General features: G+C 41.4%; 12 protein-coding genes and 1 long non-coding RNA gene across 19 annotated transcripts in view; 7 read left to right on the top strand and 6 right to left on the bottom strand.

Moving 5' to 3' along the window:
• Nucleotides 1–2,298, bottom strand: part of esyt1b (extended synaptotagmin-like protein 1b) — an 18,733-nt gene extending 16,435 nt beyond the window's left edge. Inside the window, exons 1-3 of the mRNA XM_023423493.2 lie at nt 2,141–2,298; nt 1,641–2,020; nt 359–400 (exon numbers count right to left, since the gene is read on the bottom strand). Of these exons, the coding sequence (XP_023279261.1) occupies nt 359–400; nt 1,641–2,003 (405 nt within the window). The 5' untranslated portion in view covers nt 2,004–2,020; nt 2,141–2,298. The remainder of the gene's footprint in view (nt 1–358; nt 401–1,640; nt 2,021–2,140) is intronic.
• A 693-nt stretch (nt 2,299–2,991) lies between these two features.
• On the bottom strand, nt 2,992–8,959 carry zc3h10 (zinc finger CCCH-type containing 10). The gene is made up of 4 exons (XM_023423530.2): nt 8,756–8,959; nt 8,351–8,508; nt 5,253–6,548; nt 2,992–3,987 (listed from the first exon to the last, which is right to left on the bottom strand). The coding sequence occupies exons 3-4, from the start codon at nt 6,399–6,401 to the stop codon at nt 3,475–3,477; spliced, it is 1,662 nt and encodes a 553-aa protein (XP_023279298.1). The 5' UTR covers nt 6,402–6,548; nt 8,351–8,508; nt 8,756–8,959; the 3' UTR covers nt 2,992–3,474.
• A 46-nt stretch (nt 8,960–9,005) lies between these two features.
• Nucleotides 9,006–10,548, top strand: LOC111667755 (uncharacterized). Its single transcript, XM_023423532.2, has 3 exons — nt 9,006–9,120; nt 9,421–9,670; nt 10,136–10,548. The coding sequence occupies exons 2-3, from the start codon at nt 9,430–9,432 to the stop codon at nt 10,447–10,449; spliced, it is 555 nt and encodes a 184-aa protein (XP_023279300.1). The 5' UTR covers nt 9,006–9,120; nt 9,421–9,429; the 3' UTR covers nt 10,450–10,548.
• Nucleotides 10,549–10,550: 2 nt separating this feature from the next.
• Nucleotides 10,551–16,594, top strand: LOC111667754 (sorting nexin-6). Its single transcript, XM_023423531.2, has 15 exons — nt 10,551–10,681; nt 10,773–10,967; nt 11,163–11,273; nt 11,423–11,530; nt 12,297–12,357; nt 12,517–12,641; nt 14,298–14,381; nt 14,469–14,543; nt 14,651–14,681; nt 14,891–14,978; nt 15,112–15,151; nt 15,243–15,329; nt 15,466–15,555; nt 15,754–15,819; nt 15,970–16,594. The coding sequence occupies exons 2-15, from the start codon at nt 10,962–10,964 to the stop codon at nt 16,105–16,107; spliced, it is 1,110 nt and encodes a 369-aa protein (XP_023279299.1). The 5' UTR covers nt 10,551–10,681; nt 10,773–10,961; the 3' UTR covers nt 16,108–16,594.
• A 25,958-nt stretch (nt 16,595–42,552) lies between these two features.
• LOC111667664 (leucine-rich repeat neuronal protein 1-like) lies at nt 42,553–53,250 on the top strand. The gene is made up of 2 exons (XM_023423410.2): nt 42,553–42,872; nt 50,120–53,250. Exon 2 carries the CDS (start codon nt 50,348–50,350, stop codon nt 52,493–52,495), a length of 2,148 nt encoding a protein of 715 aa, XP_023279178.1. The 5' UTR covers nt 42,553–42,872; nt 50,120–50,347; the 3' UTR covers nt 52,496–53,250.
• A 517-nt stretch (nt 53,251–53,767) lies between these two features.
• On the bottom strand, nt 53,768–60,270 carry sumf1 (sulfatase modifying factor 1). The gene is made up of 9 exons (XM_023423520.2): nt 59,692–60,270; nt 58,473–58,646; nt 58,300–58,374; nt 56,883–56,965; nt 56,547–56,669; nt 56,323–56,437; nt 55,392–55,505; nt 55,246–55,305; nt 53,768–54,580 (listed from the first exon to the last, which is right to left on the bottom strand). The coding sequence occupies exons 1-9, from the start codon at nt 59,950–59,952 to the stop codon at nt 54,479–54,481; spliced, it is 1,107 nt and encodes a 368-aa protein (XP_023279288.1). The 5' UTR covers nt 59,953–60,270; the 3' UTR covers nt 53,768–54,478.
• A 200-nt stretch (nt 60,271–60,470) lies between these two features.
• On the top strand, nt 60,471–128,238 carry LOC111667746 (inositol 1,4,5-trisphosphate-gated calcium channel ITPR1). Of its 6 annotated transcripts, XM_087178632.1 has the most exons (60): nt 60,471–60,663; nt 61,616–61,731; nt 64,671–64,741; nt 75,707–75,816; nt 76,459–76,545; nt 77,129–77,287; nt 78,145–78,243; nt 78,976–79,059; nt 79,676–79,822; nt 79,958–80,053; nt 80,405–80,449; nt 81,644–81,798; nt 82,883–82,982; nt 83,325–83,485; nt 83,583–83,724; nt 83,887–84,045; nt 84,264–84,436; nt 84,899–85,018; nt 85,282–85,476; nt 85,631–85,882; nt 85,980–86,121; nt 86,228–86,381; nt 86,528–86,718; nt 86,840–86,972; nt 87,059–87,113; nt 87,204–87,369; nt 88,068–88,241; nt 88,341–88,415; nt 88,540–88,677; nt 88,754–88,879; nt 88,966–89,166; nt 89,265–89,516; nt 89,807–89,932; nt 90,040–90,168; nt 91,535–91,655; nt 91,770–91,954; nt 92,460–92,608; nt 92,696–92,807; nt 93,535–93,570; nt 98,572–98,619; nt 100,027–100,159; nt 101,835–102,022; nt 107,101–107,284; nt 107,487–107,740; nt 108,643–108,843; nt 108,922–109,032; nt 109,400–109,495; nt 109,602–109,745; nt 109,919–110,026; nt 110,268–110,460; nt 112,302–112,424; nt 115,450–115,625; nt 117,561–117,725; nt 118,306–118,495; nt 118,619–118,711; nt 120,701–120,840; nt 121,869–122,034; nt 125,087–125,247; nt 125,988–126,149; nt 126,823–128,238. In XM_087178632.1, exons 2-60 carry the CDS (start codon nt 61,640–61,642, stop codon nt 126,907–126,909), a joined length of 8,235 nt encoding a protein of 2,744 aa, XP_087034758.1. In that variant the 5' UTR covers nt 60,471–60,663; nt 61,616–61,639; the 3' UTR covers nt 126,910–128,238. The 6 variants fall into 6 exon arrangements, 5 of the variants coding, with proteins under 5 accessions (XP_087034758.1, XP_087034760.1, XP_087034759.1 ...); XM_087178634.1 differs by lacking the exon at nt 93,535–93,570 and having other exon boundaries at nt 98,575–98,619; XM_087178633.1 differs by lacking the exon at nt 93,535–93,570.
• LOC147818116 (uncharacterized) lies at nt 104,419–104,817 on the bottom strand. Its single transcript, XR_015438314.1, has 2 exons — nt 104,656–104,817; nt 104,419–104,529 (listed from the first exon to the last, which is right to left on the bottom strand). It is a non-coding gene; the product is annotated as an uncharacterized LOC147818116 (long non-coding RNA).
• Nucleotides 128,239–130,752: 2,514 nt separating the features above from the next.
• LOC111667747 (class E basic helix-loop-helix protein 40-like) lies at nt 130,753–134,660 on the top strand. The gene is made up of 5 exons (XM_023423519.2): nt 130,753–131,198; nt 131,343–131,406; nt 131,666–131,773; nt 132,198–132,321; nt 132,560–134,660. The coding sequence occupies exons 1-5, from the start codon at nt 131,128–131,130 to the stop codon at nt 133,474–133,476; spliced, it is 1,284 nt and encodes a 427-aa protein (XP_023279287.1). The 5' UTR covers nt 130,753–131,127; the 3' UTR covers nt 133,477–134,660.
• Nucleotides 134,661–136,128: 1,468 nt separating this feature from the next.
• ttll3 (tubulin tyrosine ligase-like family, member 3) lies at nt 136,129–141,910 on the bottom strand. The gene is made up of 12 exons (XM_023423501.2): nt 141,895–141,910; nt 141,689–141,789; nt 141,406–141,574; nt 140,972–141,027; nt 140,694–140,822; nt 140,466–140,580; nt 140,160–140,282; nt 139,894–140,074; nt 138,574–138,722; nt 137,908–138,151; nt 137,373–137,808; nt 136,129–137,275 (listed from the first exon to the last, which is right to left on the bottom strand). Exons 1-12 carry the CDS (start codon nt 141,908–141,910, stop codon nt 136,487–136,489), a joined length of 2,508 nt encoding a protein of 835 aa, XP_023279269.1. The 3' UTR covers nt 136,129–136,486.
• A 2,759-nt stretch (nt 141,911–144,669) lies between these two features.
• Nucleotides 144,670–178,368, top strand: slc4a8 (solute carrier family 4 member 8). Its single transcript, XM_023423646.2, has 25 exons — nt 144,670–144,938; nt 157,203–157,284; nt 160,848–161,000; nt 161,494–161,629; nt 162,671–162,831; nt 165,472–165,648; nt 167,278–167,360; nt 167,794–167,951; nt 168,068–168,155; nt 168,278–168,424; nt 168,570–168,670; nt 169,703–169,877; nt 170,003–170,136; nt 170,291–170,536; nt 170,743–170,848; nt 171,140–171,301; nt 171,413–171,526; nt 171,620–171,781; nt 171,881–172,132; nt 172,243–172,311; nt 173,053–173,226; nt 173,326–173,457; nt 173,542–173,645; nt 173,904–174,009; nt 174,200–178,368. Exons 1-25 carry the CDS (start codon nt 144,900–144,902, stop codon nt 174,203–174,205), a joined length of 3,267 nt encoding a protein of 1,088 aa, XP_023279414.1. The 5' UTR covers nt 144,670–144,899; the 3' UTR covers nt 174,206–178,368.
• A 5,481-nt stretch (nt 178,369–183,849) lies between these two features.
• LOC111667671 (fidgetin-like protein 2) lies at nt 183,850–199,187 on the top strand. The gene is made up of 3 exons (XM_023423418.2): nt 183,850–184,059; nt 184,907–185,137; nt 194,215–199,187. The coding sequence occupies exons 2-3, from the start codon at nt 185,113–185,115 to the stop codon at nt 195,378–195,380; spliced, it is 1,191 nt and encodes a 396-aa protein (XP_023279186.1). The 5' UTR covers nt 183,850–184,059; nt 184,907–185,112; the 3' UTR covers nt 195,381–199,187.
• Nucleotides 199,188–203,394: 4,207 nt separating this feature from the next.
• Nucleotides 203,395–244,959, bottom strand: part of scn8ab (sodium channel, voltage gated, type VIII, alpha subunit b) — a 50,498-nt gene continuing 8,933 nt past the window's right edge. Inside the window, exons 3-28 of one of the 2 annotated variants that reach the window (XM_023423481.2) lie at nt 240,229–240,347; nt 239,857–239,946; nt 239,622–239,750; nt 237,706–237,797; nt 233,693–233,914; nt 233,416–233,479; nt 231,527–231,668; nt 230,211–230,417; nt 229,847–230,128; nt 226,957–227,280; nt 225,490–225,622; nt 224,997–225,235; nt 223,242–223,415; nt 222,446–222,802; nt 222,155–222,328; nt 221,690–221,983; nt 219,988–220,105; nt 219,659–219,813; nt 218,736–218,909; nt 213,421–213,543; nt 210,877–211,161; nt 210,726–210,779; nt 210,501–210,638; nt 209,932–210,036; nt 209,548–209,818; nt 203,395–209,043 (exon numbers count right to left, since the gene is read on the bottom strand). In XM_023423481.2, coding sequence (XP_023279249.1) covers nt 207,878–209,043; nt 209,548–209,818; nt 209,932–210,036; nt 210,501–210,638; nt 210,726–210,779; nt 210,877–211,161; nt 213,421–213,543; nt 218,736–218,909; nt 219,659–219,813; nt 219,988–220,105; nt 221,690–221,983; nt 222,155–222,328; nt 222,446–222,802; nt 223,242–223,415; nt 224,997–225,235; nt 225,490–225,622; nt 226,957–227,280; nt 229,847–230,128; nt 230,211–230,417; nt 231,527–231,668; nt 233,416–233,479; nt 233,693–233,914; nt 237,706–237,797; nt 239,622–239,750; nt 239,857–239,946; nt 240,229–240,347 — 5,631 coding nt within the window. In that variant the 3' untranslated portion in view covers nt 203,395–207,877. Of the gene's footprint in view, nt 209,044–209,547; nt 209,819–209,931; nt 210,037–210,500; nt 210,639–210,725; nt 210,780–210,876; nt 211,162–213,420; nt 213,544–218,735; nt 218,910–219,658; nt 219,814–219,987; nt 220,106–221,689; nt 221,984–222,154; nt 222,329–222,445; nt 222,803–223,241; nt 223,416–224,996; nt 225,236–225,489; nt 225,623–226,956; nt 227,281–229,846; nt 230,129–230,210; nt 230,418–231,526; nt 231,669–233,415; nt 233,480–233,692; nt 233,915–237,705; nt 237,798–239,621; nt 239,751–239,856; nt 239,949–240,228; nt 240,348–244,959 lie in introns of those variants that run through there. The other variant, XM_087178631.1, reaches the window with a different exon arrangement.

The raw sequence follows: 244,959 nt of genomic DNA, 5'->3' as shown, positions 1-244,959 counted from the left end.
GGGGGGGGGCACTGGGCAGCTCCGCCCCCTTCCTGTGAGCTTGTCTGCAATGAAATGGAAATGTTGAGAGGGTTGCCTGGCACTGGGCCTGCTCTCTGCAGTACAGACAGTGTGGCTACACTAATGGGGGTGGGGTCTTTTCTGGAACATGGCAGCAACAGCAGCAGTGCTACCATCTATCAGCTAGCACCAGCTATTAACCTAGCATACATTACCAAGTGTCAATCAGCACAACAGCTGGGCCACTGAACAGACAGGCGTGTGTGTCTGCTGTTGGCTTAACAAAGGAGGAATAAACAGCATCTTTGTGTAAACTCATATGGTGAACAGATGAAGCGAAATAGGAAAGCACTTTTACCTTATTCAGCCACTCAACCTTCTCAACATCTGGAAAGTTGACCTAATGGAAAAAAATACAATGAGTGTGCATACTGTAATTAGATTTTGCACAGAGCATCATAAACTCAAAACAGAACAGGGAAATGATTCAGCCATAGCTGATGCATGTCTGAAAATGTCATCAATAGCACTGTTGATATTATACCAGTGCTTTTTGCACCAGGCTTTAGACTGAGCAAATATTTCCAAAAGAAAAAAGGAAAGCAGATAAGTGCAGCAACTGTCTATTCAAAGATTACTTTGAATGATATAGCTGGCTAATACATGATTTATCTTTGCATTGAGGATTCTTTTGCAATGTAAGTGACTGAAATGTCTTCTCCATTTATATTTAAAAGGATTCTGTCAGAGAAAATCCTGACACGGTGTGCATGCTGGAGAGCAGCACTGGAAAGCAATATGGAGACGCACGCAAGCAATCACTGAAATCGCTCACTGAAACAAGTATGCACAGGAAAATAATTTGGGTGTGGCCAGATTTTCTGAGTTAAAATAGACCCGTGTGAGTTTCAGCATTTCTATGTTTGGTACATATAATATCAGGCTGAATGACTTGCAAATCAAGACCTACAAATTTTAGTCACCTTTAGTTAAGAATGCACAAATGATTAGAGGGTTTAAGTGTTGCTGCAGTGGTTACAGAGCAGTCAGAATTGCCCCACTATGCTTTTACTGTAGTCTCGAAACACACATACACACACACACACACACACACACACACACACACACAGCAAACCTGGCCACTGTATCAGAGGAAATGATTGGGAACATAACACAACAACTTCTGCACAACTGTTCGCACGCATGTTTCACTGAGGACCTGAACTCCATCAGGAGCATTAAAGGAAGCAGTTTAAGAAAAAATGAAAAAAGAAACACTGACCTAAAGAATAGTGTCTACAGGGAAAGCATTTGAGGAAAACATTTCCCTTAACCCTTTCTGATACAGACCCCAAATTATAGGTTTTTCGAAGTGGAAAGTTTAAGACTATTATGTGATTCCAGAGCAACTAAAAATAGCAAATATTGGGCTGGTCTCCTGGAAACCAACTCTTTTGTCTTGCAAGTCCCTGTAGGAACATAATGATTTTAGGGTGCACTGCTAGGTTTTGCCTTGCTTTACGTAATGTGAGGTTACTCTAGTTCAAGGTGGGTTCAGAGGGATGGTATTGTCCAGGGGTATGGTTAAAGACTTTTGATACCAAAAGAGACTCCCTGACAGGTGTGTGGCTATGTCTTACCCACGCAGGGAGGTCTCGCTTGATTTTGGACACCTTCATGGATGTGTACTCCTGCTCGTTGTCGAGCAGCTGTATGGCTGACTTCAGGCGCGCCTCCTTGGCTTCTCGGGCATGCTTCCATCCCGTGTAGACCATCATCCCAAACACCAACAGGCTGGTGCTGACCCGGTAGTAACCGGCCAGGTAGACGGGCAGCAAGGCACCCAGACATTTCCCAAATGTCCAGAGCACCGCGACCGCACTTATCCCCTTAGGCTCAGGAGTCTGCGTGGCGACTGTACTCTCCGGTTTCTTCTCGGTGTCGCTTGTGCTCAGACACTCGGTGCCCTTGGGTTCACTCGGTTCCGACTTGTCGTTTTCCATAATGGTATATCCCGAAACTAAGATACAATCACCAATAGGTTATTGTTTGATTAAAAAAAACAGTGCGTTTAAAAAAAAAAGCGTGTTAAATGGACTCAATTGTCACTAACGTTACATTTCTAACATCAGCTTCCTACCGTTTGAACAAACGCACTGCAGCACTTAGCTTTCACTCTCGCTAGCTTAGTTCACTATTCTCCCGTGTCGCATCTTGTTTAATGATAATTATATGTATTATCGCTGAGGTGGAGCAGCTTCCACTGACTAAGCAAAGGCCCTGAAGAGTGGTCGACAGCAAGTTCTGCCCCTCACTCCGTCCCGTTATCTGGATGAAAACACGCCCACTGGAACAAAAAAATGCATCTTTGACTCTTTCGCTGCTGCGGTAAGACAGTCATCCAGTTTATTGAAATTACCGCCATTACTGCGGCATTACGTTATTCAAAAGCGAAACTTTCCGCGGCATAACGCGTGTTTCTTCAAATTTCACTGTCTGATTAAAAATAAAAAAAGAGCAAGTTTACCTGTCTGATGAAGCACAGGTAGGCTTAATTTCGAGGAGAAAATATTGTGATACAGCCATGTGGTACACGGCCTTGTGTCAAATAGTTTACCCAGCAGCACTTCTAGACAATACTTTCTGAAGCTCCAGTTTATTTTAAAACAGCAGACTGGGCACTCTCCTCAATCCCTAAATCCGGTATGAGTGCACACGCCCTGGGACGAAATGATTGCTTATGACAGACCAACACCGAATACTTCCACTTGTTTGAAGAGCCACACGGATATGAGACTACTGAAGAAACGGGGCATTATATTCAAGTTTAAACAGTGTGACTCCACCCAAACAACTCAAGCAATGGGATGGTAACATGAGCATCTGCCACTGTCATAAGGCATGACTTATCTTGCCTGTATGAACTATGAATATATGATTCTGAATAGAAGACAGTAGCTGTAAACAAAGTGATAAATAACACAAGATTCATTTTTGAGTGGTTGTTATTATTATTATTTTTTTTAATGTGTAGTACCAAAGTTAATTTGCACAGAGCAAACCACAAAAATATAAACACAAACTGTTTCCAAAGTCTTCATATCCCAACAAGGATGGCAAGTGGTTCAAACACTATGGATGAACTCACATATTTTGAGTTTGTTGCCATTTTTGGTGTCCATGTTTGAGGAGATACCTTTGGTACACAGACCTTGGCCAGAGTTTACAGGTCACTCAGCCTGTACGGAAAAATGTCTTTGTAATGTTGCCACAGAACACAGAGTGAGAGAGGCTATACAGAGAAGTCTTTATTTTGCCCTCTGGTGGAGAAGCACAAGTGTCTATGCCTCAACTCTTGTGTTATGTCATCAGTCGAGTCTCATACAAATAAAAAGGAGACCATCTAGGCTCAAAATCCCCACTGAGGATGCTACAGTCTGACTTGTGGGTACTACAGTTCTGACTATGAATCAGTTAGTGAGGCAGAGTTGTGATCCTCATGCTTTGACTGGCAATGGGGTACGACACCATCGGGGTGGTGGCATGACTCATGGTAATACCAGGCAGAGGCTGCGTCATAGACACTGCCACTGGTGCCACAGATACAGCCACCGGTGCCATAGAAACTGGAGGTGCCATTCCTTGGGCAATGGTCTGTGCAAGGGCAGCAGAGAGGGGGGTGATCTCAGGGTTTAGGTGGGGTGGAGGAGCAGTAGGTGGGGCCGCATTAGTTGGGGGCGCTGCAGGGGCACCGGTGGGAGCTACCAGGTCTTGCTGTGTAACAGGCCGAGGCTGCAGTCCAGCGCTGCTCAGGGTGGTGTGAGTCTGGGCGATGCTATGATTGTAGGAACTTACTGCACCCACAGGGGGCGCCAGACTCTGCTCAGTGGGTGCAGGAGTGGAAGACAGCGTCATCACCTTGGCCTGGCTTCGGAACTGGGCGTTCTGCTCCAGAAGAACCTCATTTGTGGCAATGAGATTTGAAACCTGAGAAACAAAAGACATTGATTAGAAAAGAAAAAAATGTCTGTGTGCCAGACTCCAAAATGGTAAACAGCCTTAAACCTTTGAAAGCACATTAAATAAACTATAGCTACTTCAAGTAAAAAAAATTAATTACTATTTACTGATAGCCAACAATTCTTAAATTTTTCATCATCATGTCATGCAGCTTTTGCTGTCATTGATTCTACACATTTTTGCAGAATTTTGCAACAGTCTTTGAGAGCAGGGAGAGCCTGAGTCTTATAATGCTAAAGAATGTCTCTTTTTCTTTTTTAAAAATGGAAATGTATTCCCTGGTGTTTTAGTCAGGTGACTGAAGGGAAGACCCATTCAAGTCAGCTGTTTCTTGAATTCAAACAGATCTGATATCTGTTCTCCCTGCGTGTTTAGGCACATTACTGCTCCAAAATAAATCCATCAGAAGGGATAAGATGTCTGTATAAAATAAAAATGTTCTTCTGTTGTCAATATGTATTTGATCATCCTCCAGTCAGAAACTTCACGGTGGGTAAATATCATCCAACCTCGACATTTCCTCCAATAAGTTTGAATAAGTTTCATGCATTCATTACAGCAATAATCTCTCAGCTGCCTCTTCACATTAACTCTACAAACTTTGTTTTATGTGCAAATAAAACTTTCTCATAGTCCTGAGAATCACTGTTTGGTCCATATTAAACTCTTATTTTGTTTAGAAGCTGCTATCACTCTGAAATGGTGAATTGATATGCATTTTAAATACAGGGACTAACACTAGTCAATAACTAAATCTAAGCAATCAATGTTTTCTTATGCTCATACTCATGAGAGTGAAAAACTCAAGTGACAACCTAGTGCTTAATCGACCTTTCACATGATACTCATGTGAAAAGACCATATTAGTGTACCAAGTAACAGTTCCATTTGGCAGTATACTGCAATCTGATTCAACAGCTGCCATTGCTGAGCTGATAAAATTCAATTATTTGTTACAACTTTGTTAACAGATTGTATTGCATAACATTATACTGTTAAGTGTACCTGTCATTTTGCACACAGTCATATCTGGTATTAGTTGTTAAAAAGACAAAACATACTAGAAAATAAATACAAACGTGTTTACATTTGTCTGTATTATAAGTGCTATGTGTTCATGAGGGAAAGGCTAACTAGTCATGTATGATTTTAAGGATTTCTCAGAGATCTAAAATTATTTATTTTGTTTAAGTTCCAAATAACGCTTGGTTTTTCCCATCTCTCATCCTAACCTGCTTCTTCAACTCTTCCACTCTCTTCCTCAGCAGGGAGTTTTCTTCCTCCAGGAACCTGTACTCTAGAGGACGTGACGGCAAGGTGGCTTGAATTCCTAGCTCATAGTGTCCACCTCCGCTCCCATCTGCCAGGCGCAGTCCCTCCAGCCGCCGCCTCTTCAACTGTAGAGAAGTGTGGTCCATCGAGGCTTCCAGGGCACCAGCATCAAACAGCCCATTCTCAAGTAGAGGGTCATACACTGAGCACGCGCTCCTGTCATAACGTCGCTGTCCTGAAGAACTTATCGACAGACAACCACTCATTCCACCTCCACCTACTCCCCCTATTCCTGAGATACCTGGATCTCTGCAACCACCCAAGCTGGGACAGCCTATCCCCATTATATTACTCCCACCTCCACTTCCCACGAGTCCCTGTATTCCTCCACAGGTACCTCCTCCGCCAACACCCATCCCTCCCCCAGGATTCACCATTCCACTGGCGCCTGGCCCTATAACACCACCCACTCCAACCCTGGAAGGCTCATATTCGTAGTCTTTTTTGACATGGCGAAATTTACATTTGTTGCCCCTCTGGCACTCTCCCGTCAGGAAGTCTCTGCAGATAGGGACCTCCCCACGGCTATGGGGGAGATCCATGGGGGACAGGCCAAGTCGAGCTGCAACCTTCCCTCTCAATCTGAGGGGTAACTCTCCTGTTTTCTTGTAGTGGTCCTCATCCTCTTTAGATCCATGGACAAAGCGGCAGTTGGAGCGCATACACTCCTTATTCTGATGATCATGACAAAAGATGAACTCATTCTTTTGCACTCCTAAATCCGGCACCTCATTAAAGTCTGGGTGTCTAAAGCGGCAGCGTTTCCCTCTCTTGCAGACATTGCGTATGAAGTCCCTGCAGACACCGTCCAACGCCAGTCCTGAACCCTGTCCCCCACCTCCACCGTTCCCACAACTGCTGCCGTTTCCAAGTGCCCCTCCTCCCCCCATGCTCCCAGAGCCAGAGATGTTTCCTCCAACACTTCCTCCTGAACCCCCTCTGCCCTCTGCCGAGCCCCCCACCAAACCAGACCCAGGTCCTCCTTCCTCACCCAGACTACCACTGCTGCCACCACCACCTGACAGGTAGGAACTGTCCCGGTCAGGCATGGCGCTCGGCCCAGCTCAAGGAGAAAATTGCACTCATCTCATGAATATGAGGGGGGGCTGCCGTGACCTGGCAAATAGTCACTTACACAGGTAAAGAAATCATGAATTGTTTTTGCCTTTGAGTAGTGAAGTCTGCTATTCAAAGGTCTGCAAGAGAAAAAAAACAAAGCCAAGTTGAAATATGTGTTACTGAAATACATAAAGATATGAAAAATGACAGCGAAGGGTGTAACGTTACGGTTAAACCAGAACAGTACATTGTGTGGGAAGAAAATGCATTTGCTGTAGATATAAATGGCTTCTGCTAGGAAATTATACATGTATTCTGATGTTCACTGTATTCTGTATTGTTTTTAGCTGTATAACCTCATACTCGGCCCCCAGCTGCTGGAGGGTAAGGAAAAGGTGTATGAGCATATGAAAATAGGAAAACCTTTGGGGAAAAACAGGAAACTAAGTAGAAACTCAACAATGCCAGAGGAACAACAAATCTGAGCTCCTAGAACATTTCTGAACATTGCCAGGCAATGTGCATTCAGTCACACTCTGATACCCTTAGTTGGCAGATGAGAGATAGGAATGTTATCACTAATAACACATGTTGCTTTGAAACACACAATACATGGTGTTTAGAAAATGATGGAAAATCACACATGCATATGTAAGTTTGTGACTCAGCATAAGTATAAGGTTCAGCAAATGGGGGTTTCATCCTGTGGCGACGGCTAATCTGTTGATTGGAGGAATGGGGTGTTGGTGACACCTGAGGTCCAATGCTCCAGACACCAGAGGGTGGGCAGACCTTCTTCCGGATGATGGCCAAACAATGTGGCCATCAACAGTACAGTTTATCAAAGTTTGTTTGATATCATTAAAACTAAGCTATGTAGCAAGCAAGTGGCTCTCATGAGATACCTGAAGTGCACTAGGATGAGCAATGTCTTGGAAAAACAATATACCATGACACCACACCTTTAAGTTTTGTAACAACACCCTGGCTGGGTCACCAAGACCCGGTGTGGCTCACGAAGGGGGCAAAGGAGATAGAGATCATATATAGAAGTAAAAATATAAACCTTCTTTTCATTGAAACCACATGGCCCTAGCAACGGTCCAACGGACACACCCTCCAAATATCTGTATATGGATGAATGTTTTCTTTGTCTGGTAGAATGAATGTAGGATGTTTGTTATAATGTTTTAGTGAACGAATGCACAAGCGAGGGTAGCAGTACTGTGCTAGACTGAGGTGTAGCTGTGTTTAGCATAGGGTGCAGGGCTAGGGTCCAGACTAGATGCCTACCGATGTCCACATTATTATTATTATATATGTATTTATTAGAATCATTGCAGTGTAGAAAAGCAATACGTCTGTTAGACTGCTAGGCCAAGCAGCCGGTAGAATAATATAGAAACTACCACTGAGGATAAGAATACTGCAGAGAAAAGTAGAAAAGGCCTATTATAGGAGTTTATATATGTGTGTTGTTGTGTAAGCTTACACGATGTTGAATTGCTTTGTGTATCAGTTTATTGCAATTGTGATGATTGTGTAAGGATGTGAGAGTTGGTAAATAAGTAGCACTGGTGTGTTAACTGGAGAATGAGCATCAGTCAATTTCAATTCACGTTTTTTTCCAATGTCCGGTGAACAATATTGCCAAAGCATCAGGTACAATTTGTGTCTGTTCCATGTGTATAATAAGCCAAGTAAAGATGTTTATCACATTCAGTGATGCTGTTTTAATTATGTGTTCTTCAGGTTGCAGTCACATATTGTGCAGTAAAGTATGCTGCATGTCTCTCTCCTGATATAAACTGGAGCTTTTCACTCATATCTGGCCCTGTGAAGTTTGGAATGAACAAATCAACTTCTTAAAGTATTCCACTCTGATAACATTATTATTTGTCACATTTTAAGAGGACGTGCATCTCTGCCTCTACCTCACCTGTCTTGCAGTGACAACAGACTCTTCGCTCTTTTGGTAGTCAGGACTCCTGTGGTCACACTGTGGTCACAGTGTCTGTATTTGGTCAGGATCTAGCTCGGCTTTGTATCTTGGGTTCTTGGGTTTGTAGTGCCTGAAATCCCAGCGTCTTGGGGTCTCTATGATTTACCAAGAATAAACAACCAGAAAATGTTTTGGTAAAACAACACGAATTAAGCATTGCATTCACACCACACGATACTGAAATAAACACAAATGGTGACAGATGGTAAATAAAGAAACACCCGGACATATCATATTTCTGAATAAGTCTACAACGTTGCAACGAGACCGTCGGGCTCTCTGGCTAGCTAATATTAGCTAACGATCGTTACACAGCTCGGCTAAATTCTAATGTTGTCTTACCAAACATAAGCCAGGAGTAGGTTCCAGCTGAGTGGCTCCCATATAGAAACGCCTCACTCTGATTCACTGAAACCTATACAGGTATTTCTGCCAACAACAGAAACCAGGCCTGTATTATTTTGGTAATTCCTCTAGGCCTCGGTGCTGTTTACCAAATTTCTCGATCTGTCTTTCACTACCAACGAAGAAGACAACCCTCTTCTTCTCCTTTTTCCTCGAGCTGCTGTTTGCTACCCTCTAGTGGTGAAAGTGGTGGATGACACCCAAGTATGTTTTAAGTTTGTTGTCATTTTCTTTTTATACAAGGAAATAATAAATACACGTTGTAAATGTGGATGTATTAGCGACATCATCGCCAAAACAAGGTAAGTTAACACCGAGAATAGCCACGAACGAGGTCACATTTACTTTGATGCGCCTTTGCCACGTTTTTGTACGTAGTTTGGCTGAAATAGGCGTAACATCTTTAGTTAACTAAATTCTGTGTACCTGTGGTAGAAACAGAAGCCTAGCTCTAGCCCTGCTGAGTGTTGTTACTGCTGATGTGTAGAGCAGTCACTGGATAGTTTTATGTACATATGGAGATAAGCTGTTAAACCGCAAGGTAGCTGCCGCACAAGATAAACTGTTTTGTGTAAGAGTTTGAGTTCCTCATCTGTGCTCAGGCGCTCAACATGGCAGTGGTGCAAGGTCTTCTCCACTGGATGCAAGCCTGCGTGGTCCTGCTGCTCTGCTTATCTGAAGCCGTGCCCGCTGCCTCAGAGACCAACAGAAATTACTACGATACCCTCAGTATTGAGTCAACAGCAACTGACAGCCAGATAAAAAAGGCTTTCCGCAAACTGGCCATAAAGCACCACCCCGATAAGAACAAGAGCGCCGACGCAGAGAAGACTTTCAGAGAGATTGCTGAAGGTAAAACACGCCTGCAACACACTGTACTTTCCTGTGTAATCTACATTGTATATGTAATCTACACAATGAAATCATTTGCAATTTTCACTTTCAAAATAGATCATTTCTTTATTCTATTAATATGGTTCCATTAATACTCCCAGTTGCCATTTTCTTTAGTACCTTAGCTAATACTGATGTAGTCTAATACAACAGCCCTGCAATAAATCCTACCTTCATGAGGGCTTTATAATGTTCAGTGTTTTTTAGACTGCTTTAGCAGTGTAGTGTAATTTGTGGTGGTGGTGTTATATTGGTTTTTCCAATATTTAGTTTACTCCTGATATAAATGTGGTGGCAAGTATTAGAAACACGTTATACAGCCAAACAATACAAAACTGAAAATTGTAACCATGGTTGTTTTAGCTAGGTGTACCTAATGAACTCACACCTGAGTGTACATTCACTGTCTAACTCCTCCTCCAGCCTACACCGTGCTTTCCAACAAGGAGAAGAGGAGGCTCTATGACAGTGTGGGCCATGAGGCTTTTGTAAAAAACGAGGTCTCTGTTGATGCTGAGGATGAGGATGAGGATGAGACAAACTTCCACTTCAGTTTCTCAGACTTCTTCCATGACTTTGATGATAGTCCCTTTGTGGAGGAGCCACACTTCCACTGGAGCTTTCATCAGGATTGGGAGGATGAGGATGATCCATATGACTATTACAGTTTCGATGACCCCGGCTTCAACTTTTATTTTGGGGATGGGGATGAAAATGAGGAGGAGCACCACTACTAGATATGTAATTTCTTTGTCCTGTATAATGCACGACTATTATGTATTAATATATTGTCTTCTATTGATAACAAAGTCTCCATATTAAATTGTTTACTCATGCCTTGTACTGTGCGTCTTTTATGGCATCACTTGTAAGTTCAGCGGTTGTTTACAGGCTTGTGAGGTTGTAAGGCTGACAGCTGGGCAACTGATTGGACCGTTATGCCACTTTTCCTATGTGGGTGTGTCGAAGGTACAGAGTTACTGGCTAACACACCATTTACTCATCTTTTTCCCTGAGCCAGCACTTTAGATTTGGCACTGTTTTACTCCATTTCTCTCAGGACCAGTGTGCACTTTGACCCAGAGGATATCCTGTGCCTTCTCAGCAGTTGGAGTGTGAACGCACTAAAGCCTACATAAGACAAAAGAGCTTTGCAGCTTTATGCACTTTTATCGAGATAAAAGGAGATTTAAGATTTCTACAAAGCAGATAAAAGACAGACTGGAAACATTAACTTACAATCTTGACAATGATGGTAAGTATGTCTGAAAATGTTGTTGTTTTTGACAACCTCTGAGTATCATGTGACTTTTACTCCAGGCAGGCATTCGTATATACAGTATGAACTGTTACAGTTTTTTCTTCCCTTTAAATTTAGTTAACATAATAATGTGAATTTACTCCCAGCTATTGTATTCATAATATTAACAGCGACATTTTTTTATTACAGCAAGAGGTCCAAGAAGTGACACCTCCTCTGAGTGTCCATGGTCATAACATCAAGGTAACGGAGGCGCTGAAAGACGGGGACACACTTACCTTTCTGATTGTTTCTCAAAAGGTGAGAAAAAGATTCATTTACTTGTTATTTGTTGCAAGAATTGAAAACATTAGATCTAGATTAATACCGCAAACCACAAGGATAGGTCAGTTGGCATGCTTGAACTGATATTACAAACTGCTCAAACTGCTCTCCCCTGTGTGTGCCAGCTGTCTGGGACAGGGGAGTACCATGTGGTCCGGACCTATGAGGATTTTGAATGGCTGCAGCAGCACCTGTTTTCTGAGGAGGACGTGCCTGGGTTACAGGGAGTCATAGTCAGTACTTTAATACATCTGCACTCAGTTTTTTATTCCACTTGACTGGACACACAGTTAATGGGTCAACTAAATTAGTTGTGGGTTGTCTTGGTGGCTCAGTCAGTGATCTATTGTTCTTTGTTTTATAGATTGAACTGCCTTCTTTACAAATTGAAAGTGATAACTGAAAATTATAACTTAAAATTATGCAGTCTTGAAACACAGTGCTTTTGTGACTGAGAAAATCACAAACTACAATGTTTACCACATACGTACGTAACAGCGGTTTGAAAATGTGCTACAGTCGTCCAAATTCTGGGGAGCAGTTTGTTGCTTTTCAGACGCTTCCTCTTTTTTCCTACTTTACTCATGCTTTTCAGATCTTAGTGCTGTCATCCTGCCAGCTTCCCCAGAACTTTAGAAAATGAAGCAGAAGCTTTTACTTCAGATCATTTTTTTTTTTTTTTTCAAAGAAAATGCAGCAGATTCATATCAGGAAGTATTTTACTTCCTTTACACAGTGACGCGAGAGTTTATATGTAGCAGAGCAGAGTTTGTGATGTATTACACAAGCACACACTGTGTGATATCAAAGATCCTTCAGGTTCATATTGTGTCCATGCTGTACCTCCAAGCACAGCATATTTCAAAAAACCATTAACCTATTTAAGTCTCCAGTGCCAAGCACCTAATGAAAGAAAGTTTTGACTAAACAATAGAATAAATCATACTTTGAAAAACAACATGGGCTTTAATAGAGTTGTACTCCCTTTTTCCCTTCAAGTTTCCTCCTGTTCCGGCAAAGGCTCAGGTGAATGCATCTGCCAAGGTCATGAAACAGCTTGGTGAATACATCTGCACAAAAAAAATAAGTATATATATATATATATATATATATATATATATATATAATACAACAAATGAAATTTCAGTGTCAGTTCTGTTGTACAGTGTTGAGTGAGTTATTCAGTGTTGTGGTGAAAATGTTGAATGCTTCCCTGCAGGTTTCCTTGGCTTGGGAGAGTGGCAGCCGTACTGTAAAGCATTGGAGACTTTCCTCCGGCAGGTTGCTTCCCACAGCATCCTCAACAAAATTAAAGCTGTGGAGATCTTCCTCACTAGCACAGATGTAAGTGGACACAGATAAACAGCTTTTTACTTCTATTCTCCTTTCTTTTCTTTTCTTTTCTTTTTTTTTTTTTTTTTACAATTAGCACCAGTAAAAAGAAAGAATTTAATGTTATGTACAACGTGATTTTATGAGAGGGAAGGGTAGTAAATGGTTAAACGTTCACCAACATTGTTTCAGAAGAGAGAATAAAGAGATTCATGTGACCATTATGGCACCCTCCAGATATATGGAGGAGTGAAGGCCAATGATCTGCACCTGCACTTCACCCCAAATGAGATGGTCTGCAGTGTAGAATTATAGTGAGTTTCTGCCTGTAGCCCACACACCAAACCTTCAGAAGGTTCTTTTGAAGTTGCCCTAAGAAATGTGCCATGTGACTGTGTGTAACCTCAAAGTTAACCTCACAGTACAGTAGATGTCTCCGGGACCATATTTTGCCTTGATGACACACACAGACACACACCCACCTTAAAGCAGACCCTCACACAGACTCAAAAAGATGGAAACAATGCTGGCCTACTGTCACAGCTGGTTGCATGTGACTGGCGGGCTGCAGGTTTTGGGATTCTGAGCAAAACATACACAGACTCTGTCTGCAAAAAATCTGGCAAAATGAAAAACCATGGAAAATGATGGCCACAGCTGGAAGAACCGTTTAAATGGGCTCGCTTTCACTGTTGGACTGTGGACTTTGAAGAAAGCACACAGTTGTAAAAGTACTTTTGTCTGTAGATAAAAAAAAAAATGGAAGAACGAAACAAGCTGGTGAAGTGTCACAAAATCAGTGCTTTGAAATTTTCAAAAGGGACCAGGTGGTGAAGTGAACTCCACAAAAGAAATAAGAGTACAAGCTCTCAGCCTGCCGGGTTTGAATAACACCAAAGAGTAAACAAGACCTCACAGTGTCGGTGCTTGAGTCGAAAAAAAGGCACTTTCCAAACAACTTTGTTTTAGAAGAATATTATTAATGTTCCTGTTGTCACACTATAGCCCTTAACAAGGGAAGGGTCATTTACATATAAATGATATCAGTTTAGCATTATTTTGATAGTAAAAACTTTGTCTTTACTAAGCCATTCGTCATTTCAACTCTGCATTACAAATATATTATGAATACTATTACTACTAGTATGCATTTATCTGTATGTATTCAAGTAGACACACACACACACACACACACACACACACACACACACGTACACTGAGTAATCCTCTTTGCTGTGTTTAAGTCAGAGTTTATGTCACTGTTGGACATGTTTCAAGTCCTGATGATGATACAGGTCTTTCCTTTCTGACTGCATCAGCCTCATCAAGTCTGGAATGCTGTATATCAAGCATTAGCAGTCTCTTAGTGGCACAGGCCAAAAATGTCTTTGGATGTTCCAAGAGTGTGTGTGTGTGTGTGTGTGTGTGTGTGTGTGTGTGTGCGTGCGTGTAATCACACACTTTGTAACACTAGTAAACACTTTATATCTGATGTGATGAAGCTGAGGCAAGATTTTCTCTGACTTTCACATTGTATTGTGTCTCAAAGACAGTGTATCTGTCTGTAAGTCCTCCACTCATGTTTGGATGATTTCATATACTGTACATACTGCGCTTAAACAGTATTAACTTGAAAAAGTTGGAGCTTATTGGTGTATTTGTGTGCAGCCTCCAGGCAGACAAAGAGTAAGGAAAAACATTTTCAACCGGCTGAGTCAAGCTGTGGAAGGGATGAGGAAAGAAGGCCATAAGGTACACAACTGGGACTCATGCAGACAGAATTTACAGCCTCTACACCTGTATGTGAAGTTTTAATGCAGTAATGGCTTGCATTCGCAGGATGTGGATGAGTTCTTCCAAACTGAACGTGACCAGAACCTCATCCTAACTGGCTACACAAAGAGCGCAGCCGAGGTTGTTGTTTGTCTTTATGAGTGTTCGTCTTCTGTCCTTTTACCTTCGCCCATACGACCAGATACACATTGTCCTGTTTGACTTTTGAAATTTCATTTTCCTTGCAGAGATTCCTGGATGTGGTGCTGACCCAGCAGAGTAAGAAACATGCTTCATTTGTAAAAGTCCCCTGTGAAAACAGACAGAGAGATCATTGGTTGTAATTCACTGGTGTCATTTGTGTGTTCAAACTCAACACTTAATATGGGATATGGATTCATGTATTAATGTTCTACCACATCACTATACCACATCCATCTGTGCCAAGTCTGATGTTACTGTGTGTGTCATGTTGTGGTTGTTTGCAGAAATAGCAGTGGCCTGTGGGCACTTCTCAGCTGCTCTGCATCTCTGTGTGGAAGCAGGGGAGGATCCTGACAAACAGGATTTTTCTAGGTTAGACCATATTTGTATTGGTCACACACCCATATCACATGTTCTTAAAGTTAATGCCTCTTAACGTTGCATACAAGTTGTAATAAGTTGGTTTGATTATACAAATTATAAAAACACCTTTTTTTCCTCGCAGGATCTGTGTGAAATTATCTGAAGTCTTTGAATCTATGAAGGTAAGTTGTTTGTCCTTTTTAACAGAAATAGATTCACATCGTGATGGACCATCACTAATCATCTGCAGATAATTTGCTTGTTTGTGAGCAGAAAAATATGATGAGTGTTGCTGAGAACAATGTGAACACCCTTGGGCTGGGCCTAGACCTGGAGTCACGCTACCAGGAGGCAGAGAAGGTGTGTTTTGTAGTTCTAAAGGTAGTTTATGTTAATCATATGTACAGTGGCTCTCCATGTACCTTGAATCCCGGCCGTCGATTGAAATAAAGACTGAAAGACTAATAATGTAACATGATTATTATGTCCAATGCAGGAAATGCTGTTCAGGAGAACCTGTAAGCTGGTGGAGTTAGAGACTGCCAGGAGGAACGCAGAGAAGGCCAAACCTGTGAAGAAGACTGCTGTGAGTGTCTGCGCCCGAGTACAGCGTGCACATCCTGTTATGTGACCAGCAGGTGTCAGTAACGCTCTGCCGATAAGATTCAGTAGTAGGGGCTAGACAGCTAAGACGAAAGATGACGAGAAGACATTCGATGCAAGTATAATCTGTATATTAAGTCTGATTAAGTAATAATGATGGCATGCGCTCCACATTCATCAGATGGAGGAGGTGAAGAAAGCGGCAGAGACGGAGTTCGATCACATTTGTGGTGTCGCTAAAAAGGAGGTAAAACATCCAATTTAAAAACTGGAATCCCTGTTTCCACCTGGCTTACCTGCCTCCCCACTCCCCACCTCAAGCTTATTGTGCAGCATCCTGTTTGTTGTTATGACCTTTACTGTGTGTGTTTACATGCATGTGATGTGTTTCTTCCAGATTGTGCGGTTTGAGGGCGTCCGTGTGGAGATGTTGCAGCAGGCTCTGGTTCAGTGGTGTGAAAAGCAGCTCCTTACAGCCAAAGAAAGTGCTGACCAGTTCAACCAGCATCTGCAAGCCTTCAGAGGGATGGCCTAGTGACCTCACTAGCAACTTCCTAATGAAGCATCCTCAGTATGTCTAAACATAGCATGGGGTAACCCAAACATGTCCTTCACCCTGTTGTGCTGTAGCCTGATGCATTATTGCACTCAGTTATATCCAGAATGAATGAAGAAATGTAAGTGAAACAGTAAGAAAACCTTCCTCATAATTAAAACGCATCCTTATAGATTGTATTCACACTTGTGCACACACACATAAACAAACACCTAGTTTTCCTCAATCTCTCCTCACTCATACTCTTCCTAATAAAGCCCCGGTAGAAATGATCGTTTGGAGATCGTAGCAGGGGTATGTCATCTGCTAAGGCTATTGTGTGTGTGTGAGTGTGTGTGAGTGTGTGAGTGTACATGTTCTATACTACACTCATACATTTGTGCTGAGAACGTATTGTGCTGCTCTGTAGCCACTACATCAGCCGGGGTCACACAAAATAAAGTGTGATGAATTGATTCCCAAAGTACCTGCTTGCCTTTGTGTGTGTTTCTTACTCCTGGATCATTAATCAGTGGGTTTGGCTGCTCCTGCAAGGACATGGCAACAAGGGCACTGTGCTGGCTTATTGTTTGGCTTTTGAAACTATCTTGGCTTTGTGAATACCATAATAATGTTAATAATCTGTCTAACAATCATTCTATTTTCCTTTAAGCGAGATCTGGCATTAAAACTATGACACACTTAACAGAGATTTTCTGCACATAAGCACAATGTCATCCTCCCCTTCCCTGTCTTCTGAAGACTGTAGGTCCATATCTCAGCACCGCTGCGTGCTTCATCTCATCTGTTCCGGCCTGTAATCTCTCCATTGGGTGAATAAGGAGGAATGGTTCCCATTTGAGCGAATGAGTCAGAGAGAGATAGATGACTGGTCTCGTAAGAAGAGAGGATAGAGAGGAGGTTGGGCTCATTTGACAATGAAGGAGTAGGTAAATGGCAGTACATACATTGCCAAGAGCATGTTTATAATCCGCCCAAACAGAATGAACTGGTGAGAGGAATTGTGTTATAGTCGTTGGTTAGAATGTAAATCTGCTTGCTCTTTGGATGACTCCCCTATTTCTCTGATGGTTGTGTAACCTGATATAATTCCTGTACCTCATTTCTTGTGTGTACTGCTCCTCCCGAGCCTCAGATAAGATCCCACAATGCTTTTTTATTTAACGTATTTAATCTCTCTTTAATCTTTTTGTAGAGGTGGTCTCGGTCACAGAGCAATACACATACACAGAGCAGAGGCTATAAAGAGACTAAGGGTCTCAAGCAACGTTAGCGGCTCTGAGGCTGTATTTAGGCACAGTGGTACTCAAAGTTAAATGCAAATGTCAGGCTCTTTTGAGATAAAGTGTGTGTTTTACAAGACACCTGGCCAAAAATGCTAACATGCCTCTTATAAGCAGGTATGATGCATACCATATTAACCACCCTATTTTAGTGTGTTAACATGCCAATGTTTGTGCACCTGAGGTAAATGGAAACATCATTAATTTTGAAAGTGTTTAGTCATAAACCAAAGTAGAGCCTTTTTCTCCACACTCTATGAACTTCTATCCCAAACGTATCACCTAATTCCTTGGAAAAGCAAAATTTGTGTTCATATCGAATCACCTGCTAGTCGTCACTGAAATTCCAGTCTGTCTGTTTACACTCCATTTTATGTTTTGGAGGTAGTAACAAAAAGACATTCACTCTCCTTACAGTACACACATTTATTGATCATTAAATCTAGCAATTACACCATGCAAGTTTTGTACTTCATCTTTGTGGTTTATTGGTTTTAATGAGGCGCAGTAAAAGTTAAATGTAAGAGGTTTATGGACCATTTTTATGATTCTGTGGTTTTACCTCTTCTTTTTTTTATATTCTACCTCTATTCAAAAGCTTCTATGTACCTGAGAAAAACACTGTGGACACTGAGAGGTGGGGGATGATGAACAAAATGCATTATGCTGCACTTACACTAAGAAATACAAGTGTAAAACTCTAGGATTCTATATATTGTATCATTATCCTTTCTGCTATTATTCAAAGCTGCGATGTTCCTATCCCTGCTGCTTGTCACTGCATTATACCAGATCAACTTAACAACAGAGAAGCCGCATTTCTAGTGCTTTCATTGTGGTGCTGCAGAAGCTAACTAGCACGCATGGTGAGTGCATATGGGCAAACACACACACACACACACACACATACACACACACACACACACTAATGAGAGCCCATCTCAACTGCTGAGAGTATGACCCAGATCAAGGACAGGAAGATCATGGCAACGCTCTGTTTGCGTGTAAGTGTCTATATGTGTGTGTGTGTGTGTGTGTGTGTGTGTATGTGCGCGCGCCCATGCCACTGAAAACATGCACTTATAGCTGATCCGCTAAAGTAGCTCATTACTGGTGGAAAGGCAGCACTCAGCACACCGCCCTATGGCCTGACAAGGACCGGTTTGTCAAGTGCAACGTTAAGGCAATAGCTTGTCTGAGCAGACAGTGTGACAAGGCCTTTTGACTCAGCCATCCCAATGAAGCTGCACCGCACCAGTTTGATGACTTTGACAGTATGTCTCTTAGTCGGTCAGATGACAAAAGAAATGCGGAGCCAGATTACATCTGATTAGCGGCTTTAATCAGTGTTTACACAGGAGGTGTTTTATTGTTGCTTGTTGATTCTCTGGTGTCTTGAGTCATAAATCTCCACTGGGTGATTTACATTTCTCTGTGAGAAATGCATGAATGAATCTTGGGTAACAGAAGTCACAATAATTGAAGAGGGCATGTTTTATCTTGACAAAAAAAAAAAAAGAATAAAACAATGCATTACAGGATATTTTATTGGAGACAGATAATTCATCTTCTCCAAGAAAAGCATCTGACTAACTATCAAAGAGTTTAATGCTAAATAAATTCAACATAGGCTACATGAGATATTACAATTTTTGTAATTTGATTAATACAGCAACTGTATGTGATGGCAGTAATAAATCAGAAATTCTCTTTTGTCTCTCTGTGACTAGTCCCTGGATTCCCCCCTTCAGAGATCCACATTTCTTTTCTCCATCTTCACAGCCATCTCTGATATCTTTGAGAATCTGTGACTCCTGGGAAGCTGCAAGAACAAAATTTGACTACAGAATGCTAATATGAAAGTTTCTCCTTTTCGCACTTTGCAATCGAGACTTGGCATCCCTGTCAATTACACCAGCCTTAAAATAAAATAAAAAAAAGCAAAAATAAAAAACACACTCTGAGAGCCTTAATCCTGGATTCACTTGGTGAATACATGGTGCTCGTGTCATGAGGTGCAAGGCTTGGTTGTGCTCTATCACAAATTAGTGAGCATGCTGCAGCTGAGTCGAGTCAACCCAAGGTTGTTGGCACCTCATTAAATCTAATCACTGCCGTACACAGATTATGACTCATTAAAAGTTTGTAGGATGGAGAATGAGACAGGAGGAGAGGCAGAGAAAGAGACGAATGCCATAATGCAGATGCCCTAACCATCTGTATCATATACAGCTTCATCAGGCACATTGCATTCTGACTGTGCAGCACAGCACAAGGAAGGCATAACAAAACAGAACCTCTCAGCTCTAAAATCAAACCTGATGGCAGCACTCCACCGATGATTTGGATAGTGGATAGCATCAATTTTCCCCCCTTGCAATGGATTACAGCATTGCAAAGCATTAGACTTGCTAATTTAGTCAATTTCTCTGTTCACTACTGAATGGATCCATAAATATTAATACTTCCACACTCCCCTCCTGGCTGCTTGTCATGCGTTCAAGGGATTGCAGGTGATATTGTTAATTAGGTTTGCAGGAAAAATGTCAGTGGTGAACCTATGGACAGGCTGAGGTGATGACTTTCCTGTCATTCTTAATGCACAGCAGAGGTGTCTGAATACACTGTAACATGGAAAACACAAACAGGAGACGTGCAGAGGGCAGGAAAAATTGCACCTCGTCACAATGATTCATTTTTGTTTTTATTTAAAAGACTCAAATTAAATATTAAAGAAGGAAACACATAACAAATTATCATGGAGATATAGTTTTGTCATGTAAGGTACAGTACAGTGATTATCAACAAGAACACAGTGAATCACTCTCTCTCTCTGTCTGTCTTTCTCTCTCTCTCTTCTCTCTCTCTCTCTCACACACACACACACACACACACACAAATACCAATTCACCCATTAGAGTAAAATCAATTATTCATCAATTGTTTCCACCACAGCTTTGACCAGAGGAGCAGGCTCTTCACTCCAGAGGTCATTTTGTCACATGTGTTCAACATGTGGCCTTTTCCAGTCTCTGTCAACAACAATGTGTCCCACAGCACACTCTGTGCTGCATGGGATGACATGTGCTTACTATAAAAGAACTACTACTGTAGTAACAGTTGTATTGTGTATAGAACATGGCAGCAATGAAAGAATGTGAAACCTGGTACATTTCCTGTTTTCCACAACTGCAAAGAAAGTTCAGCATTTTGAAAAATCAGTTAGATCTGAGACAATCTGATCTCTAAATCTTTTTTTTTTTTTGTTATTATACTTGACCTGAAAAAGGACGGTGTAATGATAGCGGGAGAGGTCTGTGTCAGCTTTTCTACTGAAGAATAATTTTTTTCAGTTTGGTTCATTTATTTTTGTAGATTATATAATATGTTAGAACTATAATGAAAGAGTTTTCTAGGAAAATCTATTGATCACCAGAGGAAAGAGGTTCTTTTATCCCCATCAGCTACTTTACTGTGTCCCTGGAGCTGCACAGGATTCACAGTTTTGTTCAAGGACACCGCAGCGGGGTGATATTTGCTGCCAAAGGGGCTCATACCGGGGCCTTCTACAGTGGTTGAAGGACAGGCTCTTTGCTCACTGCGCCGCGTTCATTTTCCAAATAAACATACAAGGGCAAAGGAAACAGATGGAAAGTCATCCCAGGCCCAACAGCAAACATAGGCTAAACATCTGTTGCAGGGATGTATCCAAGCCCACTCTGGAGCTCAAGACAAGTTTGGCCTCACCTTTCCTGCTGTTGTTTCCTCTGACTCAGACTTGGTGAAGAGATACAGATGGGATCACAAATGCCCCCTGGATACTGCTATTAAATTTCACTTTGCGATAATGCATGCTAAAGTCTCATTAAATCCCAGTCAGAGATAATGCATGGTAAACTCCCATTACAGTTTGATTAGAAGGTGCGGGGCCTGCCGTCGTGCTGATTGTGTTTTTAATCAGATGCTTCCTCCTGCTGCAGAGCAAACAAGAGCTAAGAGGAGAAAAAGGAGGGAACAAAGCAAAACAAGCTGAGAAAGCACTAACAATTTCCTTTCTCTCTAAGGACAGAGTAAAATTGTTGTGTATTGTTTTTGGCATAATGAAAGTATATGAGAGTGGATTTTAAATGGAATTGTTTTTCAGTGTTATTACTATGTGACTGCAGAAATTAGTACTTTGGTGGAAAGAAACCAATGTACAAGCACAAAGGGGCTTTCATCAGTTTAATGCATTTCTGTTTAAGTACATTTAAACTTTAAAAGGAAAATTGAATCATTTGTATTTCTTACACTCATTCGGGCTCTCAGGTTCATTCTTGTTCCACGACACCACATTGATCATTTAAATAACATCGTTTTATATTAAACTAATTACTCATTTTGTCCAGTAGGCCCAACAGTCTGTATTTGCATGTCATCTAATATGATACAAGATGATATTATTTAAACAGATTATGGGAATGTGTTTTAGAGGATGAGTGGCATGTTTTACAATTGCCTGTAATGAATACAGCTATGCCTTGGATACACTAACCGCCGTCAAACTTAACATTCACTGATAATGTCGACATATACACCTTAAGCCATGCAGTGTGTTGGTAACAATGTCATGAAGAAAGGTCACACAACTTTGCATGCATGCCTATGTCGATGGAGGGATGGAGTTACATTTATCTGCACCAATAAAAACTGAGTCTGCCCCTTTATCATAAAGAGAAAAGCAAGAGAGTTGCTGCAGTGTATGGATTCTCAACAATTGTACTTCCTTGGTCAGTGTACCATAGGAGAGTGTGGACAAACTTTTTTAGTTTGTCTTTTGCAGAGTTGACTTGCATGTTGCCAGCACCCACGGAGTGTGTTGGCAGTTTGTGTGCAGTTGTGCCTGATATTCATATTTAAAATAACTAGTGTTTTTCCACACAGATGGTACAAGGCTTTTTAAAGTATCATGGAGAGGACCAGAGGAGTCAGCAGCTGTCTCTGTGCTTCCTGCTTGTTCAGACTCTGTGATTTATCATTGCCTCTGCCCCTATTATTGGAGTACACCCTGCTCAGCAAAGTCAAATCAAGTGTATTCACATTGCCCAATATCCCATTCAGTGTCTAATTGGGCACATTACCAATGGCTTCTATCTTAACTCAAGCTCTCTAAGAAGACAAAGAAAAACAACAAACACAAAGACCTTTAGCACCTAATTGGAAAAGGAGAAAAGAAAACATGGTAGAAAAGCTCAGGAGCAGCAATTCAAGGACAGCTAGGTCTTATGTCATTCAGAGTTCATGTTGAGGTAAATGGGTGGGAGGGTTAGAGGGCGTGGACAAAGAAGGTAGCTGTTTGGAACAGTTCAGGAGAGAAGGGCAACAAAATCAGAATCTATGTTACAGGGAGGTATAGGGTCCAACTTTTCTCAACTGGAGAGGAAAATGTCATTGGCTGGAGCAGGGCTATAGTAAAATAGCTATATGCCTGGCTTGAGCTGCACTATAGAGTGTGATTAATCCCCTTGAATTTAGAAAGTTATGCAGACTCCTAAGACAGCGAGAAAAAATAGTTTTTTTGCTGGATTTGAAAATCACTAAGTGGGCAGCTTCCTTGACAGCAGGTGGGAGTTTATACAAAAGAAAAAGAACAGGGAAGAAAAGGGCTCTTTCTTCAGAGGATTTCTTTCCAACTCTTGGAAATAAAGCAGTCTGTCTGCTGTGATCTTAAAGCATGTGAACGAACATAGGCGGTTATAAGGTTTGTTAAGTATGGCAGAGCAAGACAATCTACTATTTTATGTATATGATTTAGTGTTGTGTGAATGGAAAGCCGATACTGGGAGACTAAAACTTGAGAGATATGGTCAAATGTATTGTATGTGTCATTAGAATTCACTCTGTGGTATTTTGAACAAACTCGACTTTTGTCATACAGGTTAGGGCATACTAAACCAGAGAAAAGGACATTACAGTACAGCCTGGAAGTTAGGCATACTGAAGTCTGTGAGGAGGAGTCTGTACCCAGCACTGTGTCCTGAACTGTCCATGTCCTGTGTCTGGAGAAAGGTTTCTCTGCCTGAGCAGTGATTCTTCTTTCTGTATCATTCAGCTGAGCCTAGGAGAGACAGAGGGCTTTGTAAGTGGAGCTGATAAAAAAGAATTTTTGCTGATTACAGCAGTTACAGGAGAAGTGTAGCTGACACAAAGAGCTATTCATTCATCTCATTAGGTCTGTTTTTGACCATAAATTTTACCCCTGTCCATGGCATAAACACAAACACACGGTAAGGACACGCAGAAGCAAGGCATGCGCTGTCCCAGGGAATGTATGTTCATGAGCAAAGATACTTAAAAGAACGTCTCAATGGATCAAGATGTGACATTTAGTATGGCACATGGTAAACTATTATTGAGAGCATTACGATACAAAGCATGCGGAGAGAGGGAACAAAGTCATTAAAAGTGATGAGCACAATAGTACATTTTTAACAAGCTTTACCAGCCACACTTCTGTTTTCTCTCCACCATTACACGTGTCTGGTGATGAGTGTGTGTATGACAGACCGTTCTATCTCTGCCTTTTTCATAGTGTGAACCAATTAGAGGCTGATTGGAGGAAAATGAACAGTACAGGTGGAAGAAAGGAGGGGGGAATTAGGGGAGAGGTTGTTAGCAGGCACAAAGGGAGGAGAAGGGAAGTGACAAGGATGGAATATAACTTAAACAAAAGAACAGCCAAGAAAAACACATACACACCTTTTTTGAAAAGGGGAAATTAATTGGACAACCTTTAACGAATCAAGATCTTTCTTTCTACGTGGCTGCAGTGTTATTAATCAAAGTCGGACAGCTGAGTGAATTATTCTCAGGGAGTGATGAATGATGAGGGAGAGTGTGTCCAGTCTTGACTGAATGGTCTTTCTCTGTGCTGATAGTAAGCCCTCCTCCACTCAGAGAGTTACAGAACACTGGGGAATACAACAACAGCACTTCTACATGAGTCAGAGTTGAATTACTTATGGGAGCCATCATTGCTACACCCACGAGCACAAGATAAATGATGATAGATGTTTACTATGATAATGTACTGCACTGACGTATTCTCAGGTGGTGAATGACTGGCATTGTATGCTCTTTTTTAATGTTTTTTTTTTAAAGGAGGCATCTTAACTGAAAAATAATTATTTTTTATACATGTTAGCATTAACATTGGGGTTTCAGTGTGCTATCTGTAGGTCAGTGGGACCACCACTTTGGTCTAGACTGAAATATCTCAACAACTACTGGATGGGCTGGCTGGCACATACAATGACATTCATGTTCCCCAGACAATGCTTATCCCTGGCTTTTGCATTAAAGGGGCTATTTGTAGATTTTGCTGTTGCTACATAGCCAACATTAGCATTACTAGCTGTCTCGAAGAAACGTTGCAAGTTCAGTGTGAAACTTAATTCTTTTAGCTCTGTCCAGATGTGGAAAGCAACCCTCTTGTTTTACTTCTATTTTTATCACATACTTTTCCTCTACTGAAGATAGCATGCTAAGCAGCTAGCCCAGGCCCAGTCAGCCCATCTGGTCACTTTCTGATACTTAGTCATTGTAGCATCCAGTCTGCCCCAAAGAAGTAGCGCTGCCCTCTGAGAAGCACTACTTGTAATGTAAATGCAACACTGGCTGAAGCTCTTGGTAAGACTGGTTTGTAAATAGCTGTTAATGCTAATGTTGGCTATGTAGCAAAAGCAAAACGTATTAATAGCTCCTTTAATTCTACCATGAAGTTGATAGTTTTGTTTTTTGGTGGACTATCTCAACAATTTTAAATGGTTTGCCATCAAATTTGGTAGAGACATTGATGTCCCTGAATTGTAATAATTATGGTGATCCCTTCAATTTCCATCCAGTGTCAAATCATTAGGTCAATTTTCAATTTGTCCAATATATTTGGACCAAATATCTGCATAACTAAAGACATTTCCATCAGCCTCACACCATGCCTTCACAGACAGTGTAGCATTAGCAGAGCAGCAGCAACAGCTGTGGCCTTTGTCTATCTACACAGGGAGGAGTCAAGGCACAGTATTGAGTATTGAGTATTGAGCACAATAGACAATCAATCAATCAATACTCGCAATATAGCAAATAGCATTGATTTTTTTAAAAACATGTTTGACATCTTAACTATGAGCAAACAATGTAAAAACAACAAAAAAATATGTTGTTTTGTTTGTTAATTGTGTACATAAATTAGCAAGAATAACTCAAGAAACCCATAGACCCAAAGTGTCACTGTCACTTTCAGTGACACCATAACAGTCCTCCACCTCATCATCTCAAACCATGATATGCAGAAATGCACACAAAGCTCCCTAATCTGCTATGTGTAACCAGTGATGAATATGAATGAGGATATGAATATAGATGAGAAAAAAAATGAATATTGATGAAGGTAGTTTCTCCGCCCTCTGAGTGATGGTGTGGGGGCACTGAGTGGAACCAATCAGTCACCATAAAGTAACCACATGATTGGCAGGCAGGTCGATCACTTGTTTCAGTATATACAGTACCACCTCTGTGTGTGTGTGTGTGTGTGTGTAAATGTGTGTATATTGAGTCATTGACATAAAAGCACAGTGGTTTCAGCTCTTGTTCAACTGATCTTTGCACTGCACTTTACTGTAACCTTGCACTGATTTGTCTGCTGCCTCAGTAATTAATAAGCATACTGCTACTTGTACTGCTCCATTTGAAGCTGTGGTAAACAAAATGTAATGAATGCATCCAACTTGACAAACTAATGGCATCACTACAGCATGCTTTTTTGGGATGATGAATCACATGCAAAACAAGCACATGTATTTTCCTTAATGGTTTCATTGTCATTAAACTGATTAAGCCAACTCCAGAGTTTAATGAGGCGTGCCAGTCAGGTGGCAGATGAATTGATGGAAGTTATGTGATGAGGTCAGAGGTCAAAATTTCTTATTGACCTAACGATTGAATAACCCTAAAGCACCATGTCAGTTATAGTGAATACCTGATACTGCTTTGATCTTTTCAGTATCACGCTGCACGCCGTCCCCGCAGCTTTAACTTCCCTTTGAAATGAAAAGCTTCCTACAGGCTGTAACCTCTCAGTGCATCATTACAGGGCTAATGCAGCGTCTCCTGTTCCTACAGCTGTGGGATCATTTGCCACCTCTTTACCTTGTACTTCTCCCCATTTACCCCAGGCCTCCCATTCCCAGTAATGAGTCAAGAAGCTCCAATGGCTGCATGGATCACATTGTTCCCTCTCCATCTGTGGGATATCGACTGTGCAGTCCTTGATCCCTGCAAGAGAGAAGTGAGTCTTAGTCAGAGCTGAAGTGTCTGCATGGACACCTAGACATTATTCCATTACTCTAGAGTCACAGGGAGGTCAAGGGCTTTTTCTTTAGGGGACAGGTACATATCTGTTCCTAGTTGAAGCCGATTTCACTGATGCTGACCTGATGCTTGAGGAGGATGAGGAGGGTTTTACAACATTTAAATTTGTTAAATCTTGCTTGTTTAATCTGTACAAAAGCCAGAGTGTAAAAACAACAATTTGCGGTTCAACTATGGAGTCACTGTGCCTGACCGAAAAAATACCCCTGCACATAACGTCTTGTCAAGAAAGTAATGTTTAAGATACAGGGTAATATAAACTTTAAGAAAATATAGGTTTATGATGAGATGGAGAGCAAGAGTTGCGAAATTATGTTTAAAACTGCAATCTAAAAATCATCTTCCCCACTGTAATACAATAAACTCTCATTGTCATGCTCTGTGCTCAGACTATAACAATGTTATGTGTTACAGCTTTCTAGTGCAGGGGTAAGGAACAGTTTATGTGAAGCAGCTTCTGAAAACAGCCTGTAGCTGAATGTGAGCTTCATGTATCAGCTCCATAGAAGATATGAGTAAATGGATATGAAAGCTTACAATCATGTTTTCTGCAAGTGGAGAGAAATAAGTATAGTTTCCCTTATTAATATCGTTTAAACACATTTACTCACTTTTCTGTTGTTTCCCTCTCTCTCTCTAATCTGACATGGACACCTTATGATGCACGCAGTGATTACACCCACCAACATCTGAAATAAGGCCCAGTGCACATACTGTCAAATATACATCACTGCCATCAAACTTCCCACAAACTACCCCGCTGTCACTTCCTGGAGCCGCTGCGAAAAAGGACTGTATTGACAGTGGCAGGAATCCATGTGACGTGTGATGGTGGAAATTGTGACAGGTATCCATGGTGGCAATGCAGAGGGGTGTGACAGGCCTAGACAGGACTGTCTACCCTGTGTCATGAGATAGTATGTCAGCCCTGTGTATGACATTCCCCCAGGGGCACAGTTGTGTGAAAGAGACACCAAAACCACCAATGTCCCTGGTAAAGCCTATCGAGTGTGAAGACAATAGAGAGAAGCCGCAAATTATGAATGAATAGTTAATTAGATGCCATTGTGTATATAATTGGTGGATAATTCGCGGCCACCCCAAAATAAAATGTTACATGATCATCTCTGGAGGGAACATAATCGGCTTATATGCATGAATCTCTTTTGTACAAACCCTCTCTGAAGGCTTTTAGCCTGCAAGAGGTGGCATCGCTCCGGGGTTTCACATTTGTATCTCTTTTCTGCTTTACAATACACACTCAGCATGCAACAAATGCCCACAATGAGTCTGTGTCATGGGCTTAACCCGACATTGCAGACAGAATGTCCTAAATGAGATCATGGACCAAATTTTTTAATTGGTAAATGAGCTCTAAATTCAGACTTGAGTGTAAGCTGATAGAGAAGTATAGATATTTTTAAAGCCCTATGAATCAGAGGTTTTTTTTTTTCCCCCTCGTCCTGCACTGTAGAGCCAATTAGTCAGATGGATGTGCAGTGTTATCTCCACTCTGGCTCATCTCCACTACGCAGGCACACAGCCCCTGTAAACTACTGTGGTCGAATAGGCCCAGATAGAATCACTTATAAAGAACAACCATGCTGATATTTCTGCCATCACAGCAGCTAAAGAGGAAAAAGCTAAGGTTACCGCCATGTGGTGCTATATATACTTTCATCTAATCGTATCACTTAATATCATTCAGAATTGGAACATTATTGATTAGGCAATCAACTGCTTCTATAGACTCTACACTCTTTTATGCTGTTGTAAAAATGACATAATTTTTACCTGCTAACTCAACTGCAGAGTTTAGATGATACAGTATTTCACATAACACACGAGTTGTCTTATTTTTTCAGTCTGTTCATCACACACTTCATAAGGAGAATGTCTTAGAAACCATATCTTAAAGGCGTACTCCAGTGATTTAGTATTACAGGTTTATGTAGCCGGGGGGAACCGCAAGAGAAAGATTATAAAACAAATGGTTGAAAGTGATGCTGCAAAAACCTGACTTTTAGTCCCTCGCTGTGAGTTCAGACAGAACCAGAGGCGAATTTTGGAGTCAGCATGATTGCATACAGAGTCAAATGAAAGGTGTGTGAGTAAGTGCGAATTTGCTCAGGGTGGCACAAACTGAGGGGAAGAGCTGACAATATTTCAACCTGAGCAAACCTCCACTTATCCCAGGGCTTTATATACTAAATATTCAGCAATGGGGTGAATGAATGAATTGGTCTTGATTTAAAAAAAAAAAAAAAAAAGTAGCTGTAATTAATAGATTTGGCCAGTTCAAAACTAGTCAAAATGCTGTTATTGGCCAGTCGCTCTGCAAGCTTCACTTTCTTGTTACATTTCTTTTGATTGGTTCAGTTGAGGTGGCTACAGTCTTTGGGAATCACAAATCGAAAACGCCAATGATGTGGAATGAATGAGTGACAGGAGAATGGCTGCGAGTAAACAGACATGGTCATTAAAAGTGGCTGCAGGCTGTGCTTTTGGAATAAAAAACAGAAGCTGCATCTATTTCTTATACATTATTGTCAGCGGTTCACTGCCTGCACAGCAGGAGCACCATTGCACAATATGTCTATGTGGGTTGGTTTTGGCTGACTTTATGGTGGAGCGTGGTGTTTTCTTCTTTATACTATTTAAGGAGTACTGAACTTGTTTATTATGTTAATTTGTTTTATTGCTCGGAGCTTTATTTCATATGAGATTTTCCTTAAAGACCAGCACTGCTTAGAACTATTTGATTTAAGGTTTCAGGGTTTCATTTTGTCATTTCTCAGCAATTACAGTTGATATACACAGACCTAATTTACACAAGAGATGTTAGGAAAATTTTGTTTGTTAATAATGTGGCATTAAGAGCCTTATTAGTCCATTTGACAATATAATGCAACACGTTAAATACAGCTTATTTAGCAAAGCAGAGCGTGTTGCGTCACTTGGTGATTCAGATATCCTGAAGAGTTTAGATTAATTTAACCCTCTCGCTCTATTCTTTTCTTCATAAGCATCACACTTTGTGCAAAACCACACTGAAATGATCTTTTTCAAAATAGCGAAAGAGGTGAAAGAGTCGAAACAGACAGCTGGTCTCATCTGAGATTTTTTCACACCAGATATTATATCAATCATGCAATCCATTGATTTACAGTTACTATGTTTACTTTATTTGACTGATAATCCCACCGAACAGTCCCAGAGGTTGGGTTCGCTCACAAAAAACATCCTGCAGGGAGGTCAGAGTTCACTGCTATGTTCTTGAGCATTGTTGACATGGTTTGACATAATAATCTGATTCCCTTGCTTTGTCTTTGCTCTCCAAACCCCATCCACCACTCAGTGTGAAGGACTGTGTCTGCGTGTGGCTGGGACAGATGTCCACTTCCAGGGACGACGTCCCGTCAAAGCCTGGGAACTCGTGTGAAGGCTCGCCTAGCTTGGGCTCACTCTGGTGTTCACACATATCCAATGCCTTCAGTCGGAGGGGTTGGGAGCTCACCCGTGGGACTGTGAGTGGGGGTTGGTGTGCCTGGTGCGATGCTTCTCCCTCTGCCCTCTACCAGATCCCATTGATGTCCTAAAGAGTCCAGGTTAGAGGTCAACCCTTACAGAGGTGGCAGGGTCAAACTTCATCTCATGAATATGGAAGAACACTGGGCTCAGGGGACCATCTGGTCGGCTCTATTGGAACCTAAACAAATGAGCCTGCTGAGAGGGTGCCGTATTAGTGTAATTGCTGTGGATTTCCCAGGCCTAAAAAACTGTGTCAGTAGTCGCTGGGTCCCCCCTTTGCAACCGGCATCTGCAGGTGGTTTAGACTAAACTGAAACTAGGAAAACATCAGACCCATAATTCAAACATCTAGGGAAATACCCTGTTAGTTTAGTATTACATTTTAGTAGGCTAATACAAGGCTATTACTAAATTCACTTATGCTTAAGTCCCTGCTGTGTTGATAGTGGCATTAAAACTGATCCTGCGTCTTTTATCATGAAACATAATTTTCATTGAAGGAATACAATCATGATATTGTCAGGATCTCATATTGTTGTATTTTTTGTTGTTGTAAACATTCAATTGGTAGAGTTTCACTGTTGGTTTTGATTGCTGCTGTTGGGTATTACCACAAGAAACCCGGTTGCATTTCATCCTTAGTTACTTCAGTCACCCGCTTCAGCTGTTGGATATCTAAATAGAGGCAATAAAAAACAAAAAACAAAAAAAACGTGGTTCATCTGAGTGGCCATTTATAACACGGAAGGTAGTAAAAACAGAGGCACTTAAATTAACATATTGTAAGCACACTAAATTTAAGAGGTCAAAACAAGCCTTTAAGACATAGCATATTTAACAGAGGTGGATAGAGATGATGGTATAGTATAATTATTGTGTGACGATGTCCATACAACAGAATTCTGTATTCAAGTGCAGGCTGACACCTTTTGTGCAAGATGGCAGTTTTAGACACAATTATGATAGAAAGAGCAAAGACCTTTCTTTAGGCTATGGATGTGTAAGAAAAGGAATCAAGCCGAGCTGTATGGTGACCCTGATAAGAATCTCATCCTGTTTTTAACACTGTGAGGGGTCTTTGTGACGACTTTCCATCATTTACACCTCCCAGGAGTGAACAGTCACAGTGCAACGCCTGTGTGTCAGTGGCTCTGTACATATATGTTTGTCTCAAGTGTATTTCTTTTTTCTTTTTTTCTTTTTTTTTTGAGTGCAGTGAACAATGCAGCTGTTCTTTTATACAGCCCTCTGATAAAGGTGACCTGCAGTCAATGAAAGCAGAAGCACCAGCCTGCAGATTTCAAAGGGAGATTGAGAGGGTTTGGATATCTCATCTGACAGCACTGTCTGAAAGCATGTTGGTGGAAGACATACAAACATAAGTCCACTAGAGCTAAGGAGGCATAAGAGGACGTGTAGTTATATAGGCTTTTTTTTTATTGTGTCCTTGAATCTGATTTTTTTGTGAGCCAGATTCATGTTATAGGATATTTTCACTGTCTCAGATCATGTCACTTTCCCTTCTCTTTCATTGACCAAAAGAAATGTGTGAAAGTATATCAATTCCGAGCCATTTAACAGTCATGGTCATTATCAATGAATCTGCAGATTTTTTTATTTTTATTAATTGATCAATTGTTTGGCCTATAAAATGATGAAATGGTGTGTTAAAAATAAATTCCCATCACAGTTTGCTGAAGCCCAAGGCTTTTTTTGTCTGCCCAACAGTTCAAAACCCAAAGTTATTGAACTTACTAAAATAAAAAATCTACAAGAAAGAGCAAATATTTACATTTCAGTAAAGTCTGAATGACTGAACTGATTAATTGATTATCAAAATTATTTTTGCTTGATCGACTACTTGAATCTTGACCCATTCTTTCAGCTGTATATTAGAAATGACCCCTATTTATGAGTTTATCCATAATTAGTCAAAAAAACAATTTCTTTTGTAATTTTGAAATAGATTTGTATTTAGATACATAAACACCTAAAAGAAAAAGAAATACACCTGTAAAGACTGTATATGTTACATAGATGTGTATGAGCGTGGGGCGTGAGATGAGAGTTTATGTTCAGAGGGGGTGAGCCTGGAGCTTGCCTGTCAGGCTGAGTGGCACTAAAGACTCCGAGCATGAATAAATCACCACAGTTTGACCCATTTAAATACCAAATGGAACCATACTCTCCAGTGGGGACTACAGGCGTGCTTGAACACACTGGCTCATTTCCATGATGGAAGCGAGATGCCACTGGTAGACAGTGGGACTGTAGGAGAATAGTATTATGCAGCATTCTTAAAAGTACTTCTGGCATGACTACATTGCCTTTGGCTCTGGGTCAAATGAACAGAGATGTCTCTGACTGTTGCCTGAGATGGATGATAGCACAGTAATCTAATGATACTGTAACCCTGATGTGAACTCAACACTTCACAGCTGCAGTGGCTGAAGGGAAATTCTCAGTCATGCCTTTCTTCTTATTCAGCTTCCCCGCAGTAAAACCCAGACTGCTTCTGTCTCCAACTGGTCAGCAGCTACTCGGAAGCAAAGTCATCATAAAATAGCGGGCTGATGGCTAATGGCAGCCTCCGTTCACTTAACTCCACAGTAAGTAAACCACTTCCTGTATGTAAGCCGACTAGAGCACTTTGAAATTGGAAAGAGCATTAATTTTTCAGTTAAACATGTTGGCTGACATTCTTTGATTTTTACACTAAGATTACTCTCCACACCCTCGAGAGGAACCAACATATTCAAAACTAGCAATCATCTGTATGTGCCTGACCTCTGACCCCGACGGTCTCATTCACGCTATGTGACTCCAATCACACTACAGTGTAAATCTCTAATGAGTTGGCCGTAAGTTAACCATGGTAGGTGTACAGCTGTAGTTTCACTGAGCTGGTCTCCACCTGCTGGCACCACTGCCATCTGTATGGCTGTCCCAGAGTGCGTGTCATTTCTTGTCTGAGGAGCTGGTTAATATTTAAATTTCATGTTTGTCTAGATGTGATTAGTGAGAAGAACCACAGTGCTGGGAGGGAGGAAAGTGGGTAACAGAGCTGTGGCAGGCAGGGTGCGGATAAGTCACGAGGTTGTCACTGATATGAACCTGGGACTAATTAATTTGAATCTCTACCTGTGCTGTACTTCCTTCTGTTTGGTGGAGACAGCAGTGGATTGACTCTGTGTTTGCTATGGCAGCACCACACCTGAAAAGGCCATTTAGTTGATTGATGGACATACCCCTGAAATGAACTGTGACACCTGGTGACAGCCTGCTCTTGGGCTCCTATTTCAGGTGGCATTCTCCTCCCTTTCCGCTTCCCCTGCCTGTTACTGTTTTCAAAATCCCCTTCACTGCGGGAAACAACAACAACCTGCAAGCTAGCAACCTACACGCTGAAAATGGCAAGATTTGATGTGCAATCACACAGTCGACAATTTTTGCTGTATTTTGTTGCATTTTATTTGCTCCACGTACAAATGTGCCATAAAAAACAAGTTCCCCTCTCTGTCACTACTTTTGATTGGTTTCAAGAAATGCAAAGATCCCCCCCCCCACCTAAATAGCAGAATGATAGTGGATGCAGCGAAGACCATTCTCCCGCGCTGACACAGCACTGTGGAGATTTGGCTATGCAAGACTAGTGTTATCACACAAGGAATGTTACATCCTAAGAGTGATGATTAACTAGAATCACCCAGCAGCTGGTGCGAGACGATATCTGACAACAAGTAAACTCCTTGTGACAACATTGACAGAGGAAATCAGTTTCGCTGGAGCTGATGGCATAAAAAAGACTGCAGTAGAGAACGCCCTCAGAGTCTGCATAATGGTAGTCTCGTCAGTGATGGACAGCGTGGTTACACAGCAGGGAACAGAAAGAAAAACACACATGCACAAGTGCACGTTTCAGTGGTTTTAATTGTGTGCTGTGGTTACACAAGCATTATGCATTGTCTCAAATGACACCAAAGGAGAAAGCCATGGCTGAATCAAGAGGGATGGCAGCCTCACATTGACCAGTGAGCAGTACTCTTTTCAGCTGATTGAAGCAAAGTAATGGCACAGAGCAAACAGTACCGTCACCACTGAGGGAGCTAACACAATCAGGGAAGTCTTCGACCTTTAACTGAGCAAAGTTTGTTGGGTTCAGACCTCAGGTGAAGTGGCCAAGACGCAATACATAGGAACATTGACAGTCGAGAGGAAGCTGATAAATATGGTACACGTATGAGGCAGAATCATTGAAGAGCGACCACTATAGAGACAGGACTAAAAGGTCTAGCATCATTATTAGAGCTGAGAACTTAAAGTTGAATTCTTTATACATTTTCCAACCTTCTTCCCCTCTGCAGTGCTGAGTGGTTTACAGTAAAGGTGGCAGAGTTGCATGAAAGCCTGCCACACGTTTGAATAAGTCATTGCAAAGCTGAATGTCGAGGTTAGAGAGGCAGGGCCACGTTGTTTGTTTACTTGAAATGATATTTACTAATTATTCAAATGTAATGAGGCTCAGAAGAGTTGCGGACCTGCTTCACTGTGTCTCTTTGAAGAGCAGTTTTTATTGATTTAACCTAATGAAGCTCTTTTTTTTTAAAATCCCGAATGCTTTCCAATTACTGCAATAAGTCCTGCAGCTGCAATTAGACCCGAAGCTGATAGAGTGCTGTGGGGGTGTGCAGGGATCTCCTGCAGAGGTGGAGTTCAACACATTCCAGCACATTATAACAGAACATTTGGGTTTAAGTTTATACGGTTATAAGTGGAGGCATCTTTGTGTCACAATGATGATCACACACAATGATGGCAGCTAAGGGAAGCCTAATATTGATCTAAGAATGAACAGCTTGTCTTGTTTGTCAGGCAGTGTTTCTATAATAGTCTACTCTGCATGTGAGAAAGTTTTTTTTAAAAACTCCATTTAGAGTTAAAAGACTTTTTCAGTTATAATCTCGGTCCTGTCCTTGACACCCTCCACACGCCCCCTCTCTATCTCCAGTTCTCTCTCTCTCTCTAGAATCAGCGTGATTTATAAGGGTTAATAGCTGCCCACTTTCTTCACGCTCTTTAACTCTCCATCTATTGACATTAGCCAGCCAGGAAATTGAGCTAAATTATCCCATTCACCAGGTGACTTTAACAGTCCACAGGATTTACCCTCTAAGGGAGACTCTTGTACATTGTAACATTTGTGCAGTGCACATGCAGAGAAACTGACAGATCTTATCCCACCGACAACTGCTTATGCACATCGCAATTTAATTATGCAAACATTATCATCGTGTTGGAGAAATAATTCATTACGAGAGACCTCTTTCTCTTCCTACACAATACTGTGGTACAGTGGGTACAGTGTAAATAACCCACAATCTAAACCAGCCTCTCAAGATAAGGTGAAAAATAGGGAAAAGGCAGACAAAGAAGCATTTCACAGACAACAGACTAGCAAATGAGGCAACCCAACCCCCATCTCCCCCTCACCCAAATACTACCCTCACAGAACAGACTGGTAAACCACTTCATCAGCTCCCAGCACATCAGTCCTGCCATATATGGACAAAACTGGGCGAGGCAGAAGGGATAGAAAATTCCATCACTCCCTTCACTTCTCCTCCCAACGCAAATCCTCTTCCCCTGGTCCTAATCACTCCACTATGTTTTTATTCACCTTACTTCTTACCAAGTGGGGCAACCGAGCCTGTCATTTAACCCAAAGCCTTGTGCTCACTGGGGTTTTTTTTTTTTTCTCGGAGAAAGGCAGTGGCAGGCCGTAGGGATAAACTGCTTTGGTGTGGTGAGGGAGAAAAAAAAAGTGCTGTGTGTGGTTGCTGCATCTTTTGACAGCATCTGATTCTCATGACAGGAAATGTACAGTGCTTCTTTGAAAATCTTGGGTATTTTCAAGATGAAGCACCCAGCGCAGCACAACAAAAAGGTGGAATGTTTTGAACAAGAAAAGGTGCTGGGTAAAGCGCTTTTATAGAGACAGCTGCTTCAGCTCCCCACACACTCTACTGAAAATGTCTGAAGAAGGAGCTGATGCTCTAAACAGACCTAGTGAGCATAAGGCCTAACATTATCTTCAGGATTATTTCCTCCCCCAATCTCAGCTGCCCATGCACACATTAGCAGCACCGCCACTATCTCTACAACCAGCATCAGTTAAAAGACACATTCTGACTCCAAGTCTCAGACAGAGCATGTAGCTAACAAAGAGCAGTTGTCTTTGTTCAGCTGGCACAGGAGAGGGAGGGGTGAACAAGGAGGGACGAGGATGGAGGATGGGGAGAGAGACACCCACTTTCCTTTTCTCAGTATACACACAAAAAAGAGCCGAGACACAAAATTGCCTCTACACACACAGTGTACACAGTGCTACCTGTCAAGACCCAGAGCCCTGAGCTGCAGGTTCTTAAATGCTACTTTGCTTACTCAGTTGGGTCTAATGACTATTACACTTATTATAATGATAACAGTAAAGTATATAATATAACTCAATGTATATATTATTGAATTTAAGAATACAGCATCTTAAAGGATGAGTTCAGCTTAAAGCAATGCTTGCAAATGGTCTTGCTTTTAAACAGTGTGCCAAGTGCTTTAGCCTAATGCTACTACCAGCGTGGCAACATGCCAACATGCTGATGTTAAGCAGGCATAACGTGTTCGTCATCTCGGTTGCTATTTCAGCCTGGACCAAATTGGTGGACCAAACGACTGACCGCCAGACGACGTTGCCATCCCGTGCCATACAAACGGCAACGTCTGAAAATGTCAGAGGTCACTTCATTTGCTTCTTCCCAATATTAAGAATAAAGACACACTGTGTTGTTGGGACCTTACAGAAAACTCAACAAGCAGAGTAAATTTATTAGATTATTGACTCAGAACCTTTCTATCTTCATCTCTAGAGACACAACACAGTCTGTATGGTTCCATGATCTCAACATACTGTTGATTATTAATTAAAGATGAGAGACAGATGGTAAAGACATCTTTAAGTCTGTGTTGTATTACTTTGCAATGGATTGCATAGAAAAGAGTTTTAAAAAGTCAAGAACATTTTTCCCCAACTGTTTCTAAAATGTGATGTTTTAAAAAACAAACTGGACTTATTTGTCAACTTCTGGCAGTTAAAGCAGTTTTCTTCTCTTCCTCTGCAAAACATCAGTGATGGAGACGATGCTGATGAAACATGGAAATAAAATATTCATGTTTTTATTTTGTTGGGATGAACTAAATGGAAGAAAAAAACCTTGGCTGGTTAATGTTCTTGTTTTTCTGAGGGGGAACATAAGAAGGATGATAAATAAAATTGATTAACAAGAGGCTATTGTTCTACTATTCTATTCTATCACAAGACAGCACACCCAAGAACAATTACCTTTATTAATTTATTTTTGCATAAAGCAAATTGGTACAAACAGCTACCTCACAAAGTCACACACACACACACACACACACACACACACACACACACACACACACACACACACACACACATTCTTCAGAAACTATTTTAATTTTCCATTGGGCCAAAACAAATCAAGCACGGCCTGTGTTTGACAAACCCAAATGAAAGTCAATCCCCCAGAGCCTCTGCTAAATTGCTTTGCTCAGGAGCAATTATAAAGGGATCTGTTGATTTTGTTGTTAAGTGTCTCTGATTGGCTGCGGAGTGGCAGGCTCTAATGTGGACACTAATGCAAAGTGACACGTGTAATAGGAATCAGGACCTCATCACCTCTGTGGCTATTAAGACTGATTCTGATGAGACATTGCACACTCACGCTCACCTTGAGCCTTGGCAGTGCAACTGGATGTAAACATTCAATGCCAACACCACTCGAAGAGGAGTGCCCTACATTTCTATCTAGGATGGGTAATGATTGACACAGTTTGTACACAGCATGGAAAAAAAAAAAATGTTTCACACTATTCATAGAGAAGTCACTCAGGTGACCCAGGTACCCCACCCAAAGCCTTGAGTCACCTACTTTGCCTTCTACTGTTGTTGGCCTCCTGAATGTGGTCCTACCAGGGAATGGTGAATTTGAAAACTTAAACTTGCCAGGTAGGACTGACTTTTCCCACGGCAGCTAGCCAGGCTTCCAGCTCATTATGTCAGCTTAGCATAAAGACTGGAAATGGATGTTTTGTTACTCTTGTTACTCTAGTTACAATAACTGCCTACCTGTGCCTCTAAAGCTCCTTATTTAACACATTATATCTTGTCTGTTTAATCCATACAAAAAAATAGTGTGAAAAAACAACAAGTTGTGATTTTACCCGGGGATATTTTCCAGACTATTCTTAGCTGAGTGCAATTATTTCCTGGAGACTCCTCTGGTTGCCTGGCAACCTGATAACCCCCTGTAAAACCACAACTTCATGTTAAACAAATTAAATACAACATGTTAATTAGTGAGCTTCATAGGTTGTTTTTTTGTACCTGTGTACAGAGCCAGGCAATCTTTGCTAAGCTAAGAAAACTGTCTGGCTACATGTATTTCCTAAAACCTCAAACCATTCCTTTAAATTCCTTTAAATTATTAGGGTGTGGTAATATGATATGGTATGATATAGATCTACCAAACAAAGCCAGGTGAAAGCTACAGGGCAAACGATAATACTATCACCTGTACACTCTGTTGGAAACCAATATAACATAAATTCTACCTCAGTGAAGCTAATGTTCGGTTTGTGTTGAGACTGAGAAGAGGTGATCGTCTGAGGTTGTAGTTTGTGCTATTGTTGTATTGGACTCTATTATGGTGTAATGTGTTTCTGTGTCCACCGTCTGTGTGATGCCTTTTGTCCCTGCTTTCTTTTTCCCTCCTTCATTGGAGACACAGACAGAGATTTGGACCATCACCAAAAATAGTATTAGATTAGTGTAGGTTAGGGTTAGTTAGTGTGTGTGTGTGTGTGTGTTTGTGTGTGTTTGTGTGTGTGTGTGTGTGTGTGTGTGTGTGTGTGTGTGTGTGTGTGTGAGAAACAACATCTGCATTACATCAGCAGTGTTTGGTCTAGCCTGGCAGAAGGTGGCAATGGTACCAGGAATGGTGTGATAGTGACATAATGTTACAACAAGGTGGTAAATGTGCTAAATGTTCATAGGCAGGCATCTGTTCCAGTTACAACTGAAGACAGCATCAAGCTGTTCACATTCATACCAATTAAGATCATCTTTAATCAAGAAAATCTAATCGAAAAGTACTCAATTATCTTACAAATAAATCTGCCTGTCTCTCTTGTGTTCAAACAGATGCTTTTCAACATATTCCAAATAAACTGCGGGTGAACTTTGTCAAAGGCTTCTGGTAAAGATGAGGCATTAGCATTTCACCTGCAGCGTAGTCATGATATGTGTCCATGTATGTCTTTGCCAATTTCAGCATTCACTTTATTTTCCTCCAGCATTTATCTCATCTCTCCTCAACACTTCTTATTTAATATCCTTCCCATCTATGCCCGAAAACAAGCGCTGACAAGAAAAATGACACCTTGTCTCCCCTTCAGTTCAGTGTAATGCGGCAAAATGATGAGAAGATTTGTGAAAGGTAAAATGGGGGGCATATGTTTCTGTGTGACTGGTTTTCCCAGATGGCCATGTGGAGGGAGCTGTGTGATCAGAGATCTAATAAACCAGTGGATATGCTGCATCGCCTTTCCTGGGAGGGAGTCGTTGCCATAGCAACCACACCACAAGCACTGCAGGTTAATGGTGGGAAATTATGATTTGCCAGATGTAACTAATGCACAGAGTGACTGCTGAATCAACTTTCAGCTCTCTGGTTGAACAATGCGAGTGGTGTCCACAGTGCAGTTTTTAAACACCCCAAAGGCCTTTGAACAAGTTCCAGTTGGCCAGCAGCAAAATATATTTAATTTCACCAATAAATGTGTGTTTAGAAAAGTTTTACTTTATATTTACATGTACTAACTCTGCAACAAATCCTAAATCTATAACATTCAAAAACACTTTTCAGATTACGGTGAAATGGACAAAAACGATCTCAAATAGAAATCAGATATCTCAGACTAAAGCATTAGAAACTCTGTCTGTACTACTAGGTTACAATAACACGTGCCATTTGTAGATTGATGAGTTTTATAACAGCAGAATTACTGATTGACCCTAGTAGACAAAGGTTGGAGGTTCCAAAGCCTAAGTTAAAGGAAAACGTTAACGGAAATTGATTTGATTAATATCACACTCATGTCTGTACAATATTAAGCTGGAGCCAGCAGTCGGTTAGCTTAGCTTAGCATAAAGACTAGAGGCAGGAGGGAGACTCCCAGTAGACACCTAAGGAAGTCACTGCTCCCGGCCAATATAGTCAGGCATATAACCCACAATAAATCCAGAACTGGACTTTTTTGCAATTTTGTTTTCATACCAATTAAACAAATAATATCTAACCTATTAATTAGTGAGCTTTAGAGGAGCAGATTTTATCACCTCATACACAGTCTGGCTAGCTGTTTCGCCTTGCTTCCTCTCTTTGTGCTAAGAAGGAATCTTTGGGCTTTCCTAAGGACATTTAGGCCTCTGCTTCACATTGACAGCATACAACATGGACTCTCTGACTCTGCTGGAAGGCAAGGCATCCATCCCCAGGGGCCCATCATCTCATATTCTGTCAGTGTCTAGTGCAGGTCCCCAAAGACATTATACCAAGGTGATGCAATAAATACTGTATTTTTCTAGTTTCGATATTGTCAGTTTCTTTTCTTTTTTACATTAACAACCCAGACATGAGATAAAATTTGAAATTCTACATTGTTGAAATTTAAACATTAACAACACAGTTTATACCACATTTTAGATCAGGACTGTCTGTCACAATATTAAGTATGTTGTGACAGGCAGCTTATGGAACAAGTTTGTTGGCTTTGGTATATAACCAGTTACTTAGTGGGGATATAGTTGATTATGGAGCAAATAGTGCATTGATTGCTTTGTTGTAAAATAATCAATAAAGGTAATTAATCAGTACAATAATACACCCTCCATTACTCCAAGCTGAATCAGGTTAAATACCTTTTTTTGTCCCTTTTTTTAAATTTATTTATTTTTTTAAAGTGTGCCTACAACAATGTCAGTTTTGCTGAACCCTAATGTTTGGGTGTTTGTGTTCAGAAGTTACCTTTGGGCCAAATACATAAAGCTGCATTTACGCTTTATTTATTTCATTAATAATTTATATAAAATGACTGAGCTTCCAGGAGAGGGTCATTGTGCTGCTCAAAGATTTCCCAGCAGAGACAGACGGGATCAAACCTGTGTTGATCCTCAGTTAAAAATGTAAATTCATCCGTAACTTTCTGCTTTAATTCCAATATAAATAGACACAACCTGCACATGACATCTTCCTGGCACTCTTTGTTGTCTCAAGACTAAGATGATCACATTTCTTCTCTGTAGCTACAGTATGGATAAAGAACCAGCCAGACAGCTCCCAAAGCACTAGCTAAAACAACAAGTGATGAAACGTTGTCATTTTCACTGCTCCCCTTAGAGAGGAGGAGGAGGAGGAGGAGGAGGAGGAGGAAGAGATGGTAGAAAGAATCAATCATGTGACAGGTCTGAGAGACAAGGTGTGAGCCCACTATACTTGTGGGGCCCTAAGGCTTTGTGGGGACCAAAATGGCTGAGGGTTAAGACTTAGTTTTAGGGTTAGGCGTTTTGATGGTAAAGGTTATGGTAAGGGGGCTAGGGATAAGTCAATGAGTGTCCTCACGACTATGGTAAGATCAACATGTTTGTGTGTGTGTGTGTGTGTGTGTGTGTGTGTGTGTGTGTGTGTGTGAGAGAGAGAAAGAGAGAGAGAGAGAGAAAGAGAGAGAGAGCCATAAGATCCACTTTAAAGTCCATGCCCTTTCATAATTATTATGAATTATTAATTGGCAAGTTATTAAATTCATATCAAAGGTCTTTCTATATCGTCGCCTCAAACAAGCGTTCAAGCCCTTTTTTTTTTTTTTTTTTTTTTTTTTAAATCAAACTGATGACGAATAGACTTCAGATTTGTTGACCTGAGGAGTCATAACAGAGGCACATTTTAAACAGATCAACAAAGGACGGCAAAGGTTCCTCCAGCGGCTCCATCACTTTCACCTCGTGGCCACTAAGGGTGGGACTTTAGTTCCCATGGTGGTGATGACAGAACAGATGGTTGGGGTTGCCTGTTTGGGCACCGCTGTCGGAGTCAGACGCGTTTCAGTCCATCTGACCTGCACCAGGCAGCTGCTCCTCACTGGAAGCTGCGCGCTGCAGCGTTTCCACTTCTGAAGTATCAGCGTGTCTCCAACACCGGAGCAGAGCAGATATCACAACCGAGGGGTGTTTTCTACTGATAGGATTTACTCTCGTTTATGAGGCTGATTATTTGCATTCTAAAACACAATCTGCACCCCTCGCGCATCACCTCGGAGCTGCGGACACTGCATGGGTCAGATACAGTAGCCTGCAGCAGTTTTGCTTACGGAGGATACAACGCTTCATAGGTGAGAGCATTGTGTTTAATTTATGCATGTGCTGAAATTTTGATGCAGACGTCTATAAAAAAATATCTCTGTGTTTTCGCCTGGTAGAAAGAGGAGATGTTCCCAGTCTGGTCTAGAGTGATAAACTCGTAAAGATGAAGTCATCATTTGTGTGTTGTAAGAAATGCACTGATCAACAGAGATCAAATGAAACAATAACGTGTTCTCTCTCCGTGCTGGGGGTCCTCGTGCAGCGCGTGTTACAAAGAGGAAAATGCTGTTTTTATGGCTTCAGTAAAAAAAAAAAAAAGAAAGAAAGAAAAAAAAAGATTAAATTTAGACAGAAAATCCTGAAAATTGTCCACGTTCATCGATGTCTGCTCAGCATTTATCTGCAATGAATGCATTGGGTTAATCTAATCAAAATGTATTATAGCAGTGTTAGTTTTGCAAGGACACTGCTCTGCAGTCAAGCTGTACACAGTATATGAATATTATATTGTGTCTCAAGTTTACACTTTTGATAAATATGAACTGATCAGAGATCAGAGGGGGGGAAACAAAGAAAACATGAAACAAATCTGTGCACTACAAGCCAGGTTGCAAAATTCAGTTTTGCCATAAAAAGCTAAATATTCATGTGAGTTGTGAGTCTCATAATTAAAGCTGCAGTCTTGCCAATAGCTCTGACATTTCACTGCACTGTGACAGTGGGTTCAACTAACAATGTGGTGTAACATTTACACAAACTGCAGCATCACTGGCCAGCGCACAGTGCAGCGGAAAGAACTGAGCAGCAGCTCTGGGCTCATGTGTTCCACCAAACATATTTGCATGTTGGAGGGTCAGAGAATTGTCAGATGTCTGAGATGAGGACACAGAGGAGGAAGACAGACAATGACAGCGTTTCGCCTCAAGAAGTTTGAGAAAGCAGGGAGAAGTCTGCATTGTTAGGGTCACCTTTTCAAGTGGGCTCTGTTGTTTCAGCTGCTGCAGTACACACCTGTTACAGAGATCACAACACAAAGAGAAGTTATCACTTTTATCAGGACATATGTTATGTTAATTTTGACTAGGACAGGAGGAAAATTATGGTTTGCATTATTTGCAACATGACCATGTTTTCGAGTAAACTCAACCACTTGGCGTAGTTATCTTGTGACTAAATGGAGACAATTGATCCAGATGTCACCTAATGAACCATTGATATGAGAGTATTGGAGGCTGTGACACCTTCCCCCAATCTTCACAATGCACAGTGACGTGTCTCCTCAGCTAGTAGTAATGTGGAGTGTGAGAACATGCCAAGACAAAGACTTGTCTTGGTGTGTGTCTGTGTGTGTTTGGGGAGGAGCCATTGTGAGCCATAGGGCCTAATTCTGCAGCATGTGCTGGTGCTGGGGTTCCCACAGCAGTGGTGGGGAGACACGGGTGCAACAGCTTGACCTTCTCCCTTTGTGAGCAGGGGCTGAAGGGGAACATGGAAACATGATGGACCACGAGAAAAGGTTTTGTCAAGATGTCATGGCTTGGTCAGCTGTTTTGCCGTCTTTTGTTTTTATCAACAATAACCGTGTTATCACTTTGCACAACTTTAATTCGAGACAGATATGGTCTATGAGACTTTATTGCTTTTGAAGATGATTATACATTATAAGCGTTTTTAAATTAGATTGTACAGAACTAATATCAATTTAAAACTAAATGCACAGATGAAGTTGAACAAAAACATGAGGAAAACTGTGTATGTATGTAAATATGTTAAACCACATTTATAAAAATCCATTTTACAAGCATTGTTACTGTTAAAAATATTTTTGTTTAGAGGTCAATTTGAAGTGTGCAACTTAATCTACCTTGACCTTTGAATTGTTTCAAGTAGGGATTCCCGAGAGATTAGTGACTTTGGCAACATCAGTATGATTGATCGATGCTCCAGTGATAACGTATTGGCTTTTCACCGATACTGCAACTGTAAGGAGAGCTGAAGTGGAGGGGGAGAGGATGAGGACAAAAAGGGGAGAGAAAAAAATGAAAGCTAGAAAAGAAAAATTGTGTCAAGATCCATCTCAATTCCGCAGGGAAATAAAGCTACCGTATGGATTTGCTGTAGAAATACAGAGACAATTTTTCCGTGCTGTGGTTTTTCAGACCTTAATTGAGTCTGAAAAAAACATTTTAAAGTATGCAGCATACTTTTCTTTAATTCTATATTGGATTGTCTTGTCGTACCTTTGGCCCCGTTGCGTTTTCAGTTCAGCAATTTCCTCCTGTGGCTTTCCAAATGAAGAAGAGCCCGCCATCATCTCCACCTTTTCCTTTCTCTCTTCTCTCTGACTGAGTGGACATGCATCCTTCTCCTCCTCTGCTCTACACCTCTGCCATCAGCAGCTGCATCAAAGCCCTGTGTGATGTGAAGTGAGACACTTGCATACTAATGGAGTAGGAACAGGATGTCTCTCAGGCAGGCCAGCGCAGTGAGGACATGGAGAAAACATCAGGCAGCGCTACTTAACTTTCCAGCACCACATGAGCTCTGGACTGAAACTGATTGTCATGGAAAAGTGTTAGCTTTAGTGTAAAAATCATCTGAAAATGTTTTATTACCGAGTGGTGTATGCCAATGTAGAGAAAGAGTCAAGCATATGTGCATGATATGGTTATGCTTGCTGGTCTTGATGTAAAAGCAATGGCTGTTATTTTATTATTTGGTTTTATATTGCAGTCATTTTCATGTACCAGTGGCAGTTCTCACTGCCATATTCCTTTAGCTGCCTGATGCCACTAATAGCTGTCTTCTAATGTCTTCATTTGATTATGAAACAGACATGCCGGTGGCATAGCCGTTGCTATGGCGATGGCATGTCTGTGAGCCTGTTGTGCGGCTGCTGATTCAGAAACACTGCTTACATTTTGCACCCAGTGAAAAGGGGCCCAGAAATAGAGGGGGCAAAGCATTGCCTCCTATGAAAAATTATGCAGTGTGCTATCAAGTGAGGTTCCTCCTGGCTGCACCAGTGGCACATGACGGAGTGTAGTATTAGGAGAATGGCATCTGAACTAGTAGAAGGTGGAAAATCAAATTAACTGAAATCACTTCACAACAATTTAAGAGAGAATTTTGACATGCTCGTCTTTTTTTATGTGTGTCTACAGTGACTGCCGCCTGCACACAAAAAACACCTGCACAGCATATCCGAAGAAAAATGAACCTGCATCTGCCTGTGTTCTCTGTGTTCCTTTAGTGGCTCTGATTATCTTCATTGCTCCCTGTATTGTCCAGCAATCCTGTCTTATAATTGTATTTATGAGGCCTTAGCATGAAGCAGACAAAGCTCATTATGTCCATTATGTGCTGTCTTGCTTTGAACCTCAGTGCCAGGAAGTCTATAAAGGTTTATGGGAACCCAGTGGAAATATCAGTTACTGTAGATGCATATTTGTAGATGTGTGTGTCTGGTGTGTGTAGTGTGTGTGCTTAAATTAAAACCTCATAAGGATTGGGTGAGTAAAGAGAGTAAATCCCTCCTGCTGGAGGCTTCAATTCAGACAGTCAGCTGGATAATGCCAAGCTGTTGAGGGATTTTTCTGTCTCCTTCTAGTGGTCTGTGTATGCATGCATGTCACAGTGTGTGAGTCAAAGAAGAGTGGGAAAACTGAATGTGTATTTTGTGACAGTGTGGAGATGTGTGCAGTGTGGATACATATGCATGCATTTTTAATTACGTTCCCCACAGTGTGTTTGCTGTCTGCTGCCTCAGCCAAGAGATTAGCAAGAGATTTTTAGGATACAGGTGCTGGTACACAACTGGTCCGAGCCCTGCTTTCACATTGAGAGAATTAATCTCAGACCTAATCTCTGTCACATCCCAGAGAACAAGAGTTCGCAAAGATGTTGTCCCACCAAAGGGATTCTTTACAGCATGATGCTATAACAAACCTCATTCCCTTTGAGATATGATCCTGTGGGATCCTGCTCTCCTGTGTTGGAATTCTTTTCCTGTTTTGAGGCAATAATCGTAGCCAGGAAATTGAGATAGAATAAAAAAGTAAAAGGGAAAAAGGTTGTTATTTCAACTCACTATTCACATCCGTTCTGTCCTGCGAAAGAATGTAGGTACCAAAAAAACAGCATGTGTCTAGCAGTTATGAGGAAGTCATTTTGTAGAGCAGTTTTATCAGTTAGGTTAAAATATAAAATGTTGACCTTTTGTTTAATTTGATCAACATAATGTAGTCCTTCCAACACACATACACGAACACACTTAACTGACTGCATGTATGCATTTACAGTCTGTATACAGTATTTCTTAATATCACACAATCTTTATATGAGTATCTGTTTTAATCCACCATGTCGAAGTCAGAGGAGTTTACTGCACCGTAGTGAAGGGCAAATTTATATGTGTGATTTAGATATAGCTACAATAGGTGCTATGGAGAAAATGGCAAGATGGATGATTGTGTGCTTTAAAGACCACATGGATACATTGTATGTAAAACCAATGTTTACACAAAAACTATTTGCTGCAGAATACTCTATAGAGACGTACACACTGTAGCTGCCCACAAGTGGGCAAGAGGTAAAGAGCAGCAGGCAGTTCACCAGTTTGAATCCCTGGACTAGTGTTGGGCAAGAAAAAAGCCTGCTGATCATATGTTTGGCTAGTAAGGCTTGGCAGTAAAATTTGAAGGTGTCCTTAAGGACAGGGTTAGGGTTAGGATTCACTCAGACCACTTCATTGGACTTTGTCTGTGACCAGCAGCAGGTATCTGTGGGTATACTGGGAACCTTGTAAGTCTGAATTTGTGTACTGCAGTGATTATGAAGCAGGCCATCAGTGAAAAAGAGCATATGTGCTCGCCAGAGCTTCCTTGGGTCAATAAGGTCAACACGTACACACAGTGAGACATAGGTGGGAACGGATGCAGACCCCCATAGTGCTGCCAGGCTGCCAGAAACCTGGTGCCAGGTGTCTGAGTTTTATGGCCTCAGCATGAAAGCAGCGATTACTCCGCCTGTCTCCTCCAATTTAATACTCGAGCAGCGCAACACATAGAGGAGGAGAGAGGGCAGACAAATGTATTACTAAACTAAATATTTCTCTCTATTTCTACAAGCGAGTAGTTCACTTGAAAGACATGTGAATTGATTATTTGAGAGACTGAATGGTGGATGGTTAAAGGCAGAAGGAGGTACATGTTCTGCAGTTATTCACAAGATCTATGAATAGATCCAGGAAAAGGTGCCGGTCCCTGCTGCCACACTTCAGTCACGCTGAAGGAATCGGTTTGAGTGTGACCGGGTTTATTGCAGAGACCAGCCACCTGATACCAGGCACCATATGTGTTCTTACTCAAAGAGAGACAAAGGCTTAAAATACTTTCTACAAATTTTCTGCTGCACATTTGTTGTATTTGATTTATCTCCTTTTTGTTGAATGTTGGAAAGGCTGCTTTTGCCATCAGTGCCACTCTTCTGGCATGTTTACATTTCTATGAACAATCTCATAATCTTGTTTGTGTGCGTACTATCGCAATCCATGTTGTATTTGTTGAGCTGCTTTTATACTAGTCTACATGCAAATGTGGAAGAAAAGCTGAGAGAAGGTGTCAACACATCACAGGGCGTGAACAGACAGCACATGAAAGGAAAGAGAAAACAATCTGTATCTGTTTTATGTTAATATTGGAAGAACTTGTCAGTTTTGATGCGAAACAAAATAGACCCAACTATCTTTCTGTGTTGCACACACACTGGATACTCAACCTCAGTTTATTTATGAGAATAAATGTGAATTTCTATGAGTGTGAGTCAGACTAGAAGCTGACATGTTGGTGAGAAAGCCAAGAGTTTCTCTGTCTCTCTCTTGCCAGTGTAAACTATTATAGACGCTGATTATTTCATTTTGTTGTTTAGATAATGGCCACTTTTGACAACTCCCCCATCACATAAATACAACCTCAAATGCTAACATTATAAATCCACACAGCATACAACTTGGCCAAACAAAGAATATTTAAGAGTTTAATATACACTGATACAAATGAGGATTTGTTGAAAGAAACTGGTGACTGATTCCTCATCCCTCATGTTGCTGCTCATGATGTCAAATCTGCTTGTGGAAATTGAGTCTGTACCTGTCATCCACACAGCCCTTTCTAGAAGTTGGAGTCAGGAAATGGAGAGATTATAACAAAAGCGTAAAATATCACTATTCCTTTGGGGGCTCTGTCTGTCAGTCTACTTCAGCCTCTCTCTGCATGTCTTGGTTTGACCAAACTTGGACGAGTATGACATCCACACAGCCACAGCGCTGGCACTTAAAATAATACTAAATTCACTTTACATGAGTAGGACTGCTTCCCATGGGTCTGTATCATAAGTAGTGAGTGATTAACAGTGAAGAGCACACACTGCCTGTATATTAAGCCTGTTGTGTAATGGGCTCACAGCCAGAGTTGCCGGCTGTGCCCACCCCACACACTCGCTCAAGAGGATCGCTGATACCAAGCTGGGATGCAGATAATCTACCCAGCCCAGAGAGAAAAACATGTTGGTAATCTCTGAGGAGACAGATATGCAGCACATCAGGGAAGCAGGGCTAATATCAACCCTATCTTCTTAGCTACTGACAAATAGAGTTCATACTGTACCAAATTTTGCTCCACTGTATCTGTTAGTTCATGTGTAAAAAGTAATAAAATTCTCTTTAATATGAATTATATTTCTGTCACTTCCACAAGAACATACTGTATGTATTTATCTGTATCAGGAAACTGTTCTATTCTGACAGAATATCTTTAATTAGTTTAAACCTATAAAAAGAAGTAGATATGTTTGCACTTAAAGCAACAATATCTTTGGCCTGAGAATGGCCTGGTAAATAGTGTAGTGGTTAAGTATTTTTTGGCCTCCATGGTCTCATTGAACTTTATTTCAACATCTGGAAGTAACATCTTCTGTATTTTGAAAAAGTGTCTGGCTGTGTATGGGCTCATTAAAAGAGGTAGGAATGAATGTCTACACAACAGCAGGGCAACAAGACGAATTTGACAGATTAACTCTGCCCCGTTAGACACGTCAACTTAGTCCCCCTAATGTCTGGGGGGTGGCAGTGTGGAAAACTGCCAGTTGCCTCATTTGTAACCCTCTGCAAAGAAAGTAATAACTCTCTCCCTTTCTCTATTCAGCTGTTTTTCAGTTTAACTCCTTTACTGTGTTACATATATAGTATATCTAAATTGCCTTGCTCTGTCTTTTTTAGGTCCTGAAGGTGTGGAAGTGAGGTGCAGAGGTGAGGTTCGGACCAGATCTTCTTCGGGCTTGCCTTCTGCAAATACCTTCCTCTGGATTAGAAATCACCACTCACTAAAGGGCCTGCAGCAGCTATCTAGCAGCAAAGGAGACTAATGCTCATGAACCTTCCCTTCATACCCTTCTCCTGAACACTGCCTCTCATCTAAGCTTCGTCTGAGCAGAGAGAGCAGACAAAATGGCGCTCAGCTCTCAGCCTTGGCCTCCTTTAATCTGGCTGTGCATGGGATTGCTTCTTTCCTTTCTGTCACCCATACATAGCAAAGAATGTCCTTGTTTGTGTGTATGCGAGATCCGCCCTTGGTTCACCCCACAGTCGACCTACAAGGAGGCAACTACAGTGGACTGCAATGACTTGAGGCTCACGCACATCCCTACCAACCTGTCAGCAGATACCCAGGTGTTACTGCTTCAAAGTAATGCCATCTCACACACCAGTGGAGAGCTGGAAGCACTGTTCAACTTGACAGAGTTGGACCTATCTCAGAACAACTTCAGCACTGTGGAAGCGGTGGGCCTCACAAGCATGAACCACCTGACCACTCTGCATCTAGAGGAGAACCAGATCAGTCAGCTGCCAGACCACTGCCTGGGAAACCTCTCCAACCTCCAGGAGCTCTACATCAACCACAACCAGATAAATTCCATCTCTCCTCGGGCATTTGCAGGCCTGCATAGCCTACTGCGCCTTCATCTTAACTCCAACAGGCTCCATGTCATAGACAGCCGCTGGTTTGAAGAAACACCCAACCTCGAAATCCTCATGATCGGGGAGAACCCAGTCATTGGCCTCCTAGACATGAACTTTAAACCTCTAGGAAGCCTGAGGAGTCTGGTTCTGGCTGGCATGGACCTCACTGATGTGCCAGCAAATGCATTTGTAGGTTTGGATAACCTGGAGAGCATTTCTTTCTATGACAACAAACTGGTCAGAATCCCTCAACTGGCCCTTCAGAAAGTTCCCAATCTGAAATTCTTGGATTTAAACAAAAATCCAGTTCGCAAAATGCAGGAAGGAGACTTCAGGAACATGCTACGTCTGAAGGAGTTGGGCATCAACAATATGATGGAGTTAGTGTCTATCGACCGCTATGCTCTTGACAACCTACCTGAACTGACGAAGCTGGAGGCGACGAACAACCCTAAGCTGTCTTATGTCCACAGGTTGGCCTTTAGGGACATGCCCTCCCTGGAGAGCCTGATGCTCAACAACAACGCCCTCACTGCCCTTTATCAGCACACTGTGGAGGTGTTGCCCAATCTGCGGGAGATCAGTCTGCACAGCAACCCATTGCGCTGTGATTGTGTCATTCAGTGGATGAGTTCCAACAGGACCACTATACGCTTCATGGAGCCCCTGGCCATGATGTGCAGCTCCCCAACAGAACTCAGGGGCCAGCGGGTTCGAGAGTTGAGGCTGGTGGAGTCCCCGGAGCAGTGCCTCCCCCTCATATCCCACGACACCTTCCCCAGCCATTTGAACTTGGAGCTGGGCATGAGTGTCAGTCTGGACTGCAGGGCCATGGCTGAGCCAGAGCCAGAGATCTACTGGGTGACCCCTCTTGGGACCAAAATCACTATAGATACTGTGTCAGAGCGGTACCACTTGAGCAGTGAGGGGACACTGCGGCTGTCTCATGTGCAGGTGGAAGATTCTGGCCGTTACACCTGTGTGGCCCAGAACACAGAGGGCGCTGACACACGAGTCGCCACCATCCGCGTCAATGGCACCCTTCTTGACAGCGCCCAGGTGATGAAAATCTTTGTCAAGCAGACCGAGTCCCACTCCATCCTGGTGTCCTGGAAAGTCAACTCAAATGTTATGTCCTCCAATCTGAAGTGGGCCTCGGCAACCATGAAGATTGACAACCCGCACATCACCTACACAGCTCGTGTCCCTGTAGACGTTCATGAGTACAACCTCACACACCTCCAGCCTGCCACTGAGTATGAGGTATGCCTCACAGTGTCCAATGTCCACCTGCAGACGCACAAGTCTTGTGTTAATGTGACCACACGTAGCGCCACTTTTGCCCTGGACCTGTCAGACCAGCACCCAAGTGCGGCTGTGCTTGCTGTCATGGCGACCATGCTGGCCTTCCTCAGCCTGGCCACTGTGGGTGTTTACATGGCCCGCAGATGGAAGAGAAAAAACTACCACCACTCTCTGAAGAAATACATGCTTAAGACCTCCTCCATCCCCCTCAACGAGCTTTACCCTCCACTGATCAACCTGTGGGAGGCTGATGGTGAGAAGGACAAAGATGGCAGCACAGAGGGAAAACCCTCTCCTGTTGACACCACACGTAGCTATTACATGTGGTGAGGATTTAGTAAGGAGGCCTGGCTGCCTCTCCAGCAGCACAAAGAGACACACTTTTGCCATTTTGGTGCAAAAGTTGAATAAAGTTGCAAATGTTTTTTTGTATTCTCAGCTTTGCTAATAAGAGGCAGAGTGATCAAGGACAGGATTTTTATTAGTATAGCGTATCGCCTTTGTTTGATTCTTTCTATCTCTTAATTGTTTTGGACTCTCCAAGATGGCAGCTGTATTTAGCCTCCAGGTTGTCTTAGTTGCTATGCTGTTTTACTTGGTACATTTTTGACTCTCTTTCTTTTGGGTTAATAATCTGGCAGCAGGGGATGACTGTCATCTTGCAGCATTATTAAGTAGAGATCAGTGTTTTTTTCTCTGTTTTGTAAAACAGGTAATCTGTTGTGCACTGATAGATAACGGAGTTTGTATGAACTTCAATTAAAAGCTGACAGCGGGGTTTAGACTTGTTAAACTGTCTACTGAATGTTAGCAATTGTGCAGTAATGTTGTATCAACTATACCTTTGAACTTTCTGGTTTAAATCGCAAGAGAATAGGATTTTAGTTTGCTGATAAATGTGATGTTTAATGCTAGAAATACAAATGTTTGTTTTTTTACTAAGGTGCACTAGAAACTTTTTGACCCTTTCTCCATTTACTCGCTTATTTTGCTAGATTTTCTTTTGCTAATTGCTTCGTTTATTATTTTCACATGCAACATGTATACTGAATAAGTCAAAATAAATAATTTTTGGTTCTTTTGCAGACATATGGTCTTTTTTTCCCCCAAAGTTATTATATCCTTTGAGTTTAGGCAGACACACTCACTTTGGTGAAACATGTTGTTGGTTTCATGTGGATCCTAAATCACATATCATAGAGGAACTTAAGCCCGTCTCAGTCACAGCTTACTGAATCAGGTTTACACCGTGACAGTGCTCACTGCCCTGTATCAGCTTTTCAGACAGAGATTATACTGTCAGCTTAATTTCTCAATATTGGTAGATTCTTCAGACAGACGGATAAACAGATAGATAAACAGATAGATAGATAGATAGATAGATAGATAGATAGATAGATAGATAGATAGATAGATATTTGAGCATTTTCTGCCCTCTGGTGGACACTGTACACTATAACTACATATTAAACCTGCTTAATATGGCTGTCAGGTATGTACAGGTAAAGTACCACTGAGAGATCATCAATTAACCAAACCTTTAGTCTTCCACACAAACAATTCAGCGTAACCCTTCTGAGTCTAACCAAGAAAAAAAAAAGCTTTATCCGGTTAGCTTTTCTTTTTATTATGGAAAAATTCACACAAAAGTAAAACTAAGGGATATAATCAGGCAAACATGTCGAAATGTTGAAACAATAAAATTAATATATAAAAACCTTCAATTTGAAGATGCATACATGAACACAAGCACACGCACGCACACACTCACACACAAAGAGAAAGACAAATGGTTTCATTCAGGATTCCATTAGTCACCGACTTATCACAGTTTGCAAAAAAATGTCTAGAAAAATATTTTTACAACAATCTCTGTGTTGTTATACTGTACATTAGGTCATGTTCATTAAGAACTGACTTTAATTAAATTCAGATCTCTTTCCACATTGATCTTTGCTACTGATAAGTTCTTTGACCCAAGCAGAAACAATGAGTTGAATTGCTCAGGTCTCTTTCCACTTGTGCTCAGAGGTGTAAAGAGAATGTTTCTATACATTTCGAATGAAAAAGTCTGAAGAGTCTGAAAAAAATAAACTTTTAGTATTTAGGAGTGCTGACACTATTTGCAGTAGTACAGGACATTCTTGATTCCAAACAGTTTGAACCCCTCTGTCTTTTCTTCTTCTTTTAAATCACCTTCAGATGCAAGCTAATGCGATGGCACGTAAATAGCCTCACTATCAATACTGCTTTCATGGTTTTACTCTGCCTCCAACACTGGGGTCAGAGAGCAGGAAATACAAGCAGGTCAGGTCACTGTTGCTCCTGAGAGACACAGCGAAAACCAAGATTAGAGGCTGAGCTGTCTGGAGTGTTCTGGCTTCGGGCCGCACATCGGTATCTGTAACAATAAGACTGGAGGAAGGGGAAAGAAAAGAGGGAAACTTACTGTCAGTGAATTCATTTTCTCAGCAATGGAAAACTGGTTTGTTACATTTTTTAAAATAAACATTAAGACAATCACACAGCGACCAGTTTAGTTTAGCCCCCACTTTATTTCTAATTTCTTAATCAATTTTTTTTTTTATTCATCTTTTATTGAACCTGTTTGTACATATTCACCAAGCGTGTCTGACTGTTGTCCTCTCCTCCCTTACATGGTTTATTTATATGAAACAAACAGACCTTTGTGCTTCAGACTTATTTTGCATGCAATTAGTTACATTCCCATAGCAACCACTGCTGGTGGCAAACAAACTGGAATGCCCAGTGGGCGGCTCAATTGGTGTTGCAGATAAAGTAAATGTACCGTATGTGCTGGTATGAGCTGTCTTCTACTCTCTATGGACATTATGAAATTTTCACATTTTTCAAGTGCCTTGAACCTACATCCAGAAAAATAGTGGTTCTACTTTAGCCTTGCATACTGTACGAGCAGGAAAAGACACAATAGGACAGAGGCTGCATTTTTTCCATCTGTAATCAAACAGGTGGAGAGTAATAGACAGCTCACCTACTCTCTTTACAAATGCTGATGTCAGAGATTAGTATAAAAGTGCTTAAGTTCTCATCTTCTTTACCTTGTGGCACATGTATGACCCCCCCTTCTTCACCTTGTCTGTGCCTGAAGGAGGACCTTTCTGAGAGAGAGGAGGACGAGGAGGAGATGTCAGAGCCAAAATAAACCTGGAAAACTCAAAGTCTTAAGAGGTGATTGTACTCTTACTGGGTTGTGTTGCCGGTCTGTGGTGTGATGCACATTCCACCAGTCTGAAGTCCATTCCCAAGCATTCCCCACCATGTCATACAGACCAAAGCCATTGGCGGGAAAAGACATCACCTGTAGGTTATGAGGAAATAGTACCACATTAATGCAGGTTCTAATTAATAATTCTTATTAGGACAAACTATTAGAAAAACAGCTGTTTCTGACGAAAGCATGGCAGATATGTAGTCCCTATAGCATACTGCTGTACTGTAGGTGCATATTGTTACATTTGCCAAAATGAGCATGTGACTCTGATGGAACTTTCCAAGAAGTGACTCACAAATGCAGATCATTTAGTGGGCGATCTGGATTTACAGGCAGTCTCATCTGTTTTTCTCCATTGTTCTTTCTATTGCCTTATATGCCACTGAAACTATTTTCCTGTTTGTAGCTGCCAAAATCAAAGATGAATAAAAAGCATGTTGCATTGTACTGATTATAAAGTGTTATTATAATTAGTGATATGTAGATATACCTGTATTTTCAACTTGTGGGATCAGAGAGATGCAGATAAAAAAGACAATTTCCTTTCAGCAGCTCATACCTTTAAATAATCTGAGTGCATACAATCATGATTGATACTTCTAAAATTGAGGCTTTAAAGCCCCCCCTGTAGAGAATGAGATTGGATTAATATTATCTAATGGTTATTCATTTGATCTCTGGAAGCTCCAAGCTCCTGGTGTGACTTTATCGACTTCTGAAATGAGCTCTTATCTCCAGCACCTTTCATTTCCCTGTAGATTCTATAGGCTGCGGCTTAATTATAAATCTGTTTCCAGTTTCGTGACAATGGCTCATGAGCACTCGTCCTCCTCCATTACCTGAAATATGACGTGTCTTTAAACACACCCAAACTGTGGCATTTCTCTTTCTTTGCTTGACTTACAGGTGAGGTTTTGATGTATCCATCTTCTCCAGAGTTATGACCGGGGAAATCCCCCTGCCAGATGTTGGCATAGTGTTGTCCATTAGGGTTCAACTTGTTTCCCCAGGGGTAAAGTCTATACGCAGGAGTAGCACATCAGGAAATTGACAAGGTGGCGACCACAGCACAAGCACAAGCACAAGCACTGTAATATCTTATACTCGCATAATGAATAAATAACATACCTGTCTTTCAGGCCGCCCCTGCAGGCGTACTCCCATTCTGCCTCTGTAGGAAGTCTCTTGTTGGCCCAGGAGCAGTAGGCGACAGCATCTGCCCAGGACACATGTAGAACAGGATGGTCCGGCCTACGAACAACAAGAGCTAATTACTGAGCTCCTGTTTCATTTCTCATAGTTTGCTTTTGCCAAAAGATATAATAAAAATAAATAAAAGCAACTGAAAGTAAAGGTTCAGTTTGGGATTGATATGCAACTCTGACATGGAGTAATGAAAATGCGTATTCCTGAAAATAAATGAATTATGAAGATTTTAGAACAGTAAGTACAGCGTGTGTCTACCTGTCTGCAATGTTGGAGTCTGGACCCTCAGGGTGCCTCCAGTGTGCCCCTTTGACTGGAAGCCACCAGGGGGCAGCAGCCACCTAATAACAAAGTGATGGTGAACAATGGTTACACACTGATGTCATGCTTCTCTCATGCGCTTGTTCGATTTTCCTCTCACCTACCCTCCTCAGGGTTCATCTAAAAGTGTCCTTGGTGTACTGATGATGGTACTAATGGTTTCTAGTGTTGCCGTACTAATGGGCACATGGCACCTTCTCAGCCACATGATCAGGCTGCACATGACAGCTGAGATGAAACAGTAAATTCCCTGCTGTCTGGCTTTCGTCTATGGGAGGCCTGCTGTGCTCAGGCCTCGTACAACCAATCTGTGAACATTCTCAAAACTTAAATAACAGTGGTGTATGTCTTCATGTTTATCTAAAGCCAAAAATATGTGCAACCTCAGGCTGGTACTTTTCAGATAGAGGCTTGGTGCAAATATATAAGTCTAAAAATGATCAAATTAATCATGGCATGAGCAGGATTAAAAAAATATCATATAAACAAAATGACACAGACACATAAGATATTCAGGCTACTGCATATCATATTCTCAATGAAACACACACAACAATGTCTTTCTTCTTGTTTTTTCTGAAAGCGTTGCCTCACGTGGCTTGTGGGAAATCTTTGTCATATGCTCCTTGAGGATGAAAAACTCAATATCATTTACTGCTCTAGGCAAAGTTTGCAGTTGGCAGCGAGCATAAGAGATTGTTAATTTAGGAATATTTACTTCATAGATGAGAAAACTCTCCCATTCAATTGAATGAGAAAGTGGTCTCAGACATTTGGATCCCACTGTATATATCTTATCATAACTAAGCACTCTCTGTTACTCTGCCTGCTTCATTACTATAGGAAAATGCAGTCTCTATCATATTCTTTGAACATCTTAACTATTTAAAAGAACAATCCGTTATAGCCAACAATGCTTACAGAAGGTGTGACGTGCAAATACCTTATGCATTTAAAATGTATACTGTATGTAACTACCTTTAGTAGTTAGTTGAGAGTGGTAGTGGAGATAAAATGTAATAATTGAAGACAGTACTGTGATTCAATCTGGACCCCAACTGAACAAAATGAAAATGTTAAAAGTGGCACTTCCAAACATTTACAGATTGTCAATAGAATAAAGTAGGTCATAAATAGATAGATTTTTAGGTTGTGTGTGGTGTGTGCATGTGTAAACGCGTGTGTGTGTGTGTGTGTGTGTGTGTGTGTTGTGTGTGCATGTGTAAACATGTTTGTGTGACTCTGTGTCCTGATTTAGTTGTCTCTGTTGTGAAGTGCAGAGAAAGAAAAACATCTTTCTACAACACGTCCTACTGGTGCAGTGAGTTGTACAGTGTTGAATAATCATACTTACTGCTTGAGTGATTTGGTTTTTGACTGTGTCAGTCAAAAGTCCCTCAAATACAAATGAGTCTCCAAATTTCTCTGCCTAAAAGCACAAGGATAAAAATATTATTAAGTTATTTATAAGGCTGGATTTTTAATGACTTCACCAACACATTTTAACACGCAGTAATTATCTCATACCTCAGTAACATATCCTGTGGCATTGACAAAGCTCTGGAACTGCCTGTTAGTGACTTCCTGGATGTCCATGTTGAAGGAGTCCACATGCACCACCCTCTGAGGGCCTTCTCCATCTGCAGGGAAGCCTGGGTTGTCCGTCCCCATCAGGAATTCTCCTCCAGAAATCAGCACCATCTGTATCCGAGAGCAGACCAGCTGTTTTAATGAATCGCTTAAGTTTGAAGAGGAAGGTTACAGAATTAAAAAAAGATTATGATTGTTTAAAAAGGCTGGGAACTTAATCTCATCGCTTTGAGTGCTATCTGACCACTAGGCTTTGCAATACATGTTGAAGAAGAACATAATACAACTAGGAATTGATATCAGCAGAGAAACAAATGCATTTAAAAATCAACAACAACAAACAACAACAAAAAAAAAACATCTAATGAGTGAATAATTATATCAGATTAACAGTTGGCTATCAACATATTTGTAGTGCAGCATAGAAAACAATTCTTATTATTATCCAAATTATTACATATTTTTTAAAGTATTTCTTGAACAATGCTATTTTTACATCCTACATGGTGGCACCAGAAGTTGCCTACCTTCCGTTACCTCCAGTATGTGTTGTGCAGGGCCTGTCATGTAATATTATCTGAGGTGTTCCAGGACAAGGAATACTGGAATACTTCCATGCTCTGAGCTGAGCAGTCACACTTCTTCACCAGGATTGCCAAAACTAAGCAGTGTCAAAAATGAACTTGCCAAGTGAGAAACTGGAGTATAAAGCACAGTGTCCTTTCTGAGGATGAGATGAGACTGATCTATAAATAATAGTGAACAAGGAAATGAAACTAAATAGTCTACTGCATCTATCAACCACAAGGCCTTTTTCTGAAACGGTTTGAAATGAAAGTGGGGTTAAAAAACTGCTGGCGACTTCCTGCTCAATCTCGTTATATTTATACTGCCAGCCGTGGAGGCCCGGATTATTGTGCATCAAACTGAAATGGCAGATATGGGGTAAAGCTTGACTTTGGTCTGTGCTGTTGCAGAAAGGCAGCAAGGCAACTTACTGTATCAGCCTGCTGACAGACTACACTTGGGTAAAGTATGTTGTACAACACTGCAGCCACACGAGCCTCACAGCACTGACTGCTTTTGAGCCTGTGAGCCTGTCCAATAAAGCAAAAGGGAGTTGCTTGGTATTCACATGACATGAGCCCCAGCTCACCTGGCTCTGCATTGTCCTCTCCCCTCCCTGAGCCTCAGGCGGCCTCTCATTGGCGCCTTTGGAGTATTTGACAGCTGAGTCTACTGAAACTGTCCCGTGCTCCACCGCAGGGTCCACGGCGGCTCTGTTTAGGTTTCCGCAGCCGCAGCCCGCTGCTCCCTGCGGGGCGGCGCCTTCCTGCTCGGCCCCACATGAACTCTGAAGACACGTAACTTTGTTCACACATCCAAAGATGATGAACAAAGCAAAACAGCGCAGCATTCTTTCAAGAAGAGCTCCTCAAGTTGTTGGTACTCTTACTTCCGCAAAATCACGTGGTCAGTCAGCTGGCTGCGGCGTCACAAGTGTAACTCTTTCCTGCCCGAAGTGAACATTTGTTGTATATTTCTATTAATCCATTCTCAGTCTTGCAAATTATGAGCATGGTTTGTAAATAAAGCTGTTTTGATGTACATAAAAACACCTACTTGATAATACCATTCAAATAATTGTTCAATCAAAATTATAAATACGCTGCTGTGTGACAGTTAAACTATCTTTTTTTTTTTTGCACCACATAAATCAAGGCACTGCGGTGTGGGAGTGATAACAGCTCATGTTTCCTCGGTGGTACGGAATAGGGCTACAATGGACATCATTTCCCAGCTATCAACACTGCGAGCGCTTGAGAAGAAGAAGAAGAAGAACTGGCAGCGAGCCAAAACGGCTCAGCCAAGCCAGTGTGCTGCCTGCCTCAGTGAACACAGCCCCGGAGCTCCGACAGGCGCGGAAAGGTGATAGAGCTGTTAAAAAGAAAAAAAAGAAACTGGATTATTAAAGTCACTGACGGCTGGATCTCACCCTCGGCGAGAGGAGAGGAGAGGAGAGGAGAGGGGAGGAGAGGAGAGGAAAGGAAAGGAAAGGAAAGCCACAGTCATGTTGTCTTAGCTGCTCCACAGAAAGCTGAACATCCGAGCATTTACCACAGCCGAGGTAAAGTTGAGCGCACAACTTGTTCACTTTACCTTCCTCTATCTCTGTCTTCTTCTCCCTCTCCTTCTTCTTGTTCTTGTTCTTGTTCTTGTTCTTCTGCTTGATCTGGCAGAAGAGGACGAAGATTTTAATTCGCTCTCCTTAAATGGTTAACAAAAATTCTCCCAGCTCATGACCGGTGTGTGTTTGTGATGTTCTCATTTACTCAAGTGGCCAAAAAAAAAAGAAAAAAGGAAAAAAAAAAAAAAAAAGAAGAAGAAAAAAAAAGAGTCTCGTCTCCGATAATAATTTCCTACTGCTGTGTGAAACATTGTGATTGCGGATGCCATTTAAAATGACACCGGGCGCACTGACACCGGGCGCACTTTCACGTGTGTTTTAGAGGTTAGATAAAGTTTTAATGATTTATCGACATCAGTGAGATGGGACGTGCTTCCAAAAGCAGGCACATAATCCCACCCTGACTGGAGTAAACCTGCAGTGCCCACACATATCTGCAGCTTCAGTGGCGATGACCTGTTGCCTTCCTGGTGGGGCAGCATCTCTTCAATCATTAACTGTTTAACCATGACCCACAACATACAAATACAAACAGGCTACAGTAATATCAAACAGAGACGTTTCCTGCAGCTATGCAAATCTATACAGCCAGTCAGTGGTATCAGTGTAGTCGCGACCTCTCAGGGAAGCTTCTCTTCTTAACATTGTGCTGCCACCTAACTGGGAGCTCTGTAGCTACACGAGTTCTGCTATTATCATATCTGCGAGTGCACCCTGTGTTACATATCTGCAGCTGAGGAAATGTAATTGGAGATCATTGTGACATAGTAAGGATGATTTGTGACAGTAACATTTCTAAGATGCAGAACAGGGTGTGAAAAATGTTTAAAATGTTTACTTTTCAACTGAATGTACTCTTTTTTTCTTTAAAAAATCCTTTCTCCTGCTGCAGGTGTTCCCTTTGCGTGTGTCGAACATGTCGGATAAGATGTCCAGCTTCCTACACATTGGGGACATCTGCTCCCTGTATGCAGAGGGATCCACCAATGGTTTCATCAGCACCCTGGGGTATGTCCATCTTATTGGCTGAACATTGTGTGTGTGTGTGTGTGTGTGTGTGTGTGTGTGTGTGTGTGTGTGTGTGTGTGTGTGTGTGTGTGTAAGCCCATTTCACACATCTCTCTGTTCCACTGCAATCTGAGCAGTGTTTGGAAGGAAGGAAATCACACTAGTAGTGGTGACTGAATTTTGGTTCCATCGGTAAGAGCTTTTCCTTCTTATCCTAGTCACGCGTGCGACTGATGAACATTTGTTTGCCTGTATCACAGCCATCAGTTGATACTGTCAGTGACAGAATGGGATTAACTAGGTGGGTCAGGAGAGATAAATGGCTGTAATTTTGCCGTTCATCCCACAGAACAAAGCTGTGAAAACAGAGGGTGGCCTTTTTGAAGTGATGCTTCTGACCACGACCGACCCACACCACTGATAGTGCCGGGAGAAGAGGAAATACAGGGGCGACAAATGCATCGTTAAAGATAAAGCGTGCATGTGTTGTGAGAGTGTGGCAGGAGTGGGTGTGGAGGGTAGAGTCAGAGGAAGAAACGCTGAGGTGGTGTTGTGCACAGTGCTCAACACTAATGGTAAAACTCTTGTTTACAAGCACTCATTTACCCACACAGTGGCAGTAATATTGTGTTGTTGTCTTCCATCTCCATCATATCTGGAACAGAACAGAACTGCTATTGATTTTCCCGAAGTAAGATACACATTGATCATGAACAGAATGGATATATTGGTCTTGAGGTATCACAAATGCAGTATTTGTTGTTAGTATAGTATATGTTGTTATTCACACTTATCGCATTTAACCCTTCCTCTTCTGTTCTGAATAGAAAAGGGGAAATAAGAGGAAGCTTGCATTAATATTTTGTGGTAGAAATCAGCACATATCTATTAGAAGCTGCTGTATATGGTGTCACGCATCAGAAGTGCTATCAGCCCAGTGTCCACCCCCCCCCCCCACCTCACTCCGACACCCCCTGCTCATGAAAAATGGAATGACCTACAGCAAAGACTGAGTCACTGTAGAGACATTGTGGCCTTTCTCGAGTTCCAGTGCATCCCACACACACACACACACACACACACACACACACACACACACACACACACACACACACACACACACACAGACATGCTTGTGCACATACTTACAAGCGCACATATTTAAAAAAAAAAAAAAAAAAAAAAAATGTGATGACAGTTTTGGCTTTGAGCTACACACACACAAACCACCAACACAGCAGCATTCACCAGATCTTCTGTACTCAGAGGAAGAAGCTGGACTGAGAAGAGAGAAAACCCCTTTGAGCATTATACCTCCTCCTGCTGAGCAGCAAGCCCCAGCTCCTGTTTGGTCACTGGAGAGAGGGGTCTGTGAGCAAATTAAATGTTAAAAATGCTGCTTTGTACTGTGAGCCTGCAGCAACACTTGTCCTGTTTGTTCAGATGTGTAACTGCTAAACTCGTGTTAATCACTGACCACTCTTGAGAGGGATCAGCAAGTTATGGGCATCGTCCCACACATGCAGATGACCGCACACACATATATACTGTCTATTTTCTAGATCCCAGGTATGTCCTGACTTTTTTTTTTTTTTTTTTAAGTTTGCAGCCTTGTTCTTTGAGGTGTACAGGGAGGAGGAGTAGACAGGTCTGTTTGGACAACTGTAGACATTCCCCGGGAAAAAGGCCTGAAATGGATGTGGGATTTGGCAGGTGTCCAGACAAGTGTTATTCTAAGCCAGTAAAAGCTAAATTTGTCACCAGAAATTCCCGCTTGCCCACAGCTCATCCAATCCAGAGTGATTTTCTTTATTGTGTGGAGTGGGAGAGTAAACATGCTGCAACTGTGTTAGAGCTCTCAATGAAAATAGGAAACACGAGCAGAAGTTTATGTTGTGAGTGCTCTTGGCTGTGTTTAACTCTTTTTCTTTTAACACACAGCCAAACCAGCGCACACACATGATTATATATAAAAAAAATGTGACATGCAACAACTCAGATACAGGAGCAAAAGACCACTATCAATACATCTCAATAAGTATGTTTATGATGGTTTACTATCGCGCTGAAAATGTATTTGATTATCGAAACATTAAACAGCCATTTTGATAATCAGATGATCATTTAAGTAATTTATTTAGCAAATAGGCGAAACCTTATACAGCGTACTTCCTGCTTTTCTATTGTGAAGATTACTGCTGTGTTTACTTACTTTTTTTGTTTTATATTTTGCTAGGCTATATTCAGTTTTTTAAGTGATTAATCACATAATTAAAAGATAATTCAGACAGAAATTGGGTTGGGATTAGGGCTTTTAAAGAAATTATTATTACTACTGAAAAATTTCATTGTGGGGCAGCCCGGTTGCTCAACTGGTAGAGCGCGTACCAATTTGGTCCTTACAGCTGCCTTAGCTGCCTGTCATCCCCTCTCTCCCCAACTTTCCTGTCACTCTCTCACCGTCCCTGTCTGAATAAAAGCAAAAACTGCCCAAAAAAAAACTTTAAAAAAAGAAATTGCATTATTTTCTTTATTAATCAATTTATCATTTGGTCTATAAAGTATCAGAAAACAGCCATTATGGCTCCGACCAACACGGCGAAGATATTCAGTTTACTATTGTAGAAAACTAAGGAAACCACCAAATATTCACATCTGAAGCTGGAACCACCTTGGGCATTTTTGCTTTAAAAAAAAAAAAAAAAAAAAAATTAGCTAAACAATAAATTGATCATCAAAATGGTTGCATTGATGTTATGTTGATTGAATAATTGATACCTACCTATCTACCTATGATTTCAGACACCAACCAGACACAACACCAAAACATATCCAAGATATCCAGAACACAGATCACAAATCGTCTGGTTTCCAACAGTGTGTGTGCTGTGCAGTGCTTGCGCGTGATTAATAGTGTTTTTATGTGTTTATATTCACAGCTTGGTGGATGACCGCTGTGTCGTCCAGCCTGATGCGGGGGACCTCAACAACCCTCCGAAGAAGTTCAGAGGTAAGAGTCAGTGAGAGTGGTCTCCTCTCGTCTTCCTGAGGCCTGACATCATCACTCTAACTGCTGTCTGTTTATACTGTGGGCTCTGCTGAATGTGTTATGCTGTGTTTCTTTGGTGACAGCCACAATATCTCTGCCCACTGGACTTCAAACAGGGTTGCTTTTGACAATGTTAATGGTGTGTGTGTGTTTGCGCGCACGCGTACGTGCTTCTGCATCCATGCATGTATTTATAGCTGTGTGTGCTTGCTCGCACACCTCGTCTGCGGAGGTAGAGGCAGATGGAGAGAATCAGCTCTGATGTTGGTTTGTTGGAAAACAACAACACTTGAAAAGCTGCTTTCCAAACAAAAGCCTTGAGATGCCTCTTTGGGTTAACCCGCTATTATTAGCCCTCATACAGGAAGTAGAACTCATGACCCTCAGTTCTCAGGCTAGAGGTTTCTATCTCTGGGGAGAGGCCTTGCCTGACATTGTGCACAGAATATGGGTGTTATTGAATGCTTCTGTGGAACATGTTACAGGCTCTTATACAAAATATAAAAAGCAGTATTTTTTCTTGATGCTGCTGAATAAATATTTGATTGAAAATGCAACATTATTGGATCTTTGGTAGATAAATGATGTTTGATTGCTGAAGAAGTTACGTATGAGGAATATCCTCTTAATGCATTGTTTTAAATTTCAAGTTAAAGAATTCCTATCAAGTTTCACAGTTTTGGAATAACCTAAGGATACTTTGTTCAAGAGATGTAGCGCTGATTAGTTGATTAATAAGTTAGTCTTCAACAGAAAGATAATCAACAACTCTTATGATTATTGATAGGATGTTTAAGTCATTTTTCATGCATAAATATCATTATCAAGTTCCAGCTTCTCCTGCTTTTCTCTGCCTACTATATGATTTTAAACTGAATATCTTTGGATTTTGGACTGTTGGTTAAATAACACAAGCAGATTGATTACACAATAAAGGGCTTTTTGAAATTGTATTTTCTGACCAGACTAGACAATTATTTGGTGAATTGAAAAAACAATTGGCAGATTTATAATCACTAGTTTTACACTGTTGCTTTGCAGACTCTCAAATCTTTGCAATGTTAATCAACTTGATTTTTAAGGTTCTGCAGCTCGGCTTTGATCTGTGTTAGACAGCATGTATTCCATTTGCACACACTCACACTTTACGACGCTATCTGCTGTCTCAAGGGTACAAGGAAGAGTGCGCTGTATTTAGAAAGTAGAAAGCTTTGATGTGAGCAGTGACCCACACGGCTCAGCTCTTCAGTGGGTCTCTGGTGTCCCAGGACAGGTTATCTCCCTCTAGAGAGACAATCACTGTCAGCACGATAAACACAGAGTGCAGACTGATACGTCCACGCCTGCAGCAACATGAAAGACGAGCCTCTTTCTCTCTGTCTCTGTTGCTGTGTGTGTTTCAGTGACCCTATTCCCTGGACCTACACAGGGAGGTTGAAATAAATGGCATCAAAAACATGCTGGCAGCCTCTGTACTTGTCTAACAACTGCAGTTTCCCATCCAAACCATGATCACCACCCAACCAAGCATAAACATCTATTTTGCAGTTGACTTAGCATCATGGTGTTCATCTCTTTCTGCTATAAACACACTTAAAAATCATAAGATGAAGACTGATTTAATAGCATACTGTGTGTTATATCTAAACTTGGAGAGTATGCTTGTGTCTGGAACCAAAGAGAAACAATGCGGCTTTGGCTCTTTCAGGATCAAAACTGTGTTTGTTTAATTATAATTGTTTGTATGGCTATTATTGGCAGGAAACATGTGATTGTAGTGTGGGATCCACCTATTGGCTCACTTATACAGGAAGGCTTTCACTAATCACTTTGCCTTATTTAAACTTCCATCCTCCCACACTCGGTTTTCCTTCGACTCACTTATAAAACGCATCACAAGCTACAGTCCACTCAGAGAAGGAGTCCTGTCCTAAATATGATCCACTGCAGGACACTAGACACCTTTGCCAAATAAATGTGTTAATTATTGCAGGATAAACTGTATATGTTGCAGACATTTTTACCTGCCTTACCTTTTTTCCAACATCTGTGCAACACAAACGCAATGTGAAAACATGAAATTGTGGCTAAAGCTTTAGGTTCAAGAGATGTTGCCTCTACAGCACACTTGAACATAAGCTATAAGTGCTGCTAAAGTGGCTTCAGTAAGTCCTCCACCATGCCAGCTGGTCATGACCAGAAGAGGCTGATGGTACAATACAATGGAGTAAAAGTCAGGATATTTCAGACCCTGCTGCTTGTGATTCGACCCCTCTTCTTAATCTGCTTCTCTCAAGTCCTTCAGCTTCATGGAAGCGCAATGCTAAACTGCTGTAGTACCCCTTTAAAGTGACAACACCTATTTTGGCGTTGCCACCTGCAAATGACTTCATAAATCTAGTTATAGATCATTTTTCTCCAGAGCAGTCATTGTGACATGTGTAATTAATAAAATGAATGATGGCTCCATCCAGCTGTGTCAGTTCCTGGGTCCTGGTGTTTTGCATGCAGATTCACTGGGACACAAACAGAACCACCTGCCCACCTGTGCTTTTTTTCTGCTGTAACATGTCAAGTGTGTGCACAAAACCAGGACCCTGAAATTGAAGCAGCAAAGTAGAGTTCAGTCATTATTAATATTATTTACATCTGCACTTTTCCTACTAACGCTAACCCATGTCAAAATGTCCTCAATGGAAGAATTACAGTATACTGTTTTTTTGCAGTTAGTGTACAAGAAAACAACATAATTAATTGTTTCATACTAATGGGAAATGATGCCATACATGCACCTTTATATGTGAATCAAACAGGGACACTGCTGCCAGTTAAACTTCACAAAGAGAAGGCTAAATGTCTTTTTAAAGGTTTTATTTTTTATTGTTTTTTTTGCAAGATCTTTCTTCTTCTTCCCACCACGGTTTCTAACTCTCAGCAGCACCTCCATTTACTTTATATATTGCATTGTGGAACAATGGTTTTTTGAGTACAGTTGATTTTGTCACTGACACGTTACTGTAAACACTAGAAAGCTGTTTAGAATCAGTATGGAATAGAATACCAAAATAATCACTGCTGATGCCTTTTCTGGTGAAATGCCTCACTGTGATTTGTCACGGTTAGTCTGACAACATCACAAATAAGATAGATAAATAACCTAAACAACTTTAAAATTAAAAAATAAATGGAGTGCTGTGAGCCATTATTTGCTGTACAAAATTGAGGTTGCCATAGAAAACTCTTTTATAAGTGTGAAACATTGTTAAACCAAACAAGAAACACGTTTTCCCTTGTTCAAACATCCACAAACAGTCTGGCAGTATGTGCTTACATATCTGTATTTTTTATTTTTTTCCTCCAAACTTCTTTGGTAACTTCTAATTTGAGTCCTCTGGGTGTCCTTTGGCAGCACAAAAGCTCTTCTGTCCCTCCTCATTTGGGAGGCTCTCTCAGCTGTTTGAGAGAAACACAGTTGTGCAGAGATAATCCCACTAAGTGGACGATATAAGGGCACATAGCCAGAATAGTCATGTCCACCGGGCCTTATACTGTCACTGCTGAGGTATGCTTAACATTTCCTCCCAATGTAAACACAAGCACCCTCCACACAATCACACTCTCACTCGTAAGCATACGCTGAGACATCAGGACGCAGTTGCCTTGCTTTGTATTTCACCCAGACAGAATTTGAAATACCATTACACACCTACACACAGTTCAGCAGAGTACACAGAGCTACAGTCAGAACATCCAAGGCATAGAAAGCACTGTAACATTGCTTTGTGTCAGTTTAAAAAAAGAAAAAAAAAAAAAAAACTCTCTCTCTGATTTATACTTCATCACTCAGTCATTTGAATGTCAGACCACTTGTCTTATTTGAAGTTGCTATGGTGGCAGTGCTTTTTGTTGTGTGTTGAAATTGCAGTGTAAATTGAATGGTGCTTTGTTCATATGTCATCCTCTTTTAATTTTCCTGTACTGAATCATCAGTCACCATTATTTGCTAATACTTTGCAAAAATATTTAAAGCAGTATTTCCCAAAGCTGAAAACTTTAAATGCATATCGAAGCTTTATGCAACCTAGTAGCATTGACATATATGGATAGTAAATGGATGTTGGTAATTGGCAGATTTTTGAAGTACATGATGTCCACCATTTGCCAGAAAACAGCATGTAAGGGCAATCATTAGGGTCGTGGCGCAATCACACATGCATAGTTGACTTTAGCCCAAGTCGGTCTTTATTTATCCTTGCCTCCACTTGATATGCATCACCCACTTGCCCAGACAAAAAGGAAGATCAATATTGAAGCCTCATACAAAATTAGATTAAAGTACATCTTACAGTATATGGGAGAAAAAGGAGGATCGGAACAGACTCAGAAATCAGAAACAAAACAGAAAGTGAGGGGGTATCAGAGCATCCCCTGCTTGCACAGAAAAAGCAAGAGCCATTTTTTCCTCTTGTTTGTTAGTAGCCTAACATTACCATTGCTAAACCAGTAGCAAGTGAAAACCATTTAAGCAATAGTGTCTCCTGGCTTCACATATCTGTAACTCTTGGGTTGTTTGCTTTTTAAAAAAACCTTTTTTGCCATCTTGTCTCCTATCTTAATTTCCTCAGACGTTGTTTTACTTGTGGATGCACAGTGAACATTTATACCTCATTTTAGAGCATTAACTCCTTACCACCACAAATCTGTTGTCTACCCATGCTAACCACTGCCGCTGTCAGAGACACACTGCAGACTAACTGGGTGGTTCATCTGAGATAAACACCAGGAACCATTCTGTCTTTAGTCCCTTCCTCTCCTAATAACCGCATGTATTGCTTTCCTGTCTTATGAGGGAGAAGAGGTCTTGCAGGAAACAGTCAAGGGAAGCTGTTGTTGGTCGGCCCATTTATTGTCTTAAATGCACTGCAAGGGATTAGTTGCTTCCTCTATAATTTCTCCAACAGGATAAGAACCTTGGAGCGAATAGCAGTTTATACAAGCCAGATCTTTGAGGATATTTTTGATTTGACACAGAATATAAGAAGTATTGTGCAATGTTTGTTTCTAGGTAATTCTAGGTATTGTCTAATCACGTCCCTGTTTGTGTTTAAACACAGATGACTTCTTTGTGATGTGGACATGTCAGGATTTTTCTCACATGATGTGCTTTATGACAGACAACAGAGAATGTAGAGGAGATGAAGTGGAAATTTGAGTTTTAGTCTTTACTAGTTCTGCCATTGTACCATTGTAAATTATGTAGCTTTGTGTTTATGTACAGTACATCAAACTGAAGGCTGCTTATGTTGTTGCTTTTCTTACACTATCAAAGCTGCACTGATAAAACTTCCTTAAAAGTAAGTCCTCTCTGTTGGCTTTATAGCATTTCATACTTTTTATGGTTGGCGGGGCTATAATCATCTTCCAGTTTATCTTCTTGAATCTGGGGAAGTTTGTTAATGACTAAATTAACTTTTTATCAGACTGTTCATGCCTAAAGAGCTGGTGTTTGTTTTCTCTCTGTTGCCCTTGAGAAAACCACTCATAGTATGCATAACACCATTGATATTCCAACACATAAATAGACAAGGTCCACAAAAATCATTTAAAGCTCTCCTCCAGGTATGTTTGAATCCATCCATCCATTTTTCTGCTGCTTATCCGAGGTCGGGTCGCAGTGCCAGCAGGGCAGGCAAAGTAGTCCAGACGTCTCTCTCCATAGCAACGTTTTCCAGCTCCTCCTGGGGGATTACGAGGTGTTCCCAGACCCAAACTCATCCCACACCCGGGTTTCAGCATCAGTGCCGCAGCCGCAGCCGCAGCCGCAGCCGCAGCCGCAGCCGCAGCGCTTTGGCCTGCCGCTGCTTGTCTGCTGCTTCAGGAGACCCCTGGGCCAGCCAGGCCTGAAAGGTCTCCTTCTTCCGCTTGTTAAACATTGATCTTAGGCCTAAGGTGTTCTGGTACCAAGTATACTTATGAACCACCTTATGTTTGAACATGGTGTTTGTTATGACCAATCCATGGCAAGCACAGAAGTCCAACAACTAAACACCTCTTGGGTTCAGTTAAGGCAGGTCCATCATTGCCCTCATGAGCGTTGAATCCCCCAGAACTATTGTCTGTACCCACTCCAAGGGACAGACAATAGGCACAGACAAAAGTCAGAGGCCCCCCCTTTAGTGACTTCTTGCATGTGATTAGTACCAAGACACGGTAGATTTGCTTAAAGGTGGTGCCAGAATCTAACACCATTTTCCACAGCTCTGAGTCAGCTGTTCTCTCAACAGTGTGTGTGCGTATGTGAGAGACAGAGCGATCTTGTTTGATCATTTTTGTTGAGGCATGATACCTTTTTAACATGCATCATTTAACATGCTGTCATTATGAAGCTCTTCAGGCCTAACACTGCATATACACCGCACATGTTGTACACACGTGTTTGCACATTTTGTAGGGTTGCTTTTTTTCAGTATACTGACCAGTAAAGGGTCAATGTCCTGTCTAGTCAAGCGTAAGCTACAGTGCATCACTTTCCCAAATGTGAATCTAGTCATGGTCCTACACGTAATGATTGTATCTGTAGTTAGAGGCTTGAAATTTAGATTAAGTAGCACAAAATGAGGACTAGAGACTTGACCTCCTAAAACATTGGACTGAATTGAAATTTTGAAATCAAAACATTTGAGTCTGAAGTTCAACCACAAAACAATAAAAAACAAAACAAAAACAAAGCTGCCTTCCATAACCACACTTTGAGAAACCTTACCTGAAGGTGAAGGTGTTCTTGCACTTGTAAAGTACATTAGTTGCCTAGCAAATACTTCAAATACATTTTTTTGCATAAATTAAACAAACAATACATAAAATGTTAATTAATGAGCTTTACAGGTGCTGGAAAGTGGATTTTGTTACCCTCAGACAGGGCCAGGCTTAGTGTTTCCCCTTGTTTCCAGTCCAAGTGCTAAGATAAGCTAAGTGGCTATTGGCTGTAGCTTCATATTTAACTAACAGACATGAGAGTGATGTTGGTCTTCTTTTCTAACTCTTGGCCAGAAAAGGAATAAATGTCCACCTTGGCTTTAAAGGCTTAGTTTTTAGGCTTATGCAATGGAAGGACTTTATATTAGCACTGTAAAAATACTATAAACACAGTTTTGAGAAAAATGTGCTAGTCCACTTTTATTTTAATAGTCAACATTCAGAGAACTGAGGGACTTTCATTTGGCTTGCATTTTGCATATAAAGCTTGTGACTTGAAAAAACCTGCTGGCAGCTAAAGGTGATATTTCAGTGTATTTATCTTTTTTGTTTTTCTTACCAGCATGCTACATTATATTAGGTTAGTGTACATGGGGCAGCCAGTATCAAAGATAGTTTTGTTTCTGACTTCAAATAGATATTTGAGAGCTGAATAAAGTCACATGTATGCAGCGGGGGTTCCAGTTGTAAAAGAGTGTTTTCAGTTGCAGGGATGTTAATGAATCACTGAGTTTTCTACCCTCTGGACTAGTCCCACCACTTCTCCTGCACAGTGACCCAACAAGGAATCCTCACTCCAGATATCAGTATTACTGAACTGACATGTTTCCCAGCTGACTGTGATTAAAGGCAAACCAATGCGAGCTGATCATCTGTCACACATGACACTCATATTTACATGTTGTGATTGTGAGTTGAGATTACTTGTAAAATGGCTGTATCAAATTATAGGGCAGCTCACTCGTCAGACAGGAGCTTCCAGTCGACGTGTGTTCATTGTCAGTTGGCTTTTACACTTGCAAGCTCGATCCAGTTCCGGTGTGAACTTAACAACTTTTTATTTGTATGTACTTGTGTGAACAGAAATACACATTTACTCAATTTACAGCAGCGAATAGCTCAAGGTCTCACCATCTCTCTGTCCTCCCTCCCTCTCTCTCCCTCTCTCTCTCTCTCTCTCTGTCTTTGTCTGATTCACATTCTTTTACTCTCTTTACTTCCTGTTGTCCACACTTTTCTTTCACTTCCTTTTCTTTGCTTTTCTAACCGTATTTTGGGTCAAGCTAAAGTAAACCATATCTGATGTGAGGGGTTGAGGGGGGGCAAGAGGAAGATTTGGGAGATAGAGACCATTAACTCTGAGGGAGAGAATAGTGCATGAAATGGTTAGAGGAATTCAGAAAGAGAAGGAGGGATGATAGAATATCGAGGGGGGAAGATAGGGAGTCCCCACCCTCTTCTCTCTCCCTCTGTCATCCCACTCCCCTTCTCTTGGCTGGCCTTATTTGGTCATGTTACTGTGGCTATAGCAGGAGGGGAGAAAGAGAGAGAGAGAGAATGAGGGAAGGATGGACAGATTTTTCTTTTTTTTCCTCTTTTCGCCTTCTCAGAAGAGAGCTTCGGTCTGATGAGAGGTGAAGCCAGAGGAAAGCCAGGACATGGAGGGAGGAGTTGCTGGTGGACAGAAGATTAACTCTGTAGGGAAATTTGTCACACTAGCTCATGCGTATTGGTTTACTGAAAACTGAGCTTTCGGTGACTGTAAAAGTCTGTGTGTGCTTCAGTTGCAGTCGTTGTGCAGCTTGTCACAGAAGAGGAACTCTTCTGGGACTAAAGAGGAACTCTGTCATGCTAAAATTGTATCCACATGCAAATGGAGGGGCTGTTTTTTTCCCCTCCTGTCGAGTTTCTACACTATCTATGAAAATGAGCAGCACAATCAGAGTCTGCTGACGACAGTAGCGTCTCATTGTTGCTGTGGTTACAAACACTGACTCTGACTGACCGCAACTTATTGCTCTGTCACAACACACACACACACACAGACACGCACACACATATATACATGCTTTCCTGTCCCTCATCACTCCTCCTTGAAACTGACAAAGGCCTTTGATCTTCATTCAGGACAATTATGAATCTGTGTTTGAAGTGCAAGCACACACAGATGCTCAGAGAGGAGTGCGTGGAAACAGTGTGTGTTTATATTTTTTGCTCCTCAAGTCTTTGAATATATCACCGGACATGTCAAAAAGGTGTCATTTATTCAGTTAATCCTATCATGTATTTAAAAAAAAAAAAAAAAAAAAATCTTTTGTTAAACTGTGGGTTTTGTGTGTTTTTTTTAATGTTTTCTTTCAACTTGTTTTAGAAACTCAGACCTTTAGTGTCTGTTGGTTTTATGTTTAGCTGTGGCTGTGACGTGTTTCCCACACTGTAGTGCAGTCCTCTCCAGGTTTCACTCAGAGCGTATTAATATATTTCCATATATTGTGTAAGTATTTACAGTGTAGGGGAATGACCTTTCTGTGTGAATTGGTCATAAAATGTGATTTGATCTTCATCTCAATCACAAATGTGGGCAAACACAGTTTGCCTAACGTAATAACACGGACAATTCTTATCTTTTGTGTCTTTATTGAGCACAGCCATTCAACATTCGCAATGCTGGTGGAAATAGTAGGTGAACTGAATTTAATGACTGGTCGAACCTCCTTTGACACCAATAATGTGAAACGAGCTCTTCCAGTAGCTGCTGATCAGAGCGGCTCAATGTTCAGGAGGAATTTCAACCAGTCTTCCTTGTAGAACTGCTTCAGCTGGGACATATTCTTAAGATATCTCTTTTAGGGATGATATTTCTCTTCATGTCATTCCACAGCATCTCCACTCCAACAGGTGGATCTTCTGTTGTAGATTTACTTGTGATATTTAGGCTCATTGTCCTGCTGCATCGCCCAGTTTCTACTAAGCTGCAGCAGGTTTACAGCCCCACTGTCATCATCCTGTAAGATACCTTGATAAACTTGGGAATCCATTTTCCCCGTGATGATGGCGAGCTGTCCAGGCCCCGAGGCTGCAAAGCCCCAAATCATGATGCTCCCTCCACTGTACTTTACCTTTGGGATGATGTTTTAATGTTGACATACATAGTGCTGCATATTCTCCCCAGACAATTCAACCATAGTTTCCTCAATCAATAAAACATTTTTCCCAATAGTGTTGTGAGTGTGGAGCTGCTCTTTGGCAAACTTCAGGGATGCAGGCAAAGTTTTTTTTGGAGAGCTTCCTCCGTAGTGTCCATGGCAGAACACCATATGCAGAGATGTTAACCAGCTCGATCGATTCCTTCGAGCCTTTAGCTGTTTCTCTGAGGTTCTTTCAGATTTCTGATCATTCTGCCTTTTGCCTTTGGAGTCGTCTTAGCTGGACGCTCACTTCCAGGGAGAGTAGCCGCAGAGCTAAAACTTTTCCATTTATAGACAGTTTGTCAAACTGTGCACTGATGAATATCTAAAATCTTTGAGATGACTTTGTGATCGCTTCAGCTTTATGCAAATTAACGATTCTTGATCCAAAATCTTATGAGATCTTTTTTTTTTTTGCAAGGGATGTTTCACATCAGCAGATGTTTCTTGTGAACAGCAAACTGAAACTGTTTGAGTGTTTTTTATAATTCATTAAGTAGCTCGAAGCCACACTTCCAATCTGGTTTCATTGATGGGACTGCAGGTTTGATAACTCCTGACTCTTATTAGCTTTTGTTAGTGTCATTAGCTGAGGGGGGTAACATCTCATTCCAACCTAAACTGTGAATGTTTGATGTTTACAATACAATCGTGTGTGTGTTATTAGTTAGAATAGATTGTATTTGTTCATAATTGTAACTTGGATGAAGATCTGACCATATTTTAGGACAAATGTATACATAAATGGAAGTAATCCCAAACGGTTCTCTTACTCTTTCTTGGCACTGTATCTTTCTATGTCTGTTTATGTCTCTTTTTTTTTCTCTCTGACTCTCTGTCTCTCTGTATGCACCAATCTATGTGAACATCTGTCTGTTTGCCTCTACAGTGTGTCTTTCTTTCTCTCTCTCTCTCCACATATCTCCATATCTATAGATGAATCTTTGTCTGTATTTATTTCTGTCTCTGTCTCTCTGTGCAGACTGTCTTTTCAGACTGTGCCCTATGAACCGCTACTCAGCCCAGAAGCAGTTCTGGAAAGCAGCGAAGCCTGGAGGGAACACCGACACAGTGCTCCTCAACAAGCTCCATGTAAGTCAAGTGACGACATAATCACCTCCCGGCAAGTCACCACGGACCAGAGCGATACACACAGACCTGTCCTCGAGGCTCGCAGGGTGAAGAAAGAGAACAGAGATAGGGAAGGCGAACTTCTTCAAAAGTTTACATTTTCATTTTGTAGTTTCAATTTGGATGAAAGTGAAAGCATGGCTGCAAAGTGAATGTAAAGAAATGTTGATGCTGTGCACAGCTTAACAGCAGGTTTCAAAGGGATTATGTATATTTTCTGAGGTAGAATTTTAAAGTCCTTTTATAGACATTTCACTCCTACTGTCCTACCTTTCTGCCCTCTACACTCTCCTTTCTCTCTTTCTGCTGTGGTGCAATACCATTTAAAGCAATCTGCTATCTGGCCACACAGTCATAAAATGGAAGATTACAATCTCTTGTTCGTTTCTATGGAGATGTGAGCCAGAGTTTTCAGTTGAAGCTCCTCTGTTGAAGTGTAATTTCTTTTGGCTGAGAACATTACTACTCTGTTGCCCAGCAAACCAATCAGATTACTTCTCACCAAATGACTGTGTTTAAGTGGTATCAGTGAAAATTGTTGTGTGAGGTGTTCTGTTTTCATTTTTTAAAACACACCTCTTTTATGTGTCTGTTGCTTCACAGCATGCAGCTGACCTGGAGAAGAAGCAGAACGACTCTGAAAACAAAAAACTACTTGGAACAGTAATTCAGTACGGGAATGTTATTCAGGTTTGTTTTTCAGATGTAAAAATCATCTGCTTGGTATTTATTCTGATAAACTTTGTTGAGACTACCACAGAGTTTTTGATTAAAATGAGATTACCCTGAAATATGCCAGCGATTTGAGGAAATTCTCAAACACCTCAGCCTAAGTGCACCTTTAGCATGTTCCCCAATATTAACTCTTAAATAAAAGCAAACCAGTATTACCGTCCCAACAAATGAAATACATATGATAAAGTATACCCTCTAATACATCCTGAACAGAGAATACTTGAAGCTGCCTCCTAAGACACACTAATAATGAAACAAAAGCAGCTAAACTTCACAACAAGCACGTGCACACATATGCACACTCATTATATAAACCACAAAAATCAATAAACCGCCCACAGTATATATAGTAAGAAGATGAATTTCAGTGAAATCGCTGTGACTCATCACAGAATGACACTACTTAGCAGGCGTCTCGAATACAAGCTGCTTTCTTGTAGTCAGCACACCATCAGCAGCACTTCTTCCTCACGTTACATTTCAGTGTGTCTAATGAATTTACGTGTCTTGTCTTCCACTGTATATTGTCTCTGCTCAGCTCCTCCACCTAAAGAGCAATAAATACCTGACGGTGAACAAACGTCTGCCCGCGCTCCTAGAGAAGAATGCCATGAGGGTGATGTTAGACACTGCTGGAAATGAGGGCTCCTGGTTTTACATACAGCCCTTCTACAAACTACGCTCAATTGGGGACAGCGTGAGTCATCATTTGTATAAGTATGGTGCATTGTGGGTATGCCATACTGTATTTGTCATTCAAAATAGAATTGCTGATGTTATTTCTTTTTATTATAGCATGGTTACTAATTTGCACTTACAGTAGTAAATTAGTACTATAAGGTCAAGACTGCAGGATCAAGGTGCAGACACCGAGGGCAGAGGTCTTCTTTGCCATCCTGATCCTCATTCTGAGGCATGTATCCAATCACATCTATCCCCGGATGGAGCTGTGCCAACACCCAATTGGTGTTTACCTGGTCACAAAGCTCTTGTTGGCAACCGCTCTTCTTCCCTGCAGCAGGAAGTAGTGGGCCGGTGCCCAAGGACAAAATGAACCATGGCAGAGGCCGAGCCTTTCTACTAAGCTCTTCTCAAAGTAGGTATGGCGTGAGGCCTAAGCAGCAGGCCCAGCATAAAAATAAAACTTGGGTCAGTCCTTACCTGCTGAAAATAGTGAGAAGACAATGACATGCGGATGGATACTGAGGTTCACTTATTATTGCCTACATGCATGTCAGAGATTCAAACTTGCGTATATGATGAATGTGTTGCAGTGTCCTTAGAGAAGATGTACATTTGGTGCTTCCTTTCAGTACCCACTGCCTAAATAAAAGTAAATCTTTTGAAATAAATCATTGAATACACTTAAGTAAAACTCAGTAAAATAAAATGCACTAGACGAGAGTGTTTTCATGAAACATCAGGGTCCTGATGGCTTCCTGCCGTTCCACCTAATCCCCACCTTACACAGCTGCTCTGCTTGTGCCAGAACTACAAAGTATAACGTTTGTTCTTTTATGTTTCACATTTTTGTGTTTCATTTTGTGATGGCAGGTGGTGATCGGGGACAAAGTGGTGCTGAACCCTGTGAACGCTGGTCAGCCACTCCATGCCAGCACACACCAGCTCGTGGACAATCCAGGATGCAATGAGGTTTGGCTGAGCCACTGCAACTCATCTTCACTCCTTAGATGCTTCTGTGGGAGTTTCTGCTGTTCAGAATCTAATTATAGCTTCTTTTTCCTCATAATCTCTGCTTGGTTATTAGCTACCTGATAAGAAACAGTAAGGGATTGTTCCTCTGTCCTCCTGATTCAGCACAGTTAAGCAGCAGGCTAACGCTAACACAGCATCTGGTGGATTGTTTCTCTCTCATAACACTAGACTGCTCTGGGTTACTTAACAACATTACACATTTTTCCTGTTTACCAACAGTGACATATGTCACATGGTAAGAATATAAGCTAAAAATGATGCATGTCATCAAGTAGCAAAGGAACCAAGATACAAATCTTTTCAGTTCTGGATTGACATGCAGTAGTCAATCCTAACACTGTAGTTGTTAAATTACTGTTTCTGCTGCCTTAGTTATTGTGCATGGAAAAAGTCTTAAGTTCTTAATGAATATGCATAATAAATACTATAAATATGTACTTAAATTCATATTTAGTCGAGTTAGACAAGACATTGATGTGTAGAACAGTTTATAAAGAAGAGTCATGAGTAACTTAATGTGCGTTTACAGGATGAGGAAAAGCGTTAATCTCCACAAACACAAAGCCATCCCTTGAACTTTTGCAGTGTTGTGTCAATGTTCCCACTGTGCAGGAACGCTGCCAGGAGATCGTAGCTACAGTCACGTCAAATTGTTTGTATGTTTTTCAGGTGAACTCGGTCAACTGTAACACCAGCTGGAAGATTGTCTTGTTCATGAAGTGGAGCGACAATCAGGAGATCATCCTTAAAGGGGTTTGTCTCACAGCAGCTACCATCAAACACATTATATACAGACCTATCTGTTCAGTAGAGCATTACATGCCACATTTTATAGTCACTACAACAGATAGAGATGTCTTTTTTCTCAGATAAAGTAGGTCCAATACAGCACAACTGAAATCAGTCATGAAAGAACTTACTTGCCATTTTGTCTCAATGAAAAAAAAAAAGTTTTTCCATCTGCAGGTGCTGCTTAATGGCCCTCATTAAGAGCTGAGTGTTTACAAATGAGACTGTTTTATTGGTTATTCAGCAGCTTGTTACGCTAACTGCAGCAGCCAAAGTGCTCCTCCAAAGTGTGTGACAAAAACTGTGAATGTACCAAACTAATCTTTAGCTATTAATCGAGCGAGTGAAACTGGTGTCAGTCCACATTGATTGTCTACAAACGTGTAACTTTCAGTGGGGAGTGAATATCAATTAGAATAGGTTCTGCTTTATTACAGGGAATGTATTCTGTGGAATATGAAACATGCTGTAGACCTGCTAGAATAAATATTAGCTTTTTAAAATGAATGCCTCAGACTTATAAGTTGGTTTTAAGGTGAATACTGACAGTAACAAATGTTCTTCTTCTTCTTCTTTCCAGGGCGATGTGGTACGTCTATTTCATGCAGAACAGGAGAAATTCCTCACATGTGATGATCACAGAAGAAAACAATATGTTTTTCTTCGCACTACTGGACGGCAGTCAGCTACCTCGGCAACAAGCAGCAAAGCCCTATGGGAGATCGAGGTGAGGAGGAATATTTTTGGAGTTGGTTTTGCTGATTGTGTACAGCAGTAAACATAAAAACTGCGAGTGTGTTTCCCAGCACTTCCTTATATCAGCGCTGGTGTAACATTTTTCCGCTGTGTGCTCCGGTATCAGGTTGTGCAGCATGATCCGTGTCGAGGGGGGGCAGGATACTGGAACAGCCTGTTCAGGTTCAAACACTTGGCCACTGGACACTATCTGGCTGCAGAGGTTAGTCCACCGCAGACACTGGAACAAGGCAAAAATCAATCAAATCGATTTAACCAAATACATTTATATCATTATATTGTATATTCACTTGAATGGGATCCCACTATACAGTATATAGATAAATTTTAGGAACAATCGATGCTGCTTATGGTCTTTACATTGAAAGAAATGTTGAGAAAAAGAGGCAGAATAGAATATTCACTGTTTATTTCACACAGTTACTTAACTGTGAAGCAGCTTTTAAGACAAAGAAAACTGTCATTTAGACTAAATGATGGTGTCACATGAACTCCAGACAATATCGAGACTAGCTTTTCATTACAGGAGGTGAACCACTTTGCGTTTTTGCAGGTGAATCCAGAGTATGAAGAGGAGTGTCTGGAGTCCCGCTCTTCAGTAAGTAAACCAAGCTGAAAGACTGGTCTGCATATATATATATATATATATATATATAAAACCCTATAAAATGTAATATATCTCCAAGAAGTGTTGAATAAATGACTTTTCAGAATGTATTCATTATCTTCAATACAACAACAATATTTAACTACTGTGGTAAAGCCAGGTGTGGTAAACCGCTAGAAACAATAGTAACAGTATCTACAATGTTACTTGTAAACTCCTTGGTAAATTCTCTGAACTATGGCTTCAACCGCCCACAAACAAACTCCCAGATGACACCCTGCATTGTTTTTTCCCAGACTGTGAGTTTGTGACTTTGGAGACAACATGTCACTTGTTATATACCATACATTATACTTTACAGTAGTAGTATTTACTGTGAGTGAGAAGGAATTACATTTCAGTGACCAGCAGATGGCAGCCTTGCACTGTGAATGCATCTTTCAGTTATGGCGCATCAGTCCTTTGCTCCCATTGCTCAATGAACAGACTGTGGCTTTCACTATGAAGGTGTTCACATCTGCTCACCAGGTGCCAGTGACAAGGGAACTGGCTCTCAGTCAGCCTGCTCCTAAGCTTACTGCCTTGCTACTACAGTAAAATAATCATAATCATAGTAAAATAAACCTAAAAATATAAAAAAATATACCCAAATAAGGTGGAGTATGGCAGAGGTCCTGGGCAAAAGAAAACCACCCCAGGTTATTGTTCTGACTATTTTCATTATAGTTGAGTCCTTTTGCAAACAGGACTCAAAATTAAGAAAATAGAAGTGCCTAACTAACTTAACCAAGATATTTTCTTAATTTTGTCTAGTCTAGAAATCTACTTGAAGCTAAGACTGATTTGATGAAGTCGGTTTGTCATTTGTCTTTTCTGCCGACCATTATTGGCTTATTGAATTAACACTGTGACAGTTAACTTGGAAAATTCAACTAACAAAAGAAAAGACTAGTTGTGCTCCATTACAGAAATCCCCTCATCCGCTGCATTTCATCCTCCCTGTCTTGAGTTAGCTACTAGAAATCTCTCCACGGTAATTATTGTTAACCTTCTCAGTGACATACCTGACCCCTGGTGATCCTGACACACACACACACACACACACACACACACACACACACACACACAGGTTTTTTCATGATGGAAATTTCTAATCAGACTGTGTTTTTTGACCTTTCCCTCCAGCTGGACTCAGAGCAAGAAGCCTTAAGAGCCCGTTTGAGAAATGTCCAGGACAAAGTCATGTACACCCTTGTGTCTGTTCCTGATGGAAATGACATTTCCTCCATATTTGAGCTCGACCCCACCACCTTAAGAGGGGGAGACTCATTAGTGCCCAGGTAGGAAGGCCATAACGACACGTTGGTGAAGTGTTTCCAGCTCAGACCCGTTACTACAGATATGACTGTAAAGAAGGACATGGTCTATTCCCTGGTCCGTCATTCTTTCCACTGATCACCACACAGCACGTAGGGAACTTCCATTGTATATTAAGTTGTCATCATATGGTTGCAAAACAATAAACCACGGTTTGTGTGTGTGTGTGTGTGTGTGTGTGTGTGTGTGTGTGTGTGTGTGTGTGTGTTAAAGCTTGTTAATTTAAGAGAGTGTTTGACTTACTGTTACTCATGTTAGGGGGGTTATGCTGGTGGAGTTCTCGTTTATGCTGGTGATGCAAGCGAGGATATTCACACTAACACATTGCAGTAACTACAGATAAGGCTTTTTGGCATGTGTTGGTGAGAGCAGATGTGTTTCTGCTTGTTTCTAGTGAATATGGATTTCTTGTGCATCTGTGACAAATTAAACATGGCACAGGCTCACAGTATTTTACAAGAAGTGGTGTGACTTTCACTAGAGTATCTCAAGGAAGAGGAAGCTGTTGTAAATTCACACAGCTGTGATGTGTCCATGTGAGCACATCAGGTCTTGCTGCAGCTTGAAGTTAAAGCTGTTGTGCTTCTTGTAAGGTGATGAGTGGGTCTGCGGAGGAGGAGTGTGATAATTGAGAATAATACTTTAAGTGCTTTTTCTTGTTCATCCTTGTATACTTTTACCCCAATTATTATCTTTTTTAACTTGTAATAGAGTTTTTCTGCTCTTACTGAAGTAGGAGATCTGAATACTTATTCTGCCGCTGACTATCTTGCAACATGAGTTACGAGTACAGACAGCTTGAGTTTATATTTGATTTTATAATGTAAATAGATTGGTAGCAAGGATGTTTGCACATTTGAGGGACGCTCAAGAAGAAGAACAGTGCTCTGTGCTTGCAGTTATTTGCAGTATTGGAAACCTTTAATTGAAGATGCTGATATGCCATTTCAAACATTACCCGTTTCACGAGTCGGCCTGTACTGTCCAGTATTTATTTTCTGAAAACAATATGCAAACAGTAATAACTGGAATAAAATGTGTTCTCAGGAACTCGTATGTGCGCCTCAGGCACCTGTGCACCAACACATGGGTTCACAGCACCAACCAGCCAATTGACAAGGAGGAGGAAAAACCTGTCATGCTGCGTGTGAGTGACAGTTCATATGCATTAGCATGTATATCACTAGTGAGCTGTTGCAGCTTTTGTCACGACTACATGTGCACATGTGTGTACATGATGCTGAGGTGAAGCGCTGCTGTCTGGGATTATATGATTTTTATGAGTCACCAGTAATAAAAATCTAAACCAACTGCTGACAGGTGAAAAAGCACCTGTGCAAAACCCTCCTCCCTGATGTGAAATCATTGGTGTTTTAGAATTTAATATTAAGTGTCATTATCCATGGCCAAAGACCACTTCTGAATACTCAAAAATATCACACATTTCTCTACTAGATGTCAAAGTTGTCCATTTCTTTTCTGATTCAAGATTGGCACATCTGCACTCAAAGAGGACAAAGAGGCTTTTGCCATTGTGCCTGTCTCCCCGGCTGAAGTGAGAGACCTTGACTTTGCCAATGATGCCAGTAAAGTGTTGGCCTCCATTGCTGGAAAGCTGGAAAAAGGCACCATCACACAGAATGAGCGGAGGTACGCGTTGTGGTGCCAGCTTACCAATTTGTTAACGGGAAACAGTATAGTCACAAATTATTTCTTTGTGTTTCCGTGTGTTTTCATGTGCAACCAGAGCGGTTACTAAGCTTCTGGAGGATCTGGTGTTCTTTGTTGTGGACATTCCCAACAACGGGCAGGACGTTCTAGAGATCATGGTCAACAAACCGAACAGGGAACGACAGAAACTCATGAGAGAACAGAATATTCTCAAACAGGTGATGTCTAAATACAGCAAACATTCTGAACACACTCTGTAGATGACATTTTCCATTGAACATGAACTTGTTTCAACCTCACTGAACTCCCCTCAACCCCGTCTTTTAATCTTTGTGACTTCAGTAAGGTTACAACTGTCACAACCTTATCTGTGCACTCAGATCTTCAAGCTGCTGCAGGCTCCCTTCACAGACAGTGGGGATGGCCCCATGTTACGGCTGGAGGAGCTCGCTGACCAGCGTCATGCCCCCTTCAGACACATCTGCCGCCTGTGTTACCGGGTTTTACGTCACTCTCAGCAGGACTACCGCAAGAACCAGGTAGTTTGTCAGCCCTAAAACTCTTCCCTACGAGTACTGGCACTGTATGACATGGGCATGTATGTGCCACTGGAGTTTGTAGAAAGGTACATTCCATATTTCCTTGAGTAAATCTAACAGTAAGTGAAAGATACTCTCTCTAAAACAATTTACGGTGTACTAGTGTAATGGCTCTATCATCTTGTTTTGCTCAGACTGGTTATCTCTCTATCCTGCAGGAGTATATTGCAAAACAGTTTCGCTTCATGCAGAAACAGATCGGCTATGATGTCCTGGCAGAGGACACTATCACAGCTCTGCTCCATAACAACCGCAAGCTGCTGGAGAAACATATCACAGCTGCAGAGATTGACACGTTTGTTAGCCTGGTCCGCAAGAACCGAGAGCCAAGGTCGGTCTGCCTGTCTGTCTGTATACCACGTACAGTACACGATGAGCTGGCTAACAGACAGAATCAAAGATAAAATGATTTGATAATAATTTATCATTTTAATGATAATGTGTTAAATGCATCTTTATACCCTGATTATAATGCACATGCAATGTCCTGATCACACAGTATATTCTCTGCACATGAATGCACGCATGACAGTGTAAACTACCATAACCAGTAACTGACAAATAAGGCATTTATTTTTAACATAGATCGCTGAACCTGGTGATCAAATAAAAAGTGTATTGAAATGACCCACTGATACATTATTCACTCTGGAAGGTTGTTACAGTTTTTGCAGGCTGACATGACTCTGGTGCTCATCTTACAATGTTTTTTTTTTTTTTTTTTTTCTTTTTTTGTGAAATGGGTGATTGAATTTTGTTTATCTTGTGTGTGTGTGTGTGCATGTGTGTCCAGGTTCTTGGACTACCTGTCAGACTTGTGTGTGTCAATGAATAAGTCCATCCCTGTGACACAGGAGCTCATCTGTAACGCAGTGCTGGATCCAGCTAACGCAGACATCCTCATAGAAACAAAGTGAGTCCTGTTCACTACTGTAGGTCTGGAAATAGCGTTTTATAGATAGATTAATAATGAAAATAATTGTCAGTTACAGTCCTGGTGGCACCGTATTAGTAAAGGTGTGTACATTTTTTTTTTTAACAGCTTCTAAGATGTAGTTTCTGTATCTTGATACTAAACAATGCTTTTGTTGAAATTTTGTCACAAATGTTTTCCCTCAGCTTAACAAAAAAATGTATTTGTTTTTTTTTCTCCTCCTTTACCCGCTCTTTCTGCAGACTGGTGCTATCGAGATTTGAGATCGAGGGTGCGCCGCTCGGGGAGAACTCTATTGAGTCGGAGGAAGATGAGGAGGAAGTGTGGTTGTTCTGGAAGGACAGCAATAAAGAGATCCGCAGTAAAAGCATCAGGGAGCTGGCCCAGGATGCAAAGGAGGGCCAGAAGGAGGACCAGGAGGTGATCAGTTACTACAGGTAAGAGGATACTGGACTTTGTTTTTCCATGTGGTTGTTTGAGATAAAGGAGATAACGATAGTCGCCTATCTGAGTCAGCTTATGGTGCTGATGACTGTATGGATCACCCGTGAGGGTAAAACAACTTGCCTGAGTCTGTGTATATCACCACAGGTACCAGCTGAACCTGTTTGCCAGAATGTGTCTGGACCGCCAGTATTTGGCGATCAACAAGATCTCTGGCCAGCTGGACGTGGACCTGATCTTGCGGTGCATGTCGGACGAAGACCTGCCCTATGACCTGCGAGCCTCCTTCTGTCGCATGATGCTGCACATGCACGTAGACCGTGACCCCCAGGAGCAGGTTACGCCTGTCAAATACGCACGACTCTGGTCCGAGATCCCCTCAGAGATCGCCATTGACGAGTGAGCAGATGGACAAATTTACCACATGTTCATTGTAGAATATCTCTCTTGTGTATTGAGCAACTTTTCTTCTTGTTGTTTTTGTGTGTTGCTGTAGCTACGACAATGATGGAACATCCAAAGATGAAATTAAGGAGCGATTCTCGCAGACGATGGAGTTTGTGGAGAACTACCTGAGAGATGTGGTATGTCAGAGCTTCCCCTTTGCGGACAAAGAGAAGAACAAGCTCACATTTGAGGTCAGTCAGACTCACTCTGTACATATCATCCCAGTCACATCATAGTCGTCACATTATAAGGCTGACATTGGCAAACCAATTTAATGCATTCATCGTCCTTGTTTAGGTGGTAAATCTCGCCAGGAACCTGATTTATTTTGGTTTCTACAACTTCAGTGACCTGTTGAGACTAACCAAGATCCTGCTGGCTATTCTAGACTGTGTCCATGTGAGCACAATTCTCCCTTTCAACAGACTGGACAAAGGAGATGAGAGTAAAGGTATGAATGCCCAGGGTGGTCAGTGGAGGTCCAAATATTTCATGCACATGAAGCTGATCTCTGTGTGTGCCTGTGTGTGTGTGTGTGTGTGTGTGTGTGTGTGTGTGTGTGTGTGTGTGTGTGTGTGTGTGTTTGTGTGTTTCCAGGCAGTAACGTGATGAGGTCTATTCATGGTGTCGGGGAGCTGATGTCCCAGGTTGTCTTGAGAGGAGGAGGCTTCCTTCCCACGACTTCCACCAACAGCTCAAATGGAGGCGCAGTCAAGACTCAGACTGAACCAGAGAAGCAGGACATACTCGTCATGGACACCAAGCTCAAGATCATCGAGATCCTGCAGGTGAGGGACATGCAAGGATATACTTAAATGCACATTACAGCATACAGTACATCAGAAACGGTCCTTCCATCCTCCAAAATATTTCCATAAACCCGCTGTTGTTTTTTATCCTGTCCTGCAGTTCATCCTGAACGTCCGCCTGGACTACAGGATCTCCTGTCTGCTGTCTATATTTAAGAGGGAGTTTGATGAGAGTAATTCCCAGAGTGAATTATCTCTAACTGGAGCAGCGGAGGGACCAAACAATATGCCAGGTCAGATTAATATGTGGCTTCATTTTATACAAATGTTAATGACAATGAAATGGACAAAAAAAAAAAAAAAAAAATTGTGATTCCAGGGGCTTTGGATTTTGAACACATAGAGGAGCAGGCAGAGGGGATATTTGGTGGAAGGTAATAACAGTCTCAACAGAGAAAGATTCACAAGAAGCACAAAAGAGGATGTAGTTGTCATTGCGAGTGTGTTTTTCAATGCCATTCTAGTGAAGAGAACACCCCACTGGACCTGGACGATCATGGTGGTCGCACCTTCTTGAGGGTCCTCCTCCACTTGACCATGCACGACTATCCTCCTTTGGTGTCCAGAGCCCTGCATCTGCTCTTCAGGCACTTCAGCCAAAGGCAGGAGGTTCTGCAGGCTTTTAAGCAGGTATCCTGACAACTCGTACAATAACCATTTGTATTCCCGTAGGCGCACTTGATTGTTTTCATACAAAATAAGCTCATCAACTATTCGTGCTTCCCTCGCAGAGATGGAAAATATTCAAATATTAATATTCATATATCCGTAACAAGAGATTGAGGTACTGTTCTGTGCAACTGTGACATACAGTATACGCAAATGCATTCAGAGTGGCATTCCAGTTTGTCTGCTCCGTACTCCGTATTGCTACATAAACACTCAGCTACCAGTTTATTAGGCACACCCAGCTGAAACTAATGCAGCTCTGCAATAAACCCAAATTGTTGAAACTGTTATAGAGAAGTGTTGATTCAACTTTGTGGTCATTTTGGAGGATGTAGGTTTTTAATGCTGCCGAACTGTAATGCTTCACACAGAGAGGTGGTTCCTGTTACTGAGCCTACCAGCGCTGACATAAATGGCGACAAAAAAAAATAAAGACACCTGTCAGTATAATGCAACACAGCTCGACAGCACCACAAACCACAGTCTTAAGAACAATCATACAGTTGAATCAACACTTCTCTACAGCAAGTTTTAACAAAAAACTGAACATTACAACCTTCATGGAGGGAGGATTTATTACAGCATTGTTGTGTTAGACTGCATTCGTTTTTTCACCAGGTGTACCTAGTAAAATAATAGCTGAGTGTACGCATCAATAGGTCCAGTTGTTGGTCACCAGCCAAGATGTGGAAAATTACAAGCAAATAAAGTCAGACCTGGACCAGCTGCGCTCTATTGTAGAGAAGTCTGAGCTCTGGGTGTACAAGAGGCAGGGGCCAGATGAAGGCATGGACGCGGGAGACGGGCTGTCCACCGAGCCAGACCATAAAAAGGTGCAGTACGCTGTACATTCAAAAGAATCAAACAACACTGTAGTATCTAAACTAGAGAGAGGCTTTGTTCTCTGATACACTGTGTCTGATTTTCTGCAGGGAGAGTCTGGGGGCGCAGACAAACCAAAGAAAGCAGAAAGTACAAGCAGTTACAACTACAGAGTGGTGAAAGAGGTAACTATCTTGCCTCTTTGTATAGTTAATATGTATGGCGGATTATGTTGTATAGCCCTGGTGCAGAGGCTTATTTTAATCTCATTTCCTTGCATTCTGCTTCTCTCTCACTTTTCGCTGTCAGATCCTGCTGCGGCTCAGCAGGTTGTGCGTCCAAGAAGGTTTGTCAGGTAGGAAGAGCAAGAAACAGCAGCAGAGGCTTTTGAGGAACATGGGGGCTCATGCTGTGGTCCTCGAGCTCCTCCAGATCCCCTATGAGAAGGTATCTGTGGCTTTCAGTGAAACGTTGTTCAGTGTACGAGCGGGCAGATCTTCACATCAGCCATTTTCACCTCCAGGGAGAAGATTTGCGGATGCAGGACATCATGAAACTTGCCCATCAGTTCCTACAGAACTTCTGCGCAGGAAACCAGCAGAACCAAGCCCTGCTGCACAAGCACATCAATCTGTTCCTCAACCCAGGGGTGAGCAGTCATGCTAGATCACACACCGCTCAATACTGAAAATCTCTGGTCTTAATGCATCTCCCCTTTTTTTTTCTTATGCCCAGATTTTAGAAGCTATCACCATGCAGCACATCTTCATGAACAACTTTCAGCTGTGCAGTGAGATCAATGAGCGCGTGGTTCAGCATTTTGTCCACTGCATTGAAACACACGGCCGCAACGTCCAGTACCTCAAGTTTCTGCAGACTATTGTCAAAGCAGAGAACAAGTTCATCAAGAAGTGCCAAGACATCGTCATGGCAGAGGTCAATCCTCGTTGCCACACTGTTCATTTCCGCCTCTTTGTGTTTCCGCTAGGCTACAGGCCCCTGATGTAATGGTGTATATTTGTTTCTCCCCACAGCTGGTGAATGCTGGCGAAGACGTTTTGGTCTTCTACAATGACCGCGCCTCCTTCCAGACACTGGTCCAGATGATGAGATCAGAGCGTGACCGCATGGATGAAAACAGTCCTCTGATGTACCACATTCACCTGGTGGAGCTCTTGGCTGTCTGCACTGAGGGCAAGAACGTCTACACAGAGATCAAGTGTAACTCCCTGTTACCATTGGATGACATAGTGCGGGTGGTAACACATGAGGACTGCATCCCTGAGGTGAGAGCAGCCTCAGGCAAAGACGTGCTGAGGATTGAGCAGCAATTTGAAAACATGTAGCCAGTAAATTAGCCAGTTAGTCACCCAACAGAACTGGAGTATTGCGTAACACTTTTTATTCTCTTTATATTTAACCTTGGAGCTTTTGCAGTGTGGCTACTGTGCAATGAAAAGGTTGTATTCATTGAGCACTATTGAAAAATCATTGATGATGGTTTGATGATTTTTCCCACATTGGAGCCATGTTTTTTTTTTTTTTTTTTACATTAAATTTAACCATAACCTTGCAGGTGAAGATCGCATATATCAACTTCCTGAACCACTGCTATGTGGACACTGAGGTGGAAATGAAGGAGATCTACACCTCCAACCACATGTGGAAACTCTTTGAGAACTTCCTGGTTGATATTTGCAGGGTAAGGGACAAGCAGCAGCTCTATGAAAACGATAACATCACCCAGGAAATTAGAAAAAATGACTAAAATACGATGAGCAAATTTTGTTATGTTTTGGGCTTTTCCAGGTGTGCAACAATACAAGTGATCGCAAGCATGCGGACACCATTCTGGAGCGCTATGTGACGGAGACAGTCATGAGCATTGTGACAACTTTCTTCAGCTCCCCCTTTTCTGACCAGAGCACCAGCCTGCAGGTATGTGATCGCAACCACATGACAGCAACAGCTGCTGTGCGAAACACTTGGCAAAGGGAGTTTAAAAGCATGTAGTAGCAGTAGCTTTGAATGAGACAGATGATAGATGGTTGAGCACCAGGGGTTAATCTCTCCGGATATCTTCCATGTAACTTCCATCCTGTTAATCATGTCATGCTTTAGGTGGCCATCAGAAAAAATGTAAGTACATTGAATTGTATTAATTTCCCCGTGTAATTTTAACCAAATAGTGCGACGCCTCAGAGAAACTCCTCCCTGAAAAGCCTGACTCCACAATCAAATCATCCTCTACAGTGATTTTCATACGACATGCTTCCCTAAGAATAGATAGAATCAGTGCTTCCGTGAAGTTTCTCAGAATGTCTTCTTCTGACCGACATCATGTGTTTTAACCAGAATTATATTAGTTGTGCTTTAGTAGAGCAAATTGCACATTACTAAGTTAAAAGTTAGTTGTGAATGTTGCCATCCTGCTGTTGTCATTCTATTGTAGATACACAACAAAGTTCCCCTTGTAAAATATAAGCAAACTTTCAAAGATTCATAGAAATAATCTTTTATTCACAAAATCTATATTTTCATGCACTGTTAATAACTTTATAACCTGTCCTTTGTTCGAACGATAATGCTCCCCTCGGTCGGCTCCCAAAGCGCTTCTGAACTATCATCTCACACTTTTCTCAAACAAGACGACATTGCTCTGCAAAAATAAGTAGAGCGCTATACATGTCTCCAGAGTTGACCGTTGAAATGTATAAAGATGTTTTTGGAAGTATGTGCATGATGCATGTTGATTATCCTCTGTGCATGTTTATTTTCCTCACTGCTTGTATCCTCTGCTGCAGGCGTCTCTGTTGGGGAAAATATTTCAGGTATTTGTTGCAATTTAATTCAGCAGGGAAAACAGAGCTGGGTGTTAGAGAGTCTTGTTGGGTCTTTACCTTGTTACCTTGTTATTTGCTGTATGTATGTGTGAGCCATCTGTCAAGGAAGTACAATAGAAGTAATTTTCACTGTGCTCAATTTGGGTAAATGTCTGCTCAGGGATTGATGGGTCTCTTGGAAAAGTAGCAAATCACCACTGAGTCCGCATGCTGGTCTCACTACAGGTGCTGTCACTTGTATCATAGACACACAGAGGTGTGTTTGTGTGTGTCTGTATGTGTGTGTGTATGGTACTAAAACGCTAATGTTCCAGACCATTGGTGCTGACATCTGATGGATGGTTATCTTTCATTTTGTCACAGAACATTTTTCTTTCTTTCATGACTTGAGAAGTTACTTGCAGCCTGATAAATATAATAATCTGCAGCCACTCTGCCTTTTTCTTTTATCCTCCTCTCAGACCAGGCAGCCTGTCTTTGTGCAGCTGTTGCAGGCAGTGTTCAGGGTCTACCATTGTAACTGGCTGATCCCAGTCCAAAAGGGCTCTGTTGAGAGCTGTATAAAGGTGCTCTCTGATGTTGGTAAGATCAATACAGTACCCATCTCAGCAGTCACATCAACTTCTAAAAATCCTGTCTCACACGGCCATACTTTTAAGGTCTAAATCAGTGTGTGTGCTTGTGTGTACCTGGCAGCCAAAGGCAGAGCTATAGCCATCCCAGTGGACCTGGACAATCAAGTGAACAACCTGTTTGTGAAATCCAACAACATCGTCCAGAAGACGGCCATGAGCTGGAGACTCTCTGCTCGTAACGCTGCCCGCAGAGACTCGGTGGTGACCGCTTCACGGGACTACAGGAACATTATCGAGAGGCTCCAGGTACAGTAAGAACAGGACATTCAGAAAGTGTTCAGACCCCTTCACTTTCTTTTTTTCTGGACTTTATGGCAGAGTGGCCAGATGGAAACCTCTACTCAGAAAGTTGTAAAAAGCTCAACCTGAAGGTAGCTCAGACTGTGAGAAACAAGATTTTCTGGTCTGATGAAACCAAGATTGAGCTGATTGGTCTAAATTCTAAGTGTGTCATGGCTGGAGGAAACCAGCCATGACACAATCCTGTCTCTGATCTCTACAGGAAGTTACTTACACCTCATGACTTGGTTTTGGCTCAGATATCATCTGTGTGACCTTAGGTGTGTGCCTTTCCAAATCATGTCCAATCAGCTGAATTTACCACAGGTGGACTCCAATGAAGGTGTAGAAACCATCTCAAAGATGATCAAGAGAAATGGGAGACACTTCAGCTAAATTATTACATTATAAATTACATTTAAGTTTTTCCTTTTTAATAAATTCAGATTTGTTTTTTTTGGCTGGGCTGTAGGACATTGTGTCAGCTCTCGAGGACCGTCTCCGTCCCCTTGTCCAGGCTGAATTGTCAGTCCTTGTGGACGTGCTGCATCGGCCAGAGCTGCTCTTCCCTGAAAACACAGACTCACGCAAGAAGTGTGAGAGCGGAGGTTTCATATGCAAGTAAGCAATACAAATATCACACATATAAGTGACATATGAGTAAGTGTGGTTAAAAATGAGGCCTATGAAACTAATGTCCACGTGCAGGCTGATCAAACATACCAAGCAGCTGCTGGAGGAAAATGAGGAGAGACTGTGCATCAAAGTTCTGCAAACGCTGCGGGAGATGATGACAAAAGACCGGGGTTATGGAGAGAAGGTAGGAGAAGCTGCCTCGACTGTCACAAACATGGTATGACTGAGTATATACTGTGCATTGTATAAATACAATCACTGGAAATATATTAGAAAGTTTGTTTCTGTATTTTTTTCTAATTGATTTTGTGTATATATAGAATTTCTATTAGGAGAAAGGTGTCAACTTTTAAGGAACTAAATAACTGAACTAAATAAAAGAGCTTTGTGGTTTGTTTTTTTAGCCTACAGCTCATATTTTTACTAAATTGTTTTTCACCAGAAGACCAATCTTTAATACTTTAATTGAATGGAAAATGCAGAGGTAATCAAAACACAAAAACAACAATATATAATGTAGATATAAAGTATGTATGTTTTCATATATGACAATATTCGTATTCGTATTTATATATATATATGTATGTATGTATGTATGTGTATATATATATATATATATATATATATATATATATATATATATATGTATGTATGTATGTATGTATGTATATATATATGTGTGTGTGTGTATATATATATGTAGTATATATGTAGTAGTAGTTTTATATGATTTAACAACATTAGACACACATATACTAACTGCCAAGAGTACCCTTATTTTGAAGGGACTCAGCTTGTCCCTACAGTCACGTTCACCTCAGCAGACACTAAACTAACATGTCATGCTGTATCATTGACCTCTGCTTCAGCTTCCTCCTTCTAACCCCTTCAACCCCTCTGTTCTCTTTCAGCTCAGGGCCTTTGATGATGAGATGGATATGCCTAAGGTTGTTTCTCTTTTTCTTGTATTCATGCCTTCGTTCCTCTGAGCCCCTGTCTGTTATGTCTGCGTAACACTAGTAGTTGTTCTGTAACTGTACTGTAGCAGCTGCTGTGGCTGTGTGCTGTAGTGAGCTGGGGCTCTAGGCACAGCTGGTAACAAATAGTGGTAGGCCGGTTCTGTCTTCCACACCTGCTGCACTATCTGCCATAAAACAGTGTGTAGATCAACTGAAAATGGTGAGAAAGAGAGAGAGATAGGGAGATGTGTGCTGTGGCTGACTGCATGTTGCTCAACAGAGTTGTGTTATTTCAGGTTCCAAGGTGAGTGAGTCACTTGCTGGCTGGGCCAGCTGCCAGTTCTGTGTGTGTTTCTGCTCAAAGTCCTCAGCATGGACTTTTACATGCCCTACTTTTTTGCCAAAGTGGTCACCATATCAAGAAAGAGTTATTTTGGGACATACAGTATGTTAACTTTAATTCTAGTTTTCACATTTTATTATTTTACACTCACACATTCAGCATGAAAACAGATAACAGATGTGAAAAGATAGGTCAACAAGTAAAGGCTTATGAATTACAAAAGAAAGACTCATAAACAAAGCAAATAAGATAGCGAGCTCCTAATAGAATATAGGTTGCTGTTCCATATCTGTGCATGTTTAACAAAAATAACATAGATAATAAAAATCAAAGTAATAAAGCCATAAAAGCCATTTCACTTCCACTTCCCTCTCTTTTCTTTTCATGTAGGTGTTGTACTGTCTCAGTCAATGTTCAGCTTTTTCGTAGGGTGTTTCCCTTGTATCTTTTGTAGGCACCAATAGGGGGCACTGTGACTGTGCGCGCGCTGTGTACATGTGGGTATAAATGAAGGTGTGGGGCTGTGAGGGGCTGTGGCAGTCATTGAGGCTGTGTCCTAGTTTTCCTTGCCTGCAAGCTGCACGATTCCTGGGCCCCTGCCAACTCTGGGCTGAGGTTACATAAGAATCAGGCTTTTTTTTTTTTTCCTGGAACTCAGCCCCTCCGCTGATGTGTGACCTTCAGCAGTAATTGCCAATAAAAGTGTGGAGGAGCTGTTTACCCACACTGCTGCTGTGTGTGTGCACGCGCGTGTGTGTGTGTGTGCGTGTGCGCACCTGTGTGTGTGTGTGTGTGTATAAATGCAAGTTGTGAACATGAGGGTGAAGGGGTGGGTGGAGGTCTATTTGCATGAGCGTCTGAGAGAGAGATGATCCCCACACACACCTGTTGCGTGTTGTATCTCTCTTCTGTCTACACATGAAAAGCAGCTCTGATGTATAAGTGGCAGTTGAGTTGAAACCTGTTTCTCTCGCCCTGTGCACCAATCTTCATATTTATTGTCCCCTCTCTCTCCCTTTTGGCCTCATTAAATCACTGTGACACAATTCCTCAACTACTCCAAATAGTCCCCACTTCCACTCACACCCTTTCTCACATGGATGCAAACACACACCCACTCTCTCACTGTGTAAACTTAATGAAGTCGGCTGTGAATGTTTGCGTAGGTGTGATATGAAAGTGCGTAGTTGGCTCTTGTCTCCTCTGTTGCCCTTTGAGTGAAGCAGAACAGCGTAAGGTGAATATGCAAGCTTGTTTAACAGGAAACTCTGGCTTATGTGGGTCACATGAAGTTAAATTATAAAGCACTGTTCTGCACAATAGATAGATATTACAGGTTTTTTTTTTTTTTTTTTTTTTTAAATCCAGATAGCATGAGATGTATTATTGACCTCTCCAGTGTGTGCATACCACCCAGTTGCTAAATGTCAGGGAGGTGATTATCAGCTAAATTCATTGCTCTTTGGTTGTCAGTTATGTAAGGGCCAGAGGAGTTCAGGATACACAGTGTCAGGCTCTCCTCTTCACCTGGTCTCTTGTGTGTGTGTGGTCTAGTCAAAGCAGTTATGCAAGCCCTCCGTGTTGGAAAAAAAAGTCATGTTTCATCCCTTTCACCTCCCTGTTTGTTTGCTTGGCGAGCTTCTCAGTGGACAGATTAAGAAGAAAAAAAATCTTCCTCTTTCCAAGATAGAATCTGGCGCAGTTTTGGTTTTTTTTTTTTTTTTTTTTAATTTACTCAACAATTTCCTCCCACACTCACAGCAGTATGTTTCCCACTCTGGTCAAGACAAACATTCATTTCTACAGTTCTGGTATAGAAGTAGGTCAACTGCAATGAAAACGACAGATCAGAGTCTTTTTGATTTAGTCTGCTTTTCTGTCTGCATATAACAAGCGAGTGGTAAACCCCAGGGTTCATGTCTTTCTCCTCTGGTTTAAACATGACTCAGTCTCAGCCTACAAAGACATGTTTATTTATGCATATTCAGAAGAAACACCTAAACATAAAGAAGAATGAAGTCTCTGCATGCGTGCGCACATTTATTTTCTCTATTGTGGAACTGAGAGGTGTGAGACTGATCAGGGGTTTGCCCCAGGGAGTTTCCAGTTTGGTGGAATGCACTGTAGTCAGGGCGGATGTGGCAGCTGTGAGGGGTTTCTCTGTGGTGTCTGTGGTCAGACTCGGGGACGATTAGCTGCACACTATCTACTCTGATCAGCATCATGCTTCGTGGTTTGATGTGGTGACGGTGAGGCAGTGTCCACAGACCTGTGGAAGAAGCTACGCCTCCAGTTCGTGAGCCCCCTGACCTGCTGCTGAACTCTGCCCCACTCTGTCGTCTTCAGGGTGGAATAAAATCAGTCGTTGTGCTTGTGAAAAGTGAGAACGACATTTTAGAAATATTAGAAATCATAAGTTATAGTAACAAGACATTACTCATGAGTGAGTATATTCTGTATTTTCCCTTCCTTCTTTCACACCTGTCTGTCTATCACTTTCTCTTTTTCATTCTCTGTCTGTCTCATTCTGTTTTGCCCCCACAGAAAATTCTCATATTCCCTATACTAAAGAAACACTGAATAAGTATTGTGTCTGAAAACATATTGTCACAAAACTTAAAAAAAAATTGTCCTGTTTTTACAATATCACCACTGATCTGATGTTAGCTGAAGGGACATTTACCTAAGCTTGCACTGGTGTTTAAAGCCCCTCATGTTGCCCAACTAAATGTTCAATCTTCTCCATTTCATGTCCGCCAAGCGTGGCTTTCCTTCCTTCGAGTACAGGGTATTTTTAGACCCCAACTGACGTGGAGCTGGTAACTATGCTTCCGTTCTTTATGGCAGCCTCACCGAACACCAACCAGCATCACTTTTAATCTCTGTGCTTGGTTGAGTTGGTAAGTCAAAAGGTGAACTTCTAAGCGAAATCGCAAACCACTGGTGTTAAAGTCAAAGTCAAGTTGTGTTTGATTTCATCAAGTTAAACACATCAGATGTGTGACTACAGTCTGACTGATGTACCTACCACAGTCATTACATTATATACAGGAAACCTGGTAGCAGACCATATTTGGTGCACACAGGAGCAAACTACATACCAAAAGTAGACCTGGTATAGATACGTACTGTACATCATGTCCTGGACCTTAACTGACAGAAAGATTAGTCCAACTGTCAAAGTGTGTCAATCCTCACTGTTAGTGTTTGTTTCTCTCTCTCTATCTCTCTCTCTCTCTCGCTCTCTCCATATTCTTCTTGCTCTCTCTATCTCTTGCCCTCTATGTTTTTGGTGACAGATGGCCACTGTAAGCCGCTCTGTATCACTGGTTTAGTGGCCTGGTTCCTTTTGGGGTTATTATGTAACTCTAACCCCATCGCCCCTCGCCTCTCCTCTCCTCTCCTCTTCTCTCCTCTCCTCTTCCCTTCCTGCTCCTGCCCCTCCTAGTGTGTCTTTTTACATAATGCTTTATGTGGAGCATTGCCCTTTACCAGTTTCCCTTTCCCCTGGTGGACACACACTGGTGATAGATGTAGTGAATACAGCAAACTGTTTGAGAGCTACTGAGGTAATATAAAAAACCAAAACGGTGCATATCTCTTTTGTCTACATTTGATTATGTGTTTCATCTTGTTCGTATCATGGCTCAGAGTGAGAACAGCTCATATTGTGATTACTCATCCCTGACTTTGAATGACAGTTACAGTGTGATTTCAGTTTTTATTTCTCTCAATTTTTGTGTTTCACTTAAATGTTGAAAGAATAGTTAGACATTTTGAGAAGTCAGCTTATTCTCTGTCACTCTGTCTGTACTAGTCACTATACCCTGCCAAGAAATACCCTCATAATAGTGCTTAGTACTTACACCAAGATCTCCTACTGCACTGAAGTTTAAATGTTGCCCCTCACTTGGAAGATGCTTCTGCAAGCATCTGCAAGTATATGTAAATGAATTTTAATAAAACCACAACTTATTTTGTAATGATTAAACAAACTAGACATGAATTGTTAGTTGGTGAGCTTCAGGAATGCTGGTAGGTAGAGTTTATTTTACCTTTGGAAAGAGCCAGGCTAGTTATCTCCCCCTGTTTCCAGTCTTTATGCTAAGATAAGCTAACAGACTGCTGGCCCCGGCTTCATATTCACCATACATATAGGAGAGCTGTAACAATCTTCTCATCCACTCTCAGCAAGAAAACAAATCAGCTTACCTCCCAAAATGTGTAACTACTCCTTTAAGACAGCAACTTGGAAACTGAAAATCAACTGAAATGAAGGACAACAATTAGCCATCTAAAGTTAAGCAAAAACACTATACAGTGATGTTAAGGGAAATCCGAAAATGAACAAAAGATCCAATCACACTTTACATGTCCTTTTTAAGATGTTCTTAATAGTATTGATAGTCAACACTGTACACCTCTCCTGTCTCTGCTCTCTAAACCTACAACCCCAATGTTTCTATCATGGCAGTAAATGCATGGCAACTCACCCATAGCAGACCTTTGCATGGCCACTTAAAGCAGCTGAATGGCTAACATGATGTGGTTATTAACCTGACAATTACCTTTTCTGTGCTGCATGAATACTAACCCTGTGTTTGTATCTGTTGGACCACTGTGCTCACGCTCCTCACTGCACCCAGCAGCTGGATCAGAACCAGCCTGAGAAGCTGTTGGAGGACCAGAAGAGGGTAGGTACTTACAACAGCATGGCAGCTTACTGAAACTAAAAGCTCCACTACCACAGAGATTGATGGTGAGATAACTTATGCTTTTGAAGGAAAAAACTTAAATAAAAAAAATCACGTTTGTTACCTTTTCCCTGCTCTTTGTGTTTCCAATCACTCTTCTTCGCTTGTTCAGATACTGTAAGATCTGACAAACCCAAACAAGCACACAAGGGGGGGGGGCCCAGAATAAGAATGTATGCCATAACCTTCATGCAATATTTTTCTCTGCCTTCTTTCTCCAAAGTTGTTTATGGTAATGCAGTGACTTTACATAGCCTCAGGTGTTTCTATTTAAGAGGCTGGCTCTAATATCAATATTCCAGAGTAACAATATTGATTGGAGTTCATCAATATATAATTATCGTCTCCAAGAGAAAAACATTATTCTGCAAGCAGGTATGTTCAGCGGCTGCTTACGTGATGATTAAATGCCCCGAACAAGAAGTCAGCGTCATTGGCTTTTTATTCAGTGCCCTCGTAGTTTCTGCTAATCCTTGTACAGGTTTGTACTGACAGTTTATATAACATCCAGACAGGACACCATGAAGGTTTGGCTCATGACTCAAGACTTTCAGAAATAGGGCAGTATTCTCCAATGAGACCAGGGAGTCATCCTTCCGACTACAGCTGATTGTGCTGTGCTGTTACACACAGTACATACAGTTGATTAACCTCCTGCATATAAAAGATGAGAGTAATGTTCTTCGCACCTCCTACATAAACTAATCCTGACCTCAAGAGCATAACTATGGCAGCAGAGCTTACATAACGCCACTGTTGTCTATCAAGGACCACCCACAGTAGACAATGATTTGCACATAATCACGCAAAAACCTTCTCTTTCATTTCCTTCACTTCATCCCATGGGAGGTCTGTCAGGTAGCGATGGGCTGCGGTTGCCATAACAACGGCAAAGTCGTGCTGCCGGCTGCTCAACAGTGGATGAGTCACAGTGTGGGAGGGCTGGCCCCAGGTCTGTCTAAGTGAAAACCAGGACCTCACATTGTCACTACACAGAGTCACTGCTGCAGATGATAACCACAACAGTGTTTGCCGTGTGGGTGGTAAATGGCACAAACTGTAGGTTACATCTGCCAAACGTTCTTGCACGGACATTTAAGAATTCTTTAAATTAAATATTTAAATTGGAAATTTGATATATAGCTGCTGCATGTATTACAGAGCGTGGTGGGAATGGCAGGCAGGCATTCATTTTCTGAGGTCAAGGGGGTGTTTTAGTGTCTTTATGAAGATGTGAAATACGCAGTATATCACTGATGATGCATGTTTCCCTGTTATACAACATCTCCTCGCTCCCCATTGCTGACATAACGTCATTACATCTTTCCATTTCTTTTCCTCTCATAGGGCGAGGCACTGAGACAGATTCTGGTGAACCGTTACTATGGTAACTTCCATCGGAGCAGTGGGCGGAGGGACAGCCTGACGTCATTTACGAATGGCCCCCTCAGTCCGGTAGGACCCGGCAAAAGCCAATCAGGTGGGACAGCGTGACTGTTGTTGCGCATCTCCAACACCGAGCACAGACGGTTGCTGTTAATTTTTTACAGCAGGAAGTGTAGTTTAGCTAGTGCACACAAGGCCATGAAAACACTGATTTCAACATCTCTAATTGAGCTGATGTTTCTGTGAAGTATGAACCCAAAGGCCTCTGCCAAAGAGAAGTTGCTGCCAGTAATGAGTACAACTACTATCAGGGGGTAAAGTCTAAATTAACCTTTTTCCTCTTGGTTCGCCAAAAGTGTGTTCTGCCCCTGAAGTCGTAGTAAAGCAAGGTACTCTCAATAGTGTTATATAAGGATGGGACTCTGTCTGGCCCTGAGCCGGTTATCAGCTCCAGAGTTGTGCTGCAAGCTGCCCTTTGAGCACGCAGAGCACAACACTCTTATCACTACCTGATAACATGGTCATTGTGTTATTATCTGCTGTCAAAATACTGAAGTTTGTATCTCTGCACCGTGTTTCTCCTTCTATTCAAGCTGTTGGTTCTCATATGAAGTGTGTACGGTATGATGTAACATTTAATCAGCATATAGATTTTACAGGACATATTGGTGCCAATGGTTGTGTCTGTTTCTCATATAAATTTAGTGCCGCCATATTGACCAACTAACCAGATTGGCTTGTATATGCTGTGGCACATATGGCACATATTTTCACATTCAGTGTAGCGTGGGTATGACACCATAATGTTTGCATATTATGTTTATTATACAGCTGTGATGATGATCGCCCCAGATGTTGAGATGTTTAGACAAATATTTATCTGAATTGGCAGAGAAAAATCACCTTGGTTCCCAGTTCACCATGTCTCCCATGTGCACCAAGATGTTGGCAAACTTCCAGGCCACAGGAAGTAAACTCCCCCACCCCCCACAACCCATCCAACCCTCCTGTGAGCTCTACTTTTCACTGTTGCTAGGTGACAGACTGCTACTTCCTGTGAAAACAGCCTTTGCACCTGTTGCAGAAACAAGAGCCAGGCTGAGAATTCCATATGTGCCCTGAAGCTGGGGCCTCGGGGGAGGAGGGGGATGCAGGCGAAGTCGTGCACGATGAATTCCAAAACTGTACAGTTACACTGGCTCATACAGGCTTAGCATCGCAGTAGTTGAAAATCTTTGTGAGCTTGTGTCCTGTTTAAGTGAAGTACTGGTTGTCCTGGGTCAATAAATCGCTTGCTCTGTGTGATTAAAGGAAAAACATCGCTTTACTTTACTCTGCTGTGTGCAATGTTTTGTCAAATCTCAATATCAAGTGTTGCAGCTTCAAGCTTTGTATTTAATATAAAAATAGACTTAAGCCAAAAACTGTTTTGTTGTGAACCTGAACTAACTGTAGTATCCTTTTTATTACAGTCATTTTCCTTTTTGAGCGGCAGCTCAAATAAGAGAGCAATTATAAAATAGCCAGATAAATACAGAATTTATCAGGTTTCTACATTTATGGATACTCTAAGAAAAGGTGCAGGTGACTAAAATATTACTAAAGCAAGACCAGAATTATTTTGTGCTATTAACACATTAAATAGCTGACTCAGGATTATCATGCTGTTTTTGCAGGGAGTTTTGCCATCCTTAATTTTGAAACTGAAAAGTGCACCTGATATACTGGATTCTGATTTGGCTTGTTGCCTTGTCTCTGTCTCTCTGCAGCATTAGGGGGGCCTGGGGGCCTGAGTCGTGGGGAAATGAGCCTGGCAGAGGTACAGTGTCACCTGGACAAAGAGGGAGCCTCTGACCTGGTTATTGACCTCATCATGAACACTACGAGTGACCGAGTCTTCCAAGAAAGCATCCTCCTGGCTATTGCATTGCTGGAAGGTGGAAATACCACCATCCAGGTCAGTTAACCCCAAATTTCCATCGGAGAATCTGCTGTGTATTGTTGAACAACTGAACTGTTACAGTGCAAACTCTATATTTCCCTATTCCGCTTACTGTAACTGATCCGCAGTCTTTTAATTGAATGGCCTGTTATCTTTGTAAAGGGTCAGCTTAACCTGCAGTGAAATGGTAGATGATCAGTGAAAACAACACACTGTGTCATGGATGCAAGTTTTCATTACTCGAGGATCTACAGTATGTGGGTCAGTGTGCCACATGTACGTTACCAGGGCGGCTCTTCTCCCCCTCATATCTAGCAGTATATCATTTGGCTCAAAGGCCATGCCAGCTGCTGTTGATGTCAGTAGTCTGTAGATCAGTATATTATAAACTCCATTCATTTTTTTTCTCACTTTTAGGTTTGCATTAGACAACCTAAATTAATCCTATTTCCCTGTTTGCTTTAACCTGAGCTAACTAACCTCTCTGTCTGTTGCGCTGTCTCTCTCTCTCTCTCTCTCTCTCTTTCTCTGTTTGTCTTTTTCATGTCTCTCTGTCTGTTGCTCTGTCTGTTGATCTCTCCGTCTTTCCGTCCGTCTGTCCGTCGGTGTGCTGTTGTGTAAGCACGGGGCTTGCATAATCAGATTAGAGCGAGGAAGCCACTGTGGCAGAGATAATGCTTTGGCTTCCCACGGCTGCTGCAGAACTACGTCACGTGATCAGCCTGTGTTACATAAGGCCTGTGTGAATGAACAATGAGGAATGTCTCAGCCTTCAAAACATTCCAGCCTCTCTCCTGCTCCCTCGCGCTCTCTTGCCGGCCCAAACTGGGTCATGCTGGGCCTCCGGAACTGGGGCAGTGGGGAGAGAGGGCGGAGGGACGGGGGAACACAGAGGGGATTGAGGAGAAACTGGAGCTCCTCTCACCCTGGCATTCTTAAGTTTGTTCTGAAAAGGGAGGTTTCTTCGCAGGAGGAACTGCTCTGTATACAGTGCTAGAAATGTACCATATAGTCCAAATATTTGTGCTCTGTAGGTTACTGGATGAATTCCTTAAAATTGTCAACAGGCTGAGTGTCAGCAAATCCTGACTTTTATCACAGGAATCTGCACTTTTGTTAAAAAAAAAAAAAAAAAATTTACTGACAGCTTGAAGCTTGAATCCATAAACCGCCAAATTGTCCACGTTCGCTCACTTCTCTCTTCAAGAAAGCACACTGTCTTTATTTGTCATGCCCAGCTGAGCACCTGTTGGGTCTTGGATATCTTGTTCTCATGTAACACAGTTAACTATTTACTCATGACCTACATAGCACACAGAAATAAACCACACAGAATAACTGAAGATGCACATTCACTCTCTAACACACACACACACACACTCGCTCACTCTCCTTTTAATGTCATGCAAAGTGAATGCATAGATGTCCGAGGAACTTTGATATTTTGCAGCCAGTTAGTGCTTTCTAGACTCGCTGGCTCCTCGCATTCCAGTTTTTCAGTGACGGCTGTGAGAGGGTTCAGACAGCTTTAAATTGTGTTGTGACATGGCGACTTGTGACATTTCCCTCGTCAGCCATCTGTGCATGTGACCACATAGCATGCTGTTCTGTTTCCCTCCAAAATACTTGCATTGCAGGCACATTCTACTTGTATTAGTTATAAAAAACAAACAAACAAAAAAAAAAAGACAATGGGTGTAGACACACTCTCATTTAGCTGGAAAAATGACAAAGAAAGTGGCTGATCTGAGGGAAGAAGGACGAGGAAAAGCAAAGGAAGAAAAGGACTTGGAGGAGAGCAGAGACGAGCAGCAACTCCATTTGGTTTGCATGTGGTGCTGCCCGACATGAGAGGGAGGGTGAGAGGGAAAAGGGAGCACTGGTATAAATAGCTGTTACATAACATCCCTTTGTTGATGCCAAGTGGCGGAACGGAAGGAGAGAAGGGAAAGCGCTATGACCTTGTTTTTCAGTGTTGTCCGCCCCCACCTCATCCCGCTCCCCTCCGTCTCATTCCACTCAGGGTTTGTCTCCATGGATACAGACAGGCTCTGTGTTTACCCAACACTACAGGGAGCCCCTGAATTGCTTGTCCCTCTCCTTTTTCTCCCGTCCCTTCATCCTCCTCTGTTACTATCACTCCGTTCTCTCCTTGACCACCATGTGCTACTTCTTCCATAACGTCATCCCTCCATCATGCTACCCTTGTCCTTGCTTTTCAAGTGCTATCAAAACACAGATGGTGTCTTGATACGACAGCACAGATTTTGTTGCAAGTGTGTAAGGACCAGCATCGAAACACTTCAGAGGCAGAAACGTGGTTAGACATGAAAGTTTAGGTTTTCGCTTCCGATTCATTGTCAGTAAAACACAACCATATATACATTTCTAAAGAAACCAGAAAATGAAAGTTTGCTGTAGTGTTTGTCTTTACTGTGGTGTTCCATCTTTATGTACAGGCTTTGTCTTGGTTTCAGTGACTCACTTGACCCACTCAACTCAGCTCAGTTCTTAAAAACAGGCTGCAAAAAAAAAAAAAAACACTTTGAGTTTGCTGCTGCAAGTGAAAACTTTCACTGCGGGACAAAATCATTAATAACTCTTGACCAATACATTCCCCTCCAACCATCATCAATCAAGCAACTTACCTCTACCGCAGTGAAATATAATAGCTCAGCTAACCCTGATCCATAAGATGAAATACACCTGCTGGCATGGTGCTAGTTCTGCCAAGCCTGCACTGTGAGCCCGCCTGCACACTGAGACTGAGTGCAGTATCTCTAACCCGGGATATCCTCGAGATGAGAGCTGCGACATTAATGAAAGGATGGGCAGTGGAAAATGAATGCGATTACATAAGAATAAAGTTGGCAGACACAGAGTTTGGGAGAGAATACTGTATTGCAGAGCATGTGTGATATGTGGGTGTGTCCTCACAAAATTGGCATGTGCCTGTGCCGGAGACAGCTGACCTAGTTTTGAGAGTGTAAAAGTCAGTGGGTGTATTAGTGTGTGCGCTCTCCAGCTTGTGTGTGCTTGTACTGTACAAGTGTGTGTGCGTGTCTTTGTAAGTTATGTAATGGTGAAAGGGGTGGGTTGGGGGGGGGGGGGGGGTGAGTGCTCTTCTCTTCTGTTTGCTCCGGTCTAATTGATGTGTGCTGTCCTGGCCCTGGGCCCCATGCCTGAGCCACTACGCCCTACCCCCCCCTCACAGGTCCACGCTTTAGCCGCCTGATGGAGGACAGAGTTATGTGAACAGAGACAAACAGGCATGACCATTACTGCACCTTCCCACCTCAGGTATGCCGTGAGTTGTGAGCTGCGAGTGGGCCGCCACTGCGGTGCAGCTAATCCCCTCTCTGCACCCTCCACTCTGTCATCAAGTTGTTTATTGTGCGATGGCCTTGCTCGGCAGCCCCTCCCCATGTCGCTATCTCCTCGTCCCTGAGTGTTGGCAGAGTGCGTACGTGCGGGAGGACTGCTGCTCAGTGGTGGAGGGCCGGGGTGGGGCACAAGGCTCTGGAATCTGCTTCAGGGCACAGGCGCACAGTTATGTCATTGTTTCACTGGAAGAAGCACGGCTTCAAAATTGTGTCAGCTCTGCTTTGTGTTTTGTTAATAAGCTGCATACGCCCTCTTGTTTGGCTTCTTAAGTGGTTGGTCACTGTTTTTATTTTTCAATGAAAGGATTTAGCAACAGTATGTTTAACATTACATTCCAATGCACATAAACCTCTTAGTACATACACCCGCAGACAGTGTCCTTGGAGAAGGAGAAACAAGGCTTGTTTTGTCCATTTTGCGTAACAATTTCCTTGTGACTATCATTTATTTGTTTCCTCCACTAGCCCAGTTTTACATTTAGACAAAAAAGACAGATGGTTATGTAACAAACTTTGAGAACTGGCCTAGATACCGTCTGATAACATTCTCTCCCTCCCTATCTCTTGCTCTCGTTTCCCCTCGCTCAATCATCTGCTTTTCTTCTCCTTTTTACTCCCTTATTCCCTCTTTGGTGTCCGTCTTTCGCCTCTAGCTTATTTTCTTCTACCCCCCTCTCTCCACCATCTCAGTTTCTCGATCTGTGTAATCGAGCCAGGCTTCTCCCTCTCCCGTCATTTCTCACCCCGTTAGTGTGGTGAGGCAGTCTGAGCTGGCCGAAGCTGTTCTATAGGCTGCAGTAGATAACAACTCTTACATAATCAAAACAACAGCCCTGTGGGTTGGGACTCGTTGTATGCATTGCGCTCACAGGCTCGAAAGTGCTTTAATTCTGCATGACCCCATTCCACGGCAGTAACTGCAGCGTTTAAACCCCTCTCATCTTAATAAATCCAGGCTTGCTTCTCGCTTTTGAGTGGCTCCAATCAAGACCATGTTGCTCATGTTGAGTGACGATCCATTTTCTACTTTTAGCTGAGACATTTCGGAGGAAACATTTGAGTATATAAGCATATAGACTAGATACTTTAGGCCAAGTCCATGTCCTCTGTTCCGACATCATGTTAGCTCGCTCTATCCTCAGTTCACTGCTAATCAGTTGCATAATGCAAACTTGGAGGGGAAAATAAAACCCTTACCTTTGTTATACATGACATGTTTGTATTAGAGCTGAAACCAGTGATTATTTTCATCATCAATCAAACAGTTTTCTCTTTTTTTCTATATAAAACAACAGGAAATTGTAAAAAAAAATAAAAATAAAAAAAAAATGTAATTTTTAAGACTCCTGTCTGATTTGAGGGTTTTGTTTTTCTGACCAATGCCTAAAACCCAATGATATTAAATTATCTTCATAAAATACAGAAAGCGGTAAAATACTCATATTTTAGAAGTTATAACCAGAGAATCTTTAGTTTTTTTGCTTGAAGAACGATTGAGATGATTAAGTGGTTATCAGCATAGCTGCAGACTATTATTCTGGGGATTGAGTAATCGACTGATGGTTTTAGCGCTCGTTTTATACCACCACGTGTGAAACCTAATGAATTGCAGCAATGACTTCTCCACCGCACATTGCTACCAATTTTATTGTGCTCGGCAGACATTAAGATCAGTAATCTTTCCTTTCTCCTCCTGTTCCATGTGTCCAGCGTTCCTTCTTCTGCCGTCTGACAGATGACAAGAAATCAGAAAAGTTCTTCCGGGTTTTCTACGACCGTATGAAGCTGGCCCAGCTGGAGATCAAAGCCACAGTGACAGTAAATACCAGCGACCTAGGAAACAGGAAGAGGGATGACGACAGCCAGGATAAAGATGTCCCTGTCCGCAAAAAAGGTCGGAGGTCACTCGTCATTATCTAATGTATTAACCTATATAAGGATGTAAGCACCAAAACATGCTAAGGCAAGCTTTTGTTTCGCAAACTAGAGACTTAAAATTTGGTTGCAAAACCAGAATAGAGGTTGATTTGTGGTGTGATGGTTATGTGGGTTTCAACTGTGTCCTTAGTCTCTCTTTGGTGCCTGTGTCTCTGTAGCCAGAGACTCAGCAGTGGTCATGACGGAGGATGTGAGAGAGCAACTATTAGAAGCCTCGTCTGCCACCAAGAAGGCCTTTAACTCTTACCGGCGTGAGGCCGACCCTGAGGACCACTTCACCTCAGCTGACGGCCAGCCCAGCGCTGGGGACAAGAACCAGGACGAAGGAGAGATGAGCTTCGTCATCGTCATCATGCAGCCTATTCTTCGATTCCTCCAGCTTCTTTGTGAGAATCACAACCGTGACCTGCAGGTGGGACAGAGAGGATCAGAGACTGCCAGTCTAGACACCCATTAGTCAGGGTCACATTTCGCAAAAGTATCTTTCTTTATCTTACATCCTGTACATGAATGATTTTGCTTCTTTGCAGTGAGCTTTGGACACTCAATCTTTTATCACTCATTATTTGTATGAGAGGTCATGTCTGACTTGAGATGACCTCTCCGGTACTTCTTTGTTTATAGAGGTATGAAAGTCCCTCCTCTACTTCTTGTGTTCCTGTGTTCACACGGCCTCCTGCTAATTTCCCTGCCTCACTCTTTTGCTCATCCTGGAAAGGGCGACCTTCAGTTCAGTCAATTCCAGAGAGAACGCAGCTGGAGCACTTTATTGTATTGAGAACGTTATGTAAACCAAATAGTGATGTCTGCAGATGTTTTACTTTATAATTAACATAATTGTGTAATTTTCGTCATACGATTTCTTAAAATATTATTTCATCTTTCATCATTTCATCATACAGTTTGTAAAGACTCAGCTGGTCCTTTTTTTATTTTTTTTTTTTTTTTTTGTGGTTCATCTCTTGGTCTCTTGGGCTCCTTTCAAAAACAAGATGAATATCTTAGTGGCAAAGCCAATTCTAATTAATACTCTTAAATGTTGAAATAACATTTCTCTCAATTACTTCCATTCTGAGAGAAGTCAGCCTTGCAGAAATAGTTCAACTGTTGGTTCAAAAGTTCAGCACTGACCTCATTATCTTTCACTTAGTCAGTGTCTTTCATAGTTTAGTCAAGTTCAACAGTTCTGACACGGGTTAAAAAGAAGTATTGACGTCAACTTGCTCCAATTTTTAGCCAGACTGTTCCTTTAATGCTTTGTACTTGTATGCGGTTTCTATCACCTGCCAACCCCGCTCGCTTTTATCTTCTCAGAACTTTCTTCGTTGGCAAAACAACAAGAACAACTACAACCTTGTGTGTGAGACTCTACAGTTCTTAGACTGTATCTGTGGCAGCACCACAGGGGGTCTCGGCCTGCTGGGGCTGTACATCAATGAGAAGAACGTGGCGCTCATCAACCAAACTCTGGAGAGTCTCACAGAGTACTGCCAGGGCCCCTGCCATGAAAACCAGGTACACAAGAGAACTACGCCACATTACTAAGTCACCTCTGGCCTCTCTTACACATTTCTCATTCTCCTATCCTTCCAGAATTGCATTGCCACCCACGAGTCAAATGGTATTGATATCATCATCGCTCTGATCCTTAATGACATCAACCCACTTGGGAAAAAGCGGATGGACCTGGTGTTAGAGCTCAAGGTGAGTCGGCTGGGCAGGTGTAAGTGGAGTCGAAGAAGGACCTACAATTTTCTTTGAAACTGGGGAATGAGTTAAATCCTGGTTTGGGTTTCAAGCCAAAACTAAAAAAAAAAAAAACTGCAGTAGTTTCCTCTCACAGCAGGATGGAATATCACTAACAGGCTACAAGTATAAGAGCTGGACATTCATTCGTCTGCGCTGAGCTTGCTTTTGTGCACGCCTGCCAAGACAAATAGCAGCAGAGTGCATTTTCCTCGAGCACCATGGTTTCTGGCTGTTTTCCTGTTTTCCGAAGAAACTGACAGAGTTCTTATCTCGGCGGCTCTCTTTTCCCCTGCCTCCTTTCTGTCTTTTTTTTCACTCTCAGAACAATGCATCCAAGCTGCTGCTCGCCATCATGGAGAGCCGCCATGACAGCGAGAACGCTGAGAGGATCCTGTACAACATGAGGCCCAAAGAGCTGGTGATGGAAATGATGTGCACCTTTTTTGTTCCTTTTTTCTCAGCTCCTTCTGACGTCTACAATGCAACAGCTGCTGAGTTTTGGGCATGCGTGTGTGTCTGTGTAGGTGGAGGTGATAAAGAAGGCCTACCTGCAGGGAGAGGTGGAGTTTGAAGACACGAAGGAGGAGGAGGATAACGGGGAAGAAGAGGAACATGATGCCGCTTCCCCCAGAAATGTTGGACATAACATCTACATTTTAGCTCACCAGGTCTGCCATTCATCCCCGCACAATCCCAGCCGCAAAGCATGACACACAAGATTATATAATTATAAAAAATAATGAATGAATCGTTCCATTCATGCGAGAATGTGATGAGACACACATGTTACGTGTTGTTGTTTGTTACAAGCTCGCTTGTTCTCCATGTGTCCTTCATGCAGTTGGCGCGTCACAACAAGGAGCTGTCCATGATGTTAAAGCCAGGAGTTGTCAGTGGAGAGGGAGACGAGGCCTTGGAGTTCTACGCCAAACACACTGCTCAGATAGAGGTGGTGACACGCAACCCTTGTCACATAATATTCACAACCTGAAGCCCTCTGTAATAGAGTAGCCACACGAATAAAGGAAATAATCTACAACACAAAATGTTAACTGTATATTTTAGCAGAAATTGTCACAAATGTGGCCATGTGGGCCTGCGGGGGAAACATGTATTTGCTCCTTGGAGATCTTTGGAGGTGACTGTGAGTGTGTCTGTGTGTGTGTGTGTTTGTGTGTGTGTGTGTTCAGATTGTGCGACAGGACCGTACAATGGAAGAGATAGTGTTCCCTGTGCCCAACATCTGCGAGTTCCTGACCTCAGAGTCAAAGCTGCGAGTCTACTACACCACGGAGAGAGACGAGCAGGGCAGCAAGATCAACGACTTCTTCCTGCGAGCAGAGGACCTCTTCAATGAGATGAACTGGCAGAAGAAACTCAGAGGTGGGGTCGGGAGGTAGCATGCACGTGTTTTAATACACATTACCAATGTTTCTGTTGGTTATATCAGAATGACGCAGATGTAAATGTTAATACAGAATACTGAATAAACTCAGTGCTAAAGAGTCTCACAGTTCATTAAAGTAGAAGAACAGGATTCAGCGAGAAGTGCAATAAGCCCCCCCCCACCCATCCCAGGGCTCCCTACTGCTGTGTACATAACCATACCAACGTGCATCCCTGACAAATGGGGTACAGATAATTGAAATAATTTATTTTAATAAAAAATTGTTCAAATAATGGAATAATTGTTTAATCTATAAAATGTAAAAATATTTACAAAAAAATGAAAAAAGAACGCCTGTCACATAAGTCAGTTTAAAATGACATAAAATATCCATATCCATACATCCACATCCATATTTAAGAAGGTACGTGAAACATTTTTGCTTGATAAATAGTTGAAATTAGAAAATAGCTGTTTATTAATTTTTCTGTTGAAGCTAATTTTATTTTATCAATTTATCGACTAACTACCGCAGCAGTTTTGCGTTTATTCGATGGCAGACAGTAAACGAGGGGAGAGAGAGGAGGCCTGCATCTCAACCATCTGATTATTATACGATTATATTATATGATTCTTACAGCAGGAGGTGGTGGCAGAACGATTAAAGCGTTATGAATTAGACTTTATCTATTTTACGAGTTGGTAGATGGTAAATTTTTTTTTTTTCCCCAGAAACTGCATCTATTATGATGAACATCCCCAGATTGCGTGCAGCATAACAAGATCGCTGTCACCTCACACTTCTGAATTTGAACAAACAGATCGGCTGGGACTTTTCTGTGTGGAATTTGTTCACCGTGTGTCCATGTGTTCTGGTTCATTCCCACAGTCCAAAGACATGCAAGTTAGGTGAATTGGAAACTCCAGTTGTGTTTGTGTGTCCCAGTGACAGACTGGCAACATGTCCAGGGTGTACCCCACCTCTCACTCAGTGCATGCTGGGATAGACCTCAGTCCCTGCGAGCCTGAACAGGATAACCGGCTATGCAAGATGAATGGAATCATGTGTATCCCCAACTTGCCATCAGGGCTAACGGTATCAGCCTGTGTGTGCTCGTGTTATGTGTGTGCATGTTTCCACTGTCTAAAAGCAGACAGGGGCTTTCCACATCCTTTGAGCCGTGAAGCATTTGTACAGTAACCATATGAATCATAACTGAGAGCACACTTGCTCACGCACACTCAAGACTGCATACCCACACAAAGCCATATTTTGTCTCTCACTCAGAGGAGGGGATGGACAGAGAAAAGTCCCTGCATCTGTTTTTCTTTTCCTCTTAAAGCAGAGGACAGAAAATAGTCTATTAAAAGTCAGATTATGTGTCTGAATTAAAGGTCAAAGAGACATGTTTTACAGTTTTAACTTTATTTTCAGTTTCAACATTTTAACACGCTTGATTAACACTTTTTTTTTAAGAACAACACGTCATTCATATTACTTTATGTAAAGTTATTCTCATGCAAGCTCAATTTTGCTCTCACACATTGAGTGTGTGTTAATCATATTAGTGGCGAAACAAGTAGGCGATGAAATAGATATTTGACACAGCCATTCAATTTCATTCTAATGAAAGCATTTCAGTCGACTCGTGGTTTAAGTCACTATTTTTCATTATTATTTATCAAGAACACCAAATATTCTCTGGTCCCAGCTTCCCAGATTCTGCTTTTCAGTGTTTCGTATGATTTTAATATAAAAGCAATCTTAAAACAAAATCCCTAAATCATAATGTATGGGATCGAATTTGAAAACGTGTCACTGTGCCTCTCCCTCCAGCCCAGCCGGTGCTGTACTGGTGCTCCAGAAACATGTCAGTGTGGAGTAACGTTTCCTTCAACCTGGCTGTTCTCATGAACCTGCTCGTCTGCTTCTTCTACCCCCTGGAGGGGGTACATGGAGGTCAGTCACACATGAGTTGACACCTGAAAGTGAGAACAAAAAATGTTTTAAAAAAAGAAACGTCCCTGACCTTACTCACATCAATGTTTCTAATATTAGTATAGGATCTCACTTCGCTTTTCCAGTGGTTAAATGATTGTGATTTGTGTGTAGTGTAATTATCAGCTCTGGTCAGGCTGCCTGTCTCCCTTTAATGCATATGAAGCATTTACTCAGCGTGCAGCGTCACAGCTGTATTTGTATGTACTGCACTGTTCCTGTGTTCAGACTGCTCTAGAAACCGGGGTCAGACGAAGATGATGCGCTCAGCGATGCAAAACAGGAAGGACAGGTTGTTGGTTGTTGACAAGTCTTTCTGCTACAAACTGCATTTTACAACCTGCACTGACATGGCATGTGTTGAATAGATGTGAATACATGTTAGTGGATCTCCTACATATAGGAGGAAAACATTCCCAAACAAACTCACTGCCATATTATCTCACCCATTACAGGTTGTACCAAGTTCATATCTTGGTTTTGTTTTTGTTTTGTTTTTTACACTTGTTTTCTTTTATATTTATATCACACTCTGACATAAGGAGCAATCTGGAAAGAAATGTCACATGGTGCAGCCACACACTGAGATATACTTTGAAGATCAGACTCTCAGTCCTTCTCCCAGGCATCAGCCTTGACCCACTGATCTTTTACCACAGTGTTCTGATCTCCTGACTTCTAATCACCTGACCAGGATTAGGAGCAGGACCTGAGAAAACCTCTGCTTTTGTTTGAGACACACCCTCACAGACACAGACTAACCTCTACCCACGCCTCAGAGCTGGAGCTCATATTTGACTTTCAGTACTATGGAGACCACAATAAACACAGGAGCGGCCTGTGCAATTTAATATCCCATAAACAGAGCTTATATTATATAAGTAGGACAAGTCATACGTGACATCAGGTGATCAAAAAAACAAGTCATACATCATTCTTTATACTTCAGTCACGGCCTCTACTGATGTGTGTTTACTTGTTTTTTTTTCTGTTGTTGGGTTCAGTTTTCTATGTGAACCTCTTCAATGCTGCCAAATGATTTTAATTGTTTTTTGTTTTGTTTTGTTTTGGGTTTTTTTACATATATTCACAAAAAATTTACAAAGAAATTTCAACATGTCTCCTTGCATCTATTATTATTTTACATCTTTCAACAAATTCAAAATTTCCATTGCAATACTATATGTTTACACACAGCTTTTTATAGTTGTTGTCAAATTATCTGGTGGAAGTGTGAATTATGCTGAGTAAGAAAACAAAGCAAAGCAATGTTTTGTTAACTTGGTTTTGAATTCCTAAAAGATGTAGCGAGTGCTACCACAGCAGAAGATATAACAATATGATCTCTCTTTTTTTTTTAACAAAACTAAAATTCCCTTTTGCCTGGCATTGTTTATTGTACAAAAGAAAATGATTGCACAGAATGAGTAAGGACTGAATGTTCCACTTTTCTGGAACTTGGTTTGTGTGTAAGACATCATCACGTGAGTCTGCAGCATACCTTTGGCCTGTTTAAAGGCAGACACTTTTATGGCTTTGGGCCCCTGCCTTGTCTCTGTTACTCTCTCTCACACACACACACACACACACACACACACACACACACACACACACACACACACACACAACAACACACACACACACTTGTGCTTGCTATCTCCTTGCTGTCCTCCCTTCTTTGCTTGGGGCTTTTGAATGAGGGTTATAAGAGCAGGAGATCTAGGTCAGTGTGTTCTGTCTGCATGCATGACTGACTGCCTTTTGATGAATAGCTTTGGTTAACACCGCACATTCGTACCACATGCTCACACGCAGACAGTGCATGCTTGCAGCTGTCTCCACTGTTGATGTTATATTGTGTTTTTTTTGCGCACAGTCGTCTGCCCGCACACAAAAGCAAACACTGAAGTCTGTGGGAGACACAGAGTATGTGAGAGCACGTAAGCACCGCTCTTTCAGTCTGCCACATCACTAGAGCTGTGTGTTGCTCCCTGCTCGTTCCTCATGAATCTTTCAGCTGAGGTATTTTTAGAGATGGCTGTTATGTAAGTGGCACCTGTCATGTGATCTCCACAGGGATTGGGAGGGAGAGAAAACTAGAAGAAGGGAAGGAGACAGAGAGGAGCTAGGTGGGAGGAAAGGAAGCAGGGGAGGTGGGGGCTGCCTTACCCGCAGTACTCCCCTTCTGCTTTCTCAACCACCACAGCATTTTTTTTTTATCCTTGCAGTTATGCCCTATTTTCCTTTTTCTTTCTCTTTCACCATATCTGTGTTCTCTTGATCTTTTCCCTACCTTTCTAACAGCAACGCATTCATCAGCTTTTCTTTTTTCCTTTTCGATGTTTTCTGAAATTGATCAGTGTCCAGTGCTCATAGACTACACACACACACACACACACACACACACACACACACACACACACACACACACACATTAGTCTCATGTTTTTAAAAGCTGGGATGAGTTACACAAACAGCAGGTTGGGTGTGGCCTTGTTTTTTAGCCTGGTCAAACCTGGTCAAGGGTTTTAGCCTGAGTGACACATTGCCACATGAAACCCATGACTAGGATGCTAATCCTGGATTTGCCCCAGGATCAAGGGAAGCATCAGGTAGGCTCTCACTAAAGCTTAGTGTGCACACACACACTTAAAAAAGTATGTCATATACTTTATACTTTTGAGTGTTATGTAACTGGCTCTCTTTGAGTTCAAAGTCTCACTAATGAAGGCTCGAGGCCTGCCCGAGAGGCAGAAGTCAGTGGGAGCCAGTTAAAAATCTGTTGATCCGGACAAGGCCTGGTTTAAGCTGCAAACTGTACCGTCATCCCCTCAGCATAATGTCTTCATGTTCCACATGAATATGGCAAATTCACCATGTAACCAGGTTGTCAGTTTAAGCAGTATTAGCCGGTATCCTTCAAAGCTTGGCTGTGCATTCATGCAACTGGTCTCCTCGTGTGTGTTTGTGTATTTATCTCCCGCAGGGATGCTGGATCCCCACCTGTCTGCACTGCTGTGGATGGGAGTCTTGGCGACACTGGTCATCGTTATCATCATGCCCCAACCGCTGGGCATCCGCGCCCTGGTCATTGTCACCATCCTCCGTCTCATCTTCTCTGTTGGCCTGGAGCCTACCCTCTTCCTTCTGGGTGCCTTCAATGTGAGTTGTCTCCCTTTTAAGTGTCAGTTCACCCAAATTACTAGTGGTGGTATCAAGTCACGCAGTTATGTTTTGGTTTTAATTGCCCAGATTTTGAGAAATCCTTCTCCAAAATTTCTATTTCCACCCCAATACAATGGAGGGAAGACGATTAGTCAATTAATTGATTTATTGATCCAGAGAAAGCTCTAGTTCAAGCTTCTGAAATGCAAGTATATGCTTTTCTGTTTTTTATGGGTTTTGGTCTCTTGGTTGGACCCAACAAGCAGTCTGAAGATGTCAGATTAGGCCTCTTATTTCTATGTTTCTATGACATTTCATCGTCGAAACAATTGATTGAGAAAATGTACAGATTAATGTGACAATGAAAATAATTGTAAATTGGAACCTGAGAAGTTTGGTTGTGATGCACAAAGCTTCCATGAAACTGGATTGAAAAAATTCAACAGCAAAGTGTTTTCCCAGAAACACTATTTTCTGTTACTCTGGATAATCTTTTAGTTACAGTATAGACAGTTTTCATGAAATACTACGAGAACTGCTGACTGTGTGTGAGCACCTCGGATATTTATTTACTCAGATACTTACGTTGTATCTGGTGAAGCCAGAAATCTCAGAGACATACATGGACTTAAATTAAATCAAAACTATCTGCATGGCTGGATCTCACTAATGGAAGAAATGTTTTTTTTTTTGGTTTTTTTTGGGTGAACCACCCCTTTAAACCTTTCTTTTGTGTGTTTGTGTGTGTGTTTGTGTGTGTGTGAGTGCAGTTTCTTTGTGATTTTCCCCAGAAAAAGGCTAAAAACACACCACACCTATTTTATCATTCACACGCTCTACTATATGTACTTTCACATACTGAGAAATCTCTACCACGTTAGTTCCAGTTCTTCTTTCAACTCTTACTCACACTCATGCCCACTTGGCAGGCCGATGCCCTGTCTGCCTGTGGTGTACACCACCCCCACCCCATCCCCCACCCCCCTTCCCCGATGCCCTTACAGTTCTCCCTGCCAGCGCCTTGCTGTGTTATGGGGTGTGAAGTGCGTCACTGGACCCTAGAGAGTACGACACAAGATGTGCTCTTAAACACACACACACACAAAATAAAGTCTTGCACACACCGCTATCATCTCTCCTCTCCCCTCAGTTGCTGCGTTCACATGTACACAAAAAAAAACAGGTTAGTGAGAGAAATCAGGTTAAGGGAGGAAATCAGAGAACACGTTACCATGGGCTGCAGTAACCGGGATACTCCGATATCTAGTTTACATGCAGCTGGCCAGAGGTCAGATATCTCCCAGAATGTGTTTTTGACATTTTTGAACCAAGTGTGATGTTTTTTTTTTTTTTCTTCCTTTAAAGGTGCGTGAACTTTTCAAATAACCCTAAATAAACTAGAAATACTGATCATCTAAAAAGTAACTTATTTTTTGTGTCACTTTCATTCTTAGTCAGACTTCATATTTTGTCATTCTGAATGGAAGGATGCACTGCTGACGACCTTTGCTTTCATGCTTCCCTGCTGCTGTCACAGTGAAACCTACCCTGTCTGATGTCTTTATCAATTACACACACTCTTATAAAAAAGACCCCATTTAGAAACCCGGTTAAGCGTGTACATGACAGAGAAGTCAGGTTTCTCCTGCAGGTATCTAACCGGGTTTCTGTTAATCCCTTACCCTGGTTTCTCGTTTACATGTCGTTTAAGGAATGGAGCTGCTGCAGAAAGCAGACAATAGCCAGGTTACTGAGGAGCATGTACATGCAATGAATGTGTCCTCATTTATCTTAAAATCCACCTCCGCCATGCTGCTGTCACTTTTAGTTTCTGCCCCTAAAGCCCTCTTGTTGAATTTTCAACATTAAAATGATTAATGGCTGATTATCCTTGGCTGTGATTATTAAAAAGAGATTGACTTTATCTTCCAGGTGTGTAATAAAATCATCTTCCTGATAAGTTTTGTGGGGAACCGAGGAACCTTCACAAGAGGCTACAAAGCCATGGTGATGGACTTTGAGTTCCTTTACCACCTCCTCTACCTCATCATCTGCTCTCTGGGGGTGTTTGTCCACGTCTTCTTCTACAGTCTGTTGGTGAGAGAAGCCCACACATGATGTGCATACACACAACACCTTTGCACACAGCCACACACACGAACTCTCTGAGTAGGGACGAAGACTGGCAGGTGTTACCATTAAGAAATATGAGGCAGCAGGATTTGAGTAAAACCATGTGTAAAATACTGAATGTAGCCTTGGCTTTCCATCATGGTGCATTCAAGGACATATCCTGCTAACCAGCCAGAAGTTGCCTTATTTGGTGCTGTAATGGTGTTGCTGTTGTTGCTGTTGTTGTTGTGTTAAGTGCTGTCTGCCGGTGCCTCAGGTCTGCTTTTTTACATGTCAGACTTGATTTGCCAGTATTTTGGGGATGTTTTCCATTAACACGGGTCCAATCAGCTCCTCTGCAGAGGCAGCACAACATATTTTTTATTTAGTAGCTTGAATAACAAGATACTGAAAATTGAGAAAACTTCACATTCAAAATACAGCTAATGCTATATGTAAGAGATGACAGTCTGTAACCTAAATGAATGCTTACATTGCCACATATTGAGCCTTTGGTCCTGCCTTAACTGTGCATCCTTGCAATGTGTGTATTGCTTCTCTGTAGCTGTTCGACCTGGTGTACAGAGAAGAAACCTTGCTGAACGTAATCAAGAGTGTGACACGTAACGGACGCTCCATCGTGCTCACGGCGGTGCTGGCTCTCATCTTAGTCTACCTGTTCTCCATCGTTGGCTACATCTTCTTCAAGGACGACTTCATCCTGGAGGTGGATCGGATTCCCAACACAACCATGAGTGAGGAGGCGCTCAGTTTATTTATAATGTTTACAAAGAAAAAAGATTACAGATTATACAACAGATTACAGGTGCTTCATTTAAGAAAAGACCAGCAAACGTATGAACCTTCTTACTTTCTAGAAAATGGAGCCAGTCTGGCCAGCGAGTTTCTGTCTGAAGGAATGTGTCGAGGAGGGATTGATGAGAACTGTACCACAGGGACCCCACAGGAAGGTAATGTATACCACAACCCTTAAATTAATCTGTAGTCTGTAGCTAAATATTTCAATCAATTTATAATGTGGTTAGTTTTAGTTAGCAGTTACAACTAGACTGCAGAGATTTGAATTTGTGGAGGTTGGTGAATCCAGTGCTACCTAAGCTGACTTTGATGTGACGGGTAAAGAGCGTACTATGGATGTTTAATGTATTTGCAAATGAACTGATTTTTTGAGGCTGAGGTTTGACTTCATGTTCCTGGGTTCCTGGAGTTGTTTGAGTCATTTAACGCAGAAAAGGGCAGTGCTTGTTATGATTCAACTGCTGTCTTGTTTAAATACAAATAACAATCCAGTAAGTGGTCAGAAATCACTATTGTTTATTGTAGAAGCTATTCGGAATATTGGGAAATCATTCTTGGCCTTGGCGAACCAAAACAAGTGAAAGAAAAACTCTAGGATGTTTTTCCGAGATAAAGCAGTCTCCTTGTGTTGTGCAGTCACACTTAGTCAAACTTGACTTCCTTTGACCATGTGTCATCTGACATTTGACCAGAATAACTCTCATGTGACCTCATTGACCATCATGTGTCTTCAACATGTAAATGTCCCTAAAAGGGTTAAATGTTGGGGCCTTTTCTGTCGGTCAGGATGTGTGGTGGTGTCAGCCTACGTTATCTTTATTCTAAGATTTAGAGATGTCATACTCAAGAATGCCTCAGTACACTCTGGTGACACAGCCTATGGAGCTGGTAGCATACTGTATGGAGCCAGGAGGATACAGTCTTCTCTCCTGTTCATCATTCCTCTGTGAATAGTATTAACTATTGTACCATGACCTATAAACTTTATCACACTGGATAAACCATTCAGAATTGTTAATGTTTGTTTTCCCTGTCTGGCTCAGAAGAAGTTTAACCAAAGCTGCTGTCACATTCCAGCTAAACTAAAAACATTTTTACTTTGACTTACTACATTCACACTGTGAACCAAAACATGTAAACAACAGATATCAACAGATATCAGCTTCTGCAGCTAAGCCAAGGATATTTCTGACCAAATAGCAAACGAAACCTTACATTTATATGTGACTACAAGGCTATCAAATCCTACTCTTACATAGATTACTAATAGTTATCGATAATCAAGGAAAATATTTAAAAACTAGGTAATATTGATTAAAACTCTACGTATTGTTTGTTATCTTAAGACATTTGAATAAATACTGAATGTGAGTAATACTACATCTCAAATGCATCTAAAATGTCACAACGAGTAGCTTATGAAAGTCTAGCATAATATTAATATCTGTGGAATTATTTAATTATTATTATTTTTTATTATTATTTTAATTATTTAAGTGTCCCACTATGTTATATATGCAGTCCATTAATCCACCTTATTATCTGAGTAAAAGTAACAGTGTTACACTCATACCATCTCCATTTCTGCCCCTGTGTCTCAGTGGACCTTCATAATGGCAGAAGCATGTGCCTGTATAAATGTGAAATGCACATGTTCAGTATAATTTGAAAGAAAAATTTTAAGTATTAGTCTAATAGAACTGATATCATGTCTCAGATGGACACAGCAAAGAAAATGGGTCTATTAAAACCGAATCTGATTTTGACCATATATTATGATACAGAACAATTGCTCTACAGTTTCTAATGAAAATGGATGTATCGGCCTATTGTTGGTGTTGGAATCTCTCTGGCTTTAACTCTTACGAACCGCAGCTTTGTTACTTTTGATGTTTCATAAACTAAAAAATGTAGGTCCTAGTGGTCCTTATTAGCCAGCTATACCAGGTTCCTCTCTTAAATTCAAATGTAAATGACACTCTCTGATGCTGCAGTGAGGTAAATATACTGTGCTTTTGAAGGTCTGCAAACAAATGCCCGCCTGCCAGTGATGAATAAACTGTATTTTTTTTTTTATGGGTTCTTAGCCTCCTTGTGCCAAATACATTATTAGATTAAAGCTTTCCTTTGTGCTTCCTCAGATTTTGCCGATGACGGTGAGGAGGACAGCGACATGGAGCGGACGTGTGACTCTTTACTTATGTGTATTGTCACTGTGCTAAGTCACGGCCTGAGGAGTGGAGGGGGTGTTGGGGATGTTCTCCGCAAACCCTCCAAAGAGGTATGTGCAGTTCTGTGTGTGTGCGTGCGTGTGTGTGTGGGGGTTGCGTGTGTGCGTGTGTGGGGGTTGCGTGTGTGCGTGTGTGAGCAAAGAGGGTGTAGCACCAACAGCTGCAGCGTGGGTCATGTGAGCTGGCTATGAGCCCATCATGCACTGAACTTGTTTTTATTTCCAAAGCATGGAGGTTTCACAATCTTTCCTTACAGCTGCATCGCCTCCGCCTTGTTTGAGAATTAAACCTCAAAATAGATTTCCACTGAATTCAGGCTCAACCACTAATGATGTCAAAAGAGGATGTGAATGTCTGCCTCAGATACTCACAACACAGTGCAAGTTGGGGGAAAAAGTCTTGCTTAGTCTCTCTTAAATCTCTCTTAAATTACTGGAACAAAATAGAACCATATAATTGCATGAATGGCACAGTGGCATTAGAACAAGCTTGTCCTAAATAAGTGTGTGTGTGATTGTGTGACTGCATTTGGCTGGTGACCACTGCAGGGTAATTCCCTTCAGGCTCACTCCGTTACTTCTGAAGAGGATTAACTAAAAATGGAAAATAAGAAAATGAAATCGTATAATAAGGCACAGAGGTCCATTGCGGAGCCATTGGCCAGTAATGCAAAATAAACATTTCTCTTCTGTTGTAAACTCATAATAGCTTTTGAAACAGGCTGCATTGGGTCGACCGGCTTTCTGCCGTCTCTGTTACTGTAGCATCTGGCAGGTTACACCTGTGGTCTTGTGTTTCCATTCACATCCATGATGACCAAGGTTAACCTCGTTTCATCCCCAGCACATGTTTATGTACACAGCTGCCCTTTGGGTCATACATTTAAATAGAACGATCTTCCATACGTTCCCCGTGATATGAAATCCTCTCAGCATTCTGTTGTCACATTAAAGTTAATAATCACTGTGAACTTGTAAGTTTCTAGTCCCTACCTCTAAATAGGCAGAGGTTGAACTGTAAAGGTTGGTTCAGGTTGACCCTACTATACATTTAACCCTTGTCTCTGTTCCTTACACAGGAGCCACTGTTTGCAGCCAGAGTTATATACGACTTGCTGTTCTTCTTCATGGTCATCATCATTGTCCTCAACCTCATCTTTGGTGTTATCATCGACACCTTCGCCGACCTAAGGAGTGAAAAACAGAAGAAAGAAGAAGTGCTGAAGACAACCTGCTTCATATGTGGTAAGACTACTTGTTGTAGAGTAGCGTTTAAACAATTGGTTTTCTGTCCAGTTACTCAGTCGATCAAGAGAACTAAAAAAAAAAAACAGTTTAGTATTAAGTCATCTATCAAAGAGAAATGGAAAACATTTGTAGGATCCAGTTGCTTCAATGTGAGCAGTTTTTTTTTTTATCCAACTGTTGCTCTGACAAAATAAGCAACAGAGCTCTGGGAACTAGTACTGTGCAAATCTGTGTTCATTATAGATTTATCTTTTATATGGCACAGCTTTCTCAGCTAAATGTCAGTAGCTTGTGCTGAAATATTTTCCTAAGGATACTATCGTGAGAATCAAACCTGTAACTTTCCAGTGACACGAGGACTTCTCTGATAATTGGTTCACACTGCCAGCCCGTGCTGTATTGCTGGAAGGACTGTGTGTCAAAGACTTTGCGTCATTCGTACTATTCCACAATCCTTCGAATGCCGCTTGATTCATTCCCAAATTCCCCTCTCAGGATCTGATTTCTGGTGTTTGTGGTTTCTGGTAAGTAAGTTTCAGTGAAGGTGTATGTAGTTTGTTGCACTCCCTCTCCTCTCCTCTTCCTCCCCCTCTCTCACTTTTCTGTCGTTCCAAAGAAGGCTGAGTCATGAGGGCTTCCTGCCACTGCGCCGCTCGCCTCCATAATTCATGTCTGTCTCACACGCACAGACATTTTCTCCCACTCACTCCTCACACGCACACACTTAATTTTCATACCATATGTTTTGTGCAACTTCACTGATTACCCAAACTTTGTCCCTCGGTCTAGCATCATCTGCATTTCCTTATATGTACATTATATGAGTGCCTAGATAAGTACATGCTGCTGAGGGTGGGTGCAAATACATAGTGTGTGTGTGTGTGTGTGTGTGCGTGTGTGTGTGTGTGTGTGTATGTGTGTGTGCGTGTTAGTGTGTGTGAGAGTGAGAGTGTGAGTGCGTGCACATCTGCATCTGAATGTGCAATGAATGTGAGCCCCACAGTACATGCTGTATGTGAACGTGTGCGTGCGTAAGTTGGGTCAGGCAGTCAGGACAAGTGGTAAGCATATGGAATGAGAACGGTATTATGTCACCCAGCCAGCCATCAGCTCTGACTCACTCATATTAAATAAGGCCAGGCCACAGGGGGAGCTGCCGTCTCTATGGTTTCCAGAAGGACCACGAGGGAACAGGAGATGCAGAGATTAGGAGCCGATCTCCACAGGCTTAAGTGGCTCTCCATCCTCTAGCTTGGTTTTATGAGCCATCGATCTTTCTCACAGTCTTGCATTAATTTTTAGATCTTTGGGGTCTGTAGCCAGTGACTGATTTACGTCATGAGCTTCCTGCACAGGAGAGTTTTACCTGTAGCTGAATTTATTTCTGTTCAATGAATCAGGCTCAATCCCACATTAAAATTGCATCCTCCACCTTCTACAGAAAAAATGAAGAAAGAGCTTATCTACAGACTGAGTGTCTTTAAATGACTAATGTTCTCCCTTCTTGAGTATTAAGGGGGGGGAAAGGATGATAATAAACATGTCATCCTTTACTAAACATTGATGAGAATTTATTAGTTGGTGTAATTTTCATACTGTTGGTGTCCTGTAACATGAGTCTGAATAGTGAGTGAGCCGCAGAGGGTTTTATCCTTGGGTCTTTTCCGTCCTCCATTTCTGCATCAGTTACGTTCTTGTGCAGCTGGGAGCTACTTTTACCATTTATATACAATCAAATATGTGTTGTAAGCACTTGTAAAGGAAAAGACTGACAGGCATATTTATTCTTAACGGCCAAAGCGGTGTTCAAAACGAAACTAATGGTGTTTCTTAGAGACAGAAATGCAAAGAACAAAGAGTGAAAATTGAAATGTCATATTGAGGGACTCTGTTTGTTGTTGCCATCCACATCACAAGGTGGATGATTTTATAAACCAACAGAATTATATGTGAATAACATTGAGTCTGTTTCACAGGAGTGGTATAAGTTGTGAGTCATAAATTTAATCATCTTGAGAGAATTACCATCAAAAATATTTTATTATGACAGTTATTTTTCTATGATTGAATATTAATGTACGGCTCACTTTTAAGGTCTAAAGCAAATGCTGCTGTAGTTTTTGAACTACAGCAGACAGCCGACATTCAGCATGTATTTTACTTGTCAAATCCAACCGGGGAAAAAAATAAAAAAGCCCACATTTAATGCATCCTTGGTGTTCCCGTCTTTTCATTGCTGTCTGCAGTGCAATGCAAAACAAAAAAATATGCTGTTTCATCTCTTTCAAGGACACAACACTAGCTGCGCTCATCTGACAGCCTGTCATGGGTGATGCTCAATTTTCTAGATTTTGAACCTATAATTTAGTGCGGATGTACTCATCGTAAGAACCCTGCTTTATATTTGCACAGAAGCAACCGTGTTCTGCGATTTGTTGCCAATATTGTCTTTTGTCGATTTTTTCCTCTATTTTTTCCTCTATTTTGTTTGTATAGCTGCCATGTTGTTTTATGTCATATATACTGTATGTTGTTGTCTTGAATATTCCTGGTTTTTACTTTTTATTTATTTATTTATTTTGACTGTAAGAATGCAATTTATCTTGTTAAGATCAGGTTAGCTATAAAACTTTCCAGTGCTGTGAATCTTATTAGCAGAATAAACTGCAGCACAAACTGAAGCTAGAGACACTCATTCCTTTGAGTGTACCTGACCGGTTTTGTTCTGATCTTTTTCCCAAGTCTTTCTTGCAAGAGAGATCTTTACCTCAGTGAGACTTCCTTAATAAATAAAGCTTATCTAACTTTGTACTAATCTATTTTCTAATTATGTTGCCGCTTTTTCATTCTTATATTCACACAAAGTGGCGTTTTCCCTTACCTAATGTGAGGTTTCAGTTTGTTTCAGAAACCCTCATTGGAAAGTGTGCTGTGAAACAGAAACTTGCCAAATAAAAACCTTTTTTTTTGTTTCTTTTTTTTTTTTCCTCCTCTTTAAACACAGTCTACATTCTAACCATGAATAATGTGTGTGATCACTCCTGTACAGGCCTGGAGCGGGACAAATTTGACAACAAGACGGTCACTTTTGAGGAGCACATCAAAGAGGAGCACAACATGTGGCACTACCTGTTCTTTATTGTGCTGGTAAAAGTCAAAGATTCCACCGAGTACACAGGCCCCGAGAGCTACGTGGCTGAGATGATCAAGGTAAACAAAAAGCATGTTCACACCCTTAAAACACACATTGTAAATGGGTAAATGTACAATCAGACCATCTCGGAGGTTATGGTAATCCACATGCTTCATGAGATCACTGCAACATATAAGGAATAATAGGGAAAAGATGTGTTTTTCTGCGGACGTGTTTGTCTTACTCCATGAGTTTCACTGCTTGATGACTTACATGTTCCGCCCTTGTGCATTCATCATTTCAAAGCCAGCCTTTGGAATGAGTGTATCCCTTGGCTGCTGACATTTACTCAATCCTGACTGACACATTAGTGTGATGGGTGTCTCCTCTTTTATCACGTTTTGGTACGTTAACTATAATCACACAAGAGTTCATCAGGTTGAGACTGAGTCAGACGTGAAAACTTGTACTGGCCAGTTGCATACACCTTAGTACAGTAATCTGTTCCTCTTTTCTAATCTCAACTGACAGACACACCAGTCATGCACTTAATGACACAAACAGATGGGTGTAGATAAACAGGAAGTCAGCGATCGTGTGTGATCGGTCTGCAGCAATAATGCCACGCAAGCTTGTTCCTCTGATTACAGACCAGTGTCATTTTGAGTTCACATTTAAGCATTGACAAACACTAATGTCTTATAATAATCACTACTTTTTATATACACTTCAGCTTTATTATCTCCTAGTAAATTTATTTCACAACTTGCAAAGAAAAGAAAAACAGTCAGTGGCTGATATTCTTGGGTGACCACAGGAGCACAACCTGGACTGGTTTCCACGGATGCGTGCCATGTCACTGGTGAGCAGCGATGCAGAGGGTGAGCAGAATGAAATCAGGAACCTGCAGGAGAAGCTGGAGTCGACCATGAGGCTGGTGGCCAACCTGTCTGGACAGCTGACTGAGCTCAAGGAGCAGGTATATCGTGTGACAGTAAATCATGCACTCCCTCACTTTGTAGCACGTCACCCTTGATTTCTTTTTTTTTTTCCTTTTTTTTTTCTTTTGCCTCCATTTTAACAGGATACAGTAGGTTTTCTGAGACTGTTTCTTAATGTGCAGCCACTGGGACACCATTGACCACCCACACACCACTATTTACCCAAGAGCGCCAAGTTATAATGAACAATAACATGGGAAGAGATGCTGGGAACTGGTTGCTTACAGTTGTACCATCACCATAATGGAACCAGTGACTCAGACAGCCGAAGCTAATAGTGCAATTTGTATATTTTACAGTTTTTGCTGTTCTTGCTGTACTTTTGGATGAAATTGTTCATGCACAATGCGTGCCATACTATTTCTTGACACGGGCACTGTAACTAGAGTCAAAAATGAGCACACATGGGGGGAGAGCAGCATAACCACTGTAAAACCACAATGTGTGGCTTTACACATTAGTTATTGTGTGTTTTAAATCCTGCATTAGCTACATCCATGTCTTCTTCTTTATTAGCACAGTATTTATCACTATATTACCGCAGCAGAACAGCCTTAAACAAAGCATGGTCATAGGAACCCAAGCCAGATTACAGAGGTGATAGCTGATAGGCAATGTTAACTTTCAACTCTTCTCTTTGTTTCCCCACAGATGACAGAGCAGAGGAAGCAGAAGCAACGAATCGGTCTCCTAGGGCATCCCCCTCACATGAACATCAATCCCCAGCAGCCTGCCTGAGGGTTCCTGGGGCCCGTTTCACTAGTGCCTGCACTCCTGACAGTGTACCACACGTTAGACAAGGAGAATGTCAAAACGTGTCCTCCTCCAGTATGTATTTAGGTCGATATCTGACTGTATACTTCGGCAGACACTCCTACAATAAGTGTTTCTACGACATAACGTGTCTGTGAAGTGAAAGTTATCTGAGTATGTTACTCATGGTCTCGAGTGCGGATGTGTCTGTGTGGGTGCAGTGTGCACCAAGTGCCCCGGGACCTGAGAAGCCAGTCCTGTAAGGCTTAGGAGATGAAAACACTGACTTCAGCTTTACTACCCTGAATGCCTTCTGCATTGTACCACACTGTCAGCATGCCAAAGTTCAGCCATTGTTCCTGAGTGAGTACTCCTCTCAAGTGGCCTTGTATTGAGGTTTAAATCCTCAGTGTTGCACCAGCAAACTCAGGTCACATGTGGATTTGAAGTTTTGTTTGAACTCTACAACATATTATTTAATATTTTTTGCTTTTTGTCTGACAGCAATAGGAATAGATTATAATATGCAATGTCTAAATAAGAGTGAACTATTTTTGGGAACTGGTGTTTGCTTTTATATTTGAAATTTATAAAATCATATATTTAAAATAGGAGACAAACAACTCTAAAACAGTCCTGAAGACTTCACCATATTTTCTGCTGCTTCAAAAATGCTGATAGGAATCCCATACAGAGTATGTTTGTTATTTTTTTATCACAAGGGCAAGAATTTATTGCCACTTTCATAATCCTTTATAATCTCACATGAAGGTTGTACTTGTTCCAGGACACTTTAGATTTAAAAAAAAAAGAAGCCTTTTGAGGGCACATTGAAGCTTGTTGTCAAGAGAAAGAATATAATGCTTTGTATGAACCTCCTGGAGAGAAGGAACGAATCATGTGACTGCTTCACTCCAAAGCCACTTCCTTGTTGTGCTTAATTATTGGAATTATATGGCATCACATTAGAATTTTTAAAGGATTTTGGAAGCAACAGTAAATTAGATTTATTTTACTTCTGTGCACTTAATTATTTAATCTTCCTTTAATTCATTTAGTCCTGAAGCACTGATGTTTTCTGTAGCACACAAATGATTGTTATGTTTTGGTTTTTCACTTTGTAAAACATCCACAACAGAATGACTGTTTGAGTGTCTGAGTGTGTGTGAGGGGGGGAAAAAAAAAAGACGAACTAAAAGATGTCAGTTGGAGTGCTGCTCAACCAAACTGAACTTTTATACTAACAGATGGTTTGTGTCTGAATTGTACATTCCATTCTTGGAGTCTATTTAAATAAACAAGTGTGTAAAACAATCTAATGGCGGGTGTTACACAGTATCTGCATCCTGATGAAAGTCAAGAGTAGGACCAGAGCATGTGAGACCAAGTCATTGCCGTGGAGTTCATTTTGATACCTTAGTGTGTGTCATGTTATCTGTGTAACTGCTTATTTGTTGGAAGCTGGAGCGGAGCCATTCCAGGTTGCACTTTTTCGGTTGTACAGATGGACCATTTACAGAATTTTTAAATTGTATAACTCGACCCAACAAACATACATTTTGCACCCAAAGAAATTTGATCACTTGAAATGTTTTTGCCTACTGTAACACTTTTGACAACATCTTCCCATTTGTCAGTGGGCTTTAAATACAATATGCAGTTTTTAACAGCATACGTTTTAACATTATTCAGTTACCCAAACATTTTGTCCAACAAGATACAAGATACATTTTTGTCTTGTGCCTAAAACAAGAAATGGCAAAAGGTGTTTTCCCCAATCTTCTCCAAGAATGTGAAAAATCTACAATTGAATAAGACAATGGCACATTTGTCAGGATTTTCTAAAAAATCTAATTCAACTCTTAATTGTTTCACATTTCCTCAGATTATGTTCAAGGGATTTTCCATAGTTGTTGTGGTTATTTAATTACAGCTAATCAAGGTGACCTGCCCTATGGTCATCCTGTAATTACTGTCTGCCCATCTCATTTCTGTGTGATTTGCCACACTCTAGGAATATCAGAGTGTAGTAAATTAAATAGCTTTTGGTTAAAGTCACTCACGTGGTCATAGGATGTGAGCCCTTTCAAGCTTTCAGTAAGAATGAAGACCCTCACTTGTTAGCGTGAAAGAGATGACTTTTCTGGTGAAAAATCTGTTAAATCAGGTTGTGCCACAGTGTTAATGTCACCTGAGAATCTGAAAACAACTGCGACAACTGCTACTCCACTTTCCTCGTTTTTGTCAGATGAGATAGACTGATGATCCAAATGAACACATTCCTGTTAGGGGAGAAAAGATATCAAAATCAGCCTTTAAATACAATATGATATTATCATTTATTTTGTACAAGTTGACAAATTTATGTAAAGTGTATATCAAACTGAATTGTGAGTAGGACTACATAAAAACAAAAAACATTTTTTAGTTCCTACCTTGAAAAGATGGCTTTAAAATCAAAAGATTTATCCCAGAAAGATTTTCACTATTAGTTCATGTGACTGGGGATTTTAGTTTCCAGGCAAAGTCCTGAGGGACACGGTTAAATAAAATAAAAAAAATAGCTGGGGGGGAATGTTACAACTTTTCTCCAATCACATCATAATTCCTACTGTGATATATATAATTGCTTACAGCTTCACAAACCTGAGCTTCATAATAGGGTCATTAATCCAGACTGACTTCAACAAGCAACATTTTTAGGATAGCCTGATTATTAGAGCCTAAATATTAGAGGAATCATGATGATTGCAATGTAAATTTCAACAAACCTGTCTTTGCACACAATTACATTTGCAGTAAGAAATGTAATTCACGAAAATAAGATAAAAAAAAAATAAATAAAAAATAAAGGTCTACTGTGATCTGTGCTCAGCCTGCAGCAGACAGGTGCAGCCGCCGTGTGCTGGATGAGCTGGATGTGCCCTGTGCGCTCAGCAGGCTCCCGAGGCCATGAGGAGCTCAACGTGACAGCCGGTACCGCCTCATGACAACAAGCACGGACTCCACACACTCAGCCATGCACAGGTGCACGTGGTTCTCCCGCCACCGCACTGTTTATACTAGAGCCCACCTGCACTCTGCAGACATGTTCTGTACAACAGTGTAATAGTATACGTTGTTTATCATTATTATTAACAGTATTATCATTATTATTGTTGTTGTTATTGTCGTTGTTATCGTTGTTATAATTAATATTGTTATCATTAATATTATTATCATTATTATTATTATGTATTATTTTGTTCTGTGGCAATAAAATCAAACATAATTAATGGATGTAAAAGCATTTAACAGTACACATTTTTGCACGTTTGACGGCACATTGAATATAAAACTATAAATATAAAAGCGGTTGAAAAACGTTGTTCACTGAGTGCAAAGCTCATAATGTTTCTAAAACCTTCCTGCCTCCACATAACACTCATAAAGCACTCAGTTAAAAGTCACTTCACTGCACTTGATGGTTTTCTGTTTTTAATCCTGAAGGGTGTCATGTATGCCTCTGGCTACTAAAGTCTTTTAATTGTGTTGTTTTACTTCTTTTTTTTCCTATTTTTTTTTTACTAGTAGTAGGGAGGCTACCTTACCCATTTGCCTCTCGTGCCCCAGGCCTGCGCTGGTTCGCTGCCAGTACGTTCCCCGCGCAGTGGCGCGCGCAGCCTTGTTTCCATACACTTCAGCATGGTGGTACACGGGATCCGACACGCGCCTCCCTTTGCTCTGACGTCCGCCGCTGTCCGCCCACTGAGGCTTCTTATCGGCAGAAAGTGGGCCGTCCCTCCGCCGAGGATACAGCGCCGTTTAACACGTGAGCCTCATGTGACGGAGGTAGGTCAGGCTGAGCGGAGAGTCAGAGGGTTTATTTAACTCGTCGCTCTGTCCTCCCCCACTTTCCCAACACGCCACCAAGAGGGTTGCCTTCCTTCAGCGGCGGGACCACGGCGTGGAAATCGCAAGGACTAACTTGAAACAATTCTCAAACCTAAGAAAAAAAAACCTTTACATGAATTAGCCTCGTGTTGAATTATGACAAATCTGTTAAAATTTTGAGCTTTTTTTTTTTTTTTTTTTTAAAGCATTTTGGTGCATCTCACAAACCGCAACAATTTTTTTTCAACACGCTTAAATAAATGCGTGTTTTTTTGTGACTGCATTGGAAAAGTACCTCGACTCTGACTGCGTAACTGGAGTAAAAAAAGAATGGAACGAATTCCAAGCGCGCAGCCACCTCCTCTGTCCAAACACCAGGCTGATCTGTCAGACGTGCAGGGGTAAGTTACACTTTGAAAAATGTGCTCAGTAGACTCTGAAGCCTTTGTCTCAGGCCACTGGTCTGTATTATTTATTCTGTCTCATACACTTCACCGAACTATCACCTGATATCTCATTGTTCTTATCTCTTTATGTTCCTTTAGGATGGATTTCCCGATGTATGTTTATAAACCCAGGCGGGGAATGAAGAGAGGAGAGGACAGCAAGGTTTGTTATTATTATTTTTTTTTTGTTTATTGCCAACTTGTAAAATTACAGTTTAACCATAGAGCTCTTATTAAATGGTGTGAACTACAAGGGAAGAATTAGGCTGGTAGTAGTCCTGTAGTTCCATAAATGGCTGACCTAATTTCTGCTGTGACATAACTCCTGGAGAGCTCCCTATCAGTGACTGTCTCTGATCATAAAGATCTGTGTGCTGCCATGATCAGCTGAATTTACCTTACAATGCTGTTTATTCTTGCAGGAAACCTACAAGCTGCCTCACAGACTTATTGAGAAGAAAAGGCGTGACCGGATAAACGAGTGCATCGCGCAGTTGAAAGATTTATTACCAGAGCACCTGAAACTCACGGTAAGTTCATGCTGTAGCTTGGAGGGATAATGGGATTCAGTGAATTGAGTGGCATGCACCATCGAGTGGCTGATCAGTGGTATTACATCCTCTGAGCTGAGTGCGTCAGCAGTCAGTGAATGACAGCTCTCTTTGAAGGATGTGTCATGTTTCATCGCTTCAAGTGGAGATTTTAAAAACTTAGTTCAATCCAATCCAAAATTAAATTTAGTTATGATAAAATGAATAGACCAGAGTGGATATTATTTATGAAACGAATATTATCTTTTATCATAATAATCCTATCCTAATCATTATTTATGTTGCCTGTTGTTTTAGTGATCATGATAATATTTGAGATCATGCATAAGTGGGTCGGAGCGTTTATTTCCTATACGTTATGTAAGAGGTGAGGATGTGCTGATTGTGTGTGTGTCTCTTACAGACTCTGGGCCATCTGGAGAAGGCTGTGGTTTTAGAGCTGACGCTCAAACATGTGAAAGCCCTCACCTCTCTTCTGGAGCAACAGCAGCAGAAGATCCTCGCTCTGCAGAATGGCATTGAAATTGGTGAGCTGCGGATCACTTAGACGCACACACAAATACACATGTAGAACAAGATGTTCTTGTCGGACAGAATGTTAATTATCAAGATGAATATGCAATGATGGGAACATGCAGAGTTGCAGGCAAATAAGAAACTCAATACATAGCTACAGCTGTTAGAAAAGAGACTAAAAATCAGCAAAATCTCTCATCTATATCAAATTTCAGAATTTCTGACTGTGGTTTCTTGCTATGTTTATAGAGCAGCCTCCTGTCAGCCAGGAGAAGTCAGAGGAGATGTTCCGTTCTGGCTTCCACATGTGTGCCAAGGAGATTCTTCAGTATCTAGCCAGTCATGAGACTGAAGGAGACTTCACGCCGTCCCATGTGATCAATCACCTTCACAAGTTAGCTGCGGAGGTGCTGCAAAATCCAGTCCGACCCCGCACCCCTCTCAGCCCCCGACACGAGGAAAAAATCCCTACCTACCACCAACCTCACAAGGAGATGCACACCAGCTTACCCCCTAAACCCAGCGAGGGCTATGGGAGGAACTGTGTGCCTGTCATCCAGCGGGCGTACGCTCCGCCGAGTAGTGAGCAGAGTGGCAGTGATACGGATACAGACAGCGGCTACGGGGGAGAGCTGGAGAAGAATGAATCAGGGGCACCACAGGGGCGCCCAGATTATTACGGCCAGGAGAGCCAGCTGAAGCGAGCGCTGGGAGAGCGGCAGAGCTCCAGCATCAAGCAGGAAGATGATGAGCCGCGCCACAAACGACCCCGGGTGGAGTCGTCTGAAGATGAGCTGCTGTCAGGTGGAGAGTCGTCAACTTCGTCGTCCTCTAGCGGTTATGGTAGTTACATGAGCGTATCCCCCAACCATCCACCTCCTCCACATCCCCTCTGCATGCCTTTCTACCTCATTCCACCCTCTGCTGCAGCCTACCTGCCAATGCTGGAGAAATGCTGGTACCCCGGAGCCATGCCCATGCTCTACTCTGGCGTTGGAGGCTCCGCACCCGCCATGTCCAGTGAAAGACCGCCTCCACCTCAGCTAGTGTTGTCTCCCAGGGGAGGCTCCCCGGCCCCAGCCATATCTCAGACCCCCATGGACTCCCCTGCCCTCCTTCAGGCACTAAAGCAGGTACCACCCCTCAACCTGGAAACCAAAGACTGAGAGATGAGATGAACAGATGATCCTGTTCTAGTACCTAGGAGCAGAGACAGTAGAAAACTGAGCCGTTCCATAAACCATCCTCATTCCTCTCCTCTGCCCTGCAGCCTGGAGGTCAAACAGCAAATCAGAGGACTTGTAGAAATGATCAAGGACAGATAGAGGGAGGGGGAGGGGGGGCGGCATCCATCCACACTTGGATGATGCAAAGCTCTGGATGAATGTTCAATGCTCAGTCATATTACTCAGTGCAAATGTATCATATGAACTGGACCTGCCCTGCATCCAAACACACACACACAGACACACACACACGCACACACACACACTTGGTTGAATGTAAAGAAAGTAATGTTCTAGATGCTGCTGTTAAAGTATAAACGCCGATGACACTGATGCATCTCACTTGTAGCTGTTGCGATAGAGACATGCCATCTTTGTACTCTAGAAATCATTGCACCAAATGTTTAGTGGTAATATTTCACCCAAAGTTTGACGCCTATGTCCTGTAGGTCACCATTATCTTCACTGAAAATGCCCTTTGAACCAGACACTATGATGACCGACATCATAATAATACAAGGGTTCCCTTAGGTGTGTACAGACAAGAGTAAGGATACACCCAAAGCGCGGATGAAGGAATGGGCCACCACATGACCACACTGAATGAGAAGTCTTGTTTTTCATTGACTAACAGACAGATGAGATGGAGTTTCTGTAATTATTGTTCATAGACTTCTTGTACATTTTTATTTTTGATACCTGTTCTCCCACTCTGTCCATCTGGAGAGATAGAAAGAGGGAAGAGTGTGGACAAATGTACGTTGTGTACTCAGAAACTGTGTACATACTGTAGCACTGTGCTGGACCTGGTCTGCATACTCAACATCTGTTTCTGCTCAAGTCAAACCTGGTGTTTGTTCTTGCTGTTGCCTTTTACTTGTGAAAAGCTGATAAATCTCAGATGTTCATTCTCTGTACTGCGTATGAATACTGGAGTCAAAGGAGCGATGAGGAGAGAAGTGAATGTAAAAGTTTTACCAGAAGACTAGTTTTCTATAGAAAGAGGTACTTGAGATTTTATATTTTGGGACCTACATGAAAGATGTTTGATGTACATATTTTGTCTATAAATGTTGATATACATTATATAAGTGTATTAATAAAGTATTTTTTTCCCGTGGAAATTTGCTTTGACTGTATGTGTGTGAAAGAGAAGGGAGTGTGTGAAAACATTTAGTAATGAAATTCAATTTGTCCAGATTTAGTTCTTTTACAGCAACAAAACATTCATGTCACAGGGAACACTTATGTAATGACAGCGCTGTAGCCCAGATCTCCTGCTGGGTAACCGTCTGTGCCCACTAAAACAAGTAAACACGCATGAATGTAAACAGTTTCTGTTAATGTCCTGAGGCAATAATCAGGATCCATCTGCATGACAAGGAAACATTCCCCATGCTTTTACTGGCCGTATGACTCAATATAACATGCGTTTATTTACTTGTGATATCTTTCTCTGTAATTACACTCTTGGCACTATACTCTGCATTCTGCAGATGTACATCAAAAACGTAGATGCATAAATCATAATAAATACTACTCATCACCAAATCCTGTGTTGAGCAATCCCATTTTTCAGCTACATCATAGCGTTTATAATCATAGCTTCATCTCATGCTGCAACACGTTTGCATTTCTACAGCAGCCCAGAACATCCAGCATCAATGCTCAACATCATAAACTTTTCAACCACATACTATTAATGTTTCCGTTATCATTTCTGAGCTGTCGGAGTATAGTTGTATTCCATATTTGGTTTGTTTGTACAGACTCAGGCCATGGCCTGCACCCTAAATGGCATGAGTCCCATCTAAACAGTCTCTTGTTGTAGCTGTGGTCATGAGATACCATTAGCAAGCTGATTTTAGAAGCGTTGCTTATCCATTATTTCAGCCAATTTAACAATCTTTTATAGTTAAATGATCCCTTCCTTTAAGATTTCTCAGTAGTTGGGTCCAGGAGGCCAAGCGTTTAACATGCATAACATGTAACCACAACATCTCTGCTTTGACCTTTGTTGCACGTCATACCCATCTCTCCCTCCCACATTGTTTCCTGTCTGTTTCTATTTCTGTCAATCTGTCCAATTAAGGGCAAAAATTCCACCAAAAAAATAATCTTTCTAATGTGTCACTTTCAGTAGGTTATTATTTTAGCCACGTACTTCAGACAAGCTCCCATAGTAATTCAGAATTTTTAGCAACAAATTAAATCCATTTGGTCAAATATGTGGCAATTCCATTTGTAGTGGTGCCTTAATCATTCAGGAAAGCTATGTTGATGAGTTGACAAGCACTGACACTACTGAAGCTCTGTCGCAGTACCCATTTGTAAAACTACAAGATATTTGCACATTATATTAAAAGGCTGAAATGTCAAAATAAACAACTGTTGCTCAACCAACTTCTATTCAAGGGCTATTCTAATCTGTACCATCCTGTTATTCCCTTTCCCAGTCAAAGCTTTGACATAAACATACCATTAGATCATTGAACCTTTATTGCCACCTGCTGGGGATTTAAAATACCCACATCCTTGTCAGCAACATTAATTTTGAGCAAATTATTTGTCCTCAAAAGTTGGCTTGTTTTTGTCTGGTTTAATACAAATGAGCTTCAACACAACATTGAATGTTTACAGTATTCATAATTTAGATTTCAACCAGCAATCATCCAAAATAAGACATTATTCAAATCTACCATTAAAAATTATTGTCTGTGTAACAATTTACACATATTTACCATGATATTTAATCTTTAAAGCTGCATGATTATATTAACTTTCTACAAACAAAATCTTATGCATCACAATAATGGTTAACCCCTGATCTGATAGGGTAATACATTGTTCATTCCATTCCATTAAAATATAAATTAATATCAATGTTGTTGCTGAGAAATCCTCTTCACCACTCCCTGCTATCTGCTTTCCACCTTTACACTCAACACCATTAATGTTTATGTTCCCCTGTGCACTCTCCTTTATATTTGGCCACGCTTCGCCTATGAGAACGGAGGAATACGTGATGCTTGTAGAGGCTCGGGTGAGAGGATAAAGCTGGATTGCGACAGGCAACCGTTCCAGCCACAATGTTTGGTCGCAAGCTTAAGATCTCCAAGGTAGGGAGGGGACCCTGGAGTGAAGGAAAGACCCGGGTAGAAGTCCTGTGCTGGGGCTCAACACCCGTCTGGGGAAGGAAGGATCTAGGGATGTGGGATCCAAGGCCTGGACTGGGCTGAGTTTTACAATGTGGCACGCTGTGAGGGGGGCTGAGGGAAAAGGAAAGACTGCGTGGGACTAGAGTTACCCCGTTGGCACCAAGACTCCAACCCAAACGTCGTGCTTTCCGCTGAGGTTCAGTGTGTACCACCAAAGGCTGCTCAGACAGAAGACTGCGGCAGGACCTGCGAACACAGGAGTTATTCTGGGTATTTTGAATGTCTGTTCTCGCTTCACGCCCCCTCTTTGGAGATGTTGATGTCAGCTGTGTCATTTTCTCTCCAACAGCTCGGTTCTCCTTGCCCGAATGGCGAAAAGCAGCAACAGCATGCGGCTTCTGACCTGATGGTTTATGTGTCGTTTCAACCCCCTCTGAAGATGTGTGGTCTGGGGGGAACTGGGTAGTGAGAGGTGCATAAGAAATAGCAGTTTGCCTCTGAAGGAGAGGTCTGGGTCGCCTCACGGGGGCTCCCTCCACCAGCAGGTTGACACCCACGTACTGAGGAATTTCAACTGCAGCCTGCGAGGGTGATAAAGTAAAAAAACAAAGGAATGCATTTAGTATAACATCTATTATTCATTGGAATCCCAAACCTCAAGATACAGATCATTCCCACCTGTTTGTAGATCAGCTGGAAGCCTCCTGTGTAAGCACTGGAATCAGTCCGCCAGTCCAGCACAACCCTCAGTGTGTCCAGCTGCACAGCAGGGCAGAGGCGGGCAGTCACAGCAGTGGAACAGGACATAGTCGGACTGGCATTGATCTCTAGCAGCCAAGGCCTCAGATCTCTGCCCAGCATAAAGTCTGCTCCGTAGAGCTCAAAGCTTGACTTGCGGGGCTCGATTATGTCCTGGGCTGTTTGCAGGGCGCGGACCACTGCTTGCTGCATGCCAGGGACCACCACTGACTCCCATTTTGCTCCACAGCCTTGCTGCTGCAGAAAAGCCCTAAACTCAGAGCAGGACCACATATTGTCCTGAGGTAGGCCTGGATGACGGTTGTGAGATGGCTGGAAGTGCTTCTGGATGGAGTTGTTGCACAGGTGGACTGAGCTGAGTAAAATAATGAATAAAGTAGGAAGGTAAGTGTAAAGTGTGCTTTGAATAAAATAGGTACATTTAGCCAAAGCACACGAATAAAATCTGTCTGACCTGTCCAGAGTTTTTGTTGAGTAGGGCTGAGTGGAGAACCGCAGGTAGCACTCTCTGTAGAACCACACAGTCAGAGGGTTCCAGTCAGTGACGAGGAACCACTGACGGAGGTCAAACTTGGTGCCGTGGATCAACAGAGGACGTTCCAGGTATTTCTGAACCACCCACTTACTCTCCTTAGTCATGGCTCTGTCTGTGTCAACGAGTGCCAAGATCTCGTCCAGGTGATTCATACACATAATACCTGCATGGTGGCGGTTGGTGTGACATGGAAAAGAAAAAAGGCCCCAAAATCTGACTGAAAAACATCAAAACTATGTTACTGACGACAACAGTTTCAGTGGCTGCAAACACGGTGTTTCACATGGCCCTCAAATCAAAGTACCAGTATTTTGGTTTTGTGTAGAAGTGCAGGCCAACACTCGTTCATCACACACTAAGGTAATCACATTAATATTTCCTTTGTTCCAATCAAATGTAGAAAACAGAAGCAATAACAACATATACATGTCACAGGTCACACTATGTCCATAATATTCAGAACAAAAAAAGAAAGATTTTTTTTTTCAATATTCCAATATTGTGCAGCCTTAACGGAGCAGAAGTATAAGATTAATTTATTACATTACCGGGTAGCTGTTATGTTGCTGAGAAAGAAAGTCTCACCTCGTCCTCTCGACTTGGCACCCGGTTTGATGATCCAGATGTTATTCAGTCCATCTGTGTCCAGCTGAGGGCAAGCTTCCTGCAGTTTCGTTAACATGGCTTGGCAGCGCTCCACAAACACACTGCTACCCCTGATCAATGCACCTTCACTACATACAAACAATTTATTAGAATTCTAGATTGACCTTTAATTAATTTACAGATTAATCAATTGATATTATTGTGTTTTACTCCAGACAGTAATTGTGCTGGCTATCCACCCTCTCAAAGACCTCATGTGTCCAGTTTATTATGAATCTATTAATATCACTTTATTTGGAAAGGTCTGCTCTGACACCTACCTACGTTTGTTGCATCTTTACAGACAGTAACTGTGCACTAGTTGCAAACTGTACTTTAATCATGTGAGCAGGTAATAGCATATTGTATGTTACATACAGAAAAATCACAGATTCAACTAGAAGAGCACTCTGAGAGTGCAGACCTCTGATGCCATTGTCGAACAACATGAACCAGACCAGAATTCATAGTAAATGATTCATATCTGCCCTAAAATTGAATGGCCCCTGGCCCATGTCCCATCCCTCCACCAAGTTTGGTGCAAATCGGTTCAGAACCTTTGCATAAAACTGCTGAAAAATAAACAGCAGCAAGCAGTGAATATTAAAATAATCACTTTCTGAGTGTGGTGTTAATGGACGTTACTGTTCATTGCAATGCAGAAAAGACACGGAGGGAGCTGTGGGGCAACAGGTTCATCAACAGCTCAGAAAACAAAAAAGGAAAGTCATCTTGCTATTTACTAAGTTTTTTATCCAAAAATAGGCAGCAGCGTTCTGAAGGTGCAGCTCAGTATTTTTTTTTCCAAAATGGCACTGTAGGCCACATACATTATATGTATACCAACTGCCAAAATACTGAACTATAAATATTAGCAGTATCATGTATTTTCTATGTGTTTCTATATACAGTAGTATGGACCTGGAACATGCTGTATTATTCCAGCGGCCCAACTTTTTAAACTAAGCTCAACTCTGACTCTGTATTTAACTCCGATCTGAGGTCTCACATGAACTCTAGCTTAAAAACATACACATACAGTATATTCTGTATGTATGCTGTATGTATAATGCTTTTGACACTCTTCTGAACCTCAACTAATAGGTAATAACTCAGTAGATTTTTTTGAAAACATTTAAGGGTGAGTCTTTCTAATGACCTATATGAAGTTGATGGGCTGAGTCGGACTGTCAGTGCAGCAGATAAATTTAGTCTGACCTAAGAAGGATCATTCTAGAAGCTGCCGGAAAACATACTCACTGCACAACCATGTAGTAGTCTTGCAGAAACTCTGTCCACTGCTGTTCCTCCACGGCAGGGGGCGTTTCCACGGTTACATCAATGTCACCATGCTCTAAAACACTGAGAAACTTTTGACACACGTATAAAGCTGTGTTGATCATTTCTGGACCAACAAATCGATGCCCCACATGATCCAACTCTGCAGAAAGAAGGAACATTTTTTTTACGTCATCATTGTCCTGCACTTCATATCATGACATATCGCGTAATTTTATTTCCTTTACTTTCAGAGACGCTGTTTTTGGCTTTTTGTTCTCGGACCACTGCTCCCTCTCTCACTGCTCCCCATCTACTTGTTTCGACCACATGCTGCAGCAGGCTGGTGCAAGCTGTCCTCCTGAAGTCCTCTAGGTTTTCACAGCAAACACAGCCATAGACAGAGAGGACATACAGGTTTGGTTAAGATGTTAATATAACATGAAGAGTGACAAGTATCCAAGTGTGATTTTTTTCCATATTCCATTCACACATTATTGCATCTATGATAGAAAGGATTTTTGACTATGTGTCAATGGAGCCATACGGCAGACCTATGAATGCATGCTTCTCATCCTCTGCCCCAAGCCTGTAGCATCGTGGGAAGAAGGTATCAGGATCTGCTGTATCAAACCACTGAAGGTTACGCAGGTTCACACAGAGCCCCACCTGAAAGAAAACAGAATTGTATACGTAAGAGGAGGCAGGGAGAAAAAGTTGGCCAAAGCTGAGCATCTTGCATTTTTGCCAGTCAATCATTAGCAACTCTTTAGATGTGAGACCTTGGTGGTAAAAGTTCCAGCATTTGCATAGTGATTGGTCATTTGGTCATTCCGTAAGGAGCGACAGTCGATGCAATCCCGTCGTGTCGTCCAGTAGAAATATGCTGTTTCGTTTCGAACCAGGCGGGACTAGAATAAGTTAAGGCAACGTTAAGTTAGTGAGCCAACTGAGCCTGAAAGTACAGCGTCATGGAATTAAAGACACACACATTCAATTGCTTTCAGAATGTGCAAGATGTCAGTGACAAGTTGTTTGGTTCACTTGAACGTTATCTTACCATGAGGTCATACATGTCATCGTGGTTCTCCTCTTTCTCGCCTTCATCCACTCTCTCTGAAAACAGATAAGTAAAGTGTGTGTGTAAAGGGCAGGGGTCTGTGTTATAGGCCTGTCATGTGGTACATAATGTATCATTCATCAGGTGAAGGGGTCTAGTGCTCCAGTTACATATACATCCACTCCACTCCACTTTTAGCTTTGACAGCTACACAAGACTATTACTCATCTTTCTTTTGGACTAAATCTAAGTCATTGGTTGGACAAACAAATATAACTTGTGACTTATGACACTTATGACTTGTGTTATATTTTGCTAGTTCTATGTGTGCAAGACCTTAAACCACACACACACACACACACATTATTGTTCCAGTATTTCTGTCAGCAACGTGGTGAAAAGACTTTTTCTTTCTCTTAAACTCCTTGTCTCACCAGTAACATCAGCACTGACAAGGCCATCATCCCCATCCTCCTCCTCATCACCATGGCAATAAGGTGCTCTCTGGACCGGACTTGGCAAACGACGTTCCACCCACCCTCTGGCCCATAAGGCAGCACGGATCACAGGATAGGGCCCTCGCACTGAAAACACTTTCCTCAACTGAGAATGAGTGGAAAAGGAAATGTATAAGACATGCGTAGATTTACTCCAAAGAGGATGGAGGATAAATATACAGATGTGGTACGCTGATATCTGGTTTGTACATATAATCACCTTGACTGCTTTCTCCACCAATGCTTTAGCTGCTTTCAACCTGTCTGGTTTGATCGCAGGCAGGCTGGGCAAAATGCGGCATAACCTCCCCTCTTGTAAGACTAAGAAAAGAAAAAAAAAGAGAATGTGTCTGAAAATGTTTGTGTATATATAGCTTCAGATTAATGTGTATATACGTGTATATACAGATGTTAATCTGCTCTTACCTGGCATTTGCTGCATTTTACTTGTTCAAGTTCCCCTCTCTGATGATCAGTGTAATGCATTCACTTCCCTGGAACAGATATGTTATTATTAGAAATTATTTTCACGCCATCATATAATTCTAAAAATGTCTTCATTGTGATCATAATATAATATTTTGTAACATTAGGACATAGTTGCACTTGAGCAATAAACAGAGAGAGAGAGGCATTATTATAAATGGGTTGTCTCTGTGGCTTATGAAGAAGGATCTAAATCGGGTCAAGCAGGCATCTAAATCTGGACAGAGCTGACTGAGGCTGTCAAAGCTTCTCACTGACATAATCATGCTCACACACATACACACACACATGCAGACACAGCACATAGCCTATATGCGCAAAAATAAAAGCATGTAGAAACTATGCTTATTCAAGTTGCCACGACCGTGGATGACCGAGCGATAACAAACCATTTCTAAAATGCATTTCCATCACAAACAGCTCAGATTTTACATTGAATATTAATATACAAACCTATTGTTGTCACTTCCCCAGTGACCCTACCACTCTGTCCATGGACTCCCCCGGTCCTGCTTCCTTCATGCTCCCGCAGACAGTTCCCATAACAACCATGCATGCTCCCACATAATGTTTATAGTTGCCATAACAACCGTGTCCAGGGAAGAAACAGGACGCCACATGCAGCTCGATGGAAAAAAAACAAAAAACTACCACCTTTAACCATGCGTCAAAGAAAGTGGGTCACTTAATCTGAAGCTATCAGTTGCGGTGTAGTTTACACGTGTAGGTGACGTGCACAAGAACAATTAAACCTGCCGAGACACGACACGACGACATATCTGATATCCGCTATCTAAGATCGGTAAACCGTGGGGACCAAGCGGCTGCGGAGGGTCAATCTGTTGCAGCAAAATCCAGTCAAGTGTTTATTAGTGTGGCAGGGGGACAGTCTCATACTTGTTCTATTCCAAAGGGTTCATGATGAGGCTAATGTGGAGGAAGGCACTACGGCCTTAAGTGTAATTCATATTTTGTTTACTTGCTTATGAATACAGGCGACCATATGCAGTGGTTAAAGCAAAACTGCCAGTCCTGGATCTCAAGTAATAGGCTAAACTCATTGTCACCTATGTCAGACATGAGCACATGAGCTGTATGCTTTGTGTATAGATTATAACGTATACTTGGCGCAATGCTTTAGCTTCCCACAAGATGGCATCCAAGACTTTCTAGTAGGCTTATGTTTTAGTGTGTAACAAGATCAATCAGATCCATCATGTCTCTGTTCTTGTTTTCCCTTTCATTTCATGTGCTCACTGCTCACTTTAGCATTCATGTCTGACTGCTGAGGAACCCTTTCATGTCTTGTTTGAGTAGGGTAAATTATATTTCCATTGTATCCTATTTGATACATACTGTATCTACTCCACTGAATTTCAAAGGAACATATTGTAGGCCTACTTTCTCTCTGGTGCGTGTATTTAATAGCTGTAGTTAGCAGTTACTACATTTATAATAAAACAGAATACATTATTATAGCTTATTATAATAGACTATATAAAGTAGTTAAAATTTGTGCTAGTCATCTACATGCTAATGCATCAATGATAATGATATAATAATGTAAACCGAAGAAAGGGACATTCTGCACAATTAAAATTTTTATGCTTGATACTTTACACATATTTTGCTGCTTCTACTTTTATTCAGGTTCAAGTTTTTATGGATGAGGACTGTAACTTATAATGGAGTATTTTTGAATTGCTACTGTCCTTTACTCATGTAAAGGATTTAGCCTACAGTGATGGGGAAGCTACTTTAAAAGCATAACTTTGCAAGCTTCTAATTACTTCACATTGGATGAAGTTGAACTACAGCAAGGTTAGCATAGGGAGAAATCTAGTTTGGTTAATTAAAGCTACTTGTGACACAAAACTATAAGAAAATATAATACGAAAAAGTCAGAGCCAGCAAAAACTGCTGCTCAATTGAGTTTATTGCAGAAAGAATCCTACTTGTTCACAGGTAATAACATAAACAAAATAATAAAATACCCCTTTATTCATGGGAAAGTAAAAAGGAACATCAGCTTTGCTTTTGTAAACAATAACTGCTTATGGCCATGGTGATTCTTACTCAGGCTGAGATTCGGGAGGCTTATCCATGATAACGTTGATGTGACCACTGAGCAGCACCCTTAGTTTCAGTAGTTAGGTACACAAAAAAAAGTAATTTAACTACATATGCTCATATGAATGTAGCTGAACTACCGGCAAACTACTGCAACATGTAGTTAAGACAACTAGTTTAACTATATAGTCCACTGATCCCCAACATTTTTTCTACCAGTTGACTCTTTAAAAATAAGTAAGTATCCTAAATCAGCCTAATTATGAATAAACAGTTTGTCTGCTTGTATTTAATTGTTTTATTGATTTTAATAGCTGGATGATGCAGAGTGTAACTGTGCTGTGTGCCAGTAAATGTAAAAGAACGAGGGAACTGAAGCCTTTGGTGTGCACAGTGGTCTCAGTCCAGCAGCTGAACATCACAAGCTACCAAACTGAACACTGTATGGAGTGAAGTAAAACATAGCTCTATAAGCTTATGACGGTTTTGGCTTTATTGTGTTGGAAAGCAGCAGTGCGTCGCAGCCCGTTGTGTGCCTCTGCGCTCTGATTGGCTGACGCTGCAGTGATGCTCTCTGCATCCTGCTCCCACAGCCAGGACAGGGAGGGAGGGAGGGAGGGGAGCTGGAAGCGCGGCCGGGAAATCATCATAACATAGGGGGGCAAAATTATGCTTTTCACCGTTTTCCTCATCTGGAAGAGATGTTTCCCCTCAACATGTCTGCAGAAACAGAAGTAGCTGCTGTCGCCAGCTCGTGACTGCTCCTTCAAAAAAACAAAACACGTCCTCAGACAGCGCAGCGAGGCTGGTCAGACCGAAAAGTCTCACCTTTACACTCCGTGAAGACTGAGCAGGTGCACCCAAAGGCCACGAGCATGCCCGTCAACGACTCCGAGAGCATACTGAGCTACCAGGTAAAGTGTCCTTTAATACATGGCGCGTTGCTTTGACAAGGTGGAGCGGCACAGAGCAGGCTGAACACAAGCTCCAACAACTGTTAGAAATTCTCTGCTCTAACTCACAATTTGCTGCTGGAATAATGGACTGTGGCATGTTTAAGGAACTATTTGATGACAGGAACGATCACCTGCTGCAGTGTTTTAAAATTATCAGGGTTTTCTTTTTTTTTCTCGCATATTTTACGTCTAAGAACACTCAGTAAACGTTATCCCTGCATCCCTGCAGGATGCTGCTGTATGCTACGTGTGCGGAGGATGTTGTTGATATTGTTATTCTGAGGTGCAAACACGTGCAGTGATTCCTGGGAACGGATCACATCGCAATGCACTGACAGATCTTACTTCTTTTTAGACTGATCACACATGGATTATTGTAGGAGTGCCGCAGATTATTAATGATCAGATTCAGACACATTTTAAAACACAGCGCTGATTAAAATGTCAACGGCTCCTCCTGAAGTCGCGCGCGCGCGCGCGCGTGTGTGTGTGGAACGACAAGAATGGGACGGTGTGTTGGATTTTCAGCTCACTCTCGCGTGTTATTTTCCCAGTTACCCTCAAATGACCTTGACGCCATCCTTACACTGTGCACCATACAGCGCTGGGTGTCCATACATGTTCTTTATTAGCCAATCCTAGCTGCAGGGGGGAGGACAGTGTGACGGAGGAAACGGTTTTGATCCTTATGTCCTGTTGATGTGTGATCCATTATAAAACCCTCGGTTAGCTGATGAGGCAGGGGTAACCAAGGAACCAGTAAGGACAAATGGACCATTGAAACACGCTCAGGGATGTTTATTCAAGCTGGTATGCACTACCAAGGCATGCAGTATCATAGCTTAAAGGACTTAATTTAGCCTACCCTAACATGGCTATGTCATCATGGTGAGTTATAATAACATCCTGTCTGAGGGCAGGAGACAGATGGAGAAGTGCCAGAGGTGGAGCTGGAAAGTCTCTGATATGATTAGACAGCTTTCAGACAGGGAGGGAAAATTGCCAAGGAGCATCACTCTTCAAACATTACCAGCTTACTGTCACTAAAGACAACCTGTAACTTTGTCTCTCCTCCATATCTGTGGCAGTCTGGTCAATCAGCATGCACCGGTATCGTTTCCTTTCTCCCCACCTGAAATCTGTTGAAATGTTTGCTAAGGCACTGTTGAAGTGTCCCAAGCAGTGGGAGAGGTTTTCAGATCCTTTGATTGAGCATAAACAACAATATGAAAATATAAAAATACACAATTAGCCTAGAAGAAAAGGTTCTACATTCAATATTTTACTTTAAAAGTTTGGGAAATATTGGCAGTGTAATGTAGCAGCAGTACTCATGCACAAGGATGCCTATCCACTGTGCTAAATTATTGATGTGTTGTTTTGTATGTTGCACTTTGCAGCATTAATGCCGTTAGTGAGCCAAGTGTTCCTAAGCTTAAATAAGCAATTTCTATTTTTATTTTAGACATATTTATATTGTGTTCAATCTTTAAAGTGTCAGAAATTCAAATACAAATTCCTAAAGCTAAAGGTAATGTCTTCAAATTGCCACGTCCAAAACCCAAAGAATGAAGAAAAAACACAAATCCTCACAACTAAGGAGCTGGAGCCAGAGTGTTTTTCACATTTTTGTTATAAATGGTAAATGATAATCAACATATTTGCTGATTACTCTTCTGTTGGTTGTTTCAGCTCTACCTCATAATATACTGATAAGCATACACTCACATTTGTCTGTATTTATCTTTATCATAGATTACTGTAAATGTAGTGGTAAAAGTACAATATTTCCATTTTCCATTTTCAAAAGGCTTATTCATGGAGTACTTATACCTTAAACTGAACTTCAGTTGTTAAGTAGATAGGCTATTGTAATTAGTTTTCACCTCTGGGTGCCCCTGAGTTAAGACCTAGAGCTGCTTAGTGGCCAGAAGTACACAAATTGGGGTTACATGAGCATTTCAAAGTGAAGGTGTGTGAACATAGTGTAGAGATGAAAGGAAACACATTAGCAATCTTTTACAAGTAAATTAAAAGGTAAGTGATGAGAACAGTGTGCAGTCAAAGAGTAGCAAATCTAATTATGAACAGGGCTTGGTCAAAACCTAGTATGTGATTGGGCTGCGTATAGTCAATGTGATTGACAATGTAGATGAAAGCTGTCATGGAACCGCTGTAAACAACTGACATCACAGCGTCCTGTTTGCAATCTGCTTAGTGTCAGCTCGTTTCAGCCCTTCCCTTTGTGCTTTATGCTTCTCTCCTACTCTCTGTGCTCACACATACAGAATATTAATACAGCCAAATTCTCAATGAAGTTGTTCTCATTTACATATTTTTCTGTTTCTGTTGTAAGACAACAAAACAACTTTGAAATAATAACTGAAACGTAAATCCATTTCCAAGCTGCTGCGATGCACTGCTAAAATCCTGATTTTATAACTGTGACATTGTTTGACAAAATCACCAAACACAAAAGTTAAAGACAAAAACTGTGCTCTGTTTTTGGCTATATTTACTTTTAAAATGATCACTCAGAAAGAAAGTAAGAAGTGACAGAATATCTATCTCATTTTTTCTCTCACACAGTGCACGCCCCCCTTCTGGCATCAACAATAGTTTTAATACTACTGTATTTCCTCAAAAAGTGACAGGGGCCTTTATTTACCTCAACTGCAGAAAGTAATGTGCCTTTATTTGAGGCAGGCTTGTATTAGATGCTGGTCTTTATTTCTAATTCCCTGCGTCTGATATGTATTATTGATTCATCCAGGTATTTTAGTATGAAGTGTGGTTTTCAGTTGCTCCCATTTGCCATATTAAACTTACTGCAACACTTACTGCAAAGTTTCAAATTAATAGCTGTAGCATTTCTGTGGACAGAAAAACCTTTTATTTATTAACAGGACTTTTAATGCTGTGCTGCAGTAAGCATGTTGTCTCATTTCCGGTTGCTGGTGTTTCTGTTGTTTTCAGATCTCCTAGTTTCTTCAGCAGTTACAGATGAGTTCTCTCTCTCCCTCCCGCTCTTCTGCTCTCTCTGCTCGGTGTGTCTTATGTTTACTTATTCCCCTGCCCCCTAGTAATAATGGTACATGTAATGAAAGTAGTTTATTTGCGATGATGGAGGCAAGGCTCAGTGATTTGGAAGCGCTACTCTACTTACCTGCAGCTTCCGAGCAGCTGGGAAACCAGGGTGTCAAGGTGACCGCCCGTAACAAGAGGTGTATCTGTAAGCCCACAGTTTACAGCCATACATTGTCCAGCAATATACTAGGTTTGAAATAAAGTCTGTAAATCTAGTGACAGATGTGCTAAATTGGCAACACTGCAGGCTGTAAACGTCCGGCTAATAGAAACTGTTTACATCGAATCATTTTCAAAGCGCATAGCAGGTAGGCAAACTACAACTCAGTCAAATGACATTCAGTCAGTCAGTCAGTCAGTCAGTCAGTCAGTCAGTCAGTCATGGACATTCACGATTACAGGGCTGGCCCTGCTGTTGCAGTCCAGCCAAAAACAAAACCCAAGAGAAATAATGTTTATGGTTAAATACATCTAGTGCTATACTGCTCCTCTTAAACTGCCAAGGTGACAGTCAATATAACACTTTGGATTGATACTTGGACCTCAGAGAAGTACTGTATAGATACAAGACCTCATTCCTCACTTATACCACAGATTCTCTTCATATTTATGAGCTTACAGATGCTTAGAAATCAATAAGCCCAACAAATGCAAGCACAGACTCACATGCCACACTACAGTGCACTGACATACATACACTGACTGTCCTGTAACTGAGCCAAACTAAACCAGTGTGAAAAACTACATATATTCAGTTGGCACAAACGTAACTATGTGAGGATCATTATGTTTTTTCAAGAATGTGATCAGTAAGTTCAGAAAATATATATATTGTTGTACATCTGAGACATGACAGCTTTTGATGGTGTTAGTATTTTCCCTGATACTGTAAGACTGTGAGTCTAGTTCCAGCTTAGTAATAATTTATGGCACTATGCATCATAAATTTGTCTCAGCTTTTAGTCCTCCCAATACAAGATTGTCACAGTTCCCCTTTTCAGTCCTTTTACAGCAGCTATTTGGCATCCCTCCCAAGCTTTCACTTTAATCAGTTCGGTGCCACAGAGTCCATTTAGAGAGCACAATCCAGTGTTAACCTATCAGACAGGTCCATGTGTATTTTAAAGAGAAACACTGTAGTCTTGCACAAATCAGCCATGGAAGTGAAATTTAATAATTCTGAGTTCTTTGCCTGTGAAAAGTGTCTCAAAACTCTCAATTTAATATTTTAAAATGCACAATACATCACTCCCATGCTTGAAAACTGTTACAGTACTGCAGCATGCACAGAGCCGCCACTTTACAGTCAGTAGAATGAATGAGTGGAAAAAAGTCCTCAAGCAACAGCAGATCCATTGACACAATGACTGGGAATCATCTAAACACACACATTTAGGAGTGTAGCATCTTTAGTGTTTGTTTTAGATTCACAATCCTCTCTAAATGCTTATTGTCTCAGATTTTTAATTACACTGTATATTACAATGTTTTACCCACAAAACCAACCATGAATCTTTCTAGAAAGAAAACAATTAGAGAGCGAGGGCTGTGGGGAGGCAGGATTGTATCTGTGATATTGAATAAGGTGTGTATGACTCATGCTATCCGTGGGCTGAGGCAGTCAAAACAGCCACCCCTCTCATCCTATGTCCTCCAGATCTCTCCTTTCCTGTCTCACTCTTTCTCCATTACCTCTTCCTTTTCAAACATTCACATCCACCCCTCCCCTGAGTGAAGCGCTGTCACATGTGTTTCTGTGGCAGATTTGCGATGGTGCAACGCTATGAAGGGGCAGCATTAGCCTGCGGCTGTGGCAGCGAGTGCCAACGCTGGCTCTCAGACACAAAGCCCAGTCTGTAAGTGACAGGCCCAGTTGTCTGAGTCAGGATCTGTGTCCCTGCTGTCATTTCAGGGTGCTTCTCTGAGGGGAGGGGAGGGGAAGAGAGAGGGGTCTTCATATACAGAGGAGGAGAGGTGGGGATGGTGGTGTGGGCAGGTAAAACAGGAGACTGCAGGCAAACACCATCAAGAAGAGTAGTGGAAGCTATCTCAAGAGAAATGTTCAACAGGTGTTTTGTTAGATGGATTCAGTAGTGTCAGATATATATCCAAAGACTGGAAAGCCCACGCCGCGCTGCTGATTCATGGCTGCACTTTTATGAATCTACCATTGATTGTTTTACATAGCTGTTAATCTCATTTGGCGATGTAGTTATTGCATTATCAGAGATAAAATCCCCCCCTGATAAATTTGCTCTCATAACAACAATGTGCTCACACAAGTATCATTTCTGCCAGAGTCGTCAACGTCTGTGATGCGTCTGGTCAGCTGTCCCTCTGGATTTCAAGCCTCTTCACAGTAACCACCAGGCCTCAGTCCTCTGGGGCCGGCTCCAACCACAGTCCTGATGGAGGTTTAGGGCATTCTGGCACAGCACATTGATTGCCCCCGCTCAGTCGGGTGACTGGGATGCAAATCATTGCTGCTCTATTAGTTCATGACGACAACCAGTTCAAATTTTTTCACTGTAACGCACTTTGATATAATATCTTCTGATTTTGCTTTAGGTTGTTGCCAAGAAAAACTAGTTTTATCTTCAAGAAATTTTGAGGACGAGTCTTGCATTTCCTGGGCATCAAAGCCATGAACTCAGCACAGGAAGGGAAGGAAATTAAGCTTTAAATGCTGGGGAAAAAAGTTTTGAAGTCATAAAGCAACATTCTGATGTATGATTATTTCTTTTCCTTCATTTTCTGCATCAAAGGGAGGTTTATCAGCATCATAAGTAGGACACTGTGTGCGACTGTACTATTCAGTTCTGCCCTGGGAATCTAACATCTTTCTGGGACAATCTGCCCTGCCAGCGAACGCATCGTGTATTTGTTTAGTTATCAAACGTAGGCGAGTGATAGCATCTCTCTATTTTTGTCTTACATTTTGAGATGTGAGACAAGGGTGCCTAAAGTCTTTCATCATGTGAATCTGTGAAAGGGGCTCAAAAAATACACAAATGCACTGAGTAGAAGGATTAGTTTATGGAAGACGACGTTATTGTCAATAACTAAATAAAATGAGAATGTGTCATTAGACACACAGCGAGTCATGCTGGAATAATCTGGAGGGCCAAACTGAATCTGTTGGGCTGTAGATATTTGTTATGTGCTACTGAAGCAAAAAGTGTTAATTTTTAAATTTATAAGTCGGCCCCCTCGAGTCTTTTGATTTGGCACCATCATGCGCTTCTTTCATATCCAGCCACAGGACAGCTTCAGTGTGTGGTTTCCCATGGGTGGTTACCACTGATATGCCATAGTAAAAGGACAGAAACTCAAGGACAGGCAGCCATTTTGGTGCTAGCTGTCGACTGCTTCTACTACTGCAGCAGTAATCTGTGTGGAAAATTATTTTTGAGTCATAAACCCTCCTGTGCGCTGTGACCGATTCAAAGCTAGAGGACAAGAGCGAAGAACAAGTGATGGTTGCCAGGAGATATTGTCAGGCAGGAAAGCACAAATTATCCACCCTGTCAGTGGAAAATCACGCACATGTGCATGCTTTGAGGGTCACAGATGTGCTCACCCACAGAGAGAGAGCAAACAAAACTTTAAGTGCCGTGGGAGCTTTTTTATTAGCTGAAGCACTTAATGTGACACAAGAGACGTGAGTTGTGAATGACAGGGAACCATTAACCTGTTGGAAAAACACATACCTGCATGAAGTTGCCATTAAGAAGGCGCTGTTAGCGAACTGTGACCAGGGTGACTACGGGCTGTGATTCATATTGTGTTATGAAGAGCAGGGACTCAGGAGAAGGAACATAATCGTGGCTTGGATGAACAGCATTGTAATCTGATCTCGCCCACTAAAGACGACCTGAAAGAAGATTTTTTTTTTCTGTTATGCCATTCTCTGAAACACAATTTCGCCCACTCTGCGGTTATAGTTGCTCAATGAATCTCGGGAAAATGATCTCCCTGCTTTTCTGTGTGTGTGTGTGTGTGTGTGTGTGTGTGTGTGTGTGTATGTATGTATGTGTGTGTGTGTGTGTGTGTGTGTGTGTGTGTGCGCATGCACACAAATGGATGCAAACTAATTGATGATCTGATGGTCTACTGTCGTTTCTGGGACAAAGAGCTTTTAGAGTCTCTCTCTCCCTCTCTCCCTCTCTCATCCCCTCTGTCTTGTTGTGTGTCTATATGTTTTGTAAAGCTGCAGCAGTTCTAATGGAGCTGACTGCCTCCAGCCTGAGCCCAAACCCACACACTAGAAGCCCTAATTCACCAACCACAGCTGCACTGACTGATAAAACTGTGTGTGTGTGTGTGTGTGTGTGTGTGTGTGTGTGTGTGTGTGTGTGTGTGTGTGTGTGTGTGCAATCCAAAGGGATTGAGTCATAAGACTATTGTTGGCACGGTTGTGGGGAGGGAGGCTCACTCACACATCTTCTGTGCCCAAAAGTAAGAACATGTTGATGTGGTATTGAAGACATGTTATTTTCTATATTAAGTGTAAAGATCCCACTATGTCCAGGTGTGTGTCTGTTAGGGAGCATGGTGGATGGAATTAAAAGTAAACACAACATGTGATTGCTGTAGCTTTTCTTTCAGCTGAAGGAAAGTGAGAAAACATAACTGTAGTATTTGTTTGGATAATTGGTTAAAGGACTATGTGGAGCTGATAATGATAGAACATACAGCCTCAGCTCTCTAAGAAAGTGGTCTAATAAGAGAATGTGTGAAAAAAAAAGACACTCAGTATAGTGATTCTGCCGCATGTAGAATTAATGGATTGTTAATGAGAACTCAAAGAGATATCGCCTTTGGACATCTATGGTTAAGCTTATAAACTATTAATAATTATAAGTTAAGCTTCTTTTTTTGCTACATCACTCCATTCACCCACTGCACCAGCTTGACTAACTTATGTGTTTTTAATAGAGACAGCGCTTGTTAGTAAGATCAAGTCATCGTTGGTCAGCTGTAGGTTCGGGTTTGGTTTTTGTCTTTTCATGATATTAGTTGACAATAAAGAAAATCTAGATCATCACCAGACTTACCCATGAAGCCTGGCTGCATGGTTGTTCATCTTAGTTTACAAATATGAAGTTATGTTATGTATATTATACAGTATTATTAATATTTTCACTTCTAGAAGCAGCGCAGTGCTCGGTACAAGCACCATGTTGCTATACCAGTTATTAGTCAGTGAGTATCTCCACTCGACTAAGTGCTGCTTTAGTTGCACTTTGACAAGGACACGAGAATTTTACATGTAAAAACACATTGTCACTGTCACTTTATCCCTGTATAAACACAATTATAAAACCATGAGTCACAGCCTTTGTTTGGCCCAAGCATGACTTCCTAATTAAGTGGCCTTCTTCTGTAAAAGGACAGAATTGTCTTGGGATAAAGAAGTGCTCAACCGTGGAAACAGAAAGAAATCCCACAGCACTGATATGGTGGAGAGAGTGTGAAAGGACGCAGAGAGGCAGTGCCAGGCCACCCACACCTGTGAATTAACTGGATGTCTTGGGATCCCAAATTTGTCTCCAACCACTGTGTGAATCATAAATGGCCGTCTTCGCTGATATAAGAAGGACTGCCGTGAAATTATAACAGAAAGATTTTCAGAGTTGGATTTTGAATTTTTGCTGGTAATAAGGTAAGACATTTATCTGGCTGTACTGCATGTTCATTAATTTTTTCTTTCCTTATCACAATCGTGCGCTAATATGCTTAGCTGTTCAGGTTTTAACAGCGCTGAGAGGCTAAATGAACGAGACAGAAGATAAGAAACAGCTTTGGGATTTCAGAGATAATGCACGCACACACACACATACACTCACACACACACACAGTACTATCCCCATTTATCACATTTCATAACTGCAGGGAGAAGCCAGCATGATGCAAAAGTGGGATTTTTTATGTCAATAAACTGTGTGTGGTGTTTTGTCAGCCAAACCCCAGGAGAACTAAGAAAAATCACCCCTCGCTCTTGCTGCATACACACATCTTACAGTAATACACACAGTCAAACACATGCACGGGGTACTTTAGTGCAAATGTAATCTTATGTCCTGAAAAGTTTGAATAAAAGGCCCAATCATTTTCATTACCAGGATATATAGTTTTATGTTTCTCATAAGGTTTTGAACCAGAATAAATGAGGAGCCTGCTCTTAAATGCTGCTCTGACAGACCAAGACATTTTTGTTTCCACTCCACTAAATACAAACTCGCGGCTCTTTCCAGTAGCACCTCAGGAATATAAATTGCAATTATTTTTGCCTTTGTGCCCATCAGCCCAAGAAGCCTGCTGCCTTCGCTACTTGCTGGATATTGAAATGACCTATTACAGTAAAAAACTGCATGACGGAGAGTCTAGATCCTCAGTGTTCACCCTGAAAGGGAAACATATTGAATGGACTCTCATCATTCCAACATACATCTTTTGATGAACACTGAAGAACACAGAAACACACACAGACACACACATGTTCTTCACATGTACAATGGTTAAACTAAAAGGAAACTTGAACTTGTCAGATTATTTAATGGTCATGATTAAAGGTCTGCGTTGTTGCTGCAGGTTATGTACAGTTACTAGGCACTAAGTTAATAACTAACTAACCAACCAACTAACTAACTAAATTAGCACAGCTGAGCTTTGAGTTCTGTTGTTGAACACTAACTCTGATTTGCTCCAGTTCTGTACTGGTGTTATGTTTTCGGGTTGTTTGTCCATCCCATTCTTGTGAGTGTGATATCTCAGTAACACCTTTTATGAAGTTTCTTCCACACAAACATTCACTTAGACTCAAAGATGAAATGATTAGAATTTGGTGGTCAAAGGTCAAAGGTCAAAGTTCAAGGTCATGGTGACCTCACGTTCTTGTGTATTGGAAACAGCCAGAGGGAATTTCATTATATCTGTACCAAACATTCTCTTAGACTCAAGGATGAACTGATGAGAATTTGGTGGTCAAAGGTCAAAGGTCACTGTGACCTCACAAAACCCCATAACTTGTGCATAACTCACAAGTTTATGTGCTGATTATCTCACAATTTAACACAAATGTTGGATAGGACAAAATGGTGTTGTGATGACAAGTAATTTATATTGAAATGGTCAAAGTTCAACTTCACTGTGACATCACAATGTTCTGCAAAAACATTTCTGGTCATTATTCACTGCTCAGGAAGGGGAGATTGTGACCGTATTTCCTGCAACTTGGCTGGTTGGCGGAGGCATACAGCTGTGAGGGGGTGATTCTAGTTCTGCAAATGTCCATTTAGTCATCACAAATAATTAATTACCAAATTGATTTTTTTTTTTTTCAAAAAGATTCAAGTTCACATTCTGCACTGTTAGTCGTTTTTTAAAGTGTGGGTGTAGATATTTCAATGTGACAGCCAATTCTGTATCCACCACCCTTTCACACTCAGAAGCACATCCAGCACATACAGATCATTTGTTCACACAGAGTGGGCATGTATTTCTAGGGAGCTGCATTTATTTAATTTATGTGTGTGTGTGTGTGTGTGTGTGTGTGTGTGTGTGTGTGTGTGTATGTAGCTATTGGCATACACTGTGGAATTGTACTACCCTCAACTATTTGCATTTATTTATAGATTTTAGCTACTGATTTTATATGTAGCAGCTCAGCTGGCTTTTACATATTGGTGACGCTGGTTTCAGCCGTTACACTCCAAGCGGCTGGAACATCCTTCCAGAAGATCTGAGAGGAGCTGAATACACTGATATTTTTAAAGATAAACTGTAAGCTATTCAGTCTGCTTTCATGTAGTGTTTTATAAATTTATGGTTTTAGTATTTACTTATTTTATTTATTATCATCAGTGTTATTTATTTTATATTCTGTTTTGTTTTATCAACATTTTATAGTTGATCATTATTTATTGTATTCTAGTTTTGATTCTGTTTTACTTTAATCAATTTATTTTGTGTAGTATTGCTAATTTAATTTAATTTTCATTTTTCATTGCATTTATTAATCTTAACCACCCATTTATGATGGGAGTGAGTGAGTGAGAGAGTGTGTGTGTGTGTGTGTGGGGGGGGTCCTCTAAATCCTTGTTTAACATCCTACCTTTTGTCAATCACTTGTAAAGCACTTTAAATTGCATTTGACTTGTTTAAAGTGCTATGTAAATAAAGTTTGATCGATCGATTGATTAATTGACTGATATGCTCACATGTGTAGCATCCAGCAGCCGGATGTGTGTTGTAGTCTGACCTGTGTCAGAGCTTAATTTTTTATCGTATGATTTACACTTTGCCGAAGTGCTGCACACTGACTGTTTCAAAAGCATGTGCGAGGCTGTCAGAAATCAGAAAGTGAAGATTTACTGTTGCACACGCTTGTGCTGAGGAATTTCAGTCAGAGACAACGAAGCAGCAGTCACCCTGGAGTCACTGTAGAGGTTCCTTATACATGACGACGGATAACACACACCACTGCACATGAGCAAACAGCGCTGTTTCTGAGAAAGCCTTGTCACTGGATAGTAACACCCAGTAACATCCTGCGGCAGTCTGCAAACAGCAGCACCACTGACGGATGTGGTGCTCTGCTAATTTGATTTGATTTGATTTCCCCTGGATAGTAGAGCCTAGCAAATTCTCCAACTGATTCCTGCTCTGTTTACTTACCTCTGGCTGTGTGTGTGTGTGTGTGTGTGTGTGTGTGTGTGTGTGTGTGTGTGTGGGTGTGTGTGTGTGTGTGTGTGTGTGTTTGTATCTGCGCGTGTGTGTGTGTGCCTGTCCTCTGTGTGTCCGTGCCAGACAGTCTGAGAATAGACTGTCTGGAATTTGAAGCTCATTGTTGAAAAGCTTTTGCCAGTTTGACCAATTAACAGCTCTGTTACAGTGTCAGTAGTTTGTCCTTAACAGGACACCTCTGGACACAGTGAGCCTTTCAGGTTTTCTTTGATCTTGAGGGGCTGGAGGTGTCCTGAACACCACTACAAGGTGTTGAACTTTTCCCCTAAGAACAATATGGCCGCTGGGGACAGAGGGCATTGTAAAGAAACTTACTGTCTGCACTGAAAATCACTCGAAAGGACATTATACTTACACATGCCTTTTGTGTGTCTGTGTGTCCATTAGAGGCCAGATGAGGAGGTAGTGGTGGACCAGGGAGGCACGAGCTCAGTACTGAACATCCACTATGAGAAGGAGGAACTAGAAGGTGAGTAACTTCCACAGTTGGAGAAAGTAGTCAACCCCTTTACTTAAAGCACCTGTGTGTAAAATATGTATGTGATTATTTCAACTGCTTTTTTTTCCCAATGAATATTCATTGAGTTTTGTTATTTAACAACAACAAAACAGCAATAACAACAAAGAGCTCAGCACAACATTGGCCCACACAATCGGCAGTAATACAAATGAGAGTTAGAAATCTATGGTGAAGAAAAAAACAAATAGATAAATAATAATGAAAACATTAAAGCAACACTTTTGCCCCTCCCTTTCCTTAAGTAAGAATAGAAGCCGCAAATTATTAAAATGATGATCATAATCATAATAAAATGAATAGAAAATAAAATCAGCTGATTCGGTATAAAAGACAGTGTACAACAGGTGTGGCTCATAATTACGCAAGAGTAATATTTGAAAGTGTTGAGGCCACTGTAGCATTTGAAAAGTTGAGATATGGAGTCCGTGTCCTCATAAACTGTTCCTTTGATTGAACCACACAGGTCAAGTATTCAAGAGAAAAACATTCCATAATGATCTTAGGCCAGTTTTCTGTAGTAGGAGGTTTGTCATTTATCCATGACATAAATATATTCTTCCTTGTAGCATATGCAAGGACGTCATACAGTCTGACAGAACTAGCACCATTTCAAACTGCTTTTGATGACAAAATTTTAATTCTCAATTTTGAATAAGGCTTTCTTGTTACATTATTAGTTGAATTATAGGCCATGATTAAATAGAAAGCTTTGCTTGCTTGCTTTTTTTTATTGTTTGCTTACACTCCCCCAGTCAATTCACTTTATATTTTAGATGCGTTTAGGAGTGTTAAGTTTCCCTGTTTATTGCACAGTTAGTCAGTAACACACAGAGAACACAAAAGGGTGCGACTGGAGGAGCACATTTGTTTCTTCGAAGTATAATTCAGCACTGAAGCTGCTGCTCGGCTTTCTAAGAGCTCAGACTTTCAGCCATGCTGCACTTATCCACATCTAAATCAGTGTTGTCACTGCAGGTGTTTTGCCATTTACAGCTGATGGAAATTCTGGCATATCACTGATTAAGGATTGACCAGTGGAGTGGCATGCTTTCAAACCATCGTGCAGCTGTTGATTTACCCTTTAACCACATTCTCTGTAGGGATTTGGCTCATTTCCTTAAAGCACCAGCAAGCAGATAAATCTCTGTTTCTGCATTTCCACCGCAGAGCTCTGGTATTCGTTGATTTTCAGCTTTGACAAAATTGACCAAATTCTTTTCCAAACAGTGGCTTGGCAACAACATGTTCGTAATGAATAGTGCGCCTCGCATCTCACCGAGCAATCTGTCACCAGTGACCTTCACAGCTGCAGTTTGCATTTCAGCTTGAGAAAAATGTATTCTGCACATTAACACCATGAATCATACTTTACAGCTGTTTGACATGTAGAAACTTTTTTTTTTGTAATATGACTGCATTCATCAGTGCTTTCCTGTCCAATGCAGTGGAATCGAAGTATTGACATCTAACTGATGGGAATTATTTTTTCAAAGTTGCACTTCAAGATCGTATACATACTGCATCCAATTATCTTCCACCACAGGTGACCTGACCTCACTCAGCCTTCAGCAGGTCTCACAAGTCTCATAAATGTTTTATGTGACTAAACAGTGTGATGGAGCAAAGTTTTTTCCATGATTAAGTCATTTCAAAGGTGTGTGTGTGTGTGTGTGTGTATTGCTTTGACGCCATGGGGATGTTATATTGTCTCCTTCGCCAGTGGAGATGAATACAGCTAAAACATTAATAATGGATCCTCCATCTATTCAGAGGAGGCTTGGGGGAGGGAGGGTTGGGGGTCATCTGTCATCATAGTTGGGGAACAGGTGTGTGTGTTTGTGTGTGTGTGTGTGTGTGTGTGTGTGTGTGTGTGTGTGTGTGTGTGTGTGTGTGTGTCACTTGGCCCATTATCACTACAGAGATAATACCATGTTTAGTGATGGAACACTCAGACTGAGCTCAGTAGCTTTGTATCCTCATTGCACCCCAAGGTATTTTTGTCACGCAGAAACAAACACACACCCATGCACACACACACACACACACACACACACACACACACACACACACACACACATACACGTCAAACTGCCTCAACTCTCGATCAAGTTTATTTATAATAATTTCCCAAACCTATTTGTTTAATTTTCTATTTTTTTGACTGCTCATTCTTTAATTGTAGAAGTCTCTGCTTTGATATCCAAGTAAAACTCCATTGCTGTCAGTGTCACAAATATTCAGCCTCTTGTTAACACAGCATGTTGCACTCAGCATTGAATGCACTGATGATAATTACAGATGGCAGTGGTTGAGACTAATGTGGGGCAGGAAGCAGACTGTTGTTCCCAGATACTCCCTGTGGAGTTTCAGGCCAACACCTAACACTCAGTTTAATGACTTTCACTTTCAGTCACTTTAACCATCTGAGCCTAGAAACCACAGTGCACCCTATTCAGCTCTGCTTTACCCCAGTAGCAGCTCCCTTCCCTGTCCAATTCTCTTTTATTCTTCTGAGGGTTTTTTTTTTTTTTCAGTATTTCCATCTAGACAGCAGGGTGATGCCAGATTTAGCTTCAGCTTATTATGATTTTAAATGATCTCATCAGAAAGGCCGAAATAACTATTTATTTTGTTTGGACAAAATTACGCAAACACCACAATCCAATGACAGGAAAGGGATGTATGCTGAGTTTAAAAACGATCCCAATGAGTTCAACAGAAAGTATGTGGGACAGACTGGAGTCACTTGCCAAACTGCCACACAGGATACAGATATTACTACAGCCATAATTAATACTGACGAAATGTGAATGTTTCTTGGACGTTGCCAAGACATGTACTAAAAAGCCCGAGTTCAAAACCACATTTGGTAAAAATGCAACCCAAAATTGAAGAGTTGATCTGCTAAATAAATACTTACCAATCTCACGAGGCCAAACACATATTCAAACATGACAGGCACGATGTTTTGGTTGGGACTCTTGTCAGCTAAAGGCTTAGAAATGGCCACAGAAAACTAAAATAGAAAAATGTTGTTTAAACTGACCTTGTCCTTGTTTAAATAGCGATATTTAAATATACAGAGTTCAGAACGAGAATCTCATCAGACAACAGGCAGCCTTATTCTTTATTACTTTAGTATTTATATATAATTAAGTACTATTTATTTTATCATGTATCCCCTTGAGATGCGGTTACTGAGCTCTCCTTTATTGCCCTTTATATGATCATGATGAGGTTTAATGTGTTTTCTAATGCTATGTTGACTGACTGACTGTATTTGTCATATAAATTTTGGTTTCACTGAAAATACTCAAATACAAGGCAAGAGAAAAACATTTAAGCTATAAATGGACGAAGTAGACAATAATGATTGTATTACAGTAAAATGTGACAAAATGACAGTAAGAGTGTATAAAGAGTGACAGAGTGTATAAAGACAAAAAAGACTGAGTGTATAAAAGCATTACCCCATGATAAAAATTAAATGACTTCTCTCGCCCCTCTTCCAGGCCACAGGACTCTGTTTGTGGGGGTTCGGATGCCCAGGCAGAGCCACCGTCACCACAAGGCTCATGGCTCTCGCCACCGCAAGAAAGAAAAAAGGTCAGGGAGTACTGCAACACAGCAAAGCGAGGGAACCGAGACGACCACCTCCACTCATGGTAACACACACACACACACACACACACACACACACACACACACACACACAAGCGCAAAACCTCTTCTTAGGCTTCCCTTTTTTTTCTCATCTCACACAAGCATTTATTAGTCAGAGAGCAACTTTGGTCATGGCTCAGCGTAGAACACACAGAGTAGTTAGTGGTTGTTAAACACAGCCTATCAATACTGTAGGCATTTCACACACGCACACACAAAGCACTCCAGGCCAAAATTGACACGGCCACTAATTAGCTACCAAAGAGCAGGAACTAGTCAGCATATAGCATGTGTGTGCGTGTGTGTGCGCACGCATGTGGTTAGAGACATTTGTGTATATGAGAGTGTGTATGTTTTTTGTGGTCTTGTCTGTATGTCTTTATCTGGACCCAGAAGTCATTTAAAAGGCATGTAATGACGTAAGTAAGGAGCATTGTGTTTTGGTAAAAGCCTTTTGAGAACCACAGCTCACCTCTCATCCTGTCACCTCATCAGACACGCCGTCACAGAGGGTCCAGTTTATTCTGGGCACAGAGGAGGATGCTGAACATGTGTCCCACGAGCTGTTCACTGAGCTGGATGAGATCTGTGTGAAGGATGGCAAGGATGCTGAGTGGAAGGAAACAGCCAGGTCAGTATCTCCACTGGGAGCTGTTGGCAACAAAGCCTGGCAATAAATACTCTGACAACCCGGCAACTCTACAGCCGTGCTCCTATGAAAACTGTACAGTGTAAAAGTGGTAGTTACATTTAAAGCTTAGTGGATCATTTTTTGGTAGGTTTGCTCAAGGTAAAAAAGCTCCAAAGAGAGAAATGAACATTGAGATCACATCACATTGAAGACAATGTGATCTCATTAGTGCTGATCAAATGCCAAATCTCAGATTCACAGGCTGATGTCAGACCTTTCCCTGATATTGTTTGGTTGACATTTATGTCATTACATCTTTCCCCGGGAGGAAATGTTCTTAATCACAATGCAAATTATGTAGAGCTGATTTGTGTGTGGGAAAACATTTCTTTTTAAAGTCCCCTGGTCCACAAGATCCCTTGAGTTAGACTTAATCTTAAAACACAGTTCTTTGCTGAGACAGGAAACCTCATGCGATGCACTCCTACTTACAGTGAAGTGTAGGAGTAACATTTTCAGAGCAACTGTGAAGTGATCATGTGATTGATGTCATGTAGGACTAGCCATTTACACCGTATCTGCCATATAACCTCTTTAGAAAAAATGTCTGAAATAGAAACAAAAAGAAAATCAACTGGAGCAGGAAGTAAAGTCTGCTGCTGATAGATAAATCACATCAGAGAAAACATAGAATGAGGAGAATTTAGAGATAAAAGATTGCAAACAAAATTAATGCCAGCTTTATTCTTGTTGTTAGCACTGCTAATAATGCGAATGAATGTTCAAATGAAAGGCAAATAATCGGCTAAACTGCCTTATTCTGTGCTTTATATAATTCATTATTCATCGTGAGCAGTGATTCTTTGTAACACTCATGCAGAGGATGTGTGCTCACCTCTGTGTCTGCACTGGTGTCATCCAACTAAAGAGACCTCTGCAGCTCACTTTCCTTACATTTAAGAGCAGTCTTTAAGTTGGGAGAAATTTGACAAATAGCAAACTTTCACTTTAAGGAGTTTAACAAGCACTGATCTCTTTCAGGTGGCTGAAGTTTGAGGAAGACGTGGAGGACGGCGGTGAGAGGTGGAGCAAGCCTTACGTTGCTACTCTCTCCCTGCACAGCCTGTTTGAGCTCCGCAGTTGCATCATCAACGGCAGCGTGTTGCTTGACATGCATGCTGACTGCATCGAAGAGATTGCCGGTGAGACTCTTTCCAGCTAACATATTAAACGTCTCAGTACCAGAGTGCTATTTTAAAGAGCAATCCATCACCCAAATTTTAAATGATCTGAAAATCCCAGGATCATTTTAGCACTCACAAGCGATCCTATAAGGCCATTACAAGAAATCAGTTTGTTTCATTGTGTAAGCGACTGATGTTGCTTCTTCAAATGGTAACTGTATTTCACTTCGCAATTTATTTTCCTGTCTTTCTCTTTCTTGCTCTCTGAAGTCACTTCTTGCCCCTGTCCTTGACCAAATATTAAACTGACTGATATAAAACAGGCTCTATATCTCAGACGAAACGCTTGTTTCATGTCTATTACAAATCCATTTATCCTCCTCAGAGAGGAGACACACATACCGTACAGGCCTGAGGGGAGCATCGTCACTGTGCTGGATGCAATAACACACAAACACAAAGACACACACACACACACACACACACACACACACACACACACACACACACACACACACACGCACACACACACAAACTAAGTTGTCAATCATAGAAAAGTTCTCACAGTCTTTCAAATCATTTCTTACCACGACACACCGCAGCACACCGCAGCCTGTATGTTTAAACTGTGCTTGTGTGATGAAGGTGAACAAACCTTTCAGCTGTGAGTCTTCACTTCTGCACTGGGTTGGTTGTGTTTTGCTAGAATAACGTCACTGAACCAAGAAGACTCCTGAACTTCTGTTGAACCTGATTTACATAAAATCTACAATTAGACAACGCTGCTACCACAGTCCACACTCATTTGCATGCAAGTATGCAATTAACTACACACAACTATTTGCATGCAAAGGAATACTTGTGTGACCGGATAAGCACTGTCCGTGTACGCCCATGAGTGTGAAAATGACCACAGTCTGTACACACACACACACACACACACACACACACACACACACACACAGAGAGGTTAGTGTCTGATAGGAAAATGCGAATAAATATTTGCATATGTATGGCATGTACCTGACATCCATTTCCCCCCCCCCCCCACACACACACACACACACACACACATGCACACACAAACATACACACACATGCACGCACACACACATGCAGTACAAAGGGATAAACCCACAATGGTCAAGGCTCTCCATCTCTCAGTCTTCCTCATGGTCAGACTGTGGCAGGTTTACAATGTGAACAGCCTTGTTGCCTGCACTCATTCCTCTTCTCCAACTCTCCACCTCGTCTCACTTCCCTCTCTTCTCCATGTGACTCCTGCCAGCAGCACCTGGACTCCAAACGGTAGCCAGCATGGTTAGAAAAAAAAAAGAGGAAAAAAAGTTTGTTATTTATTTACTTGGAAGTTTATTTTTGAAAGTTAACCAAACTGAGACCAAGAGAATGTAACAAAATGCATATTCAAACCCTCACCATCCACAATGTATGAAAAAAAAAACGTGATACTGAAACACAAGAATAGGCCTCTGTAGCCCAAAAGACCTATTAGAGTCTAATTCTTTTAAACTCTTTCCTTAATTGTGAACATAATAAGAATAACTATGTGAAAAGATATATACATTTCACAGATGGTGTGGCTGAATGTCGATCTCCCTGCTCTATACATCAACCTGGTATCCAAATAATTCAGTCAAGCTCTTATCACTTCAAAATTTCATTATCATTTCAAAAAACTCTGACATTTGACTAATAACACTGAAATTTTATTAGAAAGTATCTTACTTGATTAAAAGGAACAACAAAGTGTCTGAGCACAACAATAAAGGAGGCTGTGTACACCAGTTCTTTGAGCATGCTGTGATATTAGTGAATGTATCCTGTTGTGAAATGAGTAACTGACAGTCGTCTCTCTGATGATAGACTGGAGGAGGCAGAGCAGCTGTTATCGTGTCAAATTAAAAATAACTTGATCTATCTCAAGCCTGTGGAGAGTGAGTGGAGGCTCCATTAGATGTACATTGTGAGTTTTGCCTCTTTTGTGCCACTGTCCCTATTAACATGGCTGATTATCATCCAACACATTAGCGCTGGCCTTGAAGTGTGCTCAGAATAAATGAAGGTACCGCAGTGTATGTGTGTGTGCATGTGTATGTGTGTGTGTGTGTGTGCGTGTGTGCGTGTGTGTCTGATTGACTGTCCAGGAGGAAAGGAAGGAAAGAAGGAAGGAAAGATCCAGAGCTGACTCAGCAAGTCAGTGCAAAAAAGAAAAGGACTGGGGGAAGGAGAGAGAAGGAGAGAGCAGCAGCGGTGAGGGGAAAGAGATGGGGAGATGCTGATTATCCGCCAGAGTCCCACATGACCAGTTATGTTGGACACATATTGACCTAACCCTTCCAACACACACCTTCTGCTCTGCACTGAGCCTTAACATATCGAGAGAAGCCTGAGCAGATTACTGCATATTTATTTCAAATACAGCAATTAGTGGAAAACAACTATTTAAGAAGGTTTAATTGATGAGCCATTGGGATTCCTTATTAACTAGGTTATTTATGCAGTTTTATAAATGGAGTAAAGCTCAGAGCCAAAAACACATGTATATTGTGTAAATAAAATCTGTCTGATGCCACTGATCAGTGAACAGTCTGATGATACTCTGATGTCAGGGTTTATGGGTTTCTCCATGTGTTGCAGACATGGTGCTGGACCACCAGGAGGCATCCCATGAGCTGGATGACAGCGTGAGAGTAAAGGTGCGTGAGGCTCTGCTGAAGAGACACCACCACCAGAATGAGAAGAAGAAGAACCTGATTCCCATCGTACGCTCCATCACAGAGGGAACCCGCAAACAGTCAGAGCCCCATCTGACAGGTGGGTTTCATACTGTATATAACACATGCAATTACATGTTGCACATATACATTTCTGGTCGGTCTTTGTCAGAAGTTTATCAGAATGGATCATTTTGGTATAAATCCAATTCAAATTCAATCCAGTGTCATGAATTTAAATTAGAATTACTTTTGTTCTGTTACAGAATCAGTGTAAAATCATACACTGATCAGCCACAATGTTAAAACCACTGACAGCTGAAGTGAATAACATTGATTATCACATTACAATGGCACCTGTCAAGGGCTGGGGTATATTAGACAGCGGGTGAACATTCAGTTCTTGTAGTTGATGTGTTGGAACCATGAAAAATGGGCAAGTGACAGTGATGGTTTGACAACAGAGTCAGACCCAACTCCAAAACAGCAGGTTTTGCAGGGTGTGGAGCGGACCTGTAGAACAAACTGCTGAACAAGTTAATACTGGCTATGATTAGAAAGGTGTCAGAACTCACAGTGCATTGCAGCTTGGTTGCATATGGGGAGTACCTGTGCTGACCCCTGTCCACTGCCGAAAGTACGTACAAGAGGCAGGTGAGTGTTAGAACTGGACCATGGAGCAATGGAAGAAAGTGGCCTGGTCTGATGAATCATGTTCATCAATCATGTTTAAAATCGTGTGGACGGCTGGGTGCCTGTGCTCCATTAACCTGGGGAAGAGATAGCAGCAGGATGCGCTATGCGAAGAAGGAAAGCTGGCGGAGGCAGTGTGATGCTCTGGGGAATGTTCTGGGTCCTGGCTTTCATGTGGGTGTCACTTTGACACGTACCACCTACCTAGACCAAGTACCGCCCCTTCATGGAAACAGTTTTTCCTGATGGCTGTGGCCTCTTTCAGTAGGATAACGCGCCCTGCCACACTAGTGTTTGAGGAACATGACAAAAAGTTGAAGGTGTTGACTGAAATTCCAAATTCTAAATTCGATCCAGCATCTGTGGGATGTGTTGGAGAAACAAATCTGATCCATGGAGGCCCCACCTCACAAATCACATGTCTTAAAGGATCTGATGATAAAGTCTTGATGTCTGATACCACCAGACACTTTCTGGGGGTCTTGTGGAGCCTACGCCTGGACAACTCAAAGCTGTTTTCGGCACCTACACAATCTTAGGCAGGTGGATTTACTGTCGTGGCTGATCTGCGCATAATCCTATAAATATCATGTCAGTCTGAGTCGACTTGGAATTTCTTCAGTCGGACAGCTCTGTTTGATTTAAGATCACATACAATTTCTTATCAGAATCATGGAGGGAGAAAAACTAGGGAATAAAAGAAGACAGGAAGAAAATAAAAGCAACAAAACAAAGTGTCTCAACAGTGACACTACTTTCAGGGACAGACTGCCAAAAAGCATTTGACCGCTCCTGAGCAATTGGGAGATATATGAGCAACTAAGCAATACTGCCTTCCTAATTCACTTTGCAGTTGGCAGGCCAATAAATATATGCACTGATTCTCTCTCTCCCTCTCTTTCCCTCCCTCTCTCTCTCAAACACACACACACACACACACGCACACATACACACGCACACACACACACACACACACACACACACACACACATATATTTATGTATGCACATGTACGGCCACACTCTTGTTGTCACAGCCACATCTCCACAGCCTCCTCCAGCCACAGAACCATCTAAGAACGGTGCTGGACATGATAGCGCCCAGGTGGACCTCAGCAAGGTAAAGCAGATGTGTGCAGTCTCACAGCAGTAGTGATAGATGTATTTTGGTTGTGCAGTGCCATCGGCACTGTGCATGCAGCTGTCGCACTCTGCTAATCAATGTTTGCCTGAGCCCTCAACAATAATCAACTAGGTCACATAGTGCCCCCTAGGAAACAACAGGGGAACTACATTTGTTTAAAGTTGACCCTACAGCAGCAGCCGATCACTGCAAAACTCTAAAGCACAACCAGAAAGCCAACACAGATAAAAGTTTCCATTTAGCCATTAAATTCCACCTGGGACTTTGAGTGCATATATGCTCAGTTTCATATCCCTAGCACTGAAATGCTAGCTAGTTTCTCTGGCATTAGGCTGCACCTGTAGCGGGAGAGCTTTATGCACAATTTTTGTAATCTTGATCAATACTAACTTCTGCCTTGTCTCACCAGGTGGATATGCACTTCATGAAGAAGATCCCAGAAGGCGCAGAGGCCTCCAATGTGTTGGTGGGAGAGCTGGACTTCCTTGAGAGGCCCATTGTGGCCTTTGTCCGCCTCTCCCCTGCTGTGCTGCTCAGCGGCCTCACTGAGGTGCCCATACCCACCAGGTAGACAGCTACAGCTCTATAAACAATGGTTTAGCTATGAATTCAAATTACTATATGTCAATTCAATAATCCGGGAATGATTTACATACTCGAAATTGTCTACTGACAAATATCAGGTTCCTCTTCATTCTCCTGGGCCCAGATGGAAAGGCTCAGCAATACCATGAAATTGGACGCTCCATGGCAACCATTATGACAGATGAAGTAAGAGGATCTGTCAATTAAAATCTAGTTCCAAAGACTTCCACAGTGCAAATTAAATCTCAACATCTGTCTTGCAAAGGCAGGCAGTTAAGTTTCCTCTGTCCTTCACAACTCTACTCCAGATCTTCCATGATGTAGCGTACAAGGCAAAGGACAGAGGTGACCTGCTGGCTGGAATAGATGAATTCCTTGACCAGGTGACTGTCCTGCCACCGGGAGAGTGGGACCCCTCCATCCGCATCGAGCCTCCTAAGAATGTCCCCTCTCAGGTACACAGCTAACAGCTACGATGACAGAGACATTTGCTTTTCGGATTTGGTTTGGTGCAATAAAAGCAACAGTGGCTGTATAGGTAAAGGGTAAAGCTGTTGTCTGATTTTTGTCTGTTCTTGGACTGTCACTGGGTGTCTATAGGAGAAGAGAAAGCAGCCCGGAGTCCCTAACGGTACAGCCTGCCAGGTAGAGGAAGAACTACATGCTGAGCACCACGGGCCAGAGCTGCAGAGAACTGGAAGGTAAGTTGTCATTTTGGGGTTTATTACACAGGCTTGTTGCTTCAGTATTTGGTGCTATAATCCATGGTAAATATAGAAGCTAAATTCAGATGTCAAAACACAGGATGTTACACCCCACAAATGGTGAATATCACAACATATGTTGTCATAAAAACAACCTGTGGAAAAACATGGAGGTGGCACCAGCTAGGTCTCTGGAGGAAAGTGTCGCAGCTCGGGGCTGAGTTTGCCTCTGACAAACAGGTCTGAAACATTCAGGCAAAGACAGCAGTGAAACCGTGCTTTTCATCCTGGTGTAAAGTTACACGTTAAGGGCCGTGCACAGCCACACCTTATGTTATTCTGGCTGATTAGACCTATAGGCTCAAGTTGAAGAGGGTGGAATTATGTCGGGAATTACATGAGGTCACTAAACTCACTGTATCATTAACAGGTGTCAAAGGAGAGTAAGTGAGATGTCAATCAAGCCCAGTCCGTGAATGCTCACGCAGTCCTCAGAAGAGGTCTATGAGAATATATGTGAGAACACCTATGAAGGAGGAGCTTTGCTGTGTAGGGTCTTTAAATGTTGCTTTGGTTCAATACTTCAACTTCAACTCTCAGTTTTGCTGAGCGGTAGGTGAGACGTTTGCCAGCACTCTTGTCTGTATGCTAACTACATAGCTAGAGTCGGAAGGCAATTAGCTTATCTTAGCATAAAGACTGGAAGCAAACAGCCAGCCGGTCTTTCACCAAAGTTGAAAAATGTGCTCAGCTTAAAAGCTTGCTAATTAAATCTGTACAAAAACCAAAGTGTAAAAATGATAAATTGTGGTTTTACAGGCAACTTGGCAAGAAAGCAAATAGACATACAGTAGTTCTCACAGTGAAACGTTAGAAATGATTTGAGTTGGATCTGATTTCATGCTGGCCAATTTCAAATAATCATGTAATAACCATAATGCATCAACTTGACGTGACTCTATCCATCTTGTCACAAGCTTATTGTCTCAACCTCAGCACCACTCTTCTTTCCTCGTGTGTTGTGGTCAGGTTGTTTGGTGGTCTGATACTGGACATCAAAAGGAAAGCTCCTTTCTATCTGGGTGACTTTAAGGACGGTATGAGCCTCCAGTGTGTGGCCTCTTTCCTCTTCCTCTACTGTGCCTGCATGTCTCCTGTCATCACCTTTGGAGGACTGCTAGGGGAGGCGACGGAGGGACGCATAGTAAGTATAATACTCACTTCACTGTACTGCAGTGTGATTAAAACATGAATGCAGCATAGATCTTGTATCTTACTGCATACTGACAAAACAAGACAAACTCTCTGTATTCCCACCGTTTCTCCTAGAGTGCCATAGAGTCCTTGTTTGGTGCATCTATGACTGGAGTGGCCTACTCTTTGTTTGCTGGTCAGCCTCTAACCATTCTGGGAAGCACGGGTCCTGTGCTGGTTTTTGAGAAAATCCTCTTCAAGTTCTGCAAGTATGTTCAGTTTTACAACAGCCTGTCTGTGTGATTTTTTATCTTCACCACCCTGAGATTTGTTTTGCTAAACAGTCTTCTCTTCTCTTCTCTTCTCTTCTCTTCTCTTCTCTTCTCTTCTCTTCTCTTCTCTTCTCTTCTCTTCTCTTCTCAGGGACTACGACCTGTCCTATCTGTCGCTGAGGACTTGCATCGGCCTGTGGACGGCCTTTTTGTGTTTGGTGTTGGTTGCCACGGATGCTAGCTCTCTGGTGTGCTACATCACTCGGTTCACAGAGGAAGCCTTTGCTGCCCTCATCTGTCTCATCTTCATCTATGAGGCTTTGGAGAAGCTATTCCACCTGGGAGAAATCTACCCCTTCAACACACACAGCGATCTGGACAAACTCACGCTGGCATAGTGGGTAACACAATGTCCACTCTAATGGTTTCCTCCTGCTCACACCTGCGTGTTCACCTGGGAGATGTTTTTTCATTGTCCATTGTTTCATTGTTTTTTTTTGTCTCTGCCCATGCTCTCTTATAATAGCCTTCAGATCACACCCCTGCATCCAGTTCTTTTTATGTCTGATGTCTGATTTTGTGTGTGTGTCTCTTTCTCTGTAGCTGTAGGTGTGCACAACCTGATAATCCCAGTAATAAAACCTTAGAGCTGTGGAGTGAGAGAAATATCACAGCATCTGATGTACCCTGGGCCAACCTTACTGTCAAGGTAACATAACTATGTGGAACACACGCACACACACACACACACACACACACACACACCACACACACACACACACACACACACACACACACACACACACACGCACACACTCCTTTTCACGCCTAATGTCAGTGTAACTTTCACATGATAGCACACACTGCATTTTCTCCAGTGTTTATTTCTTTCTCTTTTTTCTTTCTGCTTTGCAGACACTTCCTGTCTGCCACACCATTTAGATAATAAATGTTCTGTTTTCTAATTTTGTTCTAATGTGACCTCTGTGAATCTCTTCAGGAGTGTGTCAGTCTGCAGGGCCACTTTGTTGGGACGGCATGTGGCCATCATGGCCCCTACACCCCGGATGTTCTTTTCTGGTCTACCATCCTGTTCTTCTCAACCTTCTTCATGTCTGCCTTTCTCAAGCAATTCAAGACTAGTCGTTATTTCCCCACCAAGGTAATCAAACACTGACTGCTCACTAAGGTAGGGCGTGACTAAACATTGCGAATCCTGACACGTCACATTTGTAACCACTGATTTCTGAGTGTTGTTATTTCCCATGCCCAGGTGCGGTCCATGATCAGTGACTTTGCAGTGTTCCTCACTATTGTCATCATGGTTCTGCTTGACTATGCCATTGGAGTCCCATCCCAGAAGTTGAAGGTGCCCAGCAAATTCCAGGTATAGAGAAACTACTAATAATAATGTGGACCTTGCATAAAACTCCACAGGGTTATAGTTGAATCATGATTCCTCTGTAATGTGTTCCTCCAGCCCACCAGAGATGATCGAGGTTGGCTGATCAATCCCATAGGACGCAACCCATGGTGGACAGTCCTGGCTGCCTCTATTCCTGCTCTTCTCTGCACCATCCTTATCTTCATGGACCAGCAGATAACTGCCGTCATCATCAACCGCAAGGAGCACAAACTACTGGCAAGGAACATTTTGAAAATTTAGATCGTACAGCTTTGATTTCTAGGTTTCATATGGTTGCTCTGAGAACCTGTATCTTCCCTTCTCTATGTTTTGCAGAAGGGCTGCGGGTACCACCTGGACCTACTGATGGTTGGGGTGATGCTGGCAGTGTGCTCCATCATGGGCTTGCCGTGGTTCGTAGCGGCCACGGTCCTGTCCATCTCTCACGTCAACAGCCTGAAGCTTGAGTCAGAGAGCTCGGCTCCAGGAGAGCAGCCTCGCTTCCTGGGCATCAGAGAGCAGAGACTCACTGGCCTGCTCATCTTCCTGCTCATGGGCTGCTCTGTATTCATGACCGGAGCACTGCAGGTTAGTCAGACAAGCCACACAATGCTGCCCCCTTCAGGCTTTAATCAGTGGAGTAAAAGCATGAAATGGTGATTGTTACTAAAGCTTGTTGATGTATGTTTTTTTTTCAGTTCATTCCTATGCCAGTGTTGTATGGTGTTTTCCTTTACATGGGAGTCTCTTCATTAAAAGGCATCCAGGTAACAAGCAATATAATTTCTATAAATTCGACACAGGAGCGATATCTGACGTCAGGGGGATGTCCATGGGAGCTATTTATACAGCAATCAAAAACTTAGGCAATCTGAATAATTTGTAAGATTCTATATAGTCTATAATCAAACTTGCCTACCCTCTTTAACTCCAGCACCAGCGCTTAATCATATTTATTTTTATGCAATTACATTTATTCTAATTTATTCTGTATTTTATGCCATATACTCGATTATTTTGTATTTTATGCCTTGTACTATAGATTTTTATCTTTTACTGAGCACTGTAAGGTGTTCTTGAGTGCCTTGAAAGGCGCCTATAAATAAAACGTATTATTATTGTTATTATTATTATTATTATTAATCACATTGGCATATGAACAGATTATATTGATACTTATTACGTCAGTTGGGAGTTATTCAAAACAAATGTTCTGAGTTGCTCTCTTGCCCTCTCCATCCCAGCCTCTTACTAATTTGGCTGTCCCTCTTATGCCCACTCCTGATCTCATTAACTCTGTGCAATTCACTGAGGCCTGACAAATAATTGTTCAATCCAACTAAATTTGTCTTTCATAATCACTTCCTCTCTCTGGCCACATTCACCATCTGTCTCTCTGTTCGGCTCTCATTCATTTATTTCTCTCCTTACCCTGTCTCTCTCTCTCTCTCTCTCTCTCTCTCTCTTTAACTTCTCTACGACCTGCATTCATCTTTATCACTTTTCAGTTCTTTGACCGCCTGAAGCTTTTCGGCATGCCAGCCAAACACCAGCCAGACTTCATCTACCTGCGCCACGTCCCCTTGAGGAAGGTACACCTGTTCACTCTCACCCAGCTCACCTGCCTGGTGCTCCTCTGGGTCATCAAGACTTCACCTGCTGCTATCGTCTTTCCCATGATGGTTAGTTGACCACCGCCAACATCCCGTCTTGATTCACTATTCCCTCCATTTTTCCTCCATTTAAATAAGAGGCTTTTTTTTTTCCTCCTGTGACTCAAGGTGCTGGCTCTGGTTTTTGTCCGCAAAGTGTTGGACTTGTGCTTCTCGAAGCGGGAGCTAAGTTACCTGGATGACTTAATGCCTGAGTGGAAGAAAAAAAATCTTGATGATGCCTCCAAAAAGACAGAAGAGGTAGTCAAAATCTTTAAATGGCCAGATGAAAATAGTCAAACATGCATGTATTGACTGCATACGTTTTTTGCGTTTGTCTTTTAGGAATCACAGGTAATGCTCAGTCCAAAGCAGGAAGATACAACAGCTGTTCAGATTCCCATGGAGAGCAGCAAGCCTTCTCAGACCCTAAAAGCACACGACCCCAAGTGAGTACACATACATACAGTATATAAACCTACGCACAATCAAATGGACAGGGCAGACACCAGATTATGAGTGTGGTAAGATTAGAGAAATGTTTCACCTTCCTGTCTATCTATATGCGTGCTTGCCTTGTTTGGTGTGTGGTGGTCTGTTTTCAAGTGCACCCTGTGAATACTAACATCCCTTAACCCCAACTCACCCTACTCCCTCACGTATCTGCTTTCTGGCCTTACCTTCCTTCTCCTCTCCCTGCTCCTCAGGTGTGACCCCTCTGACATTAATATATCTGATGAAATGTCTAAAACCACCATGTGGAAATCCCTCACCTCCAATCAAAAGGACTCTCGTCCTGTGGCTGCTAAGAAGGCAAGGCCACACCCTCTCTCTCTCTCTCTCTCTCTCTCTCTCTCTCCTCACCCTTGCAATGTGAAAATATTCCTGCTACACATTGTGGTCACGTGTTTCTGTTGTGGCCCAACACTTCATTAATTGCAAATTGTTGCATAACTGCGCTCTGTGTTGTCTTAACTCTGGGTTTGTATGTTTTCCTCTGCAGGATTGAAGGGATCACGTTCATAGACGAGTGAAGGATGTCCAGAGTCCTGGCAGAGTGACTACAGTCAAATGAGACTGTAGTTCTGGACCACAGGACGCTGCAAATTGGCTGCCTTGACCGTCAGCCACTTCAGTGCTCACAGAAACAAGTCTCCATGATTTCTACCAGCTACCCTCAACACATAGTCCACAAACACATAGACAAACAGACAAGGGTGCGTTATACTTGCATACAGGCAGACATATGCATGCACTTTCTTTTATCTTTGTGAGGACTGGAACAGTGTACTGTGTTTGAAATCTTATGTCCCTGAAACAACTAAAACCAATGCAAACTCTGAAACTAGCCCTAACCTCACTTGACCCATCATTATCATCTTGGCTCGGGGGTTTATTTTCATTTTAACGTGGCCTTCAGTGGTTAACCCCAACCTCACACTTAACCAGCTGACCAGTGGCCTGCCCTTATTTCAACCATCATCATGTAATTTCAGCAATTAAACTACACAGGGAAGAAGAAAGCCATCAGTGACAAGGGCTACCTTTGGCTTTCCATCTTCCACAAGCCATTCTCCCCTGTAACAGTATTCACCTGTGAGAATTTGATACTATTGAACAGCTCACTTTTAAATAATTTGTGGAAAGCAGTGAGACAGACTGTAACCACAGACAAATCCTGAAGCTGCTCCATGACAGTAAATAATGAAACAACTGCAAGAACACTGTGACAGCTGCTGGCAGCCATGGAGATTTCACTGAGATATGCGGACATTTACTGCTGCACAGCTGGAAGCAATACATTCATAAAAAAACTCATTTGGATGTAACTTCCCAAACCACCTTACAGCCCAGTCAGCCAGTCAGTCAGTCAGTCAGTCAGTCAGTCAGTCTAAAACAACATCCTACAAGTTTTTCATGTTCCATTTTTGTTGAAACTCTGTCAGAACAGTGTTGAGTCAGTCACTTGTGGAGGCTGTAGTTTGTGGTGCTGTTGAACTGTTTCTAATATGTTGTCCCCATTGGATTATTTTATCTTTGGTCCTCACAAAGATAGGAGAATGTGCTTACACACACACACACACACACACACACACACAACAATAACAAAAACAACAACAACCTCTCCCATTTTTAGACCTTGTCATCAGAAACAACACCCAGGTTCCACCTCTCGACTGTATATTTAGCTTGGCTATATAACGGAGCACTAATGCTCCCTGAAAAACAAACCAGGTTCTTTTTATTAATCTAAATAGGTTTGCAAGTCATCATTCCTTAAATTTACTCTTTTTATTTAATGTGCCATGAGTGTTTTTTTAATAGTGGTATGGTCAATTATTTGGTAGATTTTAAAAATACATTGAAGGTTCAGTAATACATAGACAAATCCTCTTTTGGGGCATAACACTTTGTGTCAGTTTTTTTGTGATGATGTAAACTGAAAAGTGTAAATGTTAGAAGACCCGCTTCAGATGAAGCAGTGGCATCAATAATATGGTTTTTGAGGTGTAATCTTTTCCCTTTATGGATGTTGATTGTGTAGGGTGGAGGTTGTTCAACCAAATGCTTGTCATGTGTTAGTACAGTGTCTTATTTCTTTACCTCAGACAATGTCATGATTGCTAATGTAAGGCACTTTGGATGATGTCAGGTCAAGGGAAAACAGAGCAGATAAGTGGTGTGTGCGTTTGTGTATGACAGAGAGAGAGTGTGTGTGTGCCTTTGCGTATCAGGAAAATAATAGCTATGTTGTTTCTTTTTTGGGGGGGGCTACAGGATTTTATTTTAAGCAATAATTTCTCCCAAATTCAACCCAAATTAACCTTTATTTATGAGTCCTTGTTTATCCATCTCTGGGTGGAATAAAGGCTGTTCAGGAAAATGTAACATTTGAAGCCTAAAAACACTTTTATTAATGTGCCAAAAAGAAAATTTTGACAGTTACACAGCACTGAGAGAAGATTTTTTTGATGTTGTTTTCATTCCTTGTCAATTTGGACAAACAAGGTTCTACTGTGATATGTTCCCCCTCATTTTGTGCTGTCAGAGTCAAATCTGATGGTCATCCTTAATTAATTTTGGATAGTGAGTTTCACACACTAGTGTCACCTCAAAGCTCAGAGAGCTAAAGGAGTAGAGAGTTTATGGTGTAAGAGAATGATCTTCAATAATTACTAATAACTTTATTTGTAGTTGCACTTTCTGTAGATAAAGACTTTGTGATATATTTTATTTTCAAGAGATCTATTAAGCAATTAAATGATTTTACAATAATTTATTATTCACAGTTATTTATTTTTAGATATAAAATTCCAACATGTTCTCTTTACTTTCTGTATATACTGTAATAAGCAAAGTGAGCAAAGAGAAAGGCAGAAGAATGCAGCACGTAAATAATGCTTTGATGAATGAACTCAATAAAATACCACCACAGGTTGTTATTACATGGAGAGCAAGAGCTTCTGACATCAGAACTTTGTCTAATAAACTTTAATCATTGATGGAGGACATAGAGAATAAACAATTATTGATTAAAAGGGAGTATAGTATTAACAGTAGCATAAAAAGAGATGAGTAAATAAACTTACTCAATAATGTTGCTAAGGTTTGCTAACACTAGCCACCAAAAGCTACTGGTCATACCAGACCAAGTGAGGCTGTAGCTGCAAACCCCTTGAGTGTATTGAATAAACTAATGGTGCATTTTATTGCTAAGTGATTCAACTTTTCATTTATAAGTGGAATAACTAGTTTTTTCTTCTTTCATGAATAACATACTTTCACTTTAAACCACTTTAAACTCAAAACACCCAAATGACTCAAATCAGTCCTTTAAAAATGAAACTTTCAGTGAATTAATAAATTAATCTGTTAAAAAATCATCCAATTAAAATATTTGATGGAGTCATTTACTAATGTTTTAAAATATATAATCTCCTTTTACTGTACAATTAGATATCAACTAGTTAATTGTTTTATATATAACCGTATTCAAGGCTTATTCCCCCACAGTCCCCTTCATTTCTATTCAAGTGACATTAAAGCAATGTGCACGAGTACAGTAATCTATCACTGTAACTTCACATATGCAGTAATACCTCCTCTAAGACATGAATGAAAGTTTTATACAGTGTGTTTGCTGTCATGTACTTCTGCTTTGACTCTGTCAGACTTTTGAATGTGAATAGTCTTCATGTGTCTGAGGACCCATAACTAAACTGATGAATGGCATGACTAAATATTATTCATTGTATAAATATAGATTCAGACACACAAGACTGAGTGCAAAGACTAGCCAAAATAATGTGTAAATTGAGAAAAAAAAGAAAAAAAAGAAAAATGCTTCCATAATGGACCAGACCAAATGGTAAAAAAAAAAAAAAACACTTTTAAACATGCAGTGTCAATGACCATAGATGTGCTGTAATGAAAATAAATAATTTATTTAGTAATTGTTAAAGTGATTTTAATGAGCATCATGTGTCTTAAAGTTGATTTTCAAATGTGAATGTGTGATAAACATAAAGTAAAATGCCTTCTGTATACTGTAGGTTGACTGCATATACATGTGACCAAGAGAGGTCATAAATTTTGACGTATGTGAGTATATGTGCTGTACATGTGTGCCTGTCACAGAATACATAACCATTTCCTGTCGTACTGTCATTTTGACCTTTGACCTTACATCTGACCAAAAACAGACCTGTCATTAAGTCTTTAATGAGGCACAGGCTGTCAAAAAAATCATTACTGTGTCCCATTTTGGACAATTGTACCATTTCTTTGTCAAAAATACAGCAAGAGACATACGTTGCAAATGTCTTCCTTCCCTGCCTATGTCATTTGTATGTGTAGATAAAAGTGAAAACAGTGCACTGTGAGGCTATGTCCTTCTCATGAATACAAAGACAAAATCTGTGTCTGAGGAAAAGGATGAAAGAGAGAGAGAGATGTTAGAAAACATGAAGCTTTCAGGGAGAAGAGCATCTGTACTGCAGTAACCTTAAACTTATTGTCTTGGAGCCATAGCAAGAGCGATGCCTTGTCTCTTCAACCACTGAATGATTAGTCTTGAGCAAAAGAATTCTACATGTTTTTTATGTATGTGTAATTTAATTTTAATTTTGATTATTGAAAAATGGGAAATAAATAACTACAGTTGAAATGAAATGAGCAGTTGTTTTAATTACTTCGAAATGTTGTATGTGTTTACATGTCTCAGCTTCATGTATGTTGATGTCTATAATGAGTTGTCCCACTAGGAGGCAGCAGAGTCCCAATCATTTCAATTAGATTCTTTCTATGAGGACTTTGCCTTCCTAATGTTTATTCAAATTCATTAGTGTTTCATCAGTTTGAGGCAGATTAACATGTTTCTCATGTGGGAAGTACCCACATGAGATTTCTAAAAAAAAAAAAAAATTCCTTCCTCTCACTTGCTGTCCTCCCAACCTTTTGTATGTTTCCATTTTCATTAGACTGTCCCCTCCCTCCTTGTGCCAGACCCCTCCCCCGGTTTTTATCCTGAGGTGAGAACACTGTGCACATCTGGAGGTGATCCTGACTGCAAAGGAGTAGCCTGTGGGAAGGGGTATGAGGTTAAAGATGCACTGCGCTCTCCGCATGTATACATCTATGTGTGCGTGTGTGCCTTGAGGGTGTCATGTGATCCTCATTCCAAAATGCTCCTGATTACAAACAGCTGGCGGGCTGTGGAGTCAACCAATCAGGCAAGCTGTTGGCTGTGACATCAGGTGGAAGGAGGGAGGTGGACAGGACATTTTAGATGGTTTTTACCTCATGAAATGAATCAGGGATCAACAGCATCACACTGATCCATTAAAGCTGTGCTTCCCACATAGCATTGGATGTTTCCAGCTACTGGAAATATGCATTATATTTACCCAGCATGTAATTTCAGCTTGTCTGTTTGTGTATGGTAGGCTATTGATTGTTATCATGTGGGACCAGCGTCATTATGGCTCATGGCCAACACAGGGCCAATCAGCTGAGGGGAGACCTTTGCCATAATGTATCTGTTCCAAGACTAAACATTCAAATAAATCTTTTGTGCTAGTGTGAAGGTCCTGTGGTCATTGTGAAGGAGACCTGAAGAACCAACTGGAGCTGGAATGCACTTTTGTTAGGCAGTACTTCCATTAAACTGATCAGCGGCCACTGGGGGTATTAATGATGTGTTCAATAGTTTGCATTCATTGTCATTGTTTTCCCCTCTGAGCTGATTCCAGGATCACATAACATGAGTTAGTGTGTGCAGTAAGAGATTTTCATAGCAATGATAGAACTAATGATATTAATGATATGCTCTGTGTCATGTGGGGTAATATGAATAACATGTGGAAGTGACACACCTGAATGGAATTCAGCCATTATTAATGTTATTAGTTACAGCTGTGCTCAATAATGAAAATACCTTTATTAAAGGAACACCCCACCATTTTGGGGAATATGCTGATTTGCTTTCTTACTGAATGTCACATGACTTTGCGGTAAAGACAAAGACACCGCTAGCAGCTGGTTAGCTTAACTTAGCACAGAGACTGAAAATGGGGGAAAAGCTAGCCTTGCCTCACTCTGTACAAATACATCTAAAGCTCACAATTTAAAACACTATACCTTGTTTTTTTAAAAACCATTCAGAAATCAATTCGACATTTCTCAGGGAATTATGTCCACAACAAAAATTTAATGATGGCTTAATTCCCTTTAGTTGCTTCAATTTCAGGGTCCTGGTGTTGTACATGCAGGCTCGCTGTCATGGCACGTATATAGAACAAACCAATTCTTAATGTTATTAATAATGATAATAACAATCAATGATAGTTCAAAATGTCTACTGTGAAAAAAGTCTATTCCTCATGGCTCCTCCTCAAAGACAATTTTTTTTTAAAGATTTTATAATTTTCTCTAATATTCTTCTTATTATGTTAGATATGTTAAAAATAATACTTGTTTTGGGTATAAGTGTAAGTGGTATAAAATGATAAGCAATATTCTTTAGAGGTAATTACTGTGGTTAGAAGAGAAAAATAAGAGTGTATCTCCTACAAGCTCAAAAACAAAATTGTTGGTCATGTGCAAGATCCAACCAAACAATCCTGTTCGTCTTTTCTTTTTTCTTTTTTTTTGTTTTCTCTGTTTCTCTTTGACTCACTGAGCTGTTGTCCTCTTTTCTCAGTGAACAGAGACGGCTCTCGGCTCGTCCCTCCCCTCCATCAATCTCTGTCATAAATCTGTCAAGCAGAGAGAAAGGGAACTGCTGAATACAGATTTGTCAGCAATTAATCTAACCTCTATTACCAGACTTGGATATTGTGTCCTCCATACCAGAGAACAATAAGCCACTCTAACATGGAGCACTATATGCTGCATGTGTGTGTGGTGTGCAATCATGTGTTTGTTAGGGGAAGAGGGGGCATGTGTGTGTGTGTGCATGCATGTAGTGAGCTTCCTTGTGTGGTGTTTCAATATAATATAACATCTTTGTCCAGTGACTATGCTCATTGTTATTCTTTATACTTCTTTTTGTACTTTCAACACTTAAAGCTTCTCGTGAACATTCGCTGTCTCTAGTGCTGTAATTGGAAATCACTGGGACAGCACTGTGCCATTTAACCTTGAAGACACATACAGTATGCTGAATGTGAATCTGGCTAATTGACATTCTGCACTTGATGAGATGAAAGGACACACGAGGAGTTAGTGCGTGTGCATACATACACATGTGCTGGTGTGTGTGCGTACCAATGTGCTTCTCGACTCCTTTTTATTGATTATCTTAAGGAGGTGGATTAGAGTTGATATCATGTTTCCCAGATAAGACGACCATAAAGATGAAAAATAAACAAAAACAACATTAGAAATATTAATAGTATAATGAGTATATACTCTTCTGTGCATGTACTGTGCAGTTTCTGTGTTTAAAGCTGCTGATGTACAGCACATGAATGAATTTGAACGACACATGGAAAGACCAACAATGCATGAGTCCGCCTCTCTCTGATTTTCCTGACCTGTCTATGCCATTCAGCCACAAGCCTATTGGTCCCCACTGAAGAAGTGTCCTAGTCAGTATTTATAACAGCAGGATGATGTTTATGGGATTGACTCAAAATAAACTACATGAACCATGTTCATTTGTTATAAAGGGACAACTGTACGGCTCATTTTGGTGTTTTTAGAGAACTGTGGAGCTCTATGACACAATAAAGTATAAGAATAGACGATGTCAGGCTTTGGATATGCAGGAAGTGCTTGTTAGCTGGATCAATTCATTGTTATTTTATTTGTCTTTTCATGGGATTCCTTGACAGTAAGAAAAATGTAGGACATCATGAGCCTTATCCTTCCAGTACAAACACAGTAGCGTGCTGACACTGACATCGTCTGTGGGAGACAATACCCACAATACACATGTTTCCTGTGCTTTTTCCAAAGATTTCCTGTTCCTGTTTTGCCCCCTCTCTCTATGTTGCTCTCTCTGTCTCATAATTCATCCCTCACGTCGAACATGCTTGGGCTTGTGGGAATTAAATTTGTATTCCAAGTTTTTTTACTCTGTAGCTGCAACAGCAGTCATTTTTTTATTTTTTTTGAAGATACAGACTTATTTTTGTCATTAACCTCATTCCCTGTTCGGACACACTCATGCACACACACACACACACACATACACACTATCATTTACTGGGGCAGTTCAGTGGAGCAGCGAGCCAGTGCTCAGCTGCTTGAGACAGAATTAGAGTGACAAACAGCTGAGCTTCTCTTGGGTGCTATCATGTGACCTATCCCACCCACAGGGCCAAAGGGACCCAGGGTTAAAGTTACCATGTCCAATTTCCAGCATAGCCATTATATGTGTGTGTCTATGTGTGTGTGGAAATCTGCCTTCCTGTGTGAATTTTCATCTCTTCCAGTAGTTGAGCTGCAAATGAAAATTCTCTCCTCTTGTTTCTGCCAGTAAACTTGTTCTCCAACCTGCTTATAGCCGCACCTTTCTGTCCGACGTTCATTAACACACACCCTGCCCCTTGTCCCCCTGCTTGTCCCACTGACCTGCTTCGGGCCACATGGCTACATGCAGAGGTGTTTTCTGACATAACAAGAAACCACATCTGGCGGTTTTGACTCGGCACTGGGAACGTATCAAACAGCCTACTTTTTCTATGATGAAAAGAACAGCCCCCGCAGCGCATTTGGGATTGTTTAGATGTATTGTTTTCCTAGCCTGCAAAATAACAGCGTGGCCTTTTTTTTCAGTGTCTGTCAGCAAAGCAGGTAAGGGAGAAAGAGCTGAGCGCTGCACGAGCCATTACTCCTCTGAGTCACCTGATAAAAGCTCTTATACCAAGCCTTCACCTCCACTGCTATTATTGGCAACAATTTAGCTTGAAGTCCTCTCACATAGTAGTCCACTGGTGGCTGTAAGGAGGACGGAGGTGATCATTTTTCATTAAAACTCTTCTTTGTAATCATAGTGATTTATTTATGGTCTAATTATGTTAAATTACAGGGGAAAGTTAAGTTAAACCACTTTCTGAAACGTGGCTCGCACATCGTCTGTGTGTGTGTGTGTGTGTGTGTGTGTGTGTTTGGGACAAGGCCTGGTGTTGAGAGCAGAGCACAAGAAGTGTGTCCTGCAGAGCCTTGAGTGTTTACAGCAGAGTAACATGAGGAGTGGACCAGGTTGTCCCGCCTACACCATAACTCTAAATGCAGAACCACAGCTGTGTTTCTATGTATGAGGAACTGGGGTTGGAGTGAAAATAAGGGCTTGAGGGGAGAAGTTAAATAAGCCCCACAAATTAAAATGAAATAAAAGCAGCATGAGGGTGTATTTTAATGGTACTGATAAATTACAGGTGAAGATATTAACCCACTTCTTAGTCAAAGGTTTGAGGCCAATGTGGAGGTCATTTACTGCTGCTGCCCATGCATGTGTGCAGGCTGGTGTGTTTGTGTGTGTGTGTGTGTGTGTGTGTGTGTGTGTGTGTGTGTGTGTGTGTGTGTATGTCTCTTAACAGGGGGGATGGGGTACCACAGGAATTAGGTAATATTGACATGGTTGTTTCAACCCAACCCTCCGAAAAATACTAAGATCAATGTACCAGATCAATAGAAGTCATTGACAATAACTGATCTTCTCATGTGATCAGTGAAGGAGAAAATTCACAGTTTTTCACGAGCGTGTGTCCCACATGCTCATTCATCAAACTGAGGGTCTACAATCAAAAACATGCATACACACATGCAAATCAGACCATACACAAACGCACACAAGAGCACACGTGCAAAAAATTCATACACACACACACACACACACACACACACACATACACACACACACACACACACACACACACACACACACAACAGGGGGAAACAGGCTCTTCTCTGACACTGCATGATGGGTCACTTCTTCCCTTTCTCTCTCTCTCCCTCTCTCTCTCTCTCTCTCTCTCTCTGTCTCTCTCTCTCTCTCCCTTCCTGCTGAAATAGTTTTAACAAAAGAGAGGGAGAAGGAGGGGGAGGGGTGGTGTGGTTGGGGGAAGGGATGTATGTGCTGCTCTGTTGTCACTAGGCGAGGGAGAGCGAGGGGGGGGAGGGAGAAGGGAGCTGGAGGGTGAGCAAGCGAGCCAGTGAGCGAGGGAGAGTAGGAGAGAAGGTTAGGGTCCCAGAAGAGAGTACAAACCTCACACACATACGCACACACACACACACACACACACACACTCACCCAGTCACACACACATTTACGTCGGCTCCCTCCGCTTTACTTTGTGGAATAGTGGATTACTTTCTAAATTGAGCCACTCATCAAGGAGATCCAGGCATGATCAGGTCAGTAACCATTTACTCACTTGATGAAAAAGATTGTTTTTGTCTCCCTACAACAGGAATGACAATGATTCCGTTGCTTCTTGCACATTCCTGTCCTTTTCAGTGCTCTCTGTCCTCTCTTTCTTGCATGATATGACCTCCTCCATGTATTTTCCTTCTGCTTACCTCATTGTACATGTTATACTACCTTTCCTTTACACATGTGCAGGGCATTCTTATTAGTTTGTCCTCTACATGTCAACCCAGGACGCTGTTACAAACACTCCCTCACACTCCTTCATTTTTTTCCCCTCATGTGTTCCCCCATGTTAGACAGGAGAGCTTCCTTGCTCTGCAGAGAGTACAAAGTTCTCTTCGCTGTAGTGGTTTGTAGTGTTTGTGTTGAAACATGGGTGGCTTCAAAGAATTAGAAACTTGTCTCCGCTGGTCGTGCGGTTTTGTGGTCAGAGGGTAAAAGCCCCCTTTCTGTCAGGGCATTCAGAGTCTCTTGATCAGTGGCTTGCACATGTGCATGTATATGTGCACACACATATACACATGGAAAGACTGTGATCATTCAGGGTGCATGAGAAACTCATTATCAGTCAATATCAGTTGCTTTCTGCATGTTTTTCTCAAAAGTTAGATGTCATAATTACATAAACTTTTTAATAGAAATATTGAATTGAACATATAATAAATGCAAGAAACTGAGCGCATTTTTCATTATTTGTACATTATACATTTCTCAATTTTCCTCGAAAATGTCCTAGAATCTGGCTTTGAATGACATCAATCAGAAAATATACAACCTAGTCATACTCACAGTGTCTGCTGGCTCTGCTAATGCCATGTGTGGGTTCTTCAGGTGGCAGTGTGTCGGAGCGGTGTTCAAGTGTGAGATGAACCATGGAGGGGTGCAGGAGGCCAGTCACTAGCCAAGCCAGCAGCCACACAACCGCCAGCAGCAGGAGAAGCAGTAGCCCAGGGAGGTCCCGGAGCATGCAGCTGGGCCCTCACTAGCACCGAGTGGACCAGGTCTTCTCCTCTTCACCTGGGGGCCAGGGCTGCAGAATGCTCAGTCCTGTCACCCCATACAGTAAGTCTGCACTGATTTCATTGAACTGCCTGTGTTTGGATGCTCATGATTATGTATGGTCATGTCCAGTGATGGGCTTGTTTGGCATGCTGTATGTGAATACTGTGGCCAAGCTTGAGTTTGTTTTCCTGTACGCCTTCTTCTTTTGGCTCCTCTTTTGTCCAGGACTCATCTCCTGTGGTTGTGTAGAGGGAAGCAAGGGGGTGGGTGGGTGGGTGGAGGGGGGGTCTCTCTGAGAAGTCATGTTGAGAAGGCAGATATGCTAATGGTTTTAACAGCTGAGTCTCCAAGCTTTGCATTGAGGAATTTCACAGAAAGTGTTCAGTGTCTGTTCTTTCAGCTCCTCCATGTGAATATTTTATAGTAACAGCTTGTTTGAACAGACAGCACCTAAAGCGCCTCTGTCTGTGCTTTCAGAACAACATGGACATGCACATATTGAAGGAGTACAGTGGAGCAGTCTGTGCATTCTTTGCTATTTCATTATGAAATGTGAAAAATAACTTGTGTTTCAAAATAAAAGCATGTATATAATTTATGATTCATATGTGTAGTGCAGTGTAGATGAACTACCTGCTTCAGTATGAACCTAACAACTTTGTGTGTCAATATGTAGAAGCAGATTAAATCACATAAATCTCACTGACACATCACAGCATAGTCTCAGTTAGTATATATGCTAATGATGAGAGGTTGCTATCCAGGCTGATGAATATGCTTATATTGATTGAGTGGGCTATTGATTAGGCCAAGCTTTAACAGGATTACGACACTAACCTGATTAGAATAATGCAACAGGGATTTACTTCTACATGCATTTTGTATTCCAAAGAGCAACACAAAGGTACAGAGACATACAACGGACGTCTAAAAAAAAAATTCCTGAGGGTTTAAGGGAGAATGAGGGAGTTTTCTTAGCAGACAGAAGTTTTAGTAACGTGCGTGTGTCACATTCCGTCCTCAGAGAGACTCACAGTGTCATGTTAGATTTTTTCCCACAGAAACTCGGACTGCACGGAAGCCTATGATTTTTACAGCAATAACTACTTTCATCAGATCTCACAGACTGACAAATTTTTTCCCACACGCAAACACACAAGTACACATGCAATCACAGTCACCACCCACAGCTCATTATGGGCCCTGTTCATAATGATGATAGTGTGTGACATGAGGAGAGGGGTGGGCAATTGCAGCCATTTCTTTAGTTGCTAGCCACCAGGGTGAAGCTATTCTGCGACTAAAAGCCAGACCCTTAGTATCCTGGTGTCAACAGCCTCTCATTAGTCCCATATAGAGGGAAGCATAAACATTGGCCTTCACACTCACACATTAGACATCCACAGTAATCATGAAAGCTCATTAAGCAAATTGTAGCACACCTTAGATCCTCATTAGGTGTTATAGTAACGACTTGTGCTGCTGCTGGTGAAATGACGGAAAGAGCACAGTGAAGGGCAGATGGAGAGGACAGGGCATGAGGAGGGACTGGTCAGCTGCAGCCTGATATATGAGTGGACACAATAAGCAAAGAGGGGCCAGGCCAGCCTCGACCACATGTGTGTGTGTGTGTGTGTGTGTGTGTGTGTGTGTGTGTGTGTGTGAGCTAAAGGAGTGGGGGAGGGGGAAACTGACCACACAGGGTCGGACACACAGTCCTGTCTTTACTACAGCACTCAGAGAAGGAGGGGGCATCAAAGGGGGAAGACTGTGGGGCAAAATCAAGAGTGAAAGAAAAGTGTGAAATAAAATGGGAGGAAGAGGTTGAGCAAAACTATGTAAAGTAAACTTGTTTCCCAATAATGCTTAAAAATAAATCAATGCGATTGGATGTCTTTGTTTGAGTGGAAAATCCATGCTCAGACTCTTAATTGTCATGTGGTTCGGAGTTGGAAATGACTTGTATGTTGGGGATGTGTAAAGGTTTATTCAGATATACAGTAGTTGATTGGCTGGCAGCAGTGTGGCCTGGTGGACTCTGCAAGCCTGGGGAAAAGGGGGAAGGGGTAAGAGGAGGGAGAGGGAGGGTTTTCTCCTCGGCAGATCCTTCTTCATGCGCAGCATTTTGGACTATGGTCATTGCTTACATAACAATCTCACCCTCATTTACTCTGTAAGCAGAACAGAGGACAGAGACAGCTGGGTGACTGTGTGCAGTCCATTGACCATTGCAACTGGAATCCTAACACGCTTCATGTATATTCAATTATTCATATCCCACTTTTTCTCTCATGTGTTCTGTATTGATCTCTCGAGCAGTGGTGTGAATTAACTCTAACTAATACAAATCACCTAGTAATGTGCTGATAGGGTCATTTATCAGCACTGTAAGTAAGCATGTTCTGTGTCTCTCTACTTTCTCCCTCCCTCCCCCCCTCCCTCTCTCTAGCCTGGGAGTGGACAGTGTGTGTTGAGCGTATGGAGAGGATATGTGCTTTGTAAATAGATCTCAGGTTAGATTCCTGGCATTCCAGCAGCCTGACTCATCCGATAGATGACCAAGAGTCCCTCTGCCTGTTTGCCAGCTGAAGCTTAACACTGCACCAAGACCGCAGTATATAGGAGTGCTAGAGCCTGTGCGTGTGCATCTTGGTGTGTGTCTGTCCGTCCTCAGGAAATGTAAGTCTTTGTTTATTGTGAGTGGAGTAAAAGCACTAACAGAGGACCTTTCAGAAGGGTGATTTTTGTCTCCACTCCCCATCCGGCCAACCACCACTGATGCTTCACAACCCCCAAATCCCATTCCAGGCAGCCCCTTCCCCCACATGTACTTTCATCTAATTAACCTCTAATTACTCATACTGACCATGCAGTGGACCACGAGTTAAATTGGCCTCCACAAAAAACATCCATGACTTGCATATTCATGTTTTCCAGCTACCAAATAGCAGAGTTTTTTGAACGTACCACTGATAATAACACTCATTAAGAAAGAAAGGATAGAGCACTTAAACTGGTTTTAGTGGAAGCTGTTGACGGCCGGACAGAGAGCTGGGAGGGTCAAATTTAGTCCATCTCTTTATTGGATCGATCAGACTGCTGTTTACAAGCATCCCACTCCCTGCTTTACACATTGATGCATGCACGTGCACACACGCACGCACACGCACGCACACACACACACACACACACACACACACACACACACACACACACACACACACACAGATATACTGCATATTTTGCTGTTTGGTGAACCCTGAGGCCATGTATCATCCATGTTTAGGTCTTGATGTGGACAGGAGAAGAAAAGGGTGAGTGTTCATCACAGCGCAGTAATTTTACCTCACCTCCTGCTCTGCTCAGATTGTGGGTGATTTATATCTCATTTATAGCAACACTATAGGTGACTGTGACTCCTCTTCTTATGTAATCTTGTTCTTTTCAATAACGCTACACAAATAGGCTCCTTTTCATCAAGTGAAGCCATTGGCAGTGCACAGAACATTCTCTTGACCTCGATTGTCATTGGTCTATGTGAAGAACTGTATGTGAAATTACTTAACGATGACCTCAATGGCCGGCCAGAGCCGTAAATCGACACTGGCTGCTCAGAAAATCAATCAGAGCTGCTGCTGTGGACTAAAGTTCCTTATTTTAGTTTGTAAGTTTTGAGTATTGACCAGACTTGAGAGGAAAAACCTGAACAAACACTTCATTTATGAGACCGATTTATAAGTGTCACCTCACCTGAACTGGGTGTCTTGAGTGTTTGCATAGGTACAAACGCTTAGTCCATGTTTAGATCGACATTTGAACTGTATCAAAAATTGATGTCAACAAGAAAATGATCCCACTGCAGAACAGTAGCACGTCCAAGTGTAATAGGGCAGTATGCAACATACTGAGCATAGGAGTGAATAGTACTAGTGATACTTCTTTTCCTCAAACATGTCGCTACTGAAAACATTAATAAATGACAGGAATTAAGCCAAAATTACAAATTATTTCAAGCATAAATGGAAAGAAAGTTTCATGAAATTTTTTGAAAGATAGATTTTAGGTGGACAATCGCTTTAAGTCAAGCTTGTCAAGCAGCGTAAAACTGCATGCTCTTTAGTGAACATAGTAACAGTACTTACTTAAAGAAAGTAGATGTATATTCACTAACAGGTGCTCCATTCTAATATTACTCTCCCTTGGAAGCCTCAAAAACACACACACCATCTTGTGCTCCCACCTACAAAGCTGGATATAACTCCCAGCATGTCCCAGAAATCATTCCCTGTCTTTTAAGTACAGAAACTTTTTATTAAGATATTAACAATTTATGAGAATAACCTAGATTTCCAGCTCTAGAGCCAATCTATGCAAAAGTGGTGTAAACTACCCGGGGTCCCCATGAATTAAATGAGCATGAACTCATGAATAATACTGGATTTACAAAATTGTAATGCCAGTGTAAAATTAGGAAGATAAAAGGGAGTAAAACTGGACCCAAGAGAAAACATGCAACATGCAACTCCTCAGTGGAAGCAAAGGGGTATCCAAAAACAGAATAAACAATAAAATTATAATAATACTAATAAGTTTGAGAGGAGAGTATGAGGAATGTGATTTTAAATTACTTTCATGCTGGCCTGGACTGCGATGAATGTTTGTTATATGAAGCTGCTAAATCACTGCAAGATCACGAAACATTAAAAGTAACACAATTTTAACATTTCTGAATACCACAAACATTTACAGTGCAGTAGCAACAGTACAGTATACGTAAAATATTTTTCTGCTCATGCTGACTGGTCTAAAAGATTTTTCTCTAAGCTTTGCATTCATCTGCACCCAGTAGCCAAACTGCTGGAGGACAAACCCAGAAGCAACACTGGTGCTGGTCCACAGTATGATAATCACAATGATTAAGGAAAGCTGTCATAGTACCAAGCCGGCTTAGTGCTCATCTTTGTCCCTTGATAAGCCAAGCATGGCCAAGAATGGAGGGGTGTTTCCAAGCCCCAAGCCAACATGAGATGCTAGATTAGGGTTTGAGGCTCCCTCACTCATCCCTCCTAATACCCAAACCCTGCACCCTAATATCCTCACTTTAACACAGATGTCTGATGCTATAGCACTCAGGAACAGGAAGAGGTTTTAATCGGCCCCAGAAATCCACATTTCCTGGAAAACACATCAATCTTATCATAAATTCAATGTTATAAAAATGTCTTACTAAAAAGCAGTCTCAATGAAATCAGAAGTAAGATTATATTACTGTGTGCAGAGCATGAAAACACGAGAGAACTTTTGCTATAGGAAATATAATGTGAAGGTACCTGAATGGTTCATTTTGATCTTCAAGAGAACAATAATGTTAGAACACAAAGGTTAGTTTGCTTTTAAGATATCATTCATTTTATCATTCAGTGCTTTATCATGAGAAGTATACATATCAAAAAGTAGAACTATGTACTTGTTCCTATCAGGTGTCAGCCTTTATAGGATATATATAAGATATTTAAGAAAGTTTTTTCTTTCAAAAAGAGTAAAAAGGTGGAAGTTTGACACTAGAATTGTTACCAGCATTAATGCACAAGTCGCTGTTGCCTTTAAACAGTCTAGCCATGCATCCATCCATTTATACTAAAAAAAAAACATTGTTATTTTGTGTTATTGCACAGTAATTATCAAGTAAAGTTACTGGAATGTAAGGACTAAGAAGCACAAGTGATGCCTCTTTAATTTTTGTCTATGAATGTCAGATTGTCACCAAGCACTGACACTTCCATAAGCCTTGTGTGCTCTAATCCTTCATTAGTCTGGTTTGCTCAGTCTGGTCCTTAACCCGTCCAGACCCTCCGGTTCACTCTTCCATCGTCTGATCTCCGAGTGATCCTGTTCAGTTTTCACATTCCTCTGCTGAATTTTGATGAGGATTCCAAACACAGTAGATTACTGCACTCAAATATGTCTTGGATAGATTATAGACCATCTGGTGAAGACGGGGTGCAAGGAGGAGTAGATTAAAGGCAAAGCGGTAAACGATTGGCTCATGCCCACAATCAGCATGACCAGTGAGTATCAGCCGGATTAGCCTGAATGTGCGTCTGTGTGGCTGAATGATGCCCAGATTTTAATGAATGTGTTAATACTGCCACAAGGCAGCCACACAAATGTTCAAATATACCAGTTTTGTTATTGCAACCAGTTAGATGGCACCAGGCAAGTTTTTTATGTTTGTATGTTTGATAAAATGAATGAAATGCATTTAGTAGCGAGCTGAAAGCGTTGCAGAACTGCAGAGAGATCTCAGTCGGCAGACTAAAACAACCCTTTCAAATTACAGTCCTTTGATTCCATATAAAAAATAAATAAATTAAACAAGCTTTTATAATTAAGTTAAAGGAGGATTTACATTCTGATGTATTTCTCTGTGAACACGGTTGTTTTCCGTTACAGTGTAGTGGAACAATAAAGCTTAACTTAAAACTGATTATCTAATTCAGTTCTTGGACTTAGACTGAGACTCTGAGAAACACTAATTTGGCAGGGAGGAAGATTTCCATTCATTAACAGTGAATTGTTGCCAGAATACCTAAAGCTGTACTCCACTTTAAACTACAACTGGAGATGTAATGAAGAAGAGCTAATGAAGGTACAGTTTAACAGTTAAAGTATAATATGCTGACTTACAGGAAATACTTTCTAAGTTTTAAAACCTACCCATATAGCCCCAAATCACAAATGATAAAATTTGCATCAGAGGGCTTTACAATCTGTTCAATGTACAACATCCTCTATCTGTGGAGCTTGAGTTCGGGGGGGTGAAATTCGAACTATAGATTGATGAGTAAAAATGTAGTAAAAAAACAGATTATTTTATTGACCAGTTCCTCTACACCAAAACTAAAACATTATAGAACCAGTCAGATAATATTTCTAGGACGAAAAACAACCTTGTTTATGCTGATAACCAAAAGCTGCAGCCTGCAGTGAGACCTCTGGTTCTTTTTTTTTAATCTTCTTTTTACATTAGGTGTTTTCAACATATCAGAAAATTGCTTGAGTGATATCCATCAAGCTCTAATGGTCAATGGTCTATGGTCTAATGGTCTGCACCATACTGTACTTTTGAGAGTATCCATGGCAACCAGTTTACCCAAGAGCATTTTGTTGGCTGTATATATTAAATACTGCCATAGGTGATAAAATATAACATCAGAATTTGGCTGTGAGTCCATGATTTTACATCTGCTTACATTGACATTTGGCCTCATCCTCTTGCACCTCAGTTTTGTTAGGATCTTATATTGACATGAACGACTGAGCCATTTGAATCTGTAATGAGAAATGTTAATAATAGTCCCCTCACAGCAGACACTGTGGTTTAGGACCCCCTTAACCCCTTGGGCCCCTGGGTCTTTGACCGGGAGGCCGATGTGGTAATCTAGCTGTGATCTGTAGACTTACCGTGAAGTACAATCAATCAACACCTCCTTGTTTAAGTAAGATATTATTTTGATTCTAACCTTAGCTGAGACTTTTCTGTGGTCTGTGCTAGTAATGTTTTTCTGTTCTCGGGATGGGTACCATGATCGGTGAGAATTCCCTGGAGCGTGGGGATTTCTCAGATCCAGGGTGGAGCCTGTGCCGGTCGAGAGCGTTACGATCCCTGGATTGGATGAGTGGGATTATTGGGCTGAAGGATCATTTAATTTAGGGATCAACATGTGGACCGTTTAGAGGCCCATCTGGTGGTCCTAGTGGACATGTGACACAACTTGACATAATCCACATGTAGACAGTTTCAGACCAGACATGTGAGTGAGCAAGTGTGCGTAATGAATAAACCCTAACACCTGCCAGTGCTGCTATTTGTTCCTGCTTTGTTCCAAATAAGTACAACATCTTGATTTGGTTGTTGAATAGAGCTGAGTGATTAGACGATCCACAGAGAAGAAAACTTATAATCGGTTAATCATTGAAAAAGTCACTTTTCAAGCACAAATACAAACTATTCTTTGGTTGCACCCTCTCCAATGTGAGGATTTCCTGATTTTCATTGTTTTATATCATTTTAAATTCAACGTCTTTAGGCTTTGAGTTGTTTGTTGGATAAAACAAGATATTTGAAGGCATCACCTTGGGGGTCTAGGGAGATTTTCTGTCCTTTTATTGACATAATTATTAAAAATAATAACTGGTAGTTTAAATGACCATGAAAACAGTTGTTGAAACCCTTTTTTTTTTAATCATAGCCTAACTTACTATTTGTCCACCATTATTGGTGAAATCAAGGTCTTGGCTTCTTCTTCTGTCCAGTTGCTGTTGTAGGGAAGCCCCTCTGGCCCAGGCCTGGGGTCAGGACAGTTTAATAATACTCTGCAATGCCTGGAATGTCAGCCTAATGCCAGTTCAAAAAGACAAGCCCACAACCACTAAACCAGCAGATTACTCTGTTTGTGTAAATGTGCATGTATAATCACACATGGCACGTGAAAATCAGACGTTTTCTGACTGCTCAATCGGTACACTTGTAATAGTGTTCCTAGAGGTGTTGGTCCAGTGTCCAGTGCATAGTATGGTGAAAAACTACTCTGATCCCCCTTTACATATTGACCCCGCCCTCTATTCCCCCTGTCCAGCAGACCCCTGAGGTTTTGGCCGAATTAGATCACACGCTCTGTGGGGGTGGTTTTGTGGGCTAAGAGACTCACAGAGAGACAACAATGGCCCCAATGTGAGCGAGGCAAAGGAAGAGGGCAGCACGCAGGCTGATAGAGGCTTATCGCCGTGGAGACCAGGCTGGGGGCTATGTTGGCGGCTTCACATAAAGATTAGAACAGTTGTCCCCTGTGTGGATGAGACTGTGCAGAAGAGCATTGGCTAAGCACTGACATGATTCTGGAAAAGGGTCAGCTTGCCAAGGTGATTACGAGGGCAGATATTCATGAAGCCGGACTTTTAGCCGGCTTGTGAGGTTTGGAAGAAAAAGGGAGCAAAAATACTTCAGATGTGGTGCACAGCCTGTATCTAGTCTAGACAAAATGGTGGAAAAATCTGTCATTTAAAGCATTGGATACTTCACGTCAACGTCATGGTTGTGTGGACTAATTCTGTTTTGGTGTTGTTGTTTCTTGTAGGTCTGTTGAAGATGCACTGGTCTCCCGAGCACGCCGCCCCCTTATCTCAGTGGCCTGAGCAGCACCTAGACGTCACCTCTACCACCTCGCCCCCATCTGCCCACAAACATGACCCCTATGCTACTGCTGCTCGCCGCGACTATGCCCCTGCAGGTTACCCTTGGGCCAGTGATGACATATCTGCCCTTACTGCCTCTTCTCTGCTTAAACGCTATGCTGAGAAGTATTCCGGCCTGGAGCTGTCCTATGAACGCCCTGCTCCTGGGGCCTACTCAGAGCCTGGAACTTTCCTAAAAACTGAATCTGAGCCCTGGGCTCTGGGTCAGGGCATGGAGTGTTACCCTGGACTAGAGGCATTAACTGGCACCAAGGTGGGTTCTGCCTCTGTGGGCATCCCAGCCACAGGAAGTGTAACAGTAGTGAGCAGTAACTTGGCCTCTGAGCCAAGTTACAGTGGTGCTGGCTCCTGCAGCGCCGTGTCATCTCAGGAATACCCTCCTGCCTACAATAGCACCTACCTGTCGTCAGGATATTGCCCTCAGCCCAGTGCAGCACTTCCCCCTGCCACTCTACACTCTTTGCAGGCCACACCCACTCTAGTGCCCAGCTACAGTGCCAGCACTCCTGTCTACAACTACCCTCCAGGGTGCTACCCCCAAACCAGCCTGTCTTCTGGATACAGCCACCCCAGTGCCTCCTACCTGCCATCTGGGATAAGTGCCCCAACTCCTCTGGCCCCTAGGCCCACCATGGTGGGGGGGACTTACAGCTATGCATCTCACAGCCTCGGAGGGAGCGCCGAGGCAGGGGTGCCACTGAAACGCAAGGCCTTTGAGATGGCAGAGGATGGACAGGAAGGAGCAGAGGTGGAGGGATCACGCTACAGAAAGTATGGCAACGGCCATGGAAACAGTCACAGCAAAGGCCACGGCAACGGCCACAGCAATGGCTATGATATGAGCGGTTCAGCCTCAGATCCACAGGTCTACAAACCTGGAAAGCCCCTGATGTCGCCCCCGTATGGTGGGGCAGGGGACTACAGCCCACCATCAGGCCTTGCAGGAGAGAGTGCAGCGGGTGAGCACAACTTTCCTCAGCAGCAGAGGATGTCTATGAAGATACCTGCATCGCACACACGATCTGAGGACCCCGCTGGAGGCCGCTGACATCCCCCGGTCGGCATTAGAGAGGATTCCCTCACTCTTCAACCAACCAGGGTTCTTAATCCAGACAGATTTGGGGGGAGTAACATTGGATTTGTCAATGCAATGTTCAATTTCACTTGCAAACACGAGAGGGCACAAAACTGGTATTTCTTGTGTATCTTTAACATTTTCATTATTCATGTTTTTCCAAAGACTCACAGGAGCTATTGTCCTGTGAGCTTGAGTTAAGTGTTTTTAAGGGGTTAGGTTGAGGCATTCTCTACATAGATAGCATTAAGACAGTCTAAATGTATGAGTGTCTGTTTCTCTCAGGATCCTATTTATTTCCTTTCTGCTACTGTGGCAACAGCAATGCAATGTTGCTGATTTAGAAGTCGGTGTAATTATTTGTGGCCACTATGTTTGTTAAAAGGCCTTTGACTGCAATATGTTCTACCACGCCACAAAAATCATTACTGACCAAAAAAGTAAGGAGAGCAATAAGTGAAATGGTGAGATTGCCATACTACTCCAGCACAATCACTGCTACTTTACACAGCTCACTCCAAGGCTTGGTTTGTCACTTGGCCTTGAGAAATGAATGTTTCCCTGCTTTTTTGCTTTTCCCTTATACATATTCTTGACTTCTTTAACCCTTTTCTTCTCCTCCCCTCATTCGTTATCTAATCTCTGTCCTGGAGCCCTGCCTCCTGCTTTCAACCTTTTTCACTGCTAAACAACTTCTGTCTTTGTCCAGTTTATACAAAACAAGCTGCTTATCAAATGATCACATGATAGGATACATGAAGCCGCCCTTTAAATTGTTTTGGCGTAAAGAAAGAGTGGGGAATTAATCGATGATTTGATGTTCATTTTAAATGTATTGAGCAGTCACACAATGACCATACACGGAGTATATGCAGATCATCTACAAAGCGTGTTGTTTACATGCAGATTTCTGCTAATCCTAAAACAAACAGGTATATTTTCTAAAGAATCTGTGATTATAATACCTGGTCCTGCTAACACCTTGTCTTTAATATTCAAAACATAACAAGAAATGATGCTTATACTAGCCTACAAACTTACCTACAAAACAACCAGAAAAGAAATAACCGTGCTTAAGTCTGCAAACTGCTAAACTTCACTCCAAGCAAACTGTTTAATGGTGCATAAACCTGTTTGGATGCACAGTGTAGATAGAGAGGCATGCAGGTTGAAGTAGAGGATATTTGCTTCTGAGTGAGTGCCTCTAACCATTTTTGCTCAACATTACATTCTTTATGAAGATCTACCTGCTTGTCTTCTTGGATTTCTTTTTTTTTAATATATATATATATATATATATATATATATATATATATATATATATATATATATATACATACATATATATATATGTATATATATATATGCATTCTCTTTACCTTTGCCTCTCAAAAGGATGATTTATAGTCATGTTATTGAATACTCAGGAAGATTATTGTTACCTCAGAATGATAAAATAAGAATGTATGTTATTACCTTAGGGTGTTTGTGAGGAGCTTTATGGAGCACGATGAAAGTGGAGCCATGGCTTTGTCAAAGAGCAAAAGATACCTTGAACACTTCTTCAGGGAAACAATGAACTTACAAGGCCTTTGATACTAAGAGTAGAAAATACACATACATGCACGCACATGCACATGCACATGCACACACACTCACTCACACACACACACACACACACACACACACACACACACACACACACACACACACACACACAGCTTCTTAGCTCTGGGGAAATTAAACTTGAGGTTTTTGTACCAAGGCCTGAAATGTTGAATGTAATTCAGATATTTTTTTTAAAAGGACAATACATGCCATAATGTACATGGATGATGTTTTTAGATATATGAAACATATTTTCTTCATGTATAGATGTAATTCTCTTATAGGTTTTGGTCAAGAAAAGAATGACATGTTAAGTGTTAGTGTAGTTAGCAGTGGGGAAATGGTTTTGTGGACAAAAAGTCAAAACAAAGCACTCCTGATAGACAATATTTGACATATCAAAACATACACATAATACAGCATATGCTCTATAATAGGCATGTTTATCAAATGTCTTAATAAAGTGTCCAATTTCCATTTCCCTTGTCAGTATTTTAAAACCGCTTGGCAGTGTGTCACCAGTCAATCAGCGTGAATTTAGCTTTAATATAAACTGACACCACCAAGAAGGGAGAAGTTAATTGTGACGAGCATTAACAAAGGATGTGCACTGTCAGAAAATATGTACTTTTTGCTGTTATTTTTTTAACCAAGTTGTAGCTTCGCTGCTCCACTATTTCATCCCTTCAGAAACTGTGCCATACAATTATTTTGTGCAAAATTAAGGGCGCTGTAACAAAACCAAACTCCTGCCTAAAAGCATGCCCAGAGAGTGAATCCCCTTTAATAGTGAGATTTTTAGGCTGATATGCAACTTCAGATTTAGTCTGAAATTCAGTGTGATGAAAAGTATTTTAATGCCTCTTTTTTGGAAATATAAGCACATTCATAAAAGTAACCTTACTTTTATGAATGTGGTTGAGTGTGAAACAGATTTTGCTTCAAATTATGCTGAAGAAAAAAAAAACAGATTAATGAAAAGGTTTTAAACATAGGCTATGATAATGTATTCTTACCCCCAGATTTTAAAAGTATTTAAGCGCTTAGCTACAACAATGCTCTTCACTACCACACAAAGAATGTGCTCTACATCCACCTTCACACTGCGACAGACAACAGTATTTGCTGTGTCTTGGTGTTACTGTTATTCATTAATGTAGTTCAATTTGTCAAACTGATCAAAAATGGGATTTCAGTGTTATCTTTGTAATTCAGTTGTACTTTTGTTGTATCTTGTACATTCTCTGTAACCATTTCTACCTCATTTTGAAGACATTGTACATGGAAGTATTTATTTCATGTCATTTCACATGCCGGTTTTCAGAGCAATGTTTCTAATTCTTGACCTGTTATAGTCTACCTCAGTAAAGACTGTTGTGTCACGGAAATGAAGATATCATACCAAAAAAAAAAACCCTTGACTTTGTCGTTTTGTTTGTGAAATTCAACAGATTTGAGTGTCCTCATCTTTCACTGAAATATATTATGACGAGTTCCTAACATTCCTTGTTGTTTTCACTGGTGCTTTGGCCTTACAAAAGTCCAAATTCATTTTGCAGCTCTATTACTAGTATGTCAATCCCTAGAAATTACACCTGATATTGAAACAATAGCAGGATGCTGTTTTCCTCTAAACAGAGATGATATTTTTGTGTCTGTTTGTACTCGGTTCTGCTATTTGCATTTATTGTACTCCTCTCAAGGAAATTCCCCTGGAAATCCTCAACTATTTACTATACTATTATTATTACTCAACTATAATACCAGTCTCAGAATTTTGCTTCCCCCCCCCCATACTTTATTCCACATTATATAGTTCTTCCTAGTAAACCTTTTATAAACTATAAAGAAATAACCTCTAAAATGAACACTTTATCATGTGGATAAACTTATTTTGTTAAACTGATCTTTTTGCTTGTAAAATTGTGGAGGGACCATGGGACTATTTCTATTATGTAAAGAGCCCATAAGCTCATGGGAGCATAAGAATAAAAGGATGGCAAGAGTGAAGAAGATCCTGACCCTCTTCACTGGACTCCCCCTATCCACAGCTCTATTGTCTGGAGGGCGGAGGGCATGCGCTGGCGTGTGACAGATGTCTGAAACTTTTGTGTTTTCAGTCAGTGACTCTGACCCTGCAGCAACATCTAAACATTTCACAGCAAAACCCAGTTTCACCATAACTGTTTAACATTAAACGTATGTGTAACTATACTGGTATTGTCATCAACTCTGTGAACTGAATTTTACATTTTAAACATACTTCAAACCGTATTCAAACCATAGACCAGCCATCTTCATTAAAAACTTGTCTTTTGCTCAGCCTCTATTCCCATCTACTGACCTCCTGTCAGCAGCGTCTCAGGCCCAAGTCTAGATCTTAGCATTAGGACTTAGATTAAACTCAACCTGGGCATTTAATTAGGCAAATTTTAAACTCTGAAATGTGCATGTTTCTGCCCCTATAACAATCAACTCTTCGCCAGCTCACACAAGCAGCAGCTGCTGCAGCAGCGTCAGATACCAAATATAACAGTGACATCTACAGGGTTGTTTTAAGAAGTACAAGGTCATATTAAATAACTGAGAGAATAATTATGTTTATGGTTAACAACTAATATAAATCATTTACAATATATAACAAAAAGAAATAAATAAAAAAGTTAAAGAGAAAATGACAAAAATACATGAGCATAAAACATGGACCTTCTGATGGCGTATTTATACATCTTTAAATATCAGCAGAGATGGTTTAAACAAATTAAAGTAAATGAACACATGAGCATAGGAAGACTTGTAGTTTCTGTCTTTAGTTTTCAGTTTTCTTCTTGTCAATTCTGGGCTATATTTAGGTCCAGAGAATATAGTATTTCTGGTCACTTTACTATGGCACCACCCTGGTTTTTCAGGTTATTGCCCAGTGGTGATATTCTGTTGCTAGATAGTCTGCAAAGCTCCTCCTTCAGGCTGAGGGGAAACTGCACTGGAGTTGGTGGGACTGCAGAGTGTGTAAAATGTCAGTTTGTTTCCATGTGTTGTTGAGTCAAAGATGGACAAACTTACTGTGGGGTTCAGACTTTCAGGGGAGAAAGGCAGTGGTGAAACGGGCACTGAGATGTTTTAAAAATTAGGAATACCACACTGTTAAAATGGGGATTCAACTAATGATTATGTTCATTATCGATTAATCAATTAAATGAAAAAAATGTCCGACACAGTTTCTTAGAGCCCAAGTTAACAGCTTCAAATGTCTCATTTTTCCAATGTCCAAAACCCAAAAATATTCAGTTTACTATCGCAGTAGTAGTGACTCTAGCTGTTAATGTAGTGCAGTGTAATGTACCCTGGGTAAATACTCGTGTAAAGTACCTCAAAACTGGATATGCAAAAGTACTTGAGTACATTTACCTTGGCTCCACCTCTGGAGGGAGCAATATGTCCCAGTCAATACCAGGAAGAGGAAGACCTCTATACAGTATGTTCTGCCCCTGCAAACTTCTTGTTAAAAATCTATGAGTCATGTTTATATTAGCTGAAATTTCCCCTCTGGACTTGACTAAAGGCGTGTAGTGAGGTAGGCTAATGCCTCCCTGTGTCTCAACGATGCTTCTTGTAATGCTAAGTAAATCTCAACAGGCTAATTTCTTGACAGCTAGTCGACAATATGAGCAGCCGTCATCGGACTGAGAAGGAAGCTCTCAAGAGCACAACGATTAAAGTTTTGATCAGAAATGAGCTGTGATGTGACAAATAAATCATTGGCTGATCACAAATTTCGACTACATGAAGTAGTCCAGTGTAGTCCAGAGGGAGTCCAGGGTTGGGATCTGCAACACCGGGTATCTGAGGACTAGGAGTAGGTGGTGGGTGAGTTGTCTGTGTAAGTAAAGTAAGTTAGTCTAACTGTGTTACTAAATTTGTATTAATTAAATCTCTCTGAACAGAAAGCTAGCTGTGTTTTGGTCAATGCTACCTCTCTTGAATATTTGACCTTGACTTACATAATGATGCATGATGGGAGATTGACAGTAGAAAGCTAAATGAAACCTTGTGGGTTTCTTCAAGAAGGCTTTCCTTTCCCAGGATTGATAAATCTTTGGTCTGTGTCCATGTTTGAGACACTTTGCAGGTAAAATAAGGTTTGCAGAGGAGAGATGCTGGTTGCTTGATTTGGGTTCATTTTTGAGGAATCTGGCATCTTGACAACACAGTGAATTTCCACAGGATCACGGTTCCACTGGTTGAAAAAATGCTGCACCCTTAAAAAAAGATGATAAAAAATAAAAAAAACAATTGGTTTTAGTGTCTGTGAGGGCATTTTGGACTTTTTAGCTAAAATTCACTGCTGTTCATTTCCGTCCGATAAGCTGCTGGTTTAAGGGGATAATCCACACACCATTGCACCACCGGAGGTATGTGTAACCCATACTACCTTATGTCAAAAAAAAAGGAACTATCCCTTGAACCTGTGGTAGTGGCACAGTTGTCTTGAGTTATTTCCTTCAGGCCCACTAGAGGGTGTTAGATAGCTGTAAGAAGTCATGCGAGGCACTTCACTGAAGTCTGTGGGAGAGGTTACAGTAATGGAAGTTCCCAGCTTTGATATCTGCAGACACTTTCAAGGGGCAGGGGTGAACAAAAAACCCCACCCTAACATGGCGGGGGGGGGGGGCTATATGCTCAATGAAGGGCACAGGCGGCAAAACCAGGGATGAAAAGGGCACTGAAAGCATTAATCCGTCTCGTCTTTTATTCCATTTTAGGTGAAATTAAATTCATTTAAATCATTCCCTCTTCAGCCAGGTAATGGAAGCTATATGAAAATGGGGGAAAGGGGTTGCTTTCTGAAACCTCTTGAACTCAAGACAGACATGTCAGGCCTTTGCCCTCATGCATCTCCTTTGAGCACAGAGATTGGACTGAATGAAACTGCACCCTCTGTCTTTCTACATTCTTCTGCATGATGGAGCAGACTTGAAACAGGAGATAGAAATACCGTGTGCGAACAAAGAAAACCACCACCTCAGCCAGATACTTGGTCACAGCAATATTGCAGATTACATGTTATTGATTCCTTAAAGACATATGTCCCTCTCTATCCCTTATACACACATACACACACACACACACCCTTCCCTGACACTCTCTCTCTCTCTCCTTCACACAAACCTGCTCCCACCTCGAACAGCCTGAATGATCACACCAACGTCCTACTTAATCCACGTCCCACCTCTGCAACTAAGTCCTGCTATTCAGATGGATGCAAGGAAGACAGATATCTGAAGAGGGTGGGGGGGGAACAAGACAAAGCACACAGACATTCTGATGGTGTTTATAGAGGAAAGCAATACATTTAGAGATACAGTATGGAAATGAACAATATCGACACACATTCTCTTTGAAATGATCTAATCCTTTCGTATGTTGTTCAGTAGCTCAACATGAGCATAGTGAAAGATGCAGCCTCGAACTGCACACAGTAAGTGATGCACTCCAAACACATGCAGCACTGCAGGTAGGAGGCGAAGGATAAATCCATAGCAACAGACGAGCTTTTTACTGTGTGCCTCTGTTTATTGTTCTCATTTACTTTTCATCTTCTTGCTGTAGCTCCTTCTCTCTCCCTCTGCTTGCTTGCCTGCTTACTGTGGGTAAGGAGGTGCTATACAGTGCACTGTACAGTCTGAGCCTATTGGGAGCATGCTGCTGACTCAGCCCAGGCCACTGCATTCATCTATCTGCACTGCAGTGCTGTCTCTGCTAACACCCCCCCCTCCCCTCCCCTCCTTTTCCCTCTTTCAGTGCGCCACCTTGCACACACACACACACACACACAGAATGGGGAAAGAAAGACACACATGCATGCACACACACACACACACCTGCTTTTAAAGTCGTCTCAGTGCTGTTGCACCATGACACACCCAACCACATCAACTCAATGATCTTTTTCAAGTGTTGTAAAACCATTGTAATATAAATATAGTGAGTAAAAACAATTTAATAATGGTATTTCAGAAGTATACCGTGATGTTGTTTCCAAGCCTTAACGGACTGTATTTTTCTCCTGCTGCTCTGTCTCTGTCCCTCCCTGTCCTGCGTGGCTTTCAGACATTGTCTCTGCTATGTTTGCAACTTGAACAAGCTATTTGAGTGATTATCAGCTTGAGGCACAAACTAAATCCCCGTCTTTGCAGCATCAGTGTCCTCCATCACTTGAAATTGTTAACATTTCAAATGCTTACATTTTGTCACAGTAAATGAGGTAGTTAAACAGCAACTAAACCATCCAGTGTCAGACATGGTGGAGCGTATTCTGCATGATAAAATGGCAGTCATTCATTTTTATAATACCCAAAAACGACACCAGCCAGAGGTGTAACTGGAAGGCTGCTTTATTGTTTGGAAATAGATTCGTGCTCAAATGAAGACATTCTTTCACTGATTCTCATTTAATTGTCCCATGTGGTTGTGCAACACACGTCCTCTCTCTGACTGTATTAGTGGCAAGAGATAATGACAGTCAAAAGGTTGTTGTTTTTTTTTTTGTTGTTTTTTTGTTTTTTTTCAGTTAGCCTATTTTCAGCAAAGAAAAGAAATTTATCTCAGTCATGCTACAAAAGAATGGCCTCATATACCGATTGGTAAACCAACATTTTGGAAATGAACACAAGTGTAAAACAGAAGGCAAGCTGTTCTCTTACTGGCCCAAGAAGCCAGTAAACAGAACACACAGAGAGAGCACTTGTACTACATGACTCTACAAGATGTTAGTCCAGACAGTCTAATCTAGGTGGTGAGTTTTTCAGTTTACAAGTTAATTTTGAACTCAATACATCGTTTCTATCGTGCTCCATTTTGATTCACTCCCATGGGTTTTGAGATCCTCATTGCTGATTTTATTGACAGACTAAATAGGAAGCTAAAAAGGCACGTGCCGTTAAGAGATATTGCACCATAAACAAATACACAGACAGTTAAGACAACTAACCCTTAAATCATTAGATATATCATATTGAAAGTGACAGCAAAATTAAAGATCAACTCCAAACTGCAGCAGTGTGTTAAGTGGAAACATGGATCAGGGACAGAGCTGAAACGAGCAAAAAATTTTGTCACACAAAGTGAGCTGTGGCTCATACTGGGGCACACTGGTTAACCAGCGGTTGCCTGCAAAATACTATGAGCGCGGGTGTGTGTGTGTGTGTGCGTGTGTTTGTGTGTGCGTGTGTCTGTCTGTCTGCATCTTTATATCTCTGTGTGTACAATATAGGAAACTAGGGGCAAGACATCTTCACACATGTACAAAAGGGTTTGCTGGTAGTGCAATCCTCTCACCAAAGCAGGCTCCACAATTCTCAGAAGCAGCCAGTACAAGTACAACACCATGCATTGTACGCTGATACCCGGTATGCGGAAATCCTGGGCAGGCCAGAGTTTTGGTTATTCTCTGAACAAACCACACAAAGAAAGAAGCATGATCAGTTACACTCTGTGGTTCTGGTTTCACCTCAATGCAAGGAGTGGACAGGAGAGTTGAGTGACAGACATTGTTCTAATGTATATATACTATATATATATATATATGAAAGAATATATATATAATATATATGTAATATAGCTCTGTATACGTACGTATTGATTTATACAGTTTTAAATACAATTTCTGCTTTTTAACATAGATTCTTTTTAGCTTACTCCCCTCTTTTTTGTGAAAAGTGACTCAAAAAATCTACTCCATCTAACAAATGTGTCACAGCCTAACAAGTGTGACAAGGGGTGTCAGCTGGAAGCCATTCTATTTATGGTTATTAATATTTAGTGTTAGATTAATAGCTGTAGTTTTTTAAGTAATCCTGTATTTACAAAAAAACTACACATGCCGTTAAAATAAAATAATATATTACATTATTTATAGTTTCTTAAAAAGTCCATTCTTAGCTTTTGCAGTTTGTGCCGTATAGAACATAGCCTGAACTGTATTTATTTTATTTTATTTTTTTCCCGAATGGATGTATGTGTGTCTATTTTTTTTTTTTAGGCTTCTTTCTGTGATTCCTATCTGTATATCCGTGGTGATCTTGGAGAAAATGGACGGCAGTAGCTTTTATGCGTATCATTCAGAGTTTTATTTGGTTCAAGTTAACACCCACACTGATTTTGGAGATCTCATGCAGCAACTGGACCGTAGAACTCGAGAACGGATGAGGGAGTTATTCATAAACAGGTAGTGACATCACTGCACAACAGGAAGTGCAAAAGCTCTGGTGTGGTGCTTAGGCTCACAGTACCATAAGAATGCATCCAGTGCTCTGTTGGTTATTTGGTATTTGTTATGCAGAAGAGCAATATGAAGAAAAATGGCAAATGAGATGCTCAGAGCACTTGTTGTTAAATACTGAAATGTGGGGCCTATCCACTGAGCATGACACTTCTGCCTCAGAAAGAAGTGAAAAGTGTGCTGCTCAACCAACATATCCCAATTCACTTTCATGACATCTCCTCACAGTGTTTCCTGTGTCTGTGATTTCTATCGGGGTGAACATTATTATTATTTTGTTTACTGACATTAATTGAGACCAGACTACAGTCCATAATGACTTAACCACAAATGCAAATCCGCTATCAATATAAACGCTGCCGTTACAAGCGAGCGAAATGTTGCTGTTTCACTGAGATGCTTCTAGCCCTATAATTCTAAGCGTCATAAGCAGGAAGCGCTAAACTGGCCCCTGACCGGGCGGCTGCCAGAACAAGGCGAACCAGCCGAGATCATTGTCCATCAACATGGCAAAAAACACAAAAGAGTCAAACATGATTTCATAAATACTCCCATCACATTCACTTGCATTTTGTTGCAGAGCTCATAATAGTACATCTATAATATCTCCTGAGAAAAAGGGATGAATTTTTCAAGCATTGCATACATTTCTAGGGTCTCTCTGTCTAATAATGACAGCGAAAAAAACAGAATGGGCAGGGCATACTTCACCCAATCCCACTCCATGGACAAAGGGCAACAAGGGATAACAAGGCAGATCTCTTTGGCTTCTCCACACACAATGTTCTCATCACCCATTCATCATTCTCTGCTTCTTGTTAAAATGGGATACAGCTGACAACCGACAAATATGTTCCAGCACAAGACCATTTCCCTCGACATCATCTCAGATGTGACTTATAAAACTGTGTAAAATAAGACCCACCACCCACCGAAACATGAAAATTACATCAGGGGGAAAAAAAAATAAAAAAATAAAAAAATAAACACACACACATGTAAATACATGGCATCAAATGATGTAAACGCAACAATAATCAAAACTCTTCTCAGCCCCTTCAGAAAGGTCTAACCACACATCGAGAAACATCAGAAACAGAAAGGAGTTTGCCATACCTGTGAAATCCCCAAAAACCACTCACAACCGACAGTAGGACTCCCGAAATGCCCGCTCACACAAAACTAAAGGCAGATGGTATGGAACATTACATAGGTGCATACAAATTATAGATATAAGCTTTTCAGTTTCAAAGAGTTACGCCCTTGAAAACGTGTCAGTCCAAATTAACAAACATTTCAATCCCATGATACACACAGACATCCATTTCTACATCTTACACTCTCAAAATCTCCAGAGCAGCAAATAATTGTTTGGATTTCACCCACTGATCCTCTATGGTGGTATTATTTACCAACATATTCCATTCTTCCGTCTATAGAGGCAACAATTTAAACATAGTCATTTGAAATGTGTCGAGTAATGAGATAAAATTCGGATCCATTTTAGATTATCAACCCCCATATCACTTATCTTTGTTAAACAAATTACTCTGAACTCTCAACTTTCCAATTTTGACAATGTCTCGATCTTACAGTCGAGCCACTGGTGTGGTCTGAGTATTAGTGTCTTGTGGACTATGATAATTCATGCAAGATTTCTGATCAAAACATGCCATCATGCAAGTCATTTCTATGCATTGAACAAGCACAATTATTTATGTATTTGTTTGGAAATCTTTCTGAGTAAATGTAAGCCCTTGGCCCGAGTTGACCCCATAATAAACAGACCCTTAACCAATTCGTGTGAAAGCCCATGTAAAAAAAAGCATTTTTGATGTGGGTATAACAAAGATAAAATGAGTAGAAGAGTTAAGTGACATGGGCAAAATGTTGAATATTGTTCTTTTTTTTTTTTTTTATCTGTTTGCATTTTTGCTGCTCAAATTAACAATTTCTAGCTTTTAATAAAACAAAAAAGTACTTCCAACGCTCTCTGTCATTTGTGTCTTTCACTCACCAGTCATCCTTCTGTTTGTTCTTTAGAGTGAGTGTGTCATTTTCTCCTCTACACATTTCAGCACTAAATGACAGAACTAAGAGGACAATCCTTCAGCATCAAGCAGCATCCTTGCGTTTCCATCACAACACTGTCTTCCATAGGAATCCATTACTTGCATCCAGGCGCCGGATTCCTGTAGTGTTTTTTCATTCCACCTCTTGGTGTAGAGTTTCTCGTCTTATCTGTGGACCAGTGGCAAGTGAGCAACAGACATTTCCGTGTCTGTTTTTTTTCATTCCCTTTTGTTAAGATCAGTAGTCTAGATACAACAATGTCACACAGTATGCTGATTATGTTTGGTTTGACTGAAGTTCAAGAGTCTTCAAGCTGTAACAGACCAAGCGGCTTCCCTCTGCATCAATATAAGAATGAAGTCTGTAAACAAAATTACTGAATATTATTTTTTTCTGACTTGCAAATGAAATAATCTGTACATCTGTGTGGGTGAGTTTCCTCTCGCTTTGCTTGAAGTTACATTATTATAATTTTTATTGTTATTACTGTGATTATTAATCCAACGCTCTAACATTTAGATTCCCTGATGTCTTTTTGGTTTCTTCCTTTCTCTTTCCTCCCTCCCTTGCCCTCATTGTTGTCATCCTGTTTCTCCTTGTCAGGTTTGGTTACACTGTCATAAGAGGGCAGGGAGGCAGTTGAGGGAGTGCTCTCCTTTTTTTCTTGTTCCTGATTGTTCCCGCCATTCTCCACTTTGTTATTGGCTGGTTTGCGCTTACAGACAAAGCCCCGCCTAGCCAGGTAGGAGCGGTAGGCCCTCTGAATGATTCTGGCTGACACATCCTCCTGCTTGCGCCTCAGAGTGGTGGTGATTGGCTCATAAGAGACCTTGGAGGGATTGGCCGCCACAAAACGCTCCTCCATTTGTTGCCTCAACATGTCCAGCTCGCCACTGTCACCCAGCACACGCTTGGTGAAGGCAAACAGGATGTCCAGGCAGTGGATGCGGTCGCCACTCACCATAGGCATGTCCATGGCGATCAGTTCAATGGTGTTGGGCTTGGGAACTCGGAGTGGGTGTTCAAGTGCATCAGCAAAGTCAGAAAGCTTGGCATAAGTGATGAACTGGGAGGCATCAGGATCAAACTTCTCCCAAATCTCATAAAAGGTCTCAAAGTCATCCTCACTGAGTGGGTCGGCGCTCTCCTCTGTGGCCACACTGAAGTTCTCCAGGATGATGGCGATGTACATGTTGACCACAATTAGGAAAGAAATGATGATGTACATAACAAAGAAGAAGATGCCCACAGAGGGGTTGCCACAGTCTCCTGTAGCGGGGGTGCCAGCATTCTCCAACAGGGGGTCACAGTCTGGAGGATAGTTCAGGATGGGCAGGAGCAGGCCGTCCCAGCCAGCTGACGTGGTGATCATAAACAGGATGATCATGCTGTTGCCGAAGGTCTCAAAGTTGTACATGTCATCAATTCCAGCCCCGTGTTTCACATAACCAAAGTTGGACATGCCAAAGATGGAGAAAATGAACATAACCAGGAAAAGTAGCAGGCCGATGTTGAACAAGGCAGGAAGAGACATCATGAGGGCAAACAGCAGAGTTCTGATTCCTTTGGCGCCCTTGATGAGACGCAGGATTCTGCCAATACGAGCCAGACGAATCACCCTGAAGAGTGTCGGTGACACAAAGTACTTCTCAATCAGGTCAGCCAGAAACATTCCTGAAATTAAAAGAGAGCAAAAAGAGATACGACATATGTTTGGTTAGGCTATAGGGGATATTATTATTATTGAAACACTGCCCAATGACTGCTTTACTTTACTGTCCACAGTAGGTGCAATGAAAACTGTTCAGTCCTATTCTGTAGATTATTCAGAGTGATAAAAGACAGCTCTAATCTGTTGGGGGGAAGAAAGAAAAGCTTTTAAATTTCTCCTTTACCTCCAATCAGTGATAACATAGTACACACATTTTTGACTGGTCCAGCCACCGATGTTGAGTCATATAAATGTGACTGTTCAGTGCTGTGAGCAACATGGTGGAAATTACATTCATCTCCATGGTACAGGGGCAGCAGTGGAAATTCAGAGACAGATATGTCAAAACCAAAATAAATTTCATGGCTTCATTCCCCACGTTCAAATGGGCAGAATCTGAGCTATTTCCAGTCAAGCTTCTCCACACCTCGTTCCCCAAGGCATAAATAACTCTTTTGAATACTTGCCCACAATTGAAAGGATGACCACAACCACATCGAAGATGTTCCAGCCGTTGGTGAAGTAGTAGTGACGCAGTGCAAAGAGCTTCAGTAAAAACTCGCCAGTGAAGATCACAATGAAGATGAAGTTGACCCAGTAAAGCACAACCTCCGTATCCTCTGACTGATCATCTGTCTCCACCATCATGGTGACCATGTTGAGGCAGATGAGGATCATGATGGAAATGTCGAACACCTGCTGCGTCACAAAGTCAAACACCATGCCTTGGATGTTGTTCTGAGGAGAGAGGGGAGGAACGGAGTGAGAGATGTTTAGTTGTTTCATTTTAAGACATTTGCAATTACAAAGCTGCTTGGTGGTGAGTTTGAAGGGCGTAAAACAATGTTTACCTGAGGCCTGGGTATTGGTTTTTGTGGTTTCTTTGACCCTAGTTTCTTCATGGCATTGTAGTATTTTTTCTGCTCTTCCGTCATGAAGATATCCTGACCTCCAAAGTAAAGGGACAAAAACAATTTGGTTACAATCTGCAAGGATTTTGATCTTTCATTCCATTCCCAATCCAAATATAGTTTAGCATAAGGGCTCAATTGACTTTGATTGTACAAACAATATCTCTTTCTAGCGAAATACACACACTCGCTGTCTTGTTCTCTCATGTCTCATACGGTAAAAATGAAGCTATCGCGCACAAGCACTGTGGGAAACGGCAAGCCTGGCTTTGTCTAAAAGTTACGAAATCCTCTATAATTCAACAACACTTCCTTCCTTCCTTTCTAACAGTATGCTATGGTAATTGGCTGGTGGCTATAGCTTCATATAATATGGAGAGAGGTGAGAATGGTATTGATCCTTTCATCTAACTAAAATCTAGAAAGCGAATATTAAGCAAATTTTCCAAAATGTTCAATTATAAGGCAGCGTGTTCTGAGAAGGTGAAAGTGAGAAAAATAAATCTTATCTTTTTCTTTTGTTGATTGAAGTTATCAATGATGACACCAATGAAGAGATTTAGGGTGAAGAAGGAGCCGAAGATGATGAAGATGACAAAGTAGATGTACATGTACAAGTTGTCCTCGTACACAGGCTGGTCCTCCACCTGTGAAGTGTTAAAAGTGAAAATATGTACAAAAGTCTACTGCTCATTGATCTGGAAGTCAAGACGTGAAAACTGCAAAACCCTTACCTTTCTAGAATCTATTGCTGCGTACATAATGTCCATCCAGCCTTTGAACGTTGCCTGTTAAATGGGCAGGCAGAGTGTGTGAGAACACTGGTTAAACACTTGACACCGGAAGAGACAAACAAATTAGAAGTGACAGCAAAGGGTTTCTCACCACTTGCAGGAGCGCCAGGTACCCAGCACCCACATTGTCAAAATTGATCTTGACGTTTTTCCATCTGACTTCAGTGTAGTTTGCATTAATGAGTGCAAAACACTCCGTTTTGTTGTTGACCTTATCGGGGAGGAAGTTCTCCTCGGCCGTACTGTTGTAACAGTAGTAATACTTTCCAGCAAACAGGTTGACCCCCATGATGCTGAAGATGAGCCAGAAGATGAGACACACCAGCAGCACATTCATGATGGAGGGAATTGCACCCACCAAGGCGTTCACCACAACCTGAAGAGAAGAGCAAGGAAACAGAGCCGCTGTAACTTTGTAATCACTCACCATGTGTGCTGCATGAAGATGTTCACACATAAAACACACACATACACAGAAATGCACATTCTTTTCCTCCATTAAAATCTATGGTTGTGTTATTTGATTTCTTGGCACAAAATGAAGCCCATAGCAATAAAATACTTGGGGGTGTAACAATACTGTCAGCTCACAGTTTGGCACGACGCTTATGATATACTCATGATATTTTTAACAAAGCTGGAGTGGACTGAAATTGTGATATAACTGTGATTCATTTTCTTTTTTTCTTATAACATAGTTGTTTTGTTTTTTTTGTTTTTATCAGTTTTGGTGCAAAGTCTACATGAAATAAAAAATATCTAGTTAACAATGTGGTCAGGCAGACGTCTGAGCAAATGACTGAACTTAGTTGGAGTAACATTTTCCACTTTTCCACCACCACAATATCCTGCAATTTAAACATCCTCACTTAGGAGTGCGGATGTAGGACAAGGACATATTTAAGGCTATTAGCTTGTCACTGCTCTGACAGCATGAATGACATTTAATTGCACCCTCTGGCATTCAGTTATAATTGATTACACTGCAAAACATTTTCAGCTCCACATCCATATTGTCACAGTTTTGTATCGTGTGTCCATATATTGTTACACCCCTATTAAATGCAATTATTCTTCACCTAGAGATCCAGATATTGTACCTAAGATTGCATGGATGTATGAATCGTATATCATATATATACTATATGATAATCCCGCTTTGTGTATTTATGCTGAGTTAGATCGGCCATGATAATATGACTACTTATGATCTTGAAGACAAGTGAATTTTTCCTAAATGTATAGAAAGCACATATTGCAGAGTAAATCCAAACAATGACTGTAGTATTACTGAAACAGAATTATACTGTACAGCGTTACAAATATGAATGAGCGTACGAGTGTGACTGTACAGCTATACTGCACTGAAGCAGTGTGGGCATGTTGGAGGAGATAAAGCTATTAGCTTCAGGAGGATGCCATATGAATGTGCATTTACAAACAAAGAGGTGCGATGATAACAGAAAGCCAAATAAACCAAAACTATATAGGCAAACATCAAATGTTAAAACTCTCTTTTACTCTAACTACCTAACATTTAATATAGAGACAATGCATCCATATAACTACTGCAAAATGGGGATCATGAAAATCATGGTGAGGAAATTCACTGAGGAACGGTGAGCAAGGATGGCTGGGGGAGGGGGGGTATGCAACCAGAAGTTTGTTGATCTTCCATTGTGACAATGCCAAAGCCAAACTGTGATAATATCAGATAACAGGACACTTGTGGCAGAGCGACAGTTGCAGAAGATGCCGAACTTAGACACTGACAAGATTTTTTATTTTTTTTTTTGCCCAGCAACAACCAGAGGCTGATCCAACCCATCACACATTAAAGTAATGATCATAAGAACCCCATCATCTTCGTAGAGAGAAAATACAGCTCTCTCTGGCAAAACGCAGCACAGAGCCCTCCAGGGTCACAACGTATCAGAACTACTGACGAGGAAACTGTACACACAGTTATGGACGGCTTCAATTCAATTGCGTGCACACACAGAACAATAAATATGTAAGCACCGTTTAATTGACCTTGTGCACCAATCAATTTATTTGCCTATAATGTGAACACAAGGCAGCGCTGAGGCTCAGAAACTCTTTCACAGGTGTTGATTTTCTTGCTCAAATTGCAGAACTTCCTTTATAAATTAACCCCATCCTGTGGTTCAGTTTGAGCAGGTTTTGTGTGATGGTTCATACCAACCTCTTGTTGTTCTCTCAGCTGGTACTGAATACTTCAGAGTTGGGTTATTATTATGTGTTGCATCATTCAGGTCAAAAATCCCTGTTATGGTCTAGTCTTTCATAAGGATAGGTATAGACTTTTATGTTGTTTTGTTGCTATTTTTAATGGATAGCTCATTGCAAATTGCCTTAACATAGCACTAACTTTATAATATATGAAATGAAATGTAATCAATCAAATCAGATGTATTAATGACCATCTGAGATGATCTGCATCCATGCAAAAAAAAAAAAAAAAAGCTTTTCTTTGATAAAAGGGGTTACCTGAAAAATTTCCTCTTAAGAGACATTTTTAAAAGATTTCTATGTTGCCATCTCTAGCATGCGTTGATGCTTTTATTTAATCGGCATGCAGAAAGGACCAGCTGCCTGGTATCTTAGGTCTTACCCTCATCCCTTCAAAACGTGACAGGGCCCTGAGGGGTCTCAAGGCCCTCAGTGTCCTGAGTGATTTAATCGGGCCTAGATCGGAGAAGCCCAACGCATTTGCTATAAGGCTGACTATAGACACCTACACAGATAGGGACAGAAGGAGAGGGAAAGACAGAGGCAAAGGAAGAGAGGACCCACATAGTTAGAGGGGATATAGAGAGAAAGATGGACCCTATATATACTGTAAGGATGGCTGAATGGTTATATACAGATATATATAAGTACATATATAGTTTCTATATATGTAAATATATGTATCTATATAACATGAGGTTAAACGGGTTGTTACAATATGCAAAGGTCAATAAAGTGTACATGACCCAAGTTTTCTTTTTTCTTTTTGTATGTGTTTGTTTGCTTATGTTTGTGTTTGGTTTAGTTTGGCAAGCCAGTCTAGCGTGATAACCAGCTTAACAGCACAGTGAGCACACCTGGAAAGAAACTTGTGGTTGACACAGTGAGAGGGAGAGAAGATAAAGAGTCAAACAAAGGGAAAAAATTAGAGGAGAGATGTATTCACAAACACTAAATCAATGTGACACAATAATATACACACAGTACACAGTACAAAACAGTACAGCTTCCACACCAGAGAGCATCTTACTTAAAGAGGGGAGAGAAAACGCAGAAGGTTGAGGACAACTTTCAGGGTTAGAAGAGAGAGGATAACCTGTGAAAGTAGGAGTCCCAACACAGCACACAAACCTTACCCTGGACCCTTAAACACCGACCCCTCAGTCCCTCTCGACAGCTGCACAATGTCTCTCTTAACTTAAAGAGAGACACAGTTATAGGCACCTGCTGTGAGAGAGAGGACAGGTCAATATTAGGGTAGAGGTCTGCATGGAAAAGTCAGAGTAAATTATCTTCACAACACATGGGCCACTTTAGAATATACTGAGATTTATCAGAGGTTTTCTACTGGAGAATAAGAAAGGAGCGGTTGACAAGCACTGGACACATAATACACATAACCTGGAGAATATGACTCTTCTGTCCTCTTATCATAAGTCAGTCTATAAATTATACAATGAAACTGAGAACACCTCTGCTCAATATCACTTAAATGTTCACTTTGTCCATTTTAGCTTTATTTGTTTTTGGCCAATTAATTTAAAAAACAAAAATGTTCGACTAAACTATAAAACGGTCGAAGCAAGAGTCAGTACACCCTTCAATGGTGGGATTCCACAACAAACTTACATTCATAATGCTGCCTATAAATGTCATCTCCCCTTCACCTTTTGCACTCATGAATCCCCATATCAGCACACTACACTGCACCCTGTTATTGGTGGTATGGCTCTTGTATATTGCAGTTGACACAACCCAGGCCAAAACTGAAGCTGTGGTGTTCACAGGTCATTTTCTAACCTTGCTCATGCAGTTAGCCTTAATTGAAAATCACAGGTGTACTGCACTTTGTTGCATTGAGGGTAGACTTAAGAGCCCATATTTTCAATGAAGTCTATCTAACCTGTTTGTTTTTGACTGAAGATCAAATACACTAAACTTCAGCTTAAGAATAATTATTGTTGTATTGAGTTTTTGTAAGATGATTAACATTTTGGTGATATTCCACAGGGGTGTACTCACATTTGTTGTATAATGTACAGTGGATAGAAAAATAATCAGAAGCACCATACAATATAATGCATTTCAACACAACAAAGGGAGTATATAAAAGGAGTTTCAACAACTACACATTATAAGATTCACATTAGCACTGATTGTAGGGTTACTGAACTGTTGCATTATATTTGTCATCTGTATGATCTGCCCAAGCCTCGTATATTCATATATACACAGACACGGTAAATTTCACAGTGACAAATACACACACTTGCATATACATTTTGTTGCCCTGCTGGTAGCAATGTCTAAGGATAGCATTGTCACTTGGTCAGTCTCTTTGCCCATCCAATTCCTTAATCCACAGTGCCCTCTCGGGACTTTGCATTTTCAGCCTCACTACTGGTGAGGCTCTAGAAAATCTTACATTTGTTTCTCAGTGGGGTATTTTCATATTGTGTAATCAACATTTTGACCATTGTTAAAAACATGTGAGGCTTGATGCTTTTAGCCGTACATGAGGATGCATTCCACTGTTTGATACCAAATTAGCTGACTCGGTAAGCACAAAAAGACATGGCACGAAGCAGCTTCACAATTCATACAATCACAGGCAGTAGAGGTCATGGACAAAAAGGAGATTATGGGCCTGCCTCAATACCCACACTTGCAGTCTGAGGCACTTCAGTGTGTGCCACGTTTAAAAAATCACAGTCTACTGAGCAGCACCAGCCCAGCTGTTAGTGGTAGTGTGCCTGTAAGAGTGTTTTAGGATTGGCAATAATCAACAGACATGAAGAAGCAGAAGTTTGTAACATGCTGGATTCAGCATCAATAGCCAATTATGATTCCTGTTCAAATACTGCACAGTTATGGCTCCACAGATGTACCAATTTATCTGGTGATCTATTCTTATTAATGAGACTGATAAAATAATAATAATGCACAATTGACCTTGTAAAAATAAGTATTAAATAATAAATATTAAGTTGATTTGTCATATTTGTTCATTTGCATCTGAGCTCAATTGTGCCATGTATTTGAATGGGCCACAGGATGTCTTCATTAACCAAGCATGTCCCAGTGAGCTCTAATAAACTTCCACATGTTTATATTCTTAATGAACTCTTGGGCACTCTGGCAGTTACTGGAAATTCATCACACAAGTGGACACTTGACTGCTCCCAAATACCACAGGTGTGGGTATTGGTACAAACCCAAAGACAAGTTTAAAAAACCCGCAGGAACACAACATACATTAGTGCATCCTTATCATGTGATATCATGTGACATTGTCACATGGTAAGAATGTTAATATTGAATCATGGACAGATTGGCACATCACAGTCATGGACAGTGGAAAATTGGTGGTTAAGGGACAAAGGATGACTTACCAAGCAATACATGACATAAAACACATCATCAGATACACGTATGTGAAGAAGATGGTAGATGTTAGGACAACAGGAGAATGTTCTCGGATTTATTTTTAAATATTCAGAGAAAAAAGTCAAAATTCTAAGAAATAAGTCAGAAGCTTTATCTAAATTTTTCGTCATTCATTTAATTTCAAACTAAAGTTTTGGACATTTGCATGATAGACAGATGTGATTTGATTAGTGACCATCACTTAGCATAATTTGAGTCCACTATATAGTGTGACCATTTTCACTTTGGAACTCAGACAATACTATAAAATGGGAGAAACACTAAATAGTGGACTACACCCTATTCCTCTTCAGTGCATGTCAGTATCATAATATATTAACACAAGATAAAATGAGGACTTGAAGTTCCTGGAAAAGGGTCACTTTTTGGAAAGTGGTGAATATTTCATGGTGACTCCATCTTGCACTAGTAGGCGTGAGATGAAACCCTGCCATGTGGCTACGAAATAGAACTGTCCTTCCCGTCTTAGCTAACATCCCCTTGTCTTAGGTTAACAGTGATGTTATTCTGTTTTATGTCCTATCTCAACTTCCTGTTTCAATAGGAAACACCTCACATTTAGGTGACAGCCGGACAGAACTCAGTGATGCTGCCAGATGTCACTAACACTTCCCACTATCAGCTACTTGTGCAAGGATCAATCATGATGTCAATTCAAATGCAGTTCAGTGCTTGCTGCTGTGTCTGCCACAGTTTAGTTTCACACATGACACAACTCAGTACAGAAGCTACATCTGCAAAATAATAAACTATATTTAATGAACATGGCTGGTTAACACACCATGAATTTCCACCCCTTCAAAGTCAAACGTCATTTATTAGAACTTTAATCTGCCACGCTGGCGGCCTATCCCTCCCTGCCTCTCACATGCAATTACAGAAACCAATGTGGGGCAGCAGCTTCGCCTAGCTTTCCATGTTCAGTCTGGCTGTATTTCAAGTAAGGCTCCCATTTCATCTGGACCTTTGAGCATGTAATGTATATTTTACTTTTTCAAATACAGACACAGGGACAAATTCAAGTGAGAAACTCATCACGCACAAATGGCAGAAAAGGACAAACCATATGTGAGTAATAGTAATCGTCAGGCGGGAAAACAATGAATGACTCAGCAATCCAGAGCTAGGCAAAAGCTCTCAAATACAGTATACCAGGGATTATAGATATTTACTGTGTCAGGGCTGCTGTTGTGCTGTTGTCTCAAGGCCCAAAATTTCAAGTGGCACCCTGGTAAACGTATCCTATGACACTGACACAGAGCGCTGTGAGGAAGACATAGCTCTTCACCGGTAATATCACATTATATGTTCACTTTTACTGCTGGTTCTATACCATACTGACTCCATACCAACGCTAGGAAATAAATGTGACCCATTAATATTTTGTTAAATAAGATAAATTAGCATTATATTTAGTCCAAAGGTACTGAAAACAGTACGGAGCACCTGCTCTGGACAGCTAGGCTAATACGATAAGGACTATTAAAATTTAATGATCATTTTTGTGGTTTGAAGGTTATTATCCAAGCTCTGTATTTATTATGGAACCTTTACCTATTTGTAAAGAATGGTGTCATCACTTGGAGAAAGTTCAGTGTGACAAGCTGAAACCTGTGTGAGTCAGTCAGACTTTTTGAGAGTCAAAGCAGTTTTACAGGGTAAACTGAATAAAGCAGAATTTATTGATCATCTCTGACATGGGGCACATCTAGAAGTGGACAATATTTGTATGCGTTTTCCTTTGTCAACCTTTGACTTACTTGTGGATGTGTTGAGAAAATACACTGAAAAATTGGATCCTTTTACTTTATTATGTTTTTTTCACAGCAAAAGATGAACTGTATTTCTTGATGTGGCTTTTTGAAATTATTTTCTTTCTTTTTTTGTTATTTTTTGGCCATGTTTAGCTTTTTTTTACAATAGGAACAGTGGGAGAGAGACAGGAAAGTTAGGGCAGAGAAAGAGGGGATGACATGCAGCAAAGGGCCTGAGTCGGATTTCAACCCAGGGGTATGCCCCTGAAGGGATTTTCTCATTTTAAGAAAAACATGAATTTCAGTGTCACAGAATCTATGTTTGAACTACATTTTTTCATGCTTAATGTTTAAGTTGACCAATGAAGTAATCTCTCAAATCCATGCATTCCTCAGATGTTGCCATCTTAAAATATCATCTTGAGCAGCTGAACCAAATGAAGTGACATCGTTGCACTATTAGTAAGGTATAAAAATAATATGCAAATGTACTTACATCCACAATGAAGAAGTCCAACCAACACCAGGCATTAGTGAAGTACTTGACAAAGCCGTAGGCCACCCATTTCAGCAACATCTCCAGAATGAAGATGTAGGTGAAAACCCGATCAGCGTACTCCAGAATGATGCGGACTGTCTTCCTCTGCTCAATGTACACATCCTCAAAGGCCTAAAGAGCAGCAGACATACATCACACAGACATTGGCTTCAGTGATTTCTTTCAGCTGCATTCACCTCTGATACATTGCATATGTTGATCTACTCAATGAGTAAACTGTTGAGGTAAGCCACACCTTACGTTTATGAAGAATGACACACTTTTAGACTGTTTATTGTTCTAAATCATCTTTACTTGCGTCATATTTTTTCATAGAATGAGTTGTTTACATAGTAAAGGAAAAGTGCTTGATAAAGGCAATCCTTCACCAAGTCAATCTAGACTGATTATTCCCTCAGGTCGCCTTCAGTCCTTTGCCTGTATCCGTTCTTCAGCACATAAGTGTTTTGATTTGGCCACAGGCCTCCCCCCTCTAGAAAGCTGCAAACCTAAGCTGGATTCTGCCGGTTGAAAGGTTGGTGCATTACAGCACTTTGCTGTCCATTAGCAACAATCATATCAAGAGCAGCTGCAGAAGAAAATCAGGAGTTGATCTTGCTTGCTCACAACCTTATAAGGCAATGAAACTCACTTTCTCTAAATGAATATCACACTGTTGTTTTAATTATTCTGTTCATTTTTCCTCTCAGATGTTGTTCACATATTGTCTCTTAAATATCGCAGTGGTGTACATCACTGTGTGACTTTGCTCTGATATGTGCTTCATAATAACAATTAGAAGTACTAGTAGTGGCATTAGTATGATGTTTATGAGATAAGTGAGAACACCCACACTGGAGTGTGCACACGTGCGCTCTTACCAGGGCTCCACTGCTGAGCAGGATCATGAAGATGATGAGGGTTTCAAACCAATTGTGTTCTACAATCAGGTAGCAGGTCTTCCTCAGGAACCACCAGTGTTTGCCCCAGCCGAAGGTGATGGGAACATCACAGCACTTGTATTTGGCCACACATTCTGTACGGCAAATTAAAACATAACTGTTGATGTACACTGATGAATACTACCATGGACACAATGCAATACGTATCACTGTGCCATTAAAATAGTATATATAATGTTAATAATAAGTCACTTCTGTTCATTGTTATTGTCGACCACAAAGCCAAATTTAAAACAAATACCACCTACCATCTGTCCAGCAGGGTTCTGGGTCAAGGTACTCCTCCACTACCTCCACCACTGCCACCTCCTCCACATCAGGCTTGATGTCTATTGTGCTGCCCTCAGATGAACTGGTGTCATCCAGCTAGGACAAACAAGGGGAGCAAAGAGATCAGTTCAACCTCTGAATTTTTCTCTGAACATTAAAGGCTCAGCAATGAGATGCTGAAACCATATGGATAGGGCATAGAGACAGTACAGCCATTACATTAATTCCCCTTTGGGTGTATATGTATGAGATGATTTATTGCTAGAGGTATACATGTTGTATCCATGTAGTGTAGCTAATCCTCCTTCTGGTACTGCCTGTTCTGCACAGCTATTAATAGGAAGTCATTAAACTTGACCAGTGGTTGATTGCACTGGTAATGATTATCATTGTTATACATGCACTAACATAGATTCTTTATTTATTTGTGGCGACGGAATTAAACAAAGGCTTTATGCTTGTACATACACATTCAAACAAAAGACTCTGTGATGATGATTTCTGTATACAATTTATGCAAAGTATATTTTTGGATACCGATTACAATTATTACTAACACGTTAGGCTGAGAATTGCTGTGAATATATAGAATATTTCACCACTGTGAGAAAAAAGGAACATGAAATCTCATTGTAAGACATTAAAACCAAAGCTTGTAACATTAATCATGTCAAATCTTAACAATAGGTCAAGGTGAGGCAGGGCAAACTAGTTAAACACCAGCAAAACAGCAGCCTTATTGTAATCAAGTGTATACACACTAGCGCACATGCAGACACTCAGCCAGTTCAATTCACTAGAGAATGATACTGCACTTTATAATCTTAAGTCGTCAGCACAGGACCGCATTCGCTCCCTCTTCCTCTCGCTCTCTTTTTTCTTTCTCTCGACCAAACAGCCAGATGGATCCCTGCTTTTCTGATTGGCTGCTAGCAGCTCTGTCTGTGTCTACTCCCTGCAGTGTACCCTGTGGCTGGCTGTGGTGCAGGAAAAGACTGTTGTGTGGTTGGTTGAGGGAGCCCAGTGGAATATGAACTTGGTGCAGGTACAGTAGTGAGGCTTCTGCGTTATCTCCTTCCTTCCTACTATAAACCAGGTCAAGGTGACCCACGCGGCAGACTTTTCCACAAGCTACTGGGGCTGGCTTACCCTTCTCCCACACTCATACTATACAGTATACAGTATATTTCTCTGTCTGTTTTCTCATCAGGACTTCCTTTGTGTCTGTCTGTCTGCAGGGTCAGCACTCAGGCTCAGTGTTACATCTGCCATGTCTAAATGGATGTTCTGAAATGTCAGGTAAACTAAATGTCTTCCATGTGGCAGCTCAGACAAGCTCTGCTTAAAGGATCAAAGGATGCTACATAGGCACACACAAACACACACATTTACACACATGCACTCTGACTTATTCCATGATTTAAGTCACAGAACTGAATCCTGGCATTACTTTTTTTTTGTCCATGTTAACATGTGAATTTTATCCTGATGCAGAAGCCACATTTCTACAGGTTTTTAAACACAAAGATTATCACAGGCATGTTGCATCTGTGATCTCCAATAAACGAGATCCAAAGTAAAACCACCACATAAAAGAAATTACCCGAATTATAATCTAACACTAAAGCAAGGACATCATGGCTGCCATCTCTCTTCCATTCATACACTCTTCCTACTCACATCTTTGCTGTTCTCCACATCCGATTCACTGCTGAAATCTTCCGTATTAAGGTTTTCAAAGTCCGACTCGCCGACAGCAATAGGAACACAGACAGTGAGGTTGGGGTTGTGGATGAAGGACATGTAGTCCTCATCAATCATATACTTTCCCACACTGCTCCCAATGCCGCTGGTGGTGCCATTGCCATTTTTAGCATAGTCCAGTTCACGGTTGATGTCCACTGTGTGGTTTGCAATGCAGTTGAGCTTCTTCTCATACATTTCATCCAAAGGCTTCTGTTCATCTTCTATAGGCTGCTTATCAGAATGGTGAAATAGTAGGAACAAAGAAATGGCTATTAGAAAACACCAACACCATCACAGAGAAATAAGTGACCAAGACACATATTCATTTGACAACAATTACAGTTACAATTACAAGTTATTTAACAACCAAAATCATTCGCATAATGAATTATACAGTACCTTTTTAAGCACTGTGGCCACAAAGACCCGCATGTTGACCTTGAACCAGGCAATCCCTGTCTTAATGCGGGCAACCGCAAGCTGGAGATTGTTGGGCTCCCCATCGTCATCTGTGGCAGCGAGGTTGTCTGCACTGAATGAGCTCAGCAGCAAGGCCAGAAACAGGTTCAGCACCTCAGAAAGAAAAACACGACAAGAGCTGGAACACCCTGCACTAACAGGAAATGGATGGTTCTCTATTGGGTAATCATTCAGTGAGATCTACACTACGTAATCTCTGTCTTTACTTACCACCAGGTTTCCGATGACCATGACCATCATGAAGACGATGAGACACATGGACTGTCCCGCCACTTCCATACAGTCCCACATGGTCTCAATCCACTCCCCACACAACACTCGGAACACGATCAGGAAGGAGTGGAAGAAGTCATTCATGTGCCAGCGGGGTAGCTCGCAGTCCCGCGCGATCTTACACACACAGTCCTTGTAGCTTTTGCCAAACAGCTGCATGCCCACCACGGCGAAGATGAAGACAATGATGGCCAGCACCAGGGTCAGATTACCCAGAGCTCCCACTGAGTTGCCAATGATCTTGATCAGCATGTTGAGGGTGGGCCACGATTTGGCCAGTTTGAACACTCTTAACTACGAGAGAAACAGGAAACATGATCATTCCACAGTAATTCATATCAGGAGAGTGATTTTGAAAAGGTGTGGCTGTAGACTGTATGTTTTAATTTCATTTTGAATGTCATGTGAAGCAAATGTACTGACTGCAAACATTTGATTGATACACAAGATACAGACCTTGAGAGGGTTTATAGTTTAGTCAAATAAACAACACAATTGTATGATAGTTAACTAGTTATAGAGGCTCATTACAGCTTTAAACACTGAACTATGATATGATAATTATAATGATGATAATACAGAAAAAATAATAATAATAATAAGATGATGATTTTTTTTTATAATCTGTCTTTTGAAACTGACACTTTCATCTCTCGTTAACGATATGGCCTGTACATGATGGCCACAAGGTAAACAGATGTTGACATCCCTGTCTCTATCCTTTAACACTTACCAATCGGAAAGACCTGAGCACTGACAGACCTTCCACATCAGCCAGTCCCAGCTCAACTAAACTCAGAGTCACGATGAAGCCATCAAAGCAGTTCCAGCCTTCCTGGAAGTAGTAGTAGGGATCCATGGCAATCAGCTTGGCAAACATCTCCCCGGCAAAGATGCCTGTGAAAACCTGTAGACCCACACATGGGTGCACATTACAGTTACTCCACAAATTTGGGATTGAATTTACAATTTTCCCACAAAATGAAATGTAATTAAACATCACATGAAATTGTGTGAAATTGTGTGTGCGATGTATAAAGAGGGAGCACACAGTACACAGTGAGTGATGAATATGAAATGGGGTTTTGGTGGGATTTGTGACCGCTTGGTTCCGGGTCGGGTTTTCTATTGGAGGTTTCTTCCTGTTAAAAGGGAGTTTTTCTCCCCACTGTTGCCAAGCGCTCGCTCATTGTGGGAGTTGGGTTTATCTCCATAATATTGTAAAGTGTTGACCTTACCTTGTAAAGTGCCTTGAGATAATGTTTGTTATGATTTAGCGCTATACAAATAAAATTGAATTGAATTGGTTGGACTTTTTAGTTGCACCTACTCGTGCAGCATGACATCATGATGCACTGCTTTCCAGGAAATAACAGTACCAGTAACGGGTTGTGTCAGTTTTATTTGCGCAGACTATGACTTTATAAAATTGAACAAAACATTTGAAATCTTTTAATTACTATAAAGAAAGTTCCATTAATAATGGCAAACAAAAAAAGTAAAATTACAAATCTTTTCCTCATTCTCGAAGTCTAAGAGGAAATTTGAGAATAAAAAACGTGCTTTGCTTGCATTGCATTTCATTTGATGTAGTGCTGATTAAAAATGTATTGGAATTAGCTTAGAGTGAGAGCTTTTCTGACAGGGCAAGGTCATAGAGCAATGGCACTGTGTTCTAGCAGAACTTGTATAGAGCTCTAGTCCTCAGAGCCTTTTCCATATCGTCCACCCAACAGCTAATCATGTGCTCAATCAGTGCTGCAGAGAACACCCAATGATTCATACTGCACCATTCATTATGCCACACTGATTCCTCTGACTTCAGTTCCTGTTTCACTCCTGACTGAATGCCAATCCCTGTGACCTCATTTCCTGTCTTAGTATTGGTACTGTGCCAATACTGCTGCCGTCAGACAGCTGTGCTACTGTGATATGTGACAGCAGGGGCAGAGCACGATGTCTGCTGTACATCTGGTTAAGATATACTCCGCCAAACCAGTCCTGGACAGATCAGTGACAAGCCTCATTATCGTGACTGTGTGTGTGTGTGTGTGTGTGTGTGTGTGTGTGTGTGTGTTTGTGTAACAGGAGGGAGAGCGAGAGAGAGAGAGAGAGTTGGACAGAGTTCAGTACAGTTGAGGTAAGCTGGATGCAACGGAAGCAGGAGAGTGACCTGAGTCGGGTGGGGTGGGGTGGGGGTTGGTGTTTGGGGAGCAGGCTGGCTGGCTGCATTAAAATGGAACTAAATCTTTAATGAGACCCCATCAGAGTCCTATATACACTCTGCGCATGTGTATTCTTAAGTGCATATACCAAATGATGCATGGATGTATTGATGTATTGATTTGAGATTATATAGGTGGGACAAACTGAACCTGCAATGCTTCTGTAAATCCTGAGAGAGATAATGAGGTTCAAGGCATAAAAAATTACAAAGGCAAATGGCAGTGGTACAGGAACAGACAAAAGAAGGGCTTCAGTTTCTCACCAGGTTGCCAACAGAGAGAACTTCCTCAAAACTTTCAGTCATGGGGTAGTGCTCCATGGCCATGAAGAGGGTGTTGAGGACAATACAGATGGTAATAGCCAGGTCAACAAACGGGTCCATGACAATCAAGTAGACTATGTGCTTGATCTTCAGCCAGATGGGACAGCACTCCCAGATGAGGACGACGTTAGCAAACTTGTACCAACATGGAGGACACTTCCTCTGAGACTCCTCCAACTCTGCAGGAAAAGATGAAGATGCTTTTTTTTTGTGTCTACCATAAGTTTCCTGGCAAGTAACAGACACCATCTGTATCTGGACGCTTGTCTACACAAGGAAAATGTCAGTTTGTGGTTTAACTGTTTGCCCACTGAAGGTTTTAATCTGAGTAATGTAGATCATATTTTTGTACAAGGTCTAAAACTGACCTTCAATAGCAAAGGATTAAAGCATTTTGAAAAGGAAAAAAGGAAAACACGAGTTCTGTCTGTACCCTCTATCAGTGTGTTGGTGACTACGCTCATCTGACTGTTGGCGCGGTCCTTTCCTTTGAAGGAGGAGTTGAGCTGATCCACAGATACCATAAGAGAGCCAGAGTGCTTCTTCTTAATCTCCACGTCTGTAGTCTGTACTCAGAGAAAGACATAATGTCAGTTAGAGATGGTACTCACATGAATGCATGCTCAACAAACACACATTAAAACTCTAAAGCTTTCCAAATGATCAATGATGCTCTATGCCTGCTCAAAACATGAAAAGCCTGATGTGTTAAATGCTTATCATCACATCAGATTATCAAATCAGTTTTACAAAGTGCAATTCCCCCAAATGATTTGGGTTTTTTTTTCAATTTAAGCATGTCATACAACATATTTCAAATTCATACGGCAAATTCTCAAATGGTTGTCTTAATTTACCACAACTGAAGTGACAGCTAGGTCTTTACTAAACTATTGAGCCTTTATTTCAAATTTCAAAACATTTTTTCTATATTTCAGTAAGAGGCCATTATTAAAATTCTGGCTTTTATTTGAGAATTTACAGTACACCCTCCATTGTGCACTGTGCACAACAGAACTACAACCCCTAAAAGAGCAGCATTAAATTGCATGCAATGACATGCATGTCAAGAACAGAGGCGACTTCAAGACATCATTTGCTGCTACACCATGCTACATTTTCAGAGGTAAAAAGGTAAAAGCAGGTAGATTGGTTGAGAATAAAAGAGGGGTCTACCATGCTAGCTAAGATGAGAAGAAATATTGTTATAGGAAAAAGGTTTCAGATTTGTTGTTGCACCATCCAGTGGCTCAGGATCAGAGGATAAATAAGGACATGAAGGAAAGAGAGGGAAACAGAAAAAGAGTGAAAGGACGAGACAGAAAGAAATAGAAGGGTAGATAAAAGCAGAGATAGGAAACAGTACGAGCATGGGAAGACTAAGAATGGAAAAAAGTAGAAGTATTTTTTTCCTGTAAAATGTTGTGATAGTGTTGTTTTTTTTATGAATGACAGTATCTGTATAGACGTATCCTTCGCGACAGGATTGTTAGGGTAATTAAGGGGGTTGGGGGAGGGGGGGTATCATATTGCGTTATTGTTAGATATTAATCAATGAAATGAAAATCGTGATGCTGGTGAGGCAGTGAGTTTGTGGATTCTGCTTCAGCTGGTTAGTGCCATCTAGAGCTGTTATAAAAGGAGCAGCAGAAAAGGGGGATTAGATTCAGGGTAGAAGTGGAAGTGGCAGTGTAAGATGAAATAATAAGACAGAATCTAGATATACAAGGGGAGGAAAAGGGAGCTACTGAGTTTAGGGAATAGAGGAACAAGAGCCAAGGGGAAGAGGTTGTGAAGGAGAAGCTGCAGAAACCGGGGCCACCACCATCATGCCTAAACTGTATTGGTGTCCCATGGACGTCCTTACACTGTCATCAGTGGCTGCCTTATCTATTTTCACCTCAGGCAGAAGCCGTCTGCCGGGCCCAGGGCCGATGAGAGACACCACGCCATTGCAGTCCACTGTGCTGTTCCTCTTCCCTCCAGAGTGGGGTGCCAGTGGGTGGATGCGTGATGAGCCTTGGCTGTAGCCACTGTAGCTGTTGCGGCGGTAAGGAATAAACAGGGAGCCCCGACGGTCTTCGCTCTCCTCTACTGTACTGTGCTCATCGTCTGCAAACTCGTTCTCTGAGCCCATGTCCTTGGAACGGCCTTTGAAGCTGAAGATGCTGCTGCGGCTGTTGTGGCGCGACATGAAGGGTGAGCCTGGGATGCTGAGTAGTGACTGAAGAGGGAGAGACAGGTGCAGAGAGGGAGAGTTGAGGGGTTATAAAAAACACCAGGAGATAGTTGATGTGTAAATAAAAGAGGCCAAGAAGGTGAAAAGGGCAAGTGGGGCACTGCAGTACAAAGAATCAACCAGAAAATACACAGAGCCAGAAATGAGCAATCTCAAGAAGATGGGAATGTATGAACATAAAGGCAGAAAACATGACAATATAGGTTTCAGTCTTTTCTAACAATGTATCATAAAATGTTGACTTCTCCAACTACCACTCTATAAAAACCATATATATTGTAATATATTGTAAGATGCCAATGAGATTTTACAGAATTAAAGCTCTGCTGATAATTTCATAATTTATTATCTTCCTTATCATTTATGATATTATTGACCTTATATCTGTGAAGAAGACCACAAGATCCATAGGACAAATAATTAGAGAAGATTATTTTCTCCTCTTTTACGTGTAGTATTTTAGCATATTGAAAGAACAACATAAATGCAAAAACAGAAAACAGTACATTCATTACAGTGAAAGCTGTTTTCATCATATAAATTGTCTTTACGGTTTATCAAAAAACCAAACCAAAAAAAAAAACGATGATATCAGGGCTGGTCAGTGAGAGCAGTCAAGGCAGTTGAACAGCAAGGTGTCACCAGATGCACCCCAAACACACCCAATGATTCCAGAAACATCACTGATGATGCGTCCAAGCTACTGCGTGTATGGTGAGGGAAAATATCACAGCTGCTCAACAGCCAGAGTGGCAACGGTGACACCACCGTGAAAGGGCTCAGAAGAGAGCTGTATTCATTTGGACAGCTTTGGCTCAGCAGGTAAAGCAGGTCATCCACTAACAGCTTTGGTGGTCCAATCTCCAGGTACTCCTGTCCAAATGTCGAAGTATCCTTTGGCAAGACAATAGTCCCCGAATTGTTCCAAATGGTCAGGTCACCTTGCATGGTAGGTTGTTGCTGTTTGTAGGTGAATCTGTGAATGACCACTTCGGCTAAAAGCAGCCATTTACCATTACCAACCCCTTCAAGGTGACCAATGAGCTGCTGGGACAGAAGTGCAGTGGTATGCTGGCATGCTCGCAGGAGGAGATAGACAATCATCTGAAGCTGACGTTTTGTTATCCAGCAAGTTGGGAGAATGCAATCTGTTGACAGAACAATTTGAGAATGCCAAGATGCCTGAAGCATTCAGGGGTGGTGGCGTAACTTATCAGGGAAGCCAAGGAGAACAAAGATAACTTGTCAGAGCTGTGGTTTGATCTTGCGAATGCATACAACACAAACTTGTGCAGTTCACACTGATAAAACAACATGTTCCCAACAGAGCCAAAGACCTCATTGCTGACTACAGCTTCAGGATAAACGTCTCCTCTGGATTTGTTGCATCACACTGGTACAAGGTAAAATTCGAAATTATAACTGGGTCTATAATCTCTGTTATCTTGTTTTCTCTGGTGATGAACATGCTTTTAAAATCAGGACTTGTGGAAGAGCTGACGGTCACCGCAGATCCAGTACCAGGCAGCAGCTTGACTCTGCAGGGACCCGAGAAGCTGACGAGGTGATCCCAGATGAGCTTCAAACTAGCCGAGTCCAAACCCTTCGATGCTGAAGAAAGTCAAGATTGAGGATGTGCTCTGGCAGGCTTCAGCATTGCAACATCCATCCTATTATGTGGCCATTCATGGTGTACAAAGTGCCATTCTAAATTTCTGAGGCCTTAGAGAGGAAGGTGACCACTAGCATCCAAAGACCGTACTCTACGGGCACAGCAATGAATTAAAGCCACAACTAATCTCTCTAAAGGAGGAATTCCAGGCTGCAAGGACCAGAGAGCTGCTGAAGGACCAGGGGTCCACAGACCTGAAGCTAACAAAGCTGGCATTGAAGTGAACACTGGAAGAAAGTGGTTAGCAAGATGTAGTCCAGCAAGCAGAGTCAAAGCAGAGTCAAAGCTTCAGGTACCCAAGGTAGAGCTGGACTTTGATCCTTCCCAATTTACAATGTCAACAACACCAGAGGAAAGCATCTCCTAGTCCAGAAGAGGTGAGGGCAGAAGTGGAGGAAGAGACCCCACTGGATCAATTTCCTCATCCATGCAGTGTATGTGGATTGCCCAAGCCATCAGCGTAGGAAAAGGATGGAGCAAAAAGGACTACCCTTCCAAGAACATCATCATCTTCATCAGAGCCAGGGAAAGGCCAAACATCTGCTAAGAAAAATTGAGTGTAGTTTAATGTCCCCCAGCACATTGTGCCCACCACCTTGAGACCAGATATTATTCTCTTGTCTGACGCCATCAAACAAACCATTTTGCTGGAGCCATTTGGATGAACTGGTTTAGCGAGTGCAGACATAAGGGTTGGGATCAAAGTGTCTGTCTGTTGAAGTTGGATACAGTAGGCTCTGAAGCCCAATCTCTAGATTGTACAACACCCTAATCATGGAGAAGGAGAAGAGAAGAGGGGCCATTGTTGGCACCATTGAAGCAGCAGCAAGAGCCTCACGATGGCTGTTGCTCAAGACAGGTTTTTCTTGGTAACTTTACCTGGTTCATGATGGATGTTTTCCTCCCCAGGCGGCTTCCAGGGAAACGAATGGTGCTTTTCTTGCTGCCATCGTCTGACTCAGACTTGACAACCTTTTCGCTGTCTCCCTTCTCTTTCTCCTGCTCTTTCTGACGCCATTTCTTCTTGCGATTGCGACGCTCCTTGGCGCTCTTGGAGCTCAGCTTGGAGACCTCAGAGGAACTGCGGGACAAGTGCCCCCCTCCTTCATCCTCTAACGCAGCCTCGGACACTGTGCCTGCAGACGTCGCCATGGCGGCAGCCTGAGAAAAAAAAGACACATTTTAAGCGTAAACTATGAAAAATAGGTAAAAATATATGTGTTTGAGATGGAATGAGTCCAACCTGCGTCTCCTCCTGTTGCTTCCTCAGCTGCTCCAACATGGCCTTAAATTCAGCCTCTTTCTGCTCTGCCTCCTCAATAGTGGCCTGGTTCTGCTCTTCATAAGCCATGGCCACCACAGCCAAGATGAGATTCACCAGGTAGAAGGAGCCCACGAAGATGACAAGCACAAAGAAGATCATGTAGGTCTTCCCTGCGGCTCGAAGAGTCTGACAGAAAATAGAAGACAATGAAAATGAATCAGAGATTTAGAGAGACTCAAAATGGAAGATTATATTTTTAAACAGACATATTGTCCTATTGATCAAATATAAATGGAATGCATCTTGGTTAAATAGTTGTTTTATATTGATAGTTTTTTTTCCACAGCACTTTCTTATTTGGTCAGAGAGACTGTATGTATATGTGTGTTGTATCAGCATTTCTGGTGTTTCTATATCCGGTTCATGGCTTACTCCAGGAAAACCTCCAGGCAGGAAAGAAGCTTTAGAGAGCAGGAATTCCCAGTTTTAACACACTCACACTCACACTCACACTCACACACACACACACTAAAACAGCGTCTGGCCTATTTGCCAAATGAAGTGAATCTATTATGGCTGTGGGTGTGCAGGTCTGTAGGAGGGGGAAAGAAATGCTAGTGCATGTCATAGTAGTGAAGTTTATTGATATCTGTGCACATGTTATATATTTTGTTAGTGCATTTGTGTCCCTAAGAGCAACAGTAAGTGTGAGGACTAAACAAGGCAGAGATTCAATTCAGAAATACATTTGGCAGAGAGAATGATTATTCTCAAGGTCATTTAACAAAGATAAATACATTTTTATTATTTGCTTCAATACAAATGCACACAACCACATCTTTCAAAATTCTGAAATTCTTTTCCCTCAACATAGAAGACGAACAAAACTCTAGTGTCTAGTCATACACTTCCAGCTACAGTATTTCTGATCAGCTGTCCTTGCTTCGCTTTTATTCAGAGGGCGAGTGAACTGAGGGGTAAAGCTGCTGGGAGGCAGGGGCACTTTTGCTGATTCATTCAGGTATTAAAATGACAATGTGTACATTTTTATGATGAAGTGAGGACAAAATCATTAGTACTGCTTAGGGAGTGTTTTACTTCCCTGGGTAGTTGCATAAGACTGGCGAGGTTTCAATATAGTTCTCTAAAACAGGTGTAACACGGGTCAAAGACTTCATCCATAGGTCACACTCTGACAAAATATACAGTCCCACTTTTTGCTTCCTCTGGACATTTATGTGTTCACTGGAGGCTAAGGGGAAGAGACAGAAGAATTCAAGAAAACACTGCTTTACCAGCATGTAGAGATTTTCCCAGAAGTCTTGGGTCATGAGGCGAAAGAGGGTGAGGAAAGCCCATCCAAAGCTATCGAAGCTGGTGTAACCGTAGTTGGGGTTCCTTCCGGCTTTCATGCATGTATAGCCCTCTGGACATCGTCTGAAAGGAACACATAGCAATGTGAAAACTGTAACTTAATGTAAACTTAATGTATCACTGTAGCATTAACACAGTCAGACTTACAGATACATGCATCACTGGCAGTCGAGCATACAACAGGAGCATGAAAATGAGCTTGAAAAAATTCTTGGTAAGTGTGGTTTCTTTGTTGTTGTTTGCTTGGGCATGCATGCTTACATGTACAGTATTAGTTGTAGGATATTGATATGGCTTATCATATTTATTATATTTCATAACCTTTTTGAAAGCAAAAAAGTCTGTCTCATGAATATATACTCATACTCTTTATTTTGTAAATTGCTCAAATGTTTTGTCCATGAATAATGAATGGCATCTATAATGACTAAAATTAGCTTGTTTAGTATCAGTAGCACCAATTTCTTTTCACATGCTAATTAAGGTTTGTTGTCTATGTGGTTAAGTTTGCAAAAACATGCATGGCCTGAAGATCAAATAGGCCAAAATGAGATGCTTGAGGTGGTGCATCATACAGGATCATCGCCCTGTGACACACAGGAAGAGCCAGACCTGGATTCACCCCCCGTACCGAGAACCTCTACACACCACAAGAATCATTCCAAGGCAGAGCTTTAGATCGACTAGTCAAGTAGCTGGCAGGGGTCAGTTTGATGAGGAGGTGGACAGGATCTTTGAAGCCATAGCCAGGGGTGATGCAGATCAGAAGCACCAGGTAATGTCAACCATCAGAGTCGACATTACTGCTGAGAAGTTTGGCGTGAAGAAGCAGTGGGTGACAAAAAAACCCTGGGGTAAAAACTGGTGGGGGACAATCAGCCAGCTATGATAAAGGCTGAAATCTCTAAGGAGGCAGCGCTAGGAAGAGAGGGAGGAGGATTACGCCGTCTTAGCAGATCTTCAGAACATTGTGAGAAATAAGGTCATCACCCTCTGCAGTGCAGAGTGGCACAAAAGGAGGGACAGAGAAAGAGCCAGAAAGTGAGTGGCATTCATGGCAAACCCCTTCTTTTCACCAAGAAGCTGAAAAGGCAGAAGCAAAGTGGCCACCTGGCGTGCTCCATAGAGGAGATCACCAACATCTAGGAGCCAGCATTGGAGGAGATAAAGAAGCTAAAACAAGCTTGGCCCAAGGCCCATGTGGAATGCCTTGCAAGGTCTACAGCAAGTGCCCCAGGCTCCTGCGACAACTGTTGAGGAACCTCAAGGTGATCTGGAGGTGGAGGAGGAAGGCAGCTCAGATGTGGAGATTTGAAGGTGTAAAGATTCCAAACGAGGAAGCAAGCGCCATCAAGCAATTCAGGACCATCACATTCCCAAGTGCTGAAAAGAAGACGGTCTCCAGTATTGCTGCTTGATAGTGGAAGAAGAACTCATATGTTGACAGCTCAGCTCAAGTCTTGATGGTCCCAGGGTGCACTGAGCATCACATGACATGACAGACATCACATGACTGCACTGTAAGGATGCCATCGGGAACATTATTGATGCTGAGGAAAAGGCATGAAGATGGCTGCGGATCAAGAAGGGAGACCCATGGCCCACACATGCTACTAAGCCTGATCAACCCTGGCTGGGTCATGTGGGCTGAAAGACCCAAAACACCCAATGACCCCTGGATACGTCACCGACGGTGTGTGTTAGTGCCTCGCAAAACGTGTGAAGGAACAACAGAAAAACCAGGGATACCTGCAGAAAACACTGGCATAAATATGGAGGCATGCATTAAGTGAGAGAAGCACCGGCTTACCCTGAGTCAGAACTATTTCCACATAGTAGAGCATCAAGCTGATCAGGGAGGAAGTAGAAATTAGCTGCAAAAAAAAAAACAAAAAAAACAGAGAACAGCCACTTGCATTAGCCGCTGGGCACTTTCATTATTCAATGTTTCTATAAATTTTTTATATCAGCAAGGTAGAACAAAAACAAAACAATACAAAGAGAAAAGAATTACCAAGATGCACACACACATATCATCTCACATTTATGTGGAACCAGTTTAATCAAGTGTCAAGGTCGTCACTCACTGTCATTCATGATGTATGTGGCCCAGTCAAAGCCCTTGCTGCCATTTGGCAGAAGCTGATCAGTCATGTTGATTGGCCAGAATACACACTTATTCCGCAGGTTCCCCATGAAGAGCTGCAGTCCAATCAGAGCAAAGACGCTGAGACAGAAGACTGTGAGGATCATCACATCCGACAGCTTCTTCACAGACTGGATCAGAGCACCCACAATGGTCTTCAGGCCTGTCAATTAATATATAATACACACAAACACACACACACACACGCACACACACACAAACACACAAACACACCAATGTGCAGGAATGCACATACATGAAAACAGACAAACTCATATACACACGCACACCATCATAACCATTCAAATGCACAAAGACACGCGCACACACACACACACACACACACACACACACACACACACACACACACACACACACACACACAGATAGAGAAATAAAAAGACTTGCAACTTCTGGCACTGCAAGAGAGCACAAGCTGAGTTTGGTTCTACAGCTGCAATTCAGAGCTGACTCAAGTCACGTAGGAAAAAAGTTTAGTTAGGTAATGTATATCTAATCCTGTATTTAACCCTGTGCTTTGCAGGCTGTTACATAAATCTAAACTTGGCAAGCATCAGAACTATTTCACAAGCACCTACACCCGGTGATGCTGAGCCTCAACACCAGAAATGGACCTTGTGTGTCTTGTGCATTTTCTTGGAGTATAAAACCAGTTGTTCCTGTCATTCCTGCCTGGATGGAAAGCTGCAGTGCAGGCTGTCGTCTCTTTTTAAGTCATTAATCAGACAGTTGCTATGCTGTGGGTATTTATCACTTCATGTATGATTTAAGCATATGCAGAGACTGTCATTGAACATCTTAACAGCGCACAAAAATGATCACTCTTGGAAAGTAAGGGCTCCATTTTGTCATAAAAATTTTCTGATATGGAAAAAAAAAAAGAAAAGTTATTTAAAAGAATTATAATAAGAAAAACAGCTCAGGTAACCACTGGGGTGTGAGTCGGTGTAGTGTGTTGAGAATGATACATTTGTGTAAATGTAATAAGTTAATCACATTATCATACAAATATAATAGGTTAACTGCGAAATAATTGCTACATAAAGCACTACTGCACAGTAGCAACACAACCGAGCCTGCAGTAGTGAGAAGAAAGCTGAGAATCTACTTTGGGTGTGAAAGATATTTAGTGTAGAAATTGGAATTCTCTAAGATTTAAACATAAATAATTTAAGCACAGTGCAATAATGGCACAGGTATTCCCATAAGGTAATATAAAAGTGTGGCCTATGTGTGTGCATTGTGTATGTGTGTGTGTGTGTGTTTGTGTGTGTGTGTGTGTGTGTGTGTGTGTGTGTCGGCTCGGGGGCTTAATATCTCAAGTCATTGACTGCAGGCACAACTCTGCAGCTGAGAGGCAGAAGAACATGTTGTCCTGCATCTCCACGTCTCCTGGGAGGAGAAAACCTGTCTCCTTTCCTGTGCTAGTTTTCTTGCTATTGACTTCAATTGTTTCCTTTCCTGTTCAGTTTGCAAGGATTTAGACTAATATTACTTATTATGAATACTATTATTTCCAATAAACAGAATGATCCCATATTATGAAACTGGATGTCTTCTGTCTTTTAATAAAGTTTTAATAATCGATTCAATATGGCCGCATAGAAAGTCAAGAGTCTCTCTGTGGATATAAATAAAGTTTATCAGTTTTCAACAGTGGATTAAAAAGGTTAAATTATTTGTAGCTTTTAGAAGCTACAAAATTACATTCAAGCTTTTACTCTTGTCCAACTTTGTTGGACGTAAGGCTCTTTTCTCTCTTACTTCCTTTATAAGCACCACATGACTGTTTTCACACTTATATGCACCACCACGTGTCTGAAACACGATTTTCTCAATGAGATTCTTACTATTAATGATGGAGCCCGACATGAAGGCATCATTTTCTGCCAAAGTTGGAACAGTTTTGTTATTATCACTTGAGAGATTTCCGTGTTTGTCTGTTTTTTGTCTGTGCTCCTTCACACTGGTTTGAGGTGGGTGGGGCTTAGCTGGAAAAACGTGAATCTCATGACTGTTGTGGGGTAGCTTGCTTATGTTTCCAGGTCACTGTCAGCCAGGTTTGATCTTTTTGGCTGTTAAACAATACATAATACCTAATTATGTTTAAGTTTTCAGAGGCTTTAAAAAGACAGAATACTTGAGCACTGTATGGTAGCAATAAATCCTTCCATAACAAAATCCAATTTAAGAAAAAAAAATTATAGCTACAAAACTCATTACAAAAAGTGATCCAAACTCAGCTTATTGCAAATTCAGGCAGCTTGTTATGAGCAGATCCTCAGATTTAACCCTTTAATGGAATAGATGTATGTAGTGCAGATTTCTATTTACATGGTTATCATGAAGAGACTTTTCTTGAAACGTTCAGGAAAATCAAAGACATGACTATTTATTGTGTAATAACAGCACACTATGATGCATTCAAGTTAAACCACAGATATAGAGGTCAAATTCAGTTTTTGTTTGTTTTATCATAAAACACATAACACCACAACAACTGCAACTATATGGGATGTTTCCATCAGAAAGACACATTGACATTTGCACATTTTACATCGGCGACTCGACTGTTCTATAGAAATGTGGGTTTTTTTCTGCTGAGAAAGAGCAGACAGCACCACAGCTGGATTTAGGATCTACCTGGACAGGAGATCATGGGATTACGATTTGTGTTCATCTATGGGAACATCCCTGACTAACTGCAGTTATTAATTATACTGCATCCATCAAATCAACTGAGCACGGCAGCACCACAAACAGCGAGCAGCCAGAACCAGGCTCAGTCAAGGAAGCAGGAAGTGAAGAGGAGAAAAGAGAGGACAGGCGAGGAAGAGTCGGTGGTTGGGAGGAGAAGGAGGGGGGCAATGAGAGGTGGCATGCAGGTCATTTAAACGCCAAGGCTGAAGGAATTGACTCTGTGTCAGCATCACTTGTCTGTAAACCGTGATGGTGACCTTGCTTTAACTGAAGAACCGTTCCCATCCCGGGCACCCCTTTCTCCCACTCTTTCGGTGCTGGGCAAGCCCTCAGGCTGGTTTAGCCCAGAGCGCAACTAGGCGCAACATGCCAGAGGGTGAGTTTATTGTACTGGACTGACTGTGTTGTTTGTGTGTAGTGATTTCATAGTGTCTGCATAATTGTTTCACAAGCATTTCAAGTGGATCTAATGTAGAGGCAAATGTATAAACTTAAGTTACTGTGTGTTTCCCAAATATCTTATTAAATTTGACAAATATGCACAGAATTTTGCTGATCTATGATATTTATGTTTTATTTATGTTTCCCTTACACTCCCAGGATGGACAAAGATCTTCAAAAAAAGAAAAAAAAAAGAAATTAAAAAAAAAATCTGAATCAAATAACTCTTATAACTAAAAGAAAACAAAATCAGAAGGAAAAGCCCCTTAAAGCCAAACTTGTAAAAGCATGTGTCTCAAAGCTTCATGCAGCGTCAGTGTGTTGTCAAATTAGGCTTGGCAGTCTTAGGGAATTAAAAGTCTTAAGAAACAAGAAGGCAGTGTCATAGACTCTGAGAATTTGGATCAGTGTATGATCATGTTTTTCCCTAAGAAATCTGTTCATTTCACCACTCATGATAAAGTCAACTCATTGGAAATAATATCTAAACTCTTTCCCTGTGTTATGACATTGTTTTGGAAATTTATTTGTATTTCACTTTGGGTAAAAATGGAAAGATAGTTGTTGCATACCATAGCAGCTGTCCGTGTTGGACATGCGAGCCCACAAGACTGCCAGTAGACTGCTAAGCCTATCAAAAATGTATTGCTACCATTTTTGATTGTCATAAAACAAAAGTAAAAAAATCTAAAACATCCTCTTTTTAAAAGGAAAAAAATATATAAGTACTAGAAATAAAGACAGCTAATAGGTAAATTATACTCAGCCTTAGTGTTTAAATGGGAATCTCACCTGGAATGACAGAAATAGTTTTCAATGCTCGGAGAACCCTGAACGTTCTCAGCGCCGAGACATTCCCAAGGTCCACAAACTCTGTTATATATCTGTAACAAGGTAGGATGACACACAGAACAGAACCCCATGACACACAACACACACAATAACAACACACACACGCACACGCATGTACGCGCAAGAGCACGACACCAGCACCACCATCGAAGACCAGGAGGGGACACCACGGTGAGAGAGAGAACGCCTGTCCGACCAGTGGGAAGAGAACGAAGGAGGAAGAGGAGAGGAGAGGGACTGAAACAAAACCACACCTAACATCAACCCCGTGACTCGCCCACCCGCAAACACAAACACCTGGACTGTCTTACCTGGGATAACTGAAATTGTTTTCAAAGCCCTCAGAACCCTGAACGTACGCAGAGCTGACACATTGCCTAGGTTTACAAACTCTGTTATATACCTGCAAGGTGGATCAGATACAGTTACTCAGCAGCCATCCCGAACAGAGGAAAGATAGAATAGATAGTTACATAATACTTTAATAAGCATTATCAAGGTGGTAATATGGACTGATGTGGATTGAAGGTGCTGTAGGCAATTTTTGTTGACAATCGTTTTGCTATATTTAGTAAAAAAAATCATCTTAGATATTCCACCACGAATGATTAAATTCAGTGTTTCGGAGGGGGGAGGGGATTGTCTGGACATTTTTCAGCTTCCCCTCCAAAATTTCAAAGTTCTTAAAAACCATTTAGCTCTGTGCAGGAAAGCATGCCTACTGCCTGTCAATCACACATGAGCAACTCAGCATAATCTTTACAAGGAGGAGAACAAATCCATATCCATTCACAGAGAAGATGACATGAAACAAAACACTGGCAGTTAAATTAATTTGGATAAGAAACTTCACATGTTTTAGGTTTATCAATAACTATGAGACTGAGCTCAAAAATTTGTGACAGATATAAAAAGGATGAATTTCATAACAATAGTTGCGTGAAGTTGAGTGAAGGCTGGACAGAGAGTTGCCACTTCAAATTTGGTATTTTTTTGCTGTAAATGACATATACTGTAAGTGTTGATCAAAAATAGTTTTTCAGGTTGGTGGAGATTTTGAAGTTTGCCCACAGCAGCTTTTAGATGGGGGAGTACTGTCTTTGTCAGTGATGATGTGTCAGTATTAAAACCACCCCAGCAGACAGCAAAAACAGCAGTTTTGTTGTTAACAGGTTCAATCAAAGACAAAACATTTGACAGATGTATGTTATGGGTCCCACACCACGATGGAATATGTAAATTAGTCATTAAACTATTATGACTATCACTGCAATGTCTAATGTTTAGCATGTTTAGCTTAGCTTGGTTTGTAACATTTTTGTACCAAAATAAACATTTGGCTGTGTCTGAAATCACTCTGCCAGGGTCCAAATTTTGAGCGCCCTCAAAAATTCTCCAAGTAAATAATAAGAAATAAGAATGTACGTTAAATTCTGGCAAAAATAATCCCATAATGCAACACAGCAGCTTTTACCGCTCACTCTAAAATAAAGTGTTTATTGTAAAGGGAGAAGTGAACGCGCTGACGAGGGAGTGATTTTGGACACAGCCTCTCACAGCAGATATTTGAACTCATCATAGAAGGAAAAGCACAGGTATACCTTATCATAAGCCATAAGGTACCAGCAGTATTATTATTACACCCATGTTTAAGAAGACAGTGAGGAAGTTCTGTCAATTGGTTATTATGTAACTATGCTTATAAATACATTAAATGATAAATATCATGATATTTTAAAATTTCATGTTGAGATCTTTTCGGTTTCTTGCTTTGTTTGCAGTGCTTTTCACATGTGACCACACTCATTTTATGTAACTTTTAACTATTTACATATTGAATGAGTTTAAATACTTACGCCATTGAGATGACCATGAAATCGAGCCAGTTCCATGGGTCTCTGAGAAAGGTGAACCCATCTATACAGAAGCCCCGGGCAACAATTTTTGTGAGTGACTCAAACGTATAGATACCTGTGAAGGTATACCTTGAAAATAAAAAAAGAAAGAAAGAAAGAAAGAAGACAGTAAAAAGGTGACAGTCACATGAAACAAAGACATGATTGCTGAGGAGAAATATGGATGTGTACTTACTCTACTTGTTTGGACCACTCTGGGGGGTCACTAAATGTCATGAATATACAGTTGGTCAAAATCGTACACATGATGATCATGCTGAATAACGTGAGGAGACAAGTTAAGGAAAGTTTGAACGGTGCCTTAGACATTTAAACATAATTTAAACACAGCAACATCAGAAATAAAATCTTAATACTGACATAAAGCTTAAGGAAGAGGTCAGAGAGGAGAGAAGACAGAGATTTACAGTGCATTAACTTCACTCACTATTCACTGACCACTTGTGATATAAGCACCAAAAAACCAAACTAGCAATGTTTAAAATACTGCATCATCTGTTTTTTTATTCACAGTAAAGCATAGAAAATGAATCACTTGAAAGGATATGAATGTATCAAAATCTTAATAGCTATACGCCTAAGTAGATTAAAAGGGCTTAAGATGTACAAGGAGGGCGTGGCACTGAAGCGGAAGATTGTTTTCCCTTTGTTTAGGACTATAAATGTCTGTGGGGAGAGAGAGAGAGAGAGAGAGAGGGAGAGAGAGAGGGAGAGAGGGAGAGAGAGCAAGACAGTTAGATAAATTGCAGAATTAATTATATGGCACGTATGGTTCAGTACATGGTGTGCAAACCTTTTTGTGCATTGGTTTCCACTATAGCCGCAGGGTTGCTTCTCACAGTACAGGTGATACTGAAATCCATTTGAATGTGGCATTTTGATGCGAGTCCTCACAGTGTTGTCACTTTACCCATTTTGCAATCTCTTACCACTCCAGCATTGAGACAACAGTGTGCGAAGTACTTCGTACTGTAATGATAATACAGTGCATAATACAGTGTATTAAAAATCTAAAGGTATGCAAAAGGAAACATCAGAGGCAGCAGGGACACGAGAGTGTTTTACTCCACTGACATTACTCCCTCTGTGGCCTGTCACCTGAGAACCAAGAGAACAGCTAACACATCTGTCCCGGTTGCATCAGACGGAGCCTCAGTCCTGGCGAGCTTTTCGCCACAACGGTAGCTTTGTGAGTCGCCAAAGAAGCAGCAGACAGGCGCATGGGAAGCTCTCCCCTCTTCATGGCCAAATGACTCTCTTCTCCCCAAGTTTAAAGCTCTTACTGGAAGAGAACCGCAAATGCTGTCATCGATCAGGGGCAGATCTGCTGACTCTAGGCTCTCAACAACCACTCCCCACCCATAAACAGTACTGGGCCAAGTGGGGCTGAGCAGTGGGGTGAGGCAGCAGTGTGTGTTTGTTTGTTTGTGCATACCTGTGTGTAGTTTGTGGATGTTTGTGCCCAATTTTGAACAAAAAAACAATGTAGGGGTCAGAGTGAGAAGTATGAGCATCATTTACAAGCAAACATTTACAACTACTGCTGCTACCAGTGCTTCCAGTTTCTTTTTATACCTATAGGTATTACAGTTTAGAGTTGGTTCAGAGACGATTTATAAATGTGTGGTTTGGGTGAGAAACTGTGAGTGAGTTAATAATGTGCACACGGCAGAGAGTTTTTCCTCCTTCAGTGCATCCTCTCGTGTATTTATGACATAACTGTCAATGTTGGCTGCTGGTATTTACAGAAAACGTATCATGTCCTGTACGTGACGACTATTGAAGACCAATGTCGAGATCAACTCGTATCAGAAGTTATAATAATCTACTGTATATGACTTTGCAGTCAGATCCTTTGCATTGAACTTGAAAAGATAAACAGTTCTTGTATTAGGTTGATATGAATGCAGCTTCTGTGAATTGGAAAAATATATATATATAAATAATAAATAATATAAATATATGAATGAATATATTAATTACTTGTCTAGTTTGCATTCAAGTAATAATATAACAATAACAATCGCTGCACTCACAAATGATAACCTGCTGGTGTACAGAACACACTTATAATAGAGGTAATTGGTCTTTAGTATGCATATGAGTAGAAATATACACACCACCAGTTTGTGGTTCACACCACGGGAAATACTAGAAAGAATGGTGGAGGCGACCAGAAGTGTCCAGAGACGAGTGGTGTCCTGAAATCTAATTAAGGTAAAAATAGCGTCCACAACGTGGGGAGAGACAAAATGTATTCTCTCCATCAGAGGACTCCTCCCCCCCCCTCCCTTTCACATCTCCTGTTCCTTTTTGCATGTAGAGAATCTACTTAAAATATCCTCTCAGTATTTTTCCTGTCACACAGAGAGAAGAATTATCCGTAGTTGATCGACATTATAAGGACAGGACAACACAGGATCTACAGTCATGTTCTCTCAGAGGTCAAGTGATGTGTTTCGCTGACCAATCACATACAGCATGCGGATAGAGGGAGAGATTGTAAAATGAGAAACATATCATTAGCAGGTTACAGACGCCTAGCGTGCATAACTATCTTCCATTATGTTAATCAATGTGAAGCCTCAGATGGATTTAGCCAATGAATTTGTAGAGGTGGTGCTGCAGAGGTTTGCAGAGATGCACATGCTATCTTATAGAGAACATGTCTTCTTTGTCCTTTTTGAGTCAGAGTTTCAATGTAGGTCATCCTCTACAGCATATGGAAGATCACAAGTGTTCATAAAGATTCGAAATTCAACCACTAAGAGGCTTTAGTTAGTCAATGAACCTTGTCCATTTAGAGACAGAAAATTTGTTGATGCAAACTTGGCAACCTGGCACAATTGCTAAATGTCAGGCAATTTCCTTAATTGATTGTCTGCCACACTGATCAATATCAATCAATGATTTAAGCTTATAAAATACTAAATGCACAACTTTTCTCAATACAAGCTTAATCTTCATGTGCTGTTTTCACAGCTCACTTTAATTCATAAACTAAATAAACACTAGTCAATTATTTTAATCAAAAGTGACATAAAAAGTAATAATACCAAAACTTTAAATGACTGACTATACCGAATAATTCTGTGCAACATAAAGGCTTTACTAGAGGACATAAAGTAGGTAAGAGTAGCCTACTAATGCCTACATCAAGCAGAAAAATAAAATGGGCTGCTCCTATCATCTCACTTATTTCAGTTTCAGAATGTGAGTGGTCAGAGATTAATCATATGAGCAGTCTGTTAACAATCAAAATCATTTTTGTTATAGTCTGTTACAGAAGGAGCTACAGTGAGCTGGATAAATGAAGAGCTGCAGGCAAGAGGTGCATATTGTAATTTGGATGAACTCTAAACTCCGTCAATGTAAGTCAGCACCTTTGCTGTAGTATAGAAAACCACTCACTTATCACAGTCAGACGCAGTACACATGGCACACATGCCACTGAGCATAAATCCAAACACCCACACAATGCAAACACAATACTGTTATAACAATGATTAATTGATTTATTAATCACTCATTTCCCCTGTTTAATTAATCTCCCAGACAAATTCTGTAAAGTAGGTTGACAGACAGTGAAGTGGAGACACTGAACCCATCGTCTTTGAATAGAAAGTTTTGCCTTTTGCAGCACATTTCAGTGGCATCAACGTATCATGAAGTGCACTGCGAGGTTTGAGAAGCTCACGATGAATTGGGTAAACATACAGTCACATAGATCACAAAAGGCACTAGCTCATAAAACACTCTACATGTAACACAAAGCCCTTCACACAGAGTGCACGAAGGGACATACACATATCACTATAACACTGATCTACCTACCGACTTACAGTTAAACACATACATACTTATGTATACACTCATGCATAAATACACAACTCAGCAGAGTAAGCTTCACTGTGAGGAAGCCTTATTTGCTGCAAAGCTGGAGAAATGTTCCTAATTCTCCACAGAGCTTTAAAGAAAAAGGCACATATGCAAGAATCTGGAGGCAGAATGCAGCTGCAAGGACTGTGTCTGTGTGTGCGTGTACGTGCGCGTACGTGCGTGTACGTGCATGTGCGTGTGTGTTTCTGTGTGTGTGTGCGTACGTGTGTGTGTGTGTGTGTGGGTGAGGAGGAGGAACAGTAGAGCAGGGATATGGAGAGGGGCTTGCAGGGGTATGGGACAGCAGCAAAGAGAGCCGAAGAGAGAGAGAGAAAGAGAGAGAGTGAGAGAGATGAGGGGGTGGAGGGGGAGTGATGCAGAACAGAAAGCCAGAGAGCTGCAGAGGGGAGAGAGCCAAACCTGAGATGGTTGGGTAGACGGAGAGAGGAGGAGGACTGGGTAGGCATGCAGCAGAGACAGAAACTGAGAATGAGATGATGAGTGAGATCTAAGCGGAGAAACAATAGACAGTAAATCATGGGGAAGGGGGTGTTGTACTTCTCTTTATCATCCCAGGACCCCGGCCTGACACAGACCGGTCTATTACCTCACAAAACTGACTCCAGATTTGGTCTTTCTAACCTGTAGACCTAATAGAAGATTATAATAATGAATTGTAAAAACAACTGGTCGATTAATCGATGTGACAACGTGTAATTTTTTGGATAATTGATTAAGATATTAATCAAGACAAAAAGGCCAAACGTCTTCTGCTTCCAGCTTCTTTTTGTGGATTTGCATCTCCTCCATGTTTTATATCAATGCAAATCAAATACCCTCGGGTTTTGAAGTGTTGGTTGGTTAAACAATTAATAAATTAATTGTAAAGATAATTAAAACAGTTGCTCACTTGGAGCTTTAAATGACCTTCATAAACAGGGATATACTCGGAGTCAGAAGCAACAGAAAACGTGACACACAAACAGCTTTAGCTGGATTTTAGCCTGGTCTGTCATGAGTATCTGATATGGACTGAGTGCATTTTGATTCAGTTTACAGAGAAGCCCAAATACCATAAGTCGACTTCGACATTGTTCACTGTTAAACTGTGATGCTTTGTGACAAATCTCAATAGGATCTCAATAACAGCTTTAATTTAATATCCATTAAGCATTCTAGCCTGAGAAACAACTTGTGTTCCTTTGTTTAAGCTCACTGCAGTGAGAACTTTGTCAGTAATGTCTCACCTAAATGACTGCAAACTCATTTCCCTGCAAATTATACCATACTATATGAAAAGAAAAATGCGTCATCACATTTTTTTTTTTTTTTACCTGTATGTTGTGCTGCAAAACCCCATTTTCCCACCCATACCCCACCCTCCTTCTTTATACCAACG

Source organism: Seriola lalandi, unplaced genomic scaffold, assembly GCF_002814215.2.
Source record: "Seriola lalandi dorsalis isolate HSWRI2012SDOR001 ecotype SW California unplaced genomic scaffold, Sedor1 jcf7180002054692, whole genome shotgun sequence".
Taxonomy (NCBI): Eukaryota; Metazoa; Chordata; class Actinopteri; order Carangiformes; family Carangidae; genus Seriola; species Seriola lalandi.
Note: the sequence above shows the minus strand (reverse complement) of the source record. Positions and strands in the feature narration are given on the sequence as shown.

What these genes read in the sequence shown, in the direction of transcription:
- zc3h10 (XM_023423530.2), bottom strand. Translation starts at nt 6,401, where the DNA reads ATGCCTGACCGGGACAGTTCCTACCTGTCAGGTGGTGGTGGCAGCAGT. An exon ending in TGGAAGAGTTGAAGAAGCAG is followed by an intron (nt 3,988 to 5,252) that starts GTTAGGATGAGA and finishes TTTGTTTCTCAG; the next exon opens with GTTTCAAATCTCATTGCCAC.
- LOC111667755 (XM_023423532.2), top strand. Translation starts at nt 9,430, where the DNA reads ATGGCAGTGGTGCAAGGTCTTCTCCACTGGATGCAAGCCTGCGTGGTC. An exon ending in TTTCAGAGAGATTGCTGAAG is followed by an intron (nt 9,671 to 10,135) that starts GTAAAACACGCC and finishes CTCCTCCTCCAG; the next exon opens with CCTACACCGTGCTTTCCAAC.
- LOC111667754 (XM_023423531.2), top strand. An exon ending in GCTACCAGGAGGCAGAGAAG is followed by an intron (nt 15,330 to 15,465) that starts GTGTGTTTTGTA and finishes TGTCCAATGCAG; the next exon opens with GAAATGCTGTTCAGGAGAAC. An exon ending in GTGGTGTCGCTAAAAAGGAG is followed by an intron (nt 15,820 to 15,969) that starts GTAAAACATCCA and finishes TGTTTCTTCCAG; the next exon opens with ATTGTGCGGTTTGAGGGCGT.
- LOC111667664 (XM_023423410.2), top strand. Translation starts at nt 50,348, where the DNA reads ATGGCGCTCAGCTCTCAGCCTTGGCCTCCTTTAATCTGGCTGTGCATG.
- sumf1 (XM_023423520.2), bottom strand. Translation starts at nt 59,952, where the DNA reads ATGCTGCGCTGTTTTGCTTTGTTCATCATCTTTGGATGTGTGAACAAA. An exon ending in AGGGGCGGCCTGAAAGACAG is followed by an intron (nt 56,438 to 56,546) that starts GTATGTTATTTA and finishes TCCTGCGTATAG; the next exon opens with ACTTTACCCCTGGGGAAACA. An exon ending in CAGACCGGCAACACAACCCA is followed by an intron (nt 55,306 to 55,391) that starts GTAAGAGTACAA and finishes CCTCTCTCTCAG; the next exon opens with AAAGGTCCTCCTTCAGGCAC.
- LOC111667746 (XM_087178632.1), top strand. Translation starts at nt 61,640, where the DNA reads ATGTCGGATAAGATGTCCAGCTTCCTACACATTGGGGACATCTGCTCC. An exon ending in GACATCCTCATAGAAACAAA is followed by an intron (nt 85,019 to 85,281) that starts GTGAGTCCTGTT and finishes CTCTTTCTGCAG; the next exon opens with ACTGGTGCTATCGAGATTTG. An exon ending in ACCGGGGTTATGGAGAGAAG is followed by an intron (nt 92,808 to 93,534) that starts GTAGGAGAAGCT and finishes GTTCTCTTTCAG; the next exon opens with CTCAGGGCCTTTGATGATGA.
- LOC111667747 (XM_023423519.2), top strand. Translation starts at nt 131,128, where the DNA reads ATGGAACGAATTCCAAGCGCGCAGCCACCTCCTCTGTCCAAACACCAG. An exon ending in GATCTGTCAGACGTGCAGGG is followed by an intron (nt 131,199 to 131,342) that starts GTAAGTTACACT and finishes ATGTTCCTTTAG; the next exon opens with GATGGATTTCCCGATGTATG. An exon ending in GCAGAATGGCATTGAAATTG is followed by an intron (nt 132,322 to 132,559) that starts GTGAGCTGCGGA and finishes CTATGTTTATAG; the next exon opens with AGCAGCCTCCTGTCAGCCAG.
- ttll3 (XM_023423501.2), bottom strand. An exon ending in TGTCAGTGCTGATGTTACTG is followed by an intron (nt 141,028 to 141,405) that starts GTGAGACAAGGA and finishes ATCTGTTTTCAG; the next exon opens with AGAGAGTGGATGAAGGCGAG. An exon ending in TGAGAAGCATGCATTCATAG is followed by an intron (nt 140,283 to 140,465) that starts GTCTGCCGTATG and finishes GTGAAAACCTAG; the next exon opens with AGGACTTCAGGAGGACAGCT.
- slc4a8 (XM_023423646.2), top strand. Translation starts at nt 144,900, where the DNA reads ATGCCCGTCAACGACTCCGAGAGCATACTGAGCTACCAG. An exon ending in GTCAGAGCCCCATCTGACAG is followed by an intron (nt 165,649 to 167,277) that starts GTGGGTTTCATA and finishes TTGTTGTCACAG; the next exon opens with CCACATCTCCACAGCCTCCT. An exon ending in GCAAGGAGCACAAACTACTG is followed by an intron (nt 171,782 to 171,880) that starts GCAAGGAACATT and finishes TATGTTTTGCAG; the next exon opens with AAGGGCTGCGGGTACCACCT.
- LOC111667671 (XM_023423418.2), top strand. Translation starts at nt 185,113, where the DNA reads ATGCTCAGTCCTGTCACCCCATACA. An exon ending in CAGTCCTGTCACCCCATACA is followed by an intron (nt 185,138 to 194,214) that starts GTAAGTCTGCAC and finishes TGTTTCTTGTAG; the next exon opens with GTCTGTTGAAGATGCACTGG.